Source organism: Canis lupus, chromosome 22 (assembly GCF_011100685.1).
Source record: "Canis lupus familiaris isolate Mischka breed German Shepherd chromosome 22, alternate assembly UU_Cfam_GSD_1.0, whole genome shotgun sequence".
NCBI classification, from domain to species: domain Eukaryota; kingdom Metazoa; phylum Chordata; class Mammalia; order Carnivora; family Canidae; genus Canis; species Canis lupus.
The window spans coordinates 42296397-42584754 of record NC_049243.1 but is presented as its reverse complement, the minus strand read 5'-3'; the positions used below and the strand labels follow the sequence as shown (position 1 = coordinate 42584754).

At 36.1% G+C, this 288358-nt stretch overlaps 5 long non-coding RNA genes across 6 annotated transcripts; 3 read left to right on the top strand and 2 right to left on the bottom strand.

The window, feature by feature from the left end:
* Positions 1-21592: 21592 nt before the first annotated feature.
* On the bottom strand, positions 21593-23497 carry LOC111091678. The gene is made up of 2 exons (XR_005376457.1): positions 23406-23497; positions 21593-21973 (listed from the first exon to the last, which is right to left on the bottom strand). It is a non-coding gene; the product is annotated as an uncharacterized LOC111091678 (long non-coding RNA).
* Positions 23498-47822: 24325 nt separating this feature from the next.
* LOC111091677 lies at positions 47823-59351 on the top strand. Its single transcript, XR_005376458.1, has 4 exons — positions 47823-48353; positions 49697-49964; positions 52462-52666; positions 59189-59351. It is a non-coding gene; the product is annotated as an uncharacterized LOC111091677 (long non-coding RNA).
* Positions 59352-98367: 39016 nt separating this feature from the next.
* Positions 98368-129281, top strand: LOC102151239. The gene is made up of 4 exons (XR_005376456.1): positions 98368-98675; positions 98769-98922; positions 127140-127184; positions 129026-129281. It is a non-coding gene; the product is annotated as an uncharacterized LOC102151239 (long non-coding RNA).
* Positions 129282-131613: 2332 nt separating this feature from the next.
* Positions 131614-182847, bottom strand: LOC102151291. 2 transcript variants are annotated; one of them, XR_005376460.1, is made up of 4 exons: positions 141853-142044; positions 141543-141643; positions 140696-140794; positions 131614-131674 (listed from the first exon to the last, which is right to left on the bottom strand). It is a non-coding gene; the product is annotated as an uncharacterized LOC102151291 (long non-coding RNA). The 2 variants fall into 2 exon arrangements; XR_005376459.1 differs by lacking the exons at positions 141543-141643; positions 141853-142044 and adding an exon at positions 182548-182847.
* Positions 182848-184685: 1838 nt separating this feature from the next.
* LOC119877394 lies at positions 184686-266415 on the top strand. Its single transcript, XR_005376071.1, has 2 exons — positions 184686-185156; positions 266307-266415. It is a non-coding gene; the product is annotated as an uncharacterized LOC119877394 (long non-coding RNA).
* Positions 266416-288358: the final 21943 nt, after the last annotated feature.

Below are 288358 nucleotides of genomic sequence, written 5' to 3'. Positions count from 1 at the left end.
AGGACAGATGTGTTGATTTTTTTTCTCAGTTTCTTTCTTCCCCTTAAGAACTTGCCTATTCCTCAGTTAAATGGCCTCTGCCTGACTTAGTAATGTTGCCTCCTGGAGTTGGCCTAGTGACACGTTTTGTTTAGTTCCTGGGAGGAGAACAAAAGGTCCTTCTTTGTGAAAATTCAGGCTATCCAACTTTAGTACTGTCCTTAGTATTCTCCTGTGTGAGAGCCTAGGCTGAGGAGTTTGGCTGATTTTCAGGACACTTGAACTATAATAAATCTCAAATCTGGGATTAAGTATAGTATAAGATTATTCATAAGAGTCAAGTGAATGTAACGTCAAATAGACTAATTGTGAGAGCCAATCTAAAATGTTTTGGTGAATTCTCCTAAAAGAAAAAATGGAGGCAGTTCTGCACTGAACAAAGCCTCTGTTAGCAAAACCCAAAAGGAGCAGCACAAGCCTCATCTGATGGTAGTAGTATTTTTGCCTCTCTGAAGATAATACTCTTTGACAGTGTAAATACACTTGCTACTTACTTAGGAGAAAAGATATATATCTGTATTCATGGAAATACAGTTAAGTTCTCCTGGTGAGGTGTCTCGGAGTATAAAGGGAATATCCTTGGAAGCCAGGCATTTATAGGAAATAACAGGCTGAATAGATTAATTTTCTACCTTACAAAACACTTGATTAATAAGAATTTTCTCATAAGTGATATTGTAGGTCTCCTGCAATTCAAATAAAACCATAAAACTTACAAAGTGTTTCCTTTCTCTTAGCAAATGATCATTTAGAGTTACACTACAGAGAAGGCCCCAGAAATATATGCTCATATACCACCTTTACTTTGCTGGTGTAGTAATGACATGGCTTTCCTGTTGTCTTTCCTGTTGCAATTCAGCTTTACGTTAGAATTCTGAGGAAAAGAATTATACTGCTTTATTTATATTAAAGCAGTTTTAAAAAGCATTGAATTACATTCCATATTTTTATGTATGTATTGTCTTGATAACTGCACCTATGAGGGCAAGGGCTTTGTCTCTTGTTTGTAACTGGATCCCTCATGTCTGAAGTAGTGCATGGCACATAGTAGGCACCAAATAAAGGAGTGTATGGATGAGTGAATGAATGAATGTTCTAAGGAGCTTACTGGATGTTTCTTCTTATGAAGAAAAATATATGATGCAGGAGCAGTGATAAGAAAGAAGATAAAAGAAACTAGTGGTCTTTCTTTTCCCCAGGAGATTCATATACTATAAAACAAGAAATAGAATCCCAACTATCTGTCTCCCATTTTTGGCCATTACTTGCCTAATAATTTAATGTGGAATGTGGATTTGAGGATGATGTTAGAAAGGCAATGCTTTTCAGTAGATAGGGTATTAGTATAAAGAGTTCTAAACAGAAACACTCATTTTATTCAATAGTTCACAAACTGGATATTTTCCCAATACTTAGGAAATCACAACAGAAAACCCACTTATTTTTCCTATGGAAAAGTACTATAAGCAGGGAGTAGTGAATCATATGGGGATCTAAGAAATTTGTTTTGTTTATTACATTTCCTATTTTTGGCTTTGGTTATTTAATTAGTGAAATGGAGTTAATGACACAAAAACATTTCTGAATCTACATTGATACATGATATATGTACATGCATTTTTAATATTGAAATATGTATTTGCTATGGATAATGTTGAAATTTGGCTAAGGGTACGCGTTAGATCAGTGCTAGATACACTGTAAGGACTTTTTGAATCTTAGCTATTATTATTATTATTATTATTATTATCACTATTAATTTGAAGATACCACTCAGTTGCTTGAGTAAATGTTCACTAAATAATTGATTTGAAAAGAATACCCAGTGTTTGATACAGAGTATAACCTGGGAGGAAATCTCAATTTTATAAATATGAGTTGTAAATTTTTTATATATCTAGAATCTACATTATAATTTGGAGAAGATTTCATAGCTTTTGGAGTAGCAAGTTTAAATTTAATTCCTTCACTTACTGCCTTTCTTAATTTTACTTAGCCTCAGTACCTTCCTGTATAACATGGGGAGAGTTATATCTACTTTTCTAGATCACTATGAAAATATATTTTGAAAGATTTGTTTAAATAAGACTGTGTGTATATGTATAAACCATTGTGCATGTAATATGAGCTAAAATATATAGCTATTATCATACAGTAATTTTTTAAAGGTTTTATTTATTCATTCATGAGAGACACAGAGAGAGAGAGAGGCAGAGACACAGGCAGAGTGAGAAGCAGGGTCCATGCAGAGAGCCTGATGTGGGACTTGATCCCAGGACTCCAGGATCACACCCTGGGCTGAAGGCAGGCGCTAAACGCTGAGCCACCCAGGGATCCCGATACAGTAATTTTTAATACTGATATCCAGCTACACCATGCATCATGGATATGATACACACATATATGTATATGTCCATATATATCAAGTATCTAATATTCTTGGTTTCTATCTTAACTGGTTTCTGAAAAGAAAGGAAAAAATAAGTCCTCATCATCTCCTTAAAACAATAATGTTGATTATCAGAAAGTTTTCTCTTACATGTTCTCTTGTGGATTTTTCTTTGACTTCTATTTATTAGTCCTAATCTTGCCACCTTGGTTCCTGGTTCAATTCTCTCTTTAAACAATAATTAGAAAATATAACATGCTGCTTAAAACCAAAAATCAGAGTCATCTATATAGTATTTTCTAAAATCTAATAAAGAGGCATTTGTGATCTGAATTCGAAATAGCATTTCTACCAAGGTTATACTGATTCCACTAACAAAGGCAAAACATCTTTATAATGCCAGGCTATGTCATTATCTAAAAATTTAAAAAATTCATTATTAGTTTGGATCTATTTTTGATCTACCTTCATCTCCAGTTCATTACATTCATTCCATAAAGTGGTTGTGTATTTGATGGGGCTGTGCTTCATGTGGGTTAGTCATTGTCTACTAATTATGAGCAGAAAGGATTCTGACACGAGGATGAATATTTGAGTAAACCAAAAAACTTCACCAGCCAAACTGGCAGAAATCCATAAAGTAATAAAGCATTAAAGTAAGTTAAAGTAACTTCTAGCTTCTCCTCAAAATTGTCTTTAGTTTCCCCTAAGTCCTCCAATGAAATAGCAGTGTGGTTGTCATTTTGTAGATGAGACATACAGCCCTGAAGACTCGTAATAATGCTGTTCACATGTTCCATGTTGCATCATGGATCTTTTGACCAGTTAACATATCTTTCCTTGAGTTCTTTCATTGAGTTCTGCTATACAACAAGCCCTGGGACATGGTGACCTCTGCACTTAGGAGCCTCTACTCTAACAGTGAAGATAGTCATCACTCAAGAAATTACAAATTTCTTGTGATAGTATCACAACAGAGCAGAAATTGAGCACAAAAATAAGTAGCTCCAGTAATTATAAAGCAATGAAAGAACAAGAGAATTCATGAGTGCATCCTGATTATCAGAGATAGATGATAGATAGATAGATAGATAGATAGATAGATAGATAGATAGATGAATGACCACAGGCTGGAAAATGGAAGTTCTTACAGTATAACGCTGAGGATTGGCTTGTAAATGTGCAGGAGAGTGCTGAAGTGGGAAAACCAGCCTTTGCAACCATCATAGGAAAGATCTGTAAGGAAAGAATCATCCATGGATACTAAATCTAGAGGATCAGCATATTTGCATGGTCTCAAAGAGTCTCCCCACAAACTCTTCATTAGTTACATGGGAAAAAATTAACTACACAGTAGAGAAATCAGAAGACACCTTGACTAGTGACCAAAATTAGTATCACCGATTGAGAGGCAGATGGACATTGTATGCCACTCTGAGAGAACACAACACAACCCATGCAGTATTCAGACTGAGTCTAATCATGAGGAAATATCAGACAAACCTAAAATGAAAGTCTATTGAAAAAAAGGAGAATTCTAGGCTTCAATGTGTCAATGTCATGAGAGATGAAGAAAAGCTAAGGAAGTGTTTTAAGATTTATTTATTTATTCATGAGAGACACAGAGAGGGAGAGAGGCAGAGACACAGGCCGAGGGAGAAGCAGGGTCCATGTGGGACATTGATCCCGGGACTCTAGGATCACGCCTTGAGCAGAAGGCAGACACCTAACTGCTAAGCCACCCAAGCATCCCCATTGCTAGTCTTCTTAAAGAAAGGCTAATGAGGCTTAACGAAACGAATTCAAAAAGAGTCAGAAACGTCACCTAGTTGTTAAACTTCAATTGACAAAATTGGAAGAATGATGGTTGGCTAAACAAAAGTAAATTAGCTATTTTGGTTATTGAAGTTAATAATTGCACCATACTTATGGAAGACACTTATTCAATGTAGAAAATACCCATTGCGATATTTAGGGGAAAGTGTCATTAAGTAGATTACCTACCCTCAAATGTTCCAGAAAACACACACACATATACATACACATACACAGATCTATTATTATAAAGCAAACGGGATATGATTTTAACTATATGTGAAAGGATGATTTTTTTTCACTGTTCTAATTTTTACAAGTTTGACATTATTCCCAAATAAAAAATTTTAAAATATAAAAAACGTATATCTTAAAACTATCTTAAAAATGTAACTGCTAAAAGTATTTTAATGAAATATAAATTGAGACAGAAATGAAGCTTACTGGAGGAGGGATGGGTTAAACAGGTGATGGACACTAAGGAGGGTACTTGTGATGAGCACAGGGTGTTGTATGTTAAGTGTTGAGTCACTAAATTATACACCTGAAACTAATATTATACTGTATATTAACTAACTGGAATTTAAATAAAAACTGAAAAAAAAGAATCTTACGTTGAAACTAATATAACCCTAGATGTTAATTATACCTTAGTAAAAAAATGCAAAAAACTGAAGCTTATAACTCAAAATTAAAAAAAAAAAATCAGTATGTAACATTCTACTTATGAAACATTACATTTTATTGCTTTTAAAATGTTATTTTTAGATGATTATGTGTTAATGTTTTAATGTATTGTCTGAAAAATAGTGATTTAGGGATAAATAGATCAATAGATTAGTTGATATTTAACAACTTAAGAAAATTTATAGAAAGATATTTAATTATAATTTCTCCTGGAGAGCTAGTAATAAATGGGTTTTTAAAGATTTTTTAAAATTTATTTATTCATGAGAGACACGAGGAAGGAGGGAGGGAGAGAGAGACAGAGAGAGAGGGGCAGAGACACAGACAGAGGGAGAAGCAGGCCCCATGCAGGGAGCCTGACGTAGGACTCGATCCCGGGTCTCCAGGATCACAACCTGGGCTGAAGGCGGCGCTAAACCGCTGAGCCACCCAGGCTGCCCAAGATGTTTTTTAAAGACAATTTTTTAACATCAGTAAAAACTTCATTTCTTCACTTTATTTACTTCACTTCTATTTCAGTTTTTCATTATGTATTGCACTTCTTCAAATTATTTACTATAGCCTCTGGTGAATATAGTTAATATAACAGCTCTTATTCTAACCAAACACAGAGCTGATGTTAGCAAAGATACTGAAACACAATCTTTTTCTTCCATAGACACAACATTCCCTTATCAATTGTAACAAATACCTCTTCTGTTCATTGATATTCAGTTAATAAGTAAACGTTTCTGTTCCATAATTTATATAAAAAGATTTCAGTTGACTTAGCTAAATGATGCATTGTGTTGACCCAAAGATGAAAGCCTTGATGTTATTCTTGCTTGGAGAATATGAAAAACGATGTGCAATTCTGAAATATTACCATTTAATTTTCAAGAAGACAGCTGAAGTATTTTCAGCCGTGAAATTTTTGAAACCAATATCAATAGTGGACAAGTCCTTTAAATTCTAAGTTAGCCCACATCCCTAACATTAATGTTTTAAGGGGCAGCCAGCTGACAGCACAATTGGTGGGCAAAATAATGGATTCATAATGCTGTATTGTTTATATACAGTTGTCATCACTCTGAAGTCTGTTAATAAAAGCAAATAGCACACATTTGTAATAACCAAAACCATTTTTAATTTATGAAATTATATTACGAAAAGGCTCTGACACTATACACACACATAATAAACTTTGCACAAAAATGATAATTGAATTTAATTATATTGTTATACAAAAATTAGCAATGGTTGAAATTGTTTAATAACCAGTTCCTTGAATATATCTTGAAACCATTGACCTTGTCTAGCTATAATTTGAAGCTATTTCTTTTTTTTTTATTCCTTTTTTAAAAAAGATTTTATTTATTTATTCATGAGAGACACACAGACTCCCTGTGGGGAGCCCGATGCAGAACTCTATCCCAGGACTCTGGGAACATGCCCTGAGCTGAAGGCAGATGCTCAACCACTGAGCCACTCAGGCGTCCCATTTTTTTTTTTTTTAAGATTTACTTTATTTATTTTAGAGAGAGAGAGAGAGCATGCGAGCACAATGGTGAGGAGCTGAGGAGGAGGGAGAGAGAAACACAAGCAGTCTCTGTGCTAAGCACAGAACCCAACGAGTGGCTTGATGTCATGACTCTGAAGTCAGACCTGAGCTGAAACTAAGAGTCTGACACTCAACCAACTTTGCCACCTAGGCACTCCTGAAGCTATTTCCATGTGATCCAAACAGATACAAAAAAGCCTCTCAAATATATAAATTATTATCTGCTTGGTCCTCAACAACCAGATTCAGTATTTATAAATATCGAGGTAATCCATAATAATTTTAAATTTCATTGTGTACATTTGCTTCTCAGAACTTATACATCTTATAATTGAAAGTTTGTACCCTTTGACCAACAACTACCCATTTTCTTTCCCTCCAGGCCCTGGCAACTACCATGCTACTCTCTGTTTCCAGTGACTTTTTTTTTTTTTTTTTTTACTTTACACATGTAAGTGATACTATTTGTCTTTCTCTTTCTGGCTTATTTCACTTTAGCCTAATGCCTCCCAGTTTTATCTTTGTCAACACAAATGGCAGGATTTCTTATTTATGGTCGAATAGTATTCCATTATCTATCTGTCTCTCTGACATTTTCTTTATACATTCATCTGTCAATAGACTTGGGTTGTTTCCTTGTCATTGCTCTTGTGAATAATGCTGCAATGAATTTGGGACTGTAGCTATCTCATTGAGATACTAATTTCATTTTCTTCAGATGTATATCCAGAAGTGGGATTGCTAGATCATGTATGGCAGTTCTATTTTTAATTTTTGAAGAATCAAGGTACTGTTTTCCAAAGTGTCTGCACCAATTTACATTCCCATCCACAGTGTACAAAGGTTTCTTTTCTCACTTCCTCACCCACATTTGTTCTGTTGACTTTTTGATAATAGCCATCTTTATAACTGAAGTGATATCTCATGGTGATTTTGATTTACATTTCCCTGATGATTAGTAATCGTGAGCATTTTTCATATACCTTTTAGCCAATATTACTATGTCTTCCCTGGAAAAATGTCTGTACAGGTTCTCTGCCCATTTTTTAATCAGATTGGATTTGGGTATTTTTTGCTACTGAGTTATATGAATTCTTTATAAATTTTAGACTAACTCCTAATCAGATTGATGCTTTGCAAATATTTTCTTCTCTTCTGTAGGTTGTCTTTTCATTTTGTTTATTGTTTCTTTTGCCATCCAGACGCCTTCTTGTTTGACGTAGTAACAGTTGTTGATTTTTTATTTTGCTGCTTGTGCTCCTGGTATCATAACCAAAAAATTCCTTGTAAGGACAATGTCAACAAGCTTTTTCCCTACATTTCCTTCTATGAGTTTTATGGTTTCAAATCTTAAGTGTAGTCTTTAGTTTACTTTGAGTTATGTTTTGTGAGTGGTGTAAGAAAGGATCCAGTTTTATTCTTTTGATGTGAATATTCAGTTCTCCCAATACTATTTATTGAAGGGATTATCCTTTCCCCATTGTGTGTTCTTGCACCCTTCTGAATGTTGGTTGACCATATATATGTGCGTTTATTCTGGATTCCCTCTTCTGTTCCACTGGTGTATGTGTCTGTTTTTATGCCAATACCATACAGTTTTGATTATCTTAACTTTGTAGTATAGTTTGAAGTCAGGAAATATGATATCCACAGTTTTGTTCTTCTTTCTCAGAATTGCTTTGGCTATTGGGATCCATCTTCCCAATGATCCTTTCTTTATACTTACTCTCCATTTTTTTCAGCTCCACTACGTAGTAGTACATCATTCATTGGAATCTTGAGCCCTCTCAGGGCTATTTTTGTTGCTGTCTAATTTTTGTTTTTGTGTAAAAAAATGAAGGCTAGTATATTCTATTGCTGAAGAATCATCATCATCTGTTGAAGTCACTCTTGGTAATGTGATAAGGACTGGATATTTGCTAAGAGTTCCAAAGGTAGATAAATATTTTTATTACAGTGTTTAGTTTATTATAATTATTTTATCTATGAAAAACACTGATACAAAATATGTATATCTATAGCTATATGGTGGCTATACACATTCATTTAATAAATATTGATTAAACACCTACTATGTGACATCACAGTGTTAAAAACTAATAACTGTGGAGAAAATAGGAGGGAAAAGCTAACACGTAAATTCTAGAGCACTTAAAGGAGCTTCTCTATGGCCGATTGCTAGAGGCTATGATTTCTGAAAACAATCTCTCCAATTGACATCTGCCAGATTGAGACTGGTCCCAGACAAGCTGAAAATGCCCTCTACTGGAGGATGTTGGTTTACCATGTCTGGATCAAGTGCAGCTTGTTTCCATGGGACACCGGAAAAGAGTCTAGATTAGGTCTAGGATGGCTACAGTTTAGGGGTGGGAGTTGAGGGTAGATATGAAGAAAGCAGCGACTTTTTTGAGGAAATACATTGTTTTCATGTAGTAACCTTATCCCCAAATTGCACTTATATTTTGGAAATCTTTCTTTCTTATGTGTACACTGTTTTTACTTTTTTGGAAGAAGTGATAAGAAATTTCAAACTGGAAGGAAGAATGTGAACCTTTGACTTATTCTACAAGCTTCTGTTGGTGTTAAAGTTATGCATATTCTATTTTGCCACTTACAAATTATTTAGGCATAGAAAATATTATTTTAATATTCACAAAAATCATATTGTTTTCCTTACTTCCTCTTTTAGTCATTCATTCATTCAATATTTAGAAAGCAAAAGAATTGCAATAAGCATGGTTAATCAGTTTCCTTGTCAGTCTCTATTTCTGACGCAGATCAGTAAGTACATTATTTTTCATCTTTTCTATTTTTGGTTTTGTTTATTTCACAAGTTTTCCTTGAGGACTTACTATGTGCTGCTTGGGGTAGAAGACAGAAAGGGACTAAGTTAAAGCCTGTGTATATAAGACCCCATTATTTCTGAATAAAGCAGCCAGACTCAATTTTTACTCTAACACCATAAAAACTGTATATGGTTCTTTTTTTAAAAATTTTTATTTATTTATGATAGTCACACACACCCACAGAGAGAGAGAGAGAGAGAGAGAGAGAGAGAGAGAGGCAGAGACATAGGCAGAGGGAGAAGCAGGCTCCATGCACTGGGAGCCCGACGTGGGATTCTATCTCGGGTCTCCAGGATCGCACCCTGGGCCAAAGGCAGGCGCCAAACCGCTGCGCCACCCAGGGATCCCACTGTATATGGTTCTTACAAAACTGAAAATCATCACTGCCTTTAATAGTTTACAATCAATATTATATAAATAATATTTATTAAATATATTGTAATTAATATATAAATAAAGCTGTCACATGTTAATGAAAATCTTTGTTAACATACATTATTAATAGCTCAACTCACCATTGCTCAAACTTCAGAATCACATGGAGGGCTTGTTACACACAGATTTTGACCTCACCCCTAAAGTTTTCTGAGTCAGTGCATCTGGGTGAGGTCTAAGAATTTGTGATTCTAACAAGCTCCCAGAAGATGATGATCATGCTGGTACCACAAATAGTAACTTAAATCAGGGCTGCACAAACTAAAGTCTTAGGCTAAATCCAGCTACTACCTAGATCTTTTTCTTGTAAATGAAGCTTTATTGGGACATAGCCACACCTACTCTTATTGTCTATGGCTGCTTTTGTGCTACTGTGACAAAATTACATAGTTGTGACAGAAAAGGCCTTATGACTCGCCAAGTCTAAAATATTTATTATCTGACCTCTCTCTCTTTCTCTCTCTCTTACTCAGACACACACAGACACACAGACACACACACACACACACCGACATATGATTTCAATGATCATTGTGTTCTCATCTGAAATTCTCATTTGAAACAATTTTTGTGATTTTTAGTTAAACATAATCTTGATAATCACAAATCCAAAGCAAGAAATATTTGCGTAAAGCTTTTTTGGAGTATTTAGTATGCAGCCCTTAAAGACTTAACAAATAGGTTCCTGAAAGTGTTGACTGAAAAGTAAAATAGAAATTCCTTTTCGCACCTCCACAGTGTGCCTATACCAGTAAGAAAAAGAATAAATAATGCAGTATAAAGGGCAAATTAGTTTGACGGTCAGATCTAATTGTGCTATTAGATATATGAACTTAAAAATTCTAGATGCTTAATATTAGCTATATCAGCTGGCAAGAACATAGAGACTATTTTCACAGCATTTTTCTTCTGAAATAATAATGCTACGTCTCACTTCTCTCAAAATAAGGGTTTTTAGAGAGTGACTATTGAGATAGAATCAGAGTTGAAATTTGTTCCTTTTAAAAAAAAAAAAAAAAAAAAGAAATTTGTTCCTTTTAAGTTAATCAACTACTTCAGAAATAACTAATAACCCATGCAGGTTACCAAAAACTTACAGAAAATGTGGATTAATATTTTTAATTCCTTTGATGTTCTTCTTCTAATAAGCATCTGTGGTAGACAGTTTGGTTTGATTTGCTCATTGTCCTTTCCAACCATCTTCAAGGATACAGGGAAGAAAATGCTAAAACCTTTGCCAGTCTATCTTCCAGGTAGGATGCTTGAGTGATTGACGTTCCATTAATTGGATGTTGTCTGTGAGACTTTGATTTAGAACTGCATCATTTGGGTGGGGAGGCCAGGTGGGAGCCTCCAAGTTGTGGTGGTGCAAATCCTGGAAGAGATGGTGACACTCCCGGCTCTGCAACTGATTGCTTTCCCCAACTACCAAAGGGGTAGAGTAAAGGCTAAAAGTTGTGCCAAGAAACTTAATCCAGAACAGAGTTTTCTCAACCTTAACACTATTGACCTTTTAAATTTGCGAGGGGGGGGGGGATTATCCCTTAAAATAGAAACAACAGTTTCAATTTTGTGATTTTCTAAATATCGTGGGTTTTTTGCTTATTTTTTTAAAAAACAAAGGGATTTTTCAATGTATTTTCTATGGCAATATGAATTAAATACCAATGTGAAAGCAATAAAATTATAAAAGATAATAAAAAGACATCACTGAGGATTGAAAGAGGTGTATGTAACACTGTCTCTGCAGGTCTCCCCTATGGAGTAAGGAGCAACCAATGTATCCATAGGAAACAATATCAGAACTGTGAGTACAACATACACATGCCTATTTTAAGTGCAACTCTAATGATCTAAGTTGAAAATAAGGCTAGACCTAATTGTTTTGTTATGGACTGAACTGTGTCCCCTCAAAATTCATATGTTGAAGCCTGAACCCCAAATGTGATTACAGTTGGAGATAGGGCCTCTAAAGAGATAATTAAGGTTAAATGAGCTCATAAGGATGGGGCCCTAATCTGATAGAACTGGTGTCCTTATAAGTAGAGGAAGAGACACCAAAGATCTCTCTCTGTTTCTGTGCTTGTGCACAGAGGAAATGCCATGTGAGGACATGGAAAAGAAGGTGGTTGTCTGCAAGCCAGGAAGAGAGGTATCACCAGAAACCAACTGTACCTCCATCTTGGACTTGTAGCCTTCAGAATTGTGAGAAAATATGTAGCTATTGTTTCAGCCATCTGGTCTCTGGTATTTTGTTATGGTAGACTGAGCAAACAATAATGTCTGTTGTGCAAAAAGACCTTAGCAATAATCAAATACCATTGTTCCTACAAATGTATTTGAACCATTGTTCTTGCAAAGGTATTTGAAAACAGATTGTGAATATTTTAAAGGAAAGGCATTAGAATGTCCATATCAAAATAGAAAAAAACATATTGACAAAAAGCTTTAGTTCAGAGGAGTAAAAGAAGTAGACAAGAAAATAACAGCATGACAAAGACATCCTCCTTGCCCTAAGGATGGGAATTCAGCAGAGGAGACAGAGATATAGAGAAATAATTGTAATGCAGTAAGATACTGAATTTGCATTCTTTTGTTGCCATAACAAGTTACCACAAATTTAGCTTACAACAAAATGTATCATCTCACAATTTGGTAGGCCAGAAGTCTAATGTGGAACTCACTGGCCTAACATCAAGGAATCAGGAAGCTGTGTTCCTTACTGGAGGCTCCAGAGAAGAATTTGCTTCCAAGCTGATTCAGGTTTTGTGGAATATTCAGTGCTAGTAGCCAAAGGGCTGAGATTCTTTTTCCTTGCTGGATAGCAATGTGGGTCATTCTTAGCTTCTAGAGACCACCTACATTTCCTGGCTCATTGACCTTTTTATCATTAAAGGCAGCAAAGGCAGACCAGGTCCATCTCACACCTTGAATCTCTCTAATTTCTCTTTATTTCATCTCTCCTGTGTTACTCTTTTACCATTCTTTTTGATTTTTAAGATTTCATATTGGGTCCACAGTATCTTAAAATCAGTTAATTAGTAATCTCAATTCCATCTGCAGAATCCCTGCCCAGTAGAACCTAGACTAGTGTTCGAATAACCTGGTGATATGGATCTTAGGCGGGTGGAAGGGGACACCTTTAAAATTCTGCTGACCACAAGACAGTGTCTGTCCTAGTGTTGTGTATAGGGTACATTCAGAGCTCTGCACCAAGATGTCTAATGGCTGCACTTGAGAGCACTGAAATTGTCATTGCAATGCCTGTCCCCTACACCAATATTTTCACCACCACTGCCGTGATTATCTTCAGTGCCATTATACTTGTCACAGGAGGGTATTTGGAGAAAGCTCATTTTAGCTTTGCTCTTTCCATTTGCAGCCTCCTTGTCCTAGGACTCAGGCAGAAGTCCTTGGGCATTTGGCCAGAGAGCAATCTAATATAAAAATACTGTGCATAATATTTTCCCTGTGATGACCATCTTTTGTCCTTGAAACAATCTCCTACATATCTATATTTTCTCCCCTAAGAATGAGTTCTTCTCCAGAAGTTTCCTTGGACTCTCATGTAAAGAGACTTCTGCAATTCCTACCTCCTAAGACTGATAGATTTGCCTAGATACACCCAACTCTTAGGATAAATATAGTTCAAGTTAAACTGAAGTCCTTGCTATGCCATGCTGTAAAGAGGTACACTGGAATCTCCATTTTCCTCAGATATGGGGTATATAATTTTTTTGGACTCCCCAATTCATGGTCTGTGGGAATTCAAAGTCCTCCCCATGATTTTCATAAATTTGCCTCCCACTTACTTCTTCATGGTCCTATGTCTTCCCTCTCCTATGTTTGTGCATCAGTTGAAACTACTTTTAGTATTGTGTAGCAGAAATCCAACAGCAATCGCTCAATCAAGTAGGGGACTACTTTCAGTATAGCTTTGTATGTTAAAAATGTTTCAGGTTCTTTTCTTCTTTCTGCTCCTACACTCTCAGTACGTAGCTTTTACTCTCTTCATTGCAAGATGGCTGCTTCACCTTTAGTCTCCTGAGGACACTCCCAGTAGGAAACAGGAGAAGGGGTTGTTGAGGAGTCACCTATATGAGGAAACCCTATCTCCAGCAGTCTTCCAGTTACATTTTAGTGATGTGAATTGTGCATTTGGACACATTTCACCCTGAAAAAAAAAAAAGAGAGAGAGAGAGAGAGAGAGAATCTGTTCTTTAAGAAGAAGGGGATTAAAAGGACGTATCATGATGGGCACAGAGTAATGTATACAATTTTTGAATCACTATATTGTACACCTGAAAATAATATAACACTGTATGTTAATCATACTGGAATTAAAATACATTAAAAATGGAGAAAAAAGAAAGGGTTATGGTTATTGGACAGGTGTTAGTAATGGCTGCCACAATGAGTGCCTTTTCACTTCTAATTTAAACCAATTGGAGCAGTTTCGTCATTCATCAGTTTCCACCAAGGATTACTCTGCACTAAATATTTCAGTTTTTTAATAATTAGCAGAGATCTCTTGAGGTATAACTAGCTCCACCATCTACTCTGCTACTCCTCATTTCTCATGACCCGGGCCAACCCATTTATTTTTTATTTTTTATTTTTAAAAAGATTTTATTTATTTATTCATGAAGTACACATAGAGAGAGGCAGAGACACAGGCAGAGGGAGAAACAGACCCTCTGTGGGGATCCCAATGCAGGACTCAAATCCAGGATCCTGGGATCATGACCTGAGCCGAAAGCCAACACTCAACCACTGAGCCACCCAGGTGCCCTGGGCCAGCCCAATTAATGCAGCGTTACTAAGATGAATGCCTATGCCAGCTGTTAATACAGTAAATTCCCACTCTGTCACATACATGATGCTCTGATATAAAATTAATATTGTTTCTCACAGTCACATCATTGCAATCTCCAGGAAGCCAACATCGTAGTCCATATTGAGAAACACTGCTGTCCTGCTATGAGGATGCAGTGCTTTAAAACTATTCTCCTGAGCTTTCATAGGTTTTTAAAATTCAGGAGGGTTGTAGCAGCTTCATAGCATAGATTATGAAGCTATTATTATGTTAGAAGTTAGGAGACCCAATCCTTCCCCCCGCCCATAGCCCTAAGAATGATTGCTCTCAAGAGTTAGAAAGTTGTATCTGTTTTGACCCTCATGTTTTTCTTATGTAAAATGGAGCCGGGCAGGGTGATCTTTGAGGTCCTCAAATGTTCTGAACTGTGAAGGGAAAAATGCTTGTAATCAGCTATTGTTTTAAGAGAAAGTTGGAATAAGAAGATGAAGATGAGGGGGAAGGTGGGAGCCATGGAGAGGCAAGTGAGGAGAACCAGGGAAGGAAGGAAAGAGGTGATGAGGAGTGGGAGGGGGAGAACATCTGACTTAGGCAGACAGCTATAACCTAATGTAAGTAGGACCAAAGGGAAAATGTGATTACCCTGAGCTCACTTTTGGCTGTGGGTAGGCCCTTAGTTCTATCCTGCTTGTAAAGCAGCAGCCAAAAGTCAGATCCCCAAGGAGACTTGGATATATTCATGTTCACTTCTGTGCCATGTTACATGATGTTTCCTCTACAGGAAGACACTAGTTCATATCAAAGCTTTCCTCCCTGTTCACCATGCTTTGTTTCTATCCCTTCCATGCTTGGCACAAGGAATACCACCTCTCTGGGGTGGGTGCGTGGGGTGTCAGCCCTTTGCTCACTTCCCAAATCTATGCATGTTTTGAGTTATGTGCTTTTCTTCTGTGTTCTTATGCTTTCTATGTTTTTTTCTATTAGATGTATTTTTATATACAGTTATAGTTATATATTTCTTTTGTAAAGCATTAAGTCAACAAAATGTATTGAGTAAATACTATGACGGAAAGCACTGTGATAGTTAATAAGGTCAAAGATGAATAAGATAGTGTTGCTCTCAAAGACTGAATAGTTTACCGGAGGAAGTAACTTAAAGGGAAATGTAAATGCTCTAAAATATGCACACAAATCCATGGGAGCAAAGAGGAGAGGCATCTAATTAAAACTAAAGAAGTCAGAGATGGCTTTCTAGAGAAGATCCCCAAGTGGAGACCTGAACAATATGAATTATCTAGAAAAAGAAGTACAGTTAGGCATGCCAAACAGAGGGTACAGCATAGGCAAGGGAAGAGAGAGACAGATGGCACAGGTTGGGGTGTGAGCAGTCTGTATGGCTGCAGAAGAGGGCTGTCCCTTGCAATGAAGGATGCTCATGATGGTCCTGCATATCAAGTTCAAGTTTATTTCACACCCACGGAAGCCATGGAGAGGTTTTAAGTAGAGGTTTGACATGAGCATTTATACGTGGATGCCACAAAGATGCATTTGTTTCTCTTATGAACTCTTGATTTGAAAGAAAATTCTGAATTATAATCATATATCTTCTTCTCTGTCTTGCCTATTAGATTATGAATGTCTTTGAAGGTAGGGAAGATGTTTTATCTTAGCAAAGCTTCTGCACATATTAGGTAGGCATTTAATAAATGTCTGTTGAATGAATGAAGAAATGGATGAGAAAAATAATCTTTTGGGAAAAAAAAGTGTGTTAAAGGTATTCAGAGATGCTGTTAACCTGCAAGCAGAATGGGAAAGGCTGTGATACTTCAACATCTCTAAAAGCTAATCTGGAATTTCTTAACCCCGAAGCTGCAGTGGCTTAAATCATTTTTCAACGTCTTAAGTTTTGAAAGTAAAAAATACCTTTATAATCTGTTGAATATAATTATTAAAAAATTTAGAAAAAAAAATTTAGAGAAGAGGCAGACATGAATTGTTAAAAGGTATTTTCTTCCTATAGCTAATATAACATGCAAATATTTATATTAACCAATATTTAATTGGTAAACTGTAATGTTAACAACATGATTTTTAATTAAGAAAAAAATCCTTGGCTAGGTGAAGAGTATTTATTGAAGTAAATATTGATGCCTAACTTTTATGTAACACTTAGATTTTTAGATTTTAAACCAGCTATACCATCCATCCCGTGACGTTTCTAGGATAGTGTCTAGGAATAAGTAGTAACTAGCTTCCATATTTATAATTTCATCATATTTCAGAAAGGGTAAATGCACAAATGGTAAGTGGAAAATTGCTATCATCTCTCTTATTAACCGTGTCAATGGGAAGCCTAGTTATTCAACACCATGAATCTCTAACTAAGATTGAACCACATATTTGGTGTCAATAGAATCTTAAGCTACAGGCCTAATTCTTTCAGGATAAACAGTTTCAAGGTAGCTGGTCTTGCAAACTCACACCTATAAAATACAACAAATTTTATATATGGTTTTAATCTTTATTGCAAGGACCTTCAAATGCTTTATGGACAGATTAATCCTCATAACCTCTATTTGGGAGATGGCAAGTATTGTCTTCATCTTATAGAGTGAAAAATTGAGTCATCTAAAGGTCTTGGCTTGTATCCAGTTAGCAAACTGGAACATGCAGGGGAAGAAAAAAGCACCTTAAATTTGCTGCTTCTTGGTTTAGAGCCTCAGTCACTAAAGTTTGGCAGCCATCTAGATGGTAAATTATAGAATTTATTCCCTCTTGCAATTCATTCTTGGCAGATGTTTTTCTATTGGTAGATTTAAAAATGTATGCTGCCTAATTTTTAAGTTAAGTGAATGTATCATTTAATAAATCTTGTACTTTAGAAACCCATTTCTCATACATCGAGCTAATATTTTTGTTTTTAAAAAATTAGCTTTTATTAAAATGTCTAAAAATATTTCATACATTTATATAAGACTATAAATGTGATTTATGTATGATGTAAAGATATACGTCTGATATAAAAAAGTAGTAAAACCAGCACCCATGTACCCACAACCCAACTTATGAAATGCATTACCAATAACTTTGAAGCCCTCTTTTCTCATCCCAAGGGGTAACCACTGAATGCTGTGTTTATCATTTCTTTGATTTTCTTTATAGTCTTTCCACATGTGAACATATCCCCTAAACAAAAATAACATATTACTGAGTTTTGTCTGTTTTTGAACTCTATATAAATGGAATTATACTGTATATCCTTTGTAACTTACTTCTTATATCATTTTAACTCCAGGATTAATTCCATTATGTATGTACCACAATTTATTTTTCCATTCTTGTGTCAATTGATGTTTCTGTTATTTGTATTTTTTTCCATTACAAACAATGTTGCTATGGAAATTCTTGGAAGTAATGCTTGTCCTAGCTTGGGTTCCTCTAAGAGCAGAACTCGATTTACTTGTATACAGATAGTTTATTCGGGAAACCATCTTAGGAAACACAAGGTATGAGGCATGCGAAACAGAAAGAGAGGAGTCCAATAGATGATGTTGTCCAATGGACTGAATGTCTGTGACACCCCCAAATCCACGTGTTGAAGTCTAATCTCCAGTGTGGCTGTATTTGGAGATGGGCCCTGTAAGGAAGCAATTAAGGTTAAATGAGCTCATAAGAAGGGAGTCCTGACTAGGGTTAGTGTCCTTATTAAGAAGAGACACCACAGCATAAGGAATATAGTCAATGATATTGTAATAGTGATATATGGTGACAGATGGTTGTAGCTACACTTGTGGGGAACCTAGCATAAACTTGCCTAGTCATTAAGTTGTACATCTGAAACTAATGTAACACTGCATGTCAAGTATATTAAAAAAAAAGAAGAAGAAGAAAGAAAAAAAAGAGACACCAGAGAGCTTGCTTTCCTTTTCTTTTCCTGCCATCATGTGAGGACTCAGCAAGAAGGCAGCAGTCTATATGTTAGGAAAAGAGCTCTCACTGGGAACTGTGTCTGCTGGCACATTGATCTCAGACTCTTAGCTTCCAGAACTATGAGAAAATAAATTTCTGTTGTTTAAGCTACCCTGTCTGTGGTATTTTGTTGTAGCAGTTCAAGCAGACTAAGACATTGTCCACTGCAGTGGGCGAAAGGTGGTTTTTATCATTGATTTTTATATTTTTAGATCTTACTTTTAGATCTTCAATTCATTTTGAGTTAATGTTTGTAAATGTCATAAGGTAGGGTCCAGCTTTATCCTTTTGCATGTGGATATCTGGCTGGCACCATTTATTGAAAACACTATTCTTTCCCTATTGAATTATCTTGGCACCCTTATTGGGAATCAATTGACCATAAATGTGAGGATTTTTTTATGGACTTTCAATTCTATTTAATTGATCTATATGTCTACCCCTTTGCCAGTACCACACTGCCTTGATTACTGTATCTTTGTAGTAAGTTTAGAAATTGGTGAGTGCATACTTTAACTTTGTTCTTCTTTTTCAAGATTGTTTTGGCTATTCTGGGTCTTTTGCATTTCCATGAATTTTAGGATCAGCTTCTCAATTCCTGCAAGAAAGCTAGTTGGGATTTTGATAAGGATTGCATTGAATCTTTAGATCAATTTGGGGGAGTATTGCAATGTTAGCAACAGTATGCTTTCCAATCCTTTAATATTCATCCATTTGTTCAGGTCTTTCTTTCTTTCCATAATGTTTGCTGTTTTCACTGCATAAGTTTCATACTTCATTTTGTAAATTTATTTCTAAGTATTTCTTTTTTTTCTAAGTATTTCATTCTTAAATTTATAAGTATTTCATTCATTTCTAAGTATTTCACTCATAAATAGATTTTTTTTCTTAATTTCAATTGCTAGTCCATTGCTAGTTTGCAAAACTTAAATTGATTTGTATATTGATCCTGTACCTAAAACCTTGCTGAATTTGATTATTACTAATAATTTATAATGGATATCTTAGAATTTTCCATATACACTATCATATCAGCTGTGAATAGTTTTATCTTTTTCCTTTCCTATCTGGATGCCTCCTTTTCTTGCCTAATTGTCCTGACTGACTAGGAACTTCCATACAATACTGAATAGAAGTGGCAAATGCAGACCTATCTGTCTTAATATTAGTGAGAAAGCTTTTAGTCTTTCATCAAATTATGATGTCAATTGCGGGTTTCTTGTAGATACCATATACCAGATTAAGGATATTAGCTTCTGTTCCTAGTTGGTTAGTATTTTTATCATGAAAGGATGTTAAATTTTGTCAAATGCTTTTGCAGTGTCTATTGAGATGATTATATGACATTTGTCCTTAATCCTATAACTACAATTTATTACATTGATTTATTTTCATATTCTAAAAAACCTTACATTCCTATGCTTTATCCCACCTGGTAATGGTGTAAATCCTTTTAATATATTGCTGTATTAGGTTTGCTAGTATTTTGTTGAAGATTTTTGTATGTCCATTCATAAGGCATATCAATCTATAATTTTTTAATGATATCTTCATCTGTTTTTTCTATCAGGGTTTTGAGTTTATCCTAATTTGAGTTCGTTGAGATTCTTGAATTTGTAAATTAGTGCTTTTCAAGTTTTGGATGTTTCAGCCATTCTTTCATCAAATATTCAACTGGTTTTGGCTTCACAGAATGAGTTGTGAAATGTTCCCTTCTGTTCTATTTTTTTAGATGAGTTTGTAAGGATTGTCATTAATTATTAACATTTGGTAAAGTGTGAATTGTGACTAAATCTTGTCTCTAGGTGTTTTACCTGTTAGGAAAGTGGGGCATTGGAGTCTGCATATATTATTGTTGAATTGTGTATTTATCCCTTCAATTCTATATATCTTGTCTTCTTATTAAATTATTTTCTAACATATCATTTTAATTACTGTTATTTCTTTCAGACATATGAAATCCTGCAGATTATAATTATCATCTTAATTTATAAAAATTAGTTCATATTAATACCAATTTAATTTCAATGCTTTGTAAAATCTTTCCTCCAGTACAGGTCTATCTCTTCTGCTTTCCTTTGTGTTATTAATGCCATTATAATTACATCTAAATACATTATAACTTTATCAACACAGTTTCATCATTATTGCTTTATGTAGTTGTTTTCTAATAGAGTAAGAGAAAAAATCCAAAATGCATTTATATTGTCTTTTATATTGGCTTATATAATTATTTTTATCGGTGCTCTTTCTTTCTTCATGTGGATTAGTCTAATGTCCTTTCATTTTAGCCTGAAGGACTCTAATTTTTCTTATAGGGATAGTCTGCTAGCAACAAATTTAGGTTTTGCTTATCTAGAAATGCTTAAACTTCTCTTTTGGCTTTTGGAGATTTGTTTTGCTAGATATAAAATTCTCATTTGATAGTCTCTTCATTCAACACATTGAGTATATCATCTTATTATACCCGTAGCTTCATGATCTCTGAGGAGAAATCAGCTGTTAATCTTTTTTACAGATTATTTATTTATTTGAGTGGGCGCGCATGCGCGCGCGCGCGCACACACACACACACACACACACACACACACGTGGAGGTGGGAGGGCCAGAGGGAGAGGGAAAAGAAGCAGCAGTAGACTTCCTGCTGAGCATGGGGCCCCACGAGGTGCTGGATCCCAGGACCCTGAGATCATGACCTGAGCCGAAGGCGGACGCTTAACTATCCAGGTGCCCCAGGTATTAATCTTATTTAAAAATTTTTTAAATGTATTATTATTATTTATTTTTTTTAGGAGAGGAGAGAGGCAGAGGGAGAAGGAGAGAGAAAATATCAAGCAGGATCCATGCTCAGCAAGAAGCCCACCATAGAGCTCCTTCCCACAACCCAGAGATCATGACCTCAGCCAAAATCAGGAGTCAGAAGCTCAAACTATTTAGCCAGCCAAGTGTCCCTCAGCGTTAATCTTAATAAGTCACCCCTGTACGTGATGTGTTGCTACTCCCTTCCTGCTTTTAGAATCCTTTCTTTGTCTTTTGACAGTTTGATCATGGTGTGTCTAGGTGTGGATCTCTGAGTTTATCCTACTTTGAGTTTATTGAAATTCTTGTATTTGTAAATCATTGTTTTTCAAGTTTGGAATATTTTCAGCTATAATTTCTTCAAGTATTCTTCTGCCCATTTATGTCTCTCTTCTTCTGGGGCTTCCATTATGAATATGATGATATGCTTGATGGTGTCCATCAGTTATCTGAGGCTGTGTTCATTTTTAAAAATCTTTCTACTTTCTGTTCCTCAGACTGGATAATTTCAGCGGGCCTCTATTCAAGTTTGCTGATTCTCTTTCCTGACTGTTCTGCTGTTAAGTCCCTCCAGTACATTTTTAATTCCAGATATTTTAATGTACTTGTTTACAATCTTTTCTCATCAGAATGTGAGCTGTTGAGAGAAAGAATGTGGTCATATCATTTCTTTAGCTCTGGCACTTGGTATCTAGAATATAATAGGTACTCTGTGGATACATTTGAATTAATTAATATGAAGGTTCATATCCAAATACTGTGTACCATGCAAATACAGCTAGAAACATTGAGTTCTCCAGGGGATTTCTATACCATTTAAAGATACTGATACTTTTCATTATGTGGAATCTATTCTAGAATAGAGATATCATAGAATTCTTGATTTAGTCTAAAACAAATCTCATTATATAAGACAGTTTAACATAGTGGTGGGAGAGCCAGCTTCTAAATGAGCCAGACTGAGTTCACATTCTTGCTCTGCCACTTACTACCTGTGTAGCTTTGGGGCAAGTAGTCACCTGTAGGCTTAAATTTCATTTCCTATAAAATAAAAAGGGTTTACTATAAGCATGAAAAGGCATACAAATGGATTAACAACAATGGACATAGTTCTAGACACATAAGAATCATTCAATAAATAATATAATTAATAAAATGATTAGGATTCTACTATCAAGAAAAAGTTAGACCAATCTCATCCATGTATATAGACAAAAAATTCTTATATAAATGCTATTTGATATAATTTAATAAGTGAGAAATATTTCCTCATGATAAAATAAATTTTTCTCAGGAGTCAGGAATGCTTCAACATATGGGATTCTAATAATAGAATAAATTTCTTTGCTTCTGATTTTCCCTCTATATTCGATATAATATTGACAGTATGGCCAGATTACTTCTGCTAAAATACTGCTACCCATTGCTTCATTAATCTATAAAGGTGCATTATCCAATTGGAATTGCATTATCTATAGAGTAAATTTAATTTGAGCCCCATTTCTATATTCTCATCCTTAATATTTAAGTTTTTCTTAAAAACTTAACTTTGGAGTAGAAACAAAGTGGATCCACCCTTTCTCCCCCAAACATCTCATACTTTTCTGCCACTTTACTTTTGTTCATTTCATAGCATCCACCCCCAAAATTGTAACTCAAACTTCTTTGGATCATTTTTCTAAAACTGTATATTGTCATTTAACAATTATATTTTTTGAGTGAATTTTCCTCATTTTTATTGTTGTTCTATTATTACTTAAAGGACCTTTGACGTCCTTTTCTTCAACTAGGCTGCAGTCTTCTAGAGGAGGAGGGTCTAGCTACTTTTGCAGATTTGATGTGCAATACTTATGGTTACAGAGGAAATATTTGTTGATTTTAAAAGCATCTTTATAAATTATAGTTTGTAGAAGTTCAGTCTTAGCTAGTAATCTTTTTCTAATTATGGAGAAACCACTGCATGTCACTTTTTAGGAAACTTAATGTGCTCTGATCCAATGCATCTGTTTAAACTTCTGTTCTAATATAAGCCTAAAATTTTAAGCTACAGTAGTCCCCTCCATCCCTACCCAGCCATCTGCAGTCTCACTCTTCACAGTTTCAGTTACCCACAGTCAACCATGATCTGAAAGCATATGATCCTTCTTCTGACATACTGTCAGGTCAGTAGTAGCCTAATGCTACATCATAGTGCCTATGTTACTCACTTCATTTCATCATAGTAGGCATTTTATCATCTCACCCCGTCATAAGAAGGGTGAGTATGGCAAGAAGATATTTTGAGAGGGAAAAAGGTCACCTTCCATAACTTTTCTTACAGTATATTATTATACATGTGCTATTTTATTATTGTTGTCAATCTCTTGTGCTTAATTTATAAATTAGGCTTTATCATAGTATGTATGTATTGAAAAAACATAGTATATATAGGGTTTGGTACTATTCATGGTTTCAGGTATGCACTCAGGGCCTTGAAATGTATCCCCCACGAATAAGGGGGGTACTACTGTGTCTGTTCATTCATTAGATGAGTTTATCAATGAACAGATGTGTGTGTTCCACTATGTTGCCTCAGAAACAAATGAATGGGGTTAGGTTGTTGATCTGGTGATTTTAAGGTGGAGGAAGGAAGAAGTTTAGAGTGATATACTCTATGTAATGAAAGTATAGAATAGCAATTGAAGGAGAGAGAACTCGATTAGGGGGTCCATCATTGCTAGGAGTTTATGATCTATGGTCTCTCTTCCTCGCTTACACAGGAAGGCTGGAAAGAGGGGAGTACTGGTGAGTTGCTGTTCTTTTATATCCATCCATCATTCTCCAGGAGTACCTAGTTTTGTTTGTACTATATGAGACTGGGGAAAAAAAGTAAATGAAAAATATTGGCTATCTCTTTTTAGAAAGGAAAAAAACCCAAATGTTTTTGTAGCCACATGACACCAGAGTTCTGGATGTAACCTGACAACAGAGAGAGTAGAAAAAACTGTTCTGTTCTTGGCAAAGGCTTGAACAAGAATTCAGTAAAGCATCAATAATAATTGAGGATAAGTAAAATGGATGGCTAGTGTTACCTTTAGTTTCTTTTAACATTTACTTCTTTAAAATAGACTTCATTCAGTAATGGCTGTATTTCTCTGATATTATAAAGAATTATTTAACATAGACATGTACTTTGACCCTCTCTCAGTTAACTTATGTTACTGAAATATGGATATTAGATCATGAAGATTTTAGAAGCACCCACTTATCTTGTGGCAGCATATTTTAAACAAAGGCAAAAGAACTAAAAAGGAAAAAACAGCTTCTTGAATTTTGAGCTTGTGAGTCTACATCTATTAAGCCATAATGTCAACATTTCACAACTGTGTCAGGAAATCTATCTTATATTTAATCAGAATCATTATATTTCAACCTTTATTACTCAGCATGTCAGTGAAGAATGTATCCTTTATCAGAGATGGATTTACCAAGAAACTAATGGAATTTAGCTTCATAGCTCCTCCTATGCACAGATCCTTTCAAGGCCCCAGAAGCGATCCTAGCATTGTGTCACATGGTTGTATATTTTTGTAAAATTTGCAAATGTAAGTTATTTTAGTTGCACTCAGTTAAACTGCTTTCTTTGCACTCATGTGTACACTCCACCATGCTTTCTCTTGGTGGTGGCAGTAGTCACCATGAACATTTTTGGGATCTAGGTAAAGGGAAGTTGAGTGTTGGATACACTTCGTTTGAGTATTGTGGAACATACTTTTCTATGGTTCATAGTCACTTCTATATGTAGTTTAGTTGTTGCTAGTTAGCCATGGTAGAAATCGTTTCCAGGAGTATTCCCATTTTCTGCAAACTGATGACTTATCTGGTGTCATAAAATGAAGATTTAGGGCCAAGCATTGTAAATTTATATGAGTTCGTCCCATGGCACTTGCCATTGGATCTAGGTGGGAAGCAGAGACAAATAGAAGTTGAAGAATGTGGAGTTTGAAGCTAATCTATGGCAAATTCTTCAGTTTATCAGATTTGTAAATTATAAGCAAGGAATGGTTCTCATCAACACCTAACCAAATAGAAATTCTCCTTTCCTCAGAGAATGAGGAAAAGGTAGCATATAAAATTTTTAATTCATCACATATATGTTTCCTCTTTGTTGGAGAATTTATCAGAATGTTTTTAGGACACAAATATGCAAATATCAAAAAATAAATGTGTATGTCTGTGTGAAGTCACATGTTTTTGTGCATCCTAACTACAATAATAAAAAACATTTTAATTGACTATGCTGGAAGATAAATGAATTGACTCTCTATTTTCTCCTACCTCTAATCTCTCCTATAAAATGATATCATAAGATTGTCATATGAAGAAGCAAGATGTAGGCAATATAAAACAGTGTTAGAAAGTCAACAAAAATACTGCTTCTTTAATTTTTTGTTTGTGATATTTGCCAGTTTTAAAAATTTGTAATTTTTGTGATTTTTTATTATTCTGTATAAATGTGCTCAAAGACTAATTCTATTATCCTTCCCTTAAAAGTATCTCCAAATTATATAAGCTTGAGTTCCCATAAAATTTAGTTTTGCCCCTGTTCTATATAATTATAGTTAAAACTACTAATCAATTTAATTTAAAAAGTCAGACATGGCACTCAAAAAAAATTTTTAATGTATAGAAACAGCATAGGACTCCTTCACATATTGTCAAAGTCACTCATTCTCTCTTTTCTAAGAACAATAATCCTAGTTCCTTTAATTTTTCTTTATGTATTATTATATTTCGTACACCCTCTTGGTCCAATAGAACTTTCTCTGATGATAGAACTGTTCTATATTTATGCTGTGTACTATTTTATCCATTCATCATATATGGCTCTTGAGCACCTGAAATGTGGCTGGTGAGACTGAGGAATTAAAATATTAATTTTATTTTATTTTAATTACTTTGCATTCCCACTGAACTGACATAACCATACATGGCTAGTAGCTCCTATACTGAACAACACAGGTTACAGCCTTAATCAACTTTAGAATGAACTCCTCCTATCTTATCTGCACCTTTATCTAGTCATTAAATATAGATTTCTATGTCTTTGTGCAGTAAACTCCTAAATCATGACTAACATAGCATGTATATTATTCTGATGATTGTGCTCAATTTTTGAATATCTCAAATTAAATATTCTTATATTCTTAGGATCCTGTATTTTTAGGGCAGGTTTTTATTTATTATGTTTATTGTTGGCAGATGCTGGAAAGCTTAAAAAGAGATTTGTGGAAATTTCCTTTTCAAATATGCTCTTCAATATGGTAAAACAATCAAAGAATGCTTTATTTGAAACAAAAGATGCAGAGAATCCAATCAATAATGCATTTTGCTTGCCTAAAAGTTATGCTTACCAAATGAACTTGACACAAGTGTGATGCATTCCACAAATGGAGACTTTCTGCTATACCAGAATCAATTTAACAGCGATAGCTAGATATTTCACATGCTCTGCAAGTTTAGAATGATACTCAAGGCAGATGCAGCCATGGCCTGTCCCCTGGAAGATGATTGTTTACACCCAAGAGCAATTCCTGGAATGTAACAGGAAGCGGCACATGACCACAAGGCCGGCGGAGCTGGGTATTTCTCCAGGCTTCCTGTTGGAGGAGTAAGTGCTTTTCATTCTCCTCCAGGCACAAAAGAAAATCATTCTGAAAACCATACAGAAGAAAATACTAATTTAACACAAATATGACTTTTTCTACATATATGATTATTTGCCGAATGATCTCCAAATAACTATGACAACAGGAGTTGGAAACCTAAACAAAGCTTTAGAAAGCAAGAGCAGTCCAGATGTTGGGGTCCAGGATATTATATAATTACACTGAAATTCAATATTAGCTGAATTTTTAGGCCCACAACCATTTATAGAAGCCTTTAAATTTAATTCAACACATTTTTCACATATTTTCTGTTTTCACGATATGTTTTTGTCTACTGTTTTCATACCACTGGATTGAAATATTATGATGATTTTTCTATAAAACACAGTATTCTATGTGTATGTAACACTGCATATATGGGTAAAACTGTCATAGGCTACCATCAAGATGTTTTCTATTTAGTTCATTTTATCCTTAAGGCAAGTGGGTAATATGTTTTTTTCAGGTTTTTTTAAAAATGAACCTAAGTGCACACAAACTTAGTTTACTTAAAAATAGAAACAGTCACAAAACCAGAAAGTAATAAATGCCTTTTTGGAGGCCCAATTTTATTTAATTTTATCTTTTTATTTTGAGATTTTCAGAGTATGAGCATTTGCTAATTTTAATGGATAATTTATCTTTTTATTTTGAGATTTTCAGACTATGAGCATTTGTTAATTTTTGAATTGGGAATTTATGTAGAAATATAATCACTCTCATCATCAAACTTACGTATCTAGATAAATATCCTGGAAACAACCCCAGTGTCCATATGAGAATGGGGGACTGACAACAGAAAGCCAACAGGAAACTTTGGGTAGTCACACATATATTAATTGTCTTGTTTGTGTGATGGTTTCGCAGGGATACATATGTCAAAACTTGTCACATTGAACACTTCAAAAAATGCAGTCTATTTTATGCAATTTTACTTTAATAGAGCTGTTTAAAACTAAAAAAAAAAAACCATTTTCTTTAAATTGTGCTTTAAAATTTTTTATTCAAAAATAAAGCCAAATAATTTTCACAGTCTCACAAGGGAGACTAGGTAAGGTCCTAAATAATGCTGAATAAAATACAAGAGCCACCTCAAAGAAGCAAATGATCAATTTCCAAATGAATGATAATAAAGCCAGGAAAAAAAAAAAACACAAATCAGATTGGTAACACCTCTCTGTCTGGGAAGGCATCGACTTCAATCTTCATTCATTTGCTAAAACAAAATACTTGGGCATCCTTCTGGATCCTGGACTTAATTCTCTTTCTTGCTCTTTCATTCAACTAGTTACAGTTTATTTTGTCTCCCTGTACTGTATTTATTCTAAAAGCATCTTATTTTTTAATGTTTTCTCTGATTCATCATCCACTGCTTTGGTCAGATCCTCACCATTTCCCATCTGCAAGTAATTCTAAGTATGTCTCTGCAACCAGTTTTCTTCCCCTTCAATCTATGCTCCATACAACAAAAGAGAGCAGTTACTTAGAGCAGCCAGAGAAAGAAGCACCTTCTCAAACAGGAGAGGTTTGACAAATGACAAATCTGTGGCCTTTGGCAAAGTAACACACTGCTGAGCCATGGCCTAGAGGGAAACAGGGAAATAGATACTGACCTTTTTTCCTCTTCCCCTTTAGGCTCCGGCCATGACCTTTTATTGGTTAAATCCAAAAAGAAAAGCTAGGGAGCTCTGTGGATGTGGTGCATAATGGTTGGCCTTCGAGGGCACAGAGCAGAGTTGAAAAGAAAATGAGTGGATCTGGAGAGACAAATGGAAAATATATTAACATGTCCTCCTAAACATAAGACTGATCATATCATTCCCTTAGGAGTATAGGAATATGTGTGTGTGTTGGGGGCCATTGTCTTTATTAGCATGGCTTTTATGAAAGGGTATGCTTTTAAAGTAGTATTCATATTTTAGTGCAAAGGAAATGTCAGATTTTTGAAAAAGATTTCATTTATTTATTTGATACAGTGAGAGAGCACAAGCAGGAGGAGTCACAGGCAGAAGGAGAGGGAGAAGCAGGCTCCCCCTGAGCAGGGAGGATGATTCCAGGACTCTGGGATCATGACCTGAGCCAAAGGCAGATGCTTAACTGACTGAGCCACCCAAGCATACTATATTTTTTCTTTCATAAGTAAACACAATAATTTTAATTGTAAACTTCAACAAAATTAATGGCTTTAGCTCTGATTTTGATAGTTGATTCTTTTTTAAAATTTACCTCCAAACCAGAACTCCAGAACTTAGGGTATGTATTCACATATTGACTAGAGGAACACTAAGTTATGACCTTTTTTAACTGGAGTATAAATGACATATAGTATCCTACTAGTTTCACGTGCACATCATAGTGATTCAATATTTCTATGTACTGCCAAGTGGTCCCCATGATAAGTCTAGTTACCATCTGTCACCATACAAAATTTTTAAATGTAAATTGGTTCAGTTGCAATGACAGCATGGACTCATCTCAAAAATTAAAAATAGTTAGGGTTCCTGGGTGCCCCAGTCAGCTAAGTGTCTGACTTGATTTCAGCTCAACGATCTCAGATCCATGAGATTGTATGATCTCAGAGTCATGAGATTGAGCCCCTGTTGGGTTCTGTGCTGGGCACAGAGCCTACTTGGGATTCTCTCTCTCCCTCTCTCTACTCCACCACCCCTCCTGTGCGCTCCCTCTCTCTCTCTCTCCTTCTCAAAAAAAAATTTTCAAAAAAATGCAAAATAAAACTACCATACCATTCAGAAATTTAACTTTTGTATATTTATCCAAAGAAAATGAAAACACCGGGATCCCTGGGTGGCGCAGTGGTTTGGCGCCTGCCTTTGGCCCAGGGCACGATCCTGGAGACCCGGGATCGAATCCCATGTCGGGCTTCCGGTGCATGGAGCCTGCTTCTCCCTCTGCCTGTGTCTCTGCCTCTCTCTCTCTCTCTGTGACTATCATAAATAAATAAAAATTAAAAAAAAATGAAAACACCAATTTGAAGAGTTATATGCATCCCTAATATTCACTGCAGCATTATTTACAATAGCCAAGATATGGAATCAACCTAAATGTCTATGGATAGATGAATGGATAAAGAAGATGTAAAAATATACCATGGAATATTACTCAGCCATAAAAAAGAATGAAATGCTTCCATTTGTGACAACACAGATGGACTAAGTTATGATTTTAAAACTATTCTAATCAGATAAGATAATTAAGTAATCACCTATAAAGTAGAAGAAAATCCCCATATTTTTTCAGGGGTAGATTTGGAGTTTGAATTGCTTGTATTGTCCATTCACTAATTCCTATCCTAGTGATTATTTTTTTAATGAAATTATTTTCTTACTTAAGTATGATATTCCACTCTCAAAAAATATATATATGGTAGCTGAAAACATTAAGACACCCATAAAGGACAACATCTTAAAAAATTACAAAATAGAAAATAAAAATAAAATAAGTATATAGTTATTTTTACAAGTCCTCAATAACCAGTTTGCATAAACTATTGGCAAAAATGAAAAAAAATCCAATTGTTTAACGGATTTAAAATTTTTTTAAATAAACTTTTTCCTCAAGCTTGTCATGTTAAAATAACTGTTGAATAAAATAAAATAAAATAATAAAATAAAATAAAGTAACTGTTGATTTGAGCGTTTCTGTGTCATGAACATTAATGTATCTAGAGAAAAGAATGGCTGGCAGGTTAGAATGTGAATAATGCAGGAATCTGGAATTGCCTACCCTTCCAGTCTGAGAATCATAAGGAAAAATAGAACTCATGGTTTTGAATTCAGACTAACTGCCTCAGAAATCCTTGCAAAAAGAACTTTTAAGGGACCTGACGATCTAATGAATTTCTAAGGAAATCATATCTAGCAAGCAATTCTTAAAATTGATCACAAATTATCTCTGATTTATTTAGGTCCATTCTCCACTATAATTACTTTTTTGAAGATTACCCCAAGCTTAAAAATAATCTGTCTTGCATCTCCATTAACAGTGGTTCTTGGATGTGCTGTCTTTTCTCATGTTTCTTGCTCTTTCCCCCTCTCTGGACTTCCCTATTTTTCTCCAATGAACAAAACCTGTTCTCTTAGTTACCTTGACTTGAAATTTTTCCTTAATGCCTTTTTCTACATCTTCTTCAAATGCAATAATTTAAAAGAAAATGACAATTATTTTTCCCGTCATTGATACCTCAGTTTAATTCCCACTGTCATTATCTTGGTCCCAAAACTCATTACTTCATAGCAAGACTATTTTAATAACTTCTTAGCTTGATCTTGTTTCTGGCATCTCCAAATATTTTTTATATACCCCTGCTTTCTTTACTCATTTACTCAGTTTACTTTTCCTACTTGAAATTCTCAAGATTTCCCCATAGCCAACAAAATAAATGTAAAATCCCCTAGTCTATCATCGAAGACCCTTCACTTCTGATTCCAATCTACTAAGTTATCCTCATTGACTTCACATTTTTGAGAGTTACTTTATGCCAGGGACTGTGCTGGGAATTGCACATAAAGATGACTAAGCTAAGGTCCTTTGTCTTAACAAGCTCATAGTGCTTCTCAGTAAGAGGACATCAGCCAGTAATGGTTTCCAGATATTCACAATTCTAGGGGCTATTTTTTTTATCCAATAAAAGGTTGGCTACTCATTTCCTCCATGAAGACTTCTTTAATAATCCAGGTCATTTTGGTTTCTTCTTCCTCTGAACTTTTAGCTCATGGTGTTTGTAATAATAACCTGGACAATGTGTTCCTCCCCACTTCTAGCTGAATTAGAGTTATTTGACCTTATACCATTATGTGGGCTTAAGGTATACAACATGACCCTTTGATACATGTATATACTGCAGAATGATTCAATAAAGTTGGCAACAAGAAGATAGTTAATTAAGACCTCCAATCTCTTTACATAATTATAATATTTTTTGTGCGTGGGGAGAATATTTAAGATATGCTCTCTTAGCAACTTTCAACTAAGTAATACATTACTGTTAACTAGAGTCATCTTACTGAATATTAGATCCCCAGAACTTATTCATCTTATGAATGAATGGGGGTATCCTTTGTACTCTTTGACCAACATTTCTCCATACCCCCCACCCTGGCAATTGGCATTTTACTCCATGTCTCTATGAGTTTGTCTAATTTTTTTTAAATTCCAAATGCAAGTGAGATTATACAGGTTTATCTTTATCTGTCTGACTTAATTCATTCAGCATAATGCTTTCAGGGTCCATTCATCTTCTTGCAAATGATAGGATTTCATTTTTCTCATGGCTGAATAATATTCCATTCTCTTTCTACATATCACATTTCCTTTATTCATGCACTGATGGACATTGAGATTATGTCTATATTTTGGTTACTATGAATAATGCTGCAAAGAACAGGGGGATGCAGCTATCTCTTCCAGATAACAATTTCATTTCTCTTGGGCATATACCCAGACTGTTGCCCATCTGTGTATTTTTTCTGGATAAAAATATATATTCATGTCCTCTGCCCATTTTTAATTGTATGATGATGATGATTTGCTATGGAGTTGTGTGAATTCCTTTATATATTTTGGATATTTGCCCCTTAACTGATACTTTGCAAGTACTTCCTCCATTCTGTAGGCTGCTGCCTCATTCTGTTGACTTTTTGTTGTTGTACAGAAGCTTTTTAGTTTGATGTAGACCCACTTTTTAAATTTTTGCTCTTGTTGTTTGTGCTTTTGGTGTCATATGCAAAACCTGGATGTGACATTGTGACATATTGTCTACTTCTGCAAAAAGAATTTTTAAAAACCCAATAAACTAATTGACATCTGCAGATTTAGCTCTGGAGACACAAATGGGAGTCTTTTGCCAGGTCTCTGTATGAACTGGACTAGATTATAGCTGAAGTCATTACAGCTGGGTATAGGGCCTCTAAAGAGTTCTGGGAATGCAGACAAGAGTGTCTTGTATTGGGTTTCTGGGCTGGCAGGTCTGCTAGTAAACTGTGTGACTGTGATAAGGTTGGATGGTCCTTCAGGATCTCTGGGAGTGCAAATGGAAATGTCTCCCACTGGGACCATGGAGAGGTCCAGGATTACTGGCAGATCATGGCTGTGAGGAGGTTTGACCCATGTCTAGGGCCCTTTCAGTTTCTCCAGGATCAGAGATAATGTCTCCTGGATGGCATCTGTGCCAGCAAGACCATTCACGTACCATGGCTGAGATGAGAACCCTTTCAGAGTCTGTAGTCTCTCCAAGTTTGGCAGATTTACCTCCAGGGGCTCTCAGACCATGGCCAACAGGGGCTGGAGCTAGTTCATGGGTTACTTCAGGGATCCACAGCTGGACCAAGTTCTGAATGCCTGTAGCCCAATGCATGGGTGGGTGTGACTTCTCCCAGAGCCCTTGGTGTATGATGCTGGTGACGGGATCAAGCTAAATGGGGCTGTAACTCAGGCCTCAGTGATACAGAGCTGTTAGCAGGACTGTAACTGGGACCAAGGGCAGGGAGGTGCCTTCTGCATGCTCCCTGTGCTGGCCATACTGTTCATAGACTCTGGCTGTGATTGGCTAGAGCCAGTTACTGGGCCCTTTCAGCATCTGCAGTCTGAGTTTAGGAGGCTCTAAGTTGTAATGAAGAGGTGGGTGCTACTGACTCTAATGGGTAGAGGTCAGGGATGTTCTAAGTTGCTCTGGACAGCTTTCACAACAAAGAATTATCTGGCCCAAATGCCTATACTGCCTAGGTTGAGAAACACTGATCTGGATAATTTTTTATCTATGCATATAGGCCTTTTCCTCAATTATGAAGTGATGAGGTCACAGCCAGACACAGAGAAGAGGTGATGGGAAGATGAAGGCAGAAACTGGAGTGATGTAGCCACAAGCCAAGGAATCTGAGGAATGCCAACAGACACCAGAAGCGTGGAGGCAAGGAAGTATTCTCCCCTAGAGTCTCCAGAGGGAGTGCAGCCTGCTTATGCCTGGATTTCAGATTTCTAGCCGTTAGAACTATGATAGAACACATTTATTATATTTTATGCCATTAAGTGTATGGTGATTTGTTATAGCAGGCATCTGGAAACTACACACATGCCCGGTACAATGCTTTACCCATAGTAGGCACTTAATACATACTTCATATTTATGATGAAAACTGCCTTGCTTCTTCGTAGAAACTTGATTAAGCCTCCTTACAAAATCTAATCAAATACATATTCTTATACCTCCATATTACTTCCCTCAATACTATGATGTATCCCTAAACTATAAGACACATTAGCCCACAAATGAATAGAATACTGCCTAAGGGAGAGGCCACACAATCTGATGATCAGATGTTGATATAATGAATTCGCTCATGTGTATACTCATTAATTTATTTCAAATGTACTCCATACAGATGTATCCTACTATAGTTTCTCCTATTGGACTTCTTAGCTATAAAATGGGATGTTATAATTTGAAAGCTAAGTTGTAGTTAATGTAGTTTGTAGCAACATCAGCTTTAATCTCTAGATGGCACTATGTTATAAGGAATCAACCTAAGATCTGCTACTACAATTTCCTATAACTGTTTCTGGAAATAAAGAATATTTTCCTGCAAAAATCTTCCAAGAAATTTTATGCAGCACTATGAAAGTTCTATTTTACTAAATATGGATAGGATTCTAATTTTCATATTACTGTGATAAAGAAAGATAATAGAAGAACTGAGTTCTAAAACATTCTTGCTAACAGTAAGGAATATATCAGAAAAATTTATTTTCATTTAAGTTTTCGATTATTCTGCATACATTGTGTTGGGGAATATATAAACAACAAATGATATAGCTCTGGTTTCTCATATGAGAGTGTCCACATAACTTGGGATAATCATTTGATAGTTATAGGTAAAGATTAATAATTCACTCTTCATTTTATCTTAAAATATAAACTAGAGAATATTTATTTTTTATCCTCATTACTGAAATTTCACCTTCAATCTGAGATAAGACAAAGCACTTGTATTATCTTTTTTACATTCTTAACCTTTCTTTTGAAAAAAAAAATATTGCATATGTGGGAAACTCATTTAGCCAATCAAATAATGTTATTCCTTGTCTTCTTCACTTTCAAAGCATTTTGAACCACTAAGGTACTTTTTTTGTTGCTTGCTTTGTATTTAATTATTTGCATACAGACCCACCTTATGTACAAAATTATACATTCCTAGGGGAATGGTATATTGATTTATTTACCTTTACGCGAATGATATATTCTTGGTAACTGTCTATTGCATTAAATGGATTTGGTAGTGCATTATGATGATTCAAAGGAAAAAACTAGCTTATTTGGGAGTTGTTTCTTTTTAATCCTTTTTTTTCTTTAAAAAAAATCCAAAGGTCTTTGATCTGAAGCATAAAGTGAGATTAGTAAATAAAAACATAAAATTTTCTTCATCAGGGCAATAATTTGGGGATTAAATTAGTTATTAAGTAAAATTTGAGGACATTAAAAGCCAGTTTGTTTGAATTTTTTCCATTTTCTTTATACAAATGGAAAATCAATCTTTGTCATCACCCCAACCTAATTCCAATCCTTAATTTATACTCTTCCCTCAGGTCTCAGTTTACCTGCTAATTCTTACAGGTTTAATTTCTTGCTCTTTAGAGAAATTTTGCCCTTTCGTGTTCCTAAAGCACTGCCTTTCCCATATAGGAAGGGCACATATTTTGGAACTTTGTTGCTTATTTTTTTTTGTGTATGTATTTATTATTCTTTAAATTTCAAAAGGACAAGAACCATGTGTATCTTATTTACCCTTATATAACCAGCACCTGGCACAGAGACTGTTGCATCATGACCACATGGTGTTTACTGTGAAGATAAGAGCTGAATAAATGATTTAAGGGTGGAAGGGAAACATTTATATCATTTACTTTGCAAATATGTTGGGATACTTATTGGACATCAAAAACTATGCTAAACACAAGAGAGGGAACATGACAGACAAACCCCCTGCCTCTATGGAGTTTCCATTTTAGGGTGGTGAAGACAGGCAAGTCAACAAATAAATACGTAAGTAAACAAGTGAATAGAAAATAAAAGATATGTAAAAAATAGCCAAGAATACTAATAAATTAGTATATAATTGATAAAAGTGAAGCAGATAAAAGTGACAGGCTTCAAAAGAGTTCCAGGAAGGCCTTTCTGAGGAGAAAAAGCTAAGGTGAAGTGGGAGAAGTTTCTGTGGATTTTTTTTTTTTTTTTTGAGACAGAACATTTCCTTCAGAGGACAGTTAATGCAAAGATCATGAAACAGAAGTTTGCTTGGTGTGTTCCAGGAACACAAATGGAGTGAGTGAATGAGAGATGCAGAATGTGATTGGAAATGTGGCTGGAAAGGAAATCTGATGTCAGATCATAAAGGACCTTGTATAACCCAACAAGGACTTCAGATTTCATTTGTGAAGCTAATCACATGAACCACTTGAATCTGGGTCTAGGGGTCAGTGGGAAAAGTCAGAACAAAGTGGGAGAGCAACTGGATATAAGGGAGATTCTCCATGCCTGTCTTTGAAGATGAAAGAAGCCACATGGCTTGAAAAGTGTGTAGCCTCTGGGAGCAGACACTGGCCCTAGGTGGCCATCAGGAGTTGAGAGTGATCCTTGGCTGACAGCCAGCATGGAAATGTGGACCTCAGTCCCATTATCTTAAGGACTTGAATTCTCCAAGGATCTTTAATGAGCATGGAAGTGGGTATTCCTCAAAGTTTCCAGATTCAAGGGGTCAGAGTCTGGATTGGAGCCCTGTGAGACTCTGAGCAGAGACCTCAGTCATGCCTTGGCCAAACTTTGACCTGCAGAATTTTGAACTAATACATGGGTATTATTTTTTTGCATTTGTGGTAGTTTGTCACACAGCAAGAAAAAACAATACCTCCAAAGTTTTTGTGATGATCAAGTACCCAGTATTCCTAATTAATTATATAGCAGCAAATATTAAAGGTCCTTAGCAAGTTCAAATATTCTAGAGGTCCCTGGTGTAGACCCTAAAGATGAAACTAAAGGGCAGTTCTTGCAGTGAATGGAAGGTATTTAGGGTATACAGAGCCAAAAGTAATATTTTTTTTTTTTTTTTTTGAGAAAGAGAAAGCACGTGCAGGGCATGGAGAAGGCATGGGGTGTGGAGCAGAGACAGGGAGAGAGAATCTTTTTTTTTTTTTTTTTTTTTTTTTTAGGGAGAGAGAATCTTAAGCAGACTCCATGACCAGCCTGACATGGGGCTCTATCTCACCACCCTGAGATCACATGACCTGAGCCAAAATCAAGAGTTGGCTGCTTAACTGATGGAGTCACCCAGGCGCCACCAAAAGTAGACTTTTATTGATTTTGTCTCACACTGGCTTTACCCTTAATATAGTTTTATTCTAATTTGATTCTAATATCAAAACACCTAAGTTCAAAATAATGGCTTTACATTTGATTCAGTACTCCTACAAGTCACCGAGTCTGATTGCTAATGTGTCCTACCTTCTTATTTCCTTTGGTAGGCCCTTATTCCAGCACTACCTGGTAGTCCCTTATTCCAGAACTACATCCTCCAGTAATTGGTTGATATTGAAAACATTTACTTGGCCATCTCCAAGCCCACTTCTGTGTATTACTTCCAGACTCATCTTGCTGAGATCTTTCTTCCTTCATGCTCCTCCTTCACTCATAGCTTCTTTCCACAGGATTCTGTCTTGCCGAGACTTTTGAGCTTCAGTGGTCTGTTGGTGTTTCTCATTTTATGCACAAGGAAACTGAAGCCATAGAGGTACACTAACTTATTTGACATCAGAGCAAGCAAGGGGCAAAGTGAAGCCTGCAACAAGATCTCTTGATTAAGTTAGTACTTTTCCCATGATACTTTTCAGACTTCTCAGAATGACTTCAGGGCTTCATTTTTATTTGCAACCTTACCTCTCTTACCCTTACCCTCTTTGCTCCTCATCATGAATCATCCACTCCAGACAGACCCATTTCCCAACTGTCCTGTGAATGTATGACTCACCTTATTCTACCTACTGGATGCTCTCCCTTTTCCCTTTGCCTTTCACAATTATGGTGTTTGTGTGTACTGGTCACTCTACCTCACACAGATGACTCCTTTCTCCAATCTCAGCATTTTCTGTTTTTTTTTTTTTAAATTTATTTACTTATGAGAGAGAGAGAGAGAGAGAGAAAGAGAGAGAGAGAGGCAGAGACCTAGGCAGAGAGAGAAGCAGGCTTCTTGCAGGGATCCCAATGTGGACTTGATCCCCAGACCCGGGATCATGCCCTGAGCTGAAGGCAGACGTTTAACCACTGAGCCACCCAGGTGTCCCAAGCATCTTCTATTTGGATCAGTCATTCATACATACAGCTTACAAACCACCTTATTTGGTGGTAGATGTTTCATGGATGGCTGTCTTATCTTTTCAAGAAGATTATACATTCCCAGATGATACTTATGGTTTCTCTTTCATGTGTAGCCAGCTCTGCATTCAGCATAAATAAGTAATAGACTGAACTAAATTCATCTTAGTCTTCTTCTGTACTGTTTGCATTTTAAATCAACTAATATTTATTGAGGGTTCTTGGGTATTAGATGGGGGAATGAAAGATGAGGTAGGCTAACTGTCCTCAAATGAGCTCACATTCTAATGGGGAATTTGGGCAAGTGAAGTACTCTGAAGTAATATGATAAATATATTGCACAGCAAGTCTGGAGGTAATACTACTCCTACTACGAATCCAATGATTAAAGAATATGAGGTCTCTCCGTTGGTTTTGATCTTGGCATGGTTTTTTCTACTATGAGGCTGTTGGTTCATACAGGGATTTTATTATGATACATGTTACATTAGTTCTCTGCTGTAGCCAGTTGAACACACTACAATAACTGCAAAACACTGCAGCAAAGCCACATTTTGCTATAGCATGGATCCAATTATTCTGGGTAAATAACTTATCTGATTAGATGCCTTATTGTATTTTCATTTGAAAAGTGCTCTGATCCAGAGCCAGTTAATTAAAAATCTATTTCAACCTGTTTTTTTTTTTTTTAATTTCAAACAAATACGCCCTTATCTTATTGTGAACATTTTAAAGTTTAGAATATTGGCCCTTCTGAAACATGTTGTAACTTAATTATAATAAATTCTGCAGCTTGACAATAGCTACAAATGAAAACAAATCTTCTCCACATAATGCTTTCTAAAAAGGCAAAAAGAGAAAGGCTGAAAAGTCCAGTTGACAAATTGCAATTGGTCTGTGCTAGGGTACTTCAGTACATCATTCAGTATCACTGAAATGTAAAGGACCTTTGTTAGGCTTTAAAAATTGAGGACTTGGATTCCTACCCAGTTGTAATAACACAGTGTAGCATTGTTAGTTCTGATTCAAGTGCAACTGATCAAAAGGTTATTGAATATTCCTTGCCTCTCTGCCAACTCTGAATGTCTTCTCCCTGACTGGAATATTTGGATCCTGTTGTTCATTAACGCTTATCTTACATTCCATTCACTATCATTATCTACCTTTCTCAGTAATTAGCTAATTACATTTCAAGATAATTAGTTTAATGAAAGTGTGGGAAGTATGCAGGGAGAATCTAAGTGATATTGTCATGACTTCTACCTGTAGATTAAGTAAAAAATCAGAAACACAAGAAAATTAAAAAGAAGGAGCACTTAAAATACTATGTATGTGTGTTTCACTGAAATACTTGAAGTAAGTGCTAGTCTCCATTTAGGTTCCATTGCTCCTTAGAGGTATATAATGGTATTTGGGGTGTTAGGAATTTGAATGATTCTTTTAAGCCTATGGTGGCTTTTTTGATCAGTACAGATGCAATGTTTGTTGCTGCTTGTTTTGTTTGTGAGTTTCTCAAATACAAATAAAGAAATATGGAGAAATTTAGAGAAACAAAGTGAAATAATGTTATATTAGTCTATTAATAGAGGGAATATAGCCATACTGGTAGTATTTCTCCATTTTAAGAAATGAGCAAACAATTAAGTTGAACCTAAATGCTTATATATTCAATTATCTAGTGATCCATGTATGTATGCATGGATGAATTTATGGCTATGTATGTATGTTTGTATTGAACAAGGCACTTTGCTAATTGCTGTAGGGGAAAAAATAAATATATTAAAAGTACTTTTTCCCTTTGAAGAGGTTATTATCTCTTTAATGGCAGCCATAAGAATGCACATCTCACTCTTCCAAAAACAGGGAGCATAATTGACCAACGACTTCTGCTGTTGAGCTCTGAAGTTCATCACTGATAGGTCGCCTTGAACCCATGCTTCCTAGAGGCTGCTCCCAGCCAATGGCCGAGTACAGCCAACATACTGAAGTAAGCGGATCCTGGGAGACATGGGACTCCTAAGGTCCATTCTGCCCCCTGAGAACCACAGAACTTCCTCTGACAGCAAGGCAATCTAGGATGCTCCCACCTAACCTTTCCTCCTGTTCTCCTTCAGCCTTGCTTTGCATATGGATGGTTCTCCCAACCTTCTCCAGCTTGCAAAATACAAGAAATACAAAATAAGAGGCAACAAACAGTACAGTTGAAGAGGTCACAAAAAAGAGGTCCCTTGCCTCAGGTAAAGGGAGACTGATTTAGAAATTAGGATGCATAATATATTTGAATATAATAAGCATTCTAGTTGAGTGGAGTATAGTAGAATTGAATGAGGATAGGTTTGAAAGGTTTAATGAAATTAAATTATAGAAGACCTTGAATATTATGCTGAAGAATTTGGCTTGTCTTTTTCATCTAAAGTCCTTCCGCTGAAAATGTGAGAGCAATCGACAGTTCACATATTTGGAAATGCTGAACACCAGCTTGTGTTTTCTCTTTCAGGCTCTCAGTAAAAAGGCATGACTAATATCTGGTGGAGTTCAGCAGCCCAAGCCCAAAAGGAAAGCTATGAAGAGCACTGGGACTGGACTAGGGATTTAGGATTCTAACACCTTGATAGTGTTTTTTGTGAGCTAAAGTATTCCACACATACATGCAACAAAGACTGCTTTTGAGACTTGGGTCTTAGTTCTATATCAACGACAAGCTAATTGGCTTATTTTCTTTCTTCTAGAAACTGGGTTACAATGGGCAGTGTATGGGCCAGAGTTGAGAGGTTTTCTTTGGCAATGATGGAGATAAAAAGAAACCAGAAATGTAAAGTCAAAATCCAAATTTATGACTATTTTTTAATAATCAGTTTATTAGACTAGATTAGTATTCCTGTGTGACTACACAGCTGGAGTTGAGTAGCAATGACTTTAGTTAGATAGGGCCAAGGTTTTCAGTATGCCACAATTCCCACTCCATCCTACAGTCTAACATTTGGTTCACACTATTCATCTATAGTCCTGATTAGTGTTTGAAGCCTTTTGAGCTTGTGACCTCATCTACATTTAAGCCTTATTTCTTTGCCACACTGGTGTTGAAAACCCAACCATAGCCACAAGGGCAGCAAGTTTTTGCTTTTGGGCAATAGCTCTGTGATTATAAATTAAAACAGCTGAAGTGAATTGGATCCCAGGGAACTTTGGTGATAATCTTATTGTTTGACCAAGACATACAAAGGGCACAATTTTCTACCAAGCACCAAGAGGGTTACTTTGTCAACAGAGGCAACTGAGCTTCTGTGCAATCAGCGTTGAGGCCAATTGTACAGTCTCACTCCAAAGAACAATTCAAGTCCTGTTTTCCTCCACAGCGACGAGGAAGATCAGGGCTTTTTTGAGGACATGTGTAATGGAAAGTTCTCTACAATATATCACCATGTTATATGAGCTTTTGCCTAGATTATATATTACTTGCATAATCTTTCTTTGAAGATCCATTTATTGAAAGGCCACAGGAATCACTCAGTCTGTGTCCTAGGTGATGAGGTTTACACTTGATTTCCCTGGTCATTGTTTCTACCTTACGGCCTCACTGATGAGGGTATCAGTAAACTTTTTCTATTAAGTGCCAAATAATAAGTATTTCTAGCTTCATGCACCAGGTGCTTTTTGTCACAAGTAACCAACTGGACTGTTCTTGTGAAAGCAGCCATTGGCATTATTTAAACAAAGGGGCATGACTGTGTTCCAATAAAATTTTATTAACAAAAATAAGTGGTGGATAGGATATGGCTAACAAGTATAGTTTGCTGACCCTGCCCTAGGGCATAAGGAAAAGGATACACTTACCACAGCCCTCTATGCCACAGCTAAGTTTGTCAAGGATTTAGGGAAGCTACCACTTTTCATATTCTAGATTTCCTTCCTTCTGTTTAAAATGGAAGCTTCTCCATATTTTTACATTCAGCTTCTGAGAAAACTCTGCTTTTCCCCTCCCCAGCTCACTCATCAAACTCTCCACCAGTTTTGTCCTTCTCAAGTCTCCATAGGTTTTTGGTGTTACTCCTGAGCATACCCACCTTGATAGCCCATGCAAGTGGATGGAACATGCAGAGCATGGTCTCAGTTCACTGATCTTTCTATGTCCAAAGAACCCAGCTTCATTTCAGCTACCCACCCCTCTTGGTACTCCTTATCGTCTCCCCTGACATTTCTATGCCTGTTATTTCCAAATTTATACCTGCAGTCCTGACAAGAGTTTCAACTTGTTTGTCCTACTGCAAACTGATACCCATTTAGAGACCTAACAAACCACACACACTTAATATTGCCAAAGCTGAAATTATTATTTGTCCTTAGACCTGTTCCTACTTTGTCCTCCATCCTCAGAAAAGGATCCTATTTTATCCTCAGTCCCAAGCTTGTATTCTATTTTGCTTGTTGCCCACATCCAAGGCCATCAAAACATATTCTAAATCTCACCTTCTTTTTATTAGTTTTTAGCCTATTCTACCTCCTGGAAAGATAGAATTCTCCTTGGATCAGTGGAGATGACAACCACCTCATTTCCCCCTCCCTAACTCTTGCTGTTCACAGTCTACACAGAGCAGCAATAACCAACCTTTAAAGCATAAACAGATCACTCCTGTCCTTTAATCTTTTGAAATAAAATTAAGAGCCAACTCCTTATCTCTTTCTGTTAAGCTGTACATGATGTGGCTTATATTGCTTGGATTTTACTTACCGTAGTGTTGCCGGCCTTCTTACCATTCCAAGCTCATTCTCACCTTAGTATAGTTGTGTTTGCTCTCACTTTCTGGATTGCTCTTTCCTTTCATGTATAAAACTGAATGTTTCTTACCCAACTTTCAATTTAAATGGTGTCTCAGACTCCCTATCTAGTATAAATAAACTACCTTGTCACTTTGCAACATTTCACCACATTTTAATTCATTATCATGGCTTTTTTGTTTATTTGTTTACTTTATGGCTCCTCCAGCAGAGTATAAGCTTCTAGGGAGTAAGAATTGTTTGTTTATTCAATTACCTTAGTTCTTTAGTCAATTGATTGTTTTGCATATGCCCTGTCCATCAGGCACATCTAGTTGTCTGTCCTTAGTTTTTTGTTTTGTTTAATTTTATTTTTTTATTATTATTTTAAAAATATATTTATTCAAATTCAGTTTGCCAACATATAGTATAACACCCAGTGCTTCTCCTTGGTTTTGATGGTAAATTATCTTGACTATTATTTCAACAAGTTTCCTGCCTATATAGCTCTGGCTGTTTTTCATCACACCAACCTGGTGGTCATCATATTCGTCATTCCTGAATGAATTAACTTTTACCCTCTCTGTGCCACTATTCTGCTCGATAAGACTTGCTGGAGAAAATTACATAACTGAGAAGACTGATACCATTATAAACTTAGAGTCATCATTTCACTTGGGCCCTCGACACTGCCTGGTAATCTTAATATATTTCCTAATCAAATTTCAAATCTCCGCCCCCTCACTCGCAGCACATGAGCTCACCCTCAGCTTCATAGAAAAAAATAAGTCCTCAAAGAGGCCCTCCCTCAAGTTTCTACTGCCAAAGCCACAAACCGTCCTTTCTTCCTTCCCTCTTGTCACACCAGGGGGTGTTCCTCTCCTGGATAAGCCCAAACCCTTTATTGTTCTGGAGACTGCTCTTTGCTCCTTAGCAGGATCTTGCACAATTAGTTATTTTCTACTCCATACTTGACACTACTTGCTCTTTACTGACTCTCCTTCACTCATTATTCTTACTGGGTTGAATTTCTTTCAGTTCCTCATATCCATCAACCTTTTCTTTCTCTCTCATTCTTTTTTTTCCTCCCTCTTTTGAAATTTTTGGCATAGTCCTCTGTCTGCAACATTCCTTCTCCCTCTTGCTCTCACTCGTAGCAAATCATCTGGCTAATCTGTGTTTCTTTCAGATCTCAGTTGAGATGTCAGTTCTTCAAAGTGGCCTTTCCTATCCACAGCCTCTAGTAGGGCCTCTGTCATTGCTCCTATCATATTCTGATCTCCCTCCTTCCTGATATCATCATCATTTAAATTATTTGTTTAATATCTATATTCCTTGATCCACCTAAAGCTCCATGAGGGAAGTGACCACAAATGTCTTATGAACTACCTTATATTTGTACCTAATACATTGTTTGGCACAGCACTGGCACTCACTAACGGATATTTGTTGAATAAATGAATGAATGAATAGAAGAAAGAAAAAGAGGAAGAGGAAGAGAAGAAGGGATAGAGTAAGGAGAGGGAGAAAGAAGAAAGGTAGACAAAGGAAGGAGGGCATCCCAAAGAAAAGCACATCCTAAAGCCTAGAACTGATTTGGCTAAGTTATTTATTTCATACCTCCTTTTACCAGAGTTACCCATGGCTTCCCTCTTCCATCAGGAAGGTGCTCCAGACCCATTTTCTATATGGGGAGTAAGCACTCTGATAAAGGTCATCACAACATGGCTCTATGCTGCCTCCAAACTATTGATCTTTTCCAGCCTGCTGTGTGTTGGATTCCATCACCTGCTGTTGCCCAAGAAGTCTGAGGTTGACTCAGGTTTCCTTGAGAGAGGACTTGGGGTGGAAGGAGGAAACATTGTGCTCCTCCTAGTGGTCAAAATGTACCCTTACAATGAAGTTTTATGTGCACTTGGGCTTGGACTGGAGAGATTAGAGATTGAAAGTTGTAGTCTGGGACAGTAGTTAGGAAGATGCTACAGTGGATGAATAAGGTGATAAGAATTTAAATGAGCATGGTGAGAACTCTTTATATTGTTAGATCATGTATATACTGCTGTACACTAACACACAACTTAAAAATAACTAAATTTAGAGAGCTAATTCAAATAAATATGTTCTCAAGTGTTTCCACAGACTGATAGGCTGAGAGATTACTTAAAAAAAAAAACTAATTTGAACATATCAGATTGGGTTAGTGAATAACAAAAATATTGTTTTGAGCAAAGAAACATTAAATATATCAGTATGCTGTTTTAATTAGTTGCTAGAGCTAAAAGAAAAAAATTAAAATTTCTTATTAAGGATTCAGTTATAGAAGCTTCTTAGATAAATGCTATGTGAATTTGATTTTCCTTTTATAATCTTTACCATGTCACAAAAAGAGTAGCAGATGACATAAGCAGATGGACTTGTGTTATCTGCTACTGCTTAAAATCTTCTCTAAGCATTTTTTTGGCCATATTCATAAACATAGGATATGGTGGAACTAACTTACATCTGCTTAAGATCCTTGGTAACTTCTGTTAACATTTATTTTAGTAAGTTATAATATGGCAATGCTTTTTAAATTATGGACAGTATGCTATCCACTTTAGAAATAAGGTCTGAGATATATTTCAATACTTCTAGATAACTCTAAGTTTGAAAAACAAAATGTGCCTTTACTTGAGTTTTCATATTAATGAGTATTTCTGAGAATATAATTGTTTGTAGATGATATTTTCAATTCATGGGAGAAATGGAGTCAGACATGGAAAAATTCTTATTGTAGTTAATAATTTCTGCAGCTTTTTACAAATTTCAAAGCATTTTAGGACTATTGCTTTCCTTCTTTACCTAGGCTTCCCTGTTTTCTTTAAGTAGCATGGTTTGCTACTGAACAAGAAGCAAGCTACTCTGTCTCCACTAACTTTGTTAACTCTATCTGAGAAAAGAATTAACCGTGTCCACTCTTTACTTGATAAAAATTTGCCTGACTTTAGTTTTAAAGTAACCACAGGGAGGGGCACCAGGGTGGGTCAGTCAAGTGGGCTCCCACTGGTGTAGAGCTTGCTTAAAATTCTCTCTCTCTCTCTCTCCCCTTGTGCCCCTCCCTCGCCACTTGCCTGTGCTCTCTTAAAAAAAAAAAAAAAATCATTTAAAGTAACCACAGGGAGGGTTCCCTGAGTGGCTCAGTCAGGTAAGTGTCTACCTTTGGCTCAGGTTATGATCTCAGGATACTGGTATCTAAGGCGAGTCAGGCTCCTCCCTCTCCCTCTGCCACTCCCCCTGCTTGTGCTCCCTCTGTCATAAATAAATAAATAAATAAATAAATAAATAAATAAATAAACTCTTTAACAAAAAATAAAAAAAATTACCACAAGGAAACATATTGAATGTTATTCCCATACCTATAAACTGATAGGAAATATCACACCGGATATCAAAGAATTCTTAAACAATTACGCTTAATTAAAAGTACATACTAATATTTGTATAGTTATAGTTCAGCTTGTTGTAGAAAAAAGCCAAACCTAATGAAATTCACTAGTTCAGTTGATTTTTATAGAAAATTATTATCATTATGCATTTAATATATTTATTCTGTTGTATAGCTAAATAGTAAGAAGAAATATGCTTTCTGAAATAATGATAACTTTTTTAGGATTTTATTTATTCACTCATGAGAGACACACAGAGAGAGAGAGAGAGAGAGAGAGAGAGAGGCAGAGACACAGGCAGGCAGAAGAAGAAGCAGGCTCCATGCAGGAAGCCCGACGTGGGATTGATACCAGGACTCCGGAATCATGCCCTGGACCCAAGGCAGACACTCAACCACTGAGCCACCCAGGGATCCCTAATCATAACTTTTAAATTCTGATTTGCTTACTACTTTATTATTTAGAACAAATTTTGTGATTTTTTAAAGCTGGATTTAAAAGCTAGAATTTGTAAGCCTCAAAGAAGCTCCAGGTGAAATCATTACATATAGAAAAATGTTAGTAAGGTATACATTTACTTTTCAGGCAAGTGTCCCTAAAAGACTATCTTTAAGAAGGAATCATTGAGTGAAAACAAATCCCCAAGTTATGGTCTATTTGCTAAGATTATGAGGCCAGCCCACTGATTTCAGACAGACTCCTGGTGTTCCAGAGAAGTCCATGAGAACTTCCACAGCGGGCAACCAGAGTGTCTGGGCTAAGACTTCTTCCTCAAACTTCCTCCTTCTATAGATCAACTCCACTACTACAAATATAACTTATTGAGGTTTTCCCAAGATTTTTTAATTTTTGAGAGGCTTTTTCTACTGAATACAATAACCACAATACAAAGTAAAATGATAATTTCTTAATTAAAGATGTTAAAATGAAGAACTGGGTCAAATCAAATAAATTTTCCATTATTTTCTGAACATTCCGGCAGCTATTTCCATTTTAATTCTACCCAGGAATTACAGTATAGTCTCAATATCTTTTCTAGGTTATTCTGGTATAACACATTGGTATTAGAATATTTATAACATGCTTCTCTCTTTAATTCTTTTCTTTAAAAATCCTCATTGCAGAATTCAACAATTTACTAACACAGAATTTGTTAGTCATGGCGTTTTCATGATAAAGCAAAATAATTATTCAGTATATAAATGCATTAAAATTTCGTGAAGTCAATCTTACACAATCAGGGACTAACAGCAGGAAAAGCTTAGCTCATAGCAAATTCAGATCCTAAAATATACACCTGTTTTACCATTACTATAATCAAAAGCTGTTGATTGTCTGATGTTCAGAACTGCATCTGAGAGGAAAAGTTCAAGTTGATGAGTCAAATGAAAGCTGATAATTTAAAAGATTAAATGTTGGGATTTCCCAACCAAGACCAGAAAAGCTAGGTTGAGACATGGAGCACAATACTTTTTTTTTGTGTTAAATATTATCAGTTTCTTGTAGCTGTGGGTGGCAGAGAACCTGTGATACTCATGGGTAAAGCTACTTCTATCCCACACTGATGTGTTTACTTCCAGCTCCTAATGATGGGGCTGAAGCCTTAGGATTCAATAGTGCCATTAGATTAACAATGTCACACAGGGAATACATTAACGTCAACTTTCCATTTCTCTACAGGAATGAGGAATTCCTCATTCTGAATTCCTGCAAAACACCGTCCCTCTTTTCAGGGTGCACAGTTCTGAAATATCCAGTTCGAAGTGGAAAAAGGTAAAAACTTCAATGCTTATCCATTATTTCAGGCCAAAGAGAAATAAACCTCAGTGTCTCTCAAGCTTGTGATCAGTGACCTTTGTTGTCTGACAGGAAAATGAAAAACCACCCATTTTTATATTTGGCTTAATAAGGTACGTGAGGTAGCAATGCTCAATAGCCAAAACTGACTGGTGATTTCCTTTCTAGATGACCCATTAAAATTGGCTGAAGATAATGAATTCATCCATCACTTATGACTAAGTGTACTGTCCCCTGCATGCACTCAGGATAATAGCATTTTAGAATGAAGGGTATTAAAATCATCAGATAAATCTAACATTACCAGGGAAAGTCATTTCACAATGATCATTCAGAGGTCATCATTATACACATTCATACCAGTTTCCAACTGGTTGAGGCCCAAAATTGGAGAACAACAGAGCAGGACAAGATGCAATTTCTTTCAAGTGACATCAGTATTTTTCAGCTACTAGGTTGTCTAGCTTTTTACAGGGAGAGAGAGAGAGATTGGAGTGTTTCTCAGTTATAGTATTGTAGACATTTTTTCTGCTTTTCATGAAGTAGAAACTTTATATATTTGATTAATATGAAGCCACCTGGATGCATATTATTCACACAGATTAGGACTGAAAGACTCCGAAGAGGAGCAGGGTTTACACCACTCCAGGAGAAGCCATTTTGTGTAAGAGTGTGGGCTTCTACCTCCACCATTTGCTGCCTGGGTAAAGTTTCCAGAAGTTATTCAACCCATTCTCCCTGCCTCAGTCTCCTCAACCACAAATGGGGATAATAATATTAGCTGCCTAGTGAAAGTGAAGTGGAAATTAAATGTATTTATAGACATAAAATATTTATCATACTGCCTGACACAGAGTAGACCCTCAAAAAAGGTTCTTTATGCTATGAGCAGCATCATCATTATTGTTTTTGTTATTTTTAGTTTGTTCTGACCAGGAATCTGAACAAGCAAAAAGGTACTGAGTAAATGTGTTCTGTGGGACGATTTTTCTTGATTTTCTTGTTTTTCAACTAATTGCTCCAGGATACTCTCTAAGCCAGCTTGCATTTTTTTTCTCTTATCAATAGCGTTTTATAGCCTTCTTGATCAGAAACCACTCTGCTTAATCCAATAAACACATACACTTTTGGAAATTTGGGACTTTCAAAACACAATATTGGATTTAGCTTATGGTGGGGTAGCAGGAAGTTTCTGAAATGATCAGAAACCTCTGGAATAAATTGGCTTGATTTGTGGTTCTTCCATTATGGAAGGTCACAAAAAAGACAGGATCCAAAGTGTCACTGAACTGAAACCTTCTTTCTACTGCTCATCATAGGTGACTGTTGTTATGGTAAAGGAACATGATAGAACAGAGTGGATATTGGAGAAGATATTTCAACCAGTTTACTGATGAAATAGAAAGTTTCTCTCTTTGGAGTGGATTTGGGGCAGAATATCTGGTTGCAATTTTGGTTACAGAATACCAAGCAAACCAAGCAAACTGCAACTATGGAGTCTGAAAAGCCATCACAAAGTCCACAAAATGTACCAAATTCCCCTAATCTGTCTTCTCTTTATTACACTGGGACCCTTTAGGAGCTCAGGTAGGATCTGGTTTTGTTTTGTTGTTGTTATTGTGTTATTGTTGTTTTGATATGTCTGTAGGGAATATAATCATTAAAAACAAAAACTTTTTATTTATTTATTTTTTGCAAGAGATGGAGAGAAAAAGAGAGCATGTGTTCACATGTGCACAAGTGGGAGGAGGGGCAGAAGGAGAAGCAGACTCCATGCTGAGCAGGGAGCCTGATGTGGGGCTCAATCCCAGGACCCCAGGATCATGACCTGAGCCAAAAGCAGACACTTAACCGACTAAGCCACTCAGGCACCCAATATACTAATTTTTCTTATCATCTGGTTTAGAGACCATAACTGACCACTGTGTACATTGTAGACTTGCTGATTAAAGTTTTGCTTATTTGAAGCCTGTCTTTCTAAAGAAATAATTATTAATGCCAACTGACTCTGAAGTCAGAATCTGGGATGACAAGCATAAGAAAGACATCATCCCTGACTTCAGTGATCTCTTGAGTCTAATGAGGGAGGAAGCCCCAATGATACCATGACTCTATTTGGTCATTTAAGCATAAAAATTGCTCTAGAAACTGAGAGGAGGAAGAAGCTAGTTGACCAAATAATCAGTTGCTGCTGACCAATTTTTATAGCTTTAGCTTAAATTCATTCATTTGAATAAAGCTCATTCAAAGAGACAGATGGTCTCAAAAACTAAATTATCCCAAGACTGCCTCTCTGAGTTAAGATATCTTGATAGAACTGAATAAAAACGGGGCTTATTTAGACTGTAATGTTTTTTATATTGTAGCATTGTAGATGATCCTAATTCAGCAAGGACTTCTTACTTCTAGGCATTCTCAGTCCCCGTGTTTGCATTTTGATTCTATTAATATTTATAGGACAGCCAAGGGTTCTCGGTACAGTCTCCAGTTATGTAATTTCATTGAGTTTCACTCTTAAAAAGCAATGTTGGAGCATCCAACAGGGATACATGTTTACTGGCGGAACTATATATCAGAAGAAATCATTTAAATCCATTACTTATTATGTCCCTGAGCTATAAACCTATTGTATAGGAGGCAATACTAAGAATAAACTCCTAAATGCCATAACTTGGCTTTAGAATGCAAAACAATGAATGCACTTATGTAAATTCTATCTTTCAAAGAGAAGACTATTATTCTTTACCATGGTAAACTGCCATGTAAAAGATAGGGAAATGTGCTAGTCACTGTCTTGATCTGATGGCTAATTTAATTACATGCTGCAAGTCCTGTGGACCACTTCCACTGAACTACATGTTTGGATTTTTTTTTTTAAATAGTGAAATCTTGGTTGCACAGTAACACATAAAGCTCTAATGGAAATTTGATTTCATTTAATCTAGGTATCCACTCCCCCTTTCTCTTAGATATTCTTAGACTTATACTTCTTGTTTCACCATTTATTGTTTTTTCCCACACCATCCCTGAAACGGGTTTGGTGTCCACAACTTTAAAATAATTCTCTGTTCTGTAGGTTATATTTTTAAAAAGAATTGTGGTTAAAAAAATATAACATAAAATACACCATTTTAGACATTTAAAGTGTATAATTCAGTGACATAAGTTCCAGGACTTGTTCATCACCCCAAAAGGAAACCCCATTCCCACTGGCAGTTGTGCTCCATTCCTTCTCTCCTTCCCTTAGACCTTAGCAACCACTCATATGTTTTCTGTCTTTATGCATTTCTCTGTTCTGGATTATGCAGCTAATTCTGATGACTAGTACTGTCTGAGAAACATTTTGTTCAATGCTGACTTCATTATTCAATTCAAATGTTTTGTTTGAATGCTGACTTCATTCTTATTTTGGAAAACTTTGTGAAAATATTTCTTCTTTTCAAATTTTGTACACATGTCCCAGCACTTATCACTATCCATATGTCAGATACTGATAGTTTAACTTTTAGCCCTGTTTTGTCTTTTTGTGAATATTTTGCTTATATTGGACTTCCAGCATGTTAGGAATGTCAGCTGAAGCCATTGATGGATGAATCTGAAGGGCAGTAGGATGATATAATTAGTAATTAATTCAGAGCCCGAGAGCTACTACTTGGGGTTTATTCCTTATAGTGATCTTGAAATTCAGCAGATGTTTATTGAATACTTCTCACCTGCAGAGTGCTGGGAGTATACTAAGGTAAAGTATTTAGAGACAATGTGGGTGAATTCACAGAATATTTAATTCCTTCAGCAGTCAAGAAAAATACTGCTGTCTCTTCATGCTTCTCTATCAAAGAGGAGGCCAAGTGACTCAATGGACTCTTTAGGCATTGGAGACAGTCTGTGCCTCACTTGGGTATTCTACTGCGTCCTTTATTAGGGTGGTTAAAAACGTGGTTTGCAGTATAAACAGGGAAAATCTGGGTCTAAGAAAAGATGACACTTCATGGTACATAATAGGGAGAATGACAAAAAAAAAAAACTGATGCCTACCTCTGTAGAAGCTCGATAGCTCAAACTTATCTGTTTTAACTCTTGCTAGAAGGGAACTGGTATTTGGTGGAATCTGAAGGTGTGGTGACTTAGAGCCAGGAGGCAGTGTGTGTCTGCAATCAGTGGGCCCTGAGGAATTATCGCAAAAGTCAGGATGAGAGAGGAACAGGCCTTCCTGGAGCTTACCAGCTGTGAGAACAGTACACACCTAGGAGCCGAGAAGTGAGAAATGGAAGATTGTGCTCTGAAAGCAGGTAAGATTACCTAAAAAGAAATCAAGATTGTGCCATCAGCATACTTAATTTGACTTTATAATTTTTTCCTAGAGCTTCCATCATATGTAGCTGGAGACTTATCTACATTCAAAGGACAGACACTTATTATTGTTACCATTATTATTACATGAATATTTATGATTGTGTCATACTAAAATATGTCTTTGAAGCAGAAATTAATGAAATGCTCTCATTTTATTGCTTGAGTTGAAAATCACATAAATTAGTTTTATTTCTATTTTGCTCTGAAGAATAAATTTGGATGCTTTCCTTCATTGGCAATATTACTTTTAGTAAGTTTCTATCAAAAAATGAAGAAAAAGACAACTGTGGAAGTATAGGCTTGACTAAATATATAGTCTTATTTATAAAGTCTACAATATACATTTACATTATCAAATATGAATGTGTGTAAAACATAGCTGTAACTCCAATTTCCTAAGTAACACCAACCTAGGATAAACATGGGAAGACAAAAAGTGAGTAACATTCTCAGTGGTATTCCTCAACTCAAATCTTCAGTTTTATAATACACTTATTTTATTTATAAATATTGCAAGCTTTATTATTATTAATCTTAATTTTGGAGGTGGGGGAAAAACACAGATTATTTAGGGAAGTGTGAGGTGACAAGTACTGAATCAAACTCAAACTGAGAGTTGGTTAGAGAACACAGGGCTCAGGAATCTGTTATCAGAATGAGGATTTGGGCCTTAGGTGTTTCCCACCTCCATTACTCTGTGATACACACCTTCTAGGTATTTATGCGTCTGACAAGAATACATCTTAAATGTGATGCTTTAATTTCCAGATGAGGTATCACCCTTTTAAACTTTCAAATGAAATACATCTCAGTCATCGAAAGAGTGACTTTCTTCCCTTCCTTGAGATGTTTCTATCATAATAATGTCAAGATACAAGGTACTTCTTCAGCAGAGAGAGGCAATTTTGATTATTCCTACAAATGAGCAGAGAAAACTAGAAAACTGACTCAGTCATCCAACATCAATGTCAAAGAATTCTTTTTTTTTTTTTTAATATAGATGTCACTGACATATTTGCTCAACAATCCCACCATGCCTCACCCAGGGCAGTGCAGAGAAAGCAGTGTGGATGTGTGGGGCAGGGTGAATAAGCACCACCAGGAGGTGGAATTGTTGGCCACCAGCCTGGTGTGAGTCAGAAAAATGAGGTCAGAAGTCGTCTGTACAATAACATCTCCTCAGATCTGACATCTAGCTTTTCCTCCTTGAATTTTGAACTTTGTTTTCTCTTCACAAACTTAACAAAAATGTAAGTACACCTTCAGGGTGATACTTAGCAGGAGAGGATGAAGGAACAATCTCAAGGCTCTATGGCCATTGAAGGGCAATAGGGAGATTATCTCTGTGGTGAGGGGAGACATTTGTCTTCAGCTCATTTACTGCATTATGTGCTAGGGTTGAATACTTTGTATTCCTTAAGTAATAATTAGCTAATATCTTAATAAGGATCACTAACAGGAGGGATGTAATAATTGAAGGGGGGAGGAGAGAAGGGCTTCAGAGCTTGGTCTCCTCAGTTTTGCCCAAATTTGAGTTAGATCCTAAGATGGAGAGGATCTTGGTGCCCTCTCACCTCCCCTTCTCTATGATTTACATCTTATGCAGATCTTTTGCATCCAGAAATGATACACCTCAGATGCAACGCTGTATTTCTCAAGTCTCCTACAGAACTTATTTTTATCATGCCAAGTACTTGCTGCTTTCTATGAAAGTAGTTCTTTTAGTTAGCACCTTGACTATTTCTTTTTCTAAATTCTTGCTCTCAATGAAGAATTGTTTTGAACATTACAGAAAATCTACATAGAGAACAGAGCTGGGAGAAGAACAGAGACAGGAGCCATCTGTTGCTTTGGCTATCCTTATGCAAATTGGAAAAAAACTTTTTTCTCCCTTTTTTTAAAGATTTAATTTTGAAATTATATAAATATTTAAAGTAGTTGAAAAAGCCCAATCTTAAACTAATAATTTCTATCTCAAAGTTTATGAAGTATGACTATAAAATAACATACTGGCTTTATTCACTTTCTAGCACATAAACTTACAAATAAATATTATATTAGAGGGGATCCCTGGGTGGATCAGTGGTTTAGCACCTGCCTTCGCCCAGGGCGTGATCCTGGAGTTCCAGGATAGAGTCCCGCATCGGGCTCCCTGCATGGAGCCTGCTTCTCCCTCTGCCTGTGTCTCTGCTTCTCTCTCTCTCTCTCGAATAAAAATAAATAAAAAATCTTAAAAAAAAGGAAAAATGTACTTTAAAAATATATTAGAATACATCATAGGAATCTTTATTATTCAAATGATAGTATCATTTTGTAAACCTTTTATTTTTTATTTTTTTGTAAACCTTTTAAATATATACTTTTGAAGCTTGCTTTAGATCTAATGTTAAAAATTATTTTCACTATATAATTGTATTTTTTTTTATTTTTTTTTCAACTTTTTGTCAGAATTGGAGCCATGCATCTTCAGGCTGTTTTCAAAAATCAAATCTGTTATCAACACAATTTGTCACCTTTGCATTTTTGAAGTCATTTTCTTTTACTTTCAAAAGAGATCTAGGATCTTAGTTCACAGTGGCAGCAATGGAAAATGTCTAAAGCCTCTAATGAAAATAAATTTTATAAAAGGATAATACTTATTTGGGTTTATGATATGTGGCAGATGGTTTTTAAAATGTCATTTCACTAAATGTCACACCCCATATATCTGTTTTCAGATCCAGTGTGATTGATGGGAATTAACTTTGGATGTTGGAAAAACTCCCTATCTGAGTTTTTGTTTGTGTTCTTGTTTATCATTGTGAGATTATCACTTGCGTTCATCCATCTCCCTCTTCTATGAAGATGCCAGTGCCAGAAGCTCAGCAGAAAAATAGTCAATGGTTGTTCTGAGATTCTTTACTGAAAGAAATAGACTCATCTTCCTCCTCTAACATCTGTGCAGTGATTTTGAAACTGAATTTTGGGTTTATTTTTATAAGTGGATGGTGTACAACTCTCATAACCATAGTAGTTAAGGATTTAGAATCTATAGTAAGAAGCTCTCAAGAATTTGAAAAGAAAAAGAAAAAACAAGAATTTGAACACAAAATCAGAAGCAGTCTTCCTTATTGAAATTGATACTAAAAAATTAAAAAATTAAAAAAAAGAAATCGATACTAATAGTATATATATATATATATATATATATATATATATATATATATATATATAGTAAGCTATTCAACTGCAGAAATACCACACTGAAGCAAAAAGAATACCATTAAATTAGTGCATTTTAAGAAGGCAGTTGTAATTGCTTTAATAATAAAAGTATGTTGTTGCTGTTTTAATATTTAAATGCTATCAAGATAATCACGGTTGTTGAATGTAGTGGGTCCAAATGCTAGCCTATGGATAAGCTGCATCAAATGACCTGAGGAGTTTTAAAATTACTATTATTTTTTTAAAAAGTTTTGATTTAGTCCTTAGGGCTTTAATCCAGAACTACTGAGTCAAAATTGCAGAGACCAAGGAATCTTTACATTGAAAACATATTCCAGCTAATTCTGATGCAGTTTGGTTATGCAGTGCATTTGAGACCCTCTGATGCAAAGGAAGGTATCCTTAGCAATGATCTCAGAGGAACGACAGAGTGCAATAGAGATCAGAGATGAACAACACATGATCCCTGTTTTCAGGAGCTCTGTATAAGGGGACAGGGTTTGTGGCTGGGGATTACCAAGAATGAGTGTTATTCAGGCACCCAAGAGAGGAACCCAAACAATTCTGGAAAATTCAGAATGGACTTTCAGAAGTGATGCTGGAACTGAGTATTATAGTATGTTTGATTAAGCACGTGAGCAGAACATATAGGAGAGGTACTTTGTATGCAAAAGGTCTTTGAGAGAGCATATGGTTGGCAAATTGCAAGTAACTCATAGGATGGGATGGAGGAGGGTAGAGCTGAGAACTCTGAGAGAGCAGGGGCCAGATTTGAAAAGCACTATATGTCATACTAAGGGGCTTTTACTGTATTCTGCATGAAGTAGGTACCATTGAATGATTTGGTATATGAAAATGACAAGATCAGGTTAGTGATTTGCACATGGCACTCTGAGGTCAGTGTGCATGTGGGGGATATTTGGAGCTGAGTGAGTTATGATGGCTGTCCCAGTAGCCCAGTGGGAAATGAAGAAGCCATGTGGCCACACAAAAAGAGAGGAAGAAGATCTTGGTCAAGTCAGGAGCAATACTTAAGGACCCAAGATTTACTATGAGTAATTCTTCTAAAATATTTCTGCTAAAGCACACCAGTAACATAAGGAAGTAGTTGTGAAAACTTTGGGGTTATAGCAAATGGACCCCATATTTCTTTGAATTGTTACACACCATCTCCAAAAAACACGTTCATTTTGAATGCACTTATTTTATGAAATGTGATGTTCAAAATCACTTGTTAATATGAAGATGACAAAGGGTGAGGGAAGGCATTCCAGGAAGATTCATTATGTTCCTTCTGTGCATTCATATATTACCTGTTATGACATCACTGTCCATGGATGTCATATTTCAGCTTGAAAAGCACAGAACTGCACAGGCATTAAAGAGGCATAATTAGATAATTTGGTATGGGAACTAGGGAGGATGGAGCGTGTAGGATGATCTCCAAGTTTCTGACTTGGACACCTGGTTGAATGGCAATGTCAGTAATTCCTGTGGAGTGCTAAAAGGCATGAGGGGAGTTCCTTTTCTTTAGGAGAAAGGGGAACAAGGAGGAATAGTTTTTCTGGAGGAGTGAAGGAATGATGGGTTCCATTTTGGCATGTTGACTCTGAGTGCAGGTGTAGATAGACAGGTAGATCGTGGCTCTGGGCTGTGGACCGAAGGTAAACAGATATATGTTGAAGGTATTGTTATGCTTTGAAATAATCTTTACTGATGCTAAAGATGGATTTAATATTTGCTTGCTGGATAATTCTAGTTGGTTAACCTGTCTAGTTTTCCAATTTTGTATTTGAAAAACTAAGTAGTTCTACTCTGAGATATTCGAGGTGAAAGGTGGTGACTGCAGGACTAATTGGAAGGGAAAAGGCACAGTTTCCTTGGTCAAGTTATGAGCAATTCTTAAGGATATAATCCTCAGCTTTATACTTGCCATATTCAGTAAAAATACAATATGAAAAATACAACAAATGGGGAACTAAATAGCAAGGAAAAGAAAAACAAGAAGAAACAAAAGAAAATCCAAGTAGAAAGTAGTAGAAAATGTAAGTAAAATAAACTTTTCTTAAGAGAAAATCCAAGTGAAATAAACAAAAAAAGAATAAAAAAGAAACAAAAACAAGATTCATTATCACAAGATTCATTAAATCACTTAATAGATGAAAAAATAACTTAAAATGGGTTGAACTCATGCAAGCAATATATTTTAACCAGAAAATTGTACTGTTAATATCTCATTCTAAAAGAAATTTTAAAAATACTTGAAAAATAGAGATAAGCAAAAAAGAAAATAAAAATAAGAAAATAAAAAAAAAAAGTTTTATCTTCCAGGAGGAAGCATCCCTAACATTTTGGTAAATATTCTTCCAGTTGTTTTTCTCTGTAGAACACCTATATGTTATGTGAGATATATATTACACAGATCTACAGTATATGTGTACATTTATAATAAATTTATATATTGTAAAAAATATACATATATAAATATGAACAAATAGTATAAATTATGGGTATTAATATATGTGTTACAAATATAACCTCTTAAATTCTAACAGAGTAGAGGTTAAATTTGAATTAGAAGTGATAGAATAGGTAAAATAAGTTTAATTACAAAGTTAACATCCTCAGGGTTCTTCTGACTATTGGAGTTAGGATCCCTTGAAACATTCCCTGGGCCTCCCTCCTTAGAGTTAGATTTCCCTGCAGGGGATCTTTAGCAGATGTCCTTTGAGCTGAGAGCAAAAGGGCAAAGGTCATGACCCTTGCCCTCTAGCTGGGTCCCTGTATTCTCTTAAGCAGCTGTTGGAGATACTTATCAGCCTTCAAAGGCTGCCAGAAGGGAATCCCTGCTGGGTGCCTACCCACACGTAGAAGTCCCCCTTTCTTTAGGAAGTCTCTTTCTTGCCAGAAGCCAATCTAACCAACACGTGTTTAGCCCAGGACAGTATATAAAATTCTTTTATATGCATCATCTCATCTGATCTTCACAACAACCCTATGAGGTAGGTATTATTCCTTGACCTTTCTTTCTTTCTTTCTTTCTTTCTTTCTTTCTTTCTTTCTTTCTTTCTTTCTTTCTTTCTTTCTTTCTTTCTTTCTTTCTTTCTTTCTTTCTTTCTTTCTTTTCTTTCTTTCGGGGGCAGGGGGGATTAAGTCACTTGCTTAAGAATACAAACAGCTAATAAGAGGTGCAGCCAGAACTCAAACCTGCAGCTTTGATTTCAAATCCTATGATCTTTGCTCTACATTTACAGAGCCCCTCCTGCTCCTGAGTAAATGGACAAAACTGCAATTCTGGATTTCTAAGGCTGAAAGACATACCTGCACCAGTTATTCCTCCACCTTGAGATTATGAGTCTTCTTGGAATGTTTTTTTAAAGGCCTATGTGGATCTCAGTAACAACACAATAAACATTTGTTGGGAAATAAACAGATATATTTTGTACTTTGAGTCTTTGTGAAGTTTATCAGTCGATCTTCCTTAGAAGTTGGATTCAAAGGTATTTTATCTCTTTCAGATCTCAAAATCATATTCCTATGCCTTTAATTAATAGGACAATGCATTACGAATAAGGCTTTACCAATGCAAAAACAACCTACGAACTTAAATTGAAATAAAGTAAGCTATTGGGATAAGGATACAAAAAGGGAAAATGTAGGATATTGAGCCTCAAAAGGCATGTGAGTAGAAGGTTTACAAAGTGGGAATGAGGACATTTCTTTAATAATTATGCCTGGAGTTTCCCCAATCTACACCTCCTATTTTTGTACTTTTTAAATGAAATACTTGGAGTTATGTAACATAGATTGATCAGACTCTCTCACTTTGTCTTTTGCCTTCTATTGCTGACCTATCTTTTCCTTGGTATATTAATCAGATACAGAAATAAGGCATCTGGTCAAATGAATTTAAATGCAGAGAGTTTAAACTCTCTAGGATAATGGTTTTTACAATCTATGATAGAGAAGAACTCATTTTTTAAAAAAGATTTATTTATTTATTCATGAGAGACATACAGAGAGAGGCAGAGACATAGGCAGAGGGAGAAGCAGGCTTCCTGTGGGGAATGCAATGCGGGACTCAATTCCAGGACCCAGGGATCATGCCCTGAGGCCTAAGGCAGATGATCAACTGCTGAGCCACCCAGGCCTCACTAGAAGAACTCTTTCTTTAAACAAGCATCCACATGGAAGCCCAACAAGTAAAATAAAAGCAAAGCTGATGTCATGGAAGTGGGAGCAGGAGAGCAAATCACCATCTCCTGAGGCTCTCACACCCTTGCTGATGATGAGTCTAACCCCAAGGACTTGAAGCCAGTTGAATCCTTCAATTTTATTTTCTATGATAGAGTACAGCAATGAGATAAAGAATACATCCTATGTTTGTCACCGGCTTTGCTAAAAAGTAGAGCTTAGGGGAAGTAAAGGATCTGGGTGGCACATAAACAACGTGACACAAAAATGGGAAGTGGGAAAATCAACCTGCTTCTATTTTTCTTCTAAAGTTTTCATTATGAACATAATTTTGTGAAAGAATAAATGTTCTGTCATTTTCAGAATTTAAAGAATGGGATGAAAAACTTTTAAAAACATTGTAAATTGCATTATATCTCTTTGATTTGTGGTCTAGCTCTGCCATCCATCATAATGTCTGGAGATAGAAAGAGACTTTTGTTCATCAATCTGTCTTCCTGCTCTTGTCAGTGCTGTGTCCTCAGATAAACATAATCTGTTTCTATTATTTATTTTTTGAAAAGGTTTGAATAAATTGAAATATAGAAGCTTTTGTTTTATACACATACTCTGTAGAATTGAATGCTTTGGAACTTTTTGTGGCTAAAACTCGCCAATCAGAAATTGAGAGAATAAATTATATATATATATATATATTAAATTGTATAGTAATTGTTAGGTCTGTTTGCTTTCTACTGTACTGGAGGATATTGGATCTTTTTGTACTTTTATAAATCACATGGTGGAACTATTTATGAAGCTTTTGAGAAAATTATATAATTTCTAAAGTGCTCCTTCTATTAGGAATGCAGGTATTTTTTTTTTCATTGAGTAATGCTTCATACTCAGCATTCCTCTGCATATGTGTAATAGCTAGATCTCTTGGCGGGAGTTTCCATTGAACTTGAACCTGGCATTGTTTTTTATTTCTCATTTGTAGATGGTTTTCAGATTTACCCTCATATGGTGTACAGTTTCTTTCTATGTTCAAGCACATTCTTCATTTACCTAATGGCATTTTCCTATTCTTGACATTTGAGGCAGTTAAATATCTCTTAAAATATTCATAGATATACACCAAATATCTTTACATCTGAGAGAAATTTAGGGGATGCTTACCTCATTACCACACTCTCTCTTTAATAATTATCTTGTTGGAAATCAAAAGTCCCCTAAAGTTATTTTCATTTTACGCTATTATATACACAAGAAAAGTTAGAAATAGGCTTATGATATGAAATGTTTAGTCTGTGACTATTTTTATTTTTATTTTTTGTGAGTATTTTTAGAAAAACTTTATGAGAATAACTTGTTTGGAGAACTTATGAGATGTGGCACACTAAGGAGGATAGCATGGTTCAGGAGGAAACAATTCCTGTAGAGCAAGTAACTTCTTTGAAGGAAATTATCCTACAGAGAATGCAGAATTCGAACTGACCACCTACGAAAGAGCTTCCATGTTTTTACATACATCAAAGTTAATTTCACTGTGGAATCAAAGTTACTTTTACCATGAACTTTTATTCTCCAAAGTGTTCCTTTGGCATTAGACGGCCTGCCTGTGTGATCTTGTTGCTAACCCACCCCTTTTTGGTCTTTACAACGGAGAAGGTAATTCCTAACATGGCTATATGAAGGGAGTCTTGTTAAAATAAATTTAAAAATGGGTGTGAAAGAACAAAAAGAACACAGATGCTGAGTTTATCCCATGAAAACACATCAAACAGGGTTGCTATTCCTTTCCAAATATACGTGTTACTCAGCATGAACATTCTGAAATGCTTGAACAACCTGATATTCCAGCAAAATTCTGGCTTCTCAGAACAAGATTAAAGAGAGGAACTGATTCAACATCATGGAAAGTAGGTATAGATCAAACTTGAACACAAAAATTCTATTTTCAGCTGAGGAAATCTTATTGCTAAAGCATGTTTCTGTTTGCAAACTGGATACACTAAGCAAGCCTACTTTTTGTAACCTCTTGTTCTCAGTAGAGAACATATGTATATAATCACATGTGATTCATTATAAAGTTTCTGTTTTGCATGCAATCAGATGGTTATGGGTTTTTGTACAAGAGTTTCCGTTTGAGGTTAACCTTCATTCCTGGTGTCATATATAGTTCCTCTTAAAATATTTATTGCAATTACTTATGATTCCTTAATGTGAAGTTTTGTCGAGCAGTAACGGCCATCTCTTATTGTGTTATTTACTCAACTTCCAATTATATTTTTTTTTTAATTTTTATTTATTTATGATAGTTACAGAGAGAGAGAGAGGCAGAGACACAGGCAGAGGGAGAAGCAGGCTCCATGCACCGGGAGCCCGATGTGGGATTCGATCCCGGGTCTCCAGGATCACGCCCTGGGCCAAAGGCAAGCGCCAAACCGCTGCGCCACCCAGGGATCCCCCCAATTATATTTTTAACACAGACTTTATTTTTTAAAGTATATTTAGGTTCACAGCAAAATTGAGGTGAAAGCACAGAGATTTCTTATATATCCTTGGTCCTCACACATGCATAACTTCCCCCACTATCAACATTACACACCAGAGTGGAACATTTGTTACAACTGATGAGTCTACCACTGACACATCATTCTCACCCTAAGTTCATAATTTACATTAGGGTTCACACCAAGTGTTGCACATTGTATGGGTTTTGACAAATGCATAATGGCATGAACTTACCATTAAAATATCATATAGTACTGCCCTAAAAAATCCTCTGAGCTCCACTTAATCATCCCTCCATTCCTCCAGTCCATGATAACCATTGATCTTTTTATTTTCTTTATAATTTTGCCTTTTCCAGAAGGACATATATTTAGAACCATGCCTTTCCAGAACAACTATACTTTCTTAAAACAGAAAATATTTATTTGCAAATCATTAATTAATTTTTAAATTGGTGACTATTTTTAATATTAAACATTAGTAACATAGTATGTTTTGTAGTCAATATGCACAACATGGAACTGTACATATATTTTTCAAGTTTTATAGAGATCATGTTCTTTACCTTGTAGCTGCATCCAATTTCAAGGGACACTTTCAGGTCCTGAAAGAGGCAATTTATTGTCTTGACTCTGCATACATAGTTTCCCTGACTTCTGCTTCTAAATTCCTGGATGAGATACCTGCTGAGAAAAGAGACAAGTAAAGCTAAAATACTTGAAAAACTTTAAGATTCATTTTTCTATTCTCATCTACTTTTCTGTCAAGATAGGAAATTCTGAATTCTACCGGGGGCCTAACCCCTTAACATATTTCCTGCCTTACTGGAATTTAGAAGAACTTGAAATTTTCAAAATGGGTTGCTTCAGGCTGAATTTTTAATTACTTATTTTAGGTAAGCCTTCCTGTTCTTCCAAACCAAACCTTGAATGATTTGTGGACATGATTACCCTGGCTGCTGTGAAATAAGGTGACAGGGAGGTCTTGTTGTTTTGTCAGAAGTAACCATTATAGACCTTGTTAGGTTGTGGTCATTTCTCCTACATAGATGGTGTTAAAATCCCAGAATGTGAAGTCTTAAAATGTCATAATAAGAAATCCATTTTCCTCTGAGCAGCTAATCAAGTCTCCCTGTCACAATTTGTAAACATCATTACAGTGACAAACTGCTTAGGAGAAGTCCTAAAGAAGTGTGGAAAGAAACAGTTCTATGTGTGAGCGGTGCTAGCTGTCAATTCCCAAGTATTAAGTGTGGACGCCTAAGGCAAGACCATGAAAACACTGAAAAAGAGGTGGAGTACTAAACGAACAAAAACATTAATTTTAACATCATCGTTTACACCAAATTCAGTTCCATAAAAATAATGGAAGTCTCTTAAATTTTGTTTGAAGTATTGATAATGCTAATAGGACTTTTAAATTTTGATTAAAAAATGGGTCATGTCATTTGTTTTTCTTTGTATCAATGGAATATCTTTGGTTTGAGAAAAATTTTAAGTGCTGTGTGAAATGAGGAAGTCACAAAACCAAGGGACATTATTACCTGGAGAGGAAGTGGTTTAGGAAACTTGTCAATCACAGTTGTGACCAAGGAGCCACTTTGGTCACCATTTCCGATCTTTACCAGCCGTTATCTGGGGAAGGGCAGATGGCGGCACCCAAGTTAGATACCACACTAGTGAAAACTGCTTGGGGTTGGAGATGAGGGAGATGGAGCAAAGTCATGTGTCTTATATAGTGTTTTAATTTAAAAAAAAAAAAGACTTTAAAAAATACTTGCAAAATATAGTAATCAGCTGACTCTAAAATGCAGATGTTCTAAGATGGAAAAATTATACTTTATAGAAGTTCACGTAAAAATAAATAATTGAAACTATGTTTAAAAGGAACATAGATTTATAATCTAAAATATGTCACTTAGAGTTATATGATAGATTGCTGAAATATACAGAAGGAATAGAACATTAGACACATGCAAAAAATGTCTGGACAAATAATAATTTGTCAGAATACAGTTGAAAGGTTAGAAGCGTGTGGAGGTATAGTCTAATATAGCTCACTTTACAAATCAATTTCTAACAGATTGTAAGTGTTCTCAAAAATCTCAAAGTGTGGGATATTTTTATAAGGATCATTACTTACTGCAGATCCTGGCATATGTCCTGCTTCTTTTAAATGCAAGAGGGTGAGAATATGTTATCTGAACAGTTGGTTCCAGAATTCCTTTTAGGGAAGCACTGCTCTTGTTTCTGCAATGTTCTCTTGGGGCAGGTGTAACCCTAGGGTATTGGCAGGAGTAACAGTAAAGGAAGAATTATTGGGCTTCTAGGGGTAGAGAGCGGGAAGGAGAAGAAAAGGTGGTGGTGGTGACATGTGGACTCAGAAAAGTTTGACAGGCTTGGGGCTGGAGGCCTGAGAGGAATGGATCTGCCAGTTACAGTCAGTTGGGGATGGCTGAAAATGGCTCCTTGAGCGTCCCAAATCTCCAGTAAAAGTTTGCTATAGCTAACAGGCTTGACCTTGTTGCTGCTGTTGAGAGAGGGATTAGAAGAGGCATCTTTGTTCTACATTTGAGATAACCCCGGGACCAATAAATAAAGAGAGCAATGAGAGAGCACAGAAAAAAATTAACTTGAGTCAGAAAATCCTATCAGAAGAGATTGTGAGAATTCCGCCCCCCCCCCCCACCTGCTCCATTCTCGGTGATTCGGATAGATCTAAGGAAGATTTTGAATTTCTACAATCCATGGAATAGGAGTTCAAATCCATTTTATGTAGATTTTAAGGACTAGGATGACCATGTGGTTACATAATAAAGTGTGATATCTTTGACAACTGAGTGTGAAACTTCAGAAGAGGCCTCTTTTTCCATGTTTTGGTTGGATTTTCTTTTTCATATTGATATTTACAAGATCTTTACATATTACGGGCACAAATCCTTTGTCAGATATATATGCAGCAAATGATTTCTTACTTTTTGGCTCTTTATTGCTTTTATAATATCTTTTAATGAGCAGAAGTTTGAAATCTTCAAGAAGTTGAGTTTATCAAATTATTTTTAGAGTTTGAGGTTTCAGGGTGTTAGGAACTCCTTCCCAACTCTGAAGTCATAAAGATATTATCCCATACTGCTTCCAAAACTAACAAACCTAATGTTTAATCCTTCTAAAATTGATTTCTGTGTTTGATGTAAGGTATGGATGAAATTTTATTTTACTTTTTATGGTAATAGAGGTCATGGAAATGTTTTTTTGTCATAAAGTTGCTTTCTTTTAAAGAGAATTTTTTCAATATTTTGCCATTAACTGTGATGTTTGTTTTAATTTTCTTCTTGTAGATGTCCTTGCTCAGGTTAAGGAAGTTCCTCTTTCTTGCAATTTTCTTATTTCTCTGCATTCCTCTTGAAAGGTACTGAATTTTGGGATGCGTGGGTGGTCCACTTGGTTGACTGTCCAACTCTTGATTTTGGCTTGAGATTGAGCACCATGTCAGGCTCTGCACTGAGCAAGGAGTCTGCTTAAGATTCTCTCTCTCTCTCTCTCTCTCTCTCTGTTTCTGCACTACTCCCCCACCAGCTTGCATGCTCTCTTTCTTTCTCTCTCAAAAAAACAAAAAAAGATACTGTATTTTATCAAATCCCCTTTTCATATTTATTGAGGTGATAATTTTCCTCTTTTTATTCTATTAGTATAGTGAGAGTAATAATCTATTATAAATTTGATCCTATGTTTTTGGAGTAATTCCAGTTGTGTCATGATGTACTATTTCTTTTAAACCATTCTGTGCTCAATTTTCTGAATTTACACTCCTTGGTGAGTAATTTTTTTCCTGGTTTTCCTTGACATCACAGTTTGAGAACTCCATAAAGGTGTTATGAGGACATTCTTTTTTTTTTTTATTCTTTGAAACGTTGTGCACAATGGGAATATCTGCTATAAAGCCATTTGGGCCTGATGTTCTCTTTGCAGAAAAGACTTTTAATGATTATAGACTATTCAACTTTTTACTTCTTGCGTCAATTCTGACATTTTCCGTTTTTAGGAATTTATTTTGTCTACATTTTCAAAACATTTGATACTAATTTTGCTACTAACAACTCATCATAATGTGTTTAATTTCTGCAGCATTTATAACTATGTCTCCTTTTCATTACAGATATCTTTTTTAGGGGCACTTGGGTGGCTTAGTGGTTGAGCGTCTGCCTTCGGCTCTAGGGTCCTGGGATCTAGTCCCCCATTGGCGTCCCCGTGGGAGTCTACTTCTCCCTCTGCCTATATCTCTGTCTCTCTCTCTGTCTCTCATGAATAAATAAAAACATCTTTAAAAAAAAACCCAAATATATTTTTTATATTGTGTCTTGTGATTAATCAAGCCAGGAGTTTTCATATATTATTAATTTTCTCAAATCTTTTCAACTTTAGGCTTTGCTGATTACTTTCATTGTATTTTTAAATTTTCATTAAGTTATGATTTTATCTTTGATATTCTTTTCCTTCTACGTCCTTTGTGTTTGTTTCTTTAAATTTTTTAGCTAAACTCACTAATGTTGGTGTTTTTACTTTTCTAATGTAAATATCTTGTGGTATGTATTAAGTTTTAAGTTCCACTATAACTGTATCAACCATTTTTTGCTTTTGTTTTGTTTTGGTAGGTGTGTGCGTTTCTTTCATCTTTCTTATGTTCATTTAGACTGAGTTTATGTCTTCTTTTTTTATCATTTTACTTTTTTCTTCTCAATTTGTTTAGTGGGTTATATATCTTTGTCTATTCTTCTAGAAGCTATTCTATTTATTTTAAACTTCATACTTAACAAAGTTTAGAATTGTCAAAGTATTTAATTTCCTCTTGAAAAATAAAAAAAAAATAGAATCTTAGATGCTTTAACTCTGATCGTATCTCCTTTTCAATTTACATAGCAATTTACATTGGCTGATAATTTATTTCTATTACATTTTTAATGCCAGAAATTAAATATTTTATTATTATTATTTTATACATTCAACATTTGCTTAGATTTAATCACAAATTTAACAATACCTTTACTCATAACTCCCCCTTCTTGCACTCACAACTTCCCTCTGGGATTATTTTCATTCTGCCTAAAATACATCCTTTAGACTTTTCATTATAAAGGATTTTTGGTAATATAATTTTTGCTGATTTTTGGTGTTTTGTTTCTTTCTTTTTCAGTTTTTGTGCTTCCTCTTTATTAAAGAGATTCAGTTTTACTTTATTTACCCAAAAAGAAGTCAGTAGTAATTCGAAAGACAAATTATGGGTCTGGAGAGAAGAGGAATGAGGATTTATTATCTAAAGGGTACAGAATTTCTCTTCAGGATGACAAAGAAGTTGTGGAAATGGATGGTGGTGATGGTTGCACAATATTGTGAATGTACTTAATACCACTAATGTGCATGCTTGACAATAGTTAAAATGGTAAAGTTTACATTATGTATATTTTCAAATACACACACACACACATACACACACCAGTCTTAAGAGATGGATGACCTGTATTCAAACTGCCCATGTTTTCTAACAAAAGAATCACAAATTAACCTTGCTTTGCTTTCATCTTCTCATTGGTCAAATGGAGAGATAGAATTACATACCTCAAAAGGCCTTTATGAGGATTGCATGAGTTAGTAGATGTAAAATGCTTTAAGTGTTTTGCTGGTCTCTAGTCACCATTCAGTGAGCATTAGGTATTATTATTTTTCTTTGTTTCTCATATAAAAGTATCACTATCCTGTGACAGAAATGAGAACACAGACCTATATGGAGGTCATATAACTCATGTAAACACAATATTGTAACTGAAAGTCTGCATTTCTATCCTGAAATTGTGGCTGTACACTCAATGATTTTACCCATTTCAGTCCTAATTTCTATTTCTCTGCCATGTTCAGAGATAGGAGCCTATAACTCAACAATTCTTATTTTTTTTTTCACTTTGGCTGTTTTATGTATTTGTTTATAGTCCCAAACAAAGAAGTATATGTTTCCTGGATTGTAATGCCCAGTCTGTTTGTATTCTTTCAAAAAGTCTTCATTTTCTTTCTTTGTTGTGGTAAGAGTTAAGAAAAAATAAAATTAAAGATCTCACTGTAGTTTATGAAGAAAAATAATGGGACGTTATGTAATATAAGCTTACCTAGCTTCTTAATCTGTGGATCTTATTGGTCGTATAGTATATATTTTGAATATAGTTAGGTAATCTATAAAGATTTATTCAATATACATAAATTAATGTTATCTCTTCATTCTTTTTTTAAAACCTATTTAACTGCAGTTAGCGAAATTGATAACCCTATTTATCAGGCAGCTCAAGCATCTTTTAAAGGTACATAGAATGTTTAGAACATTTAGACAATATAAACTGAACATATTCTATAATGTTCATGAAATTTACTCAATTGGCTGGTTTGGAAAAAAAAAGTTCTTAATTTCTTTAATCATATTTTCGAAGTGAACATTATAGTGGAGACAGAAAGTAATTTAATTGATTAGGTCAGAACTCATCAATTGTAAAAAAACTTCCCAAGTGTCCATGAAACATTTACAAAATAAACTTCATACAAGGACACAAACAACAACATTTTCTCCCTTGACATTAAGGACCTCACAGACACATACATTTCAAATAATCCCTTTTTCCCAGCTGGCCATCCATTTCATATTAAGTTCCTCTAGGAGTATTTCATCAAGCTGGAAGATAAAAATATATTTAATTATCAGAAACTTCAAATTTTTAATAATAATATTTTTAATTGGCTCTTCAGCTTTCATTTTTAAAATAGGGCAACATTTCCTAACAACTCAGAGCTGACATATCTTTTGGTGGCCGAATGTAAGAAATGCATGAAATCCAACCTTTTAATGTTATAAATAGAGCAAAATCTACTTGCTACTGGTTTTCAAACCAATTAAAATTATGCCCTAAAAGACCTGATGATATCTATTGCATAATGCTAGTTTTACATGTAATATTTTAAGGACAAATCAAGCATGATATTCATCCCCAGGAGAGATTTTGTACTAATTGTTATAGTTTTTGTTTGTCGCTTGTTTGGAGACCCATAGAGTCTGGATGACACCCTGCCACCTCATTGAGAACAGATAGTATTTTAAAATCGAGGAACCATGGAAAAGTTAATTTTCCTAAGTTCATTTTCTTCATCTTAAAAATAAGTATTAGGTAAGGTGGATCATAAAGTCCAATCTATGAAATTTCATGATTCAAAATTCTAGACATGAGTTTTTACTTTCTGTACTTCAGTTTATTAAAATGGTAAAGTAATATGTTTTAGTGAGGTAGTTGATCGAGTGTATTAAAGACAATTGCAGTGGGTCTTCATAGCACAAATCTGAATGTTATTATCACTGATATATTTTTCTTGGTCTTTTTTACTATGACTTAGAAATTATAACCATTTTACCTTAAAAAAGGTAATGGTGTAAAAATAAATCCTGTTTTCAGTAGTTACCTCACTTATTACTTTCACTACCTTAGAAATATAAGGGTCCCATATGGTAAGTAGCATTAATATTTCAGGTATTCATTTACACAGTATGCTATGTCTGTCAATTTTTGAACTATTGAGTTTAAAAAACTAACATTTAAGACATTTATAATAGCCATGCTGTTTTAAAGGTGGAGAGGAAGATATGAATTTTCCCAACCTCTTGTTTTATGGGTGAAGAAACTGAGATTTAAAACACATCAAAAAACACAGGCTTTGGAGGAGGTCCACTGCTGATTCAACTCCTGAAACTAATACCTATCTAGGGTGCTGGCCTATGGTTTTTAGATTTGCCCCCACTACAACTCATGGCAGAGATAGAGTTTCCTTGTTAGCACTTTGAATTTGTGAGTGCCTTTTTTCCTAGTTTGCTTTTCACTGAGAGTGAAACATTTTGAGGACTCAGATTTATAAAAACAGGAGTTCTGGTTCTAATTTATTACTTTGCATGGGCCAAGGACCTTATTTCTTGCCCCTTACAGATATTTAAACCCAGGTCCCAAGTTTACAAAGACTATCCACATCAACAACTCACAAACAAAGAACAGCTGCCTGTCCTATTCATTTACTGCATTCAGTTTCAATTCTCTTTTGTTTCTGACTCCTGCAAATTCTCCTTTCTTGAACTTTCAACCATGCATTCAGGTGAATTTTTATCTAGCATTTCTAGGTGTATTCAACTGGATAATTTTCCTTGTTGGCCTCTCTCTGGAAGCTAGTTGTAGTAACAGTTTGTTGAATTCTTACTCAGTGCTTCAAATATACTACTTTATATAATCCTCACAACAAAATTTTGCCTACACACAGTAGGCAAATGGCACAGGCAGGATGTCAGTGAAGGCCTATTTGATGCAAGAGTCCTTCCTCCTAAACACTTATCTCCATTGTCCACTGACACAACTGCTTTCAAGAGACAACATCATTTGATGTGTATTATCTGCTATGATTATATTTTTTTGCTATGATTATTTTTAAAAATGAGTAACCTTTTATATTTCACCTTAGAATATGCTATACATGTATATGTATGCATACTTTTACTTAATGATGATTCCTTCCCATTGATGTTTTCAGAATGCATTCATGATTTAAAAAAATGTTCTCCTTATAATGTTTTCTAGGCAGATGTTAGTCAATGCATATTTAATTTTAATGATAATTATATATATATATATATGAAGTATGTTCTTTCATGGCAATGCTGGCCATGATTTAATAACTTACAGTTATATGCAGGATAGTGCCCATGATTTTTAGTCTATCACTCAACACTTTCATGAATTAATCCCACCTCCTTAACACTCACCTTCCCAAACATTGCTTTATGGTTTTGGAGTGAGAGAAGAGTCAGGAAGAGCCCCTAAGCATGCGTCCCCTGATTCTAATTTAGTAACTGAATGGGTGAATGGGTTGGGCTAGTTTCTGAGATAGAGAATGCATGAGGTGAGGACCAGGACTGGGGACAGAAAGAGAAAGCAAATTCAGTATTGCACGTTGTGTTAGCTATGGTGGGACATCCAAGTAGAGATGTTTAGGAGGTAGTTTGGTTCTAGGGAAAAGGAGAGAGAATGTTGGGTTGTAACTTCCAAATCATAGTGAAGTTCCTGGACACTAGTGCCTCAGTATGTATTTTATAATGCCAGTGCCTTGCTCAGTAGGTGCTCTCTGCCTAGGATTAGAATCCTTGGATATATTCATATTTTACTTCTGCGTATTTCCAGAACACCCACTTACCCATGCCTTAGCTATCACATTGTGTACCTTTGCTTTGATCACACATTATTGATATCTTTTACTTATTTTCTGCTCTCCCTGCCAGACTATATGTTCCTAGAGGGCAGGAACAGTTGTCTTACTTATTATTATAAATGGCACCTGGTATTAAATACATACTTGTGGGAGAGATTAGTAGATACTTCCTAATTATATTTCTAATTCAATATAGTATTATGAAAGTACATAAGATAAGGAAGGAAGCCAGAATTTTGTTATGGACAAATAAGTAGTAAAAAATAAGGGTGTTCTTTATTGACTAGTTCAAGAGGAAAGTACCATTAAGGTGTAAGCCTCATGAATTGTACTAGTTCAGAATTATTTTTTACTATTTAGCCTGAAAATGAACTGGAATAACTTCACTTATTTCTGCTCCTATTATGCTCTAGTGCTTTACACACTCCAGTTCTTTATTCATTTTTCACAAGGTTAAAAGGGTTATTTGGAATTGTACAGAATGTTCTTCCATTGCTATGAAAGGAATGCATGTTGGTAACTCCCATTAGCATTTATCAAAGTTTATATGTACCTAACTCAATGTAAACAAAATGCCTCAAATTCCCATTTCTTGCAAACCTTGTTTGTCATTAATAGTTTCACTATTTAAATTATACAAAAATATACATGCTTTAAAACTATATGAATTGTTTTAAAATGTCAAGAAAGGTAAAGTTTATATATTCTGCCACCTGCTTAACGCCTGTAAAATCATTCCTGCTGGAGATATAGAATTGTCTTCCATTATATTAACATTGCATGAATAAAAATCCAAGCCTTTTAAATCACAAGTTTCATAAGGTGTCGATTGGCCTAGAGCAGGATAAATTCAGACAAATATTTATGGTGCCAAGAGTTGTATATATAAATATTCTTCCTTGAAAATGTTTCCAGTGTACTGTTAAACTGCCAAGGTGATATAATTTAACAGGTAAAGCAGTGAACAGAGAGCCAGGGGTCACTGAGTTTGAATTCTTTCTCCATTCCCACTTTAATATATGATCCTGAACCATTTGGACCTTTCTAAAGTCAAATTCCCACTTCGCAAAATGGCAAAAAATTAACGATATAGTGATGAGGCCAGGGTCCATGGTTATAGAAACTTTTAAAATCTGGAATTATTATTAAAATGCAGAATTTTCTAACACTGTCATTTATGGGAAAATTATCTGCATTTATTATTAATCTTCACATTTGCAAACTCTAAATGTAATAACACTGGTTACCATCTATTGACTGCCTGTCATGATCAGACATTGTCCCTGGTGCTCTATATTTTTCATTTACTTCTTGTAACAAACCTGTAAAGCAGGCATGATTATTTTTCCCATATTAGTGGGATTAATATTATAGAATGTGATGTGCCCAAGATCTCCCAGTTTGAAGGTGGTAGAATCAAAATTCAAATTCATGTAATTCTGAAGCCAGAAGGCTGGGTTTTTATCCCCTATGCCACATTGCCTCCATGCTTTGCAAATGAGGTATGTGAGGCTTAGAAAGGTCAAGCATTTCACTGAAGATCACAGGCTAACATGCTGGACTGGAATGAAAACCCGGAGTGTTTGACGAGGGAGCCATAGTTATTTCTGTTACTGCTTCTCTAATAATATTAATGTGCTTGGTATCTTTCGTACCACCTTTCTTTATTGGATTACCAGGATAATTGGAATCAGTGTTCTGCTGAATGCCCTGACCTCTCTAATCTCAAAAATCCAATCTTGCTAATGAATTCTACTTTAGTGGATATGAAGGTGGATTATGCATCAAAGGTGAAACCGGTCGCATTTAAATCTTTTTGGAATTCAGTCCCTTAATGCTTAAATAAGGGGTTGGGATGGTAGAGTCTCTAGATTTTTCAACCTTCATTATAGTGCAGCCCCTTTGAGTGCAGTGTATGTACTGATTTCATCTACTGAGGTTCTGGTGTCTAACTTGGTGTCTGGAACTTTGTAGATATACCAAAAATATTTGTGAGTTTTTAATGAAGTTGTGTTAAATTCTTTGATTTTTAGACCAGGCTAAATGGATTTTCCACTAGATTTCAATGATTATTAAAATGGCAAGTATATTCTTTCCTTTATAAGATGAAGGGAATTAAATATAGACAACAAATGATTTACTTGAATTGTTTATCATATCTTTGTTCAGGAGACAGACAATGTGAGATAGTGACATGATGGAACTACTGGTAGACCCATGTAAAGTCATCTGTTCCCTTCATGCACCTAAAGATACTCAAACCAGTCATGTCATCTTGCTAAGACTATTAAGAGGGACATGGGGTATGATATTATCAGAAAGCATAAAATTTTAAACAGTAAAGGTCCAGATAGTTGCAGCCATAGGATATAATAATTATTATATGTAGGTAGTTTCAGAAAGCCCAAGGATTCCAGCATAAATGGACTTATTTTAGATTCTGATTCCCCTTGCACACCATTCCCTTATAGGTAGTCCATGTTATGATTGCTTCTAAATTAGCAGAATTTTCTCAAACTGTGCTTTCATGTAGGTAAGGGAAGAAATGAAACCTTCTTCAGGATTGATTAACATATTGCCAGCAATGTTCAGTACAAACAGCCGTTACCTTTGAGTTCCTGACACAATATAGACACTTTATAGTTGGTCCCATGGTATCTGCAGTAGGCAGAATAATGGCTCTCTAAAGACATCTGCTCTAATGTCCAGAACCCGTGAACATGCTACCTTATGTGGCAAAAGGGACTTTGCAGATGTAATTAAGATTACAGGCTTTGAGACATGGAAGATTATCCCGCATTATCTCTGTGAGTCCAATTCAGTCACAGAAGACTTAGTAGTGGTGAATCTTTTCTGCCTGTGGACAGAGAGATGAATGTAAGGACTCAATACACTGTTACTTCCTTTTTTAAAAGAGGTCATAAGCCAAAGAATGCAGGTGGCCACTAGAGATTGGAAAAGGCAAGCAAACAGATTCTTTCCTAGAGTCTCCAGAAAAGAATGCCATCCCTTTGATTTTTGCCTGGTGAGACCTGTGTTGAATTTATGATCTACAAATCTGTAAGATCACAAATTTGTATTAAGTCGCTAAGTTTGTGGTGATTTGTTAGTGCAGCAATAGGACACTACTACAGTACACTGTACATTATCTTTCCTAAGTCACAGCTTTGATATTTCATAAGAACTGCCTTTGAGTAGTATTTAGGAGGTATTAGGTATCATGCTAGGTGTTTGTGTGTGTGTGTGTGTGTGTGTGTGTGTGTCTAACCATCATGCAATAATGACACTAAAGAAAAAACACCCAACTATACTAATTTTCCTATTTTGCACGTGAGAAAACTGAGGCTTGGAAAGTTTAAGTAACTGACATAATCATATATCCAGTAGGTGGTAAATGACCCAAGTATTTGAAACTATGTCAGTCTTTGGTCAAAACCCATACTGGGTCTATTATACCATGCATATGTTAACTTAAAATGTTAAGATTCATTTTTTTCATCAGAAGGTGTTCAAAGGTGATGATGTTCATGTAAAAACAGACTTTGTCATGCCAGAAATTTAGCTATCTTAAATGTCAAATTATTTTCTCCAGCATAGTGCCTGGTATATGATAGGTGTTTCATATATGGTAATTAAATCAATGAATGATTAGTATTGTTTAATTAAAATAGAGGGATATAGGTATATAATATTACACTTAATGCATTGCAAATATATATTATAATTCTATGTTCATATATATGTATAGGAATCAGCATTTTTTCTTTGTAAAAAGTAGCATAGAGATGTTACTTTTTGCCACAAAAATCAAGGATTCTAGCAGATTTCTTCTGCATTTATAACATTTGAAGTTATAATTACATATTATTTTAAAATGTGATTTGTAGGTCATTTGCGATTTATTTTTATATTTAACATAAGTGAGGAGAGTATATTTAATAAGGTAAAGAGATTAAAGTGCAGGAAATATATATAAATTTTGACATGAATGTTCTCATTAAAGTATTAAAAAGGATTACTGAACAATGCAAAGGAAATTAAATGACCTTTGTTTTTCAGTTAAGGTGTTTCATTTTCTTTTAAAAATTGCCAATAAAATTGGAAAGATAACAGAATCCAATTAAACCATGTTCTTTTCATTTTAAAAGTGTCCACTAATATTTAAACACAAACTTATGAATAATAGTGCAACTTTATTCATTAATTAAACTTCAGTCCATATTATTCCATTTTTAAGTGATTACTAGATGACCTAAGGGAGAATGTAGATGTCACTGAAACTTCAATTTCAAAAGGACATCAGTTATAACTAAACTAGTCCAGAGGACAATTAAACAAGAAGCAAATTCTTCATATAACCAAAATAACATTTACTGTTAATTTCCTTCCAAATTTTTTATACAAGTTTCAAGCAAAGACTCTCAAATGATAGTGATTCATTTTATTAATGAGAAAAGTAGTTCTCATTATTTTATTAAATGACAACGGTTACTATTTGGCAACAAAATAATCATAGGAAATTGAGAATGTTATCTTGTATTGTTTTAAAGATTTCTTTATTTGTGAGAGAGAGAGAAAGCACACACAAGCGTGAGGAGGGACACAGAGAGAGGAAGAGAATATATTTTTTTTTAATTTTTTATTTACTTATGATAGTCACACAGAGAGAGAGAGAGGCAGAGACACAGGCAGAGGGAGAAGCAGGCTCCATGCACCGGGAGCCCGACGTGGGATTCGATCCCGGGTCTCCAGGATCGCGCCCTGGGCCAAAGGCAGGCGCCAAACTGCTGCGCCACCCAGGGATCCCCGAGGAAGAGAATATTAAGCTGACTCTCCACTGAGCACCGAGCCTGATGCAGGTCTTGATCTCACAACCCTGAGATTAGGACCTGTGCCAAAATCAAATGTCTGACGCCCAACCAATTGAGCCACCCAGGTGCCCCATTATCTTGCATTTAATAGAAAGATTTTGAGAGCAAGATTCTCAATCAGGATCTAAAGTAATTTAAAAAAATACATGGTTTTGGTATTAATAACATGGTAATTTATTTTAAATATCCAACTTTGTTATTAATACAACTATACACACATATTTATATTGTAAAATCATACATAATTAAGTATATCTATTATATAATGCATTGATACCTAAATAATAAGTAATTTAAGTGCAAATAGTTCACACTGAAAGTGAAGGGGATACTTTATATATATTTTATATCACAGCAATCTAGACTGTAGCATATATCGAATATCTTGATTAGACAACTCAAACACTTTGTGATAACCAAATAGTCACAACTGTGGGAGTGCAGGTGGATAGTTTCAGGAGAGTGAAAAATAGATGACATTTCAGATGGGAATATTCATAGTAATTTGATGATCTCAACTCAGAAATCCATTTTGGAACCCTATCAGATCTGTGAAATACCAGTACACAGAGGGTGGATATCAAAATGGACATAGAACTTGCAGCACAGGGAAAAGCAGTTGAACTACCTGAGGTCAAGAAGTACTTCCTTCCACATGCCGGTGGCCAAGAAGGTGTGGTTTAGAATCAGACAAAAAGACCAGAATTAGAGCTCATGAAAAACCGAATGCCTTGGAAAATAATTACATTTGCCCTCCTCTTGTCCCTTCCTGGATGTCTCTGGGGAACATGGTTTCTCTGCATTTCCAGCCTGATTCCTCTGTATATGAGTATAGGATCATCACTGCTTTCACTCCTTCTGGCACTTCACTTCCTAATTGTCTCTTCTCTTTTGTCATCTTTATCCTCATCCTCCTTTTTATCTCCTTCCTCTTGATTATGACTGAGTCAAGCTTATCCATAGCAACTCTTCCCCAAGCCCTCCAGCTCATTTTAAAGGGAATCTAGTTGTTTCTTTTTTTCAATCTTGCATATTTTTTCATTCTCTGTAAATATACACACACGTAGCTCAAAGTGCTTTATTATTTTTTGTAACTCTTAGTTTGCATAAACACTAAAACCAAGTAATCTTTAGATTAATTGTTCTTTGCCATATACTTATCTCTGGTTTCTGTGAAGAAAAGTGCCACTATTTTTAGTTCCTGATCTTAAAATAACTCATTTTGAAATGCTGTAAAACCTTAATGAATATATAACTTCATATAAATTATTGAAGCTATAATTTCCTATACTAAACAGTCATTAAATTAACATACATCCTTAGATCTCTTTCCAGCTGTACAAAATTAACTTACTTGAGTACTTTTAGTTTATGATTTCAGGCAACACAGAAAGTATTGCTTTTCTAAGTTGTATTCTAAGGTTACAAACAGCAATCTGACTTTAAAATCCCATTTAGAATGTTTCCTCCAGTTAGTATTCATGTAATAGAAACCCAGTATTTTCCTAAGAATTATTGAATTTCAAAACATTTCCTGAACTTTTCATTTACAGATGAGGAAACTGAAATGTAGAAAATTTGGATGATGTACTTAGGGTTTCAAATGAAGCTTGTATTTTTTGAGATATGCTCTCTGTTCTTTCCTTCTTCTTTCCTTTAAGAAAGCAAGTGTGACAGAACTGGTTTTGTTTGAATATAATTATGACTAAGAAAAAAAATCAAGCCATTGAAATGGTGGCATTTTAAAATGAAAATATTAGTTTAAATTTTTATTTTTTTAATTGTGTAATGTCCAGGAATGTATAAATTCTACTATATGCTTGTCAAGGTGTCCCTGTTTTATTCTTCACAACGCTCTTTCTGAGGATTTCAATCTCCAAGAGCCATAACAACATAGGAGAGTCATCTTCATCTGTTCCAATAAATGCAGTTTCTTTTTCTCATATATTCCTTTTTTAGCCTCTAGATTTAAGCTTTCTGTCTGTTTCTATCTCACATCTCTCACAGATTCTTTCCACATACTTCACTCTGCTAGTTTGTAATGTTTCCTTTTTGACAATTCCTTATTTCTCTTCTTTTGAAAGGGAAACCCTGCTGCTGTCATTAAGTTTTCTTTAGACTTTCTTCAGATCTCTCTTTTTGCCAGCTACCCAACTCCCAGTTTGCAGGGAATCTGCTGCTGGCAATATTTCTTTCCTTTTCTCTTTCTTTTTTTTTACTCAAAATACTCAGAATGTTGTCTGCATAATAATGATAATAGGTATATTGTATTTATAAAGTACCCTCCATCTGATAATCTCAATGTAATTTATGTGCATTAATTCATTAATAGTTTCTATTTTCCCATAATGTGGTGGATTAGTTTGCTTTTCCTCTCCGTGAGTGAAAGAGAAGTGAATAGAGAAGAAAGGACTTGGGACTCAAAAAACCATAAGTGCTATGAGGACAATGTTCAATAAGACAAGTTTTGGGGAACAATGTATCTATGTTAAAAATTTAGTTGACTTCACTAATTTTAAGAAAATGGTATTAAGTGGAGTAAAATTACCAGAATTAATTTTATTTCAAGAAATTCTACTTTGAATTTCCCTTCCCTTACTTGCACTTCTGGATTCAAACTAAGGCATTTGAGGGTTTGTAGATCACTCCCTGTGATCAGCTCATTTGTTTATATATTGTCTATGTCTGCTTTATTAGTAACTTGGCAGAGTTTAGTAGTGTGACAAAGACTATGATTTCCAAATCCTAAAATATTTCTCATTTGGCTCTTTACAGAAAATGTTTGCTGACCCTGATCTATTAGGATGGCTCAGGCTGTCTAGCAAAGTAGAGGAAGGGGTCTTTTTGCTATTTCTTAAAGTGGGTTCAAGTTTGTCTTTTTGGCTTATTCCATTGGCCTAGCCATTTGCATTTTAGTCTTTTATCCCAGGCTGCCTTTTGATTATGATTGCTAACAAAGTGATTCTTGGAAATTATCTTAATCAGGCTTCCTGAAAGCAGAAACGTGAGAGGGTGATTTCTGTGTAAGGGGTTTATTGCAGAGTTACCTGCAGGAGAAGGGGAGTAAGGGAAGCAAGATAGGGCTTCAGCTAGCTAAGCAAGATTTCAGATGGAAACTAGCTTCAGCCTGTTCTCAGAGGGATCTTGTGGAACAGGAATTGGAGCAAAGAGTTGGCCCCATCTTGAGGCAGGAGGTTGGCTGTACTTTCTGTCAGTCATTTATTGTGGCTTGCCTCTGGGGCGGTGGATTCTACCCGGGAAGGCAATTCTCAGGAGTAGGGGGCAGCCCTGAGCCCTCGGAAACCTCGGAGGAGCTGGAGAATGGGCACTCCAGACTGGTAAAGATTAAAATGTGTGCATCATTAAGTTTTTACAGTGTAACAAATGGCTTACTGGCCTAATGCTGCAGAGATTTGTGACATTTCACATTTCCTTAGGTTGACCGTTGGATGGGAGCTCAGCTGAATGATCCTTTAGGTCTTAGGAGGTCCCAGCTGTTCTCATTCACATCTGGGGTCTCAGCTTGGATGGCTAGGACAGTTGGGGTGACTGGCTTCTCATAATACGATTTCATCTTATCTACCACGGAGATCTACCAATTGCAAATCCAGTTTACTGCTTGTTTTTGTAAATAAAGCTTTATTGGAGTACAACTATGCTCATTTGTTTATGTATTGTTTATGTCTCCTTATTACTAAAATAGCACAGTTGAGTAGTTTTGACAGACACGACATGATTCCCCAAGTCTAAAATATTTACCACTTGACTCTTTACAGTAATAAGTTTGCTGACCCTGATTTATCAAGATAGTTTGGCTGGCTTGCATGGTAGAGGAAGAGATCTCAGTTCACTAATGGAAGCTGCATGGCTTCTTGAGCCCTAGGCTTAGGACAGGCACAAAGAAATTCTGACAAATTGTTAGTCAAAGGAAGTCACAAGACCAGTCCACATTCAAGGAATTTAGGAAATAGACTCTACCTCTTGATGGAAGGAACTAAAAAAATGTGTGGCCATTTTTTTTTTTCTATCTACAGCAGTGAGGCCCCAGTAGCATCCACTGCAGAGGTTAGCCATATCCTCATTTTTGTAGATAAGGAGACTAAGACCCAGACAGGTATAATGCATCAAATAACACTATTTGTTAGGAGAAAAACTTAAACTAGAATCTGGATCTTTTGATTATATTCTACTACTATTTGAGCTCTGCCATGATACTTTTACTAAATAGTCAGTATTGGAAGTAACTTTCATTGGCTATTAAATGTTATGCCTCAGGACTTTTAACATGTTTGGTATGAATTCTATTATATACCAAAGAAAAATATAGTCAAATCTTAACCATCTGCTCAAATTTTGACTTTTCCATTTTAAATCAATCACAATATAAAAATACCAAATTGAAAGCTTTACTTCTTGTATGTTGTATGTAATGCTATGACAAAAAATTGCACTCTGACTAGACAAAGACTCTTTAGTAGACAAACTAAAAACATAAAAATGAAAAATTAAACACCAGAGGACTTTATTGTCAGACCAACTATTTACTATCAATCTTACTAGGATATGTCACTAGGACAAATGTATGAAAATGAAAGTATGTGATATCCTGGATAATTCCTGAACATTATCTTTATTTTTTTTAAATATTTATTTATTTATTTTTTATTTATTTATGATAGTCACAGAGAGAGAGAGAGAGAGAGGCGCAGAGACACAAGCAGAGGGAGAAGCAGGCTCCATGCACCGGGAGCCCGACGTGGGATTCGATCCCGGGTCTCCAGGATCGCACCCTGGGCCAAAGGCAGGCGCCAAACCGCTGCGCCACCCAGGGATCCCTGAACATTATCTTTAAAGCATTTTGTGATCAAAACTGCTACTGTAGGATCTGGAGTATGACATTTATAGAATCACAATAATTCATAGGTTTGTTGAGCATTTACTATATCTAGTCAGTGGCCACAGTTTTACAGATGATGAAATTGGGACACAGAAGAGTCACACAGTGATAAACTGGATTTTTTTTTTAAGATTTTATTTATTTGAGAGAGAGGAAGAGAAAGAGCATGAGCAGGGTGAGGAGCAGAGGGAGAAGCAGGCTCCGTGCTGAGGAGGGAGCCTGACACGGGGCTCGATCCCAGGACTCCGGAATCATGACCTGAGCCAAAGGCAGATGTTTAACCAACTGGGCCACACAGACCACCCGATAAGCTGGATTTGAATCTGGTCAGCTGAAATCCATTACTGTACTTGTAAGTACTGAGTAGAAGTTCTGTTCCAACAACATCACTTACCAGTTCTGTGACTTTGGTTAAGTCACATAAATTTCCTGAGTCTCAGTTCCATCACTGAATAATGGCAATAATGGAACCTGCCTCAAGGAGCTGTTGGGACAAACCAATGTGGTAAAATACATGAATGCCCTGTGTTTGAGTATGTTGGGGATACAAAAGTAATTAAGACATGTTCCTACTCTTCTACAAGAGCTTACAGTTGACTTAAATTAGAAGTAAATACAGTCAGGTATTATGAAATTGACACTTCTCCATAATTCAGTAACCAGGGAATAGAAATTTTGACTATTGTACTGATCCTATGAAGGCAGTAGACATAAACTTTAACCCTTCTTCTCCTCATTTTAGATTTTTCTCACTAGATCAAAAACTCATACATGAACCTACCTCCCAACATATTGAATCTGAACACAGATAGTCTTTGTCTCATATTATTTTCAAAGTCAGTAGTCTTCATTGATATTGTTTAGGGAAACTTATCTCTGAAGTTTTTACTCCAATTTACTGGAAAACTCTAACTTCATTTTCTTCTTTGAAGATATTTATTAAATAGCAAAGACAAACAAAACATTGTGGTAGGCCATGGGAAACAAAAAGACAGCAAAATGCAGTGTGAGCCCTCAAAGAGCTTTACAATAAAAATTAATGGTTTCCAACTTACTTATATTACATTACCTCAAGTAACAACAGTATATATTATAAGTTGCATTATCTGTGGATTGAATAACACATTTTAAAAATTAAATGTATAACTATTTTTTAAATGTAGTGAGATAACTCTTATGACTAACAAAAGTTCATTAATGTATACTTGTTTGTCATGAGGTTCGTCACTCAATATCATTAAGGACAGTCCATCATGGGTCCTGAATATTCCTGCATACTGCTGAGTGTATCAGACTGCCAGACTTATCTATCTCCTAGTCCAGAGCCATTTCTATAGATAACTATACAGACAGCTAGTAGGTCAGGAGAATCATACCCTGACATCCTTGCAATTCCATGCTCCCTGGAGAAAGGAGGTGTAGCTGTTTATTACTTGCTACAGTGTTTGCTACTCACTCAAAAATATTGCTGAGCCTTGTCTCTGGGGTTCTTACTTGTGAAGCAAATCTAGTGCATGAGTAACACCTATCTGGGCCAGCAATGTTGCCCTGGCAAGACTGGGGACAAGGGCTAAGAAAACCCATGTGCTGATGCTCACATTGTTTCTTGTGCTAACAGGATTAAAACATCTTTAGTCTCAGGTCAAGGAGACTCTTGCCTTCCAACAGCATCCATGCAGCAATCACAGGCTAACTTATTAGCCTGTAAGTAGGTGAAAAATCTTAGATCCTTCACCCATTTCTGACAGACCTGGAGATCTTCAACAATTAGTTTTTTAAATATGAAAGTGATTTCTATCACTCTATAAGCTAAGAATCATTGGTCTTGGGTCTCAGATAAATCAATCACTATTAATTAAAAGACTTAGATGAGCTAATAAAAGGAAAGACTTTGGAGAAGAGAATGACCATGAACACATATGTGGTATGCAGTAAGAAGACAAAGGTACAGAGTTAAAGAAATGTGACAAGAGTATAGGATAAATATGAAAAAAATTGAGAATGCTGGATAAGTCAGCTGGGGCCCACTTCGGAGCATGATCAATGTCAGGCAGTGGGGAGCCCTTGGAGGTTTTCTAGCAAGAACATGACACAATTAGTTTTTCTCTAGGAAAATTAATTTTTCAGTAGGGAGAATATAGAAGAGACCAAATATGGGATATTAATTAGGAAGGTTTGAAATAGTTTAGGTGTAAATTCTAAACTAATAGTGCAAAAGGAATAACAAGAAGTAGACAGATTTAGACATTCTGTGGAGAGAGATGAGATGGGCTTCTAATTGGTTAACTTTATAAAGGGATTGAAGAAGAAATAATAAACTAAGACTAATGTTTTGAGCCTAGGAGTAGGAGATGGCACTTGCATTGAAAAAATACAGAGAACTACAAAGGATATTTGGAGGTAGGGGGAAGATATTGGGTTCACTTTTATCTAGTTGTGATTTGAAGCAGCCCATGCAACCAGTCTGTCTTCCTTTCTTTCTGTATTACTCTCTCCTTTCCTTTCTTCTTTCCATTTATCCATATCCACCTGTTGTCAAACTTTTGATTTTTGCCAGTCTTTTCTTGGGAACAGAAATATAAATAAGTCACAATCGAAAAGGAAGATTTAAAATCTCAGTATAATGTGATGAATTACATAATATATGCCATAAGTGTAGAAAAGGAACAGCTAACTCTAAGGGGAATTGGAGAAGTCATTTCAGTGGAAGGGTATTTGAGCTGGGTATTAAACACTGAGTAGGAGCTTATGAGGATGAAAAGGGCTGTGGGAAAAATAGAACATTTCAGGGAAAGGGAACAGGAAATAATATGTGCACAGTACAAGCAGGTAGAAAAAAATATCCAAGAGGTTGGCAATGAAATATTAGAGAAATAGCTTGAAATGTCATTCTATAAGATTTTACTAGTTCCAACTTGAACAAAGTGATAACAACCTAAATTTAGTATGTGCTTACTATGTATCAGGCTCTTTTCATTTAAAGCATTTTATAGGTGTTAGTCTTGGTATACTCAAAACAGTGATACAGGATTCATGATGAACAAACTAAGGCTAAGAACTTAACCAAGGTCATGGAGCTTATGAAACAAAGTGTCAGAATTCAAACACCCTCAGGACCAGGATACCATTCATCTCATAATCTTCATGGAGCTGTACATAGTGGCCTCAAACCAACCAAACCTTATTCCATAATTGCTCTTAGTCATTATATTCCTTTGTCATCACATTATTAAACTGAAGAAAGCCTCTGTGTATCACTGAAACATACAGAACTGAAGGGATGAGTATGCAGATTTTTCAGGGGTGACATCAGATTACCCAAGGGATACGTAACACCAAAAAGAATTAAGAAGATTAGGGATTGCTACTCAGATGGTAAACTTTAATCACTGATGTATAATTCTGTTTTTTAAACAGAAAAATCAGGGCAACAAGAGGCAATTTTCCCAAAACACAGGCAATCAATACTCTCATAAAACTTTAATGTTCATTTCAGTTTGTGATAAATAACTTATTCTTTTCAAGTGACCTATACTTTGGCTTTTGTCTTGCATGAAGTCTAGAGAGAGAATGGGCCTTCTCAGTCCCTAATGCCAATGAAATTCACTAACCTGAATGGATAGAAAATCAGTACACGTGGAAGTAAAGCCCTTCCCTTTAGTCTTTTTCATATTTCCACATTATTTTTGAAGTTATTTTGAGGAATGCAATGCTGATATTTTTTTCTGAGTGTCTATTTTCAGTGTTCCAACCACAAAGTGAGGAGAACCTTAGATGCTAAATACATTAGCCTGCAAGTTTTGTTTGTTTGGTTTTTGGGTTTTGGGGTTTTTTTGTTTTTTGTTTTGTTTTGTTTTTGTTTTTGTATTTTTTGCACTCTTCACATTAAGCCTATGATAAAAGGCCCACTGGAGGGCTGTGTTCAGTGCCTAAAGGGAATGCTTTAAATTTAATGATACAATCAAAATAGATTTTCCCTAGTAACTACTATTGTACTCATTCGAGTGGATTCCAGTGCAGTTGTTTTTCCTTTTGCTTTATGCTATGTGTATAAAATAAGTGAGATGCTTTAGTTCATTATAACAAGTATCCAGCTAATAATTTACTTTGCCTGTTATTTATCTCTGTCAGGATGAATGTCTGCCTCTCTCCCACTCTTGGTTCACAGGCATTATTCTAATAATGTTAGTTCTGCATTTTAAGAATTCCACATGGAGTTGCTAAAAATTGCTTAGAAGTACTTCATACCAGAAGGTTAAATCTCAAAGAATTTTGGTCTTGCATCTAGCAAGCTAAATTGCTCCTAGCAACGTTATATTAATTAATGTCAGGTCAAGCTATTTCCTTTCCTTTGTGCTCAATTCCAAGTACCCCAGCAAGTGATTTTGGCCGAATCATCAACAAACTGATTTGAACTGTAGAGGCTGACTGTACTCAAACCACTTGCTATTCTGAAAATAGCTACTTGGTTACAAATTTGGCTATTTTATTACTTCTTAGAATCACTTTTAACAGTAAATCACCTCTTTGTTAAAAAAAAAAAAACAAACAACTGGTTTGGAGTTGCATAGATACCATATTTTCTTTTCCCTAGATACTTGTGTAAATGTTGTAAGATGGAATTAGTCTGTATCTAGAGAATGTTCTAGCTCTGGAAGATTTTCTGCCCTTTGCAAACAGTGACCATACTTCTCTTGTCAGACTTAGCAGGGCAGCCACAGAGTAGAGCTGAAGACAAAGAGGGAGGGAGATGCTAGGTGGATAAACCATGGCAAGCTCACAGCTCACCTACACATCCTTTCTTGTAGCCCTGATATTGTGCCCACTGTATCCTTCCATTTGCCCCATGTGCTCTGGGTGGAGCCTTGTTTCAGGCCACTCAGTTGGAGATGGTCCATGTGAAACTGATCAATCAGTCTCATTAAGAGAATATCATTAACCAAGATTTTGGTGATAAAAATGCAATAATACCTAGAATATATGAAATTTAAGCAAAGATGAAATAAACATGTCAAAACTAGAGGAGCTTTTAAGGATGAGACAAGTTTCTTTAAATTGCAAATATATAAATTACAATGAATAATTCTTCCTTTTTATCTTTAACATCCTAGCTAAAATTTGTTCATCCAGGATCACCCAATACTTAGATCCATAAATAATTCTCAATCAAGTATTGGGAAATCATCCAGGGGAGTTAAAAATGGAAAAAAAATGCATTTACATTAATACATATCTGTGAATGTGCACTCTGTGCCTCTCTTTATGTATTCGGCACCTTGTTTTACCTCAAACTTTTGGTTTTTCTTAGCTTCTGCATTTTCTTTTGGTATATTTATATATATATATATTTTAGAATCTGATACTGTTTTTTATAATTTTTTATTTTTTTGTTTTTTGTTTTCATTGAAGTTCGATTTGCCAACATATAGTATAACACCCAGTGCTCATCCCATCAAGTGCCCTCCTCAGTACCCATCACCCAGTTACCCCAACCCGTCACCCACCACCCCTTCCACGACCCTTTGTTCATTTCCCAGAGTTAGGAGTCTCTAATGGTCTAATCCCTGTCTTATTTTTCCCACTTGGTTCCCCTTTTCCTTTATAATCCCTTTCACTACTTCCTATATTCCGCATATGAGTGAAACCATATGATGATTGTCTTTCTCCAATTGACTTATTTCACTCAGCATAATACCCTATAGTTCCATCTACATCAAAGCAAATGGTGGGTATTCATCCTTTCTGATGGCTGAGTAATATTCCATTGTACATATAGACCACATCTCTATCCATTCATCTGTCGAAGGACATCATGGCTCCTTTCACAGTTTGGCTATTGTGGATATTGCTGCTATGAACATTGGGGTGCAATTGTCCCAGCATTTCACTACATCTGTTTCTTTGGGGTAAATCCCTAGCAGTGCAATTGCTGGATCATAGGGTAGCTCTATTTTTAACTCTTTGAGGAACCTCCACACTATTTTCCAGAGTGGCTGTACCAGTTCGCATTCCCACCAACAGTGCAAGAGGGTTCCCCTTTCTCCACATTCTCTCCAATGTTCGTTGTTTCCTGTCATTAATTTTTGCTATCCTCACTGGTGTGAGGTGATATCTCATGGTGGTTTTGATTCGTATTTCCCTGATGGCAAGTGATGCAGACAGAACATTTTTTCATGTGCTTGTTGGCCATGAGTATGTCTTCTTTGGTGAAATTTCTTTTCATGTCTTCTGCCCAATTCATGACTGGATTTTTTTGTTTGGTATATTTCTAAAGAAATGTCTTATCCAAGGGAAGAAATTTTTTTTATTGATATCCTTTTCAAGAAAAAGAGAGGAAAAATCTGAGAAACTAAAAAGATTTAAACTGAAACCAGAACAAACATTGACTATATCAACATGGTTTTACTGTTGCTACTTTGCGGTGTTTTGTCTTATTCAATGTGGGAAGCTATAATGAAATCAGTTTTATAATGAGCCTGAACACCAAAAGTGCCTTAAGTTGGACTCTAATTTTAAAGAGTCTGAGCCCTCCTTTCTTTCTAGAATTTATCTCAAAATGATTGATAAAGTTAATGAGTTCTAGTTGATAATACAATTTGTGCTTCCATTTCTGTTAGTAATTTTGGAGGACAGCACTAGGATATATTCAGTCTAAACTAAATTTGGATTTCACCATCGGGCATTAGATGGCAGTATTAATCAAGACATTCAGAGTTGACTTCTGTTGCAGCTACTTCTAAAGGTAGTTATAATTCTCCTAAGAATGTTTCATGAAATAGTTATTTATTCTGCATTTTTTCTTCTGCAAAGGGAATGCATAAAATGTACTGCAGATCTGGTTTCATAATCTCTTGCCTCTTGTATTTACTTCTGTTTGCAGGAAGCTGCTAAAAGACAAGTGCCTTTATTTCCGGTAGGTTTGTTTCTAATGTTAAGTATCCAAAGTGTTTCTTTTGTGAATTTTAAATAGTTTTTCTCTTGTTGTGGATAAAATTGCATAAATGTCAATGATTAAAATTTCAAAATTAGTGAATGGCCAATAGTAAGTGTTATTTGTAACGGTTGTGTATAATCTCATTTAAAAAAGTACCATTTGAATGAGAATGATTGCCACCTCTGATCAGAATCCTAGTTCAGCTACTTACTAGCTGTGTAGTATTAACCCTTCCATACCTAAAATTCTATAATACCAGTTCCTAGCATAGTCTTGCTATTGAGGATTACATGATTGCTTATATGTAAAATACTCAGAATAATACATGGCATGTAGACAGAACTACGTGTTTGCTGGTGAGGGCTTGGGAGATGCCATTGTGTCTGTAATCATAACTCCCCTAGAGTGCATTTCTATAAAATAAGTCTGGTTTTGGTTTTTTTTCTTGTCTCTGTATTTTACAGTACACAAAATATCAGGAATGAAATTCATAAAAAGCGAGCTCTCTCCGCTGCTGTTGCCAGGCAGATTGGTGTTCAATTGAGCCAAATAGGAGTCATCATGGTTTACATGCAACACAATGGCGGGATTCTTTTCAGCAATGACCAAACTCAGAGGCGATTCTTCCCACTGGAAATGTCATGGAATCAGGTTCCCTCCATCTCTGCAATAGAGCAGAGCACAGGACACAGATCTGGCAGTGCAGAGAGGTGTCAGGCACACAGCTCACAGAGAGGAACAGGCAGCTGCAGGATGCACATATTGAGAGAGAAACCATTTTCAGAGACATGAGTAATCCTTGGCAGGCATTCAGAGGGGCACTTTGGAGGAGAGTTTGTAGATCATTTACCAGGGTAGACAAAGAGTTGGATATTGAAATGTGAACTTTTGAGATATCGCAGATAACATCTGAGAATTCTCTTCTCTGGTGCTGGGAGGTAGACAACCCCCATGAAGGGCAGAGTGAGAACATTGTGAGAGACTCTGAGTGTGGTAAGCAGAGCCTAGAGATCAGAAGAGAACTGTAGATCAGATGCTTAGCATCAGCTAATGGTTTCCACCAATTCTCAGTAAGGGAAAAGTGTATTTTCCATGATATGCATGATAAAAAAATAATAGTTAACATTTTTAAAAGCTAGGTATATGCCAAGCACTTTATTGTCCATATCTAATCCACAATAATGGTGAAGTATTCTTTCCTATTATGTTCCTTGGGAGAAAACTGAAGCTAAGAGATGTTAAGTAACTTGCCTAAGGTAACCAGTGTCAGTGTGTAAGTTAACTGATCCGTTAAACTGAATACAAGTCTTCTACCACATTGGTTCAATCATTCTACATTGAGTCTTTTATTGTTTCATAAAGTTATAAGTTAAATAAGCCTTTTAGGTAATTTTTAAAATACCTTTAAATTGATACAGATGCAGTTGGAGTGAAAGGATTTTACCTAATGATCTCAGTAAAGGTACTGGGTCCCATGATAGGCAAACAGAGTAAGTAGCCTTCTTTATACAATATTGCCTTATCAGGACTTACTATAGTCTGAGTGTGCCACCTGTATGTATGTCTGTGTACACACACACATACACACACATATGTATATAATTTGTATCTATATGTTTGTATGTGAATATCTACATTCATGTATATGGATCTTGCCTTTTTAATGCTTGCTATATCAGCTAATCAAAATTAAATATAGGGTAATTTTCATTATTCCAGGGCTGGGATTTAAGGACCCCTAGACATGACTTAGAATTTTATAGCTTTTAATTTTCTAAGATAAACCATTCACTTCAATGTTTAAATTTGACCTTGTCTGCCCTCCTCACTCCCATCCTTCTATTTTATCAAATGGAACAACATCCAATTCTAATGTTAGTGTCTATTAATGGATATTAGGTTTTTCACTTAAACCACCAAATTAACCTTTCTAATAGAGAGTTAAGCACCTCATTTAGGAGAGATTTTTAAACTTTAAGTAGTCTGAATGAAAGTATCATTTTAAGTCTCCCTGACATCCCCTTTCTTCTTATATTCCATAAAATTTATCATTAGCATACAAGGAAGACGCCAGTGATGTCTTTTCCTACTGGTTGAATTTGACACTAAAGACAAAAAAGAAAAGTGTGACCCATCTGCCACAGAGGTCAGATATAACATCTGAAATCACTGTTTACAAGGTCCATTAGTGTTTACAGCTCTGCCACTTTCCTTCATGGTCTGCAAAGCATTTTAGTTCGGATTCAGTTTTTCTTTCATAGCAACCAATTTTCTATAGTGTGGATATCTCTTGGAGAAAACTCCAAAGGAAGTTCTGATGTCTTCTATGTGAAGGTCTGGTAATACATTCGTATTGCTGGGCAGCAGAGCCCAGGAGACTGTAATTTGTCTGTGGGACAAGGAAAGCTGTGCATCCTGAACTCCAAAGTCAAAATGGTATCACAGATGACAATGTCTACTCTCTTCTAAATAGTTTGAAAGCATGTTTTCTTTTTCCGATCATACAATTCTGTTTCTCTTTAACAGTTCATGATACTATTGATACTTCAGACTCTCCAAACCTGCAAATACTTCATGATTGTATATATATATTGGAAAATATATATCTCCATCCATTGATTTGGATGGAGATTAAACTGGAGCTAAAGCATCTAGAAAGTGTATCTATAAGATGAGTAAAATGATGATTTATATAATTACTACACAAGATGTCAAGCAAGACCAAGACTAGATGGAGTTAAGGAAATCTCCTTAAATTTCATGACCAAGGCCTCTCTCTTAACTTACCCAGGTTTCATCCCTAGAGTCAAGAAATGGGAAGGGTCTGAGATTTTTTCTACTTCAAGGTAACAAGTTAACCTGCTATAGTTTTGAGGATGCTGGTAGAAGACACAAGACTCTTGGATCAAAGACTAAGGGTGTTATTACTTATGACATATCAAGAAGCTTGTTTCACATTCCTTGTTAGCCCCTCTTGCCATCCAAGTCTGCTCCGTTATGTAAACAACCCAGTTGGATGCTGTATACCAAGTGGGTTTGCAACACAGCTCAGGAATCCCAGGCTTAAAGAATCCAGATCTTTTATGGTGGACTGTAAACAAAGCTACCTGACCTTTCCCAGAGTAAGATTTATCTCTATTACACTGCACAACAAATAACAACAACAAATAGAAAAAACTCTCTCCCCTAAGGGGAGATACCATCTCTATCTTTCAAGGTTGTTTACTATACAAAGATACTATAGAGATAAGCTGAGTAACTCCACTCATAAAATATGCATCTAATTTGTATATTTCTATGTTTGTATGTGAATGTATATATTCCTGTATATGGATTTTGAGATACAAACAATTGGCCCAAGGTCATATTCTGTTTTGTGTTGTGTTGTATTTTTTTTTTCTCTTATGTATGGCTTTCATCCTGCCATCTATTTTTAAAATTTACCTCTTGCTTGGGAAAGTGTGGTGCCAAGCATGCAGCAAGACAACATGGTTTTCATAGGCAAAAGTATTTCATCAGAATTTGAGGCAAAAATTTTATATGGTATTTGCATACTTCTAATAAAATTAACTTTTCTGTCTTTATTGGTGACTTTTGCTGTTCAGCAATATTCAAAATATGTTATTTTCAACATCTATGTGCACCCAACCTCCTAGGCACCTTAAACCTACACTTTCATAATATATCTTATTTTCTGAAGGCATATTGTCATTCAGCAGATTTTTAAAAATTACTTCTGCTGAAAATACAAGTTAAAGTTGTGTTTTTACAACTACAGGCACAAATGAGACTCTTTATGATAGCTGCGTCCAATTGGATTTGCCCAGGTACTCTACACTTGATGATGCTGAATCTCTAGATTTTAAAATCTAGCACAGTTTAACTGTAGTAGATTATGCCAGTGGTGCTACACTTGTTCTTAATTTAATGGCAAGTAAGATGTCTGGACGGCAGGAAGTGACCTTGAAACATGACCATTAATTCCGATAAGAATTAATTGAGGAAACAAACATTTGCTTGTGAATCAATGAGATTTTTTCTTTTTCAAGAAAAGGCTACTTACTCTCAAAGTGACTGCTTTTCTCCCAAATTTCAATATGACATTTTGGCCAAAAAATTAGTTTATTAAGACGTACAAACTTCCAGTTATAAATAAATCACAGGGAGTACAGCACAGGAAATTTAGTCAACAATATTGTAATAACGTTATTTGGTGACAGATGGTAACTCCACTTACTGTGGTGAGCATTTTGTAATGTATATAAATGTCAAATAACATAGTGATTTTACTATGATTCACTATGCTATACATCGGAATCTAATACAGTATTATATGTCAATTATAGTTCCATTAAAAGTAAATACATTAATTAAAAAAAATAATACCATGCTGAAATGCAATCATTTTACATTAATTCTGGATTAAAAGAATCCCATATTTCAGAACAGATTGAATGCTAAATGTAGAGCAACTCGTGAACATATCTGTTATTTAGGATTTTTTCTTTTAATAGAATTCATTTCAGCCTTACCACAGCCAAGTAGTATTAGTAATGGCTGTCAGCCAGGACCTAGAAATAGCATCATTCAATAGAAATGGGTGCTGTAATTCTGATCCTTAAAACTGAAATCTAAGCATACATTTATTTTGCTAACGTAATGAAGAATGGCGAACAGGGAGGTGACCCTTATTAGGTAAAAAAATAACACTGACAACGGTAACCAACAATAAACCTCTCTAATGAAATATTTGTTTTGGGTGGTTAAAGATACACACCATTTTGTCAGGGATGTACCATTATATAAAGGACAGATATTAATTTCCTTTAAAAATAACATGTATAATATATTAACTATATATATAATATAAAATATATAATACGTTGCATATTTTCTTATATGCAATATAATAAATAATGTTATAGAAATATAATCAGAAATATAAATGCATATTTAATGTTCACTATTTCAGATGCCCTGGAGCCTTCATTTTATTTAGAATCCTCCCTTTAAAACAGTTGGTACAGGGCAGCCCGGGTGGCTCAGCGGTTTAGCACCAACTTCGGCCCAGAGCATGATCCTGGAGACCTGGGATCAAGTCCCACGTTGGGCTCCCTGCATGGAGCCTGTTTCTCCCTCTGCCTGTGTCTCTGTCTCTCTCTCTCTCTCTCTCTCTCATGAATAAATAAATAAAATCTTAAAAAAAACAAACAACAGTTGGTACAGTCTCTCCAAACACCTAACTTAGCACAGATGTAAAGAGTTGGCGCTATAATGTGGAAAACCACAAGTAGGAATTAAATAAAGAAGTGTTTATTAAGTGGGTACACATTTAAGTACCTTTTGTGTGCCTATTACAGTGCTCAGGTGATAAACATGAAGATATATACAGCCTCTACTTCCTGTCCTCAAAGAGCTTAGGCAATGCAAACCAACGCACAGACACCCTCTAGCCGACCCAGGGAAGCTGGGTGGGGACAAGAACCTGGCATGAGCTGACTTAATATTCACTTGGAAGGCTGCTGGGGCTCATATATGCCATATATAAGACCTATCCGACATATCTCTTTGCTTGATGCCATAATAACACACATCTACGAAAAAGAAGGAAATCCTACTCTGACCTTTTGGCACATCCCTTAAGCAAAGCTTGGTCTTTCACTCGAATAAGAATAAAATGTTATTTCCCTCTCTCTACTCTTGATAGCTTCCTAGCCTCTCTTCCCTGTAATCTCCAGTACCCCACTCTTTCACAAAGTTTCTCAGTGCTCTTATACTGCCAGGATCCAGTGGGCTTACAGAGTCCCTCACCATGTGACTCTCTAGTCTAGAACAGGGTGTTTTTCTGTAAGGGGCACTACAGTAAATATTTTTGGCTTTGTGGGCCATCTAGGTCTGTTGTATAGTCTTCATTGTTCTCTGTTCATAGCTCTTTTAAAATATTCAAATCATTCTTAGCTTTCATGGTAGTATAAACCTGTCAATCCCTAATGGTTCACAGCTTTTAGCATGCATCCAAATAATCTGGAGGGCTTGTTGAAACACAAACAGCTGTACCTCACCCCCAGACTTTCCGATTCAGTGGATCTGGGGTGGGACCTGAGAACTGGCATTTTTAACAAGCTCTAATGTGATGTTGTTATTGCTGGTCCTGAAGCCACACTTTGAGAACTGCTTTAATATAGTGGCCCTGATTCGTGATAGTATCTTAGAGTCAGCTAAGGAATTAGAAAATATCAAAACAAACAAACAAAACCCAAATTATGTCCAGGCCTGTTCCAGAGTCTAAAAATGGTTTTTGCATTTTAAAATGACTGATGTGTATCCAAGCTCCAATCCTAGCACTTTGTATACACACACACACACACACACACACACTCTTCCATCACACTTCCTTGTCTCCTAGGTAATTATTACATGCAGTCAGGACTAAAGGTGATTGTTCTGGGCCCTGCTGGACCCCCCTCCCTCCTCCAAAAGACAGGCCAAGTATCCCTTCCCCAGCAAACCAGTGCTGCGCACTAGGTAATAATGATGAACTAAGATATGCTTTCAAGTTACAGATAGACATTTTTTCCTTTTACTACCCCAAAGTTTATCCTTATCCCTTTCAACATACAGCAAGACTTCAGGGATAGGCTTAATTCAGGTAGAGTAGACTCGTACATTCCAGTAGCCTAGCAGAACATGTGCAAACTGAGAGGGGACAGGCACCATTTGACGGAGAAAGCTACCATGTATATGATGCCACTAGCGGGAGCAACCAAGTGGCATAAGGGGGTCAGAACATCGAGGTCCTCGCGCCTGTGCCTGTTAGGGGTGTGAGAAGGTGCGTGTGTGCGTGTGTGTGTGTGTGTCAGAAAAAGAACATCTATTTCATCTACGTGATAATTTTGCTGGTGATGCTCTTGGACCGTCTTCAGGTGCGAGTACAGCTTTGTGTGTGTGGCCGAGGCGGTAGATTTTGCTAAAATAACTTCCGTTGATTCTTTCCAGCAACACGAGCCTTTGCTTTTCCTCCTTCAAGCCTTCTCGGAAGGTGCCTTCTGGAATGTGCAAGGTCAAGAATCCCGCGGGGCGGCGGCGGCTCCCTCCCACTATTAAGACTCAGTGTCTGTGACGAGAGCTGCAGGAAGGTCCAGAAAAGGGGGAAGAAGCGAAGTGGAGAAGGTGGCCGAAGGGGGCTGGGGGCGGGGGCGGGGCAGGCCGGGGAGGAGCGCCCGGACGCCGCGAGCTGCCCGCAGGCCCGCGCCTCCGCCCGGCTTCCCCGCCCCTAGCGCGGCGCGGGGCGGCTGCTCCCCGAGGCTGGGCGAGCCGCGTCCCAGGCGCAGCCCCGAGCGCGCCCCGCCCCGCCCCGCCCCGCCCCGCCCCGCCCCGCCCGCGCGCTCGGCTCGGAGCTGGGCACTCGCGCCCCGCGGAGGACGCGCCCGGCGGCCGCGCGCCACCACCGCCCGCGGGGGGAGCGCCCCGCCACCCGCCACCCGCCACCCGCCACCCGCCGGCGAAGGGGAAGTGGTACGGTCCTCGGGCAGCCCCGGCGTGGGCAGCCTCGGCGCAGCGGCCGCTCGGCTCCCCGTGGCTCCCCGTGGCTCCCCGTGGCTCCTGGAGGTCGCCGGCTCCTTTCCTTCCTCGGGTCGGCGCGGGAGGAGCTGGCGGCGCCGCGGGGCTCGAGTGTGGGCGCAGGGGTGCGTGTGCCGTCGGGGTCTGGCTTCGGCTGCTCCCCGCCCGCGTACCCGGTGCTGAACCAGAGCCTTTAAATTTCGCCCGACTTGACTGGCCGCCTCTTGGGAAGGACGCTGGGGGTGGTGGGGCCCAGCGGAGGAGGTCAGTGGCTTCAGAACAGAAGACGCAGTTTGCCGCTCTTCCTCTTGATCTTGGGTGCGCTCTGTGACTTCGGTAGTTGATCTCTCAGCAGGAGTTAGGGAGCAAACGGGATATTTAGGTCTAAAACTGCCCGTCTGTGGTCCGATGGCTCATCTAACGGGGCCTTGTGTGTGGTCAAGGTCACATTTTAGGACCACGTAATGATTTTAGAGGCTGCTGTTTCTTCCAATGGTCTTTCATACTTTATTGTTAATCTTTTTTTTTTTTTTTTTATCCTTCATTTCATTTTTATATGCCTAGTGTCTGGACACAGTCATGTTGCTGAATGCCCGAATATGGTGACTCTCAGATTTGATGTGCATGTCAGAATCACTGGGAGGCATTGCTAACGGAGTCTTGGGTCTCACCCATGATGTTTCTGATTGTGTAGGTTTGGGGTGGAGCCTGCGAATCTGCATTTTCTAACAGGTTTCCAGGTGATCTTGATGCTGCTCTGGGGACCCCGCTTTGAGAACCACTGAGTTCTCAAACTGGAAAACTGCTGGAAACTGGAAAACTGCTGGAAACTGAGTTCTCAAACTGGAAAACTCAGTCCTAGGACTGAGTCTAATGCTCACTGAACCCTATTCAAATCAACCCCCAGAGCTTTAAAAGACAAACAAAACAACAACAACAAAATGTATGCCCCAGCCCCAGTGCCAGACATTCTGAGTTAATTGGTTTATCCTAAGACCTGGCCATTTTGGTATGGTTTTAAAATCTGTTTTGGTGCCATTCTCAGGCTATTCCCATTTGCTATTAGGGTGGAAACCTACATCACAGTATTGACAAATGTCTCCATTAGAAACACTTGTTTACATTCAGACATTTTTTCCCAAAAGTTAGAAGATGCACCCACTGCCTCATTAGTGGAAATCAATTGGATTGATTTGCTTATCTTGACAAAATAGGAAATAGCTTAGATGCAGTCTCATATGGGGAGATACTCTGGAAAAAAGGAGAGTCTGTCTTGCAGGCAGATGATCCAGAGAGAGGATAAAGCAGGGGGGAGGGACAATCAAGTAGAGGTGACCTCATTAACAATATTTTCATGTGGACATGAAATTCATCCTGTCTATGCCCCCACTTGTCCAGCAAGAAACCTTCTTTACAGTGTTGTTTTTTAGTTCTGACAAAAAAAGAAATCATTACCTGATGATGGGTGATACTTTTATGTGCATGATCATATTTAAAGATACGAGCGCCAGAAAGGATCTTCTAGAATCTCAGACATAAACAGAAAAGTCATAAGTAACTATACTTGTAAATAAAGGCACATCTATGAACCAACCCCCTGAGGATCAGATACCCAGGACACTCAGAGAGCCTGTAAGTCTGTGGAAGAGATGCCCCTGGCATGGCCCATTGTGGTCCAAGTAGGGGGAGAGTTTCATAAACCTTAATTGCATGCAGCTCCCAATTTGTGAGTTCTCCTGTTAGTGGGATAAGCTTCTCCACTAAGCTGATAGCTGAAGTACAGCCTCTCATTTTTGTTTTGATTTGAAATTTTGAATTACTAGGGAACCTGAACCTATTAATATGCTCAAACCAATTTTAATAGATTATCTTATGACTTGATTACTCAAATCCTTTATTCATTTTTCTATTGGCATGTTTTTCTTAATAACCAGTAAGAACTTTATGTGTTTTAAGGACATTGATATCTTCTGTATACATTTTCCTATTTTTGTCTTTTTTTTAAAGATTTTATTTATTTATTTATTTATTTATTTATTTATTTATTTATTTATTTATTTATGAGACACACACACACACAGAGAAAGAGAGAGAGAGAGAGAGAGGCAGAGACACAGGCAGAGGGAGAAGCAGGCTCCATGCAGGGAGCCTGATGTGGGACTCGATCCCGGGTCCCCAGGATCACGTCCTGGGCGGAAGGCAGGCGTAAACAACTGAGCCACCCAGGGATCCCCTCTGTTTGTCATTCTTAAATATTCCTTTCCTATCTTATTAGACAAAGTAGATAAATATTCGCTATGAAATTTACATATTTATTTTTCACCTAAGCCTCTTGTTGGTCTGGAAATAATTTTGCTCTGAGAGATGACTCATTTTATTTTAGCTGCTTTTTTCCAAATGAAGAGCTGGTCCTAATGCAATTTTTATTAATTTGCTGATTATAGATGCCATCTTTACCTGTAGTTATACCTAAGTGTATATACATTCTGTTTCATGTATCCATCTCTTTCTCCCTAGGTCAGTACCTCCCTTTTAAAAACTATTATAGTTTATAAAGAGCATTTTAATACTTCAGAAATCTCCTTATTAAAAAAATCCTGTGTATTCTAGATGATTTATTCTTCTAAATGAAATAAAGGGCTGCTTTGTCAGTCTCCTCAAAAACTATAATTATAACAATTTATAACAGCTGAAGATGTTTAAGAACTTCTCACCAAAGCACATCACTTGGAAAACACAGCTCATGTAAGCTTGCTTATAACAGGTATGTAGAAATTTGCTTTCTTTTGGTCAGAAATGGGAAGATATTGAATATTTAAAGCCACCTTTTAAATAATACATTTGTTTAACATTAATTAACTAACCAACAAATATGACTTCATAGACTTTTGAATGTGATAGAAGGGGTATTTGAGAGGAAGCTAAACTCCAAGGGATGAAGGTTTAAAGAATACAGGAGATGATTTCTTTCTCAGGTAATATTTGTAGGTCAGTAGGGCAACTCTACTCCTTGAAATTATTTGCTACCCAGGTTTCTGCTAATTTCATGTTCCAGCATCCTGCAGAGCAATCAAGAAGCTGAATTGCTACCATGTCTGGGTTGCAGTAAAAAATTAGGGGAGAGAGGCCATAGAACAGATAGGTTCTTGGTTTTAAGGCATAGCCTTATTTCACTATGAGGCTGAAAAGGCATCTATCACCTCTGCCCATAGTCCTTTGCCACAGTGTAGTCATAATCCACACCTAACTGTAAGTAAACCTAGTATAAATAGTCTGTAATTAGAAGGTGACACACTCAGGATAACTCTCTGTACTGTAAAGAGAATGATCAGATTTTGATGGTCAGCTTGCTCATCCTATCTGAGCTTTATAAAATAAAATCCACCTTCCCAACAAACTTGTTCTTGGATTTCAAGTAAATCATGGATGAGTCCTGACCAGACTGTATCCCCTTTGCCATTTTTGTTTTCCTGGTACTTTGCCTTTGCCTTGTATTATCCTTATATGGTGGCCACCACACTCCACTTAGCTCCTTAGTTTGACAAGACTTGCATTTGTTATTCTTAAAGAACTCTGTGTCTCCTCCCTCCCCACCTCACTAGTCATGACTACCAGGTCTAATTCTGGTTTCATTTTCATTGTCATGAGAGGAGACAAGAATTACCCCTGTCGTATATCTTGTTCCCACTCTGGCTAGTTCATCTTTCTCCAACCCTGACAGGAAAGAAGGGCCTGAATGCTAAAGCATTATTATTTTTAAGATTTATTTATTTATTTATTTATTTATTTATTTATTTATTTATTTATTTATTTATTTATTTATTTATTTGAGACAGACAGAGAGAGCCAGGTAGAGGAGTAAAGGAGAGAGTCCTAAGCTGAACATGGAGTTGGATAGGGGGGTTCCATCTCACAACCCCAAAACCAAGAACCCGATGCCCAAACAATCACAACCCCCAGGTCCCCTTGATGCATTATTTCATGATGATAAATGAACTATTCTACAAACTACTATTTGAAGGTAGGATGAAGTAAAAAACATGCAGTTCTATCTTGGGATATTCAGATATTGGTAACACCATTAATAATAATGGGAGAAACTGATATGAAGTGAGAGTTTGGATAAGAAAATATAATAAACTATAATGTTTGGTCTGCTCTACTAAAACTTTTGTTTCTGCATCAAGAGCTAGCTTATACATGGTAGGTAGATAGAGGAGGGCTGCCATTATAGTGCATCCATCCCATATGTTTTTCCATGTGTGATTTGTTCCAGCATGCTAATGTTTTACACCAACACTGACACACAGAGGTATGTTTTACACATCTCATGATAGCAGCTGAATGCAAAATACATGAGCACCACTGCCGTAGAGAATAAAGTTCTATACATGATGTTTATTGCCCTATATTATTCCTCTTGACTCAGCATGGCCACATGCTTTGTCCTGGAAGTTCCTATTTTGCAATTCTCCCTAACATTTGTACATTTTGATTTTGTTTCTACAACTCAGCAGCCTTAACTCCTCCTTACATCGCCTCTGTCAATCTACTTTCACTTAGTATTTTTTTCTTTATTAGGAATGTCAATGTCTTTTTAGCTGAACTAGCATTTTTATCAAGATTGTTTTTGTTTTGTTGGAGTTCTTGTTACGAATCACATAGATTGTGAGTGGTCTGCCCATAACTATGTATGTGTGTATATATATATATATATATGTGCATATATAATATATATTGCATAATCTCTAGTTATTTTTCTTCATATATGATTTACAGAATATGAGGCTTTTTTTGGAGTGCATATTTTGCCTTGTAGCACAATCTATATTTTGTAAATGCAACATGACCTGAATAGAGGGAAGTGGAGTCTGTTGATGGTCTTGCTGTTGGATTTGATTTCTACTTTGCATAGATCTATTCTGTTTTCTCTAATTAGGAGAAAAACACCCAAAATTTTAGGTTATGTTTTTCTTTATTCTTCCTGATAAGGCCCATCTTATGGCTGTATATTATATGCTGTCTTATATTCCTTCTTGTCCAACTTTTTTCCAGGTATAGAGAACTGATAGTCTCACCTTTAGCCCAAACCCCCTTTAACTGAGGACAATGGAATGTAAAACGAAGTGGTACTTAGTGTGATCTAGGAAAAATAACTTGATTTGACACTTGATGTACATATTTTCCTTTGTATACTTAGTGGTAAATTTTTTTTCCCATCAGATTAGGTCTAATCTGTTAACACACCAGAGCAAATATGCAGACAAATTGGGCATCCCTCATTATACATGCCTAGATTGGCACATCCTTTCTGCCTTTGAAAGGACAGGGATGGCTATGTATTTCAGAATGAAGAAATATTAGCCAACATGTCCACACTAGAATAGGCATATGGGTATAGCATTGCTCTAAAGCATTCTATTGTCTGATTATATAAGCTCCTGCTTTCCATGATCCTATCAATGTCATGAGAGCAAAATCCCAATCCCTTACTTCTCCAGTGTATAGCTGACTTTTCTGCTTCTTTCTTATATGAACAATTGGAAGAACAACTACATGAGAAGCTTGGGATGACCAGTAAAAATTGACCAGGGCTTATTTATTCTTTTAATATATATATTTTATATATATTTTACTTATTTATTTATGAGACACACAGGGAAAGAGGCAAAGACATAGGCAGAGGGAGGAGCAGGCTCCCTGTGGGGAACCTGACGTGGGACTGGATCCCAGGACCCTGGGTCATGACCTGAGCCAAAGGCAGATGCTCAACCACTGAAAAACCCAGATGCCCAAGCCAGGGGTTATTTTAAAGTGATAGCTTCTATTTCTTCAGAAACTGTCAAAGTGAAGTAGTGAAATCACTGGAGGCACTGGATTGATCACAAGGGATTTGTCTATCTAGAATTTCTGAACTCCATTTCTTGGCTGAAATCCCCTGTCTGCGGCTGATCCTACTGATCACTGTGCAGCAGCAGGAAAGGGCAGAGTGATCTCAGAGGCATCAACTACATTGTGAAGTCTTAGGCCACTCCTGTCTTGCTGAAGCTCCAACTTTGCCAAGAGGCATGTTGAAGTTCAGACGAACACTCTCCTTTCGTTTAAGTGGCTGGTGGTTGGGATGGCTGCTTTCATATTTGGTAAACCCAAAATGGGAGGAGTACAATCTCATGGTTTGGAGAGGACCAAGAAAGTCATTAACTAAGATTTAGACCAAAACAGTTAGCAGCCAAACCAATACTGAATATAGATTTCAACTTCATTTTTATTCATTAGGAGTCTTGCATTTACTGTTATTTTTACAAGCAAAGATTTATAGCTGTTTAGGTATGTAATATTTTCATGCAGCTTTAGTGAAATTATGTTTGCTGCTGTGTGAAATTCTTCCTGGCATTCTAAAATTAAAACCATTCTTTGGCAACTTTTACATTCTCCCCTCCTCCGGAGAGTCATTGTAATATGTTTTTTGTCATTTAATGAAGCCAATTGCAATTTAGGACAGATCTATTCTAATTAACTAGGGTACCAGGGATTCCTTAAAGAATGAGATTTTGGGTCTGACAGTATGAAAATAAGAATTGGTCTCTGTGCCTTTTTAGAGGCTGTGGAGCCCATGAAGCTGTTTAAACTTCTTTTGTTTCATCAGAAAGATTTTGCTTTCTCATTCCATTGCCTTATGCCTCTGGGGGAAAAGTTCCCTATTTAACTAACCACGTGGACTTCTATGTGTGGATGAAAAACTTCCATATATTCTGTTTGCTGGTAATGGAAAATCATACCTATGTTATGAATGATGAGATTAGAGTATGTTCCCTAGATGGGAATGGACCAGGGCTATCTAAATATCAACTGGAAACCACCGTTGAGTGTTACTGCTCTGTCTCTGCCTTTGAAGGTATCCATTGTCATATTCAATTATTATTTTTCTTGAAGACCCAGCATGGCCTTATGAGTTTTGCAAGTAAGTAAATGATCTGTCTCTGTGTCTCTCTGGATACATATGAATGTATGGGTGTGGGTATGGGTGCATATGTAAGTCTTTTGGCTTGGCACCAGGGAACCTGAGCATGGCTCCAGGTAAATTTTTCTCTGATACCATTCTCACTGTACCTTCCTTTCTCTTCTTCCACAGTTTAGAGCAGTTCCTCACAGGCCATTCCATTTCTGTCTCTCAGGACATCCAGAATATTCCCCCATCCTATTTTCTGATGACTCCCTCTCAAACTCTCTGTTCCAGTAAGTAAGCTTTCTCCTTCTTCCCTGTACACATCATGCTTATTCTTTTCATACCAGGTATCTGGCACATCTCATCTAATGAATAATTAAATGAATTCCTGATTTCAGTGCTTTGTTCAGGCTGCTTCCCAAGGGATGGTGAAAGTAAGGGAGGGACATTCATGCTCTTTTCTTTATTTGTTGAGCGTCAGCTCCTCAACACTCAAGTCCTGCTCATCTTTCCTCATGGAGTCTTCCTTGATAATGACCCAAACTTTCCTTGCCCTTAATTCATTCTGGAAGAACCTATTATATATCTTGGTGCTTACTTTTATGTTTATTTAGCACTTTAAAGAAAAAGTTCATATATTCTTGGATTCTCTATTTCACAATGAGTTTTAACTACACCAAAGGTTTTTGAGTGCTGGGTTTCGGCCATATTCTTCTTTTATATTCTCTAACAAACTTAGCACTTACTATCAAGCACATAATATGTCCTTGATAATAACTACTTGGAGAACTGAAATGAATGACATTGATTAATCTCTCTGAATGTGGTCAGTTTGTGCTATTGCTGTAATTCAATCTACCATTTGCCTCTCTCTATTACCACTATTACCACTAAACCAATGAGTCACATTTGTCCGCATATACATGCCCATGTATATGTTTGCATACATATACACACTACACAGAACCAGTAGTCTACTGGAGGATTAATTTTCGGTGGTTTTTGATCCTATGCAAAGTAAAAGGAAGTAATGTATTGTATTTTTCACTCAGCTCTCTTCTAATCATGGGAAATTACCACAAATAGTTGCAAATATTCTGTCCTCTCAGTCCTGGGCAAGGCTCTATTGTTAAAACATTGCCCTGTGTTTAAATGGCTGCTCTGCCACTTATGAACAGTGTAACCTTGGGCAAGTTATGGAACCTTTCTGAACCTTGATTTCATCCTTGTAAAAGGAGAATAATCATGTCACCTTTTCAAGGCCACTTTTGGGATTATCAATAATGTCTATGCTAGTCACCATTTATTGAGATTACTATGTTCCTGACAGTGTTCTCTGTCCATAAATTTCTCCTTTACTTGTTACCATATCGTTGGCATATACTAGATGCTCAGTAACAGTGACTATTATATTCTGTACCTTGGCTTAAATGTACACTGAGTCAGACTAAAGATTGCCAAAGACTCGTTTTTCATTTCCCAGGATTGGCGGAAAGGTTTGATGAAGTCAAGCTACTACCAGGTGCCTGTGGCCCAAGGCCAGTGTAATGGTTGCTCTGAGTGGAGGCCAAATGCTAGGGCCTGCCATCCCATCTTCATAATGGCCCTTGGGCCAAGAAAGCTTGCTCCCACAACAAAATTTGGCTTAGGGAACAAGAAGGTACTACCCTGAGTTGCTTGTGAGCTGATTCACACTATACATCAGTTGAAATGGCAAGTCAATTGCATTTAAGCACAAGAGAAACTCACTTATGTAAACCAAGGTGACACTCCAAGGATAGAGAAGAGGTAAAATCTGAGTCTTGTGAGCAGTTCTTGTTTCCTTTGAGCTAAACTCTAAAATGATGGAGCTTAGCTTTCATCAGGAGGGCTTTAGATTAAACTCTAGGAAAAGTTTCTTGATTGTAAAGCTTTGAAAGCACATAAACATCAGAACTAATAAGAACTTACCTATGAGTTACAGCTTTCCCATACTTCTAGGAAGCAGAGAAATGACTTGGATGACTTCACACAGTAACCTCCCAGGACAGTGATTTCTTCCTCTCCTATTTCCAAAAACAAAATTATATTTTAGATTATGTCCCCCACCCCACCCCACCCCGCTTTCATCTTATTAAACAATAGACTTTTGGGGGTGAGGTCTGAAGATTGGTGTTTTTGAAAAGTCTTGCAAATGATTCCATTGTGCTGCCAGGGTTGGGACCAGCTCTTTGGATAGAACCATTCACAAAGATTGCAATCCTGCAATCTTGTGATAGAACCACAATTCTGTGATGGGATTCAATACAGTAATATCCTGTTTATTGCCACTTTGTGGTTGCACCTTCCATTATGACCCCAAGTCCTGGCTGAAGTGATGGCAGGAAAGCTCTCTTCTCATTGGTCTTACAATGATTTTATGAAGTTCCTAAATGGAGTGATCTTAGTTTCTTACAGTCTCTGTCATATCTTCCCTTACTTTCTTACTGCAACCTCTCCTGAGACAATCAGAGCCAGGTGTAGAGCCTTTTCTATTACAGTAACCTGCTAAAAGCTTCTATATACTCTTAGTTAAGAATAGTCACTGAGATAATATTCAGAGGCATTTTTTATGTGCCATATTCATTACCACCCTCATTATACAGGTAATACCAATGAAGCCCAGAGAATATAAGTAACTTGTCTAGGATTACACAATTTATGAATGATAGAGCTTGATTCAAAGTCAAGATCACCTGGGTTCCAAGCTCATGTTCATGGTTGTGATATCCAGTTACAAAAGAACTAAAGATTGGTGGAGAGGAGGCTAGCAAGATAAAAGTAGGGCTCTATTCATAGAAAGGGCTATGGGGGTACTTTTCTTTTTAAAATCAATATGGAGCTCAAGGATACAGAAAAATGCAGAATTCTTTTTATTTACAGGGTAGCAGCCTGAGACTGAGGCTCAAGATAATGGAGAATGAGGAGACAATTCAGAAAAGCAGTCAAAATCACTGGATGCAGCAGGCTTACATTAGGGCTCTCCTCAGCATTGGGAGGATGAGAAATCAAAATAACAAGAATTTGTTTAAAGTGGCTGTGCTTGCAACACATGTGTTGGCACCACTGTGGGAGGGAGGGCCACGGAGGTACAGTCTCGCATTTTATGGAGGGTTGCTCACATTTTATGAGCATTTGCTCATGTTCCAGGTAACACAGTAAGCAAGTAGTATGTGTTTTAAAATTTCATCCTCAGAATAACTTTGAGATGGATAGCATTATCATTTCCATTTTAACTACCACCAATATGAAGTTGTATGTAACAAATTTACCCAAGTTCAGAGATAGTAAATGTTATAAGGGGATTTAAATCCTGGATTTAGCAGTCTTCATGTTTTGCCTCTACACATTATTGCTCCCCTGCCCCTGCCCCTGAGGCTTCCAGCTCCTCACTCCTTCCTTTTTTTTTTTTTTTTTTTTCTGTGAGGGACAGATCAGAAAAATGGAATTCTAGCTACTTCCATTTATTAATCCAACTAAATTAAAATTGATAGCACTTTCAATATTTGTGGAGGTCATTTGATGTCTTATTCGGTGGGAAGGTAGAGAAGAGACTTGTCTTTGAGGAAATCCCCCCTGCCCAAGTCTGTGAGCTGAGGTTAGGAGACCTGGTAAATTACTCTCTCTCCTCTCCCTATAAGTAATCATGTGACACTGGCTCAGTCAGTAAAGAAATGCTTGTGCCTGGGGCTTTGAACTGTTGAAACTTAAGAGGAAAAGCAACTGGTGAGAAATCTTCTACAGTAGCAATGGAAGCATTAGAGGAGTTAATCTTGGGTGCCTACTGGAATTGCTGTTAACAAGACATTATCCTTATCAGGATGTTTAGTGGTGGGACTTGAGCTACTTTCCTTTCTAAGATGCTGTCCATTTCGGAGACTCATTCTTCAGCTGCCCCCTCCCACAACCACCCTCTCAAGTCTTTGAAATGCTGGATATCCTTTAGGTAATGTCTTTCTTTCCTTTTTTTTTTTTTCTTCTTGTTGTTGTTGTTGCTTAAATTTGGGTTGATGTCTCTTGCTACCAAGGATCCTAATTATATTGAGGAGATATTCAGACTCCTGATCCATATAGCTATTTTTCCTTAGCTGTTGCTCTCTCACATTTTAGGTCACTCAGAATTTTGGTCATCTTATAGAAAAGGTTTTCTCTTCTAATTCACTTACATTTATCTCACTCTCAAACATTGTTTTTGATCTACTTTTCTGATTTATTCACTTGACTACTTCTCCAGATTTCTTTCCCAGCCAGGTGGGCCACATATGGAGTCTTTAATACTTCCGTCAGCTTTCTCTCTGGGTGTTCTGCACCTCAGCTTCCCTAATCATAACCACGATTGCCTTGTACTTTTACAAGGCACTTGCTTATTTAATTTATTTAGCGTACTGTTCAATTAATGACTTAGTCACAGTCAGCGTAAAGTTTCTGCACTGCTCCAACTTGGAAATAGAAAAAGGAAGTGTTTCCTTTTTTAAATCTCTGAACTGGCTTATACCAAAACAGAAAATGAGTATTCTAATTCTTTCATCACTGTTGTATCTTCTATGACCTCGAGTTAGGCTGTTATAAATCTTTTTTCTTGCATCAGGACTTCTAAAGCTTGTGGGTATTCATGCACTATCTTTGGTTATTATGACCCTGACATAAAGGACTACATTAGCTGTTTTGAATAAAACGAAGTAACAGAGAGGAAAAAATATGCTAGTTAAAATTATAAGTAACAGAGCTGTTTTTGTCCCTAAGAAAGTGGCATAATTCTTCTCTGGAGACTTTTGTTTAAGAAAATATTCAATAGTCTGACCTTGGAGCTAATGCTTAGATGATTTGGAAGAAGACAGCAAAACAGCAGATTGTCTGCAAATAAAATGAAGAGAAATTGAATGGTGGGAGCTGCCAGAAGAAGTGAGCAGCAGATGCGGCCTTGAAATATGGTAGAAAGTTGCCCAAGAAGGGTAAATTTTCTCTAGAGATGAGAATGGTTGAGGGATTTGAAGCGTGGAATATTTAATTTTAAGTGGCTTGTTTGAAACCTCCAGTAAAGAATGGTATATGTTCCCTTGATTTAATGACTTTCTGGGCATGAATGGGTGGGGTGATTGCCAACCAAGAGAGTAGAGGTTTCAGATGTGATAAGGAAATAAGTGCCAAGAGGAAATGACCCAGTAATTGACATGAAACAGCTTCACTTTCCCCAAATAGACCAGAGGGAAAATAATTCTGAAGAACAGGACTTGGAAGTATTTGGGTTGCAATTGTTACTACATAGCCAACATTTTGGAGAAAGAAATTGAGCAACCGAAGAATCGGAAAAGGAGACACTAGATCAGCTACAGCAAAGAGAAGATCAGCTCGATGAATACAAGCAGAAAGAAGAACTGGAGGTTCTCCCAGACAGGGAACTCTCTGTCTTTTGTAATGCTGAAATGTGGCTGGATCTATTACTCCTCAGTAAGTATAGATCTTAGGTGTGTAACCAAGTGGCATTAACTCTGTTTAGCACCATCTAAAATGAGGTAAGCAGGTTCAAGGTATCTTTCTCTAATAGCATTAGTCAAAAACAGAAAATATAAAGGAATATTCAAACATCTAACAGAAATGTGACTAAGTATCTTTAGAATATAAATTTCTTAGTGGGAATGTTTGTGTAATAGAAATTATTTCCTTATAGATGATGGGTAGAGAGGCTGTAATCTGCTTTTTACAGTCATGTTAATGCTTCCAAATATATGGCTTACATGATTGTAGCCATAAATTCCTAATATAACAGGTCTTATTAATCTCTTTATGACTGAGCACAACTTCCAAATTAAAAAAAAATGTGATTAAACCCCATGGAAATGAATAGTTCCCCAACGGGGATTTCTTTTGTCTGACTAGAGAGATATAATGGTTGGGAGGGAAGAGGTAAGGGTCTTTTGGAGAATTAGGATAGATATTTAGAATAAAGGAATATTAAAAGGAAGATGGGGGTAGGGGGAGAAGGAAAAGATATTGAAGAAAAACAAATTAAGAATTGCATTTTAAAGCATTTGGAATAATATATTATTTGCAATTTCTATCTTGGTTGAGATAAATTCTCACCTTTAGGAGGTATGAGAAATAAGATTTCTAGATGGGAACTAAGAATGGCTATTTTATTCTAAGGCTACTCATTACATTATGTAGCAATTGATCTTAATTATAAACATCTATTCTATAGTAATGGTGTATCACGACCATCACAGAAAGTCAGCAACAGGTAGCTCACAGTACTTTTGGAACAAATATTTTGGTTTAATATTACTATATTTGAATATTGTAAGTTTATAAAGCAAGTTGGAATAAAGTATTCCTCACTCGGTTCAGAGTTAAAACTCAGGACACAGAATTTTATCATGTTTTTAAGAACATGCAGTTTCCTGTAGGATAATGGTGGCTATTTAAATCTGCGTCCCCTACACCTTTTCTGAAAAACCATGTGTATCAAAGATAACAGCAAATAAACCATCTACAATCCACATTTAAAGCTTAATAAGGAGACTGTGCTACTATTAGCTTCAATTGTATGTAAGTAAATAAGTAAATAAACATAGAGTTAACACCATAAATGCTATAGCCATGGTTAATGGCAGAGTGGGGAGTTAGATACTGAATGAAAAATTTGTCAGAGGTTTGGATAAACTCTCCCCCAGAAAGAGTTACTTGGGTATCTTTCTGAAAGAAGGCATTTAGATATTTTCTTTTTTTTTTTTTTTTCATTTAGATATTTTCAACATAACATTTTCCCCATAATATAGATTGCTAACTGAGGGCTTGGTGAAAGAAAAAAAAAATAACCTTTAGGCATAAAATGATTAATTTGTATGAACTGAAAGCTGTTCATCACATTTAACCTGTCATTTTGCTCCTTGTTCCTCATTTAAAAGTAAAATATAAGAAATAAACAAAAACATTTCTCATTAATTAAAACATTAAAAGCAAGTCAATATAGTAAAAAAATAGAAATCTAATTGGATAGAACCACCAAAGGGGACCAGATAAAAATCCTTTTGTAAATTCAACATCACTAAACAATATGGGAAGTGAGTGTGAATCAGAGAATGGATTAGGACTTGAAAAAAAAATCCCAGCTTTATTAAAGTATACTTGACAAATAAATGTATATATTTGTGTGATGATTAAATATACATAGACACTGTGAAATGACTATAATCAAGTTAACACATCCATCCTCTCACACAGTTACCACATTTTGTGGGTATAGTGAAATCATTTAAGATCTACTCTTAGCAATTTCAATTGTACAATCCAGTATTAACTATAATCATTATACGCTGTACATTAGATCCCCAGAACTTATTCACCTTATAATTGAAAGTCTGTACCATTTGACCTACATTTCCTCCCATTTCCTCAAGCCCCCAGTCTCTGGTAACCACCATTCATTCTACTCTCTGGTTCTGAGTTCGACATTTTTACATTCCATGTATAAGTGAGATCATACAGTATTTGTCTATCTGCATCTGGCTTATTTCACTTAGCACAATGTCCACCAGTTTCATCCAGGTTGTTGCAAATGGCAGAGGATTTAATGGCTGAATAATATTCCCTTGTAGGGAAGACTTTTTATGGGATAGTTACAGGTGAGGGCTTCCCACTTTGGTGTCCAGTTTAGCAATCCTGCTGAGAGTGCAAGTGTAGGCCGCTATGAAGCCTGAAAATGGAGGACCATCCTTCTTGTTGACACAAATATAATTTCTGTCACCTGTAGGATAAAACCTGCCTGTTAGTTTTCAGGTAAAAGCAGTAATTTCCTTCCCTATTGGTGGCAGGCTTACTGATATATAAACACTCCTCTCACTATTTCTCAGATGTCTTGGACAGAAATGTAGGTGGTTCTTCCCACAACCCTGTCTTTCTCGGTCTAATAGGTCTTATCTCTCAGGGTTGCAGCTGTGACTTTTTCTGAGGATGCATTACCAAAGTCCAACCTTATTCACACTCCCACCACCACTCCTACCTCACTGCCTATCATCCCCATATTATTTTAGGTGACTTTTTGCCATATCTTGTTTTGACTGAACTTACCCTCATCTCCACTCTTTAATTACATTATTATTCCATTTCCTTATCTTTCACTAGATTATAAAGTCAACTCCTTCACCTTTATGAACTCAGTGTCTATTGTGGTGCTTGGTACATTGTGGATGCTCAGTAAATATTTGATAAGGGAATACTTTTGTTCTTCTCAAGAAGAAATTGAGTATAAATAACTGAAACTTTCAGAGAAGTGTACTAAAATATGCCTACAGTCCTTATTGCCTTTTCATATACCTTGTGCTCATGAATGAACGGAATAAATAACCTTTTATGCTGCTCTCCAATGAGAGCTATTCCACTTGTATTTTTAGTCAATTTAGGCAATAGCATTCAATTACAAGAAAAAAATAACTGGAACCATTCTTTGCACATTATACCCTACTGTTCATGGATTAGACAAATTGGTTTGAAGACAGCATACTACTTTCTTAATATCTATCTGGCATTTTTACACTCGTTGTGCCACCAGCATAGTTTGGAGTTTTATGGACTCCTACAGAAATAGTTTTTAAATTATGAACACGAAACATTCCTTCCTGTTACTTCATCCAATCTCTAGCACACACTGCAGCTACTTCAAACTTCCTGGCACAGATGTGATCATGTCCCTCTTCTAATCGAGAACCTACAGTGAGTGACTCTTCCCTGTATACTCATCCTATTGCCAGTGAATAAAATCATCCAACTTACTTTACATTTTTCTTATCCTTCCCTCGTCTTAATAAACTTTTTATTGAGGTGCAATTCACTTGACCTAACATTAATGATTTTAAAGTGAACAATTCAGTGGCATTTGGTACACTCACAATGGTGTGCAACCACCTCTCCCCTAGTTCCAAAACATTTCTATTACTCCAAAAGGAAACTCCATACCAATTAAGCAGTTACTCCAAATCCTCTACTCCCCCTCGTTGCTGGTAACCATCAATCTGTTTTCTATCTTTATGAATTTAATTCTTGTAGAAATTTCATATATTTGAAAGCATAGAATAAGTGACCTTTCGTGTCTAGCTTCTTTCACTTAGCACAATGTTTTGGGGCTTCATCAGTGTGATAGTATGTGTCAGAACTTTGTTTCTTTTCATGTTCAATTAATGCTCCATTATGTGGATATGCTATGTCTTATTTAACCATTTACCTATAGATGGACATTTGGGTTCCTTTGGCTATTATACATAATGATGCTATACTTTCTTAAACTGTTGCATCTTTTTTTCACTTCTCTCTTCTTACCCAAATTAAGAGAAATAATTAGTCTTTTCTCTGAACCTCCATAACCTATGTCACTTATTAATCCAAATAATCATCCACACATACAAACATTAAAAAAAATTACTGAGCTCCTACTCTCTGAAGTACTAAATCCCTTTCAAAGCCAGACAAACATTATGTATTTGTGAATATGTCTTCTTTCTCTTACTGGTGTTAAGTTTTAAAACATAGGAACATCATCTCACTTGATCTCTCCATTCCTCACTGGTCTCAGCTCAGCAGACAGAGTGAATTAACAAAGGCACAAATGCAACTATTTTCTAAACAGCCTACCATTGCTAATGTAAACAGGTGTCTTTAAATCCTTGACCTTCACATATCTTCCACTAACATGAAGGACCGACCTCAGATGAGTCAGGGAATTTTATAGCAGCACACTTTCCCCAAACTTACCAAGTTTACTGCACTGTCTCTCTTTTAGCCTCTGGCCCCCTACTCATCCTTTCTTTGTAAATGTGATTTTCAGTTTCTCCAGGGTGGGAATTGTTGTGGCAAGATAACCATTATCTATTTCCTGGCAGCAAAACCAAAGAATACGGTTATTACTTCAACTTACTTGCCTATAGATTTTTTTAAGTGATTTTGCCAGACTCATTTGAAGTTTTAGTAAAACCATTCAACAAAATGCCAATATAAGAAGTGGTTCATACATCTTTAAATATTTCCCAAATATTCCTTATATAAAGATGAGAAGGAGTTATGATAGTGTGTGTGTGTGCATGTGAGATAAGCTTCTTTTAACTTATTCATGGTAAATAGTTTTCCAAAAAATTTTTTCTAAGTAGTCTTGAAACAAGGCAAATGGCCATGGTGCTTATAGGATTGATAGCTTCCAATATAACATCCGACATTTTAATCACATCTCACATAGAGTAAAGACATATTGTTGGCTCTTTTCTAGGTTTTTTTAATTTTTTGAACTGATAGGTTTGATTACCTATTTTCTCTAAGCTACAAAATAGTCCTCAGATAGAAAATTTCTGAATTTAAGTACTACTTGCTACACAATACAGGTAAAACAAAAAAAAAAAATCTATTTTTTTGAAAATGAGAAGAGATGGGGTGGCAGGTATTCGGAAAATCAGTACTCTTATTGTGCTGAAAAATAAGATACAAGACCTATAATGTATTTACATACTATATTAAATTTAATTTAAAGTAAAATCCTGATAACAGCATTCCTAATTAGGTGGATATTTTCAATTTCTCTTGCTTCCCAGCATAACTTCTCATGCCCTTGCTGATTTTAAGCAGTGCATTAGATGGCAGTATTCACATAGTTTACAGTGGCACTTACTGCAGTCATTTCATTGCACAGACCCAAATACGTACCTTTATTTTGGATTTTATACTACTCTAGTCTCTAAAGCTGCTATTTTTCTGGACTCCTTTTATACCTTTGGTTCAACTTGGAAAAAACAATTTCTAAGAATGCTAGTGATTGTGGCTATCCCATGACAGATATAAAAGCATGTTCTATGTCTTCTTGAATCCTTACGTCTTACTTAAGCAATGAGGAAATATGGCAGATCATAACCTGTCTCTTACTCATGGGTATTTAAAACTCACAGAAATACACTCTGCTGTCATTTGCTACTATAAAGCCCACCATGCTCACCTAAAAGTACAGACAAGTCTTTGTTATTAAGAAATTTATAAGGTTTGAACCACGTTCCTTATTAAACATTTTTTTCCTAATTTAAAAGTCTTTTTAATTTCACTGTTTTCTGCCTTATTCCTTTCTCTTATGCCTTTTTGTTGACTTTGACCCTTTGGCTTTTGAAAATAAAACCCCAATTCTAACCCTCCTTGTGCTTCAATTTATTTTTATCCTCAAATCCAATAAGGATAATTTGCCAGGTCCAAGCCTGATTAACTCTCCAGGAGCAGAGTCCATTTGGCATATGGACCAGATGCCAAATAATTTAATATGTCTTAGATGCCATCAGGGAAGTATCTGAAAAGCCTAAATCAAGATGTCTTTTAGCATTAGGACATAGCTTTCTTTTAGAAATTTAGCTTAAAAAAACAAATCTCCAAGTCACCGTTTTCCTCCAAATAGTTGAATGGTCTGCCTTCTCCAATTTCTGCCGCCCAGCAAAATCTGTTTTCTGGTTTTCCAGAAACACTGGGACCTCTTGACCTGGGAAGGTATGATGCCATATGTTAAAACCACTTAGACTAAATTTAGAAGCATCTTTTTCCCTACCCCAAGTGAGATCAAGCAGTCAGCATGGAGAGGATAGGCAGGACTTCCAGAACTAAGGCTTTAGAGGTCAGAGGAATAAAGAGAGCTTTGTAATACCTGAGTTTTAATCCTTCTTATTTTTTCCAGAAACATCAGTGATTCTGGCTATATCTAATGATTATAAATATGCATATGGAATAAATCCTTTTGGAAGGAGGAACTCTCAAAATATGTTTGTTAAATGAATACCACGTGACTGTGAATAATAATGCATATCTGATGATAGTTGTAAAAGCTTCTTATATTGAGATAGGCACAATAGATTCTTTTATCTGTTTTGTAGATGAGGAAAGTGAGATTCAGAGATTCACAAAACTAAGACTAATACAACTTCTGACCTGCCTAGTCTTTTGGTTAAACTGAAAACTCAGCCAATTCCAATGCCTTTTTTTTTTTTTTTTTTTGAATAACAATCCGGATTATGTATGTCCTATGTAAACACTGGCTCAAATTTCTCTTGACTACTTAGCTAAGGGCAAAGCTAGAGGTAATTACCTCCTTTGGTCAGGAAACCTTTATGTGGAATAGCTAGAAAGGCCCACTAACTTATTAGTAAATTGCAGTATTACTCCCAGGTTAATCTGAATACTTTTAGAAGTCATTTTACTCTGGATTAAGGAGTTTTGAAGGAGTGGGCAGTGTTTTAGATAATTCATCTCTTAAGGGAAGAATGAAGCAGAGAAATTCTTTTTAAGTGAGAGTTTCCATGAAAAAAAATAAAATTTATGAAGTTGCGATAGACTACATTTGGTGTTTAATACCCACCATATGTCTGGTTTTATTCAGGGACTAGAGGAGTGGGTTAGTGCTTATTTTCACAGATTATATAAATAACAGTCCTGCTATTGCTTATTTCTTCTAGGTGAAAACATTTTGAATTATACTAAATAAAATGCTAGGGAAAAAATTATCACCATCCTAATTATTAATAAAGGCAGCCCGGTAACAGTTTAGTGTCTATGATACTTTGGGCTGTGAGATTTTAGAGTGTGGATTGTTTTACAACCAGAGATAAAGGTGATTGATTGTTTTCAGGACTTTCAATATTAATATCTCCATTTCCTGTTGTCCTTTTTCTCACTTTGATTTTTTTCAGGCTTTGCTTTATGACTCATAAATCTAAAACTGAGTTTTAAAATAAGGGTCCAGTCACACCCTTTGATATTTTTCTTTTTTTCTGTATCTATTCCCCATTAGGACACCAAACATCAACCTTTCCCATTCTCCTTTCCCTGCATGCATCTCAGTGGTAGAAGCGCAAACAGACCTTGCCTGGTTCAGTGCCCAGAGGGAAGAAAGGTACTAACATTTGTGGAGTGCTCTCATGTCCAGGCACTGTGCTAACCTGTTACATATGTGGTGGTATAATATTTCAAAGTGCTAATTGTCCGGTATAACTGCCAATTCTCCCCCCGGCTTGGCAGCTAAATGGAAAAGCAACATGGCCGTGGGGACGATTTACAGTGGGGAACAAAGTTCTCTAGCTTTTAAGTTCAAAGGGCACCATCTGGGTATGAGAAAGGAAATTTTTTGAAAAGGAATGTAGTCAGGGAGAACAGGTTTTTCTTCCTAATTCGAAATTAAAGAGATAAAGGAGCCTGGAGCTGGCATCCAAGTCTTCTCCAAAGTTGTCCAGCTCCAAAGACACTGACTGGACTTGATGTTACTTTTTACTTTCCTTCCTTGAAATGTGTTGGCTGCTGCTTTGTTTCAGAGGCCACCCAGAGTCAGCAGTTTGGCAAAGGATAACAGATTGAAGTTACTTCTTTGGGATTTGTAACAAAAAGGGAGCAATTGAGTACAATGGACATTGACTATAGAATTGATTAAATATTTTAGTTGAAGTGTTTACAGATATGCTGTTTGGTCGTGGACATAAATCTTTCTATTCTTCCTCATTTTCTGGTTAATAACAAATAGGTCTTGTCTCAACTCTACCCTTCTTGTTCCTTCCACCTTTTACTTCAGAAGGCTTTCAAGCTTTTGCTGGGATATCTTCATCTTCAAGGAGTGTTAATGAGAGGGCTTGTTTCTAGCCTAGGATTCCTAGCAATCTTTTTAAGTGCCCCCATCTTTGAATGGCGGCACTCTTCTCTTATCCGGCCCTGTGTCTTCACCCTCTGCCATCTGGCTTTGTCTCTCACTGCCCTTTCCTTACTTTCCACCCTTTGCCCTAGCATGTCCTATCTAACGCATACTCCCCTGTGCAGTAGTTCCTTTCCCATAGGGTTCTCTGGCAATATGCAAAATGGACAGGTTATTTATTTCCTTTAATAAGTTGTCATTTTGGAATGAAAAATTTAGTATACTCTTAGGAGGAATCCTCCCTACTTCCGCCTACCCCAGAAAATAAGTCCAAGCCATGTTCTAGCTACTTCCTGAATTTCTAATTTTAAAGCATGCCTGTAGCAGCCCTCTTCAGAATGGTAGTGACCACCAGCTGCCAAGATTGCAGAGGGAGACGTGAGCTTTCTATTAGTCATTTAGTGCTGTGGCCACCCTGAGTGAGCAATTCTAGATGTTAGGGTCTTAAGTTCACACATAGCCAGTCCCTTGTGCAGATGTCACGTTGGACAACAAATCATTTGTCTCTGTCTCAGTTCTTCATCTGCAGGATGGATTTCTACTGCCTCGGAAGCAGGATAAAATGAGATGAAAGATATGCAGTTTTTCAAGATAAAGATTCTTTTAAAATGCAGAGTTGTGGTATTATTCTGTGGAGATACTGTAATAAAAATATCTACTATCTCTTATTTAAAACTAATAGACTCAAAATATATGTACTATTTAGATTGGATTGTAAAGTAAATCTATTTTCAAGTAAAATTTGAACTGTTTTTGACATTTTCATATTGCATAAACTATTTAAACCAAACTTTTTTTTTGTAAAATTGAGCAAATCATGTTAATTTTAAGATTCTTCCTCTTACTTTGTAAAAGTAACAGTCAAAAAATAAATAAAAGTAACAGGAAAATTAAAAGCCATTGTGCAAGGCAAGTGAGTACAAAGAACAATGTCTATTGGACTCTTGCTACTTAATAGGAATTCTTGTTTAGTTCCAGCCTTTAGAAAAAGCTATCACTTTTTATATTTGCTGGCAACAATCAAATGTAAGAAAGTATAGTTTTTAGGAAAAAGCCTAAATAAATATTTTAGAGGATATGCAGATCTGTTTTCATTTTCACAGATGGAAATACTGCAAAGTTGGTTACAGCATATTTATCTCATTCAGAACAATCCAGTTGAATGTTTCCTTTTATACAAAAAATTGCAATTTAAGTGGAAAGGTATACTTTCATGTCACAGTGATGTCCTATGTGGCCTACATTTCAAAACTGATAGATGATTACATAATCTTTTTTATTTTGTTGAAAACAATAATCAAATTGTAAGGGTGAAAAAAATTGTGTGTTTTTTTTGCAAATGTTATGTGGCAGAAAAACAGTGGAAGATTTGGTCAGGGATGAAGGCTGAAGCACTGATGTAGTTCACACAGAGCTGCAGCCTGTGAAGGGGGCAAGGCCACAGAGCCACCCTGCATTTCCATAGGCACAGGACAGAAAGTGGAAGAAAACGAAATTGCCTCAGAAATGCAAAACCATTACAAGACTCTATTAACTATATTCTTGGGATGAGATCTGGAATATTATATCTCTCACTGCACTTCCAATGCACATTTGTTCAACTGTGATAGAATTTAAAGCTATAGGTAGCCTGATGTCAATATTGCAATTTAGAATTTTAATCTGATTGAAGACACAGCACTCTCTCCCTTGCAGCATGCTCTATGTGCTTGGGTTTTTGGTAATTAGTTGGTAATTATTATTTTGGTAACAGTATTATGAATGACTTTGAGGCCAAGGAACCCTGCCTCGCGTCACTGTTGGTCATATCTCTGGCAAGACAAAACCACAATATTTTGTTTATCATGAGGGATTAATAAATACTTTTAATTAAAACTTAAGATATGAAATGTATGCAGTTTACATGGTGTGTGTTTACTGAACGCAAATTATAAACAGATGTTTATATTAAATAGAAAAATACTGATCATGGACCTAGCCAAGCGGAAGTACACATAGACAACTGAAAAAAATGTAGTGAAAATTTCAGAAAAGCAAATACTGCTTTTAAAAGAAAAGTCTGCGGATGCCCGGGTGGCTTAGTGGTTGAGCCTCTGCCTTTTGTATAGGGCGTGATCCCAGAGTCCCGGGATCGAGTCCCACATCGGGCTTTCTGCATGGAGCCTGCTTCTCCCTCTGGCTATGTCTCTGCCTCTGTGTGTGTCTCTCATAAAGAGATTAATAAAATCTTAAAAAAAAAAAAGTCTGGCTCTGGGAAATACTAGAAAAAAGTTTCTACATATCGCAGAAATGTGCAGGTTTCATTCATTGATTCATTCATTCCTACAAATATTTTTGATCATCTGCTATGTGAAATGCATTGTGCAGGGAAGCAAGTTATATGTCTCTGCCCTAAGTTAATTCTATGACGACATAATAACTCATCAGAAGTATCTTGGAATATCATCCAAACACTAAACAGTTGTGTTAGCAACTTTAAAAGAAAAAAAATCTGCACTTGAATTTAAATATCTGCACAACTCTACATGACAAAATAATGGTATCAGATAAATTCACTCAAAGATAAAAGCTTGATTTTATAAGGTATTAGAAGCAATGGTGCATGAAAAACATTGATTTTATAATGCTCTTATTAACTTTATTGTGCATAGATGACACAAATCTAGATATAAAATCGCTAGATCTTCTAACATTAAAATTGCTGCCCTACAAATACTAAAGATTGTGTATTAGTTTAATATAAAATCAGAAGCTCAAAAAAAATCAGAAGCTCCACATGCTATGTTACACAAGAATAGCGTAGATAAGGAAAAAAATAAATACAGTTATCTTAAAACAAAGATAAAGAAATACAGATACCATTATCACTCTTTAGAATGCACAAGACGAGGAAGTGGGCAGAAATAAGAAGACCCATACAAATTCAGCCTCTAGTGACTATGTGTGTGACTTGTCTAGTTCACTTCCTGGGTATCCTACCTCTGCTCCCATCTCCTTTCCAAAAAACAGAAAATAAAGAACCTTAAAATTATGGGATAATAATACACCTGCCTTCCCAAAGTAGTTGCCCTTATTTCACTAAATTGTTGAAATGATCAAAATGAGAAGCTGTATATGAAAACCTGGTTAAATACACACATTCATACCCATGTGAACAAATGCCATGATTTACTACAGTTATACTTATTGCTACCAGTTTTCTTTTTTTTTTTTGCTACCAGTTTTCAACTCACTAAAATTTTTAGAAATTGTGTTTTGAAATGATATTATGACCATTTGCTCTGTCTCATAAAAGATTCAATCTCATATTATAGTTGCATTTCTTTTTTAGTCAGACCACCCTTCCTTGGTTTAAATTACCTACTTTATTCATGGAGCAATTTCAAAATTACCTTTGATGGGAGGGAGAAGAAATAAGGGGGAGAGAACCCACAAGTGACTCTTAAACATAGAGAACAGAGGGTTCGTGGAGGGAGGTGAGTGGCAGGATAGGCTAGATGGGGATGGGTATTAAGGAGAGCATCTGTCAGTGTTGAGCACTGGGTGTTGTACGTAAGTGATGAATCACTGAATTGTACTCCTGAAACCAATATTGCACTGTATGTTAACCAACTAGAATTTAAATAAAAATTTGAAGAAATAAAATAAAATGTTCACCCTACAAAAAAAGTTACCTTTGATTTTGTCAAAAAATTCAGTCAAATCCTCAAAGGGGACATTTGCCATTAATAAAGATATTCAAAATAATTTGACTCATGTTTTTTAATCAAATACATATATATATATACATATATATAAATGTATATACGTGTTTCAGAAAAGCAAATACTGCTTTTAAAAGAAATATATAAATATATATATTTAAATATATATATAAAGCTGTATAAATCCTAAGAGTAAAGCTTGGTGAATTTCCACAAAATGAATACACTGGTTAATCACAACCCAGGTTAGAAAATAGAACATAACCGGTACCCCAATGCCTCCTTTGTGCCCTCCTCATAGTCATTCACAATTTCTTTCTTCCCCAAAGGTAACTACCATCCTGATATCCATCAACATAAATTATAGAGAAGAACTTGATATAGGCAAGATTGAAAGGAATGTATGCTTTTGTATTATTTACTCAAAACTGATAGTTATCCAAGTTATTACAGATATCAGTAGCTCATTTATTTTCACATGACAATATACTGAATGAATATTATGAATATGCCACATTATCCATTATGATGGTCTGATGATCTTTTGAGGGAAATGATCTAACTAGCATTGGGCTATTTCAAATACTATTGCCATAAACATTTTTGAACATGTGTTTTGCTGAACATATGTCTGCATTTCTCTTGAGTACATTCTTAGGGGTAGAACTGCAGGATCAGTGGACATGTATATCTTAGTTTCATTAGACACTATCAGTTCTCAAAATGTGATGGAACCAATTTGGACTCCCACCATTAGGAGGTAAAATCTCCAGTTTATTTTTTGATGATATATTACTTAATTTCCAAACATAAAGTGGTTTTATAGTGATTTGACTATTATTGATTCCTACCTTTCTTTTTTCTCAACCTTTTTATTTTTTTAATTTTATAATTAACTTTTAATTTTAATTCCAGTATAGTTAATATATGGTGTTATACTGTTTCAGGTGTACAATATAGCAATTCAACGCTTCCATATATCACCCAGTGTTCATCACTTCAAGTGCCTTCCTTAATCCCCATACCCTATTTCACCCATCTGGTAACCATCAATCGGTTCTCTATAGTTAAGAATCTGTTTCTTGCTTTTCTCTCTTGTTTCTTTCTTGTTTCTTACTCTCTCTTCTCTCTCTCTTCTTTGTTTGTTTTGCTTCTTAAATTCCCCATGAGTGAATCATATGGTATTTGTCTTTCTCTAACTTATTTCACTTAGCATTATACTCTCTACCTCCATCCACATCATTGCAAATGGCAAGATTTCATTCTTTTTGATGGATGAATAATATTCATTTATATATCATATATATCCTTTATATATCATGTATCATATATATGATATATATGTGATATATATGATATATATGTATCACTCTTCTTTATCCATTCATCTATTGATGGATACTTGGGTTGCTTCCATAATTTGGCTATTGTAAATGGTGCTGTAATAAACATTGGTGCACATTACCCCTTTGAACTATTAAATACCTCTAGTGATACATTGAGAGATAATCTGAGTGAAGCATTGGTAGAACAGCAACAAAGAAGACTGTCTTGTACTTACACAATTATGGAACTTATTTACTTGAATATCTCATAAATTATATCTGAAAGTAGTTTTAAACTTGTTTTTCAAAAATACCTTGACCACTTAGGGACAAAAAATCAAGACCACAAGGAGGTGCATGTATCCCTTTGAGTTAGTGTTGCTATATTTTGGGGATAGTTCTATTTTTAACTTCTTGAGGAACCTCCATACTATTTCCCCTAGTGGCTGCACCAGCAGGAAAACATATACAATGGGAAAAAGACAGTCTTTTCAACAGATGATGTTGGGCTACATGCAAAAGAATGAAACTGGACCACTTTCTAACACCATACACAAAAATAAATTCAAGATGGATTAAAGACCTAAATGTGAGGCCTGAAATCATAAAAATCCTTGAAGAGAACACAGGTAGTAATCTCTCTGACATTGGGTATAGCAACATTTTTCTAGATGTCTTCTGAGACAAAGGAAATAAAAGCAAAAATAAACTACTGGGGCTATATCAAAATAAAAAGCTTCCACACAGCAAAGGAAATAATCAACAAACAAAAAGATAACCTACTGAATGAGAGAAGACAGTTGCAAATTAAAGATTTGATGAAGGATTAGTATCAAAAATATATAAAGAACTAATGAAGCTCAACACCAAAAAGCCCCAAATAATCCAATTAAAAAATGGGCAGAAGACATAAACATTTCTCCAAAGACACAGAGATGGCCAATAGACACATGAAAAGATGCTCAACATCACTCATCCTCAGGGGAATGCAAACCAAAACTACAATGAGAGATTATCACGTGGCAGAATGGCTAAAATCAACAAGAAACAAGTGTTGCTGAAGATATGGAGAAAAGGGAACATACCGTTGGTGGGAATGCGAACTGATTTCTACCTTCCTTTATAGTCCAAAAATATATTATTGATTAAAATCCTTTGAATTTCTTACAGCTTGCTTTGTAGACCTGCATATGGCCAGTTTCGATAAATACACAATGTTTACTTGAAAAAGAATGTACATTCTGCAGTTGTTGTTGCTTTGCTGCATATTAGGTAAATTAGGTCAAGTGTGTTAAAAGTATTGTTAAAAATTTTTATAGCCTGGGATCCCTGGGTGGCTCAGTGGTTTAGGGCCTGCCTTCAGCTCAGGGTGTAATCCTGGAGTCCCGGGATCAAGTCCCGCATCAGGCTCCCTGTGAGGAGCCTGCTTCTCCCTCTGCCTCTCTCTCTCTCTCTCTGTGTCTCTCATGAATAAATAAATAAAATCTTTAAAAAAATTTTTTATAACCTTAATGAAGTATTTTGTCTTTTTTTTTCCATTATTGAAGTAAGTATTTAAAATTTCTCACTATAACATTCTACTCTTTTTATAGTCTGGCAATTTTATACTGCAATATATTTTGCAATATAAATTTTGCAATATATATTTTGTACCTATATTATTAGGTACATATAAATTTAGAGTTGTTTATCTTCCTTGTGGGGGAATGTGAAGGAACATCTTTTGTTTATATTTAGTAATACTTCTCCCTTTAAATTTTACTTTATTAATTTATATATGTTAGTTTTCTTTGAGTTAGTATTTGTTTAGAATATTTTTTTTCAGACTTTTTCAAACTTTCTTTGTCCTTCTTTATGTCTTTATAAATGTGTCTTATAAGCAGTATTTATTCTGGATTTTAAAATCCAATTTGGTAGTTTTTGCTTTTTTAAAAGAAATTATTTAGTCCACTTATTTTTATTGTTTACACATGTTTTTATGTTTGTGTGTGTGGTTTTGTTGTTTGCTTGCTTTTAATTTTTAGTGAAGTGAAATTTAAATATGTTGAGATGTATATTAACTGTATAATATGATGAGTTTTTACAAATATAAACACGTGTAAACAACATTTCAATCCAAATATAGAACGTTTCCATCACCCCAGAAAGTTCTGCTGGCCACATTACAGGCAATCTCCACTTGCATACACAGTGTTCTGAACTCTAGTACCATGATTAGATTAGATATGTATTTAATATAATTGAATTATACAGCCTATAAGCTTTTGCATATAGTTTTCTTTGTTCCACATGATATATGTGACACATATGGCATATTCTTTTTATTACTGAGTAGGTTTATATTGTATAACTATTTTCCTGTTGACGTACAATTGAGTTGTTTCCAGTTTTTGTATAGTATGAATAAGACTGTTATAATCATTTGTATGTACATACATTCCTATTTCCTCTGGGAGAAATACAAGAGTGTAAAATTTCTGGGACATAGGATAAATGTACACTTAACTTTATAAGAAATTAACAAAAAGTTTTCCAAAGCCATGGAGCTGCTTCATAATTGTTCTAAGCCAGTTAGATGTAATGTAATCAAGGATACATTTGATAGTAATTCTATCATTTTACTCCTTTTTATCTGTTTGCTCTGACTGTTCTATATCTTTTTCTGGTGTTTTGCTTTTTTAGTGTGTTTTTGTTTTTTGTTTTTGGCATCCTTTGGATTTCATAAAATATTTTTTTTATCATTCCAGCTTCTTCCTTTGAAATTTTTGGTTACATATTAATTAATTAATTAATTATATTAGAAATCATACCATGTATCCTTGACCTACAAAAATCTAATATAAATCAAATCTTTATCACTTTTTATACTGTATAAGGATCTTAAAACTCTTCAATGCCATTTATTTACACCTCTTGCCTTTGAATTATTTTTGTCGTGCATTTTAATTCTATAAGTACTTTTTAGCCAATCAGGTAAAATTATTATAATTATTTTCAGTCCATATTTATTTAGGTTTATCCTAATATTTCAAACTTCATTGTTTTTATTCTTTTCTGCATTTCTGTGCTTCCAACGATTATAATTTTCCTTTTGCTTGAAAAATTATTTTTAATATTTATTTTACACATGTCTGTTGGCAACAATTTGTTGTACTTTTAGTTTGTCTAAAAATGCTTTTATTTGTCTTCATTTTAGAAGAATATTTTCACTGGTTATAGTTTCTAGGTTGGTGCATTTTTATCTTAAGAGACATTATTTTATTGTTTTCTGACTTCCTTTATTTCCTTTGATAAATTTGTTATTTTGGTCCTTGCAAGTAAAAGCTTGTATTTTTTCTCTAGCTTCTTTGAAAGTCCAATCCTTTCTTTTTAATTTTTTTCAGCAAATTTTAGTAATTTACCTAAGTGTATTTTCTTTGTATTTATTGCACTTGGGGTTCATATTGCTTTTTGAATCTATGGCTTGATATTTCTTCATCAGTTTTGAAGACTTCTTGGCTATTATGTCTTCAAATATTGGTTCTTTATCATTTGCTCTTATTTTCTGCTTTGGGACTCTAATTATACATGTATTAGATTTTGACATTTTGTCCTATATTCTCTTAGTCCCTTTTCTAGTTTTGTTCTCTCTATACTTTATTTTGGACATTTTTTTTCCATGAACACAATTTCCAGGTCATTTTCGTCTCTTCAGTTGTACCTAACCTATTATTATACATATGTATTACATTCTCCATTTCAGTTTATCACAATGTTTTAGTTCTAGAGAATTAATTTGCTTTCTTCTTTGAACAGGTTTCAATTTTTTATTGTCTTAGTCTGTTTATGCAGCTATAACAAGACTATGTGGGCTAATAAAAACATTGATTTACTTTCTTACAGTTTTGGAAGCTGGGGAGTCCAAGATCAAAGTGCTGGCGGATTTGGTATCTCGTGAGCACCACTTTCCAGTTCATAGTGGTCATCTTCTCACTGTGCTCTCACATGGTGGAAGGGGCAAGAGAGCCCTCTGGCGGCTCCCTTATAAGGGCACTAGCCCATTCATAAACACTCCACCTTCATGACCGAATCACCTGTCAAAAGCTGCACTTTCTAATACCATCACATTGAGGATTAGGTTTCAGAATCTGGAGTTTTGAAAGGACACATCTTCAGTCTATCATACTAATAAAATTATTCATCTTGTCAAATATTTTCTCAAGTTAATTGTAATATCTGTACCTTATAACTTTAGTATTTGTATTATATCTGCATTTGTCATCTATTTTCACTCTAGGTCTGATCAGATTGCTGGGTTCACTTCTTTGTGTTTATCTTCTCTCCAGAATCTTGACCCCTCAAGCCCCAGACTACCAAGTTTAGGGTTCCCAGTCCTCTGAGACTATAGAAAACTACTCAGCTTCCCAGCCTCTTCATATCACATTCTGCTCAATTTCTCAGACTTTATGTCTGTGCTGATTAGGAAGGGGAAAGTGGCTTAAAATGCTGAGTCTCATGTCAATGAATTTCTGTTCCCTTTGGGATCTTGGCTTCTTAAGTCTGGCTTCCCTGAGAGCTCTACAAAATCTTCAAGCAGATTTTTAAAAAGATTTTATTTATTTATTCATGAGAGAGAGAAAGAAAGAGAGAGAGAGGGAGAGACAGGTAGAGGGAGCAGAGAGCCTGACGTGGGACTCAATCCCAGGTCTCCAGGATCATGCCCTAGGCTGAAGGTGGCGCTAAACCACTAAGCCACCTGGGCTGCCCTTCAGGCAGATTTTTAAAAAGTATTTTGTCAGGCTTGTCGAATTTTTTTTGGTGGGAAGACCATTCTATCCTAGTCTGCCATAGCCAGAGATATTTACCTTGAATTTTTATGGCAAAGACAAATAACTTAATACCCACAGAATCCTGGGGTTGGGCAACATTCCTATATGACTTTTAGCCAATGTGGCTTTTAGTTTCAGGGCAGAGGCAAGCTACCATCAAGAAAATTTGTATGTGCAAATTTAAATTTAGAGTAAATCAAGAGAAATACTCCAAATTACTGTTTCATCTTTAGACTAAATACTACAAGAATCACTTTTTATTTTTTGAGTTTTCAGGGGTTTTTTCTTTAAATAAGAAACAAAAATGGAATTAGTAAGACTAAAACACTAACTGTACAATTAAAATGGTTGATTTATACTATAATAAATCAGAATAACAGAATTAGAAAATAAGTTTATAAAGACAAATATAGTTTCCTCATTTCCTTTCAATTATAATGAATTATATCCTTTACCATCTTAAATTAATGTTCTTCTGAATTTTTAATTTTACTAGATTCTGAAGATTAACTTCAAAATCCTTAGAAGAAGAGAACAAACGGTAAAAATCATATTTAAAATTCTGTGAACCTTAATTATTAAGTATACTTTTGAAGCAAACATTTAAAAACATTCTAGTGTCCACTGTTTACATAGCAATTACATTATAAATTATAATTAAAAAATAAGATCTTATTCTAAATGTGGTATTTAAACAACATTGTAATAAACGCATAAGGAAAAAATTCCTTTGGTAGAGCCAACTCTTTATTTGTGTTTTCCAAATTTGAAATATCTATTATTAAATTTTTAAAAGTGAAACATAGCTATTTTATTTATTTATTTATTTATTTATTTATTTATTTATTTATTTGTGAGAGACAGAGAGAGAGAGAGAGAGGCAGAGACATAGGCAGAGGGAGAAGCGGGCTCTTCTCAGGAGCCTGATGCGGGACTCCATCCTGGATCCCGGGATCATGACCTGAGTTGAAGGCAGCAGCCCAACCGCTGAGCCACCCAGGCATCCCAAAACATAGCTATTTTAAAGCAGATATAAATTATAAGTAATCCTGGCACCCTATTCAAGAAAATTAAAATCATATTTGAGGTAATATAACATATTTTGAAAACACAATTAGGGACTTTGACATTAGTAAATGCATAATTATCTGAATTAAAGTTCTGTATCTATAATCCTTTGTAAGTTGATTATGAAGAAAGCTATCCCATTGGAGGGACCACCTATCTTCCTATGATCCTGAGAGGCAGTCCTCAATACTCAACATACTCTTAAATGTTGCAATAATATGAACTCATGTTTTAATCAGAAGGTTAAACATAGTCTTAAGGGTTCTCTAATTTCTAATTCTCTTTATTCATTTTCCTTTGGTGATTATCTAAAGCTAGAACCCTGCAGGTTATTTTGCTCAGAAATGTTTAAGCCAGACTGCCAAAAAACCTTTTCCTACAGGTTTTGAAAAAACATTTCTCAGATGTATAGGAATTCTTATTTGTCAAAAATCTGCATGAATCTAAAATTAAACACAACAACAGCAATTCATGTTGAAAAGAATTTATGAAGAAGGAAACCATGGCAACAGAATCATTTATTTTTAACTGCACCAACCCTTATCTCTACCCTCACCTCAAAACTAAGCATACTTAAGCCATTGCTTTTTCCATGCTTCCTTTATCCCATTGTAATTCTGCAAGAGTCAAAAATAGCAACAGGAATTGTCATATTTATATTACTAAGTACTGTGCAAGCCATCCTTCTCTTCATATTTACTCCCTCACATTATCCTGCAAATAGTCTTTGAGGAACTTCTGTAATTGTCAAGGGGAAGCTCAGGTAATGCATCCTACAGGGTCAAGTGCCACTGTTAACTTGGGCAGGCTCTCCAGTGGGAGGATTAGGGTTCTGATTTAATTACTCGAGGATTTTACATCTTATCAGAAGTGAGCTGACCATACAGAGCAGGAGCAAATGTAACTGCAGCATATTTCAACATAAGTTAAGCTTCCCTTGGCTCCTCTTTGTGCACAGAATCCAGAAAGCTCTGCTTTTGCTGTGCTACTGCCTTTTACATCACTGCCTGACCTTACATCACCAGGCCAGGAGAACTAACACAATGTATGTGCTTTTCTGAAGCAGAGGATTACAAACTTCTGGTAAAGACTGTTTTGTTAAAATGTTCTAAAATGACCTAACAGAAATTTTTATATGATGGATAACACTAAAAAAACATAAGCATATTTCCCTAGAATTTCAAATACAACTCACTTTCAAGACCAATATATACCTGAAAATCTTATAGCCTCTTCTAGTAAATACCAACTAATAGGTTTTGGTATTTGAAATGTGTTTATCCTGAATCCTTTGTCTATTTTGATTTCTGTTAGCTCGGTTAGGGTGAAGAATGTTGGGTATACAAAATAAAGGTCCATTCCTCATTTGTTGAAATCAGCTCTTCATCCAAGAAGAGCCCTATGAGAAACAAAGACTTCAGTTTTGAAGATCAAGACTTGGGTAACAGAAAAGGCACAAGAACATATTTAAAGCATGAAGGGCATTAACCCAATAAGTCAACTGAATTGCATGGAAAATTGATCTTATATTTTCTTAAATAAATGGAAAATCTGATAGTTAAAAGGGCTCTAGCTTGCTTATCTGTTAGCCACAGTCAGTGTTAAATAAGAGATTGCATGAAGGCTCAGTCTTATACCAGTCACATCAAGAGGAGAACAGAGGCATCAGTTCCTTATTGCTTCATTCCAACTTCTCCCTCATACATAAGGAAGTTTCTTTGCCCAGTTTCCCAGAATTCCCCCCATTAGGTTACTCTGCAGGTCAGTTTGCCTGACCTTGTTTCACTGAAGGTTTTCTGGGATATGAGCCAAAAGATTACCTGGTATATTTGCACAAAGGCTTTGGCAAATTCTCACATAGATACTTAAAAGAATGAATATTTAACAATGACATTAAGCGTCTGGATTTCTCTGAAGTAAAGGAAAACAAGAAAAACAGTGTTTTAGATGATTTCTTTGAAATGAGACAATGCCAAAGGCGTATCTTTTTCAGCTTCAGTACGGAGATACAAAATCTTTTCTCCCTTTGGAAGAATGATAAGGAGAAAAGCAGGAATATCTTGCAGTTCCTTTATTTCTACAGCTGCAGTTACTTTATTTCCTGCGATTGCTTCTTTGTTTCCAACACTTCCCAGTTTTGGTAGCAGCTCTGGGAATTGATTCAGCAAATATTTATTTTGTCCCTATGAAGTCTAAGTCACTGCCCATGATCAATGGTTAAGTGTAGAAGTTGGGCTACAGGAGCAAAAATATAAGGGGCTCCAGGTTTAAATATGGTTTTGACTAGCTGTCTCTTGCCATGCCTTGGAGACATGCAAAAAGAAAGGTGCTTATTTGACAAGAAAAAAATAAGAGCACAAAAATAAAGGACAGAGATTTTCTTTTCCTACATTTTGTAGAATATGTAAATGACTGTCCTTGAAACAAACCAATTTGGGACACCATAATTCAATGAGCAGATAAGAAAAAGGAAAATATCAACCTTTCTGAGCTTATGGTCAGCTTTGATATAGTCAAGCTTTATCAATTTGGGTGCCTTTGCATTGAAAGGCTCGCTAAGAAGTTGATAAGTCTAACAATTTTTACTCTTCGGATATGTCATTGGAAATGTATTAAACATATTAAGTAGGTAAGCAAGTGACAGGGGAAATTTGGAAATATCTGAAAGAATTGCTTATAGGCATCTGGGGTGTGCCTATTCTTGGGAAGAGACAGGTATTTAAATTCTTTTCCCCTGTTGGCAAACACTGTTAGGAAAAGAAGGCTGGGGACGGCTGGGTGGTTCAGTGGTTAAATGTCTGCCTTCCGCTCAGGGTGTGATCCTAGAGTTCTGGGGTCAAGTCCCACATTGGGCTCCCTGTATGGAGCCTGATTCTCCCTCTGCCTGTGCCTCTGCCTCTCTCTGTGTGTCTCTCATGGATAAATAAAATAAAAATCTTAAAAAAAAAAAGGAAAAGAAGGCTGATGTTAGCATAAGGAAAATTGAAGACTTATGCTCCAATATTTCATTTGTAGTCAACCTCTTCTCAAGCGGCTGTGTTCAAATGTCTGATATATAATAGGATAACAATGATAAACATGTGAGGTAATCAAGACAAAGAGAGAAGCAGAGTAGAAAACAATTGACATTAAGCCAGAACAGGGATGGGAATGTAAAAGGTGTGAGTGTTAGGAGGTGCTGCGCCCTTGCCAGGAGAGGAACCCTGATTTGTCCCAACACTTTCTGGCCACCATCCTAAATGGGAAACCAGTGGTTACATGATTTACACTGTCCATGAGCTAAATCTAGTGCAATCATTCAGAAAAAAAGCATAATTATTCCTGGTACTTAGACTTGAAAGAAATTTTCCCTCCCTTGGGTCCTCATAAAAAAGCCAGTGAATCATCTGCTGAAGCTCCTGGAGTGTGTCCTCACTGGAGGTGGAGGCATTTCATGGAGAGCTGCCTCCACTCAGGCCCCTGGGGTCTGGCATCCACTCACTACTCAGTAAATTAAGTCACTTAACCTCTCAGTGACCAAGATGCTTCAAATAAAAACAAGGGCCTGAGTGACCTCTTGGGGTTCATCCAGCAGGGAAATTCTGTTTCTTGGATTCTAGTCAGTACAGTAGGTCTTGAAAAAGCTCTGCTTGCTACATTTTTCATCCTAGAATTGTTTTGAAATAAGACTATACATATGTGTGTGTGTATATTCATTGAAACTTTTTACTCATTGATATACTGTACTAGACAAGGTCCAGGAAGGAAATAGAGTCCATACCAGTAATTTGAAGAGATAATATTCATTTATTTATTTTAAAGATTTTATTTATTTATTCATGAGAGACACAGAGAGAGAGGCAGGCAGAGACATAGGCAGAGGGAGAAGCAGGCTCCATGCAGGGAGCCCAATGTGGGACTCAATCGCAGGACCGTGGGATCACGCCCTGAGCCGAAGGCAGATGCTCAACCACCCAGGCGTCCCTGAAGAGAGAATATTTAATATAAAGAATTATTAACTGGTAGCAGGTGAGTAGCCACTAAGAGGGGATAAAAGAGAATTCAAAGAATACCTTGGGGCTGAGAAACAGTACCCAGTGAAGGAATGCACTTGAAGTGGGGCATCCTCTGCAAGGCTGAGATTTAGACTTTACTGGAGAGAGAGTAGCTGGACCTACTGGTTGGCAGAGAGTTCACTATATTGTCCAGGCTAACTCTTGTCACAGCCAGGTGGCAGGGATTAGCATTCAGAAAACCTTCCATTGGTGTCTCAGCAAACTGGTAGAGGGTTTGTTCCCTGGTTCCTCTTCCCCATCACCTCTAGCAATTGAGCCTTAGACAGGAAGAGAGGAAGCAACCAAATCAAGAGAAGTCTCTTCCTCTGGTACAATCTGTCCTCTGACACCAGCAACTGACAAAGCTTAATATGGTGCCAGCTGGCAAAGGAGAAATCCGTACTGATTCCAACTCCAGTATCACAAAGCAGGGTAATAAAACGTGAATTTGGAGATTAGAGGCAAAAAAAAAAAAAAAAAAAATCGATCACCGGCATACCCACCTTTCCCTAAGTCATTAAGTTCTTAAATGTGTAATGTGCCTATACACATGTTCACCATGCATTTTATGCTACAGTACATAAAGTGATGCATATTACAGAGGTTTAAGTGTTGGGATAAGAAAGAATGGCAGTAGGATCTAGGGCATTAGTAATTTTTCCAGCAGTCCCATGGACAGTTGACAAGGGAAGTTTGTCAAAGAAGCATACTGTATTGCTGTAATAACTTTCCAATATTCATGGCATACATGTTTGTGATTTAGAGCATCACAGCAATACTCAGTAAGCCAATAATAATCTGAAAAAGAAGACCATATTTTGAGTAAGTGCTAATTCATTTATTCAGTCAGTCAGCTTATATTTGACAAATATCTATTATATGCTAGAGTTAGGGATATAGAGCAAGATAAGAATTAAAAATCTCCAAAGAATTTGCAGTGGTAAGTGCTACAAAAGAAGAAGAAGAAATTGCATAAGTGCTATGAAAGCGAACTATAGGGAAACTTCACCTACTCAGGAAGACTGCACAGAATTTTCAGTAAGTGCAATTGAAGGTGAGCTGAGAAGAGTTACTTGCCTAAGGGAAGGGTTTGGTGGAAAAAAAAAAACCAAAGCAAAACAGGGCCAGGCATATCATGTGCAAAGACCCTATGATGGGAAAGAATATATATTCAAGGAACTGAAAGATCTGTGTGTCTGAAGCCTAGGGATCATGGAAAGGGATCACTGAGGGAGATGAATTCTCCAGCTAATATCCTTTAACTTCATCTGTACTGTTGGCTCTTCTGGGTCTCCAGACTATTGGCACATAACACAGATTTGGACTTACTAGGCTCCAAAATCATGTGAGCCAATTTCTTATAATAAATATCTTTTTACATATATCACATGTCCTGTTGGTTCTATTTCTCTGGAGAACTCTGACTAATACTAAGATTTTGGTAGGTAGGAAAACACCATGTGGACACTTCTTAATGATTTAATCACACTGTCAATGGTTCTCAAATGGGGGCAAATTGGCAGACATTTAGCAATGTCTATAGATATTTTTGGTTTCCATCCCTTGGGGAAGGTGATATTGGCACCTAGGGAGTAGAGACTAGGTTAAATCTTCTAAAATGAATAAACACAGTCCCCCAACTACAAAGAATTGCCCCATCCATATAGTCAATCCAATTGTAGCAATGTTGAAAAATCCTGCTCTGTCTGAATGGATAGCCACTGAAATCTTTCAAGCAGGACTGAGTAGGGTGTTGGAGTGGGGTGGTAGGAGGAAAGATCAGTGAGACTGATCTTTTGCATTTCAAAAATATATTGGTCTGGAGAAAGTCCGTAGTAGATACACATTGTGATCAAAGGAGTCTTAAGAAATACTGCTGTCATTGGTTAGCCTTATAAAACCTTAAGTGAAATTTGTTTACAATCATTCATAGTTTTATTATTTTTTAAAATCATCACTATATAAATTCTGGACCCCATTCCTCAGGAAGGAGAAAGTGAGTGACAGCATTATTCAAATGGCTTAATATAGGGGGAAACAATTAAAAGATGGATAATGTTCATCTTTTAGTTATCTTATTCAAATGACATGAGTTACAGGTTCCTGTGAAATTAAGGAATTGATTTATTTCCTATCAACTCAACTTGCAGACTTAAAAACATTTTCAGGTAAGCATGCAACAAATTCCCCTAAATTTCCATATGGTTAAGTGTTATTAAAGACTAGCTGTAGAGGAAGTCATAAATATTCCAGGGGGAAGGTAATGAAGATTAAATTCTGAGATTTCTAATTTGCAGCCATAGGACTCTTAGCTGAGATCTGAGAGGAAAAGATTCTAATTGCTGTAAGAAGTTTTTGGTATTGCAGTGATAGATGTGAAAAATAGGAAAAAGCACATTCAGAAAGCATAGTATGTCACAAGGTATTCAGATAGCATAGCATATCAATGTATAGCTTGTAGCCTATCCAATTTACCCTACCTTTAACTCAGAAAGGGTAACATTTTAACATTTAGACACCTTTTTATTCAATACTTTCTGTCTAGAGATAATGAAAAGTATAGATTGCAGGTATACTTCTATAAACAGCTTTGTGCTAAGATTTTTAGGAGATATTTTGTTTTCAACTTTCATAAATTTTTAAAAACTTTTTTGTTTTTTATTATTATTTTTTAAGTAGGCTCCACATCTAATTTGGAGCTTGAACTCATGACCCTGAGATTACGAGTTGCATACTCTTACCAACTAAGCCAGCCAGGCACCCCTCAACTCTTTTAAATGAATTATGAGTATTGAAAATCTTTGTAGCAAAAGTATTTACCAGACTTGTTTGAGTATTTGGCAAATTCTTTTTATTTTTATTTGGCAAACTTTATTTTCCTTCCAAATTCTGATTGAACCCGGGTATACTGGCCCATCTAGACCTAACTTCATCAAAGTACTGGCTGTCACTATATTTTCGAATTATTAAACACTTCCTTTATTCCTTAGACAAAGAGAAACTGTCAGAAAAAAAAAACATGCATTATGAATGAATGCTAAAAGCCAGTAAAAATAGCTAAAAATAGAACTGTCCCCCAAATATGAAAAAAATTCTATCTTAATGCAAAAAGAAAAAATAAGAATCTTCATGTTCGCTAGGAAATAAATAACCATCAAAATATTAAGTGGGTAAATGCTAGAATTTTTTTAATTTTTATTTATTCATCAGAGACACATAGAGAGAGGCAGAGACATAGGCAGAGGGAGAAGCAGACTCCCAGGGAGGAGCCTGATGCGGGACTTGATCCCAGAAGCCGGGGATCAGGACCTGAGCCAAAGGCAGACATTTAACCACTGAGTGGTTGCCCCAATCCTAGAATATTTTAATTCAAGAGATTCCATTTGTTTTCATCTGGGTGAAAAAGTATGTATCACATTTTGCTGTGCTGAGCTGAGCCCTCTTGCTGCTTTTATTAATTTATACCTTTAAGCCTTCCCCACCGCCTATTATTTGCTTAAAACAAGGAAGCAACAAACAAACAAACAAACAAGCTAGAATATTAGAAAGGAATACTTCTGAAAACTGAAATAATTTGATTGTTACCAATCAGGAGTGTGTATTAAATAGATTCTTAATAGATATGGCAAAAACGAAGTAATATTTAGGATTCAGAATTGTACATATTAAATAATTGAATATTCAATGCAGAGGGCTTCTACATACATTTTTAAAACTGAACCACCAATATGGATGGAACTAGAGGGTATTATGATAAGTGAAATAAGTCAAAAAGACAAATACCATATGATTTCAGTCATATGTGGAATTTAGAAACAAAACAGATGAACATAGAGGAAAAGAAGGAAAAATAAAATAAGATAAAAACAGAGGGAGGCAAATCATAGAAGACTCTTAGCTATAGGAAATCAAACCAAGGGTTGCTGGAAGGGAGGTTAGTGGGAGTTAGTGGGGTGAAAGGGAAACTCGGTGATGGGCATTGAAGAGGGCACTTGGTAGAATGAGCACCGGGTATTACATGCAACTGATGAATCACTAAATTCTACCTCTGAAACTAATAATACACTATATGTTAACTAAAGAAAATTTTAAAAAACACAAAAACTACGAACCACCTGGCTCCCTCATCTGTACTCAAATTGGCTCCAATACTACATTTTACTCCCAATGTATACATATATTCACCTTTCACTCACACTCCTGATAAGAGGAATTGCATTTCTTTGTAGATGGAAGCAATCTAGATAGTGGCTAAAAGGAAGTGTTGATGAACAAGCAGCTGCAGGGGTGTTGTCTACAATATTTAATGACTGTCCTGCAAAGAATCAGAATCACAATTTATAAAAACACTGACCTTCCTACCTCTTGCCACATCACATTTTAAATCAAAGAAAACAAAGATTCTAAAAGAGGAAACATATGGCCAACTGTTCACACTGTAGTCCCTGAAATCAATCTATTCCACTAGAGGACACTTTAAATGGTAGAGCATTTGCCTTCATGCTTTGTGTTTTCATTTAGTTCTTTTGTTTTTGATATTTATCCTCTCTCTGCCAGATTGTTGGTTGATAAATTATTTTCAACATTTGTATGACTTTTGTTTATGTATTCCAGAGGGGGGAAGACCTTTTGTTATAGGTAGTAAAAATCAAGAAAAACAGATAGTCGGGGTCCTGATTTGCCAAATGTCAAAGGTCATGACAAGTGACTGGCTCCAGAGGCTTTGGGGTCAAAGGTACAACTGGAATCCCATAACCTCCACTCTGAATTTTTGCATCACAAAGGAGACCAATGCTTTCCTAACTTCTGTGAAGGAATCTATACCCATGTTCACGGTTTTCCTTGCAAAGTTATTTCAAAATGATTCTGCCCATGATTATTTTCCCCCTTGAAACCAAGTGGCATGAAATAAGCTTTTATATAAATTGAATGTTTCCTTAGCTTTTTATTAGTATTCCATATTGGCAACCTAGAGGAGGAGGAACTAACAGAGATTAATACGTGTTTTTTAAAAGGAAAATAAACACATTTTTTAAAAGTTCAAAATCCAAACCAAAGAGGTATATTTATCTTTTTGTTATTTCCTTTTTCAATCCCATGTGCATTTATTAAATGTACCTAAAAATTTGTTTTCCTTGAAAGAATAACTAAAAGCAATAGTATTCTCTATGCTTTCTAGTGGGGATTTATCTTTAAAGCTGAATTCTTAATACAGGTCCAAAATCAGGTTTTGTAACAGGAACCGTTCTGGAATTATTATAATGTGTGTGTGTGTGTGTGTGTGTGTGTGTGTGTGTGTGTGTTTCTGATTTGAAACAAATATAAAACATCAATGATGCCAGGGTCACTGTTTAGGTCAGAATGTCTGGCAGATCTCACGATGTATTAGTAGCTGTGGCTATATCTATACCATGTGAACTGGAGGAAAAATGGAGAACCTTACTTTTCAACTCCACTGGTTTCTAACCTCTCATGAGCACTTAATTCCTCATAGAGAAGGAAATAGTCACGCTGTAGAATCCTGTGGCCCATGAAGGGTAATTGGATAACATCTTTTGAAAGATTTACAAGGCTGCCAAGGATTTTGCCAGCTTTAAACCTGATTGATTCAGTGTGAAAAGATCTGAACAATTCTGACCTAAAAGTTTAAAGACAGACCTTTCCTGTGAAAGTATAATTTAGAGCCTGTAATAAAATTGTATTGGAAAACACCACATTGAAGAACACAGCCATAAATTGCAAAACTTAGCATTATGTTAAAGGACTTTTTTTTCCTTCAAGTCCTCTGAAAGAACCCTAATTGTTCACCAGATATTTTAATAATGAGGTGTTTTTTGTTTTTGCCCTTTTTTTTTTTTTCCTGGATGTCCCTAAAGAAAGACAAAACTAGCCAACTACTTTGCCTCCCTACCCAAGAAGTCAAACATCTCAGTTATACCTACACATGGTGTTTATATATCCTTTTTCTTATTAGGTAAAATAAAGAAAAGCAAAATTCTGTTTATCTTTAGCAAACAAAGAGTAGACTAAACAGACTTGTTCCATATTTTAATTTTTCAACATGCTGGTTCTCATCATATATTAATTTCCATTTTGATAAAATATATACACTCATAATTAGTGCAATATTTTGTGGGTAGGCTCAAATGCCTGTGATGACTCAGACAGATTAATGATTAAACATCTTCCAGCTAATTACTCCAGGTCATTAATTATTTATCTAAGTCCATAATTCTATCATCTGTTTTAGCCTCTCTCTTCTATTCCCCATCTTGGAGGAAAAGCAGGTTTGGGGAAATGAAAGCATAAAAATTTGAAGCAAACAAAATTAAGTAGAATATACACATCTTTTTCTGTTTCTTTAAAATCAGGAAAAAATTGAGACTATGGTATTTAGACAAAAGCCTATTTATCTTTAAACAATACCTCCTTTGTGACATGTTCACTAACTTTGTGTTTCCTCCTCAAATTTCAGTTTGAAGGATTAGGGGAAAATGCTGTGTGCCCACTTACCTGTGATGTGGGAGATATGCCATTTGCCTTTTGATTCTTTGAATCATATGAACTAGTCTCAGATGTTTAAAAAGGAATCTCAATTTATGGGGATTTTTGTCAGTATAGACATATTTTATTTACAAGTGACTAGAAATGACTGTTTTTTGTTTTTGTTTTTGTTTTTGTTTTTTTACAAATTTGTGAGAACACTAACTTGTCAACAAATTGAAGGCCTACTTTTCCACATCCTTTCAAAAGACAAAACAAAAGCAGAGCGGTAGTACTAAGAAAGAAGTTTCAGTTAAGAAATGTGTAAAGGAGGAACCGTCTTCCTTGTAAACCAGTTTATACTGAGAAAGGCATTCCGAAAGCAAGGAGGGGACAATGTGCTGGGCTCTCGTATTTCTTTCCTGAAGAATTAGGTAGTAATTCTTACTAGTAATTCTAACTAGTAAGTTAGCTTAGGCTTTCACCTCTTCCAACTCTAACTAGAGTTAAGTGTCTAGGAGGTAATTCAACCACTATCTGAAAGTCCTCCTTGCCTTGTGAATTAGAACAGTTCTACCCTTATTGAAGCCATAAAGAGTTGAATAAATTCCACTGTATCAACTTCCAGCTAGCTGACTGCTAGCAATTTCTGCAGGACAACGTTATTACATTGGTCATCAACAGTACTCTAAACTGGCATGGTCCCTAGAAGCGCTTCCTCAGGGCGTTACAGTCAGTTAAGCTGAAAATTGTTAACTACCGGAAAAATACCCCAGGGAGAATGAAGAGGCATATTAGACATTGGCAATAAATATATTTTCTGATATGTTCACATCACATCAAATATCTTTATACAAGTCATCCATTCTACAATAAAGGTTTAGAGCAGATAGCCTTTTCCAGAGGCCTGATTTTGAGTTCTGGTGCCACCTAGTGGAAAGGAGGAGGAAGAGAAGATGCAACAGAGATGACTGAGTCACTACACAGTAATAGATCAAGACTATCATTAATTTCCTTCAAATCAGTTAGAATATAAAAAATACCTATCATTTTCCTGATAAGATACTTTTCAAGTCCCCTCATCAGTTAAAGTATTATCAAACACCTATTTTTCTGCAGCATTACTTGCAACTTTGTAGTATTAGCTGCAGTTATTCTTCTTCACAGATTTTTTCATAATAGGTTGGTCTACTTCCAAACAACCTTCCTCATCTTTGTTCATGATATCTTCTCAGCCAGAAAAGACTCTCATATTTGGAAATCTCACATTTGGAAAGACTTTATGGTTGGATTAGATGTCTTTAGTCTTTGTGCCTCCCGTAAAATTTCCTTCTAAGAATTTCCTCCAGCATCTTCTTGAACATCTCTAGAGTCAACGAATTCAACTATCTGAGATGGCTTGCTATGTTTTCAACCACCTCTGGTAGAAAGTGTTTTCTTACACTGGACCCACAGCTTCACCTCAAGAGCAGAGTGAGTGGTAGATGGAGGTATGGCTTCAGTGCACAGACTCCAGGGCAAGTTGAGTTTGCATTTCAACTCTGTAACTCTCTAGTTGTGTGACACAGGACATACGACAAGTTACCTAGGTCTCAGTCTCTTCACCTATAAAATAAAGATGAGGGCAGCCCGGGTGGCTCAGCGGTTTAGCATCGCCTTCAGCCCAGGGCCTGATCCTAGAGACCTGGGATTGAGTCCTACGTTGGGCTCCCTGAATGGAGCCTGCTTCTCCCTCTGCCTGTGCCTCTCTCTCTCTCTCTCTCTCTCTATGTCTCTCTCATGAATAAATAAATAAATCTTAAAAAAATAAACTAAAGATGAGAATAATGCCTATTATCAGTGTTGTCAATCACCTTGTAGGAATGAAAGTACTTAGAACAGCATATAATACAGTACATGCTTTATAAGTGTTTATTATACTTTTAGGTTGGGGAAGCCATCAAGATATCCGCCACAGCTACAGTAACAGGGACAGATGAAAAGAGTATATTGAACAATATACTCCTGTATATTGTTCAAGATTTTATCTCAATGTGTATACTTGGAATATTCCACCTATAAGATACTCCACTAGTTCCATGAGGACATAAATTTGGGAGATGCTGCATGCTATAGACAGCTATCTAGTGTATATGGCTATATACAGATGTCCATAAATATATGTACAAAGATATGTGATAATTAGCATAATCAAGGCTGTCAATTCCTGACATATTAACAACTTACCTTACTTTGTCTAACTTGGCATTTCCTTAAACCTATTTGACCCAAGAATCCTTTTTATAATAGAGCATCTTAACATCTTTTTTTTTTTACATCTTAACATCTTAATGCACATTTAGGGTTTAAGAGTAGGATCTTCAACTCAAACCTTTAAGGACAAAGCAAATAATGTAAACCAGGGAAGTAGGTCAGGTGAAATGCAGTATGGAATAGTGTGAATCATGGAAAACCAAAGGACACATACCTCACATATGCATTTCAATTTGGCTTGTGGAAAACACTGTGTAGGCCAAGGAAACATATCTGCAAGCTGAATCTTGGCTATGTTCAGCAAATCTGATTCCTGCAGAGTGAAAAAAGAGAACTAATTATGTAATTTGGGGAAGAATGAATTTTAGGAGATAATAAGGAGAACTTAACAAAAGAGACTGTGAAGGAAAGGTAAAAAATATAAAAGAAGGAGAGGGTAGCACCCTGGAAACAAAATGAGGCAAAACAGAGGGGTCTCTAGGACCAGAGAAAGGGTCTATCCATGTCCATTGCTGCTCTTATAAAATTCTACAGTCTTTGTGGCTTAACTAAAAACTATCTTAAATTCTGTGGGTCAAAAGTTTGATGTGGGTCTAACTGGGCTAAAATCAAAGTGTTGGCAGGGCTGTGCTACTTTTGGAGGCTCTAAGGAAGGATCAGCTGCCTGTCCTTTCCAGCTTCTAGAAGCTGCCTACAGCCCTTGGCTTTGGCACCCTCCTCCAAAAAAGACAGGTTGTGTCCAGTCCTTTTCACATCACATCACATCACATCACATCACATCACATCACATCACATCACATCACGTCACCTACCCTCCTGCCTCCCTCTTCCACTTTTTTTTTTTTTTTTTTTTAAGATTCCATTCACTCACGAGAGACACACAGAGAGAGGCAGACATAGGCAGAGGGAGAAGCAGGTCCCTCGCAGGGAGTCCAATGTGGGACTCGATCCCCGGATCCAGGATCACACCCTGAGTCAAAGGCAGATGCCCAACCATTGAGCCACCCAGGCGTCCCCCCTCTTCCACTTTTACAAAAGACTTGTGATTACATGGGACTCACCTAGATATCTCAGGATACTTTAAGGTCAGCCAATTAGCAACATTAATTCTGTCTGCAACCATAATTCCCCTCTGTCCTGTAACACCACGAATTCACAGGTTCTAGAAATTAGAACATGGACATCTTGGGGGAGCCATTATTTTGTCTATGGCAGAGAATATATAGGAAGAATCCTGAAGAGAGAGGCTACTGTGTCTCTGAGAGCAAGGACTGGAGCTTCTTTACATCCCTGCTCTGCCATACTATCCATCCTCTTACTTTATAATAATGAGAGAGAAAGGTAAGAAAGGGAAAGGAAATTGAAACCCACTTGGCAAGAAATTATACTCATAATTCAGTGTGTGGCTCTACGGTGTCTGTACATATTAGAATACAGATGCTCCTTCAGGAAGAAAGATTAGAAGAAGAGGCCTATGGGGGATCCCTGGGTGGCGCAGCGGTTTGGCGCCTGCCTTTGGCCCAGGGCGCGATCCTGGAGACCCGGGATCGAATCCCACGTCGGGCTCCCAGTGCATGGAGCCTGCTTCTCCCTCTGCCTGTGTCTCTGCCTCTCTCTCTCTCTCTGTGACTATGACTATCATAAATAAATTAAAAAAATTAAAAAAAAAAAAGAAGAAGAGGCCTACGGAAAGAAAAAAAAAAAAGAGTACTTTTCCAAGCAAATAAAATCCCAAAAGGCTACCCATTCCCTATTGAGGGGAAGATGGTTTCAAAAAGAGCGCCTACTCTGGCTGATGCTGTGAAAGACTGTGTGGAAATCAGGGGAGAGTCCACGCAGCCTCATCTGGGTTCCTTTGCTTGGGGCACAGCGTCACAATGGTGGCTGCACAGTGACAGGGAAGGAACAGGGAAGCCCAGTAATCAGGGCTCTGCTGTGAAAGTTTCTCAGTTGCTGTCATGCTCAGACCCATGCTTCTTCCATAGCCTTTTCCAAACTTTGTAGGATTTTCTCAGAGCATTTTTTTGCATGGAACTCTAGAATAGCCTATCACACGTGTTATCTTGACTTCCTTGATAAATACCTTTCTTCTTGATAGTGAGTTCCCTAAATACAAAGGACATTTAAAGCATTTTATTTCGACCCCAGCAGAGTGTCTATTTAAATCATTAGGTTTACCATGGGTAGGGGGGTACATGAGAGGATTTTACATGACATAAAGATAAATTTTAAGACATTGCTAGTTAAGGATTTGAGTATATGTATTTGTGTGTGTGTGTATATAAATAGATTCTTGATATTCAAAGTGTACTTCCAAGCCTCACCGTGGAGCTCATAAAAAAATGCAGAAACGAGCCCCATCCAGACTTACTGCACCAGAATCTTCATTTTAGTTCTATCCCTGGGTGACTTGTTCATATATCAAACGAGAAATACTGATGAAGAATGAAACCCATGATCTGACAGGTAATGCTGTGTAGAATGGGGCACATTTTTTAAAAGTGAGTCCATTTAAGGCAGCCTGGGTGGCTCAGTGGTTTAGCATCGCCTTCAGCCCAGGGCGTGATCCTGAAGACCCAGGATTGAGTCCCAACGTTGGGCTCCCTGCATGGAGCCTGCTTCTCCCTCTGCCTGTGTCTCTGCCTCTCTCTCTCTCTCTCTGTGTGTCTCTCATGAATAAATAAATAAAATCTTAAAAAAAAAAGTGAGTCCATTTAAGCTGCATTTAAAGGAAAAATAGTACATATGTATTGCCTAAATATGGCAAACAGTGAAAGAACTAAAAAAACAAACAAAAACTGAAATGTGAAAAATAGTGAACACAAAATGTGACTAAAAATGTGCATTCAATTAGTTGTGTATAACTTTCTGTGCCTTTGGGCACCATGTTGTTATACTCACCTAATAGGTTGCTACTATTTTTTTCCTCTCCATCTCTACCCTGAATCTTCTTTTCTTTTTCCTTTCTAAGTCAGTAACTTCAAAGCTTTGCCTTATTTGTTTCTTTTTTTTTTTTTTTAAGATTTTTATTTATCCATTCATGAGAGACACAGAGAGGCAGAGATATGGTCAGAGGGAGAAGGCTCCCTGCAAAGAGCCCAACACAGGACTTGATCCCAGGACCCTGGGATCACAACCTGAGCCAAAGGCAGACGCTTAAGCACTGAGCCATCCAGATGTCCCACCTTATTCGTTTCTTTACTCAGTCAACAGATACTTGTCTGGGAGCGCTTGTCTGTGCCATAGCCTAGGTATTGGTAAACAAGAAATTACATATATATTTACACACACACACATACACACACATATATGCATAATAAGTATTAGATAGATATTAGATATATTAACCTCATAGATATTATATTATTCCACCATACCTATGATATCTGTAGGTAACTAAAGTAATTTCTTTATTACTGACAACTAACAAACCCAAGAACAAAGAACAAACCTCACTATCCTCAGGTTTGACTTAATCATGCAAAGCCATGAGCACATGCACATGTTGCAATACTTCAGCTGTAAAAGAAAGTATACTTAATCCTATGACAAAGTACTAGCTGTACATAAAGCAAAACCAGTTGAGTAATGGTAGCATGTAAACTCCACCCAGATTCCACAGGTCCTAGGAGTGGAATATGTCACATCTTCATCCTTTGATATGTCCTACCACTAGCAGACATGGGCCCTTTCAGGCAGTTAAAAGCCAGGGGTCATAAAAAAGCAGTCAAAAAGCCCTTTGCTCTGAGTGACTAACTGCTAGCTGCTACTTTGGGGCTGCTATTTGAGGCAATACAGTCTTACTCTTGGAATCCTAGGCATTAATTGTTCAACTATATCATTCTTAATCTAACCCTCATGAAACCAGGAATTTCAAAGGTAAAATGCTTCATGTACAGAGCTTATCATTCTTCTCAGACTTTCAAAATAGTCATGCTTTAGGAAGGTGCTTCTCAAAATTCTTTTGTCCACTTATGAGTAAATCTTTTATGATGTAACATTAGGGATATTGTTACTCTGTGTTTTGCTGGTTTGACACTTCCAAAGACCTAAATAAAGTGAGTCGTGAATGGTTTAGAGTGTGGTTTTAAGATCAAGAGACATGGGGCATTTGTACCAAGAATAATAATGTATTGCCTAAATATGGCAAACAGTGAAAGAGCTAAAAAACTTTTTACTTTTAAGAAAATCTTATTATTTAAAGATGTAGGGCAATTAGCAATCAATACTTTATTCCGTAGAGAATTGATTCCATAATCCAATGAAGATCTAGTATGAATGACTGACCACTGAGGCAGTTTTATTATTGAAGATATTCAAATGCTCACTTCTCTGTGTTATTTTGATGTAAAGGCTACAATTTAATATTTATCAAATGTCTTAAGTGCTTTATTTGTATCTTCTCATTTAATCCTCACAACTTCCATTTTAGAGGAGAGAAAACAGATACAGTTGATTTGAACCCAGAATAGCATGAGGATAAAGTTCAAATTCTTAATTCTTTCCTTGACATTAACTTAAACTTTTTTTTTTTTTTTTTTTTTTAGTTTATGGTGTCTGTGAAGCATGAGTCTCTAAAATAGGGGAAAAATTTGGCTGGCTTGAAGAAAAAGTAAATTGAAACCGAAAGCAATTAATTTCTCTTAATGTGAATGAAAAATGACCTAAATACTGTGGAGAAGTGATTTCAAATATGGAAGTTTATAGGGAAAAAAACTTCTTTTCTAAATAAGCAATTTAGCATTAATCCTCCTATTTTTAAATCTTTATATTTACATTTTACATTTGTTCTTAAAACTTGCTATTTTCTACCCAACCATGGATATATTGTTACATATATGTACATTCTCTCTCTTTCTCAGGGTGTGTGTATACATTTTTACACCAATATATGCAGTTATTTATTCATAAAATGACTAAGAAAGATTGCCTTGGCTCTCTTTACCCCTCTGTAAATCTCTCAGTTCTCCAGTGTTTGGAAAGGAAATATGATCAGTAGAATGAAACTGGACCTACAACCTTCAGACCTTTGCTCGTGACTTAACTGGCTGTTTGTGCTTCAGTATCTTCTATCTGTAACGTGAGAACCATAGCAGAACCAACAGATAAGGTTACTAGGAAGATAAAAGGTAATAAGGAATGTCAGTAGTACCGTCCCTGTGGAGGAGCTTTAGAGCTTGAGCCGTTAGGCCTGTTTCCTGAGGTTCTGGCAAAAGATACAGCCTAGTATAGGCTGTGCTGGTTAGATTTCAGCCTTCCCTGTTCCAGTCCATAAGCTAGGACTAAGCCCCATTCAGGCTAGTCTGCATGTTCTGTATCAGCTACAAAGTGATTTCTTGCAAAGACAGCTTTCCCTTCACTGTGTGATGTCTTTGTGATGAGAAATAAAGAAACAAAGATTTAGTAAAGGGGTGTCTGGGTGGCTCAGCTGGTTAGACTCAGATCATGATCCCCGAATCCTGGGATCAAGCCCTGCGGGGTGGTGGTGGTGGTGGTGGTGGTGGTGGTGGAGTTCCCTGCTCAGTGGGGAGTCTGCTTCTTCCTCTGCCTTTCTCCCTCTCTCCCTCAGCCCCTCTCCTCCCACCCCACCTCACTCTTGTGTACATGCTTTCTTTCTTTCTAATAAATAAATAAGATCCTAAAAAAAATTTAGTAAAATAAAGTTACTGAAACTCAGTAAAATAATATACATTGGAATTGATGGTATCATTTGTATATTATTACATCCACTAGAAAAAATTTCAAATGTAAAAATTTTTCCCTATTGTTGTGGCTATTATGGATGTAATAATTTTTAAATAGCCATGGGACTTACATATGAATTGTTTAGATTTCTTTCTTTTGTATCTTTCAGAAAATTAACCATTTTTTGACATTATAATAGTATCTGAATAGAAACAGAAATAATAGAAATCTGAAAAGAGGGACGCCTGGGTGGCTCAGTGGTTGAGCATCTGCCTTTGGCTCAGGGCCTGACCTGGAATCCTGGGATCAAGTCCCTGCATCAGGCTCCCTGTAGGGAGCCTGCTCCTCCCTCTGCTTATGTCTTTGCCTCTTTCTGTGTCTCTCATGAATAAATAAATAAAATCTTAAAAAAAAAATCTGAAAAGAGATATTCAAATGTTTTAAATAATTATCTGCAGACCTAACTTTTCTATATTTAACATGTATTGGTGTATTTATAATTTAAAAAACCTTTTATTTAAAAATTCTTTGGTATTATTTTTGAAATAGCTATTTTATATCTCTTTGGGATGATTTTAGCCATTGGGTAAAGCCAGCAATGAAAAGAAGGATTTGACACTTCAAAAAATAAAATAGTTTTGGCATGTGAAAAGTCACACCTCAAACTTTAGCCGTTAATATTAACAGGGATACTTATAGCTGAAAGGGTCGTTACATATTATAAAGGAAGTTTCACTAAATATAGTCAGCATTAAGAGAAGCTGACAGGAAGAGTTGAAAATAAAACCTCAAGACAACTTTTTGATTTAAAAATCTTATTTTTTCATGTGTTAATGTCATTTTTGAGGAAACTTCACACCTTATTGCAACATAATAAAGAAATGAGAAAAGTAAAAAAATGGTTAGTTAGCCCAAAGTAGCGGACAGTCTTTAAATAGGTAGATACATAGCCCATGAGAGTTTGAAGCTTTCATCTTATTCATCCTGTTGGCCTATTTAGATTTGTCCAACACCAATTTGGTTAAAACATATTCTTTTCTTATAGTTTTAATTGCACTATATAAAAATTGTTTTGTCCTAATAAGTAAGCTGGATTTTCTTCACTATAACAGGGTTAATATCCTTATAAATATTATACCAGAATATTTTAATTTCTTACTGAAAACATGTCCCCCTTCAGGTCAGGAATATAGGGAAGAGATGGGTGGGAAGATAGTAGAGTATGAGGATCCTAAGCTGACCTCCTCACAGGGATACAACTAGATAACACATCTGTGTAAATAACCCAGAAAATGACCCAAAAACTGGCAGAACAAACTCCACAGCTAAATGTAGAGAAGAGGCCACATAGAAGGGAGTAGAAGGGAGACGCAGTGGGGAGTTAAACAGAGCCTCAGGACTGAGGGAGGGAGGGTCTGGCATATATGGAGAGGGGAGAGGAACAGACTATTACCCCTAGAAGCCCACATGGGAGGTAAAGCCCCATAATATTTGGCTTTGAAAACCAGAAGGGCCAAATTTTGTGAGTGTTTACAACCAGCAGGACTTAAAACTTGGAATTTTAGGGCAGCTCCGGTGGCCCAGTGGTTTAGCGCCATCTTCAGTCCGGGGTGTGATCCTGGAGACCTGGGATCCAGTCACACGTGAGGCTCCCTGCATGGAGCCTGCTTCTCCCTCTGCCTGTGTCTCTGCCCCCTCCCTCTCTGTGTATCTGTCATGAATAAATAAATAAAATCTTAAAAAAAAAAACAACTCTGGAATTTTAAAAATCAGTGGGCTGAGCTCTAGGAGAGCTGGGAGAGCAAGAGGAAACCGAGTCGTCACCTTTAAAGAGAGTACAACAAGCAGCCTCTCTGATATAGCACAGAAGCAGCAGTTTGAAAAATGCCTGGGGCAGGGGCATATGGGAAAGAGTTATTTACTCATCTCAGAGCATGTCCTGAAGGGACAGAGATTCTTGGGAGCCTCCTTCAGGAGCAATGAAGCTGGTGGGCACCATTTCCATCCCCAGCTCCTAACATAAACTCATGGCCACCTGCTCAAACCAGTACAACCAACACTCACTTCCTAACTTGCTAACAACCCTGCCTCACCTACCTGCACTTCAGAGTATCCATCCCCTCCAGTCAGGACTGCTCCAATCCAGCAATGCAGGTTCTCTCTCCCAGAGGACTGACACAATATGCCCCGCTCTGCACACATTGTGGATCCTCTCCCTCTAATATGCTCTTGGCCAAAGTTGCCACAAGCCTGGCAATGTGCAAGTGGCCCCAAGAGGGACTAGCACCACCCCAAAGAGACTTTCGACCCAGGGAGAGGAAAAGATAACCACACACATCAGTGAGATTGTAGCCCAAGGGGTGGGCTGGAGGCAGACATCTGGTCTGACTGCAGGCCCAATCCACCAAAGAAAGCTTAGGGGACAACACAGGGAGAGTGCCCTGCAGTTTGGTGCTACTATTTCTCACAAATGCCTGATCTGACTCAACTCAAGTCCAAGGTGACTCCAGATGGGCCCACTAACACCACAGGGACCACTGTCCCTGTCCACAGGGCAACACTGTGGACACTGTCCACAACAGGCAAAGAAAGCTACGTGATTGTACTGAAGGGAAAAGTGACTCACCTACAACAGCAGGGCACACTCAACACCCATAGGAGACGATCCTGATGTGCCAGGCTCTACTGCATCAGGCTATTGTACTGCAAGGAACTATAGAACCTGTTTAATAAAGCCACTTCTTTCAAGAGCAGAACATGTAGCTGACTTTCCTAAAATACAGAAACAGACTCAAAGAGACAAAATGAGGAAACAGAGGAATACATCCCAAATAAAACAATAGGACAAATCACAGCAAGAGACCTAAGCAAAATGAAGATAAGTAATATGCCTGATAGAGAATTTAAGTCAACAATCATAAAGATACTCACTGGACTTGAGAAGGGGGGAGGACATCAGTGAGATCCTTAATAAAGAGATAAAAAGAAATCAAAGATGAACAAAATAATAAATGAAATTAAAAATGAACTAGATGGAATAAATAGCAGACTAGAGGAAGAAGAACAAATCAGTTACCTGGAGGACAGAGTAATGGAAAATAATCAAGCTGAACAGATGAGAGAAAAAAATTATGCAAAAGGAGAATAGACTTAGGCAACTCCATGACCCCACCAAGCATAATAACATTTACATTACAGACAGCTTAGAAAGAGAAGAGAGAAAAGAGAACAGAAAATTTATGTGAAGAAATAATAGCTGAAAATTTCTGGAATCTGGGGAAGGAAATAGAAATCCAGATTCAGGAGACACAGAGACTCCCCCACCCCCTAACAATCCAAGGAGGTCCACTCCAAGACACAGAAATTAAAATGTCTAATAGTAGTGACAGAGAATTTTAAAGGCAGCAAGACAAAAGAAAGCAGATACATACAAGGGAAACCCTGTAATGCAATTGGCATATTTATTCAAACCAAACTTTCCAGGCCAGACAGGAGTGACCTGACATATTCAAAGTGCTAAAAGAAGAAGAACAACAACAACAACAAAAAACTGCAGCCAAGAATACTCTGTCCAGCAAGGCTCTCATTAAGAAAAAAGAGATAAAGAGTTTCCCAGACAAATAAAAGTTAAAGGAATTCATGACCAGTAAGCCAGCCCTGTAAAAAATGTTAGAAAGGATTCTTTTAGTAGAAAGGAAAGACCATAAGTAAGAGTAAGGAAAGTAGGGATCACAAATGCAGTAAAAATAAGTATATATGTAAGAATCAGTCAAGGGACTCAGAAAACAAAAGGATGTAAATTATGACATCATGTACCTAAAACATGGGGGAGAGAGGTGTAAGGAATGGGTTCTAACTTAAGGACCATCAATTTAATATAGACTGCTATATGCAGAACATGTTATATATAAACCTAATGGTAATCACAAGTCAAAAACCAGTAATAGATATACAAAAAATAAAGAGAAAAGAATTAAAGTATATCACTTAAGAAAGCCAACTAATCAGAGAGAAGAACAAAGAAAGAAAAGAATAGAGGAGAACTATAAAAACAACAATAAAACAAGTAACAAAATGGCAATACATGCATATGTATCAATAATTACTTTGAATGTAAATGGATTAAATGCTTCAATCAAAAGACACAGGGTGATAGAATGGATAAAGAACAAGACCCATCTATAAGCTGCCTACCCATTTCAGACCTAAAGACACATGCAGATTAAATTTGAAGGGATGGAGAAGTATTTATCATACAAATGGATGTGAAAAGAAAGCTGGGGTAGCAATACTTAACATCAGACAAAATAGACTTTAAAACAAAGACCATTAGAAGAGACCAAGGACACAATATAATCATACAGGGAACAATCCAACAAGAAGATATAACAACTGTGAATACACAGTTGTGTATACACAAAATACACAACACAGTTAATAACAAGCATGAAGGAAGTAATCAATAGTAATACAATAATAGTAGGTGAATTTAACAGCCGACTTACATCGGTAGACAGGTCATTCAAACAGAAAATCAACATGGAAGTAATAGCTTTAAATGACTCATTGATCCAGATGTATTTCACAGATATATTCAGAACATTCCATCCTAAAACAGCAGAATGCACATTCTTTTCAAGTGTACATGGAACATTCTCCAGAATAGATCACACATAAGGCTACAAAACAAGCCTTAACAAATTAAAAAAGATTGAAATCATAACATACATCTTTTCTGCCCACAACACTATGAAACTAGAAATTAGCCACAAGAAAAAAATCTGGAAAGAGCACAGATACATGCTACTAAATGAATGCTACTAAACAATGAATCAGTCAACCAAGAAATCAAAGAGGAAATCAAAAAACACATGGATACAAATGAAAATGAAAATACAATGGTTCAAAATCTTTGGGATGCAGCAAAACTGTTCTAAGAGAAAGTTTATAGCTAAATACAGGTCTACCTCAATAAGTAAGAAGAATCTCAAATAAACAACCTAACCTTATATCTAAAGGAGCTAAAGAGAAGAACAAACAAAACTCAAAACCAGTTGATGAAAGAAAATGATAAAGTAGAGCAGAAATGAATGAAATAGAAACTAAACACAATAAATAAAACACATTAATGAAACTAGGAGATAATTCTTTGAAAAAAATCAACAAATTGATAAAACTTTAGTCAGACTCATCCAGAAAAGAGATAGAGGACTCAAATAAGTGAAATCAGAAATGAAAGAGTGAGAAATAACAACTGATACCACAGCAATAGAAAGGATTACAAGAGAATATTATGAAAAATTATATGTCAATAAATTGGGCAACCTAGAAGAAATGGACAAATTCCTAGAAACACATAACCTCCCAAAACTGAATCAGAAATAGAAAATTTGAGTAGATAGATTATTATCAATGACACTGAATTAGTCATCAAAAAATTTCCAATAAATAGAACTCCATGGCCAAACAGCTTCACAGATGAATTCTATGAAACATTTAAAGAGGAGTTAATACCTATTCTTTTCAAAATATTCCAAAAAAATAGAAGAGGAAGGAAAACTTTCAAATTCATTCTACAAGGCTAGCATTACCCTGATACCAAAACCAGATAAAGACACTACAGAGAGAGAGAGAGAGAGAGGAGAGAGAGAGACAGAGAACTACAACCAAGTATCCCTGATGAACATAGATGCAAAAATCCTCAACAAAATACTAGCAAACCAAATCCAGCAGCACATGAAAAAAAAATCATTCATCATGATCAAGTAGGACTTATTCTGGGGATTAAGGGTGGTTCAATATTCAAAAATCAATCAACATGATATATCACATCAATAAGACAAAGGATAAAAACTGTAAGATCATTTCAATAGATGAAGAAAAAGCATTTGACAAACATGCATTCATGATAAAAAAAAAAAAAACCCTCAACAAAGTAGGTTTAGAGGGAACATACCTCAATATAACAAAGGTTATATATGAAAAGCTGACTGATAACATCATCCCAAATGGGGAAAAACAGAAATTTTCTGCTACAGTCAGGTACAAGACGGGATATCCACTTTTATACTTTTATTCAACATAGAACTGGAAGTCCTAGTCACAGCAATCAGACAACAAACAGAAACAAAAGGCACCCAAATCAGCAAGAAAGAAGAAAAACTTTCATCATTTATTTATTTTTATTTTTATTTTTTTTACTTTCATCATTTATAAATTACATGATACTCTACATAGAAAATCTGAAAGAATCCTCCAAAAGAACTGCTAGAACTGAAAAACAAATTCAGTAAAGTCACAGGATACAAAATCAAGGTACAAAAATCTGTTGCCAATAACAAGGCAACAGAAAGAGAAACTTAAAAATCAATCCTATTTACAATTACAACAAAATAATAACATATCTAGAAATAAGCTTTAAGAAGGTAAAAGACCTATATTCTGAAAACTATAAAATATTGATGAAAGAAACTAAAGATAACACAAAGAATGAAAAGATATTCCATGCTCATGGATTAGAACAAATATTGTTAAAATGTCCACACTACCCAAAGCAATCTATACATTTAATGCAATCTCTATTAAAATACCAATAGTATTTTTCATAGAACTAGAACAAACAATTCTAAAATTTGTATGAAACCACAAGGGACCCCAGATAGCCAAAGCCATCTTAAAAATGAAAAACAAACCTGGAAGAAGTACAATTCGAGATTTCAAGTTAGGCTACACAGCTGTAGTAATCAAAACAGTATGGTATTGGCAAAAGATGAAACACATAGATCATTAATATATAATATAGAGCCTAGAAACAAACCCACGATTATATGGTAAATTAGTCTTCAACAAAAAGGGCAAGGATATGCAATGGGAAAAAGTCTCTTCAACAAATGGTGTTGGGAAAACTGGATAGCTACATGCAAAAGAATGAAACTGGACTACTTTCTAACACTATACACAAAAATAAACTCAAAATGAATTAAGGATCTATATGTGAGGCCGGAAACCATAAAAGCCCTTAAAGAGAGCATGGGCAGTAAATTCTCTAACATTGGCCATAACAATATTTGATATTGTCTCCTGAGGCAAGGGAAACAAAAGCAAAAATAAACTATTGGGACTACATCAAAATAAAAAGCTTCTACATAGCAAAGGAAACTACTGACAAAACTAAGTAAGATATCCTACTCAATGGGAGCTATTTGTAAATGATATATCTGCATTCAAAATCTATAAAGAATCTATCAAACTTAACAGCAAAAGACCCTCCAAATAATCCAATTAAAAATGGGCAGAAGACATGAATAGACATTTTCCAAAGAAGACATATAGATGGCCAACACACTGTGAGAAGATGTTCAACATCACTCATCATCAGGGAAATGCAAATCAAAACCATGATGAGATACCACCTCACACCCTGTCAGAATGACTAAAAACAAAAACAAAAACAAAAACAAAACAAAACAAAAAAACAAGAAATAACAAGTGTTGGCGAAGATGTAGAGAAAAAGGAACCCTCAGGAACTGTTGGTGGGAATGCAAACTGGTGCAGTCACTGTGAAAAACAATATGGAAGTTCCTCAAAATTAAAAAATAGAACTGCCATATGATACAGTAATCTCACTACTTTGTATTTACCCCCCAAACCATGAAAACACCACTTTGTTTTTTTGTTTTGTATTTTTTTAAGATTTTATTTATTCATGAGAGACACAGAAAGAGAAAGGCAGAGACATAGGCAGAAGAAGAAGCAGGCTCTATACAGGGAGCCCAATGTGCGACATGATCCTGACACTCTAGGATCATGCCCTGAGCTGAAGGCAGATCCGCTTAACCGCTGAGCCACCCAGGTGTCCCCAATTTTTCCATATTCTTGATAATACTTGTTTTGTGTTTTCTCCATAATACCCAAATGGTGTGAGGTGGTATCTTACTGTGGTATTGACTTGTCTGACCCTAATAACTAATGATGTCAAGTGTCATTTCATTTGTTTATTGTCCATTTGTAAACCTTCAGCAAAATGTCTATTCAAGTCGTATAGCTGCCTTTGAATCGGGTGGTTTTTGTTGTTGAATCTTAGGAGTTCCTTAAATGTTCTAGATATTAATCCCTTATTAGATATGTGATATGCAAATGTTTTCCCCCATTATGTGGGTTTCCTTTTTACTGTTGCCATGTCCTTTTTTTTATATAAATTTATTTTTTATTGGTGTTCAATTTGCCAACATACAGAATAACACCCAGTGCTCATCCCATTCAAGTGCCCCCCTCAGTGCCCGTCACCCAGTCACCCCCACCCCTCCACCCACCTCCTCTTCCCTGACCCCTAATTCATTTCCCAGAGTTAGGGGTCTCTCATATTCTGTCTCCCTTTCTGATATTTCCCACTCATTTTTTCTCCTTTCCCTTTTATTCCCTGTCACTATTTTTTATATTCCCCAAATGAATGAGACCATATAATGTTTGTCCTTCTCCGACTGACTTACTTCACTTAGCATAATACCCTCCAGTCCATCCACATCGAAGCAAATGGTGGGTATTTGTCGTTTCTAATGGCTGAGTAATATTCCATTGTATACATAAACCACATCTTCTTTATCCATTCATCTTTCGATGGACACCAAGGTTCCTTCCACAGTTTAGCTATTGTGGACATTGCGGCTATAAACATCGGGGTGCAGGTGTCCCGGCATTTCATTGCATCTGTATCTTTGGGGTAAATCCCTAGCAGTGTAATTGCTGGGTCAGGGAAGATCTATTTTTAACTCTTTGAGGAACCTCCACACAGTTTTCCAGAGTGGCTGCACCAGTTCACATTCCCACCAACAGTGCAGGAGGGTTCCCTTTTCTCCACATCCTCTCCAACATTTGTGGTTTCCTGCCTTGTTAATGTTCCCCATTCTCACTGGTGTGAGGTGGTATCTCATTGTGGTTTTGATTTGTATTCCCTGATGGCAAGTGATGCGGAGCATTTTCTCATGTGCATGTTGGCCATGTCTATGTCTTCCTCTGTGAGATTTCTGTTCATGTCTTTTGCCCATTTCATGATTGGATTGTTTGTTTCTTTGGTGTTGAGTTTAATAAGTTCTTTATAGATCTTGGATACTAGCTCTTTATCTGATATGTCATTTGCAAATATCTTCTCCCATTCTGTAGGTTGTCTTTTAGTTTTGTTGACTGTATCCTTTGCTGTGCAAAAGCTTCTTGTCTTGATGAAGTCCCAATAGTTCATTTTTGCTTTTGTTTCTTTTGCCTTCATGGATGGATCTTGCAAGAAGTTACTGTGGCCGAGTTCAAAAAGGGTGTTGCCTGTGTTCTCCTCTAAGATTTTGATGGAATCTTGTCTCACATTTAGATCTTTCATCCATTTTGAGTTTATCTTTGTGTATGGTGAAAGAGAGTGGTCTAGTTTCATTCTTCTGCATGTGGATTTCCAATTTTCCCAGCACCATTTATTGAAGAGACTGTCTTTTTTCCAGTGGATAGTCTTTCCTCCTTTATCGAACATTAGTTGACCATAAAGTTGAGGGTCCGCTTCTGGATTCTCTATTCTGTTCCATTGATCTGTCTGTTTTTGTGCCAGTACCACACTGTCTTGATGACCACAGCTTTGTAGTACAACCTGAAATCTGGCATTGTGATGCTCTCAGATATGGTTTTCTTTTTTAAAATTCCCCTGGCTATTCGGGGTCTTTTCTGATTGCACACAAATCTTAAAATAATTTGTTCTAACTCTCTGAAGAAAGTCCATGGTATTTTGATAGGGATTGCATTAAACGTGTAAATTGCCCTGGGTAACATTGACATTTTCACAATATTAATTCTGCCAATCCACGTGCATGGAATATTTTTTCCATCTCTTTGTGTCTTCCTCAATTTCTTTCAGAAGTGTTCTGTAGTTTTTAGGGTATAGATCCTTTACCTCTTTGGTTAGGTTTATTCCTAGGTATCTTATGCTTTTGGGTGCAAATATAAATGGGATTGACTCCTTAATTTCTCTTTCTTCAGCCTCATTGTTAGGAAAACACCACTTTGAAAGGCTATAGGTACTGCTATGTTTATTGCAGCATTATTTACAATAGCCAAATTATGGAGGCAGATGATCTCCATCAACTGACGAATGGATAAAGAAGAAGTGGTATACACGCGCGCACACACACACACACACACACACACATATATATACACATCTATATATAATGGAATATTATTCAGCCATAGAAAAGAATGAAATCTTCCTATTTTTTTTATTGGTGTTCAATTTACCAACATACAGAATAACCCCCCAGTGCCTGTCACCCATTCACTCCCACCCCCTGCCCTCCTCCCCTTCTACCACCCCTAGTTCATTTCCCAGAGTTAGCAGTCTTTACGTTTTGTCTCCCCTTCTGATTTTTCCCACACATTTCTTCTCCCTTCCCTTATATTCCCTTCCACTATTACTTATATTACCCACATGAATGAGAACATATAATGTTTGTCCTTCTCCGACTGACTTACTTCACTCAGCATAATACCCTCCAGTTCCATCCACGTTGAAGCAAATGGTGGGTATTTGTCATTTCTAATGGCTGAGTAATATTCCATTGTATACATAAACCACATCTTCTTTATCCACTCATCTTTCGATGGACACCGAGGCTCCTTCCATAGTTTGGCTATCGTGGCCATTGCTGCTATAAACATCGGGGTGCAGGTGTCCCGGCGTTTCATTGCATCTGTATCTTTGGGATAAATCCCCAACAGTGCAATTGCTGGGTTGTAGGGCAGGTCTATTTTTAACTCTTTGAGGAACCTCCACACAGTTTTCCAGAGTGGCTGCACCAGTTCACATTCCCACCAACAGTGCAGGAGGGTTCCCTTTTCTCCACATCCTCTCCAACATTTGTTGTTTCCTGCCTTGTTAATTTGCCCCATTCTCACTGGTGTGAGGTGGTATCTCATTGTGGTTTTGATTTGTATTTCCCTGATGGCAAGTGATGCAGAGCATTTTCTCTTATGCATGTTGGCCATATCTATGTCTTCCTCTGTGAGATTTCTGTTCATGTCTTTTACCTCTTCCCATTTTTAACAACATGGATGGATCTAAAGAGTATTATACTAAGTGAAATAAGTCAGAGAAAGACAAACCATATGATTTCTTTCTTATGTGTAATTTGAGAAAAAAAAACAAATGAACAAAAGGAAAAAAGAGAGAGACGAATCAAGAAATAGCATCAACTATGAGAACAAACTGATGGTATCAGAGGGGAGTTGGGTGGGTGGGGATGGGTGAAATGGTGATGGGGATTAAAGAGTACACTTATCATTATGAGCACCAAACAAGGTATAGAATAAAAAAAAAACAATGTATAGAATCATTAAAACACTATATTGTACACCAGAAACTAATTTAACACTAGGTTAAATATTCCTTGAATTTAAAAAAAGCATAGAGGAAGCAAGAATTTTGGTCCCCTTATTAAAATGATAGCCTTAAAAACCAAATGATTTTCATAGGAGCTTCTATATTCACTTGCTTTAAAACTCATAGAATTCAAATAACTATGTTTTCAACGTGCTATAGAACAGCCATATTTTCATAATTGCATTTGAATCATTCAAAAAAAGTTAAATCTCTTTCAATATAATTTGAGTGACTACATTCTTTCCTCAGGTTTGTGCTCTGAGGTATCTGGGATTCAATCCTAGTGCAACTGCATTCTAGATATGAGACACTGGGCAAGTCACTTAATTTCTTCAGTTGATGGGAAATTAAAATGATGTTATATATTTAAGTCCTACAGCATTACATCTTATAGAAAGCATTTGTTAAATGTAACCCGAGTTATAGAACCATAGTAGTGATTTAGGTGGCCAAAATATCACATTAACTAAAAATATTTCCATGCTCTGGTATTCTGGACATATCACCATTCTTTGAAATGTCCATAGTCTAATTTGTGTGAACTAAGAACACCAATAATCTAAATGATGGCAATAACAGAACATGTTAGGCTATCAATTATTTGACTTTTATATACTCATTTGAAATATGTTTAAAGAACCTTTGCTCTATGCCAGGCAATAGTCTGGGCATTGGACTAACAATGGTAACAGTCCTTGCCTGTATGGAGCTTATAGTCTAGAAGGCAGAAACACTCCGGATCTATTCCGGATTGGGAGTGAGGGAAGTCCAGGATGAGGCACTGACATCCAAGCTGACAACTAAAGGATGAGAAGCAGCCAGCAAGGCAAAGGTCTTAGTGTCCCCAGCTGTATTCCCAAGGAAGCAGCAAATGCAAAGATTGTAAAGGCAGAAGAAACTTGCTTATTTGCAGAACAGAAAGAAAGCTGATAGGGGTAAATAAAGTACAGTAAGTGAAGGGAGAGTGGGAGGAGGAGAGGGCTGGGTCATGTAAAGTTTTGGTCATGATAAGACTTTTGTTTTTTAAGCAGGTGAAAGAGACACCTGACTTGCAATTTAAAGACTACCATAGCTGCTGTGTGAGCAATGGCTGTTGGGAGATGAAAGTTCAAACAGGACATGAAATAAGAAGTCATTTTAATTCAGAAGACATGATGTGAAAAAATAAAAAAAAGACATGATGTGTCTAGGGTTGAGTTGGTCACTTTGAAGATGGAAAGATAGGATGTTCTATAACATATATGCTCCAAAAGGGTATATTTAGAAGTAGAGTTGGTAAGACTTCTTGATATTATGAGAGATGAGAAAGTAACCAAGGACAACTGCAAGGCTTTTGGCTTGAGAAATTGGGTAGTCTGTGATACAATTTACTGAGATGAGGAAATTTAAGGAGGAAGATTATGCAATGAGGCCAGTTTTCAGAGCCACATGGCCAACCTCAAGAGTGGATGTGTTCCATTTCTCCAAATATGATGTGATTACTTGGAAACAGAAAACTTGCCATTTCCCTCATCCTTCTAAAATACCTTTCACTTTCTACCTTTTACCTAAAACTATACAAAAACTGGAATAACTGACTGGCTCAGTCAGTTAAATGTCTGCATTCAGCTCAGATCATGATCCCAGGGTCCTGGGATGGAGCCCCACATTGGGCTCCCTGTTCAGCATAGTCTGCTTCTCCCTCTGCCCCTTCCTCACCTTGTGCACTCTCTCTTGGTATACCCAAGATCACTGCATAGGTAGATTTAGTGTTTAGTTCATAGGATGGCTATCTTGTAGCTGTGCTTTCACGTGATGGAAGAGGCAAGGGGGCTCTGGGGTGTGTTTTAATAAAGGTACCAGTTCTATTCATGAGGGCTCCACTCTCATGACCTCATAGTCTCCCAAAGGTCACACCCCAAAATGTCACTATCACAATGGGAATTAGCTTCTTTTCAACGTATGAATTTTGAGGATATGCAAACATTTAGTATATATAGCAGGTCTTTTTTTTTTTTTTTTTTTTTTTTTTTTTGTGGCATATAGCAGGTCTTGATTGCTACCTGAAGTCCTCCATTGCCAGCATCAGTAAAGATCAAGAAAGCACCAGCATCAAAACTTACAGAATGTCAGAAGCTTGGAATAAGACCCCAAAGACAATATTGAGGCATATTTTAGGAGCATCACCAGTGCTCTCGATAGCATTAGAGGGCAATATTTTGTGGGAAAACAGAAGGATCAAAGACTTCATTGGAAGTTATCCCAAGAAGTAAGATCTTGTGAAGATCTGAAATTCCTTTACCAATTTATTTTTATTTTCAATTCATAAAAAGTCTATTTTTTTCAACAAATTTGGTACATCTTATATAATGTTATAGATTTAATGAAATACCATTTGCCTTTGCAGACAGAGCCAATAAGGACTTAGGGGTAAAGAGAGTAGAGTGACTGTGTAAAAGTGAAGATTCCAACCCCAGATTCTTATTCTTCAATTTGACTATTTTTCTGAGTCCAGGTTCGTCTCTTACTTTCCCTCTAGTCTGTTTCTAGTACTTTGCTACTAATGCTTAAAAATGGAGTATCCATGTCATTAATTTACAGCATTTCCAACACATAAACCTCCAAGTACAGGTCAAAGACTGGACTTTGGCCACAATCAACTTAAGTAGATGTCTTCCAAGGGTAGCATATGCATAGAAATGTTAGGCTTTATTTCTTTTAACTTCTTGCCTGATGCAAAACAAACTTTGAATTTATATTCTTTGAGTCTTATTCAGCCTACAAGGTTTTCTGTTATCACTCTGTGTTAAAAGAAGAACATGAGACCATTTGTAAAGGTTTTTGATGTGCAAAATTGTATACCTATAAGTTATAACAATTGTACCTTGCAAAAGGAATTTTTTCAAATTTTCATCTTTTAGCCACAGAACATTAAGTAGCACAATCCATTTTATATTTAATTTTATTTGAATGTTACATAATTAGGACATTAGTTTCAAATTTTAAGATTTTATTTATTTATTCATGAGAGACACAAAGGGAGAGGCAGAAATATAGGCAGAGGGAGAAGCAAGGTCCCTGTGGGGAGTCTGACGTGGGACTTGATCCCAGGATTACTCCCTGAGCCAAAGGCAGATGCCCAACTACTGAGACACCCAGGTGTCCCAGTTTTCAAATTCTTTTAATTTTACTTATATAATCCTAATAAAACTGTACTCCATTAATGTCAGTTCAAATGTACTAGCATGATTAAAAGAAATATTTTAATTCAAAAAAGTATTAAAAAGTAAATATCTTTGTTGATGTTTTCTGTAAATATTTGTTGATATGGCTATAAGGCATATTTTGTAAGTAAACTATCTATAGTCTGTTAAAGAATGAGCTAAAGGCCAGATTGCTTGGGTATTAATTACAACTCTGCCACTTTTTAGTTGATTAACCTTAAGCAAGCTACTTATTTTCAAATTTCCAGAATTTTCTCATTTATAAAGTAGAGGCTTGCTAAAGTTGTATAACTATCTTATACAGTTGTTGTGAGGATCAACTTGAAATCATACATATAAGCCACTTAGTACTTGTTACAGAATTAATAATAATCAATAAATGTTTATTATTGCTGTTAACTTTTAAGATCTCTTTTAAATATCTCTCTCCCTAAAGTCATAATGGTACTTATTTCTCACATTTCTTTCCCTGATATCTCTCAAAACTCTAGCTTACTACATTACCACACTTTCTTCCAGATTGCTTGCTTTCTTATTTTTTTCCCCAATGTAACTCTATTCTTTCTTATAAACTAATTTAGATTTTTGTAGGCACAATTCTCCACCCATTATCTCAGCCCAGTAAAAGTCTAGAGTCCAGTAAAAGTCTTGAGCAGGTAATAAACTATCTTTCTAAGAAACACTTGTGATTGGTACAGGAGTACTGAGGTTGGGAGAGGGAAACTGTTATTTTCTATATTTAATTTTGTGCCATTAATTTTCAGTACATTCCTGTGGGAATTTTCTTCATTCTGTTTATAAAAAAAATCACATATATGTGTGTGTGTGTGTATATATATATATATATATATATATATATATATATATATCATGAAGTCATTTAGCCTCTCATCCAACAACTGAAAATATATTTTTACAGTTATTTTTAACAATTAATGGAATGTAATTTAATGGGTCAAGTCTGGACTGGAAGGCAGGGTTTTTTTTAATAGATTTCTTGTTGAGCCTGCCAAAGTGCTTTTCTTTCTTCCTGAGTGTAGTGGGATAATACATTTAGAAATGACCTACAGGTACATTTTGAAAGTTCATGGTCCAAGAATTATTTTCAATATTTTTAAGAAGATGACAAAAATATATTTTTAGTATACATTTTAGTAATATATTATGCTTTATATTCAGTGGTATGCTGGTAAATGTTTAACAGCTGTGCCTGGCACCCCTCCCCTCCCCAACCTAAAAAAGCAACCTCTGACTTCTTTTGTTTCATTTGCATTTCCATGGTGTAGATACTTTCACTATGGGTGACTTCAAGGTATACCAAGGTGAGGTCACTGAGAATTGGGAAGAGATATTCAGTAGGACACTATTAGAGGGTATTCCACAATAAATAAGTAACAAATGTAAATAATCTTGAGAGCACAGATATTAATAAAATGCATTAAAGGTATTAGAAAGTAATGAGTTTGGAGTATTTAGTAATCCCTTTGCTTTTAATGTAATTTATTTAAGTTTATATAATTAAATTTCTGATAATGGCTATGTTTAGTAACTGATTTCTAGAATTTCTGAAAATTTAAGAATGGACTCTTAATGAGCCTCTATGAGCTGGCCCTAGCACATTATTTCTGTATATATGATATTTGTTATTGCCCATTATAACATGGGTCAAAGATAGTGGCGTTTCAACTCATGTGATGTCCCTTTCTTCTTGTATTCTTTCTTTCCTTTAGTTCTTAAAGATTTGCTGAACATGTCAAAGACTTAAATAGACAGAAATCAGTTTTGACAAATCATAAAGTTACCCATTTATGGTGGTATTATAAAGACTGAAATAAGAAGGTTACAATTCATCAGGATTTTATAATATATGCTTTCATTATATATTATGACATGCACATATCTATCCATGTATCTAGATATAGTAGATCTATTTTTGTTTCTATGAAAACCATATTGAACGCTGTGAAAAGACTCAAGTCACTAAAAAAAAGGGTCTGTAGGTATGAACCAGGACTGGGCAAGACTGAGATAAGCAATATCAGCTGACGGTTTCTGTATTCTGATTATGTTGTTAGTATCTTTACATTCTTGGACCATTTTGAAGAAATAAAACTGGAAATTTTAGATAATGAATATCTGAATGTGGATGATAGTAATCTGGTAACTTATAATCAAAGCAAAAGAGTATATGTAAAGAAAGACAAATGTGTATGCACCTATGCTAAAATAAAATTTAATTATTTCTAATGATTATTTGCTTGTTTTTAAAAAACCATTAACCTATGAACTACTGCTCTAAACTGAGTGGATATGCTTTTGAGGAAAAAATATATATATATTATATACTTACAGTATATAGCTATATATACTTTATGTGCCAGTTGCAAAATTCATATTTACTAAATTTTAAGTGAAATAAAGTATAGCAATAGAGTAAGTCAAATGAGATAATTAATGGTTTCAGTTATGTCTCTCCATATTTTAAATTTGACTGAATTAAGGAATAAAAAAAGCAAAGCTGGAGACATCACAATTGCATATTTCAAGTTATATTACAAATCTCTAGTAATCAAAACAGTATGTTACTGGCACAAAAATAGACACATAGATCAATGGAACAGAACACAAAACCTAGAAATGAACCTATAATTACATGGTCAATTAATCTTCAATAAAGCAGGAAAGAATATCCAATGGGATAAAGTCTCTTCAACCAATGGTATTGAGAAAACGGACAGCAACATGCAAAAGAATAAAACTTGGACCATTCTCTTTCATCATACACAAAAATAAACTCAAAATGGATTAAAGACCTAAATGTGGGACCTGAAATCATAAAAATTCTTGAAAAAAGCACAGGCAGTAATTTCTGTGACATCAGCCATAGCAACCTTTTCCTAGATAGGTGTCCTGAGGCAAGGGAGACAAAAGCAAAAATTATCTAGTGGGACTACATTCAAATAAAAAGCTTCTGGACAGTAAGGAAACAATCAACAAAACTAAAAGGCAACCTGTTGAAAAGAGAAAATATTTGCAAATGATATGTCTGATAAAGGGTTAGTATCCAAAATCTATATGGAACTTATCAAACTCCACACCCTCAAACCCCCAAATAATCCGATTTAAAAATGGGCAGATGACATGAACAGACATTTTTTTCCAAATAAATAGACATGTTTTCCAAAGAAGACATATAGACACATAAAAAGATGTTCTGCATCACTCATCATCAGGGAAATGCAAATCAAAACTATGAATAGCTAAAATCAAAAACACAAGAAACAACAAATGTTGGTGATGATATGGAAGAAATGAACCCACTGTTGGTGGGAATATAAACTGGTGCAGCCACTTTGGAAAACAGTATGAGGTTCCTCAAAAAGTTAAAAATAAAACTACCCCATGATACAGGTATTTACCCAAAGAATCCAAAAATACTAATTCAAAGTGATATATGCACCCTGATGTTTATAGCAGTATTATTTACAATAAGCAAATTATGGAAACAGCCCAAGTGTCCACTGATTGATGAACGGATAAAGAAGTGATAGATAGATAGATAGATAGATAGATAGATAGATAGAAATAGAGATATTATGCAGCCATAAAAAAGAATGGAATCCTGCCATCTGCAACAACATGCATGGAGCTAGAGAACATTATGCTAAGTGAAATAAGTCAGAGAAAGACAAATACCATATGATTTCACTCATATATGTAACCTTAAGAAACATATCAAGTAAGCAAAGGGAAACAAAAGAGAGAGAGGCAAACTAAGAAACAGGTTCTTGACTACAATAAACAAACATGGTTACCAGAGGAGAAGCAGATGGGGGGATGGCAATTAAGGAGGGCACTTGTGATGAGCACAGGATGATGTATGGAATTATTGAATCACTATACTGTACATTTGAAACTAATATTACACTATGTTAACTGGACTTTAAATAAAAACTTAAAAAAAGAGTACATAAAAATAAATTTATTAAAGTTACACATATTAAAATTTAGTTCTTGTTAGGCTTATAAATCAATATACATAGTTGTGATACTGGAGGAATTTAATACTACTTTAAAGAGATCTTTAATTAATAGTTGGTGCTATTTAAATCTTAAAGATTAGGGACACCTGGGTGCCTCAGCAGTCAAGTGTCTGCCTTTGGCTCGGGGTGTGATCCCGGAGTCCTCAATCCCAGGACATCAGGTTCCCTGAAAGGAGCCTGCTTCTCCCTTTGCCTGTGTCTCTGCCTCTTTCTCTGTGTTTCTCATGAATAAATAAATAAAATCTTTTTAAAAAAAGCCTAAAGATTAGTGAATATTTTAAAGTCTCATTTAATATATTCAAATATACTTCTATTTGAATTTCTGACGAAACCAAATTTCAAGTACTCAAATACTTTTACTTATTAGATATATTGAAATGGCTATATGTAAGTTCTACCCATTGTCCAGTATTTTTCATTATCATTTCACTTTTACTTTTCAACTCTAAATGAGAACTTGAAATCAATTATTTGGTGACACATATTAAATTGGAATCACAAGGCTGTTCTAATAGGACAAACTCCAGTGAACATTACACATAGAAACTACATGCCCAGATATCTTAATACAAGAATATTAACACCATATGTTTGATTCTCTTAGGCCTTTCTGTACTTAATTTTATACCTTTCCTAGGTTTAATGAATCTTATTCATTAAATAAACAATGGTATTAGTCTGAGCAATTTGGAGAGTATCTTCTCAGTTGGTCATGATTGCATAATGACCAGGGAGGGACATTTGATAGAATATTATCTGGGCTCCTTTTCATGACATTGATGAGACATTCTGAGTCCTGTTTAGAGGCATAACCCTAGTAGCCTCAGAAGTCTATTTTCTAGGTTTAATCATGGAAAATTTGAAATTCCCACTGATGGTGTGATAATATTTGATTAGCCTCTACATTTCTTTGGCTCTTAATATGTAAATGGCCTCCTTGGCAAATTATGAAGATATTCAAATTTGGGGGATCCTGCATTCATTTCATATTCCTTATATGTCTTTGGGGCCATATAACTTTTACAAATATAATAATATCTAAATAAATTTTGAATCTTTCCTGGTTTTATCTATTGGACCAAATCTTCAAAGATCGTTCTGTCAAAAAAGTATTTGAGGCTTCCTATTTGTTTAAACAAAATCAGAGTGATGGTTCTATGACTTCACTGCCAAAAGAATGAAGTGCATGCATGCCGAATGAAATTAATCAGTGCTATTTGTTCAATCTTTCTCTGGTTATGTAAATAGGTAAACAAAGTGTCTTCTCTATAAACAGCACTATGCTTATGAAGTGAGAATATGAAGAGCCCTTGTAAATTTCTTAACATTTTACATCTTTAATACTGTCATATTAGATAATAACTTCCCTTAAACTCTCAACCCCCCAGATCCCTTTAGAAAAATTAGTATCATTGATTTTTCATGACAGTATATGGAAAATAAGCACAATGATCAGAGGTCTTGGAGCAGGCTGTAGTGAAAGCACACTATGCCTATAGGATGGCCTATGACACAGAACCAGGGTAGGAGGGGATATGGGAAGTGAAGGGAGGAGAGACACCTGGGTGAACAGTATACAGTAAAGCATTACTTCAGTCCCACTTTTATATCTTTCTGTATTCTGATGGAAACGGACTTGAAAATAATGTCCTTTGCTTTTGAGTGCTTGCGCCCTTCATATTACCAGAAAATTCACTACAAATGATAAATCAAATGGTAAAAACAGCTCAAATGCATTCCTAAATATCAAAAATGTCCTTCTGAGGTGAAACTTGGTGTGGGCTAGTCAACTTTTCACAATTCAAGGCAAAGAGGAAAGCGGCCACTACTTGTAAATCTCTTCAAAAAAATCATTTAAAAAACTCTACCGAATTCAGTTCACTAATTTCCTTTTCTTTTTTTTACTTTTGCTTTATCTAGAAATCAAGCAGTTATACTTTTCTTTGTGACTCTCCTCGCCTGCTATGTAAGTTGCCCGATATATACCCTATGTAAGTTGCTCAATCTCTTGCAAATATTTTCCCGTTAAAATGGTGCTTTTCTCATGGCAACAACTTATATACCCTAGATCATATTTATACACATGAATTCAAGTAGAAAATTGACCATTTTAACTCCTATGCTTCTGACCTTTGTTTTCTGTAAATCACTGTTTGGGTTTGGATTACCATGGTTCCAATTATACTTTGGCAAATGGCTTTGCTGGAACAGGCTTCCAGAATTTTCAAGTCAGTAACAATTAGCTTAGAGGGATATGTGCATTTTTTTTACACCAATACTTCCACTTTATAGTTGTTTTTTGTTATTAACATTTGTGTTAACAACATCCACTCATCTAATACCTGCACAGCTGCAGGTATTAGCTTATGAAATGGGACATTGATGTAGACTAGAATATATGTTTCCTTGTACAAAGAAATTAAAATGCTAAGTGAACATGAGTCCATTACTATGTCAGATGACTAGAAAATTCATGCCATCCAAAGATCTCACTGATGGGCCCCAAAGAGATGCAGACCTTAAGACAAAGGCACAAACAAAAGACAAATGTGTGAAGTTCTGTGTGTGTGTGTGTGTGCACATACATGTGTACACATGCAAACTATTTTATGTTGAAAGCAGCTAAAAGTAGGCGAAACTCTTACATTTTAATTAGATAGTACTTTGAAAAGCATATCAGTTTCCATCAATTGGCAAGCAAATTATTGTCTGAGTAATTTCTCCCTTTCTTCCTTTCCTGACATATTTTCCTAAGCCAGTATCACTGTAAATTGCTACCATCCATTTATTTAACAGTTCAATCAGCGGTTGTACTAATACTTATTTATAACATAGGCCACTGTTTTCATGGTGCTCTTCTGACCTATATTCAATGCTTTACATGGGCTTCCTGAGGATCACAAAATTATTTGAGAAAATTTGATAATCAGGGAAACTTGCATTGTCAAAGTGAAGAATTGAACAAAATGTAAAAATAATAACAATTGGGGATAGAAAAAGAAAGAGAGTAGAATACTTTTATCCTAATTCAGATTCCAGGCAAGCTAAATAGTCATTTATGGAATTATCTGGAAAATTACTTTTGTGCTTTAATTCATTCAGATGGCATAAGCTTTGGCCTCATTGCTGGTTCATATTATGTACATATAAATTATGATTAAATCAAATAAATACATATCTTGGTAAAATGACTTTTTGTGACAGAAAGCCTTGTATTCTATAGTTTTAATCTTTTTTTTTTTTAACTCAACTTTCCTTTTTGGTTATCACTGAATCTAGTTGTTTGCTGTAGTCTGATTTCATGTGGTGAATACTTAACTGTGCGGTTTTACTCAAGTGTGAAAATCATAATGGAGCTGGGTTTGTTGTGTGGCCTCTGACTCACTTCCCACAACTTGAGAAGGTGTCAGAATTATGGCTTCTATTAACATTTCTTTGTGAGGGATTTGTGCACCAATCAGATTTGCTCCCAGACTGAATCAGTAGAAGTGAAGCAATACTTTTTGTTGTTCTTGATTTTGAAATCAAGAAGACACACTGGGCTTACCTTGTTCAATCATTTCAAACCTCTCATTGATTTTAATGTGTCCATTAAAATAATGGCTCTGTTCATCTTATGTGATTACTACTAAAGTGGTCAAGAGCTTAGAAAGCAAAATAGAACCACTGAAAGATACTTCACTAGGATGAAATTCATATCCTCAACTTCCAAAGAACATTTTTCCAATTTCCCAAGAAGCACAAGCTAATGTATTCACTACAACTTATTTACTACAGTGGAACACTTTCTAGCAGATTTAACCCTGAAGGCAGGTCAGTGATATTGATAATAAATGCATTAGAACAAACTATAAATATCCTTTTGTGTTAAAAACTAGAGTCTTTTTATCTGAATATTACATAAGAGAGGTCTAAGAATCTCATGAAAAGTGTATATAATAATGAATAAACTTTACACAACAGGAGTGAGGAATAACATTATTCCTTTAAAAAAAAATCTGACTTGTTTTACTTTAAAAAAAATACTCCCTCTGCTGTATTATTTGAAGTAGAGAAATACAGCTCAACAAGTCTACTTACCATAATTGTAGAGGGTTTTTATTGTTGTTGTTTTTGTTTTAGCTTATTTTTTCCCCAAGTGAGAGCTATTTCAGTAGATTTTAATGTTAAATCAGTTCAATGCAGAGCTCTTCCTTTACTGACAAAGAAACATTTTGATTGAAGACCTCTTTCAACCTTGAAAGGGTCAGTTAAATTTTACCCCAGCCAATGGCTTTATTGTCTGTGTTGCCTTGAACTATGTTTCAAATAATAGGGCCTCTGCTCTACTTTTAAATCTAGTACTTTCCAGTGTGTGCTGCTTCTGTTTCTCCTAAGAGGAAGGGTGCTGAAGGCAATTTTTAAAGTAATCTCAAATCTTCTATTGAAGTAAGAAAAATAAATGCATAAATATAAAACAAACCGTAGGCACCATCATTATTATTTTTACCTTATGAGACACATACTTTACAGTTAAGGAAAAAAATAATCAATTTTGTTAGGAAAAAGCTTGATACCTCATTTGTACTTCTATATAGAAGTCAGTTGAGTCAGTACCATGCTTTATAATGAATGAAGGGGATATCTAAGATACACATTTTAACTAAATCTGCATTTTCTACTTCCAAAATATGTTTTTCATTGAATATATTAATGCTACCAAAAGCAGGCATAGATTCTTCTACATCCACCACAGAAAATTTCTCCTGAATGCAATCATCTGAAATTCCACAATTAAAGACTTTAATTAGACTTTTGATGTTTTTGATATCACTGTCATTTTCCAATTTTTTTTGAAAAGAAATTCCTCAGGGAAAGGTAATATTTTAAAAGTTATCAGTCATTTTCACTTATGTCAGAATTAACATTGGATCCATTTCTGAGACTGGTGTTGATCAACAAAGGAAAACCATATCCAGTGGGGAGTGGGTAAGATACAGTACGTGATTTCAGATTCAAGAGATCAAGATTCCACTAGGAATTTTAACTAACTGCAGCCAGGAAATTTAAGCCTTTTATAAGATTGAATGTTTACACAGAGGAAAGGTTTCCTCAGGTTGCAGACTAGGCTTTGGATTTAGAGTCAGATAGCATGATGTTTCTTTCTTTTTTTTTTATTAATTTTTTTTTAAATTTTTATTTATTCATGATAGTCACAGAGAGAGAGAGAGAGGCAGAGACACAGGCAGAAGGAGAAGCAGGCTCCATGCACTGGGAGCCCGATGTGGAATTCGATCCTGGGTCTCCAGGATCGTGCCCTGGGCCAAAGGCAGGCTCCAAACCGCTGTGCCACCCAGGGATCCCGCATGATGTTTCTTAATCAAAAGCTATGTTGGCATTCCTAAGACAGAAACTTCAAATTATTAATACCTGGTATCTTTTCCAACCACATATATCCCCCAGTCATTAGCAATGACTCTTATTTCCACTGGAAGACCCAATGATGACTATGCCCTGATTGTTTAAGGAAGTCTGCCTAGGGTAGAAACACAAAAGCTTACAGCAATAGTCATGACATTTCTGATTGCTAGCAGTACTTGGATCTTTTCTCTACTTTTGTCTCTTTTCTCTCTGAATGATCTCATACATTGTACTTACTTTAAATACTGTATTGTGCTGATGAGTTTTCAAGTTAATATCTCAGTCAAGATATCCTCCTCTAATCTCCAAATTCACATGGTCCATTTGGTCCTCTAATAGGTATCTCCACTTGAATGTACATAAAAGTAGGCTATTGATTCATACTTCCACACAATCTTGGTTTTCCCTCCCTTTTGTTGGGTTCTCCACCTGAGTAAATACATTAATTTCCACCAGTTTTTCAAGCCTGGAAACTAAAAGTCAGCTGTGGTTCATTAACTTTCGCCATTCTCATCTTTGCCACTTAATCCTTCATCAGGTGCTAGTCAATCAAAGAGCTCTACTTTTTATTGTTTCATTGTGATTGCCCCAATTGAGGCTGCCATAGTTTCACATTAGAGATGCTTCTATGGCCTTCCAACTGGCTTTCTTACTTCCACTCTGGTTTCCCTTAAAATCTAATTTTCATGTGGTAAGAAATAACAAGGGTTGGCGGGAATGTGGTGAAAAGGAGTCCTCCTGCACTGTTGAAATGTTAATTGGTATAGCCACTGTAGAAAACAGAGTGGAGATTCCTCAAAAAAATTAAAAGTAGAAATACCATATGATCCAGTAATTCCACTACTGGGTATTTGCCCAAAGAAAACAAACATACACCCCTATGTTCACTGTAGTGTTATTCACAATAGTGAAGATATGGAAGTAACCTAAGCGTCCACTGATAGACTGATAAGGAAGATGTGATATATGTGTGTATATATGTGTGTGTGTGTATATATATATATATGTATGTATGTATGTATATATGTGTATATAGGTGTGTATACATACACACACAGGAACATTATGCAGCCACAAACAAGGAGGAGATCTTGCTATCTGCAACAACATGGATGGACTTAGAGGGTATAATGCTGTGAAATAAGGCATACAGAGAAAGACAAATACTATATGATTTCGCTTATTTATGGAATCCAGAAAACAAAACAAATGAATAAACAAACAAAGAATAGAAGCAGGAGGAGGGGCAAAATGGCAGAAGAGTAGGGTCCCCAGGTCACCTGTCCCCACCAAATTACCTAGATAACCTTCAAATCATCTTGAAAACCTACAAATTCGGCCTGAGATTAAAGAGAGAACAGCTGGAATGCCACAGTGAGAAGAGTTCGCACTTCTATCAGGGTAGGAAGACAGGAAAAAAGAAATAAAGAAACAAAAGGCCTCCAAGGGGGAGGGGCCCCGCGAGAAGCCGGGCTGAGGCCGGGGCGAGTGTCCCCAGGACAGGAGAGCCCCGTCCCGGAGGAGCAGGAGCTGCACCGACCTTCCCGGGCGGAAAGGGGCTCGCGGGGAGGTGGAGCAGGACCCAGGAGGGCGGGGATGCCCTCGGGCTCCCCGGGACAGTAACAGACACCTGCGCCCCGGGAGAGCCCCACACCCCGCGGCTGAGCTCCCTAAGGGCTGCAGCGCGCACGGCGGGACCCGGAGCAGCTCGGGGGGGCTCGGGGGCGGCTCCGCGGAGGGGGCTGCGGGGCGGGAGCAGCTCGGGGGGGCTCGGGGGGGCTCGGGGGAGGCTCCGCGGAGGGGGCTGCGGGGCGGGAGCAGCTCAGGAGGCTCGGGGGCGGCTCCGCGGAGGGGGCTGCGGGGCGGGAGCGCGAATCCAACAGTCCAGGATCCGGCCTACCCCCCGGGACAGGCAGAGGCCGGGAGGGCCCAGGACAGCGAGGACGCTCCTGCCCCAGCTGAGCAGATCGGCGGCCCCGCCCCGGAGCCTCCAGGCCCTGCAGACGGAGAGCTCCGGGGTTACTGCGGGAGCTGACTCCAGGGCTCCAGAGCTGGCCCCGCCACTGCGGTTGTTCATCCTGGGGCCTCACGGGGTAAACAACCCCCTCTGAGCCCTGCACCAGGCAGGGGGCAGAGCAGCTCCCCCAAGTGCTCACACCTGAAAATCAGCACAGCGGGCCCCTCCCCCAGAAGACCAGCTAGACGGATAAGTTCCAGGGGAAGTCAAGTGACTTAAAGTATACAGAATCAGAAGATATTACCCTGTTTTTTTTGTTTGTTTGTTTGTTTTTTGTTTTTTTTGGGGGGGTGTTGAATTCTGTTTGCTTCCCCCATCCTTTTTTCCCCCTTTCTTTCTTTTTCTTTCTCTTTTCTTCTCTTTTTTTTCTTTTCTTCTTCCTTTTTTCTTTTTTCCCTTTTCTTTCCTTCTTTCTCTCCTCTCTTTTTCTCCTTTTCCCAATACAACTTGTTTTTGGCCACTCTGCACTGAGCAAAATGACTAGAAGGAAAACCTCACCTCAAAAGAAAGAATCAGAAACAGTCCTCTCTCCCACAGAGTTACAAAATCTGGATTGCAATTCAATGTCAGAAAGCCAATTCAGAAGCACTATTATACAGCTACTGGTGGCTCTAGAAAAAAGCATAAAGGACTCAAGAGACTTCATGACGGCAGAATTTAGAGCTAATCAGGCAGAAATTAAAAATCAATTGAATGAGATGCAATCCAAACTAGAAGTCCTAACGACGAGGGTTAACGAGGTGGAAGAACGAGTGAGTGACATAGAAGACAAGTTGATGGCAAGGAGGGAAACTGAGAAAAAAAGGGACAAACAATTAAAAGACCATGAAGATAGATTAAGGGAAATAAACGACGGCCTGAGGAAGAAAAACCTACGTTTAATTGGGGTTCCCAAGGGCACCGAAAGGGACAAAGGGCCAGAATATGTATTTGAACAAATCATAGCTGAAAACTTTCCTAATCTGGGAAGGGAAACAGGCATTCAGATCCAGGAAATAGAGAGATCCCCCCCCTAAAATCAATAAAAACCATTCAACACCTCGACATTTAATAGTGAAGCTTGCAAATTCCAAAGATAATGAGAAGATCCTTAAAGCAACAAGAGACAAGAAATCCCTGACTTTTATGGGGAGGAGTATTAGGGTAACAGCAGACCTCTCCACAGAGACCTGGCAGGCCAGAAAGGGCTGGCAGAATATATTCAGGGTCCTAAATGAGAAGAACATGCAACCAAGAACACTATCCAGCAAGGCTCTCATTCAAAATGGAAGGAGAGATAAAGAGCTTCCAAGACAGGCAGGAACTGAAAGAATATGTGACCTCCAAACCCGCTCTACAAGAAATTTTAAGGGACACTCTTAAAGAAGAAGTCCAATGGAACAATCCACAAAAACAAGGACTGAATAGATATCATGATGACACTAAACTCAGATCTTTCAATAGTAACTCTGAACGTGAACGGGCTTAATGACCCCATCAAAAGGCACAGGGTTTTAGACTGGATAAAAAAGCAGGACCCATCTAGTTGCTGTCTACAAGAGACTCATTTTCGACAGAAGGACACCTACAGCCTGAAAATAAAAGGTTGGAGAACCATTTACCATTCAAATGGTCCTCAAAAGAAAGCAGGGGTAGCCATCCTTATATCAGATCAACTAAAATTTACCCCGAAAACTGTAGTGAGAGATGAAGAGGGACACTATATCATACTTAAAGGATCTATCCAACAAGAGGACTTCACAATCCTCAATATATATGCCCCGAATGTGGGAGCTCCCAGATATATCAATCAATTAATAACCAAAGTGAATAAATACTTAGATAATAATACACTTATACTTAGTGACTTCAATCTAGCGCTTTCTATACTCGATAGGTCTTCTAAACACAACATCTCCAAAGAAACGAGAGCTTTAAATGATACACTGGACCAGATGGATTTCACAGCTATCTCCAGAACTTTACATCCAAACTCAACTGAATACACATTCTTCTCAAGTGCACATGGAACTTTCTCCAGAATAGACCACATACTGGGTCACAAATCAGGTCTGAGCCGATACCAAAAGATTGGGATCGTCCCCTGCATATTCTCAGACCATAATGCCTTGAAATTAGAACTAAATCACAACAAGAAGTTTGGAAGGACCTCAAACATGTGGAGGTTAAGGACCATCCTGCTAAAAGATGAAAGGGTCAACCAGGAAATTAAGGAAGAATTAAAAAGATTCATGGAAACTAATGAGAATGAAGATACAACCATTCAAAATCTTTGGGATGCAGCAAAAGCAGTCCTAAGGGGGAAATACATTGCAATACAAGCATCCATTCAAAAACTGGAAAGAACTCAAATACAAAAGCTAACCTTACACATAAAGGAGCTAGAGAAAAAACAGCAAATAGATCCTACACCCAGCAGAAGAAGAGAATAAAAATTCGAGCAGAACTCAACAAAATCGAGACCAGAAGAACTGTGGAACAGATCAACAGAACCAGGAGTTGGTTCTTTGAAAGAATTAATAAGATAGATAAACCATTAGCCAGACTTATTAAAAAGAAGAGAGAGAAGAGTCAAATTAATAAAATCATGAATGAGAAAGGAGAGATCACTACCAACACCAAGGAAATACAAACTATTTTAAAAACATATTATGAACAGCTATACGCCAATAAATTAGGCAATCTAGAAGAAATGGACGCATTCCTGGAAAGACACAAACTACCAAAACTGGAACAGGAAGAAATAGAAAACCTGAACAGGCCAATAACCAGGGAGGAAATTGAAGCAGTCATCAAAAACCTCCCAAGACACAAAAGTCCAGGGCCAGATGGCTTCCTAGGGGAATTCTATCAAACGTTTAAAGAAGAAACCATACCTATTCTACTAAAGCTGTTTGGAAAGATAGAAAGAGATGGAGTACTTCCAAATTCGTTCTATGAGGCCAGCATCACCTTACTTCCAAAACCAAAGACCCCACCAAAAAGGAGAATTACAGACCAATATCCCTGATGAACATGGATGCAAAAATTCTCAACAAGATACTAGCCAATAGGATCCAACAATACATTAAGAAAATTATTCACCATGACCAAGTAGGATTTATCCCTGGGACACAAGGCTGGTTCAACACTTGTAAAACAATCAATGTGATTCATCATATCAGCAAGAGAAATATCAAGAACCATATGATCTTCTTATTAGATGCAGAGAAAGCATTTGACAAAATACAGCATCCATTCCTGATCAAAACTCTTCAGAGTGTAGGGATAGAGGGAACATTCCTCAACATCTTAAAAGCCATCTATGAAAAGCCCACAGCAAATATCATTCTCAATGGGGAAGCACTGGGAGCCTTTCCCCTAAGATCAGGAACAAGACAGGGATGTCCACTCTCACCACTGCTATTCAACATAGTACTGGAAGTCCTAGCCTCAGCAATCAGACAACAAAAAGACATTAAAGGCATTCAAAGTGGCAAAGAAGAAGTCAAACCCTCCCTCTTCACCGATGACATGATACTCTACATAAAAAATCCAAAAGCCTCCACCCCCAGATTGCTAGAACTCATACAGCTATTTGGTATCATGGCAGAATACAAAATCAATGCCCAGAAATCAGTGGCATTTCTATACACTAACAATGAAACTGAAGAAAGAGAAATTAAGGAGTCAATCCCATTTACAATTGCACCCAAAAGCATAAGAAACCTAGGAATAAACCTAACCAAAGAGGTAAAGGATCTATACCCTAAAAACTATAGAGCACTTCTGAAAGAAATTGAGGAAGACACAAAAAGATGGAAAAATATTCCATGCTCATGGATTGGCAGAATTAATATTGTGAAAATGTCAATGTTACCCAGGGCAATTTACACGTTTAATGCAATCCCTATCAAAATACCATGGACTTTCTTCAGAGAGTTAGAACAAATTATTTTAAGATTTGTGTGGCATCAGAAAAGACCCCGAAGGGATCCCTGGGTGGCGCAGAGGTTTGGCGCCTGTCTTTGGCCCAGGGCGTGATCCTGGAGACCTGGGATCGAATCCCACATCGGGCTCCCTGCATGGAGCCTGCTTCTCCCTCTGCCTGTGTCTCTGCCTCTCTCTCTCTCTGTGTGTGACTATCATGAATAAATAAATAAAATCTTTAAAAAAAAAAAAAAAGAAAAGACCCCGAATAGCCAGGGGAATTTTAAAAAAGAAAACCATATCTGGGGGCATCACAATGCCAGATTTCAGGTTGTACTACAAAGCTGTGGTCATCAAGACAGTGTGGTACTGGCACAAAAACAGACACATAGATCAATGGAACAGAATAGAGAATCCAGAAGCGGACCCTCAACTTTATGGTCAACTAATATTCGATAAAGGAGGAAAGACTATCCATTGGAAGAAAGACAGTCTCTTCAATAAATGGTGCTGGGAAAATTGGACATCCACATGCAGAAGAATGAAACTAGACCACTCTCTTTCACCATACACAAAGATAAACTCAAAATGGATGAAAGATCTAAATGTGAGACAAGATTCCATCAAAATCTTAGAGGAGAACACAGGCAACACCCTTTTTGAACTCGGCCACAGTAACTTCTTGTAAGATACATCCGTGAAGGCAAAAGAAACAAAAGCAAAAATGAACTATTGGGACTTCATCAAGACAAGAAGCTTTTGCACAGCAAAAGATACAGTCAACAAAACTAAAAGACAACCTACAGAATGGGAGAAGATATTTGCAAATAACGTATGAGATAAAGGGCTAGTATCCAAGATCTATAAAGAACTTATTAAACTCAACACCAAAGAAACAAACAATCCGATCATGAAATGGGCAAAAGACATGAACAGAAATCTCACAGAGGAAGACATAGACATGGCCAACATGCATATGAGAAAATGCTCTGCATCACTTGCCATCAGGGAAATACAAATCAAAACCACAATGAGATACCACCTCACACCAGTGAGAATGGGAAAATTAACAAGGCAGGAAACCACAAATGTTGGAGAGGATGTGGAGAAAGGGGAACCCTCCTCCACTCTTGGTGGGAATGTGAACTGGTGCAGCCACTCTGGAAAACTGTGTGGAGGTTCCTCAAAGAGTTAAAAATAGACCTGCCCTATGACCCAGCGATTGCACTGTTGGGGATTTACCCCAAAGATACAGATGCAATGAAACGCTGGGACACCTAAACCCCGATGTTTATAGCTGCAATGTCCACAATAGCTAAACTGTGGAAGGAGCCTCGGTGTCCGTCTAAAGATGAATGGATAAAGAAGATGTGGTTTATGTTTACAATGGAATATTACTCAGCCATTAGAAATGACAAATACCCACCATTTGCTTCAATGTGGATGGAACTGGAGGGTATTATGAGTGAAGTAAGTCAATCGGAGAAGGACATTTTATGTTCTCATTCATTTGGGGAATATAAATAATAGTGAAAGGGAATATAAGGGAAGGGAGAAGAAGTGTGTGGGAAATATCAGAAAGGGAGACAGAACATAAAGACTCCTAACTCTGGGAAACGAACTAGGGGTGGTGGAAGGTGAGGAGGGCAGGGGGTGAGGGTGACTGGGTGACAGGATCTGAGGGGGGCACTTGACGGGATGAGCACTGAGTGTTATTTTGTAAGTTGGCAAATTGAACACCAATAAAAAAATAAATTTATTAGAAAAAAATGTAAAAAAAAAAAAAAAAATAAACAGAACTTGAGGAATTGCTCCACCTCTTTTGCTGGTCCCCTAGACCAGTCCTTAAAACTAAGCTGAAACCCACCTCAGGGTCCAAGTCCCTGCTCTGCTGTGTCGGGTATACTTGGACCCAAGCTCGAGCTTGTAAATAAATCCTAGTGTGTTTGAAAAAAAAAAAAAAAAAGAATAGAAGCAGATCCATAAATACAGAGAACAAACTTATGGTTGCCAGAGGGGAGGGGGCAATGGGGATGGGTGAAAGAGTGTTTTGCTTTTTTTACAAAAACTCTACCCTCAACATTGGGCTTGAACTCATAATCCTGAGATCAAGAATCACATGCTCTACCAACTGAGCCAGTCAGGTGCCTCTCCCCCACCAGGTTCTAGTTATGGAATGAATAAATAAAGGAGATAAAAGGTACAGCATAGGGAATATAGTCAATGGTATTGTAGTAGTGTATCGGTGACAGATGGTAACCACACTTACGGTGAGTATAGCATAATGTACAAACTTGTCAAATCTCTACCTTGTACACCTGAAACTAATGTGACATTATATGTCAACTATACTTTGAAAAAAATCTATTCTTCATATGGTAACCAGAGAGGTGTTTTTATTTATTTGTTTCGTTTTCCTTTTAAGTTAAATTAGATCACGATCTCTGCTGCACATGAAATCAGTATGACATTCTCCCACTGCACCTAGAATCAAACCTTTACCATGGGTTCTAAGATTCTGCATTATTTTGGTACAACCTCTTTTCTCCAGCTTAACCTTCTGCCAAACCTCTCCTCTCACTCACTCCTCCAGCCTCACTGGTTTTTATTTCCAGTTCCTTGGGCATTCCAAGTTTTCTCTCACCTCAGGCTCTTGTACATGTGCACTCTATTTGGAATATACTTCTCACTTTTTGAATGGTTGTTCTTTCTTTTTCTCACCTTTTAGTTCTCAGAGTAAATATCATCTATTCAGAGGGGGGCTGGTGACCATCCTACCCCTTGCCCATCCGTAACTATCTACCCAAGCATAAAGTTTCTTTCCTTCCCCTTTCCACTAGGCAATGAACTGCAGGAGGTCAGGGAAGAGGCTTCTATTTTCACTGCCGTCATGCAATGTTCATCGTGACTAGTATTTGGGTATTAAATGAAATGAATGCCAACTTTCTCCAATTGACCAAACCTTCCTGAAGGAGTCTAGTTGCCTCTCTGTATTTTTTTTAGAGCTTTTACTGTTTTTCAGTTATTTTTCCTATTGCTTTCTGAATACTTTTTTCCCCCTTTGCTTCCTGTACATTATCTTTGTTTTCCAGCTTTGAGTTCATGGGTGTTCATCTGATCCACTCATTTAAAGTTATTTGCATACTCTTCAAATGAAGAGCAATCTGTTGGATGTGGCAGGGCACAGAACTATGAGAAAAACAAAAGCCTACTCTTATGCCATTGGCACATCTTTGAAAATAGGTATGAGGCAGAGAGAAAGGAAGGGAAGATTAAAATATATTTGAATAAGGTAAGGGACACAAATGCATGTACAGAATTACAGGGATTTCAAAATGCCTCAGCATATTTCTTGTTGCTGATGTACCATATAATCTAAAGCTTGAATTTTCTGACTTCTAGGGCCCACTGCATGCTTTTTTTATGCTCTGGAATTTGTCATGATACCAGAACTGAATATAATAGCCTTTATTTGTTACTTGCAATAATTTTTCTATATTTATAAACAAACTCAGATATTTTAGCTCATTTGTTCAACTGGTAGTTGAACAACTGGTAGGTGTTACTTTGATGAAAAAATAAAGGATCTAGAGTAGCGTATAATAATGAAAAAGTCAGCTGATTAAAGCATACTATTAAATACACCACAACCAGATTCACCATCTTAAAGTGTTGATATCACACTGAATATATACCTTTAACATACATCTATATCAGCAGCGACAACATAATTTTTCATTAAAGCATTCCACCCACCTTGTAAGTAAAATTTCGTTAAGGTTTTAGAATCCACCAGTGAGATAACTGCTCACTTGGCAAGTGAGTGAATCACTCTCTTGGATGGATAGAAAAGTTTAACCAAACTTTTGGAAATGTTTAGGAAAATTTAAACCAAAACTATTTAGTGTAGTTAATATAATGCGTTTTCTTTCTCCTTCTCTATAAGGAGAGTAGTTCAGTAATATAAAAATTCATCATCACTTCATATTGGTCTCTTTGATTATTCAAATATGAATCTGTAAGGAAACCAGCCAGAAAGTGTTCATGTCTATCAAGCCCTGGATCCAAATTTGATGGGCCAGTGGTTATTAAAAACTCATGGAAGCTGTTTAACTGCATAGCAACCTCACTCCAGCAAAAACCAAAACCACACAAACAAAAATAAGGCATAAAAAGCCCAAAGGATAAAATTCTAAGCATTTGAATTCTGCAGTATCAAATTCACTTTAGTAGTAGGTGGTGAATGCTTTATTTAAATCTATTCAGGTAGAAACAAAGTTCTTCTTTGGCTAGTGTTTTGTGTCTGATGTCCAGTCAATTTAACATTAAGGTTAAGAGTTAAGAGTTCAATTACTTTCACAGTGCTAATTAAGGTGAGTAAAGTTTATTTTGCCAGCCATCAAAACACACAGAAGAGTTCCAAAATTGCAAGTTGCATAAGAATGGTGTTTTTGAGATCAATTTCAAAGTAATTTATCCGCTTAAATATATTGGTATTTTAATTTTCAATTCACATGTTTGATAGAACTAGCATTCACTTGCCAATATGAATGGAACTCATACGAGATGGTACTGACTTAGAGAGGCATGAAGAAAAAAATGTATACTTTATCAAAACAAAACATTACAAGCAAAACCTCACTGAATAAACCCAGTTCCCTGCCACTAAGGAATGTACACACTTCAGTAAGTTGTGAATAAGTGACTAGATAAGAATTCAGTCTCTTAAAGAAACACCATAGACTGCTGTCAATCAAGCACCTCTATTTTGACATATATTTTTCTTTTTGCTCTATGTTCTTTCATATTGTACAGAGGACATTAATTAGACTAATCAGATAGTGTTGCAACAAATTCATTTGAGAATAATTACAAAGAAAACTCTCCTTTCTTTCATTTTTTCCCCCTAAAGGTCAGCATGAGTTCTAGACTGAACCAAAAATAGTCTAATCCTTATTCAGGAGGAACACTCATCAAATTTTACAGAATTACTTGAAATACAGCTTTATCACTCTATATCAAATACAATAATATTTTGATAAAACTAAATTAGCAAATAAAAGGGTGTTTGGAACTAGTGAACATCAAAGAGAACAAATTACTTTCAAAATTTGGCCATTTTGAATGTAATAGAACATAATGCAATTGCATTCTTGTTTTAAAATGTTATTGAGGTATTTCATACATTTAATAAAGAATATTGAGAAATTTCATAAATAATAAAGCCAGTTTGCTGAGATTTTAAAGGCATAAAGTTATGATAATTATTTGAGCTACAGTATTTTATTATGTAAAATAGGTGTCAATATCATTATTACTGCACTTTCCAGGATACTTTATGAGATTGTTGTAATATAATTTAGCTTAGAGTGCACAGCAAAACAAGTATTCTGTTACTACACAACTAATCTTTGTAACAGCTGCACATTTACCATCCTCAGCTGCTCCAGTTACAACAATCATCCTTTTAACAGCCTGACACCTGTCTCTTATTATATTTGAGAGCAATTGTTAATTTCCTTAAATTTTCCATCCCTTTTAGTGCCTTCGCCTTGCTTTATTTCTCTGATGCACATTTACATGGTCTATTATATTAATTCTCTCATTTAATCTTGAAAACCTAAAATTATTAGGAAGTTAATTGTGCAGGGATCAGAGGTTTTTCTCACTTACAGTATAACCCTGTTAAATGACACAGTCTGCTCCAGCTTCTTGCTGACACTGCAAGGGATTGTCTAGAATGAAGAGTTCAATTACTTTCACAGTGCTAATCATATATCATTATGTAGAAGCATGAATCCTTAATTCCCAAGCCAGAGCCGGAAGCAGCATAGCAGCAATAAAGGACATTCCAAATTCCTCTGTCCACTGCAGCATGCAGGTAATAACCAAAGAATAAAATAATTGTGTCTACTTGGCTATGCTCTTTATTAATTTGATGATGCCCACAATGAATCATGTTCCATTAATTTTTATTCACCCACACAAGATTTTTGTCAGAATTGATTTGAAATGTATTGTGCAAGGCCAAATACATATTTACCCTCTCTCTCTTTTTTCTTTTCTTTCTTTCTTTTTTTTTTTTTTTTTGAGAACTTTTCCTCCGCCATATAACGTTTCAGGGTACAAACAAAAGTTCTTAAATAACACTGAACCAAGTCTTGCAGGCAAATAATTCCTCAGCTTTAACAAAGCCTGATTGCTCCTTCTCCCCATACAATCTGAAACATGCAGGTTAATATGTAACACACAGCATTCTCTTGTTCAGTTTCCCCAAGGTCAACAGAGAAATGGAATTGGAGAGAAGAATATTTTGTTTGTTTCAGAGGCAGGAAAACGTCTTATGAAATCTCAGAGCAGGGTGTAACCTCATTAAGATAAATGTAAAAATAACTCACCGATCATAAGTTATGGAAACAGGAAATCAGTGCTTGTGTTTTATAACAAAGGCACTCTTACATTTCTGGCGTTAGAAAAAGCTTCTGTTACCATTTTCTTTCTGTCTCCTTCCTTCTCTCTGTTGGCCTGGCAGGAAACTCTCTGGCTCCCTTTGCTCATGTTTCCAGCTGCCAGCTTGTTCTATCACCTGCCCAGCTGTGGCCAAAGGAGGCTGATAAATTTCTCCCCTTTACTCAGATGAGTAACTTCCAAATCCACAGAGAGTTATAATCAAGATTGCCCTGTGCAAGAGAAACACAGCACAGTCCTTACTGTTTAACTTTTTTTTTTTTCTCGCTAAAGCTGCTCAGGGTCTTACTCTCTGTGTTGTACTTCTTGTTTTCAGACTATGAGTAACCGTAAGAGGATCAGAGATGTTCTATAGTCACAAACACAACTATTTATAGAAAATAACTCCAAAAAGAGTTTTCTAATGTAATGACTTCAATCAAATAGCAAGGTTGGCAAATAGAAAGTTTCAAATTGTTCCATTATTTGCTTGATTTTCTCCAAAATTTAAAGGAAAAAATATTTTCCCTTCTGTTCTCTCTTCTTCCTTCCCTACCTCTCTCTCCTTCTCTTTTTTTTTTCTCTCTCCCCCTCCCTTCCTCCCTTCCCTTCTTTCCTTCCTTCCTTCTTTCTTTTTGGTGAAAGGGTCAGTTTTGTGCCCTTTTGTATTTTATGTGACCAGCTCCTAACCCTAGACTTTTGTCAATATTTGGCTAATATTTTTTTCTGTGACATTAATAAATCATGTGTAAATTTAATATTCAATATTATATTATCTATATTTAAAATGTATTCTATTTTCCAAAAGTTGAACCTGTAACATTTAAAATCTTCTCTGTTGTTTAGAGCCTTCCATAATGCTTAGACTACCAGGGACTCTGCTTCAGATCACTGGAAACTAGTACTTTTTGCAAAAATCATTTCTATAGATATAGCACTTTTGGGGATTAAGTGGTAATCTTTTGCCTTTATTTTTTACACAATCCATTGTAACTACTGTGAGACACAACTTATAAAAATATCATAGTATTAGTTTGTTAATATTTAATAGCATGACAGTTTCTCCAGGTTTTGATTATTAGAGCACATGACCCAATTGGGTTGGATGCAATGAGACTGGGAACAGCCTGATATTGGAGAGTTGCTAAGTATAATTAATTATTAATTGACTTATGTGTACTTGGAAAAGTCAAAGTTGTTATGCTTATTTACCCTGGTTACACTTTAAAATGGCATTGAGATCTTTTAAGAAATACCAATATCAGACCAATGGAATCTGAGGTGGAGCCTGGGAACCTGTATTTTTAAAAAGTTTGCCAAGTGGTTCCGATGCAAATGAAAGTGGGAATCCTTGAGCTTGAGTTTCAGTAACATCAGTGACAGAAAAATCAGCCTGGGGCCATTCTAAGCACTTCAACTATTAATTCCTAAATACGCCTGACTATCTCACTATTCTTTTTATTTGCTTTCACACTTGCATATTTATCAAAATATGAAGAGTTTGGGTTGAATGCATATCCTGTCAAATCAATATTTGCTCCCATATATCAGCTGGGGTCTGGATACCCTCTTGATATTTCAGTAGGTATTTCAAATTAGCCTTCTTAAATATTTTACTTCACCTGAAAATTGCCATTCTAAAATTTACCGTGAAAAACCTATTTACATTTTTATAGACCTTATTGTCACTAAATCATATGGTTTTACTGTTTGAAATAATGCTTATTTCTGTTTTCTCAAAACTCACCTCCTTCAAACTCAGACATCTCTGTAATTCTAATACAAGATTTTATAATAGACATCATGTTCAAGTTTATAATTTCAGAGAGTAATTATTAATGGCCACTAATGTATATTATTGGGTACTATTGCAGTTTATTTTTTTTTCTGCTAAGTTTTATAGCTATAAATTTTTTGTGTAAATATTAGTCACACATCAGAACATAGTTCATGTATCTTGATTGTTTAAAAAACAGTCACATTAAATATGTTTATTACTTTTTTTCTAATCCTCAAGAATCTTTTCCTTCGTGTGACAGTCTCCCATCCCTTTTGTTTTCCAGATTCTGTTTTGTTTTTTGATCCACTCTATGAGTGGCCAGTGGCTGGCACATGGAGCATATATTGATTAGTTCTTATTGCATAACAAATTGCCCAGAAATTCCAGGGCTTAAAACAATAATCATTTGTAACTGTTCATGCCTCTCTAAAGGTTGGTGGAAGTTCACTGATGTAGATGGAGTTCAGCTTTGTGGCTTTGCTTTTCACTCTGTGCAGGTCAATGGGATGCCTGGGGCAGCTCTGCTTCAGGCTGTGGGGACCAGGATGGTTTTTCTTATATCTGTTATCCTTTTCTTGAGACTCGATCACCAGCTGGGGTATGTTCTCATGAGAAAGGCAGAAATTTTAGAGAGCAAGTGGAAACACAGGAGGATATTGAGGTCTTGGCTCAGAAACTGCATACTTCTAACCTACATGCCAATGGCCCAAATGGATTACAAGCCAACTCCAAGTCAAGCGATGGAGAAGTCCACTCTCTCTTCCTTCAGGCCACACAAAGGTATGTATGCAAAAAGAGGGTTGGAATTGGGAACAATAAGTTAATATATAAAGAAATACTCCTCATTCTTGTGCTTATTCCTGGTATGATTGACCTGTTAAACCACTCTAACTGGCCTCAGAATTCTTCTTAAGTCAGTGTTTTATGAAGCTATGCCAAATTGATTCACTATTAGGTAGAATTCTGTTTTCTCTTCCTTATCTGGCATTCATTTTCTTCATGTTTAATTATTTCTTTCTCCTTCATATTATTTCAAAATTAAGACTTGGTCTAGATTGTAGGACTTGTATAAAGCATTCAACTTTAAGAAAAAATTATTTAACCAATAATTAATATTTGCCTACTATTAGGACAGGATTGCAGGGAGAGATGACACTTTTCAGCCCTCTTAAGGTTATGTGTAGCCTTTGACCTACGTTCCTAATGAATTTTGAGTAGAAATGGCCCATGTCTTTTACAGAATGAATCCTTTCATTTTGAGACTTTTCAGTTTTTCATCCTTGCCAGTGGTCATGGAAGCAAATACTGATTGTGGGACCCAGGAAATTTAACAAAAATCCCCTACCCCTGGACAAGCAGAGCAGGACTAACTCCATTTTGTGCTGCACCCGCCACCTCCTGTATCACCCCCACATGACCTGCTTATTGCTTAAGGCTCTGCCCCACCCTAGTCAAGCCGCTGGGCACACCCTCACCAGAAATCGGCTCATAAAAATGTAACCCCGCCTTGTGCACGCCAAACCTGCGTGCCAATTCTGACCAGAGTGATAGGCCAGTTCAAATGGTCACTATAGGGTGACTCGTGATTCAATTGGCCACCTGCGTGTGGACCGACATGACTGTGCAACTTTCTATGTGTGTTACAATCCCATTGGCCACTGGCCCCTATAAAGCTGCTCCGCCTCTTAGCCTGGGGTCCAAGTCTCTGCTCCGCTGTGTGGGGTATACTTGGACCCAAGCTCGAGCTTGTAAATAAACCCTCATGTGTTTGCATGGATGTTGGCTCCTTGGTGGTTTCTCGGATTCGCAATGGGCACAACACTGATAATGGAGGTATGATGCTGAGCCATTGCATAGAAGACATCCCCTGAAGCATCAGCCAGACTCACAGCTAACTTGCTCATGAGAAATAAAACGTTTTTATGCCCCTGATATTTGGAGATTTTCTGTCACCTCAGAACTTGATCTATCTTGAACAAACTGTGTCCCAAAACTGAAGCTGAAGGTAAATAATGAACACAATTCACTAGAGTCAATTCTTTATCTTAGATGAACAAAAACAGTGCAGTATAGCATATGTAGGAAAGGAAGAACGAGAAGGCAAATGTGAGTGATTTTCAACATTTCTTAGTTCTTTTTTCTTATTACTAGTTGCAATTAAAATTGATATACTTTGGAAGAGCTCTCATGCTAATCACTATATCTAGCCAAATAGGAGAAAATAAAAGCAAGTGAGGAAAGGAATGGTATAAAAATGCCAGGCAAAGGGGGCATCCCTATAAGTTTTTCTCTTTTGTCACTCACACCTGACTGAGCTGGTTTGAATATGGAGGTACTGATTAGGAAAGTATCTTTGGAAAAGTTGTCTATTCAGCCTTTATTTTAAGTCAAACTAGTCTTGGATTGAAATTTAAGATGCTGTTCTTCCAACAATCTGCATTGATTTATCCCTTAGCCTGTCCTTTGATTTTTTATTTTTATTTTTATTTTGACATTTTGGTATCTTGGAAAGTTGATATATTTATAGGTAGAGATAGGAATCTTCTGATTTAACAAAGAAATGTTCTAAATCATAACATTCAGGAAAATTCCTTGATTTATAGAGTATCTACAGCCCCTTGGGGAAGAGTTTGAACACTATGTATAGTTGGGATTCATATATATAGAAACAGATTGACAAACTGCTATACCTGGAGGTAAAGATGGACATGAAGGTTCCTGATGGAGAGTTACCATGAATGAAAAAGGGGTCTGGCAAGTGAGGCCAGAATGAATAGGTAGGAATGAATGTCAGGTGTAGTAAAAGTTCTTCATTCTAAAAGTATATAATGAAGCTGTGCTTTAATACTGCTAAACTCAGAAGAGCAGCAATACTGTGGGCTTTAAGAAGAAAATGGCTGAGATAAAAATAAGACTATCTAACTGTGGAACTGTTCTCCTTAACTACTCACTGCCTCCACCATCTAGAGACCTTGGCAATCACTTCCTTATTTCCCAAGATAGAAAAAAAATCACCAGAAATGTGGAGATCAGCAGGAGCATAGATGTGGAACAAAGAACTATACCAGTTTATGGGCAGCAAGAATTGAGAACTCTAAAACAAAGTGGCTTCAGAACAACTGCTGGGAACTCTGATCATATGTGAGATATATCCCTCATGTCAGGACTCCTAATGGGAGAGAGACTATACCTGTAAAAATGGTAAAGTTGGGGTACATAGAATATGTCTGAACCTATCTTTGGATGATGGTTAAATCTTAAATATATATCTTAATTTTAAGAGAAATATTCATCTTAAATTTCAGTCCAAGGTTTGCCTTAAAAATACTTTCCCATTCAATACTGCCACAGTCAAACCTCAGCTCAGTCAGGTGGGAGTGACAGCAGCAGAAGAAAACTTGCTAAGGATGCCCCCTTTGCCTGGTATTTTAGGCCACTCTTTTTCTCCCTTGCTTTTATATTCATGTTTTGGGTCAGGTATCATGATCAGCATAAAAGCTTTTCCAAAGGTTATCAATTTAAACAATCTCCAGAGATAGTTTCAGATATATGCAAATTTAAGTATTTAGAGATCAGTATATAGAGCACAAACTAAGAATGTTTTTCTTTTCTTTCACTTTTTTGGTAAACATTTTAGTAAAATATACATACATAGTGAAGATAACCAATTATAAATGTAGAACTCAAAATTTTTCCACAAAATGAATGCATCTGTAATGCCAGAGTCCAGATTAAGAGAACATTACCAGCATCCTGGAAGCTTCCCCAACCCCTCCAATCCATATACCCTCAAGACTGACATAGTTTAGTTTTGCCTGATTTTGAACTTCATATACATAGAATCATACACTAGACTTTTTTTTTCTGTGTGTGAATTTATTACTTAATAGTTCATGAGTGAGATTTATTACTGTTGCATATAGTCATAGTTTATTAATTTCTTATTAGCCTATAGTATTCTATACCATGAATATAGCACAGTTTATCCATTCTAGTGATGATGTATTTTTTTCTCCATCTTGGGTCTGCTAGGACTAGTGCTGCTGTGAACATTCTAGACTATGTGTTTTGATAACCATTTGTACAGATTTTTGTTCTTTTTTAATTTTATTTTTATTTATTCATGAGAGACACACAGAGAGAGGCAGAGACATAGGAAGAGGGAGAAGCAGGCTCCTCACAAGGAGCCTGATCGTGGATCCCAGGATCATGCCCTGAGCCAAAGGCAGATGCTCAACCCCTGAGCTACCCAGGCATCCTGAGTTTTGCTCTTTGTATAACTGGGAATGAAATTGCAGTCATAAGATATGCATGTATACAGTTTATATACACTGTTCTGAACAGTTTTCCAAAATGTTTGTACCAATTTACATTTCCATCAACAGGTATTTTTTATCTAATTGGTATACAGTGATTTTGATTGGATGCCCCACATTTGAATAAAAAACCACAGAGGTACCAGATGAAGTTATCTTCCATGGGAGAAGCATCAATCACTGTTGCCTCTACTTAGTGAACAGAAAACAGGGCTTGGCATCTAAATCTTCCATTTACTAAACTGAGTCAATTTTGGATAAGTTCCATCTACCCTTGGTTTGTTCTTTGTTTTTGACTCTAGACTTCCAATTTTTCCACTGAACAATTTTTCAAATTGTTCACTGGGATCACCATCTGTGGAGGATGTTTCTATCCTTTGCAATGAGTAAATGAAGAAAATCCCTTGGCATTACTCATTAGCTTTCTTCTTTAGGCATCTTAAGAATTTAGCAAGTGTCTTAAAGGAGAAACCCTCAAGTCTTCAATTTTGTCATATTTACCCTATGTGACCACTAAAGTCTGTACTGATTTCTGAATCTTACTCCTTTGCAAGGACAAGAATGAATTCTCAATCCCTTACTTTCCTCATTAGAAGAAAAAAGTTGAAAATATAGCTGTGGATCAATAAGGCACCACTCCTCCCAACACTATCAACTGAAAATAATTGTGTTCACTGGAACCACTTAATCTGGAGGATCTTTTCCCTTCAGTATCACAGTATTATGGAACAGTCTGCTTTACTTTTCATAAATTTTAGGCTTCGCTATTTTGTTTCCTTTCTGTATAGTCTTAGAATTATTCCACATGTCTTTGGAGGAAACAGGCTGTATGTTTGAGGTTACTCAACTCTACAATCTTGTTTCTTCAGTGCTGTGCAACTATTGAACACTCCACTGGTTTTGTTCTCCCATAATGGCTCCCTGCCGATGCTAAGCCAGGTTCTTCCTCTCTTCTGGTGCTCCAGGAAGAAAAAAGAATTGCCACCAGAAAGAATGGCTTCCAATCATCAGCTCACCTCTCCATGGTCCTCTCACATCCATTTTATTAGTTGCCAGTTTTTATTGCTTCTGCAGTAAAATGACGCTTTAAATGAAGGATTTTTGCATTTTAACTGCCTTTTTTAGTTGTTCTTTGTGGAAGCATTAGTATGGCATGAATTAATCCTTCTCTTAGTTTAGAATTTCCAGATCTGATTTCTGTCTAAATAGTAGGTTTTCAGAGCATGGAGATTAGTAGAAGTATGGCACATGTTTAGCCATGAGTGATAAATTATTACTTATAAAATTACTTTGAGAAATAAAAATAACACTAAGAAAGTCCCTTTATAATTCTGAAAATGTGTAATGTTTAAATATTTTTTCTCATTTATAACAAAATTCTATAGTGCCTTATAGAGAGCATTGTGTATTACACCATGTTGATGCTATGTATATACTATTTTGAGCACAAATAAACTTTGCTATATTGTGATACGAAGTGAGTTCATTAGGACCTTAGATGCAAAAGAACAATTATTTTGTGGTTTCCTTAATGTTGTTTTGTAAACTTTCTCTTTTAGTCATTTTGAACTTGCTCAATTTCTGCCAATGGCAACCTGTTCTCAAGCTTCAATACTTTGTCTTCATTACCCTCAGTTTTTTGCTTAGTAACAAAGTTTATTAGTCAAGCTAATAGCCATGAATTGTGGTTCATTAATTGAAACTTCAGATTCACTGGCGCTTTTTTTTTTTTTAGGTTCTTTTTTTTTTTTTTTTTTTAAAGATTTTATTTATTTATTCATGATAGTCACACAGAGAGAGACAGAGAGGCAGAGACACAGGTAGAGGGAGAAGCAGGCTCCATGCAGGGAGCCTGACGTGGGATTCGATCCCGGGTCTCCAGGATCACGCCCCGGGCCAAAGGCAGGCGCCAAACCGCTGCGCCACCCAGGGATCCCTTCACTGGCTTTAATAAGAAAGCCCACAGTCACTTCTTAAATCACTTTCAGATGTAGCTAATTTCTTTTAATCTTTTCCTTTTTTGTTGCTTTTTTTCTATCTTTGTATAAAAACAATTAATAGAGATCGACTCATTAAAAATGGTGGTTGAGTTTGTACCATAAGTAAACTAAAAACCATCATTTCTTGATATTCTTTTCAGGTAATATCATTTTTAAATGCTTTTCTTAAAGCCAGGATTACAATTTTTGAAAAAGATTTTATAATCTCTCTTTCCCCAGTTTTTCAGATTAAATTAAAAAATATAAGGGATGGACACTCAATTACTTAATTTTATGAAACTTTAATGTGGCAGTATTTCCTATTTTAATTTACTTTCTTGGTGTTATGGTAGTATTTTGTTTCCAGACAGCATGAGGTTTGATTTTTAAATCTCTTTTTGCTATAATAATAAGTAAAAATTCCAAACATACAAGGAAAATGTTTTGCATATAACACAAATAATTTAATATGCATGTATATATATAAGCACATATATACAAATGTATATGTGTATAGATACACACTACACACACACTACCAATACAAATAATATTCTATTGTAATCCCTAATGGTAAAAATATAACTTCTAATTGCCTAATACCTTGTCACCTCTTTGAAAAAGAGTGTTCTTCATTATGTGATCAGCTTTCAAAGTTGAGTGAAAGTTTACTTGATGGTTACAGTGCTTGAACTCTTGTATAGTAAATTAGATTCTACAAAGCTCCCATGTATTTATTGGAGTTTAACAAAACTGCATGATTCTGTACTACTTGGGTACCAGCAGGAAGCAACCCCTGAGAGAAGAAATCACAGCTGGGAGCAATTAAGACTGATTAGTTTGTGGCTGAGAAAATCAAAATGGAAAGAAACTTCTCTTTGGGGGAATTAGGAGCTGCATTCCCAAGCATTTCTGAGTTGAGTACAATTCTCAGAGGAATTTAGGGCCAAGGAAAAATGTGAATTTCAAATATTTGGAGGTTTTCTCAGCTTATTTAATGTCTGCATAACCACGATGTGTTGACTCTATTGAATATTTGAAAGAAAAAAGTTCAAGTAAATGACCAACTTTTCTTCACATAGATTTCCCAACTTTTTCATGTACTTCAAGGTTTCCCTAATATTTTAATTTGATCTTATAGATAGAATATAGATGCTTAATGTAACTTCTTATTATTTACTGAGATTGCAATAGCTATGAGAAATTGGCTAAGCACATAAATATCAGTTCTTTTGAAAAAAATGCACATTATTGTGTATGAGACTGGTCTGAATTATCCTTTAGAAAGTGTAAAATAGTTCAGTTGAAATTTTAAACAAGAAATATGCAGAAACTTTATATAATTCCTGAAACTGCTATCCTGGATAAAGAATTGGTTTCTAAAGAGCTAGATAAGGATGTGCTTAACAGAGCAAAAGAAATTAAACAAAATGGCAATAGACTGCATAGTTTATACCAGTTTCTTTGGCTTTATATTTAAATTATAGATGTGCATTAGAAATTTTTTTTGAATGGGCTGAATTGGGTCACTAACAAATTATAAATTAACTAGAAAGTTGTTTTCCTAGACTTTGTAAGTAATCTATCAAAGATTCATTTATTCTCAATTCTATGTCAGTTGGTGCTGACTTTATTGTTTTATGTGGATAGGTTTGTTACTATATTGAACCTTCTAGAAATATGATGACAATATTAAGATGTTATAAGCAACAATGATTCTATTTTTCTTTCTCTTAACAGGTAGAATGGGTAATTTTTATATGTAATAATTTATTTAACATGATGTTCTTCTGTGTCCAGATTTTCAGTCATTTTATTTTTCTCTCACCTTTCTCTCTCTCTCTCTTTCTTCTTTCACTGTGGGGTGTGCTGAAAATATAACCTATGTGCAACAAAGTAAAGGCCAATTTTTAAAATATATTCCAAATTATCCCTGTGAAGGACTGATGGTTCAAAGAGGATAAAAAATGGAAGAGAGGGAAATCATAATTATTAACTATAAAAAATGTGGCTTGGTAGGATAATAGATTACTGAATCAAAACTTGTCTTGGGTTTTATTTCTGGATATATAAGTATATCTATGTGTAATCTCAGTTCTCTTAACTCATTTTATTACTTTAACCACTTTATAGAAAGTGACAATACTAATTCTGGATGCCAGATGATTGGATAACCTTAATACTACACAAATAGAGAAAGCTTTATTAGAAATATATTAAGGATAATACACTTCATTTTTAGTTTGAAACAATTATTGACTAAATTATAGGAAGTCATGGTTCAAAATTCAGCAATCACTGACCAGAGATTATGTGAAAGAGAACCTGGAGCTGATTATTGCCAAATTGATTTTCTACTTCCTAAACCTGTAGTTCTCAACTTGTTATCATTTAAGTCCCATGAATTCTTCTATAAAATAACCCAAGTATCAACAAAAGAAACTATTAAAAAATCTCACTTTTTTCAAAGTTAGAAATGTATGTATTTGCATGCATTATAATGCCATTCATAGTAAGATTTAAAAACAAATCACTGCATTAATGTTGGGAGTATATATTGTTCCTATTAGGGATTTTGTATCTGATAACACTATCTCTTGGACAGTATAAATCACATTACTGCCATCAGTAGGGTATTAGAACTGCTATGTAGGCTGACAAGACACAGTTAAAAATGGCCAGCAAGTTGGGAATAAAATGGTGTGTAATCCTACAGAGGACCATAGAAACCATTAGAAAGATGGCCCAGGAACCAATTTCTTTTTATCCTGTATTACCACAGTAGGTTGGGTCACCAATATATTCCTACTTACAACTGAATATTAAGTTAATATCCACTGGAGTTAAGTCAAAAAAGAATCTTTGGAATATTTAGGAAATATTTAGGAAAGCACCTGTTACCAGTGGTCTTCAAACTGGAACACATATAATCTGGGAATGAAAGAAAATTTTCCAGAGGAGAAGAGAGCTCAGGTGTTTTTAAGAGACATTTTTCAGATCTTCTACTTTCATATGAACTTTTTCTTAAAATTAGTCTGTGATGCTTTCATAATAACCCTTCTTCCATTTTATCAAAATTAAACATCTCTTCACATCCCAAATCTACATGGAACTTTAGATATCTTTGGATCCCTCTGTGGAAGCTTTAATGACTGACAAAACACAAAGAGCCCTTAGAGATTTCTTTCTTTCCCTCCTCATACCCATTCTCTTAAGCATATAGCACAGTATTAGAAAGCAGGCCATTTGGGTCAGTATGGAATCATTGTGGGATCTTCTGAATTCAGGTATTTGGTAGAGTTTCACTCAATAATTAATGGCTATATTTACTCAATGTTTTGTTTTTGTTTTTTGGTTTCCTCTGTCAAATAATGAAAAATGCACTACTTCGGAAGGAAATTCTCATGAAAGCATACCTAAGTAGATGTCATTAAAAAATAATGAGCAAGAAAAATGTTTTTGCCATGTATATAAAAACAAGCCATTCCTTTTCTAGTATTCTCAATATTCGTCCTTGGAGAGCTTTAAAAAAATTATCTTCAAAGAACCAAAGCAAAATATATTATTGACATTGGCTTTTAAACATTAACTGAAATATTTTCAAAAGCTACCAAAATTTTTACAATTCATAACGAAGAGTCTAGGTCTATGATTCTGGTATGATTTCTTTGAGATAAAAAATAAGTCATATAATGAAATAATTATTCCAATTATAGCTAATCTTTATTTCACCTTACACAATATTTAATATTTTCTGCCACCTATAAACAGTCTGAAATTATATACTAGCTCAAGGATGTATTCATTTTGATGGCTAATTTAGTTGTTCTCGATTTGATACATGATGGTTATCTAATCTACAAAGTTTAATGTAGGACTCAAAATTTCACATGAGCATTTTTTAAATGTATTTTTTAAAATTTTAAGAAGGCTTCATGCCCAGTGTGGGATCAAGAGTTGAATGCTTAACCAAATGAGCCAACTAGGCGTCCCTGCACATGAACATTTTTTAAAGAATACCATAACTTTTCTTCTCCATCTTATAAATAACTTTTTTTTTAATATTTTATTTATTCATGAGAGACAGAGAGAGAGAGAGGCAGAGACACAGGCAGAGGGAGAAGCAAGCTCCATACAGGGAGCCTGACATGGGACACTATCCCAGGGGTCCAGGATCAGGCCCTGGGCTGAAGGCAGCGTTAAATCACTGAGCCACCCAGGCTGCCTTATAAATAACTTTTTAATTTTAGCTATCTATAGCATATTCACCTATATTGTATCTTATTACAAAGTAAAGAGAAATTATATTTTCTACTCATTTCTCTAAAATTATAAATGTGGGTAGAATATATTTTGATGTCTAGCAGTTTAATCTTTTTTTAAATTTATTTATTTATTTGAGAGAGGAGAGAGAGAGCATGAGCAAGGGGTAGGGGTGGAGAAGGGCAGAGGGAGAGGAAAGAACAGACACCCCACCAAGTGAGGAGCCTGACGCAGGACCCTGAGATCATGACCTGAGTTGAAGTTAGACACTTAAAGGACTGAGCCACCCAGGTGCTCCTCTATCAGTTTAATCTTGATGAGACACCTTTAGTAATCGATACTACAAAGTGATTTATTTCTTGTAGAAGGCAAGTCAGATTTGCCAATTAGGTTATATTGTGGACATTTTCCATAAATGAAGTAATCACATTATGCCAGGTTCAAGGTTTATATGGAAATATATTTAATTGATATGATGAAAATTATAAAAAAAATCTTGTATTAGAAAAAATATATTGAAATGAACTATTAAAAAATTTTTTTTCCAGTCCTTTCTGAGTATGTCAATTATGTTGAAGGTCCCTAAGACCACTGCTAGGATTGATGTTACAGGAGGAAGCCTCACAGGAATCCAAATAAAGGCTAAAAAAAAAAAAAAATGCCCCAAGTGCCCCACAAATTATTGTGGTCATAATTAATCATTCCTTAAGTTTTAGTTAGGCTTTCTGGTATATTTAGACACAGAGAAATTAAATTCTAATGTATAAGCAACAAATCCTTTTGAAGATCATGTGGTTTCAGATATTCTGCTTTCAATGCAATTAGACAACAAAATATTTGAACTGTTAGCTCATATGTTATTAAAATCACTTTGGGGATGCCTCGATGGCTCAGCAGTTGAGCGTATGCCTTCCGCTCAGGATGTGATCCCGGAATTCCCAGATCGAGTTCTGTATTGGGCTCCTTTATGGAGCCTGCTTCTCCTTCCTCTGCCTATGTCTCTGCCTTTCTCTGTGTCTCTCATGAATAAATAAATTTAAAAACCTTTACAAAATCATTTTTGATGATATATCACATATAAAAGCCTTTGTGTTCGTTTGTCATTCATTTGTCCAAGTATTTATTCAATAAATATTAATACCATATATGCTCCAATAATACTTGTGCTTTGGATAGAAATATTAAATGAGACACCATTTCTACACCAATGAGTTTGAAGTCTACAGGACAAACTATTATACGGTAGTAAATAATGTGGTAGTAGCACGTATGAGAAATCTGGGTTCACTGAATCAATGGCTTTCTGGAGGAGTTGGTAGAGAATATGAGAAGAGATACAAGTTCATGTTTGGATCTAACTTTTAAAAGATATTTATTTTACCTGTAATCTCAATTTCTAAAGGTTAAAATTTCACATGAAATGCCCCTCAATTGTGGAATAGATAAGCAAACTGTGGTTCACCCACACAAAGAGATATTACTAAAAAACAAAAAGGAATGGACCACTGATAGATGCAGCAACATGAATTAATCTCAAATGTGCTATGCCAAGTACAAGGACCCAGATTTAAAAATGTACTTCCATCTCTAGGATAGCCTATAAAAGGCAAATTATGGGAGTAGAGAACAGATTAATAACTGCTAGGGGCTAGGAGTAGGAGGGGTTGCCTAAAAAGCAAGGGGGAATTTTTGGAGGTGATAGCATTCTTCTATATTCTATTTATGGTTAAGTCTCAGAACTGACCATTAAAAAGAATGTTGATTGGGGTACCTGGGTGGCTTAGTCGTTAATCGTCTGACTTTGGCTCAGGTCATGATCCAGGAGTCCTGGGATCAAGCCCCTACTCAGTGGGGAGTCTGCTTCTCTCTCTCCCTCTACCCCTACCCCTGCTCATGCTCTCTCTCTTGCTCTCTCTCAAATAAATAAAATCTTTAAAAAAAAGATGATGATTGCTAAATGTAATTCATAGCTTTACTTAAAACAACAACAACAACAAAGCAGTTCACATGAATTTAGCTGTGTTCCCATAGGTGCAAATGTGCATACACATATGCCTTCTCAAAAAACTGGCGACTTATTCCTTGCTCCCTTTCCCCCGTGAAAGGGTTCCCAGCAGAGTTTCTCAACAGGAGCCCTACTGGATTTTAGGCAGGATAATTGTTCATTGCCAGGGACTGTAGTGCACTTTATAGCATGTTTAGAAACTCTGGCACTCACTGGCTAAATGCCAGGAGCATCCACATACCTTTCCAAAAGTCCCCCAAGGGATATTTCTAGCCAAAAGCCATGTGTTGGACATGATTTCCCTGAACTCTCACCAAACGAAGAGGAGTGAGCATCACTGAAGAAGAAAGAAGAAAGTGTTTCACTTATCTTTTTTCTTTTTCTGGAGGTGGATTGCCTACATGTAGAGAAAGTACATTCTAGTCGGCTCTATCCCATGAACAGTGGAGTTGATTTTGCTATTGGCCACATCTTGGTGTTGGGAGATGTGAAAGGTAAATTCACATGAGTATTAGCAAGCATCTATCTGCACACCTGCCTTGAGTCTTCTACGCTAGCTTTCAGAAGGAAGAGATCTAGCACTTCCATCTTCCTCAGTCTGATTCCTGCGTCTGTCTTAGCAGATCTCAGGAAGGAAAGACAGGAATGTTTTACACAGATCCATTGCCCCAAATTTATACAGTTGTTAATTAGTAGAAGTATCATTTGATTAGTATAAATCTTCCAATCTTCAGTTCCTGTTATAACACACACTTGAGCATATTAACCCAGACCCTGAAACTCAAAGTAATCCTCTAGCATTGTGAACTTTCTGGAATTCATTCGTGGGTGTGTTTGAAAAACCAGTGCCATTTGCTTCTCATAGCACACCAGGTTCCTTTCCCATCTTTGAGTGTAACCGGTCAAAGTTATATAGCAGCAGTGTCTGCCCTGGTAACCCAGTGTCAGGCTCTCTAATTGTGTCACTGACTGATCCACACTAACTCCTGTTCTGCAATTTGTACTCTGAACAAAGTACAAATGAACCCATCAGTGTTAGGTGGAGACAAGCTTTTCCTTTGAAGCATGGAAACACTTTTTTTTTTTTTAAGTAAGAAAGTCTTTATTTTGTGGGATAATGGGAGTGTCATAATATGGAACATTATCAGGTCTTTTTGTCAGTGACTTCAAAAGCTAGACACATTACCACCTACATCCTGAGATTGAAAATTTTTGTTGCAAAATAGTATTGATGGCATTCTGAGAAGACAGAGGTATACTAGTCTCTAAAGAAAATAATTAGTTGGCAATTTATTCCTCCTATCTTAACAGCCCTTCCAGCACTCTCCTGTTGGCTTTCTTGTTCTTTCTTTGCTATAACCCTATAGAATGTTTCTAACTAGGTGTCTAATCTAATAAACTAAACAGCTAAACTCTCACTATGTAGTATTTTAATTCTCACTTTTTTCTAAGTGGTTGACTATGTTTTAATATGTAATATCAACTCTTTCTGCTCTTTAACATTCGTCTTTGAAAAAAAAAAAGATTTTTGTTTATTTCAGAGAGAGTGTGAGCTGGAGGGAGAGAGAGACAGAATCTGAAGCAGACTCTGAGCTGAGCACAGAGTCCCATGTGGGGCTTGATTCCATGACTGCAAGATCATGACCTGAGCTGAAATCAAGTTGGCAGTTTAACTGAATGAACCACCCAGGTGCCCCAAACATTTGTCTTTTAAAAAGGATTTTCAATGGTTTATGTAGTCTTATTGGGTGGGCCTTAGGCACTAGAGCACAGTTTGTAGGAACAATGTAGGGTTCTCAGAGCCCCTCAGATAGCACCACATAAACAATTTCTTTGTGAATACCAGCCTCTGCAAGTTTCTCAACTTATTGTCTTAGAACTTGAATATTTATCAAATATGAAAATGTTTTGTGTAATATTCTCTGATCAGGGCTGCTATGTATTATTTTATTTGAGGGGGCATTTAATTCAACAAATTTTTATTAAGCACCTATGGTGCACCGGAAATAATAATTATAACAGTAATAATGTATATAGTGTAACTCTGTCAGGAATTCTTCTAAATATTTCTGTAGATTGATTTATTTTAATCAATAGCATTGCTAGGAAGTAATTACTATTATCACATCCCCATCTGATAGATGAGAAAACTGAGGCTCAGAAGTGTTAATTATTTTGCCTGAGGTCACGCTTCTGATGAGCAGTGAATTTTGGTTTGAACTCTCACATTAGTTCAAGCCTCTGTCCTTGGGGTTAATGTTGGAGGACACTAATAAAGGTTCTGTTTCAAAGATAATGTTCTGTCTGCATATAACAAAAACAACAAACATATGAACTAAATTTCTGCAAAATGGCTCTAATTATGAGGTGATTACATTCTAAGTGGTATTATTTTGCTTACATGTATAGTTTTGTCTGTCTTTTTTTTTTTTTGCAAAGTTAATTATTCCTCCATAACCTCCTCTGACAAACAATGTTAGTTTCGCATGTAAGTAGAAGCAATTTTTACAGAAATAGAATGTGTAGGTTTATCACAGGATAGTATAACATTTCAGCATTTTAATTTGTAAATGATTAAAAATCTATTAACAATGGCCTCATATCTTGGAAAGGAAGCTTTAAAAAATAATTAAAAACCTTTATTTAGAATATGTATGCTATTCAAACAGATCAAAGCCACAAACAAAATCTAATACCTTTAAAGTATATTTGTAAGATTTTTTTTAACTTTATCACTAAGGTTTATTTGTAATGAGACCACCATGTACTATATATTCTTTTAACTGATAGTCACTGATGTACATATAAACTTAGAAAGTCTTTTATAAATATGTCAAAACTAGCCAGGCGTAATCCAAAATACAAACTAGAGCCAAACACAATATTCACTGTAATCGATGCCAGTGCACAGAGAGAACTCATTTGTAGATCTTATTTTTGCTTATTAGGTTTTCAAAAATATAGCAATGATCTACCAATGGAAATAATTTAGGTGCCTGGATTTATCAGACTCCTTTTTTTGAAAAAGTTATTTACATCATTACTATGTTCTACAGGTGCATTAAGGATGCAATTATTCTTCCAGTTAATTCATTCTAAATTGACAAACTGCTTAAAAATTAAAGCAGGGAAAATCATCTTTTTGACTTTATAAATTAAAAAAAAAACCTATTTCAATATGTTTCTTTTGTTGACTTGAATATATGTTTTAAATTTTGGTTATAAAACATGACTTTGTGTATTAAACATTCTCCTCAAAGTAGTTGGTTTGCTGGTGACACATGACTCTTTCCCTGGAGGGAGGCTGATGACACTGCCAATCTCTTAGGAGAAAAGAGAGAGTAGCCCACACGCCTCTGTCCCTCACTTTTGAGTCAGACTGATAATATAAAGGGAAAACTTTCTAATTCCTTTATAAATAATTAACCTTGGTCAACTTTGGTAATTAAATTAAGCAAACCGATTAACTTTCTGATAATATTACAGAAAATCAATTGAAAAAAATCAAAAGGTGATGAAATACAAAATTTGCATCTCTCTTAGAATCTTGAAGAATATTTATGTAATTATTTTTTAAGTAGGCTCCATGTCCAGCATGGAGCCCAATATGGAGTTTGAACTCAGAACCAGGACCTGAGCTGAGATCAAGAGCTGGACGCTTAACCGACTGAACCACCTAGGCAACCTGAATATTCATGTAATTTTAAGAGTGGATAAATTGGTATTACAGCAATGTACATACACTTAGCTAGAACTTTGGAGATGTGGGTCTAAATCCCTGCCCTTTCCTGAACCAGCTGAACAGTTTTGTGTAAACCACTTTTACTCTTGGGACTTTGTTCCTTTATTTATCAAAGTAAAGGCTGAAATAAGAGAATCATGCACTGTACCTTGTTGGTCTCTTCTCCCTCTGTTACTCTGATTTTACAAAGATGCCCTTCTCCCTTGGAGAGGCTAAAGATGAGTCAGGCCTGGAGGCCCTGGAGTATGGAAAAAAAGGACCAGAAGACCTTTCCAAGAGCAACTAGTTCACTGAGCACCTACAACTTTCTTCCTAGCCCTGTGGATCTTTGAAAAGGCAGCAAATGCTTTATCCTCACTCTTTATAGTGATATATCCTCAGGTGAGAGATAACTCGATTTCATCAAAGCTCATGCTTTTAGAATTTAATATCTCATCATTAAAAAGATGTCAGAGAAAGTGAATCAATCCTCTCCTGTGTACTGCTTTTTAGAAAATTCCGTCAATCCTAATAATTAATTATTTTGCATCACTATTGATTTAAAAAATGTATGTGATACAGATTTCTTTCAAACACATGTCCATTGGCCTGCAATGGTTATAAAGAAATTCTTATTTTTTCTATCCTTTTTTATTTTTGAAATTTTATTTTCTGATACATGTCATATGATTCCTGACTTAGACTGGGTTGCCCTGAAGTAGACCCTGAAATAAGAATTTATGTGAAAATGGTTTATTAGGAAGAGCATCCAGGAAAAACACATAGATAAATGGGAACCTAGAACAAGGAAGGGAAGAGAGGGAGGAAAAGGGAGGAATCCAAGCAAATTTGCAATATCAAGATAAATCCCATGGCTCTATCCAGCAGAGTAGACCTAGAGATAGGGTAGGTCACACTTCAGATTTGTCCCTTATGTGGGATGTGGGACCCAAAGTACTTATACCAATATATCACAGGTCACTGATTAGTAATTAGCAGATTCTAGGTAAATCATAGGTATGTAAATTTCTAGGCACCTCCATCTGGCCGCTGGAGGGTGGTCCTCTAACAAAGAGAACAACCAGGTTTAGGGAATAAAATAAAAGAAACCAGCAAAAAGATGTAGGAGATAGGGACAGAGAGTTGACAAGGTCTATTGTAAGGGCATTTGCACTCCAAAAGCAACCATAAAGGTGATGAAAATTATCTAATGAAGTAGCTTCCTATAAAGAATAGAGGGGTAGATCTTGCTGATCTGTTTTTACAGAGAAGTGTTTGTGTCTGTGTGGGTCCTGCAGGAAACAAAGGGCATACCACACATTCAGTAATTTGAAGAGTTTAATAAAAGAACTATTTACAAAAATGAGGGCAGTGAGCAGGGAAGCATTAGGGATAAATGCAGTACTGGCAGTGGGGTCCATTCCTAAACTTGAAGGCATGAGGTGAGGAAGCATAGAAATGCAGAGGGAAGAAAAGCTCTGTTCCGCCTTAGGTGGCAGGAAGGCCTGCCCATAGATTCACTACTCTGGTCTCACTATCTAGGCTCCTTTCCTTGGTTCCCATTGGCCAAAGGAAGAGCCAGAGCACCTGGGATGCTCCTGCTTTGGTTCCAGCTGGAACTCACAGAACTGAAGAGAATTGAGAGGTGGGCAGAGGAAACAGAAGGGGAAAATGGAAGATCTGAACAGTGAAAGATGAGTTGCTAAATTAAAGCAAGTTAAAGAAATTGCCTAAGCCCAAACTACAAGCATTCCTATCACTTTTTATTTCAGCAAGATAATCTAAAACATTTCTTCAGGATATTTAGGGAAAAAATCTATTCATCAAACTTGAACTTCTCTTTCTACCCCTTACCAGACTGCCCTACTTACCTTTTTAGAGTTATTAAAAGTGAAATAACCTAATCCTCAAGAGCTCTTTCACACTACCTGGAAATTAAGCCTTTTCTTGGAGCCTCAAGATTTGGTCTTTGACTCTACTTTATGTTTCTCTTTTAATGCTTGAGTTTCTCTGGCCTTTTTTTACAACTTCACAATTTTCTTTGGTAATGTACATTCCTTTCTTTTTTTCCCCTCAAATTGAAAATAGCTTTATTTCTTATATACTTATTATAAATAATGCAAAGTACCAGTTAAAAAACAGCAAAAATTTACCTTCAGCCTACAAACCAGGGATTAATAATTGTTAATACATTGCCATATATCCATGCAATATTTTTTAGTTCACACACACATATATGTACATGCGAACACACACATACAGACTTATTTGTAAAAGTGAGGTTATGTACAAAATTATTTGGATTCTTTAACAATTCACAGAAACTCTTCCATATTTAGATACATCTGCATAAGTTTATCATAGTGTAGATTTTTTTAAAGCTTTTATTTACTTACTTGAGAGAGAGAGAGAGAACGAATGGGGGAGGGGTAGAAGGAGACGGACCAGCAGACTCACCGCTGAGTGGGGAGCCCTGTGGGGGGCTTTGCTGCAGAACCCTAAGATCATAACCTGAGCAGAAGTCAGATACTTAGCCAACTGAGCCACTCAGGTGCTCCAGATGTTTTTTTATATAAATGTGAAGCAATTTATACTATTTAATAAATTCCACAATTTTGAACATGTAATCTCTAATTTTTTGACATATTTTGCTATTATAAATATTTTGACTGTGGTGTACTTATACATATATGTTTTTGTGTTTATCCCTGATTTTCTTAGGTTAACTTTCTAGATCTAAATCTCTTGCTGGAAATTTTTTTAAATATTTTATTTATTTATTTAGAAAGAGAGCATGTGTTCAAGTGAGGGGAACAGTGGAAGGAGAGGGAATGAGAGAATCACAAGCAGACTCAACACTTAGTGTGAAGCCAACACAGGGCTTGATCTGATGATCCTGAGATTACAACCCTGAGATTAGAATCTGAGCTAAAATAAAGAGTCAGACATTTGACCTACTGAGCTACCCAGGTGCCACAAATTTTTATTAAAGGAATTTCTTCTCTTTTCTACAAATGACATTCTTTTTTAAAAAAGATTTTATTCATTTATTTGACTGATGGAAAGAGAGAGAGAAAGAGCATACGCAGGGTAAACTAGAGAAGGAGAAGCAGGCTCCCGGCTGAGTAGGGAGTCCAATGTGGGGTTTGATCCCAGGACTCCGGGATCATGATCTGAGCTGAAAGCAGACATTTAACTGACTGAGCTACCCAGGCATCCCTACAAGTGATATTCATTTGGGAATGCCAGTTCTAGGTGATATCTTCAATTCAGCCTGAATTTTATTTTTTTATACACTGAACTATTCATGACTACAATGGGAATATTTCCACTGTATATATATTGATCTTTTCTGATAGAAATAAATAAAAACCTCTTGAGGATAGTGTAAGTTAGAAGGGGACATGTATTTTGGTACTGCTGAGATATTTCATGTGACTCAAGATCAGAGTTATAGTCAGATCTTAAGAACAGATTGAACTGAGGGGTGCCTGGATGGCTCAGTTGGTTAGGTGTCTGCCTTTGGCTTGGGTCATGATCTCAGGATCCTGGGACCGAGCCCTGCATCAGGATCCTTGCTCAGCGAGGAGTCTGCTTCTCCCTCTCCCTCCTCCTTCTCCTCATTCATGCTCTCTCTCTCTCAAATAAATAAATAAAATCCTACAAATAGTAATAATAAAAATAATAGACTGAGTTGAGTAGAGGGCCAAAAGATACCAGGAAAATTTTTTGTGTACATGTGCTTATTCTTTCCTATGTCTGTTTGTAAATCTGATTAAAGCCAGTCTTTCTCAGTTTCCCATTCCTTATATAAGCCATTATTTTTTCCATGAAAAATAATATGAGTAAGTTCCTAGTCCAATTCTTAATTTCTTTAGGAAATGGGGATAATTGATTGGATCTGTTTGGGTTTGGATGCTCACTCCTGACCTTTCTCAATCCCTGGTGTATGAGTGGACTATGGGAGTATGATAGACAGTTTCAAGGCAAAGATGGATAGGCAGCCAGGCCAGAAGTCAAAAGTAATAATTGTAGACATTAATAATCAACTTTAAATAATGTATAGAACAAGCAACCAAAAGATCAATGAGAAAACAGAGGACCTGAACATCACTATGAACCAACTAGATGTAGGAGATGTATAGAATGCTCCACCCAACAATGGTAAATCCACATTCTTCTTGAGTACACATGGAACATTGTCCAGGATAAGACATATGGTAGGCCATATAACAAATGTCAATACACTTAAAAGGATTGAAACCATACAAAGTATGTTCTCTGACTACAATGAAATGAAATTAGATATGAGCCAACAAGAAAGAAACTTGGAAAATTCACAATGTGTAAATTAAATGACACACTCCTTCCTAGATAGACTTTGGGTCAAAGAAGAAATCACAAGAGAAATCAGAAAAAACTTTGAAATAAGTAGAAATGAAAGTAAAGATATGAAATTTGTGGCATGTAGCTAAAGCAGTGCTTAGGGGGAGATTTATAGCTGTAGATGTCTATATTAAAAATTCATGATCTACATGGAAGATTATTACCTGTACCTAGTACATTCTCCAGAGTTCTTGATAAGACATGGATTTACAGAATTTTGGGAAAAAGAAGTGCTGCAAATGATAAGTTAAAGGTAAGAAAGTATAGGTCATTCAAGGCAGAGTTTCTGATAATTGCATTTTGGGTGAGTTAAGATGGCTTAAGATGCACTTTATTGAAAAACACAACCCATATTTTGATGTGTAAATCACAACAGGAGACAGAACCCGGGGAAGCATTTTGGCTATTTTTATTAACCAAATTTTATAACAGCTTATAATCAGTGGATGACCCTCCATTATATAGAAATAAACCTTGAGTTTAAAATGTTTCTACTTTCATTATTAACAAAAGGATAAATGCTAATATTGTATTCTCTGCTTGACACGTCACTTTGGTTTTGTAGTTATCCAATTGTATTATAAGGAAGAGGCCTTCATGTTTCATTCTGTTGGAAAAGGAATATCATATTTAAAAAAGTGTCTTAAAAAATAAAAATGTCTATTATGTGTCAGGAATTGTGTAAGCACTTCTGTACACACTTGCTTATGTCTTTGTCCCATTATCTTTCCTGAGACACGCATTATCATCATCACTTCAGAGGTTAAAAAACTGAGGCTATGATAAATTAAATGATTCACCCAGAGTCAGGACTTGTAAATGAGGAAGTTAGATGTAAACAGGTCTGACACATACCTGAGCTTTTACTTTTCCCACTACTCCAGGTTATCTGCAATCCGCCACATCCAGTGCTGAATTTTGCTGGGAGAATTCTGTCTAGAGTTCTTTTACCCTGGACTTTTCTTGCCAATTATGTCAATGACAGCATATAAGAGAAACCATTGAATTGCTTTTTTTTATTACTTCAATTGCTGTAGAAATTTTGTATCCTACTCTCACCTTATCAAATTGATAAGAGATCAATTTGATTGAATTTGAGTAATAAAAGTAATGATGGTTCCTCATATATTGTCTTTTTATATGTGTCTGCTTGAACCTCAACAAGATTTGAGACATTTAATTCACATTTGTGAAGAATTTCAAGTACACCAGGTGATTTTACATACTTTGCATTATCCTGAGTTTTATTTGGCTTGATTCTTCTTCTAGTCTGAACTTATTCTCAACTTGTGACTATCCACACTTCTAACCTCTTGTTTTTTCTTTTCCATTTTCTTTTCACATATATTCTTTATGTTCACTACATGCGTCAAAGTTCAGTTCTTTAATTTGACTCATAAATATGTTTATATAAAAGCCAGACACACACATTTGTTTTGTAATGTTTTTAGACAGTTGATGTTCCTCTGAAAAGTGCCACATGTGATTATGTGTTATTGATTGATTGGTGAAACCAATACATTCTTTCTATCCATTTTATAAATTTCAGGATGTTAACTGGTTTATGGTGAATGCCTTGAGTGAACAGTGAAATTGTCTTGCCTACATGAGCTACTATTAAAAAAAAAACAACTTATAGATTAAAAGGGGATTCAAATGAGCCAGATAATAACACTGATCTAAGAGCAAAGGTATCCTTTTTCAGCCTTCAATATCCAATGGCATGTAAGAAACGATTAGACCTTGCAACCTTTTCTTTCTCCCCCCTTCTCTGTCTCTTTTGGTTCAAGATAAATTTCAATTACATAAACCCTATTTCCTGCTGCTAATCACCTACTCCAGTCAATACCATTAAATAGTCATTAATGCTGGGATGAGATCTCTGTCATGTCTGAAACTAAGAGAGAATTTGGAGCAGCCCATTAACAGAACAGGAAATTCCCTAATATCCTCAGGATATGTATAGAAACTCATTATGATTAAATTCAAAAGGAACTAATATCTTGGGGATATTTATTAAATAAACTTGCCTAAATACATCTGATAAATACATTATCTTTCCCAAAAAGTCTAATTACCAAAATCCATTTATCTAATTAAGTGACCCTCAAATACCTTAATTTTTCTTTTGAAACTCCTCTATGATCATGAATTCACTAACAATGAAACCAGCTTGCTAAAATGGATACCAAGATAATCAACTCATTTGTGTATCTTTGTATTTCTTATGTTAGATAAAAGCATTCAGAGAAAAAAAGCCAGAATTCCACCCTCCAACACTAAATAAAGTAACTTTTTCTAAATAACTTTTCAAGGAAAAGGAAAAACATCATTTACTTCATTGTTATTTGTTGCATTGGCAATAAATGAAGGAAATAAATATTAAACATGAATTATATTTGTAAAGGAAAAAATTTCAATTTTTCCTTAATGTAGTAAATACAGCAACACACTATTATTCCAGATAATCAGATAGTAATTATTTCATAAAAGGAAGAGGGTAAGCATTAAAAAACTTATCCTAAAAATAAATAAAATATCCGTAACCTATCCATTTTGCCTCAGCAAAAAAGAAGCACTAGTTATCAAACTACTTGAAATACCTTTTGATGTCAGGGTATTCTCCATTTAATCTCTCACTAATTTCTTTTCTATACAAAACTCCTCTTTCTCCCAATCCAGGCTGATCTGTGCACATAATTTTCTTCCACACATTCCTCTCTCTTTCTTTGACACCATTTGCTTATGACTCGTCTCTGTGTTTAGAATACTCTCCCCAACTTCTCCTTCCATCTAAATCCAAGAGACAGTTCTAAAGAATAAGAAGAGCAAAGATTTTGAAATTTGGAAGAAGTGGATTTGAATTCAACCTCTGCCTCTTACTAGTAGTGCAACAACAAGAAACATTAAAAAAAAAAAAAGACAGTAGGCGCTAAATACCATCCCACCAAACTGAGACTAAATTACAGTTTCAATTCTCTCAAAAATGGAATCTTAAATCAATCAACCAGGAATCACCTGATCAATAGTAGGTAAGTAATCTAAGAGACCCCTGTCATCCCCTAAAGGAAAGTAGCCTTGTAAATAACTAAACCACTTTTTTTTTTTTTTTTTTTTTTTTTTTTTGCTGAGTATAACTTCCTTGTTTTTACTCCCATCTCTGCCTATAAGAGTCTTTCATTTTATATAGCTCTTTGGAGCTATTTTCTGTTAGACTGGATGCTGCCCAATTAACGAATCATTGAATAAGACGAATAATAAAATGTACAGAGATGAATTTTGTTTTTTAAAAGAAGTAAGCTTGGACGCTCAGTTTTGTCATTTGTAAACTGGTAATGTATCATTTATCTCATGGGGTTGATCTAAAGGTTTAATGACATAACTGAAGTTTAAGAAAAAGTCCATGACATGGAAAGTTCTCCATAAATCCTACCCCTTCCTTTGGATTTCATAGCAATCACAGCCAAAGGATCTCTCTTTTAGACCTCCTCTGCCAAGCCTTCCATCAATTTGGTGTTTTTCACAGGTCTTGTATATAGTTAGTTACCTTTTAAAGTTCACTTAAAATCAGTTGCTGAACATTGCTAAGAGTCATACTTGGTGTTAGACGCTGGTAAAGATAGAAAAAATATCCACAAGAAAATTATGACCTATGCTGAATGAGGGTCTAGTAATCTGGGCTCTGCATCATAAAAAAAATATCAACTACATCTTACCCCTAATTAATTAAATTAATTAGAGCAGTTAGTTGTAAAGGTCAGCTCTGAGTAGATAGCTTTAGTGGGAGATAACACTGGCCCCAAGATTTTGTCCTGTTATATATTTCTGTAGTAAGTAGCAAAGAGCAGACCACAGAGATTGCCTTATTAGGAAGCCTATTCTTTCAAATTCTAAAAGAAGCGACAATTAAGTTGAGAGAAAAGGGAGACTGGAAGGGCAAGAGGCTAGTAAGTAAAAGCCTTTAGGTTCAAAACTTCTCAAAATCTTGCAAATGGAGACTAGAACAAGAAATTTGCTACAAGCAAAATACCCATACTCCTGACCTAGAAAAAACCTGTGACTATTTCAGCTCCTTAGGAACCCAAAACTCAAGTAGTAGGAAGTAGGCTGCAAAAGTGTAGCCCCTAGAAAGGGCATATCTCCCTTTTTTCCCCACGATTGTGTGACCACAGAGAATAAGCACAAAATAATCCTAGAAATAAATTTAGGGGTGCAGGAATCAGGGGCTGCCAGATAGGCTTTCACAGGTCAGAAACTATACTCCTATTAGGGTAGGTGTCTTCTCAGCTTCTGTCTAGCAGGAGTTGATCATTTCTATGGACCAGAGAAACTACTACTGTGGATTTCCTCTTCCTTCCTTTTTTTGTTTCTTCTCCTCTATTTATTCTTTCCTCTTGCGGGAGGGATTGTTCGAGGGGGAGGGGAGGGTACGGGTGGGAAGGGAGGGAGGGAGGGAGGGGAGGGTGGAGAGGAGGGAGGGAGGGAGGGAGGGAGGGAGGGAGGGGGTGAGGAAGGAAGGAAGAAGGACATGAAGGAAGAGTACAGGATTAATTCTTCCTTCTTCCTTCTTCCTTCTCCTTCTCTTCTTCTTCTTCTTTCTTTCTTTCTTTCTTTCTTTCTTTCTTTCTTTCTTTCTTTCTTTCTTTCTTTCTTTCTCTCTGCATTTTCTATTCTTAACCTCTTTTGGAGGAAAGTTCTTATTTATTTTATTTTAAAATTACTCCTACCTTGCTCTTACGGCATCACTAGTGTTGAGTTTGTGTGTGTGTATATAGTGATGGGGGTACATGTTACCTTCCTTTTACTTCAGGTTACTTGATCAGGAGAAACAACACAAGGAGCTTATGGTGAAGACTATTTCTTAGAGATCCTAGACTTTGATGTAGGTGTTGTAACTGGCCAGAATTTTGTAGTTGTTTTCCTTGGGCAAGAGGTGAATTCCTTTTAAGTAAGGGGAACATAAGATTTTTCGGTGGTCAAAGAACAAGTTGTGACAAAACCTGATAGTTGTTTCCTGATATGCATTCTCCCCACTTCAATTTTTTATTCATTCATTTATTATTTATTATTTATTCATTTATTTTTATTAATATTATTTTTGTAATAGAAATTTGATTTTTCTATTTCCTAGTCTCCTTTAAAGCTAGTAGAAGAGAGGTATGCATTTAGGAAAAGGAAAAGACTCAGTTCTCTGGGTTTTTATTTTCCTAAGTTGGCTGGAATGTGAACAGTAGTGATGAACCATCGCAGGCTATGTGGATGAGGGAAAAAAAAAACCCTTATTTTGATGAAGCCAAAGAAGATAATTGGGTTCCAAACAGGCTTTGGATTATCCTATCAACACTGAACTACTTTACCCCTGGACTTCTATTAGAGAAGGAGAGAGTATGATGGGGGAAGGAGGGAGAAAAGAGATGTATCTTTTAAAACTTTTGTCACATTTGGTATATAAAATCATGGACTGGGTTAGTTCACTTAGCTCAGTGGTTCTCAAGGGGAGATGACTTAGGATCCCTGGCGACATTTGGCAAGATCTGAGGACATTTTTCATTGTCTAGGGGCTGGATGCTACCCTCATCATGTGGGTAGAGGCTGCTGTTACACATCCTATAATGCGCATGAGAGCTCTACAGAGTCTATAGATCTCTCAGAATAGGCATTAATTCCTAAGACTATTAATTGATTATTCCTAGGACTATGAAAGAAAAACTAAATAAAATAGGATTTTATTTTTTTAATTTTGTTTGTTTATTTATTTATTTATTTATTTATTTATTTATTTATTTATGAGAGACACACAGAGAGAGAGAGAGAGAGAGAGAGAGAGGCAAAGACACAGGCAGAGGGTAAGCAGGCTCCATGCTGGGAACCCGACGTGGAACTCCATCCCAGGTCTCCAGGATCACGCCCTGGGCTGAAAGTGGGGCTAAACCGCTGAGCCACCCAGGCTGCCCAAAATAGGATTTTATTTTATTTTTTTAAAGATCTTATTTATTTATTCATGAGAGACATAGAGTTAGAGGGAGAGAGAGAGAGAGAGGCAGAGACACAGGTAGAGGGAGAAGCAGGTTCCAAGCAGAGAGCCTGTTGTGGGACTCGATCCTGGCACTCCAGGATCACCCCTGGGCGGAAGGCAGCACTAAACCGCTGAGCTACCCAGGGATCCCCAAAATAGGATTTTAAAGACACATTAAACAGTTTGTATTTTATGAAATCAAAATCTAAAGCCACTTTAAAATTATTTAAATGATTTAGTATTAAATATAAGAAAATCACAACCTAAATATTATAATTTTGAAGCCTAAAAATTATAATATTCAATGTGAATTTAATATTATACAATTCATAAAAAGCTTATTTAATTTTTTTAAATTTTTAAAAATATTTTGTTTATTATTTATGAGCGACACATACAGAGAGGGGCAGAGACACAGGTAGAAGGAGAAGCAGGCTCCACGCAGGGAGCCCGACGTGGGACTCGATCCCGGGTCTCCAGGATCACGCCCTGGGCTGAAGGTGGCGCTAAACCACTGAGCCACCTGAGCTGCCCAAAAAGCTTATTTCAGAATATATAACAATTTACTTCTACTGTTTATTTGACATGCTTCTATACCACGAGTTTTCTAAGAGGCAGGTAAAAAAATGAAACCAAAAAACTAGAATGGGTTATTGCTGAAATGCATATATATACTTTAGTATTTCAAGAGCTTAAAAATATTTTTTTCTTTGGCTAATATTTTGAATAAAATTTTCACAAACATAGTGCCTCTAGAAAAATGAAAAGCTTAGGACCTATACATATGCATATTTTATCAGCATTGAATACCTGCTATTGAGTTTACTTGAATACATTTATATTACAAATATATTCTTTAATATATATATGTGTGTATGTATTTATATATAATATATCCTCTTATTCAAAATGGTTTATCCAATAGCACATTGGAATTTAGAGTTCTTTTCAGTAAAAATGAGAACACAGAAACTTATTTGCTCCCTCTGCTGGAGAGATGATTGTTAATTTAAAGAGACAATATGATTTTGAACTCTGGAAAGCGATGCATATGTTTTCTTTCTTACCCTCAGGAAGTGGCTCAGTAAGTAAATGTAATGGCATCTTGAGAGGCAGAAATAAGGCATATTTAGTATTCTATTTTAAAGACTAAAATAAGGAGATGAGCTTTCAGAAAATGTTGACTTGAGAATGAAGATTTAAATGTTTCTAAAGCTTACTTTACTGTTGATTGTATGGGTTCACTTCCCAGAATTACCTATTTATATAGATGGAATGCCTGTTTTGTGTTCCCTTATAGATGATGTGGGCTCTTGAGTACTGTATTTTTATAACATCGATACCCAAGCAAATAAAACAACAGATCTCTCAAGACTTATGTATGGCATTTGGAATTTTTTTATTTTGATTTTTCTCTTCTCCTTGTTCCTCAAGTAATCTTTGACCACATGTGTTGGTGCAATTAACATGAAGTGTACAAGGAAGCCTGACAGCATATCAGCTTATAAATATAACAAGGGATGCCTGGGTGGCTCAGTGGTTGAGCACCTGCCTTTAGCCCAGGGCATGATCCTGGAGTCCCCCACATCGGGCTCCCTGTGAGGAGCCTGCTTCTCTCTCTGCCTATGTCTCTGCCCCTCTCTCTCTCTCTGTCTCTCATGAATAAATAAATAAAATCTTTAAATACATAAATATAACAATTATAATTTTTAACATTTTTTCCACTTAGAGGAATTCTGCTAAATGCTTTATGTCAATAATCTTATCTAGAGATTTCTCAAATACACGAAGGTTGGTATTAAAACTAGCCTCATTCTACAGATGAAGAAACTGAGGCCTAGGCCTAATACATAAGTAAGTTCAGATTTGTAAGTGGCCACGCCAAAATTTTAAATCTAGTCTAAGTTCAGATTTGTAAGTGGTCAAGCCAAAATTTTAAATCAGGCTGTCTCCAGACCTAAGCCTACTCATTTAACCATCATAAGGAGGTTTGAAATGAAATCTACAGGTAGAATGTCACATGCAAATTGTATGACTGTTTTTATTTTATTTTTTATATTTTATTTATTTATTTATTCAGAGGGGCAGACAGAGAATCTCAAGCAGACTCTACACTGGACACAGAGCCTGACTTGAGGCTCAATCTCACAATCCTGAGATCATGACCTGAGCTGAAACCAAGAGTCAGACGCTTAACCCAACTGTGCCATCCATGCACCCTGTATGACTGTTTTTAAACCACTAAAAACTTATACATGGTACTGCAAAGCAGCCATTTCTTCTTGCCATACATTATATTAATGCAAGTTGCCCGAGAAATGTAAATTTGCAGGAGACTTATTGTTCTTTCAGACTGGTGCAGTGAAGACAATCTGATGAGGCTTTATGGGGAAATGCATGACTCCCTGGTTAAAAAGTTTGCATTTATGTGCTGATTCTCTGGGTCGAAGGGTCAATGTTTTCACAGTTTTTTTTTTTTTTTTTTTTAATCATTAAAATGGATATGCTTCTTGTAGGGAAGTCATAATAATAAATTTGAAAAGATCTGCATGATGCACTGAGCCTTACAACATGGAATAATATGCTCTATAAATACTCAGTAAAAAACCTATCAGCTCAAAAGTTGAGTTGATGTGTAGCTATACTCTTGTGCATCACATATGGTAATGGAATGGAAAATTACCTGGAAAAAAATCTTTTACACTGTTAGAAGATTCAATTCAATGCCTTGAAGCTGAAGAACTTTGAATTAGAGCGTTAACACCTTATTTAATGGTTTGAATACTGACTTCTTACCAATTTAAAGGAAATGTAATAATGCATCTGCTGCTTTTTGATGATATAATCAAACTATAATGCTGGACCATTGAATCAGTTGCTACTTTAATGAGTCAATATTTAAGAAGTATCTTTGTTGATGAGTACTGATTGATCGACTTGAGAAATTATGTTTATGATTATGAACAACTCATGGTCATGCTATATTGAGTAAAAGCACTGCTGTGGAAATTTTGATTATAACCATGCAAAACATAGTTTAAGATATAGGAATTATGATAGTTAAATTGATTAGTTAGTTAAGTTAACTTACGTTAACCACTTAAGATCTATAGTTTTAAAATGAGCTGGCTAACAAAATGTTGTCTACAGAATTTGGTATTTCAGAAAAACATCTTTAAAAACGTAAAACCAATTCCCCAACCAGAAAACAGTAATTCTATTTCTAATACCAAAAAACCTCCAACAGAGTGTGATAACATTGCATACAAAAAAACATCTCTTTAGGAGAAATTGTACTGGTGGTATTGAGAATCCTTCAAATGATTCAATGGACATCATATATACCTGTCATATCACCTCTGGAAACTAAAACTAGAAAAGAAGAGAAAAATAGTTCCTGCCACATTATTGCAAAGAGGCCTGTATTAGCAGACATGAGAGGCATGCCCAGAGCCATTGAAGAAAAATATATGTAGGGGAGTATTAGGAGTTTCATAATAGAGGTTGTTATTAGCGGCAAAACAATCTGTATTGCTATTAATATAATTATATTTTTACAACTAGTAAGCCCTGAGAAAATACAAGTGTATTTGTACTCATTACATGGCATATGACAAATGAGGCCTAAGGAGGTTGTAACTTTTCAATAATATCACCACTTTTACTGGGGAAACTAAACTATAAATACTATTTTAGAAAAAAAATTCCTTAATATAGTAAATATCACAGTTGAAAAGGTATGGAGTTTAGACATTAGGTCAAATTCAGAGTCTATGTTTGTGAACAAGGAATGGACCAGGAAGCTGATTAAATAAGTGGTAGTATATTCATACAATGGAATCCCATGAAGCTGTTAAAAAAAATGTGTCAGGGACATTCAAAAATGCTACAGACAAAGTGGAATTCTAAAATATGTCCACATAAGCCTTAAGAAGGCAGGAAAAATAGGTGTGCTTGGGTGGCATAGTCAGTTAATTGTCCAACTTTTAGTTTCAGCTCAGGTGGTGATATCAGGGTTGTGAGATTGAGCCCTGCATAAAAGAAAATAAACAGAAAACAAAAACAAAAACAAAAAAAAAAAGAAAACCAAACCAGACATAAGCCCTAACAAATCAGTATTTTCAACTAACTATGAATAGTATAAATACACTAATCAAAAAAGTTAGAGTGAATAAAAATTATTAACCATATTCTGTCTATAAGAAATTCACTTCAAATATAATGACGTAGATAGACTGAAAGTAAGACAATGGAAAAATATTTATCATGCAAACATTAATCAAAAGAAAGCAGGAGTGGCTATGTTAATATTGGATAAAATAGACTCTAGAGCAAAGAAAATGATCAGACCAAAAGGAATTTTGCATAATGATAAAAGGTCAATTCACCAAGAAGGCATAGCAATGATATACATGTATTACCATACAACAAGCTTCATATTCTAAAAACTTCTGTTTGATAGCAATGCTTTTTGTACAATTGAAGAGATTAGCTATTTAGAATACCTTAATTATCATTAGTTCTCTATAATATCAATTTTATGTTTTCTTTGGCCTTTTAAAGTTTTCAATAATGGCATTTTTCCATTACAGAACAATTTTACCAACACTTCTCTGGTATAGAGTCATTAATTGAGCAGATAGAAACTATTAGTAATAAAATTTTTAAGAGGTTTAAATTATTAGCACACATAAGGGAAGGTATACAGTGTATTTTGAGAGTAAGATTTTTCTTTATAATACCTTTGTCTAATGTGTACATTAGCTATACACAAATTACACTATGTAACAAACTACCCCAACACTTGATGACTTAAAAGAACAATCAATTATTTGCAAAGATCTAGAGTTCAGTAGAGTTAGCTGATTTGACTGCTTCAGGTGACAGGCTGGGGCAGTTTGAGTAACTCTGCTTCTAATTACAGATCTGTAGGTTGTCTGAGGTAGCTCTGTTCATGTGTCTTTCATCCTCCTTAGACCAACTGGATAGTTAGTGGATGTACTTCATATGGAAATGCAGAGGCACAAGAGAACATAAGAAAAGTTGGGAGGTTATCTTAGGGTCCAGTCTTGGAACTGGCACACTGCCCTGTCTGCTTACATGCCACTAGGCAAATCAAATAACATGGCCAAGCCCAAATGTGGGGAGTAGGTAAATATTACTCTACTTTTAGAGGAACTGCAAATTCTCTAATCAAAAGGTGTAGACAAGGGGAAGAGTAAAGAACTGGGTATGACTGTTACCAGTACTGAGTAAAGAACTGGGTATGACTGTTACCATCTCCCCAAACAATACACACACACACACACACACACACACACACACACACACACAGAGCTTAATGTCTTCCTACTAAATTTGGGTGGATTTCTAGTTTGGTTTTAAAAGTATATGTTCCTCCACATGACCTTGAAATAGATATATATCAAGATTTAGATGTAGATGTAGTTCTATTGCTTAGGCAAGCTCCAATGTGGGGCCTGAACTCATGATCCCAGGATCAAGAGTTGTATGTTCTACTGAATAAGCCAGCCAGGCACCCTATATTTTATTTGTAAGTCAAAATCATTAAGGATAATGGCATTGAACTCCTATACTATTTTTGTTTGCTATATACCTCAGAGAGACAGGCCTAATTAGGAAAGGGTAAACAGAGATAGAAGCTATGCCATCTGATACTAAATGAAATTTTATACTATATGCCTGGAATTTCTCTTGTCTACTTGATGAATGGGTGTGCATATTACTTCCTTATTTTTGTCTTTTGAGACTGTTATAAAATGTTTATGCTGTAAGAACTCAGATACTTTAAGAATGATCCAATCCAAAATATTAAATCTGTGCTCTTTTTTTTTTAAAAGATTTATTTATTTATTTATGATAGACATAGAGAGAGAGAGAGGCAGACACAACACAGGAGGAGGGAGAAGCAGGCTCCATGCCAGGAGCCCAATGTGGGACTCGATCCTGGGACTCCAGGATCATGCCCTGGGCCAAAGGCAGGTGCCAAACCGCTGAGCCACCTAGGGATCCCCAATCCGTGTTCTTTATAACTCTTGGGTTATAAGTAGGAGGGCAGATACTTGAGGAATCTTCCCTCTACTTAATAAAAAGAGATTTCAGCTGTTTTGTTTATTGACCTCTAATGTAATGTTTCATGACATAAAACAGTTGGATCATCTTTGATCTTACTAAAATCACTCCTTGTTTTTTAACAGATGAGGAAACTGAGCTCTGAGATATGAAGTGCCTTATTTCTACAAGGTATCATGGCCTAAAACATTAAAAACAAAAGATGGGCCAGACTTGAGTTTCCTGGCTTCAATACTATATTAGTTTTGATGCATAACAAATTGCCACAGATTTATTGGCTTAAAACAACACTGACTAACTCAAAGTGTCTATGGGGCAGAAGTCCAGGAATGATTTTGCTGGTCTTCTGCAAGGCTGTATTCTCTTCTGGAGGCTCAACTGGGGAAAGATCCGCTCCAAAGCTTGCTCAGGTTATGGCAAAATTCATTTCTTTATGGCAGTAGGATTCAAGTCAATTTACTTCTTCAAAGCCAGATCACCTAGCAAGGCAAGTGCTACACTCTTAAAAAAAAAAAAAAAAAAAAAAAAGATTTATTTATTTATTTATTTTAGACAGATAAAGAGCAAGCATAGTGGGAGGGGCCGTGGGAGGAGAAAGAATCTCAAGCTCACTCCACTCTGTGTGGAGCCTGATGTGGGGCTGCATCTCAAGACCCTGCGATCACAAACTCAGTTGAAACCAAGGGTCAGATGCTTTACTAACTGTGCCACCCAGGCACCCCAAGCGCTACACTCTTACAGAATCGTGTATATTCCATCACCTTTCCTACATTCTGTTGGTTAGAAGCAAGTCGCAGTTTTCTGCCCACAGTCAGGGAAGAAGATTACACAAAGCTAGGAAGACCTAATGGTGAAATCATGGAGGCCATCTTAAAATCTGTCCACCATGAATACAATAGTGTGTCATCTGTCAAAAAATCAGATGAGAGGGACACTGTAGTGGTTTTTAAAATATGTGTATAAAATTTTTAATATTCTTCCCTTCAACTCTACTCCCCCTTGAGATTGAACTTGACTCAGTGATTTATTTCTAACCAAAAGAATATGGTAGAAGTAATGGTGTATGACTTCTGAGATAAAAGGCATTGTGATCTTCTCTTTGCGCTCTTTCTTGGATTACTCATTCTGGGGAAAACCAGCTGCCATGTCAGGAAGACATTAAAGTAGTCTATGTGGCAAAGAACTGAGAGCTCCTATCAAAAGTCAGCAAGTCTTGCCAACAATTGTGTGAGTGTTGACCTTCTACTAATAGTCACATAAATTAGCCATCTTAGAAGTGGATTCTTGAGCTCCAGTCAAACCATCAGCTTTCCATAGCTTTAGCAAATATTATCTCATGAGAAAAGCTGACCCAGGCCATTCAGCCAAGCCACTCCCTAATTCTTGACCCACCCAAACTGTAAGAATTATGAATTTTATCAGTTTAAGTTACAAAATTTGAGGGTAATTTGTTATTCAATAATAGATAACTAATATAAGTGCTTTATTGTCTGCTTTAACATTCATCAAAGAAATCCAGACTGTAGGTTACAGGAAACTCTGTTTATGATAGACTGTGTTTTATATTTTTGAAAATCCTTTAAGATTTTTGTTTTATTTTTCTCCCTAAAGTGACACCAGCCCAAGTTAGAAATGCCCACTTTTGTTAGCATCTAAGAATTCTTTGTAGGAAAAATAACAGTCTATGCCATCTCCTTTTTTTTTTTTTTATGCCATCTCCTAAAGCTTTGATTAAAGGGATAATTACTCTCTGGAAAGGCTCTTCTTTATTTAATATTTAAATCTCAGAGATGACTTGAACCTTTTCTACTGCATATTCTAAAGGGTATATACCACACATTTTCTGCAGAGAAATGCTCCAAAGGTAAAGTAAGAAAGATGAGAACACTTGTTCTTGGATGGTTTCAGATGAATAAAACCTCACCGCTGATGCAAATGACTTTGCTCAAAGGTTTTACTCAGAGAAAACAGTCAAAAGATTAAATCTTCATAAGGAATTATAACCCTAACAAATTTCAAAATGAGGCTCCATTGACAAAGGACATGTGGACTATCCTTCCACCGAATTGTGAGCACAGGAGCAAAGCAACAGAAAAGTTCAACAAATTGGATTTGTTTTCTTAATGGGATTGAAATAATCTGACCTAAGTGAAAGCAAAACAAAACAAAACAAAACAAAACAAACAAAACAAAACAAAACAAAAAAACCCCAAAACTTTGCTAGGTCTGAAGTTAAATGGGCAATTCTTTGTGGTTATCAAAATAATGGCTTTACAATTGGATGTTAGCACCATGTAGCGATTATTCTTCACTCCTTTACTACTCTTATCATTATCATTTTCCTTTATATCTTCCATGCAATCCACTTTTATAGTTAAGAGCTGATTAAGCCATGATAGAATATTTTCACTTTTCCACTTCAAAAATTATCCTAGAATACTCTTTTCCCAAACACGTCTACTTCACAAATAGCCTTATTATTTTTTCCTTTGGTATTAGTATATTAGTGGTCAAATTGAAGTCTTCCATGGTAGAAGAACCAAAATGTCTATTAGTTTAATTTAATCCATAATAGATTGTGATAGTTGTGCCTCAACTGGGTAAATTTAACAAGGCCTGGATTTAATTTATCAAGTACACTAAAGTAAGTAAATATCAGCATGGAGCCTGATGCATCAGAGTTGGAAGTATAATGAGATCAGTAGGTAAACCCTCTATAAAATTACTTGGGCATAGAAGAACCCAGACATAGCAATTATACTTAGCAAGAAAAAGCAGTTCTAGAGAGTGTAAAGCAATTAGTCAGATTTACAATCTCAAAAGAGAAAAGAGAAAATTACTTAAGTTAAACTAAGAAGCATCCTAAATCATCATTACACTGTATTGATCTCAGTTGAAAGTGACTGGCTAGAAATGCTTGGTTTATCTTTACCATTAAATATTTCTATAGTGTTGACTAGCATCAAGAATATATAGCCCGGCATTTGAGCTACAATAAATTAGAAACACAGGCTTTTGCAATGTGTGCATGTCTTTTTGAAGAAGACACTTAGAATGTTTAGGAGAGTTGATGATCTATATGCTAGTTGTATTTTTTAACATTCCTGCCAATACACCAAAGTAAAGGGTAGGCAAATACATTTAAAGAGGATGAATGAGAAGTGTAAATGGCTATGGTTTTAAGTGACAAATAGGTTGTATTATTTTAACTGTTTGGTCTTATATCAAAACATATCATTGTCCATTTACTTATTGAATGGTCCTAAATATTTCTCACCAAGTTTATTTTTTAGAAAGATTTAATGTCCCTGAAAAAATATGAAAGATATTTTGAAATATGCATTTCTATGTTAAAATATCTATGTCATAGCCAGTGGAACTAAGAAATATCTTCTACTGATTTGTATGAATCTACCCTTAAAATGTTAAACTGTCCCTATTGGAGGCATCTGACCTACTCAATTAAAATTTTGGACTGGGGATAAGAACATAAAATTATTCCTATTTGCCAGTAAAATCTACCCTTCAATTTGTCTTAGCACTACTTGGAAAATTATGTACTAAAATGTCATCTGCATATTTTTAGCAGAGGGCTAAAAAGTAGAGATTGTCATTTTCTGCAAGGAGAGGAGTTGGCCAATCATTAACTCCACCAATTGTTCATTAAAAACATTCTTGAAGAGAAAAAAAGAAAAAGAAGAAGTGAGATGGTCTAATAGTATCATCTCTAGGTAGATGGGGTGGTGTGTGTGTGTGTGTGTGTGTGTGTGTGTTTGCTCACATGCAATTTTATTCTTTACGACCTTAGTTATCAGAATTAGTAAAGTATACATACACACACAGAATGGCCAGAATAACCAATGCTATATACTATCTGAATTTCTCTTTCTGGAATTAACCACTGAAATCTTTCTGTAAAAGAAAAAGGGAGATACTTAGACTATACCAGAGGTTGTGATAGTAGCTATGTACATATCAATTAATTTAATCCTAAGCAACTCCTAAATTATAATGTTGAGGTTCCTATTTACTAGGATAATAAATCCTTCTAATGCTGATGCTTTGAGAAAACTAGACAGTAAAAGAAAAGGCAGTGTTTATTGGCCCTAAGATGGGCCGTGGAACTATCTGCTCTAAAAGGCCTACAATACAAGTGTAGAGAGAAGGATTTAACAGAAAAGAAAAGCAGAAATTAACAGAAAAGGAAAGCAGAAACAAACAGAAAAGCTCTGGTCCTTTTAAAATCTCTCTCTTCCCTTACCATTTTACTTAAAGCAATGGTTGGTGAGTAAGGAAAGCCTAAATTTGAAAAACTTCCAAGATTTGGGTCTTTGTATGGCTAAAGGTGGACACTAGGGTTTCCATTTTTTTGTTTGTTTGTTTGGTATTTTTTGTTTCATATTTGGGAAACAATTCAATGAGTCCTTGTTTATACAAATTGAAGGTATCAGGAATAATAAGAAAAATGTAGAGCCATCTTTCTTACGCATATTGATGTAAAAATCCTCAAAGTTAACCAGCAGCACTTGAAAAAATAATGCGTCACAACCAAGTAAACATTTTGGGAAATCTAAAAATAGTTCAATTTTAGGCAGCTTTTATCATAATATACCAAATGTGAACTCAAAAGATCATTTTCCATGAATGTTGAAATAGCTTTATATAAATCTCAACACTCATTTTTCATTGTTTGCTGAATATTTGCCCCTTTAAATCATTCTTTACCCTACTCTATACCCCCAGGAAGCTGTCCTGTATGGACTCCATCAAAGGACTGTTTTATCTCTGGGGTCTATCTGGGCTCAGCCAATGATGATCCCTGCTTTCCAGAAGCAGATCACAGAATGAGAAGAAAGCAAGGTCAAAATATTTAATTTCTGTTTCCTCTCTTAACCATTGCTTCCAGCTATTCCCCCCCCCCCCAAAAAAAAGTCACTTTCCTTCAAGGTGGCTTTTGTATATGATTCTCTCCCTCTAAATTCTCTGGTAAATGCTTCAATCTCCTGTCCCTTCTATCCTTCGGGTAATCCCACATTTAATGAAATATCCTTTGAGGTTCAATACTCCAGCCTTACCTTAATAAATAGTCTCTTTGTTAGAACCAAATTATCCTAATTTCAGTGAGCCATCTGTTTTTCTTCTGTGATTAGTTCAGATGGGAAACTTTCTTAGTATGATCAAACATTGTTTTACATTAGTAAAGTATATAAATAATGATAGAATATATCTTGTCTTTGTCCAAGGTTCCTAGCAGGGCTATAAAAACACCTGGAATTTTGTGAATGATACAAATATCTTTGTTATGCTAATAGAGTAACTCTTGGTAGGCCCTTACATAGCTTCAAGATGGGGTCTGGTCCTCAAAAGATCAAACACGTGTTTAAAGAGGTGGGGACTTGGAGTTAGCCTGACCTCTGGGGAAAAGAGTGGGCTGGAGATTGAGTTCAACTACATGGTCAATGATTTAATCAATCATGACTAAATTATGAAACCACATTAGCAGCTCAGTGGAAGACAGTGTTGTCCTGTCTCTGTGTGAAGATGGCATAGGAACTCTGCAACATTCCCTTCCAGAACTCACTCTATGTGTTTCTTTTATAGTAAAACTGTAATCACTAAGTATAGCACTTTTGCAGGTTCTGTGAGTCATTCTTGTACATTATCAAAGAGGGGATTATGGGAACCTTCAAATTTGTAGTCAGTTTGTTGGAAGTCCAAGTTGCCTGACAACCCCCTAAAATGTAGCTGACATCTGAAGAAAGGGCAATCTTGAGGCACATGAAGCCCTAACCCTGTGGAGTCTGATGTTAACTCTCCAGATGGCTTAGTGTCAGAATTGTAATGCAGTATATCCAGTTGGGAATGAAACAGAACAAATATATCCCAAATCAGGAGGCAGCATCATGTTTCAAATGGTAAAACTTCAAAACATTCCCATTAAAATTGAACTTCCACTATCATATTAATATTTCTCAGTTTTAGTAATATAATTAGACTATGAATTTTCACAGAGAACATTGGTTTTGTAAATCTTACACGCTCTGATATATTTCATACTTATTATTTTTTCAAATTATTTGGTATGGATTTTGATCTCCTGTTTGGTTCAAGAATTAATATTTCTCTCTTAATTTCCAGGGTTTTTAAAATTACTTTAAAAATATTGTAACTATATCACATTTAAAACAAAGATCTTATTTGGTATTATATCTGCTTCTGGGAATTATTATTTTTTTTTAAATATTTTATTTATTTATTCGAGAGAGAGAGAGAGAGAGAGGCAGGCAGAGACACAGGCAGAGGGAGAAGCAGGCTCCATGCACCGGGAGCCCGATGTGGGATTCGATCCCGGGTCTCCAAGATCGCGCCCTGGGCCAAAGGCAGGCGCCAAACCACTGCGCCACCCAGGGATCCCTGCTTCTGGGAATTATTAAGCTTTTCCTGCAGATTAATATTGAGTTTTATTTTATGAAATGCTCATATATATGAAAATAAGATATAGTTTCTGATTTCCTGATATTGAAAACATTTAATATTTATCAAAGTTTGTTAATTTTGCCCTTAAACTCTTAATAATTTTTATTTACTTGATTTATTATGGCATCTGAGAACTGAGACAGAGTCTCCCATTTATATCGTGTTGATTGGTCCTTGGCATCCTCCCTGCCTCACCTCTGAGTTAATCTCTTCTTGTACTATTTTCTAATAAACAGCTAAATGCAACCAAGTGAGTACATTTAAACCAGCATTTAGCTAACTAAATGCAACAGAATATTTTACCTGGTAATCACTTTGTCAAGTCCAAATTTCTTTCATTAAGTACATCTTCCATGTTACCACAGAGGTGGTACTACCAATTGCTTTGATAGTATAGGATATGGGTTGCCATTTTTCCAGCTTCTTAGAACAGTTTGCTTTCCATTTTTCTGCTTCCTCTAACAGTTTCTTCATTTTCCTAGCCTCTGCCCCCAATTTCATCTCACATACTACATATTTTACATTTTTATTATGGCAGCTCCAATTATAAAGTGTGAGGTCTGCCACTCCTGGCTAGCTCAAATCCCACCCTGTGTCTGTTAATTTCCAAAAAGACATCAGAAAATTGCTGGGCCAGTGTCCAATCTAAGTGATTTGATACCATTAATTCAAATCTGACACTTAATATTGCTTTTTAAAAATTAAATGTTTATCTTTATCTAGTATATATTTTTTGGTAAAGATATTTTTAGGGCAATTTTAGGTTCACAAAAAGTTTGAGAAGAAGATGCAGAAATTTCTCATATACCCCTTGTCCCCGCTCTTACATAGCCTCCCTCATTATCAACATTTCCTACTGAATTGGTACATTTGTTACACTTGATGAACCTATGTTGAAAAATGTAATTACCAGAGTCCATAATTTATCTTAGGGTTCACTATTGCTATTGTGTATTTTATGGGTTACGACAAATGTATAATGATATATATCTATCATTACAGTATCATACAAGGTGTTTTCATTGCCTTAAAAATCCTCTGTGCTTTGCCTACTCATCTTTTCCCCAGCCCCAAAACCTGGAAACCACTGATTTTTTTTTTTTTACTGTCTCCTAGTTTTGCCTTTTCCAGAATGTCCATATAGTTGGAATCATAAAGTACATAGCCATTTCATATTAGCTCCTTTCACTTAGTAATATGCATTTAAGACTCTTTCATGTCTTTTTATGACTTGGTAACTCACATATAAACTTTAGAATGAGTTTGTTGATATTCACAAAGTAAATTGCTGAAATTATGATTGGAGTTGCATTGAATCTATAGGTTAAGTTGGGAAGAGATCTTGACAATATTGAGTCTTCCTATCCATGAATATGGAATATCTCTTCATTTTAGGTGTTCTTTGATTTCATTCCTTAGAATTTTGCACTTTTACTTATATAGGTCTTACACATACTTGTTAGATTTATACCTATGTATTTCACTTTTTGGGGGAGTAATATAAATGGTATTTTAAAAAATTAATTGGTGTGTAATTGACATACAATATTATATTAGTTTCCAGTATACAACATAGTGATTTGATGCTTATATACAGTACACAATGCTGATCATGAGAAGTGTAATCACTATCTGTCAATCTGAATGTGTTTTTAATTTCAAATTCCACTTGTTCATTCCTGGTACCTGCAGCAGTGATTGACTTTTGTATATTAATCCTGTATTCTACACACTTGCTAAAATTGCTTATTAGTTTCAGGAGTTTTTTGGAAATCCATTCAGATTTTCTACATAGACAATGTCTTCTGTGAATAAAACCAGTTTTATTTCTCCCTTCCCAATGTGTCTCTATTATTTACTTTCCTTGTTTTGTTGCAGTAGCTAGAACTTCCTGTACAATGTAAAAAAGGAGTTGCAAGAGGGGATATCCTTGCTTTGTATCTGATGTTAGTGGGTAAGCTCTGAGTTTCTTATGGTTAGGCATATTAGTTGTATGTTTTTTGTAGATATTCTTTTTGAAATTGAGAAAGCTGCCCTCTATTCCTAGTTTGAACAACGAGAATTAGGGAATTGAGAATCTTTCATCATAAATGAGTGTTGGTTTTCGTCAAATGCTTTTTCCTCATTTTGGATATAATTATGTGATTTTTTTAGTCTATTAATGTAGTAGATTACTTTAATGGATTATTGATTATTAAACAAGCCTTGCATACCTGAGATAAATCCCACTTGGTTGTGGTATATAATTCTTTTTATACGGTGTTGAATTATAAATGTTAATACTTTGTTGAGGGCTTTTGCATCTATGCTCATGAGAGATATTGGTCTGTACTTTTCATTTACTGTCATGTTTTTGGTATTAGTGTAATGCTGACCTCATAGATTGAGTTAGGAAGCATAATCTCTGCTTCTATCTTCTGAAAGAGATTATAGAAAATTGATATGCTTTCTTTTTTAAATGTTTCATCAAATTCACTATTGAACCCATCTGGACATGGTAGTTTCTGTTTGAGGAAGCTATTAAATTTCTTTTTTTTTATTTATTTATTTATTTATTTATTTATTTTTTTTATTGGTGTTCAATTTACTAACATACACAATAACACCCAGTGCCCGTCACCCATTCACTCCCACCCCCCGCCCTCCTCCCCTTCTACCACCCCTAGTTCGTTTCCCAGAGTTAGCAGTCTTTACGTTCTGTCTCCCTTTCTGATATTTCCCACACATTTCTTCTCCCTTCCCTTATATTCCCTTTCACTATTATTTATATTCCCCAAATGAATGAGAACATATAATGTTTGTCCTTCTCCGACTGACTTACTTCACTCAGCATAATACCCTCCAGTTCCATCCACGTTGAAGCAAATGGTGGGTATTTGTCATTTCTAATAGCTGAGTAATATTCCATTGTATACATAAACCACATCTTCTTTATCCATTCATCTTTCGTTGGACACCGAGATTCCTTCCACAGTTTGGCTATCGTGGCCATTGCTGCTATAAACATCGGGGTGCAGGTGTCCCGGCGTTTCATTGCATTTGTATCTTTGGGGTAAATCCCCAACAGTGCAATTGCTGGGTCGTAGGGCAGGTCTATTTTTAACTCTTTGAGGAACCTCCACACAGTTTTCCAGAGTGGCTGCACCAGTTCACATTCCCACCAACAGTGTAAGAGGGTTCCCTTTTCTCCGCATCCTCTCCAACATTTGTTGTTTCCTGCCTTGTTAATTTTCCCCATTCTCACTGGTGTGAGGTGGTATCTCATTGTGGTTTTGATTTGTATTTCCCTGATGGCAAGTGATGCAGAGCATTTTCTCATATGCATGTTGGCCATGTCTATGTCTTCCTCTGTGAGATTTCTGTTCATGTCTTTTGCCCATTTCATGATTGGATTGTTTGTTTCTTTGGTGTTGAGTTTAATAAGTTCTTTATAGATCTTGGAAACTAGCCCTTTATCTGATATGTCATTTGCAAATATCTTCTCCCATTCTGTAGGTTGTCTTTGAGTTTTGTTGACTGTATCCTTTGCTGTGCAAAAGCTTCTTATCTTGATGAAGTCCCAATAGTTCATTTTTGCTTTTGTTTCTTTTGCCTTCGTGGATGTATCTTGCAAGAAGTTACTATGGCCGAGTTCAAAAAGGGTGTTGCCTGTGTTCTTCTCTAGGATTTTGATGGAATCTTGTCTCACATTTAGATCTTTCATCCATTTTGAGTTTATCTTTGTGTATGGTGAAAGAGAGTGGTCTAGTTTCATTCTTCTGCATGTGGATGTCCAATTTTCCCAGCACCATTTATTGAAGAGACTGTCTTTCTTCCAATGGATAGTCTTTCCTCCTTTATCGAATATTAGTTGCCCATAAAGTTCAGAGTCCACTTCTGGATTCTCTATTCTGTTCCACTGATCTATGTGTCTGTTTTTGTGCCAGTACCACACTGTCTTGATGACCACAGCTTTGTAGTACAACCTGAAATCTGGCTTTGTGATGCCCCCAGATATGGTTTTCTTTTTTAAAATTCCCCTGGCTATTCGGGGTCTTTTCTGATTCCACACAAATCTTAAAATAATTTGTTCTAACTCTCTGAAGAGAGTCCATGGTATTTTGATAGGGATTGCATTAAACGTGTATATTGCCCTGGGTAACATTGACATTTTCACAATATTAATTCTGCCAATCCATGAGCATGGAATATTTTTCCATCTCTTTGTGTCTTCCTCAATTTCTTTCAGAAGTGTTCTATAGTTTTGAGGGTATAGATCCTTTACATCTTTGGTGAGGTTTATTCCTAGGTATCTTATGCTTTTGGGTGCAATTGTAAATGGGATTGACTCCTTAATTTCTCTTTCTTCAGTCTCATTGTTAGTGTATAGAAATGCCACTGACTTCTGGGCATTGATTTTGTATCCTGCCACGCTACCGAATTGCTGTATGAGTTCTAGCAATCTTGGGGTGGAGACTTTTGGGTTTTCTATGTAGAGTATCATGTCATCGGCGAAGAGGGAGAGTTTGACTTCTTCTTTGCCAATTTGAATGCCTTTAATGTCTTTTTGTTGTCTGATTGCTGAGGCTAGGACTTCCAGTACTATGTTGAATAGCAGTGGTGAGAGTGGACATCCCTGTCTTGTTCCTGATCTTAGGGGAAAGGCTCCCAGTGCTTCCCCATTGAGAATGATATTTGCTGTGGGCTTTTCATAGATGGCTTTTAAGATGTCGAGGAATGTTCCCTCTAACCCTACACTCTGAAGAGTTTTGATCAGGAATGGATGCTGTATTTTGTCAAATGCTTTCTCTGCATCCAATGAGAGGATCATATGGTTCTTGGTTTTTCTCTTGCTGATATGATGAATCACATTGATTGTTTTACGGGTGTTGAACCAGCCTTGTGTCCCAGGGATAAATCCTACTTGGTCATGGTGAATAATTTTCTTAATGTACTGTTGGATCCTATTGGCCAGTATCTTGTTGAGAATTTTTGCATCCATGTTCATCAGGGATATTGGTCTGTAATTCTCCTTTTTGGCGGGGTCTTTGTCTGGCTTTGGAATTAAGGTGATGCTGGCTTCATAGAACGAATTTGGAAGTACTCCATCTCTTTCTATCTTTCCAAACAGCTTTAGGAGAATAGGTATGATTTCTTCTTTAAACGTTTGATAAAATTCTCCTGGGAAGCCATCTGGCCCTGGACTCTTGTGTCTTGGGAGGTTTTTGATGACTGCTTCAATTTCCTCCCTGGTTATTGGCCTGTTCAGGTTTTCTATTTCTTCCTGTTCCAGTTTTGGTAGTTTGTGGCTTTCCAGGAATGCGTCCATTTCTTCTAGATTGCCTAATTTATTGGCGTATAGCTGTTCATAATATGTTTTTAAAATCGTTTGTATTTCCTTGGTGTTGGTAGTGATCTCTCCTTTCTCATTCATGATTTTATTAATTTGAGTCTTCTCTCTCTTCTTTTTAATAAGGCTGGCTAATGGTTTATCTATCTTATTAATTCTTTCAAAGAACCCACTCCTGGTTCTGTTGATCTGTTCCACAGTTCTTCTGGTCTCGATTTCGTTGAGTTCTGCTCGAATCTTTATTAACTCCCTTCTTCTCTTGGGTGTAGGATCTATTTGCTGTTTTTTCTCTAGCTCCTTTATGTGTAAGGTTAGCTTTTGTATTTGAGTTCTTTCCAGTTTTTGAATGGATGCTTGTATTGCGATGTATTTCCCCCTTAGGACTGCTTTTGCTGCATCCCAAAGATTTTGAACGGTTGTATCTTCATTCTCATTAGTTTCCATGAATCTTTTTAATTCTTCCTTAATTTCCTGGTTGACCCTTTTATCTTTTAGCAGGATGGTCCTTAACCTCCATGTGTTTGAGGTCCTTCCAAACTTCTTGTTGTGATTTAGTTCTAATTTCAAGGCATTATGGTCCGAGAATATGCAGGGGACAATCCCAATCTTTTGGTATCGGTTCAGACCCGATTTGTGACCCAATATGTGGTCTATTCTGGAGAAAGTTCCATGTGCGCTTGAGAAGAATGTGTATTCAGTTGAGTTTGGATGTAAAGTTCTGTAGATATCTGTGAAATCCATCTGGTCCAGTGTATCATTTAAAGCTCTCGTTTCTTTGGAGATGTTTTGCTTAGAAGACCTATCGAGTATAGAAAGAGCTAGATTGAAGTCACCAAGTATAAGTGTGTTATTATCTAAGTATTTCTTCACTTTGGTTAATAATTGATTTATATATTTGGCAGCTCCCACATTCGGAGCATATATATTGAGGATTGTTAAGTCCTCTTGTTGAATAGATCCTTTAAGTATGATATAGTGTCCCTCTTCATCTCTCACTACAGTCTTTGGGGTAAATTTTAGTTTATCTGATATAAGGATGGCTACCCCTGCTTTCTTTTGAGGACCATTCGAATGGTAAATGGTTCTCCAACCTTTTATTTTCAGGCTGTAGGTGTCCTTCTGTCTAAAATGAGTCTCTTGTAGACAGCAAATAGATGGGTCCTGCTTTTTTATCCAGTCTGAAACCCTGCGCCTTTTGATGGGGTCATTAAGCCCGTTCACATTCAGAGTTACTATTGAGAGATATGAGTTTAGTGTCATCATGATATCTATTCAGTCTTTGTTTTTGTGGACTGTTCCACTGAACTTCTTCTTAAAGGGGAATTTTAAGAGTCCCCCTTAAAATTTCTTGCAGAGCTGGTTTGGAGGTCACATATTCTTTTAGTTGCTGCCTGTCTTGGAAGCTCTTTATCTCTCCTTCCATTTTGAATGAGAGCCTTGCTGGATAAAGTATTCTTGGTTGCATGTTCTTCTCATTTAGGACCCTGAATATATCCTGCCAGCCCTTTCTGGCCTGCCAGGTCTCTGTGGAGAGGTCTGCTGTTACCCTAATACTCCTCCCCATAAAAGTCAGGGATTTCTTGTCTCTTGCTGCTTTAAGGATCTTCTCCTTATCTTTGGAATTTGCAAGCTTCACAATTAAATGTCGAGGTGTTGAACGGTTTTTATTGATTTTAGGGGGGGATCTCTCTATTTCCTGGATCTGAATGCCTGTTTCCCTTCCCAGATTAGGAAAGTTTTCAGCTAGAATTTGTTCAAATACATATTCTGGCCCTCTGTCCCTTTCGGCGCCCTCGGGAACCCCAATTAAACGTAGGTTTTTCTTCCTCAGGCTGTCGTTTATTTCCCTTAATCTATCTTCATGGTCTTTTAATTGTTTGTCTCTTTTTTCCTCAGTTTCCCTCTTTGCTATCAACTTGTCTTCTAGGTCACTCACTCGTTCTTCCACCTCGTTAACCCTCGTCGTTAGGACTTCTAGTTTGGATTGCATCTCATTCAATTGATTTTTAATTTCTGCCTGATTAGCTCTAAATTCTGCAGTCATGAAGTCTCTTGAGTCCTTTATACTTTTTTCTAGGGCCACCAGTAGGTGTATAATAGTGCTTCTGAATTGGCTTTCTGACATTGAATTGTAATCCAGATTTTGTAACTCTGTGGGAGAGAGGACTGTTTCTGATTCTTTCTTTTGAGGTGAGGTTTTCCTTCTAGTCATTTTGCTCAGTGCAGAGTGGCCAAAAGCAAGTTGTATTGGGAAAAAGAGAAAAAGAGAGGAGAGAAAGAAGGAAAGAAAAGAGAAAGAGAAAAAAAAGGGAAGAAAAAGAAAAAAAAACAAAAAAAAAAAAAAGAAGAAAAAGAGAAAGAAAAAGAAAGGAGAAAAAAGGGGGTGGGGGAAGGAAACAAATCAAAAAGCAAAACAAAACAAAAACAAAAACAAAAACAAAAACAAACAAAAAAAGAACCACCGGGGAGTATCTTCTGATTCTGTGTACTTTAAGTCCCTTGGCTTCTCCTGGAAGTTGTCAGTGTAGCTGGTGTTCTGGGGGAGGGGCCTGTTGTACTGATTTTCAGGTGTTAGCAGTTGGGGGAGCTGCTGTGCCCCTGCCTGGTGCAGGGCTCAGTGGGGGTTGTTTACCCCGTGAGGCCGCAGGAGGAACAGCCCCAGTGGCGGGGCAGCTCTGGAAACCTGGATTCAGCTCCGGCAGGAACTCCGTCTGCAGGGCCTGGTGGCTCCGGGGCGGGGCCGCTGATCTGCTCAGCTGGGGCAGGAGCGTCCTCGCTGTCCTGGGCCCTCCCGGCCTCTGCCTGTCCCGGGGGAGGCGGGATCCTGGGCTGTGTCCCGGCGCCCTGTGCTCCGGAGCCTGCGCTGGTGGATTCGCGCTCCCGCCCCGCAGCCCCCTCCGCGGAGCTGCCGCCCGAGCCCCTCCGAGCTGCTCCTGGAACCGCGCAGCCCCCTCCGCACGGAGCCTCTTCCTCTGCCCGAGCCCCTCCGAGCTGCTCCCGGGGCCCCGCAGCCCCCTCCGCGGAGCCGCCGCCCGAGCCCCTTCAGCTGCTCCGGGTCCCGCCGGGTCCCGCCGTGCGCGCTGCAGCCCTTAGGGAGCTCGGCGCACTCTCCTGGGCGCGCAGTTGCTGTTACTGTCCCCGGGAGCCCGAGGGCATCCCCGCCCTCCTGGGTCCTGATCCACCTCCCCGCGAGCCCCTTTCCCCCGGGAAGGTCGGTGCAGCTCCTGCTCCTCCGGGACGGGGCTCTCCTGTCCTGGGGACACTCGCCCCGGCCTCAGCCCGGCTCCTCGCGGGGCCCCTCCCCCTTGGAGGCCTTTGTTTCTTTATTTCTTTTTCCCCGTCTTCCTACCTTGATAGAAGCACGAACTCTTCTCACTGTAGCATTCCAGCTGGTCTCTCTTTAAATCTCAGGCCGAATTCGTAGATTTTCAGGATGATTTGAAGGTTTTCTAGGTAGTTTGGTGGAGACAGGTGATTTGGGGACCCTACTCTTCCGCCATCTTGCTCCCTCCTCTTTTTTTTTTTTTTAAGGTCATTTATTTATTTATTCATGAGAGACACAGGGAGAGAGTCAGAGACACAGGTAAAGGGAGAAGCAGGCTTCCTGAGAGGAGCCTGATATAGGACTCAGTCCCAAGACCCTGGGACCGCACCTCCGCCCCAACCTAAGCTAAACCATTGAGCCACCCAGGTGCCCCTGATTAAATTTCTTTAATAGATATAGGCCTATTAAGATTGTCTATTTCTTCTTGTGGGACTTTTGGAAGATTTTGACTTTCCAGAAATTGGTACATTTCATCTAAGGTTATCAAATTTGTGGGCGTAGAGTTGGTAGAGTTGTTTAAACTATTTCTTTATTATCTTTCTAATGTCCATGGGATCTGTACCGATGTCACCTCTTTCATATTAGCAATCTGTGCCTTTTTTTTTTTTTCTGGCCATGGGTTTGTCAATTTTATTGATATTTTCAAAAGATTAGTTTTTAATTTCATTGATTTTTCTACTGATTTCCTGTTTTCAATTTTATTGATAGCTACTCCGATTCTTATTATTTCTTCTCTACACTTAGTTTGTATTTAATTTGTCCCTATTTTCCTAGTTTTTTAAGGTTTTCAATATCAGTTTTAAAGCATTTTAGCTTCCAATGTGGAGATGGACAGAAGTCCATATCCTAATTATATGAAGTCTTATGACTGGGGCAGGAATGATGAAAGAAGTGATGGGGAATGCTTAATCCTTTGGTTTTAGGAATCCGGTATTTCTTTTACTTGTTCAATTTAGACATTTTAGATAAAGGAAAATTACATCTTTTCTAACCACTGCCCTGAGGGAAGATTCCTGGTATTTAGGTTGTTCTTGCCTGGAGGTTGCTCCTATGCAATTACAGCAGTTGGAAGTGTAAATTATCTGACTTGTTGAGGACTGCTGCTGAATGTCTCGAGTAGTCAAAAGAGACTCAATAAGATTGAGAATAGCAAACTGATTTTATAATTTTGTTGAATATTTCAAACCTTTTAAGTTGTGTGATTATTTGACATTGCCAGAATTGTTACTTAGCTAATTTGTTACTCTTCTGTTAATTTATTGTATATTTGTGTAAATATTTTGTATTATTGATTGCTTTGTTTTTGTTAATACTATAAATAGCCTCTGAAAAACCTCAATAAAGAAGTCTTGAATCTGTAGTAGATATGTCAAGCAGTTAAAACCATTTAGTAATTAAGTGCTGAGATGGATATCTAGTCAAGATAATGCAGTAAATAAAGACTATGGATGGTTTTTTCAATGTGTAAATTCTGACACCATAAATTATTATCTTGTAGCATTTAATAAACTTTCTAAATCTCAGTTTCCTTATCTTTAAAAGGAATTATTACAAATACTGTATAAACTCTTTTGTGGGGTGAAATAAAATGTTTACAAAATCCAAAGCACTGAGCTAGTTCCATATCAAATGCTCAAAAGATGTTAGTTTCTTTCTTTTCCTCAATTTCCTAATTAGTATGAGACCAGAGTTTTATTTAAAGATATTTAAAGACTACTCTTTAATCTGACATACTTTATTATTAGGCTCCTTCTCTGTAAAGTCTCAATTATGAAGTTATTTTTATTATGTTTAGCCTTTATGATAGACAAGGAAATAATTTTCTTGATGTAAATATGGGTAGAAATAAATTTATTTTAAAAATACCCTTGCTATAAGTCAAATTTATTCTCTAAAGCCATTAGTGTTATTTTTCAATTTGAGCAACATATTTATAGGATTTCTACATTTATGGGATGAAAAAAATGTTATGAATTCACTCAGATATAATGCTTCTCAAATTGTGGAATTTAGGTTTTTTTTTTTTTTTGGTGGTTATTGTCAGCATCAAGTCTCTCTTTTTTGCTACTAGCAAAATGGTTTTGATCATTCTACCTAAAGATGTATAGTTATATCCTAGCTACTGCTGGCAAACAGTGGTGAGTACTTTTCAAGGATCATACTCTCCAGATTTGATGTGCTAATAATAACCAAGGCCAGTCCTTGGCAAAAAGGCAAAACTTGTCTCAATTCCTTCATGGTTTATTTCATACTTTGTTTTTGGTAGCAAATTTTTCCTTTTTTTCTAACAGCTTCATTTTGCTTCATTCTTACTTTCATTGTGAAGTAAATATGGTTATTCTAAACTATAAATCTACTAGGCAATGTATACAAGGATATATTCCTTCCTTTCCCATGCAAGTTTGGTTTCTTGGAAAAATAGAACTCTTTCTGATATTTTGACCATGTAGGTCAAGTATGGCATTGTTCTCTCTTCTAGAATGGAAATAAATGCATTTTTATAGTAAATTTTTATACTGAGAGTACTGAAATAAACTGCTTTACATTTCTGTTTAGCACTTTGGAATTTCAAAACAACTTATATATTTTATCTTCTTAATAATTGTGTAAGATAGACAAGCTAGGTGGCTTTGTTGCTATTACATAGATAAAATAATAGCAAATCAAAGATTCTAGATGATATGTCAAGAATCTAGAAGCTGAAGGGTGGACTGGAAATCCAATCTTGATTTTCCACTATCCCACCATGTCTCTCTATAACTCAAATAAACACAAATTGACTGTTTATGGCAGATAAGTTTGGGATATGTGGTTATTTGTATTAATTCTGACATGCCAAATCATAAGATTGTTTGATTTTTTTCTGCCAATAATTGTAGTGAATTGTGTGAGAGGTAAGTTTATAATTCTAGCTTTTGTTATCGCAAAGTAATCAATAACTGTTACCCTATAGCCAGGTACATCTGCTTAGAATTATTCATCTGGTGAGTGAATTTGTCCTGGGCTATGCTGACCAGTATCAAGTAATACCAGATGACTAAACATGAATGCATCAGAATTCTGTAATTAGATTCTGTTCTAAACAAACAAAGAAACAAAGTTGAAATGTTCCCTGCCCTCTTGATAAATTATTCTAGTCCCAAGAATCTAAGTCAGAATCCAGAAGAAATATTTTTCTCAAATAAAAGCCTGTGGATCCAAGTCATTTCTTATCAAACTTTCATGGGATAGGTATCAGGGTAAAAAATGCAATTCATTGAATAACTGCATGTGCCTGTTTTTTCAAGCCTGTCAAATCCACGAAGTATATTACTGGCCCATTTTACACATGAGAAAATTAAGGCTCAGAAAAACTAATTGTTAATTGCTGATAATAACAGAGCTCAAATTTGAATAAAGTGCTCCTAAACCTAAGTTTATATTTTTTCTACTTTCCCACAAACTCTCTCTCAAAAAAAAAGTTCCATAATTTCTGCAATCTCAAATATTTGTACAAATTTTATTCTAAACAGATAATCAATTCTTAAGTAAATTAGGCAATAGGATGCCTGGGTGGCTCAGTGGCTGAGTATCTGCCTTTGGCTCAGGGGTCCTGGGATCCTGGTTCTGGGATTGATTCTACATCGGGCTCCCTGCATGGAGCCTACTTCTCCCTCTGCCTGTGTCTCTGCTTCTCTCTTTGTGTCTCTTATGAATAAATAAATATATAATCTTTAAAAGAAAATAAATTAGACAACATTTTTAGTTGTCTGATTAACCAGAAGAGTTACAGAAAATAGGGAGACAGATTGTAGAATTAAAATAAGTTCATTAAATTTAAGTATTGAGACCATATCAAAATAAAAAGCTTTTGCATAACAAAGGAGATCATCAACAAAATAAAAAAACAACCTACTGAATAGGAGAAAATATTTGCAATGATACGTCCAATAAGGGATTAACATCCAAACTATATAAAGAACTTATACAACTCAACTCCAAAAGCCAAATAATCCAATTTAAAAATGGGTAGAGGACCTATACAGACATTTTTCCAAAGAAGACATAGAGATGGCCAACAGAAATATGAAAAGGTCTCAACATCACTAGTCATCAGAAAAATGAATCAAAATCAAAACCACAATGAGATATCACTTTACAAACTATCAGAATGGCTAAAATCTGAAACACAAGAAACAAGTTTTGGCAAGAATGTGGAGAAAAGGAACCCTCATGCCCTGCTGGTGGGAATGTAAACTGGGGCAGCCAGTATGGAGGTTCTTCAAAAAATTAGAAATAGAATTACCATATTTACCAAAGAAAACAAAAATACTAATTCGAAAAGAGATATGCACTCCCATGTTTATTGCAGCCTTCTTATAAAAGCTAAGATATGGAAGCAGCCCAAGTGTTCATCAATAGATGAATGGATCAATAGAATAAACTAGTGGTTGCCAGAGGTGAGATTGGTGGGGAATGAGTCAAATAGGAAAAGGAGATTAAGAGAACACTTATTTTCATGACCACCGAAATGTGTATAGAATTGTTGAATCAATATACTGTATACCTGAAACTAATGTAACACTGTATATTAATTATACTTAAAAATATTATCATTAAACTGTTTTTTATAATATTGTACTATATTAAATAATTACACATAATTTAAACCCCATGATTAATATTAAGTTTGATTCGGAGGTAAGGCATACCTCTGATATGCTGCAGTATCGTCCCTGGAGTATAAAAAAATATTTTGTATGGAAGAGGAAGCTCAGCATGGTTACTGAACACTTGCCAGCATAAAAATTTAAAAGGTATTGACCAGGGATCCCTGGGTGGCTTAGCAGTTTAGCGCCTGCCTTTGGCCCAGAGCATGACCCTGGAGTCCTGGGATTGAGTCCCACATTGGGCTCCCTGCATGGAGCCTGCTTCTCCCTCTGCCTGTGTCTCTGCCTCTCTTTCTCTCTCTCTGTGTCTTTCCTGAATAAATAAATAAAAATATTTAAAAATAAATAAATAAAAGGCATTAACCTGTGTAGCTACATATGAAATAGATGGATTTAATATTCAAAAGATCTGTGTGTTCTACTTACAAATTTAAATTTTAATTACCATAGCTCATGATAAAAGGCTCCTTAATACTGTATTTTTTAAAACTACACTAATTTATTTTCCCAGAAAAAAATCTTTATGATTAATGCAACACCCCTAAGAGATCCTCAGTATTTTGCTTAGCAAAGTTTCTGTTAAAAAAAAATATATATATATATATATAGTAACTCATTAAGAATTAATTTTTTTAAAGATTTTATTTATTTATTTATTAATGAGAATACACAGAAAGAGAGAGAGAGAGTGAGAGAGAGGCAGAGACACAGGCAGAGGGAGAAGCAGGCTCCATGCAGGGAGCCCAATGTGGGACTCAATCCCAGGTCTCCAGGATCACGCCCTGGGCTGAAGGCGGTGCTAATCCCCTGAGCCACCCAGGCTGCCCCAAGGATTTATTTTGAAAATTGTTTTGCATTTTAAATACTGTTTGGTAAATTCTATTTTTGACAGCAGTGAAATGATTTAGTTTGGAGTGGGCTCTTGGTCATGCTGAAGGACTGTAATAAATCAATTCCATGAAAAAAAAATTTGTATATCACTATATTAGCTCTAGGCCATTCAAAAGCAGCTAAGCCTTTGTTTTACCTCAAAAAGGAATGTTTGATTCATTAGAACAGGTAGGAAAAAACATGTTTATGCTTTTTCTTGGTATTTTACTTGAAGATTAATCTTCTGTTCACCACTGGATCTGCACAAAACAAATTTATTTGAAAGGAATTAACTGTCAGGCAGTATGTGAGTCTTTTCTTAAAGTAAATAGGAAATATCTGGGGCCTAAACAATATTTCAGTTTGAGGGTAATGTGTTTTCTGGTTTCTACCCTGTCATAGTCTCACCCTGGTCTCAGAGGTGAGAAGAGATTACCTATTTGACATATTTTGCCTAGAGCAAGTTCTGAAACTAGGATTTACATTATTCATTTGACTAGGTGCTGATTTCCATAGATTTGCCATGGGTAAGAATACAACCCATTTTCTTAAAAAACTTAACATCTTTCTTTTACAAATGAAGTTGTATTTTGTACAAAATAATGAGGGAAAAAAATCACGAATGCTTAAAGCAATTTTTTTCATGTTAAACTAGGTAAAATCAGATTTTTAAATACTTTTAATTTTTTAACTAATTTAAGAGGTACAGGAAAATTTGGAACTCTGAGCATTCCTTTTGGCCATGGGTTTAAAAAAAATCATGTAGAGATATAAATAAGTTACAAATCCTGAGGTCTTTTTAAATATCTGCATTACAACAGAAAAATAGAAAGTATAAATAGTCTGATGAAGTGAAATATAACTTATCTCTTCTGCCCACCCATGTTAGTTTTCACTGATAAAAACTGTCTTTAGTTGCTGACTGTTCTTGTAGAGATGCATTATCGATGGACTCAGTTGATAAAGATTAATGATCATATTAAAATTTTCAGCAATCAATAAAAATTTATAATCACACTTTGCAATATGGAGAAGTTTTTTTTTTTTTAAGATTTATTTATTTATTTATTCATGATAGACATAGAGAGAGAGAGAGAGAGGCAGAGACACAGGAGGAGGGAGAAGCAGGCTCCATGCCGGGAGCCCGACGCGGGACGCGATCCGAGGATCCCAGGATTGCGCCCCGGGCCAAAGGCAGGCACTAAACTGCTGAGCCACCCAGGGATCCCCGAAAAGGTTTTTTAAAATAGGGAATAACCCATAATTATATTTCAACATAAAATTATTTTATTTATACATAATTATATTCCAGACTTTATTTTTTTCCAATTTTTCTTCTTCAAATACAGAGATAAAACAGAAGAAAAGTTCTATGAGATCAGAAAGAATTCCCCACTCTAGAATTAGGTGACAAAGACAAAATATGTGTCCCAAGCAATGATTTATCTGTGATACAGATGAGAATTAACTTTACACCATTAATTCTCTAGTGCTATTATCACTATTTTAAAATTTTTCTATGACTACCACAACTATAATTAGTCTTTACCATGAAAAAGGTCCCCGGGATCCCTGGGTGGCGCAGCGGTTTGGCGCCTGCCTTTGGCCCAGGGCGCGATCCTGGAGACCTGGGATCGAATCCCATATCGGGCTCCTGGTGCATGGAGCCTGCTTCTCCCTCTGCCTATGTCTCTGCCTCTCTCTCTCTCTGTCTCTGTGTGACTATCATAAATAAATAAAAATTAAAAAAGAAAAGAAAGGTCCCCATTATAATCTCTCCAAACTCATCCAAAACCAGTGTCTTGACTTGAATTTACAATATCTGCTAATATCATTAATAGATGAACCAGGCTTGACATACCAGAATATCTCTTATACCAATTTTTATGTTTTATCTCTATCTTCCATAAAATGTCAATTTATGAATATTAGATATTCATAATGCCTTCTTAATCCACTTTGTTTTTCCTTAATTCCATTGCCATTGCCCATATGAAATAGGATAAGTTAATTCATACTTTTCTAATAGGGAAAATAAATTTCTTCTGCCTTTCAGAATTTAAATATCTCACTTCTATCCAAATACCCAAATATTAACTCACTCAGAGTTTAAGAATTAAACCTTTGCTGCTGAAAAGCAAAAATAGTTATTTGCTGAATTGGTTTTAATGGACCATCAGAGTTAATTGAGAAATAATTAGTGGAAAGTATTTTTGCATAGCACTTAGAAGGGAGAAAAAAATGTTTGAAGAAGCGAAAAGGAAAAGCATTTGAGTGAGGAAATCATGTCATGGTCTAAAAAGGAGATTAGAGGACTTAGAGGACAAGAGAAGAGAAAGAAAAGACTCAAGATTTTCAAGAAGGGAGAGGCTGGCAAATTTTTTTCTATAAAGGACCAGATATTAGGCTTTATGGGCCACACAAACGGTCACTTATTCATCCCATTTTTGTTTTGTTTCATTTTACAACCTTTTAAAAATATAAAAACTATTCATAGCTCCAATGTTGCCACTATCTGAAATTGGCCAGTGGATCCTAGTCATCCAGTAACTTTTTTGGTTCCATTTCAAAGTCTTTCATAATTTTTCTCTGACAACATTTGGACTCATCCTTCATTTTGTTACAAAATAATTCTTTTGAGATACTAATATGGTCAGACTCCTTCTTCTCAAAGGATTTCAATAGGTTCTTGATGAATTAATTAAATACAAACTTCTCAGACTTTGTATTCAGGACTCCAAATCATACATTTGGCTCCTACAGATTTATTTCACTGGATCTTTCCATGTATGAACCACTCATTCTTACTTAAATATGCCTCATTTTCTCACTTCTGTATATTATCTCATGTTTGAACTATTATACAGAACTCTTCGCCTTTTGAAGTCCTAGCCTTCCTTACAAGATCTATTTCAGTGGCTGTCAGCTCAATAATGTCCTCCTCAACCTTTATCTAGGGAGAATATTTTTTTTGAGCCCTCCTAACATTAGCATCATTATTTATATCCTTCACGCTTATCTTCGCAATATTAATTCATCTTTACTTATATTATTTCCTGTAATAGCAGGAATAGTGCTGCTATACTAAAAATACCTTAGAATATGTGGCTTATAAAATAACACAATTTAATTTCTTACAGTTCTAAGGCTGAAAAGTCCAAAATTAAGGCACCGGGAAGATTTAATGTCTGGTAAGGTCCCACTGCTGGTGCATAGTGAGCTGATTTTTCACTATGATACCACATACTAGAAGGGGCAAAAGAGTTCCCTGTGTTCTCTTTTATAAGGGCACTAATTCCATTATGAGGGCTCTGCCCTCATGACTTCACCACCTCCCAAAGGCCCACCTCCAAATACTATCACACTGGTTTAGGTTTCAACATAGGAATTTTAAGGGGTTGCAAACATTCAGTCTGTAGTATGTCCCATTCAATAGTTTTTTTCTTAATTACCTAATCTAGGCTTTTCAAAGATTAGGTGCTCAGTAAACTTTTGTTGTATTCTATCACTTGTTTCTTCTCTTGTTCTTGCATAATTTTCAATTTGCTGAGATAAGACTTTTTATTAACTTATTGAAATTATTTAACAGTGTTTATTCCTTTTATGCCATTAGCCAGTCTGATATCTATGGGAAGTCACTTAACATTCTTATTTTAGTTACCTATTGCTGCATACAAAATTTCCCTAAAGCTTTTTAGCTCAGAGTTAAAAATGCTTTAAATTTATGATTAAAATCATTTCCATGCATGGATCCTCTGTGTGTGACTTAGCTGGATTCTTTGGCTCACAGTCCCTCACAGTATTTCAATCAAGATAATTCTACACTGAATCATCTCAAAGTTCAAATGGGTAAAGATCCCCTACGAAGTTTACTCACAGGGTTTTGGAAGGATTCAGTTTCCCATGGGTTGTTGGACTAGGGGCCTCATTTTCTCACTGGGTGTTGGTCAGAGGCATTTTTCCATTCCTTGTGGCTTCTCCATAGGTCAGCTCACAATATGGTGGATGCTTCATTAGAGTGAGCCAGTAAGAAGAGCCAGAGGGAGAAGAAGAGGGGCGGAAAGAGAAGTCAAGTCTTTTATAACCTAATCTTAGAAGCAACATTCCATTAATTCTGTTGTATGCTATTTCAGGGGCACATCTCTAGGTCTAGCCCAGAGTCAAAAAGAGAGAATTACCCCAGGCTGTGAATATCAGAAGGTGGGATCACTGGGGTCCATTTGGAGTCAGTCTGCCACAATTCTCTAAACTTCAGTTTTCAAGCCACTCAGAAGATGGTAATAATGTTGAATCTACCAAATTTGGAGAACTGCAAGATTAAAAATGTCATTATAAATTAAAAATGCTGTTAATAGTGGTCTCTACATGTAAGAAGATCATGGGAAACCTTCTGTCAAACAAAGAAGAAATGGCCAGATTGATCATATTTATGGAAAAAAATCAGAATTGATCTTCAGCAAAAATTACTGTTTACTAAAAATGATTAAGTCCGACTATACATTTTCCCCTCTGTTATTTAAGCATCCAGCTTTGGGGAATCCACATTCTCCTCTTGTCCCATTATATTGTTGCACGTTTAAAACAGACATACTTGCATTTTAAAAGAGCCCCTTTTTATTATTTTTTTAAAGATTCTATTTATTTATTCATGAGAGACAGAGAGAAGACAGAGATGTAGGCAGAGGGAGAAGCAGGCTCCTCGCAGGGAGCCCAATGTGGGACTCGATCCTGGAACTCCGGGATAATGCCCTGAGCCTAAGGCAGATGCTCAAATGCTGAGCCACCCAGGCATCCCTAAAGAGGCTTTAAAAAGAAAAAAAATAATCTTATGACAAAGGAAAGGTTCTCAGGCACCCATGAAAGTCTCTGATTTTGGAAGACCTCTTTCCTAGAAATCTTGAAAGTGAATTTTTAAACTGCCTAGGTATATATTAGAGTCCTGAGAAATTATCTTTAAAATGTCTGGTTAACCTAGTTTAATCACCATTGTTTCAACTTCTACTGCTGCAAAAATTATTGCAATTGCATTATATCATTGTTCCAGTAGATGGCAAAAGCATACTATGCACCAAATTGAAGTAAGTTTGAAAAACGTATATTGAAGGCATGAACAAATGGTCTCAACATGTTTTAAAAATCTGCTTTTGTTGTGTTTGGGATACCATGAATATAAAGGGAATTGTAGCATTCCATCACAGACACCTCTGATTCGTACAGGTTTTGCTGATATTCTACAGAATAAAAAAAATAAGTTCATAGAAATGAGTGATTTTATGCAGAATTAAGTTATGCCTGTGTTTTAATCTTGTAGTCAATTCAATTAGGCTTTTTTTTCTTTTTCCTTTTTGGTTTTATTTTAATAAAACAGAATGGATATAATATGGAAATGATTTTAATTAAAAGAAAGGCATATGGCACTTTGTAATTATAAACCATGAAGATCAGTTGTTTAGATAGTGGTGTTCTGCAATGGGAGTTAAAAGACACAGAAAGACATAAGACATTTATATTCAATTGCCATTTTTCAGTTATATGATACCAGCCTTTCCCAAAGAATGTACATATTATTGCACATATTGTAATTTAGAAAGCATGTATGCTTAACGATTTCATTGCTATTCTTGCCTATTTATGTTCTTGCTAATTTGACAATACTGTAATTTAAACCAAGAATATTATGCAGTGATGTGATTGTAACTGCTGAGAAATAGGGATGGTGACATTTATATCCATGCAACATAAACATAAATTAGGCAAAATTTAGCTTTTTTTTTTTTTTTCTGGCATGGATGTTATTTAGAAAGGATGCACACAATCAAATTTCAGCAAGGTAAATCTTAATTTTCTTTTTGTTTTTATTACATAAAAGTGTATTTCCACTAAAAAAATAATTCCTATAATAATGTTGATAATAGTGTCCAGTGCTTCATTGCTTTATTTGTCCTTTCAGCTCCAGCAAAATATTATGTACAGGTCTTCCTATGAGGCACCCTATACTTGGTAGTGGGGTTCCCTTGGGGAAAAGCCACATCTAGCTTGAATAGGGTATGAGGAAGTTTGCTGGTGATGCTTTGCAGTGGGCAGATGGGTAGGATATTAGTTGGAGGTAGCTCAGGTTGTCAAATCTGAGAGCTGAAGCAGTACATAAGGGGAAATGAATACTGGGGTTCATGGCTGGAAAATTAGAGCAAGACTGGTTGAGCTGAGAGATTGATTTGGGCAGTTCAGGAATTAGTTTTTGAATAGAGGCTGCATGCCTGGGTACTCTTAAAGTGTAGTGTTTTGGAAGCCTTTCGGTCTAAAGGCACTAACTAAAAGAGCATTACATCAATGCCTTTAGGGATTGTCAATCTACAAAGTCCTCTCTGACTGTCTCTTGAGTTTTACTGATAACTGAGACCCAATTAGATTGTAAATGGGATTTGGATTACTTTTTGCTTAATACATTACCTTACATATGCTTGCAGTAAAGCTTTGCTGGCATTTTTCTATCCATTGTAGACATCTTTCAGGATAACCCATTTGAATGGGCATTTTATTATCTTAAAGTACTTGGTTTTGAAATAACATTTTAGAGAATTTATTCTTTTCTTCTACATTTATATAATTTTAGCACTAGTCTTTATAGTATCTCATTGTTCCTCTTTCTCCAGAAGAAGTAGATTTCCCTTTATAGATTTTAACCTATGATTTTTATTTATCCAGTTTTTAGTTTCATTGAGATTTTTAAGTAACTGTGAAAATAATTTTATTAAGGTTTTCTTAATAACATAAAGTATGCATATCTATCCATTCTTTTTTTTACATGCATATTTTCCTTTATTCTAGATACTATAGTAAATCAAATTCACAAACACATAATTGTATAGCACAACACGAATTAGCTTAAAATAATATGCCTTGAGAATTAGAATCTTGAAAAATTCAACAAAAGGATAAGTCAGGTTTGATGACCTGATGACCTGGTAGTGAAATGGTATTCGAGAACTTACCTATGTGGTGTTTACATCTTGGGATGTGAATGTAATTAGAAAAGAGAGTTGTATCATTAATTTTGATATACCAAATTTGATATAGAAGAAATGTTAAGACCTCGATCTATGTCAATTTCAATGAAATATTTATATTTTGTTTTCTTTATTGAAAACAGCATTCAGGCAGAGAAGCTCTTTGATGCTTGTTTCTTGTGTCCTGGTCTCAATCTAACTGTGAATACTTTTTTATCTTAGTTTTTAGAGCTTCTGACAACAGACTTCTGATACTGGTTCTTACCTCTATATTCTTTTGTCCCCCCTTTTTTTTTTGTTTCTTTCTCTCTAGTGACATAACCACTTGTATATTTGACTTTTAAAAAAGCTTTAGGTGACTTTTTAAAAATATTTATTTATTTATTTATTCATGCAAGAGACAGAGAGAAAGAGAGAGAAGCAGAGGGAGAAGAGGCTCCGTACAAGGAGCCCAATGTGGGATTTGATCCTGGGACTCCAGGATCATGCCCTGGGCCGAAGGCAGGTGCTAAACCGCTGAGCCACCCAGGGATCCCCCGACTTTTTTTTTTTTTTTAAACTTACTAACATGTTTTCCATTTCTTTCCAATTCCCAGGGTTTCTTGGCTCTACTTTATGCCAAAATATATGCTGTTAACCCATCTTACTTATGCCTTAGCTTCCTTCTCAGAAATAAAAACACTATGGGGTGTCTGGGTGGCTCAGTTGGTTAAGCATCTGCCTTAGGCTCGAATCATGATCTCAGGGTCCTGGGAACCAGCCCCACATCCAGTTTCATGCTCAGTGGAGAGTCTCCTTTTCCTTCTCTCCCTGCTCATTTTGTCTTTCTCTCAAATAAATAAAATCTTTTAAATAAAGAGAAATACAAATACTACCAATATGTAATTCCAAAACATGGCATTATAGTCTTATTTTCATTGTTTTTAAAGATTTATTCTTAATTGAGACAGAACGTGCGTGGTGGGGAGGGGCAGAGGGAAACAAACAGAATCTCAAGCAGACTCCTCACTAAGTGAGGAGCCTGATGTGGGGCTCAATCTCATGACCCTGAGATCATGATCTGAGCAGAAATTAAGAGTCAGATGCAGGGCACCTGGGTGGCTCAGTGGTTGAGCATTTGCCTTTGGCTCAGGTTGTGATCCTAGGGTCCTGGATCGAGTTCCACTTCAGGATCCCTGCAGGGAACCTGTTTCTCCATCTGCCTATGTCTCTGCCTCTCTCTGTGTGTCTCTCAGGAATAAATATACAAAATCTTAAAAAAAAAAAAAAAAAGGAGTCAGATGCTTAATCAACTGAACCACCAAGCCATCCCTACCTTCATTTGTTTCTAAAGGATTTATTTACTATCCATCCATTATTCCTCTACTAATCATTTAGTTTCTTTTTTTTTAAGATTTATTTATTTATTCATTAAAGACAGAGAGAGAGAGAGAGAGGCAGAGAAATAGGCAGAGGGAGAAGCAGGCTCCTCACAGGGAGCCCAATGGGGGATTCGATCCCAGATCTTGGGATCATGCCCTGAGCCAAAGGCAGATGCTCAACCACTGAGCCACCCAGGTGTTTCCTCATTTAGTTTCTTTTTCAATTTCTGAATGCCAACCTCCTCTCTTTATTTTAACAGAATTTTATTCAATAATTTTACAATTATTTATTGAACATCTACCCTGTGAATATATTAGTAAATAAAGCTGATAAAATCCATATCCTCATCAAACTTCCAACGTAAAAAGGAGACAGACATTAAAGACATAGTGAAAGCTGAGAGGTCTATGATAGCAATACTTAGCCTCTCAGGAAGGACCAAAGGAGGCATCTTTTCCATTACTAGGAAGCATAACAAATTCACTTCACATTTAATCCATCAAATAAGCACTGTTACCTCACAGATTCAGTGAGACAAGAATTCAAATAGGGTACAGTGTGAAAACTGGTCTCACACCTTTAATATATGGAGACTCAGCTGGAGAACTCAGAGCATAGAAGCTGGAATTATCTGAAGAAAATCATCCACATGTGTGGTGCTTGATGCTGATTGTTGGCTAAGATCTTAGCTGTTATAGCTGGCCAGAAAACCTAAATACAGCCTCTACATGTGCTTGGGCTTTTTCAAAGCATTTTGAATGCGTTCCAAAAGTAAGTGTCCCAAGAAAGAGCCAGGCAGAAACTGCATCTCTTTTATGAGTTAGCCCCAGAAGTCACATAGCACCACTGCTGCCATATTGTTTGGAGAAGTCACAAGCCAGCCAAGTTTGAAGAGGAGGGAAAATAGACTTCAGCTCTTGATGAACAAGGGACAAGCTTCCGGGGAAGCATATAAGATGATAATATTGCTGTGCTATATGGTCATTTTTGGAAAAAAAAATACAACCTGGTACAGTGTCCTTGAGAAAGTGGTATTTAAAATGAAGCTGACTGACAGAGAATGAATATGAAAAGGGGTTATAGTGAGAGGAAGCAGTCTGAGTAAATATCCTAAGCTGAAGCAACGATTTGGCTTAACTGAGAAAATGAGAGCCAGTTTGGCTAGGTCACAGAGAGTGCAGAGGGGACTGGTAGGAGATAAAACTGGAGAAGTCAGTCCTTCCAGGCCTTGGAAGAGACTTAAAGAGTTGAGACTTAAAGCAAGGCCTTATAGATCATGCTAAAAATATGCAAGGCCTTATAGATCATGCTAAAAATATGCAAACCTCACTGTAAAAGCAATAGGACACCATGCGCAGGTTACAATTTGGGAGTGCCATGGTTGGACAAAGTCAGGTTGCTGGATTCAAATGTGGGTGGCGGGGCCATCTGAGTGATGATTGCAGTGATCCAGGTCAGAGACAAAAGTAGCTGGCTTGAACTGGGAGGAGAGGGGTGGAGATAGAGTCAGGTAGATAGATTTGAAATATAATTAGTTGGAATGAGCAAGATTTGGGAAATGCTTTGGCTATAAAGGGTAAGAGGTGATCAAATTTTGGATTGAAAACTATATGTGGAAAGACTTGAGTAGCCCAGAGTTAGAAAATAACACCTATTAAAAGAAGTATAACTTAATAGGCGATGTTCTTAGGTCACTAAGAAGTAAAATGGATACTTCTAGATCTAGATGGCCATTTGTTTATTCTAGATTTAAGTGAAGATGCTCAGACTAGCTTCACCAGCTCATGGTTACCTGTGGCCAAGCACTGCAACCACTATAGATACTAAAAAAAGCACACTGCTATGACTCTTCCTACCTTCTCAACTATTCATACTCAAAGGGATAGAGAGAGGGCCTTCAATGACCTAGACCCACTCTTCTCAAAACCACTCTTCTATACTGCAGAGTATAGAAAATATTCACTAGCAAAGAAAATTCTTTGATCTGCAGAGTTTCATTGAGCATAATTTCAGAATACATTCTTACACATTTGTGTAATTAATTCTGATTATTAACCCTCACTCTAAATACCAATTTCACTTTTTTACTATCTAAAGAGTATCTTTCTTATTTCATAACAAATAAAGTAAAATCTAGCTAAAACAGTGCCTTTCTTTCCAATTACAAATATTCTTCACTATCGATGAATTCAAATATTTTCCAGCGTCATGTCTATGAATTTCTAATGTGCTATCAAAAAATGGTCCCAGCAAAGAGATCTTTTACACTGAACTATTTCTAAAATCCTACCTACTCTACTGCTAATTATATCTCAGTCCATCCTTTATGAAATGATCCTTGGCCTGAATGATTTTAAAATGTAAGAAAAGTTTTTAAAAATGTAAAATAAGTCAAATTCCTTTTCCCAAGCCACTTTTCTTTTTCTGCCTGGTGAAATTCTGCTTATTCTTTGGGTAACCTAATTTGTAAAATTGCATCCCATTTTATTCATATCTTCTGATTCAATCCATGAAAGTGTTACCATCTAGATGCTGATGATTCACAAATGCATACTTCATCCCTCCTGGGCTCCAGACCCATTCAACCCACTTACTATTGGACATCTCAATATAGTTTTCCAAACACTTCAGTGTCCCTACAACTTAATTTATAATCTTCTCTCCCAAAACCCATTCCTGCTACTCGAGTCTTTCCACATACAGTTTTCAATCCAAAATTTGATCACCTCTTACCCTTTATAGCCAAAGCATTTCCCAAATCTTGCTCATTCCAACTAATTATATTTCAAATCTATCTACCTGACTCTATCTCCACCCCTCTCCTCCCAGTTCAAGCCAGCTACTTTTGTCTCTGACCTGGATCACTGCAATCATCACTCAGATGGCCCCGCCACCCACATTTGAATCCAGCAACCTGACTTTGTCCAACCATGGCACTCCCAAATTGTAACCTGCGCATGGTGTCCTATTGCTTTTACAGTGAGGTTTGCATATTTTTAGCATGATCTATAAGGCCTTGCATATTTTTAGCATGATCTATAAGGCCTTGCTTTAAGTCTCAACTCTTTAAGTCTCTTCCAAGGCCTGGAAGGACTGACTTCTCCAGTTTTATCTCCTACCAGTCCCCTCTGCACTCTCTGTGACCTAGCCAAACTGGCTCTCATTTTCTCAGTTAAGCCAAATGGTTGCTTCAGCTTAGGATATTTACTCAGACTGCTTCCTCTCACTATAACCCCTTTTCATATTCATTCTCTGTCAGTCAGCTTCATTTTAAATACTACTTTCTAACTCTGGGCTTATTGCTTTCAAGTAGCTGATTGTCTTGAAGAAAATGGGCATTAGGGCAGCCCGGGTGGCTCAGCAGTTTAGCACCGCCTTCAGTCCAGGGCCTGATCCTGGAGACCCAGGATTGAGTCCCACATCGGGCTCCCTGCATGGAGCCTGCTTTGCCCTCTGCCTGTGTCTCTGCCTCTCTCTCTCTCTCTCTGTGTGTGTGTCTCTCTCATGAATAAATAAATAAAATCTTTAAAAAAAATGGGCATTATTATAAATGACCTTGTTAGTAAAATGCTTCAAATCCCCAGAATTCCAGAATGCTGTATTTTCTCAGCAAAGAGAGAGTGAACAGTTTGGTAATAAGCATTATCTAATGCAAATGGGATTAATACTTTCCAAGCTGGAATCACACTTTGAAAACTACTGTATTAGATTTATCCTTGTCCTCAGTGAGTTTACAGTTACAGGTGAGGGAGAAAAGAAGTAAGCAGATACTAAAAATACAATGTGGTAAGTACAAAGGGACTTGAGCTGAGATTGCTTAGAATCATCAACAGTCAGATTCATGTCAAATGGTGACTTAATGATATGTAGACAGGCAAAGTGAAGTAAACATTTGATGTAATAATTAAAATACTCTGTCCCCAAAGTCCAACAGTATAAACCTTTTTCTCAAGGAAGAAAAAGTGACAATGCCTACTTCATTGCTTGTCTGTGCTGATTGGTTTTACCAGTTAAGTGCTTCCCTTTACAATTCACCTCATCTTTGTGGATTTAACCTCACATAATTTAGGAACTACATTTCTCTCCTATGTTACCAGATAAATAGTGGCTGTGTTTGTGTTTCTTGACAGCCATATGAAAGTGTAGTTAGAAGTCTGGGCTTCATGGTTCACTTATAGTTGCAAATATAATGAATTATATCAGAGCCTAAATAAAAGTCCTTTCCTTTCCTTTTTTTTTTTTTTTTGGGCAAGGTTTATCTTCTGACCCAACTTAGCACTATCAACTGAGAGATTATTTTATACAATGAAAAGAATAGAAAAACTCTAAACTTTTGAAAATAGATTTTGTTAGTACAAAGTAACTGTGAATAGTCTATAATCGTTTTACTTGTGAATTGTCAGGGGGGAAAAAGTTATTTCTTTTAAATTTCACTTTAGTGAGAGATTAAAGAGCAGTTTCAAAAAGTGCAGGTATTTCCCTCAGATGTCAGATACTTAAAATTATCCCAAAGTAGAGAACAATGCTTGCTGAAAGTATACTTTGGAGACTAATGAATGCTGCCTCTGCCTCCTCTCCTATCTTCTAAACTGCTTTAATACAAGTTTCTTATTCTTTCAACTCTTTTTTCCTAGCTCTGTCCTTTTGCTCTCTGCCACACTCTTCTCATAGGAAGAAGAAGAGTTTCTTGCCAGTTAATATTTCAGGACTATTTACGAGGTCGAATCCTGTATCCTTCTCATTTTATCTTCTTCTTCTATTCTTCATTTTTTGACCTACTTTTCCAGATAATGTCACTTAATCTTCCCTGTGATTTTGATTTTGTTCTCTTCTTTAGGACTCTGTGGTTAGAATATATGATTCCTGACTCTGATTAGCTTCTTTTTTTAAAAAGCACTTAATTCCATTCTTATTCATAAACAATTTACATATAATAATTATAAGAAAACATATGTGAATTAATGAATTAAGCAAATGATGAGGGTGCTGTGAAGTCACAAGAAGGCTGAGTGTGTCCTCTTTATAGTTATGTCAGTTTTGCAATTTGAACCAGATTCACTTTTTAAATGTCCTTTCCCTGACTCCTGGATCCATTTGACTCCCTGGCTCCCTAAAACCCTGATTCATCTGGGATTCTTTAACAGATATTTTCCCCACAGGACAAAATACCACGCCTTCTCCCCCCATTGTGGAGTCACTCTTACTCTTGGTCCCTTCACCTTTCTCCTAATGGCCATCCTATGTGCCTTTACACTAGTGTGGAAACTTTATTTTTCATAGTCTACACTCAGCAGTGTCACCTTGGACTAGAGCAAATAGTTTCCTTACTAAAATTTTATTTAAAGTCATAAGGAATACCTACATTAACGTTACATTCTGCATCCTTAACATTCTGTACCCTACAATTTTCTTCTAGTGGTTTGGCTTAAATCCCATCAGGCTACAATAAATAAATTAATCAGGCAAGTCCCCAGTGTACAGTACAGATAATATTCTAGCCCTTCCAGCCTTTCCCCTCCCTGCTTTCTCAAAACAGTTATGCAAATTCATACCATTGAGAATCTCTACCTTGCTCCTGTATCCTAGGTACCAATTTCTATTCTAGACAGGGATCATTGATTGCAAGGAATAGAAACCTGTTGAAGATCTCTTAAACAAAAAGAGAAATGTATTATGAAGGTTTGGACAAATAGAGTCAGATGGTCTTTTGGGGACTGTCACTGGCAACAAGGCTTCTGTATGGAACCTGACTTGTTCTTTCAGTATCCTTTGGGCAAAATGGTCTCCTTTAGGCTTTTATTTATAAGTGTAGTCTGTTTTGCTCTCCACAATTTTAACTTGGCTTTTGTTCTTTCACTTGGCTCCCCAGAGCTCAATGACTCCATACCTCAGCGTCTCTTTGATTTCATTCAAGAGATGGATAGGAATTCCTGATCTGTCTGTTGTCATTCATGGTGGGGCTGCATGAGAAAGTCTGTCACACTTTCACTTATTAAAAAAAATTCTTCACACACACACACACATATATGATATATATATATCTGTGTGTACATATTTATCTATCTATCTATCATCTATCATCTATCTATCATCTATCATCTATCTTTTGTCAGAGCCATCCCTAACAAACAATTAGATTAGGTTAAGCCACTTTCAGAAAAAATTAAACTAAAATGATGCATGTAGGTATTATATGAAAATAAATTGTTTTACAACTATCTCAAAAGTGGAACCATGAGGGGTGCCTGGGTGATGCAGTTGGTTAAATTACCAGCTCTTGGTTTTGGCTCAAGTCATGATCTCAGGGTTGTGATCTCAGGGTTGTGAGATCCAGTCCTGAGTCGGGCTCCACTATCAGCACAGAGTGGCTTAAGTTTCTCTCTCCCTCTTCCTGCCCCCTCACCCCACCCCTGCTCATGCATGTTCCCAAATAAATAAATAAATAATTTTAAAAAAGTGGAACCTTGATATAGTAAATAAATATACATGTTTAATACACAGCAAAAAGGTACTTTAACAATCAATTTCTCTTTTTATGTCTAGAATGAATTCAAGTACTCAACTAAAGAAGAAATCTATTAATAAAAAATGACAGAGATCTAAGTGTAGGGTATCTGCCAACCAAAATAGTAATCAACCACTATCAACAAACTTATAGAAGGAAAAAAACAAACCGTTGTTGCTGCTTTTTAAGGAGCTTGGGGGCTCATGGGTGGTTCAGTTAAGCATCTGCCTTCAGCTCAGGTCATGATCCCAGGGCCTGGGATCGAGCCGTAGGTCGGTCTCCCTGCTTCTCCCTCTGCCCCTCACCCTGCTAATGCTCTTTCTCTCTAATAAGATCTTTAAAAAGAAAAAAACAAAAATGCAAGTTTGAACTACAACTTGATTTGTGTAAAAGTCCTGTAAGTGCTGTTTTCTGAGGTTGCGAACGTGGAGGCCTCAAGATGAGATTAATGCCTTCATAAAAAATAATACCAGCGACCCCAATGGTTCTCTCTTTCCATGTGTGTGCACAGAGAAGCATTTATGTGAGAAGGCAGCGAGAAGACAGCCGTGTACAAGCCAGGCAGAGAGCTCTTATCAGGTCCTGATTTGGCTAGCATTTCGATTTGGACTTTCTAGACTTCAGGACTGTGAGAAATAAATTTCTGTCATTTAAGCCACACAGTTAATGGAATTTTGCTATGGCAGCCTGAGCTGATTAAGATACTATCCATTTTACCTTTGGCAGCTCTCACCTTGCAGGGAATGTTCAAGTTAACAGCCTTTGTGTATTCAACTGAAATAATTTTCAGAACAACAATCTATCCCTTAATCCAAATAGATTTGAATAAAAACAGCATATAACAAGAAATAATTGATTTACTGTGGAGAGAAGAGCAAGGGAACTTTCTGGTACCTGGTAGGATAAGCTTGAATATAAAGTAAAGTCAGCCAGGAATTTATTCCTTAAAGTCTGGTCAATCTGGTTCTAAGGTCAAGATCTATACCTTGCAACCTTTGCTATGGCTTGTTACTTCAAAGGTTTCCAGGTAAGTCTTTCATATAAGATGTAGTGTTCACACTTGTACTTGTTACACTAAGATAAGAATTGGCAAACATATTCCGTAAAGGACCATACAGACTCTTTCACAATCAATAAGCTTTACCCAGATGCAGCCATAGACAATATGCAAACGAATGGGCGTGGCCATGTTCCCATTATAAAAATCAGTCATAGTCCAAAGGTAGGGTTTACCTTGCTGGCTATAGTTTGCTGACCTGCTGGCTCTTTTTTCCTTCCCTCTCAAACCATCATGTATCAGTCTTAGGGTCTTAGAAAAGGGATGCATTCCTGGGTAAAAACTGAACTTTTTCATTGCCTTATCACAAAGAAATGTAATATCTGATTAATCACCTCACCAAAGAGTTGCAGTCTATCCCATCTGGCAGTAGGACCTGCTTTTCCTGCAGATGTACTTGCTTTTTTCTTTCCAAATCCCTCAGAATATAGGGTCTGTCCACTGGGATAGTTTCCACTATACTATTCATAGTCTGAGTAGAGATAGTTTGTGATAGCCACATATTGAGTGCTTATATTTAATTACGTTTTTCCTCTATTATTTGGATTGAACTAATATTTTTCCTCCAAATTCAGGAATCAACTGACCAATGGATTTTTACTCTGTGGCCAACATTGTGAACATAAATGATACTGCTCCCATTTTCTACTGATGCCTCATTATCCAGAATCTTCAGTGAAAGAGGGGTTTCCTCATGAATGATTTCCCAATGACAAAAGCTCATTGTTTTAAACACCAAGATTTTAGACTATTAAAACCATTTTGAAAAATGGTTTGAAAAAATTACACACTTTCTTGTTATTTTGAACAGTCTACTGACCAGAACTGTACCCTTTGAATGCCTTAGGATTATGAAATGAATCAATTTTAATACAGTGAACTGTAATTCAGTTATACTCTTAGGAGATGGTGAGCTATATAAGGTATTTTCTTTTATATTAAATGACTCAAGAGAGCTATGCTTTTGAGCATGGCATGAGTTCTGCCACTCAAATCATTTGTTCCCCAGCTCGGCTCCCCACAGCATCCTGCTTTGAATATCTAGAAAGTTATTTTGTGTGAGAAATAAATAAGCCTTATGAATGTATACATTAATGAATATTTTCCACTCAATATCTCTGTGAAAGACTCAAGGAAGCAGTTTTATCACATTATTATCATCTAAGTGTGATAAGAAGGTGAGTGAAAGACCTTTTCTTCCTTCAGAAAAAAATCTTTTGGCGGTCATCCATAACTCTTTGGTGGGAGTCTACAATGTCAGCACCCGCTATACTTTGAGTGGCTTTGAAGGTCTCTATACCAGTCTGCATGCTAATGCTGGGACCAGCACTAACTACCTTTCTGCATTTAGTGCAGTGTGTCTTGACTGAGTGGAAGAACTTGAGTGCAACGTAACACTTGCACAGTGTTTCTTCTTAAGCAAGAAGAACATAATGTGGCAATAGTAGTAACAACAAATGCTATCATGAAGTTTCTGGGATTTGGAGGCCTTTGCAGAAGAAATCATCACAGGGAACTGAAAACACAGGAAGTGGGTAAACAGAATCATTGCCACTTCGTGGTTGTAAAAGTACTGTTCCCAGAGGTACATGTGGGACAGATTTGGCTGAACCTTCTGGGAAAGTGTGCTAGAGGTCCCAGGTACTGTATGTATGTATGTGTGTGTGTGTGTGTGTGTGTGTATACATATATGACTTTATTTTTAGTTCCGAATTGGAGTTTTACTTGTGCTAAATGTTTTCTAGCACAACTTTCCAAATCTACAGAAAGGGATCAACAAATTTGCTGAATGTGTTTTTAATGAAGATTAAATGAGGATTCACAGATGATTCAGTACAGTACCTGTATAATTCTCAATGCATGTGTGATCCAAAGTATCTGCCTTCCATATTTGTTCCTTTCTTGGAGGTCTCTGTCCGTTAGTTACAAAGGGGACTAGAACTTCTTCCTGAGTGTATTTCTAGAACTGCCTTTGGATTGTTAATTCTCATTGTGGTGGGTTCTTTCTCATCGTGGAGTGTCCAGCCCCTCCAAAGGCTGCTCCACACTCAGTGTCCTAGACACAGGAAACGCATTCTCCCTCCTGAGGGCAAATCAAAGGCACACATGAGTAGGCGACGTTTACCTTTTCCACCTTGTCCTTTTAATCATCTTCCCACCATTACCACTAAGGTTAGACAGATGGATAGGATTTTTTTTCCTGTCCAGTTGGAGTTTTTAGAGTAGAATTACAATCATTAAAGAAAATAAGAAAAAAAAAAAACAAGATTAAACCATGTTAAAGTAATTAAACAAAGAGGCCATGTGATTTATGTGCTGTAATGCCATGGCAACCTATATAAAACAAGAAAAATCTTAACCTGTCAATGCCTCAAAATTATGAGGTAGCAACCTAAGAACCAATCACGAACAACCAAATAGACTTGAAGCTTTAGCCAATCCATAATTTCCTTGCTTTATTTCTACCTTTCATCTATAAAAGTCTCTCCCTAGCTGTTGGTGAAGAGCTCCTAAACACCTCTGGTTTGGTACTGCCTGGTTCAAATTGATTTTTGATCAAATAAACTAAAAAAAAAAAAAAATTTAACATGCCTCAGTTTACCTTTTAACAATCATGACAACTATAAAAATATAAATGAGTGCATGTCAAAAATTATTTTTTAAGCTCACTCATGAAACCCAGTAAGATGTTATAATTATTTCAAAAGAAAATTTAAAGTGCCACACATATCCATGTTAATCGTGAATACTGAAATGGATTTACAATTAGATGGAAACTTTTTTTTTTTTTTTCTTAATGGAAGTGGTGGTGGGCCAGTAGAATAATCAATTGTCCTTCCTCAAGACAGAAGTTATTTGCATTTATATGGACAAGAGTCATTTGCATGGGTATCAGTAATCTAGTTATATCTACACTTTACAGAGCTGTAAATTGCTTTTTTTTTCTTTTGCATTTTTATGTGATTGTACACATCTGATGTACTATACATCCATGTATAAGAGGTAGCTATCTTCTCTGAGAGGTGAAAGTCTTATTCTTTCATGAGTGCCCTCGAAGAATAGTGAGACTAAGTTTTTATATCCATTCTTGTATATATACGTGTGTATATATATAATTTAAAAAAACAAAGCATCATCTCTTTGTCCATTGTTAATTTACTGGTAAGAATGGGGGCCACCAGGCATTAGTGGAGCACCAGAAAGTCCTGGAGGCACGCGAAAAGGATTATAGGGAGTGGGATATAGTTCTGGAGCGGGAATATCACTTCTGCAAGAGCAGGATATGGCCCTGGTGATCCCCAGACTCCTGGTGAAACAGCGTCCAATAGGACAGGTAGGTGCTGCCCTTGGTGCTTGAGGAGGAGGAGGAGCAGGATATGGCCCAGAAGATGGGTATGGCATATTAGGGGCAGGGGACTGCCCTCCCATTCCTGGTGCCCAAGGTCCAGAAGACGTGGCTCACCATGGACAAGCTGCAGCTGGATCTGTGGTTATACCATTTGGTCTCAAAAGCACTGGAAGGGACAAATTCAGCGCAGGATATGGCCCTGTGGGACCAGAGCCTGGCACACTTGGCGCTGGATAAGGACCAGCAGGTACACAGACAGAAATTTTAGAAACTGCGTATTTTCCGTCAATCTTATTTGCAGTTTTTAGTTAATAGTCTGGGGAAGAACAGCTTGAGATCACGCTCAGCGTGGTTCTTACCCACTCGGTGGCCAGGGCAGTGGGAGCCGCCGACCGTCCTCAGCAGCGGGCCGCACGCTCCAGCCTCCGCAGGGACCGCTGAACAGGCCGCAGGACACCTGCGCTTCGGCAACCGCGTCTGTGACCTCAGGCTGGAGCAGCACATTTGGGAACTAGAGCAGTCCGTGCACCCTGAAATTCCTCCTTAGTCTCAGCCTTCTCAGCTACCTCCAGCTTCTCCTCTCCAATCTCCTCGGGACTTTTTCAGGAGTTGAGGTCAGGCGGGGCCTGCGTGGGCGCTGGCGGGAGAGAGCGTTGCGCGGGCGCAGAACCTCCCTGCGACAGCTGCCACCTGCTGGCTAGTGAGCTCCCACCCTGGGCACGTGGGCTCCAAATAACGCGAGTCCCTGTTTTACACAAAGCAGTGATATGCAGGTTAACAAAACACGCCTCTGTCTTATGAAAGGTACAACAGGATCATGTATCATCAGTTTACCCTGAAAGGAATAAAACCCACTCTGCCTTGGAAAACACTGGTAATCATTTTGCTATAATTAAAAGTCTTTCATGATTTATACTTAAACAACAAAGAAAAGAAATAAACTGTGCATGAAATATGATTTTTCCAGATCAGAAAGCAAAATTACCTAAGAACCCATAGTTCCTAATTTTTATGCTGACTTCTCTTTTTTCCCATTTCCTATTTCAATCTGTCAAAGATCTTCCTACCTTTTTTTTTTTTAATGGGGATCCGTACCCATCCTTGATGGTGTGTAATATTTAACCAGTGAATTCACTAAAGGATCCAGTCCCCTCTTCCCTTTATATATTTCTCCAGGAAGTCACTCAAACTGGATTAATTCCATAAGCCTTCAGTCAAATCATTGATGCTGGTTGTAAACAACCCAAGGTCTGCAGAGCAGACCAGGGCCTGGGGCCCTTTGTGGTCCTCGTTAATCAGATCACTGTTGCTCTGTATCCACCTTCATCAACTTCAGCTTGTCGGTTTCTGTTCTCACATTTTCAAAGAGTAAAGATCAGAATTGTTGGACACATTCACACATATGTGCCAAGAATAAAGCTAATTAACATAGACAGTAGGCTAAATCTATATTGAGGAGAAAAAACAAATGTTTTGCAAACTGCTTCATAATTTTTCAAGACACTAGCCTTTTCATGGAGTCAGTCAGTTACCTTATCATGTGTCATGGTGTTTCGCACTTTCCCTAATTGCTGTGGGCACTCTTTTAAGCATTCTGAGAATTAGAAAGGAACTACATACTTCTTTAGGGCTGTATCCTTAGTTTCAAAACTGAAAGTTTGAAGCAATTGTTCTAGTAAGGACTCAATTAAGTTCTTAGCCAAGGGTCATTATTATATTCAGTGTCTCTCAGGGAAAAGGAGAAGAAAGGTTAATGCTTTCATTTACAAATATTTGTTCACTTCTCTTTTACTGACTTAGTCTGGGAGAATAAATAATACCACCTATTAGAGCTGTATGCAAAACAGAAGTATGTTGATGCCAAGAGAAGTTCTAAGATAGGAGTTGGCAATGTCTTTCTCTAGAGTCAGATAGTAAATATTTTAGGCTCTGGAGTCATATGTTCTCTCTTGTAAATACTTAACCCAACCATTGTAGCATGAAAACAGTCATAGACCATATATAAACAAATAACCAATAAAATATTATTTATAACAACAGGTGGTGGGCTAGATTTGGCCATGGGCAATAGTTTTATAACTCTTGGGTAAGAGAGTTTTTTTGCTGTTGTTGATTAGTTTTGGCCAATGAAATGGTTGGGTTTAATGTTTGTAATGAAATACATTTCTCTATTTAGGCTATTCAGAGGAATTTTTCTGTTTCACGTAAGGCAGGTTGGTATGTCAATATTATTTGGAAAAATGAGAATTTTTAATCAGAGAAAGATACAAAACAATTATGAAATAATATGACAGCATTGAATTAAACCTGTAAGTTGTTCACCACAGAGTAGTACAATATCAGCATATTTGCCTTTGATGGACTTTCTCTATACTGTATGGCTTTGCTTGTATTCAGTTTACTTCTCAGTATCACATTTTAATCTAGAGCTCTTGATATTTTAGAAATAAAGCTTTCATTGACAAAGTGTAGTCTGACAGTTTTTGTGACTGTTGGGCAAATATTGAGACAGGTGTGTATGTGTGTGTGTGTGTGTTAATTTTTGATATTCTCAAATTCCCTGTTTTGGGCCTCTCTGCTCCATCAATGCATGAGGCTGATTCTACTTACTTTCTTTTGGTGCCTCAGAACCACTCATTATGCCCTGAGCTTAAAGGAAAGTCTGAGCCTGAATTCTAGTATCAGATTAAAACTCTTTTCTTAACCTGACCCCAGAAGACTTTTAAAAGATTCCTTCAGACATCATAGCATATGAGAAGATTAAAATGTAAGGAAAGGCATGAAATAAACAAGAGCATTTTCTTATTATCTTTTGAGGAATCTGTTAGAAAATTCAAAGAAACTTCAAGTGTATCTGAACCTGTATAATGCCTATCACAAAGAATTTCCCAAGTCTTGGTCACTCTTCAAATGTACTTTAGATACCACATAAGAAATGAAAATAAGTCCTCCACAAATAATCATAAAGCTCCCACCATACTTGATCAAAATGTATGTGGGTTAACACCTGAACTTATGAATATCTGAGGCCAGAGTAATAGAAATTTGACCCAACGTTCAAGATTTTCTTCTACAAAGAAGTCTTCTCTCACAATTACAGTGCACGGGAATATTTTCTTACTTCGGAATTTAAACATGTTTATTGTTTTTGTTTTTCATTTTGCTACTTGTTTATATCCCATCATTTACAGGTGTCTCCCCCTCAAATTTTTATCACTAGTCCCAATTCCTTATTTAAACTTCAGACTTATATACTATCTCCCTAAAATTTCTACTCTAATGTCTAACATTGCTCCCCAATGTCTAAACCTAATAAATTCAAAATAGAATTCTTGGTTCTGCTTCCTCTATTTTCTCCCCACTCAATATTTTTCATCTCAAATAGCTGCCTTTCATCTACTTACAAAGGCCAAGATCTAGGAATCATTCTGATCTTTTCCCTTCACCACTTACCTTTAATCCGTTACACATCCTACAAATTCAAACCTGAGACTAGATCTCAAATCTGGCTGCTTCTCACAACTTCCACTTCTACCACCCTAATCTAAGTCACCATCACACATCATGAGGACTTCCGCAATGCCTTCCTCACTGACCCCCTAGCTTCTACTCATGCCCCTTAACAGTACAGTCTCCATACAGATGCAAGAGTATTTTTTAAAATATGTACATCAGATCATATAAATCTCCTAACAAAAAGCATCCAAAGACCTCCTATTTTATGTAGGATAGTATTGCGAGTCTTTAAGTGGTCTAGAAGGCAGTAAGCAATCTGGTCCTTGCTTACATCTTGGATGTTTCCTACCACTCTTCTCTTTGTTCATGAAACACAGACACACTAGTCATCATTTTGCTTTTTGTTTATGCCGCTCTTATTCTTCCAATCTTTATCTTTGTTCCTCCTCTGTCTAGAATGGCCTGTTGCAGGTATTTTTATTGTTGGTTCATCAACATCATTTATGTATTTGCTCCAGTGTTTTCTTTCTTATCTAAGAAACACACCTCATTGACTACTTTGCCTTTTAGCAGCTCTCTATTCCTTATTTTCTTCATAGCACTTAAAACTCTCCAAATTTACATCATTTCTTTGTTTACCTATTTGTTGTTAGGCTTCTCTTTTAGAATGTAGGAGTTATGCAGCAGGGACTTGTATGACTTTTTACCAGTTCTCTCGGGTACAGAATGCTTAACATATAGAATGTACTCAATATATATATATATTGAATAAATAAATGAATGTTTTATACTTAATCTCCTGTTCTACTTAGATATGTCTAATTTCATTAAAATTTTCTTAAAATTACATTGAAAGAAATATTTCATTTTAATTTGAATTCCTTTATTGTGAAAATAAACATTGACTTACATATTTATTGCTAATTTTTATTTATTCTTCTGGGAAAAATTTGTTCAAAATTATCTTATTTCCTTTCACAAAGGAAAGATCCTGGTAATCATAATAATATAACAGCAATAACAGTGGTTAATTTAAATAAAGTTGGTACAGCCACTTCCCTCACCACTTTATTCATGATAATAAATACATTTCTTTTTTTTAATGATTTAATTTCTTTATAACCTAAAAAAAAATAAAAGAAGAAGAAAACTTATAAGAAAGCAAAATGTCCTCTGAAAGATCAACGGGTTTTTTTTTTTTTTTTTTTTAGCAATTTGCAAATCTTGGTATTTATCTTGAACACATTATATTTTTACCAACTTCTGAGTCAATGTTAACTTTACATGGCAATAATCTATTCTTATATGACAACATAATTATTCACATAAATTGGAGTAGCGTAACTAGAAATATTACACTTAAATAATTAGAACAAACTGAGCTTTTCAAAATAAACATGGCAAAACACAACTTGAATATGGTATATTTGATTTAAACTTTTTAAATGGTTATCATTGTTAATTCTAATACTCTAAATAAATTTCTCAGATTCTTTACGCATTTTGCAATGGACACCTCACATTACTAAAGGTAATGGAATCACACTGCACAATATTTCTACCATCCATACCTGCTCTGGAGACCTCATCCCTTTAGTACTAAGAACAATATAAATTGTCTTTAAAGAATATTGTCTTTAAAGAAACATTTATGCTTTGCATAAAACAGCACTATTATTTGCTCTATATTTTACCTTGATATTTTATTTTCTTTTAGAAATTTACTCCTCTGTGTAAGGTCCTGCCTTAAACACACCACGTGTCTCCCTGATTTTCATCTCATTTCCTTGGTGTCCTTTGATTGCCTTGAGAATGTGGCTTGAGGGTGAACAACAGGGTGGGGAGGTCAAATAAAAACAGACAGGAGTCCATGTCCCTTAACATAGATGCAATGTGAATTTCTGGTCTTTTTCATGATGATATATATAACTTATCATTATCAATGTGCAGATCCAGCCAAAGATGATCTCATTCACTAAAGGGACGAGGAAAGATGTGAGCAGAATTCAATCGAGAGTACTGCAGAGCTCTGCCATTGCTTTAAACAAACTTACCCTCATCTGGAATGAAGTAGGATGGCAGATTTGAGTGTGTTTCCTTTTAACCAACTGTGGCTCAGGGCCATTAGAATTTATCTCCACCAATCAAAAACTTAGAATTGATATTAAATGTTTTCTCATGGCATTATAAAAAATGAAATTCACATTAATGTTATTTTATTTGCAAGATTTGGATCTTCTTTTCTTCCTCCTTTCTTTTTTCACTTTATTTCTATTTTTATAACTAATTATATTAGCTATTTTTCTATGGAAGGCAACACACTCATTCTAAAAAATAAATATATATTTTTATGTTCTAGGCAAATAGATAAATTTCCTATGCAATAAAATGATTTTTCTTTTGCCATTCAAAAATTTGTATTTTTTTAAACCAGGGGTTCACTTACATGTGAGGATTCTTCTTACTTTAAATGACTTAAAATCACTGTTGCTAATAGGTAAAATAAATAAACTATTGACTGGCAAAACTCTAAGAAGGACATTCTTAGACAAAGAGATGCTTGAAATTAGAGATCCAAATGCTGCTAGGAATCTTCCTTATCTCATCTAGTGCCTGAAGAATTTATTCTTTAACCTAACCAGACAACTCCAGACTTTACAGTCTCATCACCAACAACCCCCTTCTACCTGTTCCCATTAGAGAAATAATAGGAAAAACCACTTGTTTGAACCATGTTGGGCCACATGGCCATCTCTGCATCAATCACCGTGGCTTCAAGAGTCTGTGACTGGACACACTCATTTGCCCTTACCGATCCTCCAGATGGAGAGAAAGAAAAACAGATCCCCTGAGGCAGGCCTTACTATCTGATATAGATTAAGCAATGATATAAATCAGAAATGCTTACACTGAGGGTCTGTGCCCTAAAACAACTATACCAAATGCTGCCTTAACATATCAGAAATAATGCAAATGTAGCATATTTCAAATAAATCTGTCAAAATGGTATAGTGGCAAAAGGAGACTCCTGGACTTTTACACACTAAAGAACTCTGTTGCTTTTGGCAAGTTACTGAAATGCTCTGATCTTCTATGTCTCTATTTGAAGTGAGCATAAATCACCACATTAGTGTTTTGTTGTAAAGACTGGAAACTAGAAAACACATCTGTATACTCCTCCAGGACCTGGGATACAGTCTGCATTGAGATAATGGTCACCATTGTTGTTTGTTGTTGCTGCAGAATTTTGCAGGGAAAGCATTTTTCCTGAGCTGTGTTTTAGCAACACGTAATCCATCTGAACATTGCTGAAGCTGTGAAAGTTATTTTTTCCACCATATAGCACACATACAAAAAATGTTCTACAACGTGCAAAACCCACATTTCTCCTGCCTTTTTTTTTTTTTTTAATTTTATTTATTTATTCATGAGAGAGACACAAAGAGAAAGACAGGCAGAGACACAGGCAGAGGGAGAAGCAGGCTCCATGCAGGGAGCCCGACCTGGGACTGATCCCGGGACTTGATCCCGAGACTCCAGGATCACTCCCCAGGCTGAAGGCGGTGCTAAACCGCTGAGCCACCCAGGGAGCCCCCATTTCTCCTGCTCCTTATGCCTTTATCTTCTTTGCTTTCCTTTTAAAGCCTTACTTTCTGTTTTCTTTTTCTTCCTATTCTCTCGTCACTGTTTTAAGTTTTTCCTTTTTCAATCTACCTTCCATCTCTGCTCAGTGCTGACTCCCTGCCCACACACAGACTTTGATGTATGCGGGCATCACACATACCAAACTTGTGGGCACAGTTGAAACTTGTGGGAACAGTTCAACAGAGAATTAAGCTTCCATTTCTATGACCAAGATCAAGAATACCAAAGGTTCAACCCTGGCAATCCATTTCTCTGTGATGTGAGAAGATAATGGTCGTTAATCAGAGGGAAAACAGTTGTCTACTGAATTTGACTGCTTCCTTTGACAGTCAAACTGACAGGTTGCTATAGATGGAGTTTAGAGCAAGTGCTTTCAAAGAAAAGGCATAAGTGCCTTCTGTGAGGGGAACCTTTGTGGAAGGGGAGCAGATTCAAGATCAAATTCTACAGGTGTGTGTGTGTGTGTGGGGGGTGTGGTGACAGATCAAATCCCATGTGTCTCTCATATTCAGATGGCATTAGCATATATCTAAAGCATCTTTCTTTTCTTTTTTTTTTAATTATTTATTATTATTTATTTATTTATTATTTATTTATGATAGTCACCAGAGAGAGAGAGAGAGAGAGAGAGAGAGAGAGACAGGCAGAGGGAGAAGCAGGCTCCATGCACGGAGAGCCCGACGTGGGAGTCGATCCAGGGTCTCCAGGATCACGCCCCGGGCCAAAGGCAGGCGCCAAACCGCTGCGCCACCCGGGGATCCCAGCATCTTTCTTTTCAATAAGCAGTATGTGTTCTGGAAATGCCAACTCATATTAAAATATAATTAGCAAAGTAATCCTCTTCTCATAATAATAGCGTGTTTTAAATTCAATATACATACTTTGGCACTTGCACAATGTTTCCAGTCATTAGTGTATATAAGCCATTCTATATTCTGGTCATACACGTTGGTAGACAAGGTCAGTATAGATCATGAACTCAATAGAACTCAATACACTAGCATTCACTTGAGATATACTCATGTCCGTAGGACTAAATATAGCTTTTCACTACTACTGAACTTCACTACAATTTCACCCCATTAACAAAAATGTGTCAGTCTCAGTTTCAAAATACGCTCATCCCTGACTTACTCTTCAACATGATTTTGTACCATATTTTATGCTGTTCTTAGGTCTTTCCTTTGATATTCCTAAGTGTGTTATTATTTTCAATATGGAAACCCTCTTTACTAAAAGGCATTCATGGAATTCTCTTAGAGTAACGTAAGTACTTTTTTGAGGATGATGGTGTTAGAATAAAAATACCCCATGTTATGTAATTGAGAGTGTTTGACAGTGATTTACGCATTTGCAGCACCTTAAGACTTTGCTATTAACAGGTGTTATCCATGTCAAAACATAAAAAGGTAATTACTTTATAGAAAGAGATGTTACCCAAGTAATCCCTTAGAAGTGTATGCTACTTCCAGTATAACTGAAATTTCATGCCATTGCCAATGAGAGCATGTCTTACAGTCATCAGTGCATAATCTTAATCTTAATGAGGTCCCAATCACATTTGGCTGTCATAGGTTTTTAAATATATCTTAAGTCTATTACTTGGTTCCATTAATTAGTATGTATATTTTCAGGATCCTAAAATAGATATCATATTAAGAAGAAAATTTAGAGATGTGTTCTCAACATCCTGTTTGGTTTTTGCACTGTTCATAGGATATAGAGGCTTAAGTATTAGTGGAACAGACTTCTCTATTATAGGCATTTAGTAATTTTGCAAGAAGGTCCTATTAACATTTTATTTTTTCTTTAATGGTTTTAATGAAAAGGAAAAAAAATAATTGTCTTAAAGACCTAATATACTCATTTTGGATAGGGGCTCTTTAGGGGTAGAGAGACTATTATAGCCATTAATGAATTTTACCAATTCTCTGAGTAATGTGTCATAATTGAGAATCGGCTTTGCTAGGAACTGAATTATATCACTCTAAAATTCATATATTAAAGCTTTAACCCCTGATGTGATGATATTTGGAGATGAGGCCTTGGGAAGTAATTAGGTCATAAGGGTGAGCATTCTCAGTCTCTCTTTTTCTGTCTCTGTCTCTCCACCATGACAGCACACGATACATAATCAGGAAGAGAGACCTCACCAGAAATAGAATCAGCCAGCATCCTGATCTTGGATTACCAGTCTCCAGAGCTGAGAAATAAATGTCTGTTGTTTAAGCCACTCTGTCTATGGTATTTTTTCTACAGCAACCCAAGTAACTAATACAAGCTTTATAATCTGTATGGATAGTAATATGCTAATTCCATTAGAAGAGCTATTAGCTATTTGGTAGGCAGTGATAAAAAGAATTGTTTCTATTTGATTTTGCAGGGAAGATGCTCTGGAAAATAAAACCAGCTCACCTTGAATGGTTCATAGTTTAAAGTCTGACTCAGAGTCTTTATGCTCCAATGACATATTTCACTTTTAAATTTGGCTAGCATAAAGCATATGAGTGACAAATATGTGGTGGAGACATGTCACTATAGGTCATGTCTCAATGGTATTTTTCAAGAGCTAGTAAATGTAATAGAGCTTTGTACATTTTCTGAAGCATTCAAGTGAGTATAATAACTTTTCTACTGTTCCATATGAGTCATATAATATGTTGCAAATATTAAAATCAGCTTATCTTTATTTAAAACAAAAGTCAGTGTTTCTTTGATGTGCTTTCAAATGGCTGTCAAATATTAACTTTGTACTGTATATTTCAACATTTATAAATAGGACTCTAAATAAATCATGGCTCTCAAATAGTGCTACATTAACATCTTCTATCAAGATTTTATATAACTATTTGGCTAATGAAGAAACAAAAACTTAGTGTAATAATTTTGAAGAGATATTACTTGATGATAGTGATAATTCTTCCTACAAAAATATATTTGGTTAAAACTACATAATATATAAGGTTCCAGAATGTACCATATAAAAATAACAACAGTTTCAGCATCATGGATATCTATTTTTCTATATTGGGCAATTTTAATTTTATCCAAAATTGTATTTTTTACATCAATACTATGAGGCAATGTATCTGAGTAGGACAAACAACAACAACAGCAAGTGAAAACAGCTCCCTGAATAGTGAAAATTTGTATTCTTTTTAGAATCAGGAAGACTTCATCTTCCTGATTTATAGGTTTATGGATTTAGAGACTGAAATAGAAAAGTTTTATAAATGTAGTTTAAGTCTATTAGAGAGGATGAACTCAGAAATATATTTAATGAAATAAAATTAATTAAAGCACTTCATAAACTGTAAAATGCTGAATAACTGCCTCCCTCCCCAATAATAAGCTCAAATCTTCTCCCTCCTAGTTCAGGGATTTTTCTATTAGAACAAACAAAATAAAGTAGAGCATCCTGTAAAACATTTTTTCCCTGTGCTGGGAACTTAAATAGGAGCAGAAGTACCTAGGTTGATTTCTTTCTAGCCCAGGGTACTTAGTTGTTTTAGCAATAATTTAAGAATCCTAATGGAATTCCATCATAAGGAATGCTCTATAAAGCATTCCTAAACAACAAAATTCAGAATGCACACTTAAGTTTAGACGATTAAAGTAAAAATTTTGTGCCTCAATTCAAGGATTTAGTTGGAAGTAAAGTTCACTTTTCAAGTGATTAAAGTTAGAATGATATTGTAATAACGGTAGCCCTAAGAGCAGTTGCCAATTACATAAACTTATTTTAAAGATACAGATGTCTCCTGCTCATGGGTCTTATTTGACCTGAACAAAGGTGGTCCATGATACAGTGTTAATTTCTCTGAGAATAATCGATAGTTTTAATACATTTCAAACCATTAAAAATGTGCAAGTGCCTCTTTGGGAGAAGTAAGTTAGCATAAATATTTTTATTGCTGATTGCTACTTGTGTCCTTGTGCTTGGAGTATTAAACAAAATGTTCTCTTACTGAGGAGAAATTAAATGGAGAATAAAGATAAAAGGCTTTAATATAAGCAGTATTCAATATAAACTTAGGTTATTTAAGTTGATTTACTGCAACTTGAAGACTGTTTTTTAATAAAACTTATGCTGTGAATATTAAGAGAATAAAGCCAGTTCACAAGCACACACACATACACACAACTTACAGAAAGTTTTCCCTTCATAAAACTGAAGAATGAAACATATACAACAGAGAAAAAGAAAAGATTTATTTGCACCCTGAATCCTGGTGTTGAGGAATATTGGCTTATTTAGAAAAAGCAGTTTGACAGATTTGTGAGGGATGAGGGGAAAGTTTTCAATTCCTTGAACGGCTTAAAATATGTTCTAAAGCTTTTTTTTTCTTGAGTCAGATTGTTAGTAATATTAATATTATGTTTTATCAGCCATGCTGCGTTTGTTCTCAGATGAAACCTGCAGTGATTGAAAGACTGACAATGAGAATTCATGAAGAGATTGATGGCTAAGAAGAAAAGAGACTTTTCATGAGGCAAGAGGGGAAGCGTAGGAAAAGTGAGAGGAAGACCAAAAGGAATATATAGGAAGCAAACATTTACTGTTATGCACAACATCTGTTAAACAGAAACAAAGAGAAGGAAGCTATGCCTGAGCATCAATTTCTGAGAGAAATTAGGAGAATCTGGTCATGAACTCTCATAACCAACCAGCAGGTGGGGCCAAAGGCCAAGAAGAACTGGTAATTGTCAGGGTGCATCCAAGACCTTTTAGGGTGAAAAAGCATTGAAGAGAGGCGTGGAAGTCAGTAATCAGCATAGTATGGAATATTCATTACCCTACAGGAGGTTGAGTTTTCCCTGCTCACAGAGCATGAAGTTGGTGGGCCAGTCCTTACTATCTTTTTTTCACCTAATTTTTCATTTAATTTGTTATCTGTGGTCCTTTTTTAAAACATTAGGTTCACAAAAATGGACATTGCTATTAGTCTTATTATGAAGGATTAAAAATTGTAAAAGATACATAATACTTTATGTTGTCATTAAGATTTCAAGACCTTGAAGTGGATAAAAACATAATGGCATCACTGCCTTTCATATTTAAAATGGTTTTGGCATTGACAGCCCATATCTCAGAAAAATGGCCAGTCACCACACATTCTCATTGCAAAAAATTTCAGGTACAGCCTGTTGTCATTGAAAACAAACTGTGGAAACTAGCTGTTCAAAAGTATAACTAATGTATTTTTAAACCATGTTTTAAAATATTTTGAGATGTACTAAAATAGCTCTTGATTAGATGAAAATAACTTTGTACTTCATCAATAAAAATAATTGTGCTTTTTCATATTTATAAGTAGTATGGGAAGTTAATGTCGACTCTTTTTTAGATTATTATTCAATGTTGCCATTTTTGACATTAAGCACCATGATCCACCCCAAAATAATTTTCTTTAGAGGTGATCTATTCAAATATGTGTTAACATTACCATATAAATGATGATAGTTAAATTTATTATTAGTAAATGGAAATCCTACTGTTGCACACACTTAACACTTCTTTTGCAATCTGATCTATTTTAAATGTATTCTTTAACATAATTATATAAAGACAAATTTAATCTTAATATGTCAGAAAGTATTATCATCTTGCAAGCAGTACTCCAAGGTTAATAATGTCTGGGAATATAAAGTGTTTTTGACTGTAAGATTAGTCTTCTTATTTGAAAAAGGCTTTAAATTTCATTTCAAAGGAGATTTCACGCCCCATGAAATTTAAACTATGACATTTAGAAAACATTCACTTTATTATAATGCACTGAAAAATTATAGTGCAAATGCTTCCTGTTCCTATCCATCAAAACTGTTGTTAGAAATGTAAAGGGAGTATTTTCTTAGGTAAAAATTATGTGATATGCTGAGAAAAAAAAGTGCCTCCTACTGTTCATCCTGAAGTCAGGTAATTACTGCTTCAATTATGTTACAGAATGTTTTAAAATTAGGTCTTGCAGTTGTTTTCAGCAGAGTTTATGTTTAGATAACCTTTTGTTCATTGAGTTTTCCACTTATCCAAAAGTTTATGGGGTGCTCCATACTTTTTAAAAAATAAGTTTTAAGGAAATCCTTTTATGTACTCTTAATAATACTTCTATGTCACAAACTAATACTGAGATTATAAGATGCAAAAATGTGGCACTTTTAAATACTAATGTGAAGATTTCATTTGTCCTCACACAGTAATTTTAGATGTCCTTGCTAGAGCTCAACTTTGATTTAAGTGACTTCTTCTCAATGTTTTTCTTCTTTTCAAAACAAGATCTTTTTGAATGACATCAAAAAAGTCTACTAAACACATATTAGATTTCCTACAAAATTTTGGATCATACTTTTATTTCTTGTTTTACTTGATAATACATTTATTATCGAGATTTAGAGCATATCCACCATGACCTAAAATTACACATTATTTTATTTTTTAAAGATTTTATTTATTTATTCATGAGAGACACAAAGAGAGAGGCAGAGACATACGCAGAGGGAGAAGCAGGCTCCCTGTGGGGAGCCCAATGCAGGACTTGTCCCAGGACCCCAGGATCATACCCTGAACCAAAAGCAGACACTCAACCACTGAGCCACTCAGGTATCCCTAAAATTACACTTTATTATACATTTTGATTTTTTTAAAAATTGAAACTGATCTAATCACTCAATATTTCTCCTTAAAGTTCCTAAATGATAAAAGCCACATGTTGAGTAGTAATGGCAGAGAGTAGACACTCAATAAACATCAGGTCAAATGGTTACATGGATGATGTTAATAAAAGGTAAGAATGATGTGAATTATTCCTATTTTAGTGTCCAATGCTGACGAAATCATGTTCTTACAAAGATGTTTTCCTGTATATCACATCTAAAATGCCATTCTCTTAAATAAGAACAGCTCATTTAAAGAACAAAGAGAAACCAATGATGGAAAAGAGGAGGTATATACATTCTTTCTTGTCTAAAATGAGAAATAACTCAGGAGAAAGCTAAGCTCATCTTTATTACTTTTGAAGCCAATTGGCCCATGGTCAGAAATGTTTGCTAATCTTTGATACTCCAGATTTATCTATCCAAGGTTTTCAGGAAAAGTCAAACAGCCAGCACCTATGAGCCTCCAAAAATGTTGCCTTTGTGCTCAGGAGGTCAGGTGTGGAAACAAGTCTCCATGAACTAATCACAGTTAGATGGTTCTTACAAGTTGTGCAGCACAAATTCACATCAGCTGGGTAAAGTTCAAAATCCCTTAAGCGGGGCCATGAAGTTATTTTGAAAAAGACCCAGACTTGTAGTTTCCATAAATTTTTGGCAAAAACAAATAGATATTATATTTGAAAAATATCCTTTTGTTGCAGGTATCAAAGATTCCTCACAAATCATTTTTTGAGGCATATTCAGCAGCACCAATGAAAAATAAACCTATACATAGAGGTACACAGAGAGAACTGGCAAAAAAATTTGAAAACTTAAATACATTCTCAAACACCTCATATATGGGAACTATATCAACCACAGGTTAGGAAGCTATTCTTTTTAGGTTCAAAGAAGTAAAAGACAACTTGTATGTAGTTGGAGACAACATACAAGTACTAAAAACTGACCAAGGAGATTTGTAAAAGCATGAAATATAACTTCTAGAAATAAAAATTACAATGACAAATATTGAAGACTCAATAAATGGTCTTAACAACTGATAACATACAGCTGAAAGACAATTAGGTGGAAGAAAGATCAAAAGAGATAACTCAGAGCATACTTTTCAGAGAGAAAAGTTAACTGGTATGGGAGGTTTTCTTGGATCATGAATGAATAAGTTTCACAAAGATGTGAAGAATAATAAAGGTGGATTGATTAATCTATTTCACATATGGTTTCCCTCTAATAGTTTGAAAGTTATGTACTTCATTCCTTTTATCAGTTTGCTTATAAGTTATAACATGAATCTTTAATTTTTCTATTATTAATCAACAAAATTGTCTCTTTCTGGATAATACAGGGATGTGACACTTACTCAGTCCAGTGTATGTGTTGGTGTTATCGTGTGTTTTAATTCTTAGTATTTCAACCTACTATGGCATCATTATTATTGACCTTCCTTCCAAAAGAAGAAAGGATAGGATAGATAAAGAAACATTTAAGAGGCAGGGCAATTAGCTTCAAATAAGCTAGATGACTTAAATATATCAGTAATTATACTAAATGTAAATTGTCTAACTGACCCAATTTAGACACAAAGATTGTTAAGTAAAATCATTTGAATGAAAAACATTGTGGAAGGCACGTCTACACTATAAGGCTATGTAAAAAAGTAAAAGTGAAAGGGTGGGAAAAGGTAACCATGCAAATAAAATCTAAAATAAAGCTAAAAAATCTAGGATGCCTGGGTGGCTCAGTGGTTGAACGTCTGCCTTTGGCTCAGGGCATGATCCTGGGGTCTGGGGATCCTACATTGGGTTTCCTGTATGAAGCCTGCTTCTCCCTCTGCCTATGTCTCTGCCTCTCTCTGTGTGTGTCTCTCATGAATAAATAAATAAAATAAAAAGCTAGAAAATATATTTGAATGTCAGACAAAATAAAATCCAAGATCCAGAGAATTACCAGAGATAAAAATGGTCACATTATAGTCCGAACAGTTTCAATTTGTTAGGACAATAGGGGGGTTGTGTATACACAAAGGTATGTATCTTTTTATTGTAAAAAAGACAGTTAAAAATTTTTCCTTTCTGTTAATTATTTAAGATTTTTATAAAGCCAGTGAGGCTCTTTAAGGAAGTTATTTCTTCCAAAGAACAAAGACAAAGCCAGGTAATGACATTTAAACTCCAATGATACATTTATTGGAATGGTGCTTTTTCTACCACACTAAATTAAATAAATTTGTCAAAAGTAAAATATATATATATATATATATACACACACACACACACACACATATATACACACTATATATATTATATACTTACATATATAAGTATGTAAGTATATAATATATGCTATATATATATATATATATATATATATATATATATATATAGTCCAGAATTATACAAAGAAAATGCAAAAAGAAAGAGAACACTGAGAAATCCACATAGCAGGAGAAATGCCCTATGTGTGACAGTGCAGGGGAACCCTCCTGCACTGTTGGTGGGAATGTGAACTGGTACAACCACTCCGGAAAATTGTGTGGAGGTTCCTCAAAGAGTTAAAAATAGATCTACCCTCTGACCCAGCAATTGCACTGCTGGGGATTTACCCCAAAGATACAGATGCAATGAAACGTGGGGACACCTGCACCCCGATGTTTATAGCAGCAATATCCTCAATAGCCAAACTGTGGAAGGAGCTTCCGTGTCCATCGAAAGATGAGTGGATAAAGAAGATGTGGTCTCTGTATACAATGGAATATTACTCAGCCATTAGAAACGACAAATACCCACCATTTGCTTAAACATGGATGGAACTGGAGGGTATTATGCTGAGTGAAATAAGTCAATCAGAGAAGGACAAACATTATATGGTCTCATTCATTTGGGGAATATAAAAAATAGTGAAAGCGAATAAAGGGGAAAGGAGAAAAAAATTAGTGGGAAATATCAGAAAGGGAGACAGAACATGAAAGACTCCTAACTCTGGGAAACGAACTAGGGGTGGTGCAAGGGGAGGTGGGCGGGGGGTGGTGGTGACTGGGTGACGGGCACTGAGGTGGGCACTTGACGGGATGAGCACTGGGTGTTATTCTATATGTTGGCAAATTGAACACCAATAAAAAATAAATTTATATTAAAAAAAGGACCTAAAAAAAGGAATATAACAAATATCTTCAGAAATTGATTAAAAGTAAACAAAATCAGTTAAGAATATAGATTTATAGGATGCAATGAACAAATCACAAATTAGATCATTAATGAATACAAATAGAACAGCAACACATAAGTACAGGATACACCTTTTCAGACACACATAGGACATTTACCAAAGTTGACCACATAGAACTTGATCATAAGGCAAGTTTTCACATGTTTTGAAGGGTTGCTTTCATGATCCATATATGATTCACCCAGAATTCAACTAGCAGTCAATAATGAAATGAAGTAGAATATTTCCATATCTTTGTAAATTAAGAGATTAACTAAAAAAATACTGTGTTACGAAATAAATTACTACAGGTATAGAAAATTAAAAAATAAGGGAATTTATAAGGAAAATACTACTCTATCTTTAACTATTAGAAAGCAGCTAAGACATTATTAGAAAAGAAGCTGAAAATTAATGAGATGCACATCAATTTCATAAGTTAAAAGAAGAAATCCAAAACAAGTCCAAATAAAAAAGGAACCTAATGATGTAGATAAAACCAGAAGTTAATGTTATAACAATAAATATTAGGAAGTTTGAATAAAGCCAAATGGTTGTTCTTTGAAAAATTAATTTTTTTAAAAAAAGCAAATTTGGGCAATGATACTCACCAATCATGCCTCACCAATAAGGCACAAATGATACTAGAATGAAAAAGGAGGCCTAATTCTAGATGTTACAGAGATTTTAAAAGGTAATGTGAAGACTTAATGAACAGCCGTTAGATCAACACATGGGAACACTTGGATAAAACAGGCAAGGTCTTAGAAAAGATACAACTTAGCAAATCAAAGAAAGAGGGAGCCAAACCCCGTTAGCCAAAACTCTTCCCACAAAGAAAATTCTGGATGCTCACGACTTTCATATGTTATTATTATGGAAAAAGATAATAATGGCAAAACAGAATAAATATGATAAACTGCAAATTAAGACACTTAAAAACAGTTCCCATGCTTACAGATGGTATAATCAGATTGCTGTGAAGTTCCAGGGCCTTGGGCTGTAAAGAAGCAGATGCTCGCTGTCGTATTCATGACCATCTCACCGAGGCATGAACATCTCCATTCTCTGCATCTTAATCCTCAATAGCTCTTCTTTGTCACAGCATTAAAGAACTAACTGTCAGGCCATATGCATATTGGCACGTTTGCCTCTCTTTGAACCTTTCTGAGATATAAAGGATGAAAAAAATACTGATGTGTCATACTTAGTATTCAAGCCTTGCCCTGTGTGGACATTTGGACTACAAAAGGAATAAAATCAGCAGATTAGAGGAAACGTTGGGTTTTTCTAATCTTTGAATTTTAAAACCACACAAATGATCACGGTGAATCAATTTTATTTTTAGTGTGTCTGCTTCAACAAGTTTGATCTTATGAAGAAAAGGTAACAGGGGTTCTTCGGAATTTATAAGTAAGTATAAATTGGACACCTTTCTATAGATCTTAACTTTTTAAAATTTTTTAATTAAATTCCAGAGTTAACATATAGTGTAATGTTAGTTTCAGATGTACAATTTATTCAACACTTCTGTACAACATCCAGTGCTCATCATGACAGGTGCATTCCTTCATCCCCATGAACTATTTAACCCCATCCTCTTGCCCCCTCCCCTCTGATAACCATCAGTTTGTTCTCTATAGTTAAGAGACTGTTTCTTGGTTTGCCTCTCTCTCTCTTCCCCGCCCCTTTGCTCATTTGTTTTTCTTTTTTTCTTAAATTCTATGGATTTAAATTCAATTTCTATTTTCTCTACCTTGAACTTAAATGTAATCTAAGCATTTTATTGCACTTGAACTATTTAAGCATATTATTAGGTGATCCTATTTCACAATGAAATGTAACAATAATAAAAAATTGTAAAAAAAAAAATTGTGGTCCTCAAATCTAGTATGTATCAAGAGTCAGCTGTAGGGCTTGTTAACACACAAATTGCTGGTTGGTCCCACCCTGACTGGAGTGGGGCTTAAAAATTTGCTTTTATAACAGGTTCCCAGCTGACACTGTTGCTACTAGACAGGGATCATATTCAGAGAACCACTGTTACAGAAACAGAGCTCTAAAGCACTATGCTGCATTTTTTCCTTGTAGTAACTTATTTAATGCAGTCAATAGCTCGTAGATATATATTAGCATTATTTCCATTTCTAGATAGGAAAATCGAGAATGAAGAAGAGTAAATACATTACTCAACTTCAAACTATAGAAGGATCAGAGTTTGAACCCATGTCTATCTGTCTCCTTCCAATTTCTTTTGGAATATGTGTGTGTGTGTGTGTGTGTGTGTGTGTGTGTGTGTTTAAAATAGTTTAATGTAGATTTTAAATTCTAATTAAAATTCAGCATTTTTGTTGAATTCATGATTGTGGAACTCTATCCAATGGTTTCTTAGAACATGGTTTACAAAACATCGTAGAATCCCATATTTTAACCACCATTTCTAACATAAGTTAAAAATAGCCATGATCAATTTATGCATTCCTAGCAATCAAAGAAAAATCAACCAAGAACTTTTGTTTTTATTTCTATTAATTTTGGATTTGATATCTATATCCATAGCATATACCTTTATTAACCTAAATGTTTTTAATTCAAAATTAATAATTGATTAATGATGGTAGAAGAAAATTTTCTCTTCAAATGATAATAAAATATTCTCTAATGACAATTCCAAACAACTTACTAAACTAAAAGAATTACCAAATTAATTTAAAAATTCACTGTTGGAGAGAGGAAATCGCACAATTATTAAGTTTGAGGAGCCTATAAACCTAAATTCTTGCATATTTCTTTCTCACAGAATATTTGAACCCTAGTTCTTATTTTTTGGATATCCCAAAGGGTCTAATTCACAAGGATCAAAGGCTTCTACATTGACCATTGCTGTTGCCTATTCTTCAATTTTTTAAAGTGCAGTATTACTTTTAGATCAAAGCCTTTTTGAGGGCCTTCTTCTTGTTAAGAAGCAAGCAATTTTAAAATTCCAAGGTATGTCCTATTCGGACAAGTGTAGCTCCAGTAAAGACCAGGAAAAGAAGGAAAAGATGCGTCTTTGAGTTTACCAAAGTTGCAGCATTTATCTTGGCATTTGAAGATGTCAAAAAATAACTTGGGCATGAATAGTACATTGATTGCTTAAATGTATTAATTCATATTCTGAGGAACTTCCTTTGTAAACTTTGCCAAAATATTGCTGTCTTACCTTTGCTGTTTGAGCATGGAATACCATAGGTATTAAGCCCTGGCTTACCTTTGGGCTAGAGCAATGTGATTGCCCGGCTTCTTCCATTTTCTTTTTTCTTTAAAGCATCTTTAAAATTGAGATTATTGGGCAGCCCGGGTGGCTCAGCAGTTTAACGTAACCTTCAGTCCAGGGCCTGATCCTGGAGACCTGGGATTGAGTCCCATGTCAGGCTCCCTGCATGGAGCCTGCTTCTCCCTCTGCCTGTGTCTCTGCCTCTCTCTCTCTCTCTCTGTGTGTGTGTGTGTGTGTGTGTGTGTTTCTCATGAATAAATAAATAAAATATTTTAAAAAAATAAAAAAAATAAAATTGAGAATATTTCGGGGAGAAGCAAAAATTACACTGCACTATTAATGATTGAGTGCTATTTAAAATATTTATCCAAATTTTTTTCTTTCTGATGTGTAATTTTAAAAGGCTTTTGGTTTTCTTCACTGATTTGATAGACCTATGGGCTCACTTTAAAATCATGTAATTATTTTTTTTAATTTGGGAATATTATAATTCATGTCACCAGCTCCTAATTCTAGGTGAATCCACTTTATTTGTTGAGGATGATAAGTAGATTGGGGACTCCTTGGTGAAGTACTTTTTAGAGTTCTATGGAAAAACACAGCATTTTCCATTTCCTTACATCTAACTGACCAGAAGACTAAAACAAGCAACCTAATGGTTTTACCGTGCCATTTCTGGCACCATCATTAATAGGGTCCTGAGGCTTATTTTCATAGCAGAAAGAAAATACTTTATTCTTGCCTGAATTGTCTATGAAAGAATTACAAATCAGAGCAAGAATATATATTCCTTGGCTTTGAGAAGTTCTGGTCTAACTTTTCCTTGATTTTTTTCCCCTGGTGAATTTTTTCCCAATCTATTAGAAAACCTTCCCAATATCTCTACTACCATAAATGCTTTCAATGCTAATAACAATGAATGGATAAATTGTCCCATGGTTACCTTGCTTTTAGTGACCAGATTGTCACTGGAATTTTTTCCCTCAATTTTGAGCTTATGTCTCATTTTAAAGACCTTTTTTACTGCATCTCTAATAATGAAGCTGGTGTTCATTTTCTGCTATGTAAAAACAATTTCCTTACTTTTATCTCATTATTGAAATTTCTAAATATTTTTAATTTTTTCTATTGGTATATTCTCTATTCTATTTCTATTTTCTAATTTTAATCTATATTTTCTATTATTCTCTTTCAGTTTTTATGTGGTCAAGCTATAAGCATTTACACTCTTTTTTAAGATTTTATTTTATTTTTTAAAGATTTATTTATTTATTCATGAGAGACAGACATAGAGAGAGAGAGGCAGAGACATAGGCAGAGGGAGAAGCAGGCTTCTCCGATGTAGGACTCGATCCATAATCCCAGGATCATGCCCTGAGCCAAAGGCAGACGTTCAACCACTGAGCCACCCAGATGTCCTAAGATTTTATTTATTTATGAAAGAGAGAGTATGAGCAGGGATAGAGAGAGAGGGAGAAGCATACTCCCTGCTCAGTGGTGATCCCCAATGTGGAGCTTGATCCTACAGCCCAGAGATCATGAACTGAGCTGAAGGCAGCTGCTTAACCAACTGAGCCACCCGGTGCCCCAGCATTTACTCTTTTCAATCTTACTTCATAAATCAGTCCTTCTAGTTCTATTGGCCTTTTTATTAGTAATTCTTGAATTATCATATAAAATGCTAATTATAAAATTATATAACCTCAAGGCATTTCTTTTATTTTTCTTCTTTTTTTAAGGTAGGTCCAAGTCCAGCATGGAGCCCAACATGGAACTTGAACCCCCAGCTGTGAGATCAAGACCTGAGCAGAGATCAAGTGTGGGACACTCAACTGACTGAGCCACCCAGATACTCCAAACTCAATGCATTTCTGAAGCACAGTATATATGTGATAAGACTAGGTATATTTCTGTGCATTTTATTTAAAAAGGAGCTCTCATGGGATTCTTCTACTTTTCAAGCATCAACCTGGTGCCAACAAATGTGGAATAATGTGCATGGATTACAAAATTCTCTTGAACTTCTGAGAATTATGTGGTTATTTGGTTAAATGTCGATCCTCTTACAAAACTAGAAACAACATGAGGAAGGAACTATGTCTGTCTTCACAGTAATACATACATTAAAATGAAAATTAATGATTGAATTTTTATTTGAAAACTCTACAGTGTTATGACTTAAAGCAAAAATATCATCAATATTTCTATAATTGTTATTCTAGAATTATTTTAGCAGTTAGCTAACAGAAGTGGTGAGTCAGAGTGATTGAATTATCTGCCCTGGCCCTGATGTCACAATACTGTTTTATCTATAAGGAAAAAAAGTCAGTCTTTAGGCTAGAATAATTTAGATATTGACCAGAATGTGTTAATATTTTTGAAATTTTGTCAGATTGTACTAGTCAGCTGCCCTTACAGAATGCTAGAGACTAGAGAGCTTAAACAAACAGAAGCTTCTCACAGTTCTGGAAGCTACAAGTTTTAAATCAAGGTGGTGGCTAATTTGGTTTGGTTTCTGGCAAGAGCTCTTTTCCTGACTTGCAGACAGCATCTTTCTTGCTGTATTCTCATGTGGCCTTTTCTCTGGGTGTGTGCAGAAAGGGAGAGACATTAAAGATGACCCTTTCTTCTAAGGACATGAACCCTAGTGGATTAGGATCCTACCTTTATAGCCTCACCTAACCTTAATATGCTCCTTAAAGTCCCTATTCGAAATATGGTCACCTTGGAGGTTAGGACTTCAACATTTGAAATTTAGAGAAATACAATTCAGGCCATAGTAAGATTTAGTTTCCACCTTAAGTAGTACTCATGCTTTATGGTGCTTCCTTGATTGATGCTGAAACATATATGCTTGGAATAGAAATGGGGAAAGGGTGCAGTGGTCATGCGGCAATGAATGATGAAGGCATTGCTTAGTTTAGACTTTCAAAATCACCATGTTCTAAGGTGGTTTTTGACACCAACAGCCAGTTCCCTGATTCTCTAGATACCCATCACTATCCAGGCATTCAACCCAATTCTGACAACAACAATCCAGAGTTAGCACAAACCCTACAGTTTAAAGAATCTGTTTCACAAGACTGCCTCCACTTCAGTTGCCAGTCACGAGTCCTGGGCCACCTTTGACAACTGGATAAACCTCAGGGGTTCCTTCAACCACCTCCTCAGTCTTCACGAATTGGTAGAGAGGTTCACAAAACTCAGGAACAAAGTTTACTTACATGTACTCATTCATTATAAAGGATACAAAGCAAGAACAACTAAATTAACGAGGTGTGAGGTCCAAACATGGGAGAGTAGGTGTGTGGAGCTTCGCTCCTCTGAGCAAACCATTCTCCCTCTTAGCACCTTGATGTGTTTACCAGCCTAGAAGCTCTCTGAAGAATCTCATTATTCGGTTTTTTAAAAAGGTTTTATTTATTTATTTATTCATGAGAGACACACAGAGAGAGGCAGAGACATAGGCAGAGGAAATTTCCCCATCCCAAGGCCCAAGAGGGATCCTACCTAAGTCACCCCATTATAATACTCAGGTGTGATCCGGGGGCACTGGTTATGAGTTAAAAAGACATTCCTTTTTTTTTTTTTTTTCTTTTTTTCTTTTTTTTAAAGAGAGAGGCAGAGACACAGGTAGAGGGAGAAGCAGGCTCCATGCACCAGGAGCCCGATGTGGGACTCGATCCTGGGTCCCCAGGATCACACCCTGGGCCAAAGGCAGGCGCCAAACCACTGTGCCACCCAGAGATCCCAAGACATTCCTTTTGCTCAGGAAAGTTCAAAGGTTTTTGGAGGTCTGTATTAGGAACTGAGGACAAAGACCAAATATATTTTTGTATTATACCACATCATTTTTAAAGTGGATAGCAGAAAGAGATGTGAAAGTCAGATTTTCATTTATAAGGATTAGACTCAGGAGAAAAAGACTCCTTGAATTCCAAAGTCTATTCTATAAATACCAAGATCTAGAATCTAGAGGACTCAAGAGTTTTAGGATGTATGCAGAAATCAATGTAAAAGTAGTTTTTCAGCATGGGATGAGGTAATGTTTAACCAGTTGGCTCCAAGGTGAAGAAATGGAGAAGAAAAATAAATTAAAAATAGATGTGTGTTTTTCAGAGAGCTCTGGCCTTGGACTCTCTTAAAATTGAATCTCTGGAGAGTTGGGTACTGTCAGTTCTCTTCCTAATTTTGAAGACCCATAAGCAGAAAAGAATTGTATTCCAATTTCTATCTACACCCCTGGCAGTAATTATTCTTACATATTTTCTAAGCTATGGTAGAGATTTGGAACATTTTTTCTTACCAATTCTATATGACATTTCATGATTGCAATTAAAATTAATTATGTACTTTTTCAATTTCTCAATAGATTAGTGTGTCTCTTTATATTAGAGAGGCCTGGAATATGCTGCATCTTCTGGACTTTTGCAGTTTTCTCATGCCCCCAGAAACACTATAAATTTGTAATGTCCCCCCACCCCGATTCTCAGTTTTGCTTTCTGTAGTTTTAGTTACCCAAGATCAACTGCGGTCTGGAGGCAGATGATCTTCCTTCTGATATATGTCAGGAAGTCACTGGTAGCCTAATGCTATGTCACAATGCCTACCTCATTCACTTTACTTCATCTCATCAAGTAGACATTTTATTCTTTCACGTCATATGAAGATGGGTGAGTACAGTACAATAAGATATTTTGAGAGAGAGAGAGAGACCATATTCACATAACTTTTATTACAGTATATTATAATTTTTCTATTTTATTATTAGTGACTGTTGTTAATCCTTTACTGTAACTAATTTATAAATTCGACTTTATCAAAGGTATTTATGTATAGGAAAGAACATAGTATAGATAGTATTCAGTACTATCTGTGGTTTCAGTCACCCACTGGGGGTTTTTAGAATGCATCCCCTATGGTCAAGTGGAGACTCCTATATTTTAGGGCCATTTCTCTGAATAGTATGCTGCTAATTTCCTGGTAAGAGTTACAAGAGATAAAAAGATAATGAACTGAGAAAAGACAGACTGTCTTTCTAGAATGGTTTTGGAAACCTCGAACCTTTGGCCATGACAGAATTTGTCATAGTAAATGTCTAATTCTAAACAAATTAAATGTCAGAAGATGTTTTATCATAATCAGTGGAACTTCACAGATAGATGATTCAGTCGCTGTTGTGAGTTATAGTCAAACACATCAGTTTTTGGAGCCATCATCTAATAAAATGGAAACCACAGAAAATGTCTACTGAATGGTTTTTAAAATACTGAATAAAGGAAGGAAAATCCATGACTTATGGAGTATAGAATTATTTTTTTCTGTTATCTGGAATCAACCCCTCTTATAATATGCATAGTCTTTCTATATGTATATTATCTGTACTCTAATCTATAGTTTTAAGCTTCTTGAAGTTTTGAAAGACCAAAAAAAGTACCATTACTCTAAATAGATTCTATAGAAATTTGTGGCATCCCTTAGTGAAATGCAAATTGGAAAATGTTTGCAAAACATTCATCAGAAACAAGTTATGAAAACTTATTAAAATTTTGTTTTACTGGTTACAAAAAAAGAATCTTCTCTCTCAAATATCAGAAAGAGATTTTATACTTTAATCTTTTTATCAAGTGTTTTTCCTGTTATTTTAGATAATACTATCAATTGGTGATTCTTGCTTCACTCTTTAGTTAGAATAGAATAGTTGCATTTCAGATTTTAAAAGATATCTGTAGTGATAAAAAATTACAATCTTTATTGAAGCTTTCAAAATGTGGCAAAATAACCCTATCAGTGTTGAATTCACATAGTAGAACTACTTTGGGTAAAAATCCCTCATAATGAGGTCATTATGGTAACTAAAACTGTTATGAGGTCTGAGATGGAATTTCCATATTCAGAATTCCTTAACATAATAGTCTTATAGTGACATTTCAGGGTACTTTTGCACATACCAGGTATTTTCCGCATGGACTTTTCCCCTGTCCAGGCTTGTGATAAGCATGGAATAGCGCCAAAGTGTTTTCTTTTAAAGGGCAGCATCAGGAGTGGATATTTGTTATCACATTCGTTCTGTCTTGCCAACTCTGCTGAGTGTGCCAACCAAGCTGATTACACAGCAATTTAGGTTTTTGGCAGATTCTTCTGCCATTTGAGTAAGGGTAAAGGTAATGTTCTCTGTAGAAAACACCTTGCCTAATATGTCTGAAGAACTCGAAGGCAGTCTCATGGCAGTTTGGATATAGAGCCTTGGAGATGAAATCTTGGTTAGGACGTGTTCACAGCAAATAGTAATTGCCATCAGTATGGCTAACTACAGCTACAGTTCAATTTCTTTTCCCTTGTATGTAATTAAGTGGAAGCCCTAAACTATCCTCTAATAAGGGAAAAAATTACACGTGTCATAGATCTTTATATGTTATCAAGGTTTTACTGTCAGATATGAGTGAATACTAAAACATTCTCTCAGAAAGATGATGGTAATTACAGATGGGGAATATGAAATTAAATCTAGTTCAATTTTCATGCTAGTAATGAGTGGAGGAAAGAAAGTTTGCAGGAACATACTTTTCAGGGAAGTGGCTAAATAATTTAGCACACTCTCGACATTTTCTCTATATTAAGTAAAATGCCTAAACTCTGAGCGTATATTTTTCAATTTGTTGGATTCTCCCTAAATGACAAAAAGAAGAATATTATAAACATTTTTATGCTGAATCACAATGAAAAGAAAGGTATTTAAGAAGCAAACACAATTTATTCATCTCTTTGAACTGAAATGGAAGAAAAATGAATTAACTTCCTTAATTAAACAGCACATGATGATACTGTTAATATCAGCAAAAATATAATGCTTATTATGGGCTGAGCATTGGTTTAAGCATTATACATATATTAACTCATGCAATCCTTCCTACAACATCATGAAGTCATTAGTGTTATTGTGCCCATTTTACAGAAATAGAAAACTAAGGCATCGAGGTGTTGGGTTACCCAAGACACAGTCTGGGAAATGGTTAATCTGAGATTCCAATCCATATACCCCACTCTAAGCACTGCTAATACAATTCATTCTCACAAAAACTGTATGGGGTAGGTACTGTTACCATCCATATTTCTGAAAGTCTCTGAGACCCAGAGGGGTTAAGTGTCTGGTTAACATCACAGCTTGTTAATAGTGGAGTTGTGATTCATACTCAGAAAATCTAGTTTCAAATTTGCTATTAACTATTCTGCTATTTACCTGTCTGAAATTTTTAAATAGGTAAGTTGGCTATGTCCAAGATTAATAACCAAAATTTGGTGCTTCCTGTAGTTGCTAATTTAAAATTTTTTACATCATTTATGAGGCTCAAACCAATGAGAAAACCTTATGCTATGCAAGGAGCATATAGGAATTGGTGGATGGATATCTACCTTGCTAAGGGGGATTTTCTGAGTTGGCCCATTGAGATGATCAACTTCACTGGATTATTAAACTTTTTTCTTCTTTCTAGTTTTTTTTTCTTCTTTCTAGTTTAAATATAGATTTAGGCATAATCTGTATTCCTTGGTGATTAAAATCACTACATTATTAAAACATACTGTAATAGAGTGATTATGAGCATCAGTCCCAGAGCCAACTGCCAGGGTTTGAATTTTCCACTGAAAAGCTGTGTGATTTTGAGCAAGCTACCTAACTGCCTATGCCTCACTTTACTCATCTATAAAATGAGAATAATGGCAGCTACTGTATCATAGGGCTGCTGTGAGGACTAAATGAAAATTTCTAAGTAAAATAATTAAAATACTGCTTTGCATATTGTAATTGCTATATATGCCTGGTAGTTCAATTCTCCAATTTGCCAGATATAATCTCACTTTATGGCATTTGCACAGGATCCAGTTTCTACCTGGACCACTCTTTCCCACAGAGAAGTGCAGGATTTATTTCTCATTCTTTTAGGTTTTTAATCAAATGCTATCTTTTGTGTCAGCTTTCACCGGACACACTCTCTAAAATTGTAATGCCTTCCCCAATGTACTCTATCCCCTTTCTTTGCTTCATTTTTTTTCTTATCAGTTACATATCACTCTATGTTTTCTGAATGCTTTATGTTTTACTAATTTTTCTTATTCAGAGTCAGTCTCTCTTCACTAGACTATAAACTCCATGAGAACAAGATTTCTTTATGTTTGTTCTGGGTTGTGTCCCCTCTACCTAAGAAAAGCACTGGTGCATAAGAGATGCGTATCAGTATTTATTCCATATATCCACGCATGCTTGCACACGTGAGTGAATGTAAAGCAGTACCATACGTCATGTGATGTTAGGTGTTACCTCTCACTTTGTATTAGGAATGATGAAGGCATTTGAGTTGTAGAGCTATAAAATCTGCTGCTAGCCTTGGTGTGAATTAGAAAATATGCTGCTTTCTCCAAGATGTAGTCCTGAGCTAGGGCATGTGACCTGGTAAGGGAAACAGGATAGATTTCAGGTTGTCACCTTTGCACCTACCAGAAGTACAAATTTCTTTTATTGAGAGGATCAACTGAAAAATAAATATGATAAATTGAAGTACTTTAAACAAAACTAAAAATTAATTAACGAATATCTACCTACCTAAGTATCTATTTATCTATCCATTTAATTAACAGATGCCTATCAAATGTAGGGTTCTAATTTTTTCTTCATTTATTCTGATGAGGTTGATATTATTTTTTGAGAGCAGTCAAGCTTCATTTAAATCTTTGACATTTATTTTTAAATATTACAAAGGATGTTTTTTTTTCTTTTTTAAAGATTTTACTTATTTATTTATGAGAGACAGAGAGAGAGAGAGGCAGAGACACAGGCAAAGGGAGAAGCAGGCTCCATGCAGGGAGCCCAAGCCAGGACTCCATCCCAGGTCTCCAGGATCACATCCCAGGCCGAAGGCAGGTGCCAAACCACTGAGCCACCCAGGGATCCCCAAAAGAATTTATTTAACAGAGATCACCACATTTAAAATCAATGTAAATTTGCTTGAAATTTTCCTTCCAAATGCAAGGAAATTTTTATCAAGGGGAATCAGATTTGTCTTTTTGATGTCTTAATTCAAAATTGCCTGGTTATAGCTCAGTTTTAAAATTTTTACTTTAACTCTATTTTGAATCACCAAGAAAAAATGGACACCTCTATAATGAGATGAAGCCCTTTCTACTTAGAAAAGTTTAAGAGCAATGTTTTCTGTCCTCAGCCTAGAAATAAATACAAGGTAGGACCCGATTCTGTTTTGAAATTTGCATACATTAGCATACCTAAATTATATTAGTAATTAAAACACCCCATATATTTATATCTCCCTGTTTTTTTTTTTGTATCTCCCTGTTTTTTCTGTACCACTGTACTATACAAAGTTTTATTTTTCTTTCCCCTGTTCATTTACACTTCATTCCTTCACCTAGATAATTTTTTTTCTCTATAGTTTGTGAAAAAAATATCATAAATTCCCATAAAATAGAGAACATACAAATTGCACTGGTGTGCCAGTGGTCTCTAAGAGCTTTTTCTCCATTCTTGGCTGAGGGCCTACATGATTTGTAAAAACAGCTGATGGCTGTAATCCAGGGCCTTTGATAATCTCTGTGCACTCTATCTTACTGTGTCTATTGTCCTTGATATTTCTCTGATTTGACATTATAATTTCTATCCAGTTGCCTTAGACTAGACTCCCTGCCTGAAGTCACTTCAGTTGTACATTTTTCTAACATTGGTTTCTTTCCTAGACTTTTTCTCTTGGATGAACATGAGTGTTGCCAATTGCAGTTCTGGAGTCAGCCCAATCTAACCTAGACCTATCTGGACCTTAGAATTTCAGCCCAGCCTGGGGTTCAAATATTTGGAGATAGGTGCACCTAGTCTTTGAGGTAGTCAGAGGACTCTCAAGTAATTGATGTGTTAACAATATTTAGTTTACAAATCCATAAATCTCTTGAATTTATTGTGATGGCTCTAATTTCTTGTAACAAGTGTTTCTATATTTCCTGTAAATATTTTGAACATTTCATTAGAATCACAAGCTCTATAATAATTTTGTTGGAATTATAAATGGGATTAAAAATCACTATTGTTTTATAATGGTTACTGCACCATACACAAAAGTTAATTCATGGTGGATAGAAGATGTAAGTGTGAAAAGAAAAGCCACAAAATTTCCAGATGATAACATAGGATGATATTTTTCTCATCTCAGGTTGAGGAGAGGTTTTTTAAATGAAACATATAAATTGGAAACCATAAAGAAAAAATGGATAAATCTGTCTATATTGAAAATACCTTTTAAAAAAAATACCTTTTTAGTGTTAAAAGCGCGCGCGCACACACACACACACACACGGGTGAAAAGAGAAGCAAATGCAACACATAGAGCTACTCTGTGTGCTGCTATGTGGAACGGAATGGATTCTATCCCTGTTGGCAGTAACCTCAAAGGAAGGGGTGGGCAAGGGGAGGAGAGGATCAATCATTCCCACAGCTGGTAACTTAATTGTCACAGAACCAAGTTTCTAACCTGTACTAAATAAAAGCATGCTGCTGCCCATTTAAATGTAGCATTACTGAATAAAAGAGATTTGAAACATGAAATGAGTAATGATATTAAGTGTGGGGAAAAAGAAGAATGTTCAAAGAGAGGATACTAATTAAGAGTAGAAGTTTGGACCCTAAATTCAGTGAAAAGTGTCTTAGAAGAGAAGGCAGAGGGAAATTAAGCACATGGAGGAAAAGGCCATCCAAACACATGAGCAGGGATTGGAGTTGTATAGCCTAAAGCCAAGGAATACCTGTAGCCAACAAGGGCTTGAACACACAAGGATTGCTTCTCCCTTAGAGTCAGCAGAGGTAGTTTGACTCTGCTGACACCTTCGTTTTTGACTTCTGGCATCCAGAACTATGAGACCAAAAATTTCTCTTTTAAACCAAGAAAGAAAAAAAAATCCAATGTTCAAGTTTTACCTCAATCCAATTAAATCAATGTCTTCTAGAAGTGAAGTCCTGGCAATGCTATCTCCAAAGCCCCTGAGGTAGTAACTCTGCCATGTAAT